A 251,723-nucleotide genomic window follows, 5' to 3' on the forward strand; every position below is an offset into this window, starting at 1 on the left:
CGCAGGCCTTCTCTCCGCCTCAGCGACCGCCTGCGTCGCGTCGCGTCGCGTCGCGTCGGGCAGCGGCCCCTGCGCGGGGTCTGGTTGGCTCCACCCAGGCCTTGGAGGGTCCTGGGTCCCTCTAGCCAGAGTACCTGTAACCCTGAAAAAAAACGCAGTTTTAAGAACATATTTGTTATGGAGAAATACTACTTTTGATTTCTTTTGGGGGGTTAATTGGAAATCCTCAATATCTTTTATTTCTCCACGTGCCCCGGAGGTTTTGTTCTGTAGGGCAACAGTACGGCAAGGAAACGGGGAAGGAAAAGAGGCAAGTCCGTGTGGGGCCCCCCGGAGCGGCGGGGCAGGCTGGGGGCACCGCTGTGTCGAACACCGCTGCCCTCCCGGCGCAGCTCCGGCGGGGAAAGGGGATGGGGCTGAAGACGTGGCGGGGGAAGAAGGTGAATACGGGGGAGGCGCCTGTCTTCTCGGGTCTCTCACAGAAAGTGCGTGGGAAGACTGCAAACAAACGGAAAGGAACAGAGCCGCGTCTTTTGTTCTATGGTAAATCTGCTCTGACTTCCTTAACTGTGAGTACGGGCATATGTAAATCAAGGGATTTTTCTTCAAACCTGTCTGGTAAATATTTAATCGGAGAAATCCTTTATTTAAGGACGCAGGGCTTTCCTTCCTTGGGCCTTCACCTTGAGAAGCCCTTCCTCAGGCTGAAGTCCTGAACCTGTTTCTCTGGACCTTAGCAAATTCTTTTACTTACATGCCACTGAAGTCGAACCCTTTTTATGCCTCCCTCGGATGCATATGACAGGGCTTTCCTTTGCGAGCGTGCGTGCCTAAGGCGCTTTCAGGAATCCTTCTGTTAGCTCACTCCCTGCTTTTGCCTGCTTATTCCCTGAGTGCCCAGAAGATACATTGCCATGAGACTGCCTAGAGCCTAAAAGCAGTTAGGCTCTTTAAAACTAATTCAATAAATACATAAAAACTTTATTCTGGAGGATTCCTTTGGTAAGTGCTTGATTTACAAGACCTCATTGCATAACACAACTTACAGTGTATGTCAAAGGGATATAGTAATAATTTACCAAGATTTTGGTCAGTTCTTCTAGACATCTGTTCCTTCAGTATTACTTCATTGGTGGTATTTTTCACGAGGAATCATGGTGTCCAAACATGCCGTGCAGTTGTATTTAGCTTTCTATGAAGCATATTTTTTAATATTAACCAATTTGTTTGTACAAGTCAACTTTCATCTATATTTTTATTAGTGCTAGCATTTCTTTATAGCATGATCCTGCTCTTACATTGGTAGGCACAGATTTTTTTGGCCATCTGAATGTGGGCTTATTATGATTTTCATCATCTGCATAAAAGTGCGAGAATCTCATGACAAACCTTCAGAATAGATAGACTTATAGTATTACTATTTGTACAGATAGGAAAAGTAAGTATCATGCTTTAATACTGACAGCTTAGTAAAGCAGTAACTACTATAACTAGATACAGGTTAGTCTGGATCTGTTTTTTATGATTGGTCTATCAAATAGGACATTACTATCATAAAACAGTTGAAACAGTTAAAACAGTTGAAACAGTTACTTTTCTGATTTAAAACCAATTAATTTGAAGAGAACCCTCTAAAAAGGAAAACAGTTTATATCAGTTAGTAGAATCAAACATATGCTAGGTAGGTTTGCAAAGATGCTATTTAGAATTCTCAAGCAAAGTTACGGCATGGATATATTTTAAAATAAAATATAATATGTCACATATGATTGTGACAGAAGGAGAACTGAAATGTAATAATGTTATGAATGCCACAGAAGATGCTGTGTAAAAATCTAAAAATATTGATATGTCACTTAGTTATTGAGGGAGACTCTGTGACAGATTTGCACGGCATGTGCTTTGCAGGACAATTTCCTTGGCACATCAACAGTTAAGAGGCAACTCGATTATTTTTTCACCTGAAGACAGCCAGGCAATACCACAGCAAAATGCCTGCCTGACTGCCCCGGACATATGTTCATGCTGGTTGGCCAGCTGGCCAAAGAATTAAGAGGTACATCCACTCTAACAGAGCCTTGGCAGTTGCCTGTTGGAAGTGATGGGCTCTGAACGAGGCAAACAGCATGTACTGCCTCTTCAGGTGAACTAGATTTGTCAAAATATGATGAATCAACATTAGATCCTTTTTCACATTTTTGGGGTCACTATGCAGAAGGCAATTGGAAAGAGGAGGCAGGTGATACAGGGTTGACAGTGAGGAGCTGCAAAAGAGAGGATAGGATTGGTCTTTGCTAGTATAAAAGGGAGAGAGTGGGACTATTTCAGGACTGGTTGGGAGTGTCTGGGGCCATGAGAAGTAGGGGCTGGGGGAGAGAAGAGTAGGCAAGGGAGCATGGGAGGAAGTTGGAAGATGGTAGAGGTGGGAAGTTTTCTACTGATACAGGGAAAGTAGGGAGCATGGGATTGTTGACAAGTACATTAGGAGTACGGAGGCAGAGACTATGATAGACATGCATGTAGCTTGCCTTTTGTATACATATTTAGGTCTGAATGACCTGAATATGAATGGAACATCACTCCTTTAAAATTATCATTTCTTCTAGTCTTCAGGAGAACAAATTCTAAGGACTGTAATATATTAGAGTGGGTATATTTTTAAATTGATCTGTCTCTAAGGTACTCTTAAAATATGTGGTTACTGCACCACTCGTACACACAAAACTCATACACACGTACAGACACGATTTTCACTAGCTGCAGCTGGGTACTATAATGAGATTTAATTCTTCTGTAAAGCACTTCAGGGTCTACAACTGAAAACGCTGTATAAGAGCTAGGTATTATTATTTTTATTAATACCTTCCAAATATTGCTAAGGGCACTAGGGTGTAGGATGGTGTGTCTTTTATTAGAGACTACTAAAAATGCAAATAAATAGCTAACACACTTTATATGGGTTTACTTTTAGACATTTAAACAATTTCTAATGGAAATGTTGATAAATCTCTATTTTGTCATCATTTGTTATTCCATTAAATTAAATTTAATGTCTTAAATTGTTTATTTTTAATTTGGAATTGAATTTTGAAAATTCATCTTGAGGTACATGCATATTCAGTAAATCTGAGACTTGGAAGAGTATGGCTAACTAAACAGAGAGTGCTCATCACTTCTCCGGCTTCCTGTGTGAACCTTGGATAGAGAATTCACTTACTGGTCAGTAGGCACAAAAAGAGAGTGGTGTTGTAGTGCCATGAACTTGAAGAAAATAATGTGAGAAATCTTGCCACTGTTAAAGAAAATTGAATTTTTCCCACTCATTTCAGTGGGGCTAGAATTCTTCATTTGGTTATTATTTCATCATACTTTGTATAAGATAAGTATAAATACTCAGTCCTTCCTTTTATTTAGCCTGAGAATTAAAAAAGAAATTTTCAACTCCAGAATTTAAAAAAGGCCAAAATGAGTTGACAGATCAAGTGTTCATTCTACCATCAACTTTGTCATTTAAGATCTTCTGAGCATATAAGCACTTACTGGAGTTTTCCTATGCATCTGTCTTTGCAAAATGCATGCTTGATTGCATACATCATAGTCGTTATGTCACCACAGCTGCATATACAGCATGCAGTTCCACAAATGCTTACTTGTTGTAACTGGTATTCAAAAGCCTGGATTTAATGTACAATGCAAATGGACACATCAGTGTTTCAGTGACAGAGGTTTGATTCTCTCCAAGAGCCAGGAAGTTTTGTATTTTCCTCTGTACAGACTTTACAAAGAGCATAGAATGAACTCCAGCTGATATTCATCAATCATCCAGATACAAATTAGCAAGAATTTGAATTTAAATTAGACATTTTAAAAAGTCAAGCCTATTGAATGCCACTGAGCAGTACCTCAATTATAATAAAATATCTTTTATGAAATATTTAACCTGTGACTTGGGTAACACGGGAGGGCAAATAGTAATTTTTGATGCCTGTCTAGAAATGTAAGATCTGAAAGTAATCAAACAAGTTAGGCTTCCGGGGGTGTTTACTTTAGTATAGAGTCTAGAAATACTTTAGTATTAAGCTCTAAAAAAAATGTTCACAGAATTGAGAAGTATTGACCTGAAATATGGAACTTTTTTAATAAGGTATTACATGAAAGGAAACTTTAATTAGGGGTGTGCTGAGGTTCTCTGGAGTGGAAGAATATTTCCATGAGCATGAAGGATTAAAAGTGCATTAAAACTACTACTGTTACCAGGCAGCACATTAAATCTTACTATACATTTCTGTAATTGTAGAGTTACGTGTCTTCTTGGCAAAGTACCATCTGAATCTGATAGAGAGATAGTGAGGAGGAAGTAACTCAGTAGTAACAGGAATTTAAGTACAACTTTGGTTGTTAAGACTGGGTGTTTACCCAGCTTGCCGGCATAGATCAAGAAATCTTAAAAAACATCTAACTTTTCTTTCTTTCTTCCTGCTAAGGAAATTGCCTATTTAGATCAGATGTCCTCTGGGACAGCAGAAACTTAAGGAAAATCAAAAGGGAATGGTGATTCTAGATCATTTCTGGAGTACAATCACGTGGCTGCCTGGGGAAAAGGAGATATTTCCTCCTCAGATATTGCACTATATTTGACTATATGTTAGTACAACTTTGTTCATAGGTTCCTTAAAACTTTTGCAAATCTTCTGTTTATTTTTTAAAAAACTACAAATGTTCTTGAATGACTGAGGTTACATTTTTTAAAACTTGGCAAATGCATGCAGATAAATACATTTCTGAGTTGTATATATATTTGTCATGATAGTGTGTACAGCTAAATATGAGACTGCAAATGTACTTGATCAGCTGATTGCAGTTGAATGTACAAGGTCCCTGTACACTGTTACTGCAGCTATACTTGAACAACAGTCATGTAATATTATGTACAGTATATGTACAAATATGGTTACTAACATCAAAACTTTCCTCAGCTTGTCAGCTCATACGGGTCAGGAATACAAAAGAGAACAAGTTCGGAGTCGTAGCCTTCTAAACTGTATTTCTTAAATGTGCAATTTGTCACTTAGAAAAGCCTTCCATCAGAAGTCTGTTTTGCCACAGAGGTAATGATCTTGTGCATTCTGAAAGGATATAAATGAATTCTTTGGTAGTTGTTGTGGAAACAACTCTTTACTTAGTTTGAAAGCAGGGACAATGCAGGCTGGAGTGGTGTAAAAATGCAGTGAATCCCATCTAATATCAATCTATCTTCATGACAACAGATGCAAACTTTGCTATACTTCAGTTGGCATCTAATGAATATGTTATATAGCTATGCTAACAACCTTCCTCGATGTTTTTGTGGATTTTGAAATACTGTTGAGGGCATGGAAGCTTTTTTTCCTTTCTGTCCTTCTAGGAATGAGTATAAAATTGTATACCACTGAAATCCTGTGCAATAGTAAGGGCAATTTAGATTTGTATAAAGTTTTTGAAAACTACTTTCCGTTTTGAAATGGATGATAATTAATGACATAACTGAAAACATTAGCTAAATCAAGAATTTAATTTAAAATGAATGGCATAATACTAACAATTTTAGAACTTAATGGACCATTTGTTCCTCACCCCAAATTGTGATAGCTGTTTTAAAAAACACAATCCATTTACTGTTAATGCAGCAGGGCCAATTTTATCCCTCATGCAATACCCATCAGCAGCCTGTTGGATTTATGTCAGACATTAATTTTAAATTTTTGGCTTTTTTCTTTGAAAAACAGTTTCATTTTGCATTCTTCTTCCTGGAGATGACTGTATAGTTTTGGAGTGTTTCACAACTTCACTGAAACCTTGACTGCCAATGTCTGATCTCATTCCAGAGATTCATGCTTGCCAGCCTTATAAGAACATGGTCAAGTATTATTTTTTTAATCCCACCAGACTTCCCCAAGAAGCAAGGAGAAGAGTTACTTCATCAGCTGGCATGTCAGGATTTTGTAACCCCCCTGCTGCTATTTCAGGCCTATGTTCAAATGGAGTGAGAGAGCAAGTCTTGAAAGCCTTGTTGCCATATTGTAGCATAGACTGTATACGTCAGTTCTTGAAAAACAGAATCTAACATTCCACTGAGTCTAGTAAATTAGTTTTATTATAGTACAAAGCAAAATATAGCCAAAAGGAGACTTTTTCATTAAATTTCATTGATTTATTACATGTTTTTTCTGGACTCTAATCCCTTGGTTTGAAATATATCATCACAAGGGCAAGTCTGTGTATGGTACATGTAACATATACCATATATATATAAATGATCTTAGCCATATTCAAAAAAATATATAACTCTGCAGTGTGTTCATTATCTAGTGTTGGCTACGATTCAGTTGCATAAGAGAAGTTTTAAAAGCTTTCTGTAAAAAATAAATTCTGCATCAGTGAAAGGTTGCTTTTTAAAAAGTCTTTCTATTTTGAGCTTTTGAGCAGAACCATCATCACCGTTCTTATGCACTATTTTTTTCATTAAATCTGATTTCCAAAGTACAACTTGGAAGATCATCCCTGGTGAAGGCTGATGAAACTTTCTTAGATACGTAAATAAATAGGATTTGAGAATTTGTTTTAGGTGTGAGCAGAGTGTAACCTAACCCAACATTGCAAACTCTCAAATAGAGACTGTGCTCCATCTGGCTCCATCTGGCTCCTAAAGTTCTGCTGTTACAAAGGTGAAGTCAAGTCCTGTGGGCATGGGAGTCTGAGTTTGGCAGTTTGTGTAAATGCATCAGTAATCGTCCCATTGCTTGAACAAACGTGGCATGTGGGGAAATTTTCACAGAATTACAGAAACATAGAATGGTTGAGGTTGAAAGGGACCTCTGGAGATCATCTAGTCCAACCTCCCTGTTCAGGCAGGGTTGCCTAGAGCATGTTGCACAGAATCACATCCACGTAGGTTTTGAATATTTCCAAAAAAGGAGACTCCACAAACTGTCTGGGGAAGCTGTTCCAGTGCTCTGTCACTCTCACAGTAAAGAAGTTTTTCTTCATATTCAGATGGAACTTCCTGCGTTTCGGTTTCTGCCTGTTGCCTCTTGTCCTATTGCTATTACCACTGAAAAGTCTGGCCACATCCTCTTGACACCTTCCTGTAAGGTATGTGTAGACATTGGCAAGATCCCCTCTCAGTCTTCTCTTCCCGAGGCTAAGCAGGCTCAGCTCTCATAGCCTTTTCCTGTAAGAGAGATTCTCCAGTCCCCTAATCATCTTTGTAACCCTACGCTGGACTCTCTCCAGTAGTTCATGTCTCTCTTGTACTGGGGAGCCCAGAACTGGACACAGTACACCAGAGGTGGCCTCACCAGAGCTGAATAGAGGGGGAAGATCATCTCCCTCAACCTGCTGGTGCCCCTATTCCTAACGCGCCTCAGGATACCTTTGGCCTTCTGGGCCACAAAGGCACATTGCTGGCTCGTGGTTAACCTGCAGTCCACTAGGACCCCGAGCTCCTTCTCTGCAGAGCTGCTTTCCAGCAGGTCAGTTCCTAGCCTATACCTGTGCATGGGGTTATTCTTCCCTAGGTGCAGGACCCCACACTTGTTTCTGTTGAACTTCATGAGGTTTCTCTCTGCCCAACCCTCTAGCCTATTCAGGTCTCTCTGAATGGCAGCACAGCTTTCTGGTGTATCAGCCACTCCTCCCAGCTTGGTATCATCAGCAAATTTGCTGAGGAGGCACTCTGTCCCTTCATCCATGTCATTGATGAATAAGTTGAACAGGATGGGACCCAGTACTGAGCCCTGGCTACAGGCCTTCAACTAGACTCTGTGCCACTGATCACAACCCTCTGAGCGCTCTGCCTTTCAGCCAGTTCTCAATTCACCTCACTGTCCACTCATCTAGCCTGCACTTCCTGAGCTTACCTATGAAGATGTTATGGGAGACAGTGTCGAAAGCCGTGCTGAAGTCAAGGTAGACAACATCCACTGCTCTCCCCTCATCTACCTGGGCAGTCTTTCCATCACAGAAGGCTCTCAGACTGGTTAAGCATGATTTCCCCTTGGTCAATCCAAGCTGACTACTCCTGATCACCTTCATTTCCTCCATATGCTTAGAGAAGACATCCAGGATGAGCTGCTCTACCATCTTTCCAGGGATGGAGGTGAGGCTGACTGTAGTTTCCTGGGTCTTTTGTTGCCCTGCCTCACTACTGAAACATCATTACACATGAAAAACATTTTTGTAGTGGGCAACCAGTGTTGTTTAATTACATGAAGCCCTGTCTTTTAACACTCTTTAAATTTCTGAATGTCAAATAAACACCAGAACCAAAAATAGGCTTTTCCCTATTAATGATATGGCATCTGGTGGCCTGCCTTGTTTGAGCTGATGCATTTCTGATTTGCAGTGATGTAATTCCACTGGTCAATGGCTTTAATATGTCCCCTGTGGTTAATGAACATTGTGTGGAAATAGCATCTGGTCCACTTTTGTCCCAGACTTTGTTGCTGCAGTACATGTGAGACCTAAGTGATGTGTAGGTAGCCAGGCCACCTGAAGAATCATTAGGAAGCTTCCTTTCTCTGCAGCAGCAGAAACTGCACTAAACTTGTTGTGGATATGGATGTTGTGTATGTTGTGGCCACCCTTGTTTTAACAAAATGACAGAGATGGTGTTGCCTTCTTGGAAAAAGACTGATTATTGAGATGGCCGATAATCCACTTCTTGGCAAAGCTGCCATGTATTATTCTTATTTATAGCTGAAAAGCATTGCAGTAAGTGTTAAATAATTGAGATTTGTTTATATGGCTGTTCTGTCCTTTTCACGTCTTCTTTATAGCCCAAAGTCATGTCAGATTTACAGACTGGTTCAGATCTTCATTTCTGTAAAAGGCTAAGATACATTACACAGCACCTACCCTGAAGTTATGATTATGTATTACCCCAGTGTTATATCTTGTCTAAGACTGGTACCATTTAAATAGGGAAGGAGGAGATGAATATAGTAGAATGGTTGTACTTTTAATTAAATATTTAGGGCCATGGTTTGTATACTAGTGGCATAAATAAAAGAGTAGATCAAGATCTGTAGCAGAACTGATCACTCTGTGCCTTCCACAGTTCTGATAGCTTCCTTGGATATATACATTTTAGGCAATTTACCAGACACAATTTATGATTTAACACTATTTGCACTTAAAAGATACAAAATTTCCTCTATAGTGAATCTTCTTTGTTTCATAAGATTCAGATATAGCAATAATAGCAAGACTCAGCATTCATATTGGACAGAGCTTTATCTCTTCAAAAGTACCTTACAAATACAGGCTAATTAAACCTCCTAACACCCTTTAAGGTAGCTAATTATTACTATAAATTGGGTTAGATAATGGCCTTCTGGCACACAGTAAATAAAAATGTCACTAACATTAAAAATATGGATATAACAATTGCATATTGTATTCTGCAGTTACTGGAAATCATTTGACTCCACTCCAAATTAAAGTTATTCAGTCTATTAATACAAAGGTGGCTGGTGCTGTCTGTCAGTGTAATTGCAATCTCTCAAGAACATTTCTAGCTTCTCTTTCTATGTAAACGGTAAGATTGGCCCTAGATGAATGATGAATAGCTGTGCCTGCATAATTGTACTGTCTCGTCATCTAGTAGGGCCGTATAACCTACTTAACCAATTTAATTGTTTCATAAAAGTGAAATCTTTTTGGCTTGTTGAGTGTTGTTCTCATTCCTTTTATTCCACAATAATTCTCTCTAGCAAAATCTAATTTTTCCAGATTTCTTCCTTACTCTGATTGTATGACATTAGAAGGATTCATTTACTGATAATCTGGGGGTCATAGATAATACTTGCTAGAGTTGAGGTAATATTACAAGAAAATTTTGTAGATATTTTTACAAACCTCCCTTTTGTTGTAGTTAAGCCTTGCTGCATTTTCAGTACATGAATGCTCTCATAAGAAGCGAACTTTTGACTCTGTTCAAATGTTCTTTCTAAAGTTTCCTTAAAATTTTAGTTTAGTGACCATTTTACAAAGTCAGGGAATCGTTTAGGTTAGAACAGACATCTGGAGATCATCTGGTCCAACTCCCCTGCTTAAAGCATGGTCAACTAAAGCATGTTGCTCAAGAACACATCAAGCTGGGTTTTGAATACTACGGAGGGTGGAGACTCTTCAACCTTTCTGGGCAACCTTATCCAGTGCCTGACCACCGTCACAGTAAAAAAGATTTTCCTTAAATTTAAATGGAATTTACTGTATTTCAGTTTGTGCCCATTGCCATGTTCTGTCACTGGATAGCACTGAGAGGCTGAGAGGAGTCTGGCTCCATCTACTTTACTCTTTGCCATCAGCTATTCGTATACATTGATGGTATCCCCTGAGCCTTTTCTTCTCCGGGCTGAACAGTCCCAACTCTTACCAAGTCCAACCAAGTCCTCTCTTGGTATGACAGATTCTCCAGTCCATGATCATCTCTGTGGCCCTTCACTGCACTTGCTCCAGTCATCTTGTACTGGAGAGCTCGAAACTGCAGACAGCACTCCAGATACGGCCTCAAGAATGCTAAGTAGAAGAGAGGGATCACCTCCCTTGACCTGCTTGATACCTTCTTCTAATGCAGCCTTCTTTGTCAGAAGGACACGTTGCTAGTTTTTCTTCTGCCAAACTGCTTTCCAGTTTGTTGGCCCCCGGCATGTGCTGGTGCATGGGGTTGTCCCTCCCCAGGTGCAGGGCTTTGTATTTCCCTTTGTTGAACTTCACAAAGTTTCTATCAGCTCATTTCTCTAGCCGGTCAAGATCCCTCTGAATGGCAGCACAAGCATCTGGTCTGTCAACCACTCCTCCCAATTTTGTATCATCTTCAATTTTCACAAAAAATATTATTTTAAATATTGCATACAGCCAGGTAGATGATAGAAATAGCATGTTTCTGACACAATTAAATAATCACAAGTATATGGCAATGCTTAAAATTTGGATTTTTACACTGGGAAGCAAGCTGCAAATTTAGAGGTTAGGAAAGGAAGTTAGGAAAACTGCAGCTAAATCCGTAAAATAACTTCTAATTAAATGCACACTAAAAATGTATACCAATATGCATTTTATGAGCTGAAAAATGTAGAAAATGATGTCATAATTTCTACTGACAGTTATTTATTTGGCTACATGACAAATTTACAGCAAAACGGGAAGATGTTTTGTGATGAGCATGCAATTACTTAATTTCAGGTTGACTGCCATTCATCCCTGGAAATCTGCATTATCTTAGCTGATTCTCTCTCAAAGTAACATCAGTAAGCTATCAGCAAAGATACATTTTTATTTCTCCACCCTGGTGCTTGTTCTCTCTCATAAAAATAGGATTACTATGTAAATACTTGAAAATCAATACCCCCCCCGCAATTTCCTTTAGAATTGTGCAATAAACATACAATTTTTGTCATTTCACAAATCAGCAACTGGAATCTGATGAAGCTGCCTTAAACTTTGTCTCCTGGCCAGCTCTGAATTCCACTGGCATGCAGAAATACTGAATGAGATAAGAAGAAATGGTATGGAGTCAACAACACTGATTTTATCTGTCAAGGAAGTAAAAAGAGGGAAGAGATGCAAATAGTACACACCACACTTGTACTCAGGGATCGTGATGATTTCTTAAGCTTTCTTGTAGGCTGTTGTAAATATTGTACCCAGGTGCTATGCTGTCTTACACAAGGTAGGAGGGAATTATTATCAGTTCCCAGCAGCAAAGGACAAAATCCAAATGGTTGTTCATATGTGTTGACGCTTTTTTAATATTAGTGTGTTTATTCTTGGTTGTGAAATATATAAGCCTAAGGCAGTCATTAATTTGCCTTCAATTTCCCCCCCCCCCCCCACACACACACACACTTTTCCTGCTTTGTTTCATTTAATTATTTACCACATCATTGCAAAGTTGACTTTTTGGAGGAATACTGCTGTGTGACACTTGCAGTACTCTTCCTATAGACCTGTCTTTAAATGAGCGTTAACATTCAAAATGAAGTCTCCAATTTTTGTGCTCAGATACAGCTCACTGAGATGTGACCAAAGATAGTTTGCTCGGTGTCTTGTTCCTTTGATTTAATATACATGATCCTCATTTATGCTAAATCCCTTTTGCAGGACTCTGGCAATATAAAGGAGATTTATATTAACATTCAATCTTTTGTCATCATAGACTGCTGACCCTGGAAGTCTTGGATTGTGTCCAGACAGTAAAAATCTTCCAGTTTGTAGCAGGAAGTAGTAGTAGTTTGTTTTTAAACCTTATGAGATTTTTAGTTTATTATCTTAACATGGAGATTCTTCTTTTTCTGCACTGTATATGAAATAAACATTGTGGTTCATCTGGACTCTTTGCATCCCTGAGATTTTTGGCTATTAATGCTAGCTGTGTTGTTCTTTGATGATATTTAATGTAAGCAGTACCCTGAAACTTTTGTACTGTTTTTGTTCTTTGATTATAGTTTATTATTACCTCCTCTCAGTTTAGCCATTGTTTCCTCTAAACTTTAGAGGATTTAAATTTCCTCTTTATGATCTCAATGTTCATTTTTTAACTCCAGAGCTATTAGCCCATCTGTTCCAAAAGTAGTCTTTGGCTACATCTCATCAGCACATTTACTTCCAGATATCAGCTCTTATCTAGTTTTTGCATAGACTTTCATAGCTAAACTTAAGAACTAACTCATTTGGCCAATGAGTATTTCCCTCTATTTCTTATCTTTAATACTATTTTTGCTAATATTTAGTCTTTAAGTGTATCCCATAATCATGATTCCATCATATATAAAGATGTCATGAGCACAAAGCCATTGACAATTATAATCTTGTTAAATCCAGAACCTTCAGCTTTGAGATTACTACATAAACAAGACTTCTTTTGAGAGGAATTTCCATCTACCCATTTATCTTTAATTTTGGGGCTAGATTTATTAAAGAGAGGAACCAAAGACTGGATAAAGCCTTGAATGACCTAGTCTGACCTCATAGCTAAGCTTATTTTGAGCAAAAGGTTGAACTAGATGAACTAGCTGAACTCCTGAAATCTCTTCCAACCTAAGGTATGGAACCTAACCTATGATCCCATGACCATTCACTGGGTTTAGTAGAAGAGGTTAGTGTCTTAACTTTTCTGTGATGATAGACAGTATTCAAAAATAGCAAAAGCAATAGACAGGTTGTTAGCAGAAGAACATACTTTACCATTCATGAGGTGCCCAGCATTTTTTTTTTTTTTGAGCATTATATAGGCAGATGTACAAAATTAGTGTGTTCTAGTTTTAAATTCACAAAAAAAATTGGTAGAGTGGAGGAAACTTTTCAGCTATGTGATCTTCTTGCCTTTCTGCATGCCTTGATACATCCAACCATGGAGTATTTACAGTGCAGTACAGGAATAGCAACTTGGGAAGGCTAAAGTAGCTTTATGCTTCTTTTGTTTCATGATAGTTCTGGACTGCTGCATAGTCCTTTAACTCTGTGGACATATGAAAATACAGTGATTCACCAGTGCTCTTTCGTAAGTTATATCTATGTTGATATATACATCTTTCAGTGATATGTACTCTTCCCTCAAGATGTCTGAACTTCAGCATATGTTGGTCTTACAGAAGAATACTCCAGAGAGAGAAATATGTGACATCTTACGTTTTTCCACCAGGAAGATCCCTCCTTGGTTATATCAAGATCAGGCTTATAGAGATTTTCTTCTAGCTCTATGGAAAAGTGCACCTCAGTGCTCCCTCTGTCAAACGTTTGGCTGCCACTTTTGAAGCTAGATATGAAAATATGATTGCATTAGTCTTTTGTGTGTACTCAAAAATCTGCATCTAAATTGCTGTTGTAGTTATTTGGAGCTGAGTCATTTTCTCTCCAAAGAGGCTGAATTTTAAAAGAAAACACATCTTTACAGTAAGTTTTTTTAGGGAATGTGTTAAGTCTGGTAGTCTGTCACTGCGTAACACACTAGATATCTGCTCTTGGTCTCCACACTGAGCAGCATTCACCTCTCACTCTATCTGCAGTAGCATAATTCTGCCCTGAGCTCACTTCCTCTCAAATCAAGATGAAACTTGTCTTCCATATAATGGCCATATTTTGTATGTATCTGTTTATAATGACTAAATTAAAAAATATAGGCATGACAATAACTATGGAACTGTAAAAGATCATTCTTTTATGTATATATTTTGAAAGTTTCAAATATGTTATCTTGAGATTTTTTTCCGCAGTAATGTTTACACTGAAATGAAATCTCTTTTACATTTAAAATGCATCCAGAAGAGCAATCAATAAAACTACAGTTCCAGCTGTGCAGCAACCTACATTATTTCCCCAGTGAAGCTAATGCTTTATAGTGGCAGTAACATACAGCTATATTTTGTGGTGGCCAGAGATAGCAGTTTCCACTTTTTTTCCTTTTAGGCTCCAGTGAAAATCTTTTGTTAGTACTGAAAATCACTGCTTAGATGCAGGAAATCTATTTGGAACATTCATGTACCAGCTACTTTTCAGGATCAGCCAAATTCAAACCCAGGGGGCAGGTTTAGCTCAGTTGGTTAGAGTATGGTGCTGCTAATGCCAAGGTTGTGGGTTCAATCCCTGTATGGGCTACGCTGAGGGTGGGACTAGATGATCTCCAGAGGTCCCTTCCAACCTTACTGTTCTATGATTCTAATGCCAAGGAGTATCATGTATTAGTGAATGAAAACAACAACTTACTAGATGGCTAACATACTGGGCATTCATGTGGGACCATAAAAAAGCCTTTCTCCTTTTTTGTATTAGGAATCCATCAGGATATTAAGCAAAATAACCTCTTCTGGAAGAGCAGAATTGAATAGTATGTAGTCCATGGTGTCAGTTAATTGCTTTCATTTGAACATTGTGAGTTAATTTGTGTCGGTTTATTTAGGATTTTTTTTTTCATTTCTTTTCTACCAGTTGCGTGGAAGTTGGAAAACCAGTCCCAGGAAGCTTAGCAAATGTTATATTGTATCTCTTCCATTTCACAAGAAGACTTGTGATCATATCCTGAGGGAAAGGCTGTTTGATAAAAATCTTTCCTCTACTCAGAAAGTCCAGAAAATTTACTCTGCCTTTGGGGTCTAAAATAGACTGAAACTAGTCCTTTTAAAATAAGATATAAAGACTGAAAGATAGCTTCTCAATCAGGAGAAGATGGGAAGAGTTTATTCTTTTGGCAGAATTGCATACTGTAAAAAACCTATACATTTTGTCTATGTGTTGAGTAACAGTTCAACAGTTAATTGTGTAAAACATAATGAAAAATGGACCTTAGAAAGCATGGATTGATATGCCCTTGTTTCATATTAACTGCCTTTCAAATTACAAATCATAAAACTAATTTGCAGATATAATTGTTGTTCCTTAAGAAATCCCCATGTTTTTCCTATTTTTGAGCAAAACCTGCAAATTCCAAGGTTAGTTCAGACCTAATTTAATTCAGCAAAATTCCTTTAAACTCAGTGACAATTTCCCTCTTCATAACTGATTGAAATTTGTCCCACTGTTATAAACCGGACTCATTTCCACATATTTGCCTGGTTTTGTAACTCGAAGTTTGGCAGGGTGAGTAAATGAAATCCAGTACTATCTCATTTGTACATCAAGTGCTAGAATCACTGCGTTTCTCTTTTCAGTGATGCTCTTATCTGAAAGTTGTGCACATTCCCTTCTATATGATTAGAACTGCAGTTAACTATTTTTACCCTTGGCTGTTTCACTAGCCCTATGAAGAAGCCATACATAGCGCGTGGCCATTTGTAAAGTTCTTTAACGTGTTGCCGGTGGACAGAAGGTGGCATTTTAAAGACCAAAACTAGAAAACAAATGTGAGATAAAATGTTGGTTTCTGTTGCAATTTTGTGACATCAGGAAGTCTGACTTTGGCTCCTTCTTCTCAAACTTCAGCATTTTCTGTTTGCAGCAAGATAAGCTAGAGTTATTATCTCGCCTTGCTGCAAGCACATAGGGTTTATTTAGCTGTGATACTAACATTGTCCTCGATGGACAGCAACACAAGACTGTGAGGGACCTACCGAGTTCAATACCCTGGTGTTGTGTGGAGTCCTGTCATATAATTGTACTCATTTAGCAAGTTAGTTCAACGCTCACTTAACTTTAAATCTCTAATAAAACTGCATTTAAGTGTATGTGTAAGAATAGAGCTTTTAGAAACAGCCGAAACTAACCTAATTTTGAAACCTTTGGAACTTGCACCACCAATTCTGATGCAAACTGTAAGGATCTTCAGTAGTAATCAGCACTAACTTGTACAGTTTCTCATTAAAAATGAATTCGAGCATATAGTTACACTGTTTGCTGAAGTGGGGATTTATTTTGTTATGGTTATTGCTACTATTTATAATGTTGTAGCAGCTCAGCTGAGAGCAGGCCCCAAAGTAAATGATTCATCCTGTCTGTATGTTTGTGACCGGTTGTATGAATGTTCTGAATCTTTTTCAGAATCATTCTGCTGAAATTTCATAATTGTAAATAATAGTAGTAAAGAAAATAACTCTAGTTTTTGTGTCAATATCAGTAAAAGCTAGTGTATTTGGGTGATGAGGGAAAAATTTGCTAATTCTATTTTTAACCATGCACATTAGAGCATCCCCTAATGACAACTAAGCACTCTTTTACCGAGTTAAGCAGCTTTTCCAAATTTTTGTTTACTCAAAGTGATGAGTATCAAGTACTGGAATTCTGGAGAATGTATCTCTGTATGAATCCATATTCTTTACATCCATATATAGCAACAAAATGATAAAAAATTCTTTAAGCAATAGTGTAAGAAATAATGGGCATAAACTGCATGCTAGTTTAAACAAAGTAGAAAATTCCTTAGCTAAATGATCTATGCAATGAAATAACAAGTAAGATGCTAAGGGCATCTTGTGATCTTTGGGATGTTTTTGCAATATAAATAGCAAGTGCATTACAAGTGAGAAAATGGGAAAAAATAATTTTTATAATCTAGGAATCTGTTAGAAAAGTCGATATATGTGAATAAAAAATTGTTGGGTTTTGCATACCTCTGGCTGTACCCAGAATAGCCTGAGAAAATTGGTAATGTCTTTGCCAGACTAGGAAAATGATAGATCATTAAAATTTAGGGACAGCTTATTCAAGGTAAATCACCTTGTGGAGTTGATCGACCTTGGAAGATTAACAGGAGTGTATTAATTCCTCTTATAAGAAGGAGAAAGAAGAACATATAGAATATTTATAGCAGGAAAAAAAATGGCAAGGGAAGTTTCTTTGAAATGGAAACATCAAACACGGTGTTCCTACATCAAATGATTCTAAGCCAGAAGCTTGTTGAAATTGCCGTGATCGCCTGGGCCGGGGCTTTGACCAGTGCTGCAGTGGCACTGACCTCCCTCGCAGAGCAATTTGAGATCTGCTGATGAAAAGCACTGTACAACTTGTAGGTATTACTAAGAGGTCTGAGAAAGAAAGAAACCTAAGACTGAGATTAGACAAAGGATTTCTTTACATGAAGGAAAGGTGTAGCCCCTGGGTTTTTTTTAGTTTGCTAAATATGCAGTAATTGTCTGTGTTTCATTTTAAGTCTCTTCTCTCATTTGAGCCCTGGCAAGAAAATGAGGAAACAGTAGTTTAAAGCGTAATTGTGCAGCCCATTAATGACTTACTAGGAAAGTCTGTTGAGGGCGGATATAGTTCTTCACAGGATGCTGTCTGAGCTAGTCTGACAGCTAATTTCATCAATACATGAAATTAAAGGAAGAGAAGGTCAGCAACTTTAAAGTAAACTCCTCAGGTACTACCTGCAAAACTGTCCTACGTGCACACAGCATATCCGGGGAAGGCAGAAAAACAGAAAGGTCCTACAGTCTTCTGTCACTACGTAGTACTAAGTAGTGATCTTGTGTTCATTTACGTAGGTAAGATTTGGGAAAGGTCCATAGTTTGTATAAATCAGTCTGACTCCATTGACTTCAGCATTTTACCCTGACGCTAAGTCCTGGCGTATTCTGGTTTGTTGTTGCATCACTCTGCTGCCGATTTCACCGGAGTTTCGCCTGTTTTGCTCTGGTGTTCACAGGGCCTGACGGGGCCCTCGACTTTGTGAAGTAGACTTGAGTCCTGCCAGTTTTATTTTGAACGTTAATTCAGTCAGTACTTTTTTTTGTCATCTTAGTAAGAATTCAACCCAAGCTAGTACTGTGTGGGTTCCCAGTCGCACTGCAATTCACTACAGTCGTTCATCACCGTGCTGTTGTTTAACTCCAGATGACAGGAATAGGTACAGATGTTATACTGTTTTTGGAACTTAAATTTTTTTTTTCAAAGCCAGTTTATATTCATTGTTGTGAAAGATTGTGGTGATAGAAATATCATGCTTTCCTTTCTAAACATAAGTACTTTTTTAACTCTTTTATCCCTTTTATTTTTCATGTGAAGAAAATTTTTAATTTGCAGCATGTCAACAGTTAATATGATCATCTCCAAAACAGCTTTGTCTGCCACAGATCAAATTCCTTTTCCCTTTCTCAAGTGCCAAACTATTCAAGCTATTTAACTGATGTTCCTTATCTTTTCATTCCGTTCTAATGTGATTGTTGGGAGGAACTGGAATCTCACTGCTCCATTAGTCTCATTTTATTTGCATTTCTACCTGTTAGCGGATCTGGCCCAACTGCACAATGATCTCCAGCTGTTTCTGCACCTCTCTATACATCAAAATCGAGTGTTTATGTTCTTCCTCTGTAATAACTCTACTCTACCTGACAGTCCAATTTAGGCTTTGTTTATACTATAATTCATCAAAGCTGGGAGATTCTTAAAGCTGTTGAAGAACTGGTTAGGATTTATGTATTTTCACGGTATACACTATGAGACACAGCTTCCATTTTGTAGTGATTAGACAGGTTGCTAATGTGCAGGGAAAACTGAGAGGAAATTATGTCCATGAGCTGACTCATTCACATTATGTCAGACATTAAATTATATACACCTTCTAAAAGAAATTTGAGTTATTTTAGTTGGTTTGTCTGACCCATAATCTAGGTTAGCCATTATGAGAGGAAAAGAAATGTGCAAAATTTATTGGAAATGCTGCTGCTTTCTAGGAGCTGAACTGAGACCACCAACTCATTTAGAATAGGCCTCCGAAGAGCTATCAAATGATAATGAGTTTTGGTCATTGTTGACCTGAGGCTGAATTCTACTAGTGCTCGATAGCTGCAGAGAAAGATTTCCTATCCCATTCCCAACCATCTGAGCCAATCATCCTATATAAATAATTGCAGATATGGGTTAATATTCTCCTCTGAAGAAAAATGAAAAAAAGGCAACATGGTAATATATTTGGGCATTATCTCAGGAATGATATAGCTTACTTTTATATATTTCTTTTTTAGGTCCAATACTCCAAAAGTAATCAGATAAATGAGACTCTTTAGTGCCTGATGACTGGAGGAAAACTTCACTGATTAAAGACCAAAACTGATGGAGCATCAATCACTGCTCTTTTTGATTAAGTGCCCCGCTAATCTTTGTCACTGTATAATGACAATCCTGGCAAACAGAGTCTGATTGCTGCAGGCAAATCATTTACACTAATCAAATAAAGTAAGAAAGATAGTGATGTACTTCACTGTTCAAGAAAAGATGCTGGATGTTGCCTGTTGAAAAGGCTGGATGGACAACACGCCTTTAGAAGGAAAATCCTGACTGGACTAGACGTAATGCTCTGTATTCTAAATGCTGCTGTTAAGAGCTCCAACTTATGCTCTTCTTGACCCAGAGCCAGATTTATAAGCTTTTTATAAACAGTTCATCAACAAATCAAACTTAGTAGGTAAGGAATAACAAAAATGAGTAGAAATTAACCTGAAATCACTGCATAATTAATATTTGTTTTCATGGTGTTAAACTTACTAAAAGGAAGGGGCCTTTGCTCTTCTAACCAGACTAACAGCAACAGCAATGTTGTCTCCTGGATAGATATTTTTGTTATATAATAAATCCTGGAGATTCCTGGTTATATGAGGATGAGAAAGCATCTAGCTATCACTTTGGGATCTGGGTGCAACATTGAAGCACTGCTGGGTTCCCTAAACACATGCTTATCTGCAGCAAAAATCTCTTGGAGCTTAGATGCATGTAAGAAAAAATGTCTTGTGAGTGCTGGAACTGCCAACCTTCCTAAAGAAACAATTTGCAAGTCACCATGTGATTCTCAAACCAGACTTTCTATCCCAATCTACTAGCTGTTTTCAGGGCTGTGTCTTGGAACTTTGCAGAGAAAGCAGCTGAGGATAATATCTGCTGAGGCTGACTGGTGTACCTTTGTCCCTCATCAGAACCAAGAGCCCACTGTGAAGAGCACTCACTCTTCTAAGATGCAAGAGACCCAGCCTGAGTTGTAGCAGGGATTTTAATCCAGATCTTCCATATGGCAGGAGAATATCCTCCTAGCAGCCTTTTGGGTACTCTGGGAGTAGAGGCATCATCCTTCTGAGGCTGTCCCACCTGATATAACTAAAGTATATGCAGTGAATGCAGAGTAGAAGAGGTGCTTTATAGCCTGGTAGCATTGCTCCAAGAGGCTTGACTCAGGTAATTCCGCACAAAGGAGGGAAATAAACTGAAGTCTTCCATTCCTTAAATGAGGCACCCTAAAAATTAGATAGTCCTTCTTCAGGGCACAGAAGAGAGAAGCTGTGGTGGCTAACACATCCCATAAATAAATGGGATGCGAGCACATAATTCATTGCTGCTGTGTTGCCATTGGAATCAATGAGGTCACCTAGGAATGAATTTAGTCCAATGCAAATAGAGCTATCAGCAGAGTTGGGACAATAACATTTTTCTTCTTTGCTATGATTGACTGAAATCTTTCTCCTGTCATATAATCAGTAATTGTAAGATGCTATGTATACCAGTGGTGCAATAGGAATAATAAATAACCTCTATACAAAGGATATATAGTCGAAGACTCAGAGGACACAGCAGCTTATTTGAAATAGCAATACATTACTAGTCTTTAAATTAACAACATAAGAAAAATGAACTCCATTTATCACGTAACTTACCTAATTTAAGTATAATATGTATCAGGCCTTTGTATTAGTCAGTGAAAATTATAAACAAAGCAAAGATGGTTTGTCAATGGAAATAAACCAAGGCAAAAAAGATTATGGAGAAACTTAAATTTAACATATAAGGTCTTGGTTTCCATCACATCAGAAGTCTAGCTGAATAGAATTGAGTGTCCAATATGCAAGCATAATTGTTGTAATTTTAGGTGCCTGATAGGCATATATTCATGTAAATGGATAGGCAGTGTCCAATTAGTCTCTGCAAATCAATACTCTATTTCTGTATGCAATTGCCGTAAATGAATGTAGCCCGATGTTTTCAGAAATTTCAAAATGACTTCAAGATGAAGAGATTTGGAAGAAGGGGAAGCAAGAAATGAAGCTGTCTAGTAGGCATTCATATTTGTAAGAAACTTAGCTTGACATTTGAGGTTTGGCCCTGGGTAATCATAATGGCTTTTGCCCAGATCTCCTTGACAGCTTCAACAAACCAAAGGGATAGAGTATGCAACATCATATATGTAAGCAAAATAAACATTAAAGTCACCTATCAGATTCTCTCTGCTGTGTACAAATGCTACAAAGACATCAGGTGGGAAGGCAAGATTACATTTCTTTGTGTGAAGAGTTTTGTGTTTTAGTGTTATGATAAGATTAAAATGAAACTATTTGAAAGGCAAAATTGGAGCTAAAGGGTGAATCAAAAGACTTAATTTGATGTAAATCTTTCACATACATATGAGAGAGAGAAATAGAATGTTGTTGATGCTCTTTTTGTGCACTTGTCATAACAATATGTTATGGGAACAAAGAAATATCAGTGATTATATAGTCATGAGATAACACATTGTTATACAACTAATTCTAACAGGAATAGAAAATGCAGCAGACAAATCCATTGTTCTGAGGGTATCTATTTTGGTGAAAAAGATTGAACAAAAATAGGGAAGTGGATTAAAAGAATGTGGATGTTGTGAGAATTGAGATTTTAATGTCATTTCTATCATGAGACGTTGTTGAAAGACTGAAAGAAAAGTAGTTGGATATATTGGTAGCCAAAGAAAACTGGAGAAAACAATCCTGCCAAAATGGGCCAGTACTAGTCATTTAAGATTGTACCTTATTTTTCTTTTATTTATTTTTTAATGAGAGACAGAGAGGGCTCCTGAAGATAAAGAGGATAAAAATCTTTTCTTCTCAAAGGTTTTTATGCCTCACAGTCCTTACAAAGAATCAATGACTACTACATTTTTGAAAGCTCCAATTAGAAGAAACCCCAGGGATAGGGATTTCTTCACTTACAAATACACTTTGCTCCTGAAAACACAACAACAATAAAATTCCCATTCATTACAAGATTAAGAGAGCACAGATCTCCCTGGTGCTCAGTCCTTCTGTGTTGTCCAGAACAGCAAAGCTCATATAGATCTCATCATATGCATCAACTTGCTGGTGGAGGAAGTTGGAGAAGTCACCTGCCAGCCACTGAAGTCCTTATGGGAAAAAAATTAATTAGAAGAATTAAGTTAGCTGCAGGCTATATCAGTTACATAATCAAAATGTAATTTCTGAGCTATGCAAGAATGAAGGTCATAACTGCAGTAAAATTTCATTTATTTTTTGGAATACTGATGCTAAGGGTGGTTGTAAATAATACTTTTTTTTTTTTTTTTTTTATAAAGCACTGCAAAGAAATAGAACTTGAAAAATTCTTTGCAGGAGATGCCTCAACAAGATCACACCATCAGTATAGATGTTACTTAAGCTTCTGAAGCTCCCAAAGGATTGTGGAGAAAGTTATTCCAGAAAACAGTAATGCTGGTATGTATGCTAATATACATAAAAGTGTTCACCCATCTTTTATATAAAGTAAATCAGTCCCTTTCTCACTTTTATCTCTGGATTAGCAGTACATAAGCAAAAGGGAAGACAAATAAGATAAACTTGCAGGGCGTTAGCCAGCTTCCAGATGTTATCCGTATATAGGTACTTATCTATCACCATTCCATAGTATATTCAGCGTAGTTTATTTTTCAGAGTATTTTGCAACTAACATAGAGTGAAAACTTCCATACGGACAATTCCTAAAGAATAATTCAAGTGGTGACAGTTCCTGCCTTTGGTAATCTTGTGATAACGTCACTGTTCATTTATATGTTATGTGTCTCCTCTCTGTCTCCCTGCTCAGGATTGCCTTTTCTTACATGCTTAGTTCATCTTGTTCATTTTGAATCAGATGAAACTAATCTGAATTTCATATCTAGAAGAGAGTAACTTCAAGACTTTTTTTTTTAGATGCATCTAAGACTCATCCTGTACACAATGCTTGTGGAACAATTCTGTTCCTCATGCACCTGGAGAAGGAAAGCAGTATTTTTTCTGCCATTCTACTCAAGGTCACTCCTGTTTTTACAGACATTGAGATTAGTAGTGGACATTTTCACAATTACACGAGTAGAGTAAGGAATATTTAAGGAATATTTAATATTTTAGTGTATTAATACTCAATGAAATGACATGTTTTGGGGATTGCTGAATGGAGACAAAATTCTGTTCAGATGCAAAAGCATACAAACTGTGCGCTCTTGTTCTAGAAATGCATGTGTTTCTGTTTGTGACTGTGCAAGTGTCTACCTTAAGCTCTGAAGTCTGGACACAGTGGCTTTCTTAGTGAAGATGGAAAAAGAGAAGCTAGATATTAGAGCTCTCAGAGTTCAGTGGTTTTAGTTTGACTACTTGAACTGTTAGGACCTGGTAATGAAGTTCACAGGCAGATCCAGTTACAAGAATCTGAAATCTCTTTAGAAGTGTAGGGCTTATTCTGTTTGGCATAGGTCTGTTTTTAGTTCCCATGTCTGGACTGATGAAAGTTACTATAATATATGCTCACCATGGTGCTAAGTTCTTAAGGAGTCACCCAAGTCTGAAAAATTGTTCAGCAATACAACTCTTAATTTATTTGTATAGGATAAACCACGGTGTGCTGCAAGTGCCAGTGGTGATTATCTCACCTGTGATATTTTTGTAAATTTCAAAGATTCAAACTTCAATGACTTGGTTAAATCTCTACTAATTAGATGAAGTTCAGTTAATGTATGTATTCCTCTAGCAATTAGCAGATGTACATCGGTGTCAGTGTCAAAAACTGGTTGAGAGCCAGTCCAGGGCTCATTATCCCACCAGAAATCCAGTTGCTAATCGGTACTCAATAAAGATTAGACAGTTCCCTGCCGACACTTGGCTATTAAATTCCATTTATACTGTTGCCCTATAAATACTATAAATTCTCTTTCATTAGCACACTTCACAAAACCCTTTGAAAATAATAGTTTCATTTGAGAATGACTGAACAAAGTGGAATCTAATTAGGCCAGAAGACCCTGAACCACCATCATTTCTCAGAGTGTAATAATGGCACAGTAATGCTCTTGAAGCTGTTCTGCTACAATATTAAAAAAAAAATAGTGTGGCCTTAAATTAGGAGAGCTTATCAAGATAGGATGCACAGTGGTTCTGGTCTGCAGGGCAAAGATTTCTAGATGTCCATGAAGACAGCTGGGATTTCATTAGTTACATTGCACCCATAGTGCAATTTGAAACAACCATTTTCTGTGGTTATGTCAAATGTGTCAATTTGTCCTTCTAAAATTTAGCTGTAGCCACAGCTTTCTTAGTATTTGAAGTAATTTTTGAAGATCACATATATCTAAGCATATTTCCTTGGTATTCGCAACAGCAGTAATACTGAATCTCATTGGCGCTTATTTGGTGATTGATAATCAGACAAACTGAAAAACTTCTGCAGAGCAAATACATTTCTGCTAATGCCAGTAATCTTTCATTTATTTTCTTCCTTTGCTTTTTTATTCTCTTCCCTGCTTACTCGCCAAGACATCCTTAGGTCCTCTTTCTACAGTCCAACATTCAGGAGATTTTGAATTGTTTTTAAAATGTCTGATCCTTGATCTCAATACAAACCAATTTGAGTGCAGATGAACATTTGGCAGCCATGCCACTGACATTTAATTTTAATTTCACTGAGGGAAATATTTGTTTGTTCTTCATGAAATCATTTTTTAATATGCTGATAAATCTTTCTGTTTGTTCTCACTAGTGATGTGTATAATGCAGGCCTGTCTTGAGAAATTACAGCTATACATTGCAGGCTGTAGAGAATGGATAGACCAGTAAACACAAATATTACTAACAACACCCTGCATCCAGGTGCTGCGTTTCTGTGCTAGTTGCTATGTTGACCTACACCATTGATCTTGTTCCTTCTTAATAGCAACCTTGAAACAAGCAAGTGCTGTGCTGGCATCCATCTTCAGGAAGGCTGTGCTGTACTGCTGAAAGAAAAAGTTACTTGCGTACAAAGCCCCAAGGATATTTACGGATAGATTTTTTTTTTTACTTAGATGTAGAATACTCGTTTAAATGATTTGTATTTGGACAAGAAAAATACAAGACAATTTCTGATATAATCTAGCCCCTCCCATAAGCATGCTTTATTTTTTTCTAGCATTTGGATACACAGAAAGATATAAGAACTGTTAATTTAAAAGGTAAGTGTGCAGTTGCAACATGCAAGAAGTGATAATTATACATTTAACCATGTTTACATAATTGAATAACATAAATAAAGATTTGATACACAATTCAGTTACTATGGCTTAAGGAGTTACCATGTTAACTGAAAAATAGTAAAACTACATGTATTTTTTTACCTTATCCCAAATAAGGACTCAGAAGAATTAAGTCTCTTTCACTAAGGTTTACTCTAACTAGTTTACCTCATATTTGCTATTGACTAAGAATATGCACATGGTAATTTAGTGCAGAACTAATTGATACATAGTGAATACTTAAATAACAGATAATTCATCCTGTATCTGAGTCCTGAGTGTTTTTTTCTTATCTATAATATTCTTAGAGCGATTGGATTCATCAGAATGGTTTCATTTTTATAATAAGGTTTGTAAAATCTGTCAGGATGTATCTTCTGCCTTTCATTTATCAATTTGTGCAGTTTCACAAAAATAATAAATCATTCTGTCCTATACAAAATCTGTAATAATGGTATCAGAAATGAGAGTGGCAGTTTGAAAACAGTAGGACACACCAAAGGAATCTCTCTATCCATTGTTTACAGTGAAATATGTCAAGGGAGGTAAAAGTGGATCATCATGTTCTTGTGCAGAGTAAATGAAAATTGACATACATAGCAATCAGCTGGAAGGCCTAGGAATAAGCTTATAATCAGACAAAGCCTGTGTTATCTCACTTTTCAAATCCTGTTGTGAGTCTCTTTCTTGTTTTGTCAGAGGCCTCTCAATTTCAGTGGAATCCTTAAAAATCCAAGGTGACATCCGTCGTTAGGAATACCAGAATTTTGTTGAATAGTTGAATTCTCTGCCTGTCAATGCAGCAATAATATATTGAGTAATGACCAGATCCTGTATTCTGTGTAAATCCAGTAACTGTATCCCTGATGAGATGTCCTCTATACATATGTTCAGTTGACAAATTAACACAGGATATAGTGTTAATAATTTTCCTTTCCAGTGGAATGTGAATCATCTGTGTTCATATATATGTGTGTGTGTGTATATATATATACATACACACACACACACGCATATATATATATATATGTAGCTTGTTTTGACATTAATGTAGTGTATCACATGGACTTACCCAGATTCAATATAGAACGGTAGCTATAGAAGTATTTGGCCAAGCAAAAAATTTGCAACGTCTGGAAGAGGTCCATATAGTCACTAACTATAAAAGATGTTAAATGGGCATAAATGCATAGATATTGTCTTTGAGACTGATTATATAAATCTATAAGCTATTCAGTACATGCAGCTGGTACAAGTGCTCAGGTGCCTTGAGGTGTTGTGCTTATGGTCAGGATTGAGCATCTCAAGACACCAGAATGGCAAATGAAGGCCTTATTGGTCATTTACAAGAGAGGAACTTGTTTCTTTCCAGAAAAGATCTGCACTCAACTATTTTAAGTATGATCATAGGATATATCAGAGCTATGATTGCTGCTGCGAATCTTTTGCAGACTCATGTGACTGATTTGATGAGGAAGATATGATGTAGCTATGTACTACCTCTGAGCTTTTCTTCTAACCGTGTGCTAATCTCTTTCTGTTCCTAGTTCTGCTCAGATACTCATATGCTAACTTGACTTTCCCTGAAGTAAAGTGGGAATGCTAGCAGCAGTGCTGTTAAAAACATATGTTAAGTCTTGAGAGGATATTAGTCCATGTATGCACAGGATGAAGTGAACACAAGTCCAAGTTTTCAGTGTGTTAGTTTTGCTTGAAGTTTGTGAAAGCTGACAAAGTTGGACTGTTTCCACTTGTCAGGCTTACAAACAATTGAAATAGTGGCAGACATCACTTTGCTACATGGGTAATGAGACCAAATCAGGTCATTAACTCATTTGAAACTACACTGATATATATGATTAGTCACATGTGAAATACTGCTTCACAAATTTATGAAGCATTTTTGCAATACATACAGTGCAGCCACATCCAGCCCATTGATGCTTGTAGAGGATATCTGATCAGTTAAAGGCCTTGGCATCTCTTTCACCCAGGAATTAAAACTGAAATCTTCAGAATTATATTGGTATAAGGATTTATAATCTGTACTGTACTTACAAATATAACTGGTATCCCTAACTGGTTTGTTGATCCATGTAATGATGATAGACTTTTTCTTGTTTAGTGATTATATATTCTATTTTTTGGAGTGAGCCAGAAATAGACTGTTGTTTCCTGAGATATTTTTTTCTTATCTAATTTTGAATCTGGGAAGAGTTTAGAAATTCTGTATAAGTAATGTGATCCCTTCCTCCATTCTCACATTTTCCTAAAAATAGCATTAACGAAAAAACATCTATTGTTTTTCAAGAAAATGTCCTTGCCTTGTTTAAATCATAATCAGTTCAGACACCGCCTTTCTCACTGCCTGTGAGACGATGATCACTTTTGCATTGCACCATTACGATGTCATCCAATGAGACAGCCAATATTGCAGATTAATGCTGCCAAAATTGGAGTAATTACTCTCTAAAAAGTGACAGGCTTATTATTAAGGCCATATGGCATTATACATAGTTGGTGTAATAACTAATCGGAAACAGCAGTATTTCTAGGACACGAATGTTTGGCAACATATACTTGACTAAGAGTCTTAGTTTTATAAATATAATATATAAATATGCATTTCTTGCCAGGAAGCCAAGGAAACCACCTAGTTATAGGAGATAAATCACATCTCCTATCTAGCAATAGAAATAGTTTGTGGGCTTGCAGTAAAAGTGCCATTTGCCATCTATTTGCTGGTCAGTTAAGAGCAAGAATGGTCATTATAACCCATAAAGGAAGGCTGGTTTCTACTATTTTTAATTTTTTTGTGGTCACTGAATGAGAGTGCAACTTGTGTCCAAGTGATGCAAAATTACCTGTTATTATGCTTAATCTTCTTGGAAACTGCTGGGACCTTCACCATCCTGAGCAAGCTGATGAACTAGGACAGGACAAGTTTCTGGTGGAAACAGGATTCCTTTGAATGCAGTACAGTTGTCTTTCTGCTCTGGCTCTTAACATGTTTGGAATAGATACACATAGCAGTAGTGAGCTTTAGTTTCAAATGAGTCTTGTACCATTCTCAGTAGAAGGCTGCTTCTGAGAGAAGTCTGTTAACACTGTGATGATACAAATGCAGTAGGACCTTTGCTTGGTCTCTGCAGCAAGTCTAACCACATAATAACAGACAAACTGAATATAGCTAAATGCTTGGCTTTTTCTCTTCAAAGAGGGACTTCTCAAAAGAGTCCTACTATCCTTTAAGAGTAAGGAAAGCTGAGTTAGCTGCCAGCAGACAGACCACTCTTACATGCAGGGGCACAGCCTTTTGTGAGATGATATTCCACTGTGTAAAAAAATTCCCCCAATCCTATTACTATGTGCACTATATGCACAAAAGGCTACTGGGACCAACAGGAGGAACAGAGAGATATGAATGAGCTGTTTTTCAGAATTAAATTTCTCATCTCTACCTATTCTGTTGTGAATAGGAGTTGACAACAGAAAGATGGAAATGTCAGGCCTGTATTTTTTTTTCCATTCCTTGTATCTGTCTTTTATCAAGGTGAGGTACCTGCTACTTCAGTTCAGGTGGCTGAGTTAAAAAGAATGCCTGTGCTCATGTCAGGTTGGTTACTAGAGTTAGTACTTTTCCACTTGTTATACCGGGCTAGTAATTTAGCCTGGGAGCTGTGAGGGTCATTTAACCACTGTTTGTGCAGTACAGATGAGCTAATTGGAATGAGATAGGCATTTTATTTTTGTGGTACCCATGACCTTCCCTACTTATGCTCCTCTTCAGCCCTAGAAATTATTTAGACATGTGAAAAGAAGAGAAAAAATTGTAGACATTTAAAATGCCAATTGTTACTTTTTCTTTTATTCTTGGAGTAAAATGGAGATAAAACTTGACATATGAAAGAAACTACAGAAGGACAAATTAATACATGGTGTTACTCTGTAATTTGAATGCAGTTAGGTCAGAAATTTAAACTTCACCTGTGGTAACTTGCAAACTAATACTAATGAAAATAAACATACACAGATAAGTTGATTTGTTTTTAATGAACTTGCGTGCAACTTATTATAAATTTACTCTTCTGAGCATATTCTGAGAAACAAAATCATCTTCTATGTGGGCTGGCATATCATCACTACAGTCACTTTGATTCCATGATGATGTATTGCTCAGAACTGAGGCAGAGAGAACAGCAGCTCCTCTGTTTTTGGTAGGTCAGAGTGGGGAATGAAAGCTCCTATTGGAAGTCTCTGCTCTGGTAGCACTTTCAGTCCAATATATAATGAATACTTGCTGTTCCACTTGAGCAGGCTGTCAGGTTAAATATGTTTCTTCAGAGATGCTTCTGGCATACCTTGTTTAATGCATATGCAATACATGTATTCAAGTAAAATAAAAATGAAATAAAATGTGCAATGAGTGTGTGAGCTCAAAACCCTTCTGCCATTTTTATTACTAAGGTTGATCAACTTGAGTGTAAAGCTTCATTTCCCTAGAGCAGAAGCAGAGGCCTCAGGTATTTAGAATTGTAGCACTAGTACGTCTCAGGTTCCTGGAGATATGAAACAGAAAATATAAGACTGCATGTCTGTCCCCTATGGGAATAAAAGGCAGAGTGACAGATGGACTGTAATAGTTCCAGCCTAAGAACAGAGCAAGGGCATATTATGGTCTTCTTGCAAATGCAGACGTACTTGTGGGAAAGAAGGGCAAACCATACGTGGTAAGCCATGTGAAAAAGAGATCCAGAAGCTGCTGAAGTGAACAGCCATCTGTGAGTTTTGGAGCCTTCTTTCCATAGGTACATTAAGGTGTATGCTAGCTTTTTGTAGCTGATGACCAGAAAGTGATACAGATGCTCTTATACAACTGGTATAGGAACCAGATGCAGTCAGGAAAAGTCGCAGTTGACTCTCTAGGAATTTAAATGGGCTACAAACATAGGAAAGCTCTCCTTAGGCAACACTGTGTTTCTTGTCTCTGTTAGAGGCTTGTACTGAGCACCTTCTATTGCTGAAAGTGGGGCTAATCCCTTAGCTGATACGAGATCCTAGATTTCTACTCCATGTAGGTAGTCACTGCACAACAACTCTCTATTCTATTTAGAGAGGTACGAAAAATGCTTAAATAAGGCAGACTAGCTTCTGTTACTGTTTAGCAGGTGAACACTTTATGTGCTGCAGGGCATGATGAGTCAGAGAGGGAAACAGCAAACAAGATTGCAGGAGCAAGGACATCTGCTGCTTAAAGACAAATCTGGTATAATTGGAGTAACTGAAATGTGGCCAGTTCAGGAAATAAGCTGTAATATTATTACATTACCCAGACACAGAGTTTAAGGACAGGCAATGTTCAATGAGAAAGGTGAAGAAAATATGACAGTAGCAATGAGAAAGGACATCATGCTGAAAACAGAACAGTCACATGGATGACAACTCAGAGACACCTTGAACTCGAGGCTAAAGACTGAAGTGGTAAAACAATTAGAATAGAAAACAATTACTGGTCTCCCAGGGCTAGATGGGAAGACAGATCAGGAAATACTTATGCAAATGGAGAACTGTACTAGGGCCAGGACAGTGATCATAGGAAACTGCAATTACTCTGACATTGACTGGAATGAGAATTACGGAAGGACTTAGAAAGTAGAAGCTACATTTATTGACCATTTTTTTTAGCCTGTATCTTGACCAACAAGAAGATTAGAGGCCATTTGGAAAAAGTTACAGTAGTTAACAGGGGGAACATCTCTTGACTGTAGTGCTCAGGTTGGATTGACATTAGCTGAACGTTAGGACAGAAGAAAATTGCTGTTGATTGTGGTCATGATTCTTATTTCAAGACACGGGGAATTCTGTGCACTCTTGTACTCTTGGATCTGTAACTTTAGGGTGAATTGAAGCAAGCATGATTTTATGGGATGACATATCCAGTAGTTTTATCCTGACCTAGGTTTGAAAAAGAATCATCAGCCACAATATCTTTTTTTTTGTTTTAAACTTTTAAGAATATATCATTGCTGTAAATATGATTTCTGATTACGATCAAGGAAATGGACAGCAAAAATTTGGTCAAAAAGACAAAGGTTTAGCTTTTGTAAGAGGCAAATGGGAAAGAAGAATTATACTTGTTAACTGGGAAATAGGTTAGAAAATTATGGAAACTGACAGGCCTGAAGCAAATTTCAAATCAGAGTTTTGAATTTGAAACAAGAAAAGAATTTGGTATTTTTAGAGAAAAAAAATGTGAAGAGGTGGCTTAGATAAGACATTATAAAGAAATAGCTCCTTCTAAAATTCAAATATTGGAGTGAAAGAAACAAAAGAAACAAAGAAACAGGATTTATTTTCAGTGTGACATGTATATTGCAAGTTTTCCCAAGTTTTTATCATGAGCAATGTGTATCATATAAAGTTGATGAATATGCAAAATAGTTTGAGATAAAACAGTGATGGACAACGGCTTTTTGGAGCTGTTCTCCAGGATGACATTTCATTTTGCTTGGTCTTCTTCTTGGTACTGACATGCTGGAGTGATGATGCTGTGGCACCCGTCTTTGTTGGACAGGTTCAGGTTGTAAGGGAACCTCCAGATTTCATTTTGTCCAACCTCTTGCTCAAAGCAGGGCTAACTTCAGTGTCAGATCTGGTTGCTCAGAGTACTGCCCAGTCAAATTTTGAAAAGCAAGCGTTGAAAATGGAGATTCCATGGCCTCTCTAGATAATCTGTCTCACAGCTTTACCACTCTACTATTTTTTTTTTCTCCGTATCCCATTGGAATTTCCTTGCTGCAATTTGTGACCTCTTGTTATTATGCACTTCTGAGAAGAAGCAGGTTCTGTCTTATTTATGACTATCCACTAGGTGGTAAAAGAGTGTAATTAGGCCCCTTTAAGCTTCAGGCTAAATCCAGCTGGTTCCTTCAGCCTCCCTGTGTAGGCCATGTTCTCCAGCCCTTTACTATGATAGCGGCTCTCAGCTGGACTATCCAGTTTGTCAGTCTCTCTCTTGTATTGAAGGGCCCCAGAATCTACCGCAGATGTGACTTTCTGAGTGCTGAAGGGGAATAAATATTTCCCTTGACTTGCTGGTTAAGCTCTTGCTAGTGCAGCCAGGTATGAGGTTGGCCTTCTGCGAAGCACACTGCTGACCCATACTACTTGCCCACCAGGACCCCTAGATCCCTCCTGCTGTGTAGTCATTCAAGGCTGTCTAAGCTAATCATTGCTAGTCTATGTTATTGCATAGGGTTATTCTGTCACAGGTGCAGATCTGCATCTGCACTTGTTAAACATTGTGTGGCCCATTCCTCCAGCCTGTCTCAGACTCTTTCTATTCCATCCTATGTTCCTTCACTGCAACCTCTCAAACTTAAAGAAAGTGTTGAGTGATCTGTAGAAAACTGCTTGGAATCAGTGAAGATGCAGAAACCTTCAAAATAAAATCTAGGGAGAAAAAAGCATATATTCATGCCTATAAATTAAACTGTCAAGAATGACAAAAAAAATCCCAGTAGGATTCAGTAAATACGCAAGCAGCAATGTTAAATATATAAATATAAAGAATAAAGAAGCTTCCTGAAAATAATCTGTGTGAGTAAATGCTGGCTAATGGGAGAAAAGCCATCACTCTTTATATTCATCATATAGTGCAGTAATGTTTAACAGTAACATTTTTTATTGTGCATACAGTAGTACAATATAAAGCAAATAAGTATTAATATCAAACCTGTCATTTCTATCTTTGAGTTGTAGTGAGAAAGGAAGGTAAAAATCTAACAGAGAGATAATGCAGACTCCATTCACGTTGTTTTCAGTAATACCATGGCAGCACGCTTCCACTCAGCTGAAAAACACTGAGAGGCCCAACATAGACATGCATTTTCAATTCATAAAGAGACTAAAGGCTACATTTAATTTACAAATTATGGTTGAAAATGCAGCTGTCACTCTCATCAGTGACAGACTGCAACAGCTACCCAAGCACAAATGCAGTCTTGCTGAAACCAATGGAGTCATTCAAAAGCTGACTCCTCAGAAGCTTACGATCCACTCACCGCCTAACTCAGCTGAAGACTAAAGTCTCTCCAAACAGGGCTGGAGTTGTACCACTGCAAAGAACTTCACTGACCCTTCAAACAAAGCGAGATCTGAAGTGGAGGCTGGTTACTTCTGCAGCTGGCTAGAGCTGGCCTGTCTGTTATAGAAGCACATGAATTATTGCTAGAAAGGCAATACCAGTCCTCCACATGCCTGGGAGATGTGAATTTATTCCAACAGCTCCAGGTTGTGTTTATGTGAATTTTCAGCTTCTTAGCTTGACATGAAGGTTAGCAAGCTTGCTTGGAGCACGCACACAATACACTCACATTCACTTGCGAAATACCTTTTTGACATAGCATAATCCAGTATAAAGCTAATGAATTTAGGGAGTACTATCTGTAGTGCCTCAGTATAAACCCAGAGGAAGCTATAACCTTGAAGGGACTGGAATTTAGATGTTTGGGGGATAGGGCATTGGGTAGTATGGAAGTGGCTAATAGCATAGCGTGAGCAGTGGGCTGTCCGGGATGGGCTTAGCAGAAAGAGTTGAAGACTGATACGACAGGGTCAAATACACCCTCTAGGAGATGCAGGTGATAGAAGTTCATCTTCAGGGATCAGGCAGACCTCTGAAACCATCACATTCCTATACTAGTAATTCAAGTGAAAAAGCTGCAAAGGAAGTTCCTATTCCTCAGTCCTTTCTCACATGATTTGTCCTGCAGAAGTCTTAAATTCCTGAGAACATAATTGACAGGAATACCTTTGTCTCTTTGTATGTTCACAAACCATTGTAAACTAACTTGGAGTGTATAGTTGCAATTATGTAATGAATATTTGATTCAAAAAAATACCTCTTCTAGAAGCTTCTGGAAGCTGTTTGCTAGCAATGATCATCGTTACTTTGGAAATGTTAACTCTTTTGACTGGACAAAGGGGGAATGTTATATTCCACTATTGATTTTGCTGGATTCTCAGCTGGTATAAATCTGCATATATCTTTTGGATTTAGATTAAGGGAGCAGGATTAATTATGCCACACAGGGATCTGTCATGGTAATTTAATAAATTTATAACTCTCACATTTCCAGAACATATAAGATTTTTAAAAGTGGTTATCATTAATTCCCTTTAATAGCCACACTAAATATCTTTGAACAGGCCTGCCTGGATACTCCCTCAATAGAGTATTTACAGATTCTGAGCAAAGTGAGGGAAATGAACATAATTTCAATAGAATTCTTGTTCATCTGTATTTTGCAAACCAGAGAGAAGGAGTTTCAGGGATAGGCAAAGAAATCCTACTGCTTCTTTCAGAAGGTAAGTTCAGGAAGGTCGTGAGTAGGATGAAGGGCTGGCTGAGCCTGAGACGGAAAAAGACTTGGAGAACGTGCACAGGATACGTTCAAAGGCTAACACAGTAGTTACCTGTATTTATCTGTAAAATTGCAGTGGGGGAGGAGGTTGCAACACGAAGGGACAACAGCAGGGAGGAGAACTGCTAAGCCATGTGTGCAGGACCAGGACACTGGCACAAGAATATTGTGCATTGCACTGTGGAGCTGCCTAGGGGAAACGGCGTCATTTCTGTCTATTTAAGTTCTTTGTGTTGTACAAGTTTTCAAGCATATTTTCACAAGTAAAATATTAACACATAGCTTCTGAACACCAGCTAAAAATGTCTGTTGTTCTTTCTGCAATATGCAGATGTGATTAGGGCTAAAAATAATCTCTAGCGGAAAGCTCTGGGAGCTGTGTATCTTTCCAATAATTTGTCTTTTTTTCTAGACACCAAAGAAATAGTGAATATAGCCACATAAAAAGAGCTTAACTAGATTCCTTCAGTTATCTGCAGTGTGATTTTATTCACATAGCTCTCTAGCAGGCTATTTTCTGCATTTTTCTCCCCCCTCTTTCCCTCCGCCCCCCTCCCACACAAATACCTTGTCTGCATTTCTGAGTATCTTTCTTTGAGAAGCGTTCGTATGCAAAGGAAGTTACTGCCATCTTCTGGTGAAGCAAAAGAAAAGTAATAAAACATCACACGTCCACCCCCTCGTGCGCTGTGCAGTCACCCGCGGCCCCAGCCAGGACTTTCCCGGGGGATCCCTGGGTGCGCGGTTCAGGCCGTGCCGGCGCCAGGAGGTTGCTGGCTGTTCATCGGGCTGCCCAGAGAACAAGAGGAGCCGGAACTTATTGTACATTGGCAGCGTGGTCTGATGGGCCGCAGACTAACCGGAGGTTTGTACATGGCTCCATCATTGGTTTTTTCTGTAAGTGGAGTCAAGCTATTTATCTGTGCTGTAAAAGGAGGACCATTTAAGCATTTTTTAATTAGAAATTGCTTTAGACTTCACCAACAAACCCCTTTACAGGTCAACATAAATTGTATCTTCCCCTTTTGTAAAAATCTGTATTTCTGTTTTTGCTTCCTGCAGTCACCATTTCTGTGCAGACTATTCAGGAGCTTAAAAATCAGCTAGGGTTAATAGCTAAAGGCACAGCTGAGAGTCATCAGCTCTTCTCAGCTAGTCATTTATTGCCAGTAAATGCCTTAAGCTATCTTTATTGCTTAAATAATATTCCTGCTACTGCATGTGTAAAGGAATGAAGTGATTGTCTTTGATTTACTGCGAATTATCATTTCTGCAAGACATCTGTATTTCCTTTTGAAAATCTAATCTTTAGTGTGATTAAATCTTCTGTAATCTTTCCTCATCAGAAAATTCTGGCTTGTATGAAATTGTTATTTTTCCCAATACAAATTTGGAATTATCATCTCCTATTATCTTCTCAATGTCTTGCCTTCACTGTGGCCTCAGAACTCCTAGGCAGCAGTAGTTTGGGAAAAAAAAAAAAAAAAAAAAAAAAAAAAAGGTAAGTGTTGCTACCTTTGGCATGAATCTGCCAGCTAATAAAATGTAAAGGTTGATCTTTTAAATGCTAGTGTGCAATGTGTATCATAGTATCTGGAAAAGACTAACAACTAAGGCAAATGTAGAAAGTACAATTTCAGCATTTTGTTAATTTGGCTCATATCTTATAAAAAAAGTATCTCCAAAGAATAAAACCAGGGGCCTGCAGCCACACATGGCATTAGGCATAACATTTAAATCCATGTCTTCTTCACATCCTTTCTATGCTGCATTTCCACATCTCTCTCAATGGTCAAAAATTGTGGCCAGAAATATACACTTCTTCCCAACTGCAAGACTAGGAGGAACATTTAATCATCTTGTTTATGTTTAGTCATAGTTTCCATTCATACTTAAAATAAAGTGCAACAGTCACTTCTTCCCCACTGTGTAGTCTGTGGGACTTTCAGGATAATGGACTTTGTGTTTAATGGTTTTCATGTTCCTGCTTCTTAAAAAGCATGGAGTAATTTATGGGCTTCCTTTCACATGCCCAGTAGGCTTCTGCTCATCCCATTAACAATTTCTAGTAAATTATCTCAAAACATTTGTTATGCCCTGAAGATGCACATGCTCCTATCGTTTGTATTGGCCAAATATTCCACAGTGCAGGAAAATGAAAGAATATGTGAAAACAAATGCAGCAAAATAGATGACTGTAAAGAGCCTATCACCAGGAAATAACTTAGAAAAAATCAGACCTGATCATGTCTATAGATGAATGCAGATTAAGGTTTTGACCTGTCTTGGATATAAAGCCTGAAGACAGCAGAGAGCAAAGCAAGAGTGGCAGCAGATTTAATCATGGATTTCACCCACATTCAGCAGACCAGCAGGGCATTCATTTCCGAGACTCATAAGATTATTCTTTCCCCTCTGTGAAATCCTCTTGATACTTTCTGATTTGCTGACAGCATCTAAGAATGTGCACTGATGTGATGCCACTAACAAATGAATTCCCTCTGAAACTCAGGCAATGATGAAGTCTGCAAAAGGTTTCACTTCTAGCCTGCTAATTAATCTTTAAACTCTCTTTAAAAAGTACTTACAAACCTTTCTGAGCTAGGTGCAAGTAAAAGAAGATTGCACTTGTTTTCCTATTCTATTCTACATTACACTGAAAGGATGAAAACAGGGAAGACAGCATGGGTTTTCGTCCTTTCAGTTTGCTGTCAAGACTATGCTTTTCTAAATTTGTAAACACTGTGGAAGCCATCATATGTGGTAGGCTCTGTAATGTTCCTTTCTATTGAAAAAGAGAACGTTATTATCTTTCCACGGGGTCCTTCTTCCCTCCACTGCTCTTCCTTCCCCTCCTCTCTCCAGTGATGTAAAATTGAAGCGTGTGATCACTATATAAAAGATGAGGGATGTTACCAGGTAGTTTCCACAATGCCTTTGGTGGAGTTTGCTCTCTGCACAAACCGAGCTGATAAGGCAGATTAGCTATGTGCTCATTGGGCATTTTGTCACCACGTCAGCCCAAGTTTCCTAAAAGCATTCAACAGTGGGATGAGTTGAGCCCTCCAAGTTTGCACTGATGCAGCTGAGAAACACTTGAGTGAAATGTTTGTTCAGCTATGGAGCCTTCAGCTGCAGCAGAGAGGCAGTGGTAAACCCTGGCAAGAGTAACAACCCCAGCTGCCAGGAGCCTTCTTCACGGAAATTTGAGTGGCCTATGACTGCACCTGTCTGCAAACAAGCAGGAAACTCTGCTCTAGCACATCTGAGTCTGAATCCAGAGCCTCAGAAGGGTGAGTCACAGATTTAACTGAAGTACTTCATGAAGTGAAGTCATATGGAGACAAGGATAAGGCAGCACAGCAGCTCAGAGCTAAGGAAAGGAGGACATTCCTCCCTCTGGGCTTCCCTCACTCACCTCGTGCTGATTCATTGAACCTTACTGAGAGCTGCTTCAGCTTGCTAAGTGAGCAGGAAAGTCTTGGGCCGGAGAATGACCGCTTTCTGCTGAGCTAGCAAATTGATTCAGCTCACAGAAAAGTCTGATGAGTGCCAAAACTGGCACAGGACGGGGCTGGAATGGTGCAGCTAGACTTCTCCCTGGCTGCAGCAGTGCCTCTCTGTACACGCTGGCTGCGCTTGCTCTTCATCAGTTGGGCAATCAACCCTGCTGACCTTACATTTAAGCACAGATTAACTGCTCTGCTAAGCAGCACACAGAATCAAAGTAAGGGATTTTTTTCATGGAACTAAATTAATCAACAGAAATTTGGTTGATTTATGTAGGAATTTTATCTAAGGAAACACCAAACAAAAACTAAAGATTTCAGGATTACAGCCTGTTCCGGGACACGTCAATGACATGGATGGATGCCAACCTATCATTTCTCATTGTGTTAAACAATATGTATAAAGTGATGATGTTTTGTGGTTCTGCAAAGGCAGAATTGATTAAAAATCTGTTATATGTAAGGTAGAAGATTGTGGAAAGAACAATATATAGAAAAAAGAATATATTTAAATCTGGTATATTTTCACCTGTGTTCTTCAGCATCCCATATTACATCACTGTTGCACTCGCTACAAGATTGAAACATCTGTGTACAAGGTGATCTGAATACAGGGAACTAAATTCTCCTTTCCATTACACTGACTGTATTTTCACTGTTTTCAGTGGAGATATATTTATAAAAAGAACTAGCCAAAAGCTTTTTAGGTCACTGCTGATGAAATTCATCTGTAAGACTTAAGTATCCATTCTTTCGCAATGACTTTACTTTTTATGTCAAATGATCATTCTTCCTGTGAGAAAGCTGAGTTAAATGAGGAAAAGGGGCATCCTGAAAAGTTTTTTTAAAGCAATTATCTCTTCCGGTATTTTCAAACAGGAAATGAAAGAACTTCGTAGTCTTTACTATCTGTTACTACTTTACTGTCAATCTCATGCTCTTCACTGTTTTGTGAAAGGGAGGAAAAATCAGGTGATTAAAGCATAACATACCCTTTTAACCCTGCTCTTTCTGAGACTTTTAACATTCTCATTTTTTATTAGAAGAGTTGATGAACTGCAAGTGATCAGTAAGAAAGAGAATGGATTGTGCACTTAGCTCTACCATTGGACTTTGTTAATCTTCCAAAATGCAATTTAATCTGCGTGCTAACTGTAGAGAATTTAATGGAACATGGGGGTTAAAGTGAGAAACCAGAACAAATACTGTCTCTCTGAAGGCCAGTCAATAACTAAGTAGTTTGACAATCCCAAACCTCTGCCACTTTAATGTAATTGGAGTGTATGGAAAAGACATTACATTTCAGCACCTACCATCATCAGCTTCCATTATTGGTGATACCACTGTGAATGCATTTAAATTCACAATAATGTGAAGGGAGTGGGAGTAAGAGGTTGGCGCTGTCTTTTAAATCTATTCTGAGGGATTTAGTAGATTTACACAGATTGCAGTTTGCTGTGTATATTGGTTTTGGGACACATATGGAACCTCTCAGTATGTTTGAAAATTTTTATGGGCTCGTCTGTCTAAAACTAACGAGGCATCTTTGAAGCTAGTTATGTGGAGTGCCTATAGTAGTCCGTCATCTGTGGTTTCTCCAAGTAAGCAAGCAGGAGAAAAATAAAGTAATAGTACTGGAGGGATATTATGCAACAAATCATGTGAACGACATCATGTGCAAAAGGTTATGAATGGAAAAAATCATTTTTAATAATATCACCCTTAATAGTGATCATTCAGTTGTATCGATCCAAAATTGCTTTCTAAGAACTATTTCCTGTGACTGCTGATATGTTTGCATCTTACTCATATTACTAAGTGGGGTAATTCATTTAGAGCAGGAGACTAGGAGAGACTCCCTTCATTTCCCTTGCCTTCCAGAAGTAAGAAATAATTTCAAAATTGTTTGAGTGTCATTCAACTGCATTGAAGAACATGTCTGGGAGGACCTGCTTAAGGCAGTTACAACTAACTATGCACTTTGGCATTACAGTATCTGTTGGATCTTGTTAGATAGATGGTTTAGTTCTATCTGCATCTTTGTTTTGGAAAGTTCAAAGCTGTTTTATGTGTATGTATAGATATATGGATTATTCTGCTGTCAATGTCCCACTGACAACAAGGCTCAAGGTTTGTTACTTCCTGCAGCAAGACCCATTAAGTGTTGTGCTGGCTATAAAATTGCTTATTATTTTACAAAACTGTAATAAAAAACCGTGAAAAATAAAATAAAGCTGAGTTCATGAGGGATCAAAGATAAATAATGCATCCTTTCCAAATCACTTTTCCAAGCACTGCATTCATGTAATAGCTTCATTAACTTTCACGCAATAATCCACAGATAGATTCCATGCAAAAAAAAAGGCAAGTATTCAAGCATCACTATAATATAAATTTGAATTTTACACATTAAAATGGTGATAAAGCTATACTAATTATTTTTAATTATCTCAAGATGAAAATACGTCACTCATGTAAGTAATTATGTAGGTAATTTACAGCTCATTAAATAATAATGATTCCTTGCTCATTGTCTTCAAAATGCTTATAACCAAATTTCATTTTAAGCAGGATCAAGAAAATAATCACTCGCTTCAAACATTAATTACTAATTTTAATCCTAATTCATTAAAAATAGACCTATTTTTTGCAGACTCTGCAGGGCATTAATTGATATTTTACAAAATGAGTCATTATTTTGGCATGGAGAAGTATTTTTCAAATTGTGACTCAGTCCCTACCAGAAGGGACTGTGGAAGAGCTCCAAGGGAGCTTTGACTTCTTGGAAGCAGCAGCCCTATTTAACAGCAGTTCAGTTCCTCTAGGGCAGGATTGGAAAAGTAGTTGTAGCTGCAAGCAATTCACACTAGTTAGGGAGCTGCTAACTACGTTTAATTACAGGACACGTGAAAGTGGGAGTCAAAAGAGAATCAGGTTTTCCCTAACATTTGAGAAAAACTATCCTAAAGCAAACAGCTCTGTCAAGAGAAAATGGAACAAGGTAGGAAATGGTTTAGATCAGTGTAGAAGAGAGCCAGGAGTTTTTACTGCTTTCTTTCCTGTTGCTTTGGATAGATATGTAATCTGAGCAGTTGGTTCAGAATTTGATCCTGGAGCGTAGAGCCTTATCACTACAGGACTCCTTTTGTTGTTAAGGTTTTTGTTTGTTTGTTTTGCCTAATGAAGAGCATAAAGCTACAACAAGCGTAAATGTTGTTTCCTCTGAATATTTTCCAGCTTTGAAGAACTTGCAACTCTGGGAATTCCTTAATGAGACATGCTTTCCAGATATTTTATTACCTTGATTTTTTTTTTAATGCGAGTTTGTCAAGTTTTCCCTCCAACTGATATAACTTCATCGTCTGCAAATTTAGGTGTAAGAAGTTCTGCATCTTGGCTTTAGTTTATGAACACTCCCCTGCCCTCAGCATTTGTTTTTAACATGACTGCTGACTAGATTACCATAATTTCTTTTCTGCAGCCCTAATAGCGCAATTACACTTTGCTGTCATTTCAGAGCCAACTATTATATCCACCCAAATAATAGCTCCAAGCTTTAACTATTTAACTTTAGATTTTTAATCTATCATCTTTGCCAAAGACAGACCTTTATACCTTCTCCTCTATTATCTTCAGGGGCTGAGCACCACTCCCTGAACACGTTTAAAAAGTTAACTCATGTCACTTTTCAAATCCTTTCTCAAAACTCCCCTTAGTCAGGATGCCTTCAGTAAATTAACATTGGAAGTCAACTTTTTGATTGTAAATTCCTTTAGGATAAGACTACCCTTTTGGTATATGACTATAAAGAGTTTAGCCCAATGACTAAGGGCTCCTAGGTGATGTGTTAATAAGAAATACATTATTTTAAGCCCCGGTGGGATTATAATAACCCTAATGTAATATATTGAATTATATTGGCTACCACCAATAAACTTCGTTCCTCGGTTCCTGCAGCTGATTTAATAGCTTGTTTTTGCTCACACAATTTGTGTGCTTGTTAAAGTCCCAAGTGAGCAGGACTCCAGCTGGGGAACTGCACCAGCATCCATCAGTCTTACTTTCAGGAGAGTTTCCTGATGATCAGTCTGCATTTTTACACCTATCAGTTTCATCTTAATCAGAAGCAGAACTGGACAAAGCTTCTGAGACTGAAAATCGACAGAACTATGATTTCAAAAAGAATCATTTAAATTGTGGAAGAACACCGGCAAAAAGTGCTGTCTGCCATTCACAAGAGCTCAGGATAAAGAGAACGCATCAGAAAATAGAAACTGATATTTTCAATGCAGCAAATCTGTTATTCAGACATCATCATTCTCAGCATAAATGTAATGACATGAAGTGGAAAGAAATTAAATGATTTTGTTGGAGCTGTGTAGGCACCAATGATCAGCTAGATCTCTAGAGTAACTGTTAGCTGTTGTTTAAGGGGAAAAAAATCACGATGGTTGACGTAAAACAGAGTAACACATAGAAGGCAGACAGTCATTTAATTTATTAAAAAGCTTTTTGCAAGAAGCAAAAGATTAAATCACTGAGGAGTATTCAGCCTTTTAATGAACACAAGGATAGCAATAAAAAAAATTGGAAATAACACTGAAAATTAAGGCCTTATGTCAGCTGGAGACTGGGCAGAGCAAAGAAGCACCGCGTGCTCCTCCCAAGCGGCCCTGCGTGCTTGTGCCTGTGGGAGGTGGGCAGCCCCTAGCCTGGCAGCTTTCACGCCTAGTTTTTGCAACTGGGGAGGTTGGAAGCAGATGGTCTCTGGGGTGCCCTGGTTCTGGTCCTGGTCTGATCGGGCTCCAGCTGCCTCCCCGCAGGTGAGCTTGGCAGCTGGTGGGCTGAGAGCAGACAGTGAGCGCAGCATCCGGAGTCTGTCAGCAGCCTCGGCCTTCTCCCCAGGGACCCTCAGCACCGGCGGCAGCGTGCCTCTGGGCGAGCCGCTGTTACTGGTAGCTGTACAGAAAAAAAGGGCTGCCGGAGACCCTCCAAAAATACGCTGCTCTGAACTGTTTTTTCTTCTCTCGTGCAATCTCTTGCCCTGTTGTTCTGAAAAGGCCCAACTTCTTCTTCACATCGCCTCTCCATAGGCCGTGGGTGGGGGGTCGTGCTCGTGGTATCAGAGCAAGTTCTCATTTTGAAGTTTCTCTGGTGGTATTTGCTCTTTATTCAAGAGAACATACGAGGCCAGGCGATCAAACACTGCTGTCAAGAGATAGTCCCTGCCCCTCACTTCTAAGTAATAACATGAAAAAAAAAATGCAGACATCTCAATTGATTTCCAGTAAGCAAGCAGTTAATTCCTTTCCCAATTGCTTGCTGATTAGGATCAAGTGGGGCAGCAGGCTGGAAAGAAAAGGTCAATTAAGTTCACCAGAGAAAGAGGACAGGAATTCTATAAAACCTAATGCTGATAAAGTAGGTGGGAATTGTTATTCAATAGAGAGGGTGTTTCTGGTGGGCTGGAGGAGTATGGGGGCTAGGGAGCTTAGTGCAAGGCTGGTTCAAAGTACCCTTTATGATCGCTTACCCTCAGAAGGAAAACTTATTGATTGGGGTCTCTGTTTCTTAATCTAAGTTCCTAACTTCTATTATATCTTATATTTCTGTTTTTCTCTTTCCTTCTATGTAGGCTCTTTGTGTGAGAAGTTCTAGCCTCCTCAACTGAGTAACAGCCCTGGAGAAGTGACTGGACAGCTCTCTCATGTTGTTAGCGAGAGAGGTGAGACTTTCTCTCCTGTTGATTTCTCTCATTGTTTGCCAGCATAAAATGCTGCTTGGAGAAGAGCCTGTTGCTTAGTGCTACTGTTAGGGTGTGTTGGCTTAGTTTCTTTCTCTTTGGTCTCTGCCTCAGTATCCTATATTCAACTGTTCTTAGGCGAAACCAAATATCTTGTTTAGGATTTGACCATCAAATACAGTTTTCCCTTCTCTTCCATATGTCTAAAAGGTTCTGCTTGAACAGCAGTAGCTCAATAACTGTAATAACCCAACATAAATATCCCCTATTAAATATCTTTCAACCTTCTAAACCCAAGAGGAATGCTGTGAGCCCTGTCCAGTGGGAGAAGACCCATTGCTTTGACCTTTTGGGCAATGTTTTTGAATAGCTTGATTTCAGCTCCGATACAGACACAGAGCATACACCATACTGAGCACACGCATGCACAGCAGTAACTCCAAAATGATAACGTGGATTAGACAACACAACACAAGTTGAACAAATTATATTGAGACTTTTATCTTAATGCAGGATACACATGCTTAGTTAAAAATACATAACATGAAGAAAAATATAACACTATTAGTACTCTAAAATCCCTCAAACTTTAACTGGAAAAACCCTCTGAATTATTCTGTACATTTTTTTCTTTTTATATAACATTTAAAAATGCCAGTCATATAAACTGATATAAAAATACTATTTCTGTAATCTTTTCCTAAAACCATGAAAAGTTCTGTTTCATGCAAAAACATACTATACAACTTGTGTCGTTCCAGCATTGCCCCCTTGCCCAGATGAGGTAATTGATTGTAGGTGCAAAATGAGTTGTAAATGCAGTAATGGTACAGCAAACTTGCTTCAGTTTGTATAGCTGATCATCAACCAGCTTTCAAAAGCCTAGGGTCAGAATACAGTAGCCATTCTTTCCCCTTGTAAAAAGGAGGGGGGGAGCCTCCAGAAAGGCCTCTGGCCTCTTCAATTAATTATTTGTTTTGTGAGTTGTACAAGTGCAGTGAGTTTCATCTTCTGATCTTAGCTCAACTAAAAAGGTCTGTGAAAGATAACTAGCAAAAGCAAACCTGGTGTTCTAAGATACTCAGCTCCCTCGTCTTTAATTCAGCATTGAAGCCAGTGTATGCTTCAGAATACAAGAGTAACCCATTCCACTGATCAGGGTACAGGCACCACCACCATTTTCTCGTGGTACCCTTGATTTCAGCAGTGATATCCAAACTGGAACATGTAATGCCTGGTTCTCATCATGTTTCCAATGAGACTTAGAAGGAACAGAAATAAACACTATGATCCTCATGTCAAACTGTGTAATAAAGGAAGCAGGATTTCTGGGGCTATGCTGAAATTCAGAATTAATATCCCTTTGCCAAGACCCTATTTTTAAAAGGTTATTCGTCTAACTTTACCAAATTCTGATAGTGCTTAAATCAAGGCATAGTGACTGCTGAAAATGAGGGAGACTGCAAAAACTTCACACACATAAATATGACTTTATTGTTTTGCCAGTGAAAACAGATGTGTTAGATTAGGTTCCCTGATTGTTTGTATTCATGTGTGGCACTGCTGACTCCTGAAATGGGGCAGAACTACTAACTAACTACTGCATGAAAATATGCTCGGTTGTCTTTCCTCAAATCCAGTGCTGCCGGTTAATAGAGTTATGGAAATGAAATGCAGAGGCTTTTATATCTGTCTTTGTGATGTTTACTTTTTTTTTTTTTTTTTTTTTTTTAAATCTAGCTTCTTGTTTTTTCAAGTCATTAGATCTATATAGCTTATGTAAAGCACTGTTAATTTTCAAAGCCGTTTACGAATTGTATCCATTGAATGGTCACAATACTTGTGGTAAGAGAGTAGTTTCTTTCTACCTGTTTAATACATAGGGAAGTGACGCAGGGAGGCTAATAAAAGTAACTGGCTCAGGACAGCAAAGGAAGCTGGGCATGGTGAGCCTGAGAACGCCGAAATTCCCGCCTTAAGGACGCTACAAGTTTTTTTGTATTAAACAGGTAGGCTCCTTTAGTGATGTAGCGTGGTGCTGCTGTGACTGTCATCCAAGTGTGCCGCTGGTGCACAATGTTATTTAACGGGACATAACAAAGTTTTCTGCATACAAAGGAAAAAAAAGGGTCAGACTCCAGGGGAAACATAAGGGTCTCTTGGTGTTAAATCAAAACCAGGACTCCTTTTCTACAAAGCGAGATACCTTTTGCTGTTTGAAGGCCTTCCTTCCTGTTAAATTGTGCAACTGCTGTAGATTTCACATAGTGGCAAATGTGAATTTTGGATTCATTGTACACAAATTGCTACACAAATACTAGCTTTATATACATATTATACTGGGTATTTTTATTAGTGTTACCTTCATCAGTAAGCCTCCATGCTATGCTTTTATGCATTTTGAAGCTGGTTTGCATGAGGTTGGGTGGGGTTTTTTTGTTTGTGCATTAGTTTGTTTTTCCTTTTACTCATGAACAAGGACCAGGTGCTTTGAAGCTGTTTGGCTGTCAGACATTTATGATGCCAGCTATTATGACTGACACTATTTGGAGTTATGGAAGTAGGAGTGTTTCAGTTTATTTTTACATTGAAATTCTGATTGTTAGCACTTAATGTTTTATATCTTCAAAACACCTTAGATCTGTGAAATAATAGTACTTGAAATATTCTCAAATAGTGGACAAGGGAGCGCTTCATGCTTATTGCTATTTATTGATAAGAACATGTAACAGAAGCAAAGGATTTGCCACAGCTCAGGGGGATTTTTATTTTTAAAGTTTTTTTTTACATGGAAATGAGATGCCTATTTATCTAAATTTATGCTTTCTCGTTTAAAAATCCCAGTATTTCAATCTTCAAATGAGTACTGTAATTATGAAAATGTCTAATGTTACCAGCTTGCTAGGCCCAACGTTGCAACAGCAGCTTCTGCCTGTGCAAATGCCACAGACAAAGCAGGGGCTGGTTCCACCTGCCCGTGTCTTAGGCAAACACAGCTGGTGCCGTCTGTAGACCAGCCCTGGACTGGGAGGGACCTTCTGGACTCAGAAGAGCTGTGCTGTTGCTCTAGCCACCATCGCTGGCAATCATCTTCCTTAAGCTTTATAAGCACCTTCTTAAAAGTTACCTTTTTTTCAGAGCCAAATGGAAAGAGAGTTTTGTAGGATTGAGAGAGGGTTTATACAGTTTTAAGAACACTTTTCAGCCAATATTTATCCCCAGCTAGTTGTGCGCTGTTTTCTCCTTGGGGTTGTATTTATGATTAGCTTGAACTGTCTTTAACTATGTAAACAGTAAAAAGACATCAATTATATTTGTGTTTCAGGGTAAATAAATGAGGCTTTCCCAGTCTATTCTTGCAGGCTGGTCTCTCCTTTATTGATACCATCTTGGTATCTTTTCTCAATTACCTGATGCAATCTCAGTCTGATGCAATTTCAGTTGATTAACATTTGGCATCCATAACTGTGTACAGTTGTCTAGGTAAGAGCCTACTAGACCATTGTGCAATGGCTTGACCACTTTTTGCTGTATCTCAGCTGAACTGCTAACCAAGGTCCTTTCATTTTCAATTAACAATAAATATAGCAGACTACATTTTTTTTAGTCTTCAAGTACATGCTTTAGTATTTGTATTATAAAATTTCATCCTATTCAAATTGCTTGTCTTCAGAGTCTTCCAGGATTTTATGTGTATCCTGCTTCTTTTCTAGATTGATGAATAGTGCCTCCCAAATCTGCATCAGCCCCGATTGCTTAATATCTGTGCCACAGTGGAAAATGTTAAACGGATTCGGTTACTAGAATTATGCATAAGAAATTTCACCTGCAACCGCTACCCAGCCCTCACTCTCTTTTCTCTGTTGCCTTCTTTCCTTTAGCCAGCTGCTAGGCACCTCATAAGTATGCTGCTAGTTTCCATCTTCTCCGTCTTTTCCTCATGGCAATGTATTAGATGCTCCAGAACTATGAGTCCTCCACTTGCGAGGTTCTGGTGAGCCTAATTCTGACTTACTTTGCTTTCAGTGATGGAAATTTTGCAGAGCTGGTCTGCTCTCTTTGCTTGCAGGTTGGCTTGTGCATTGCCCCCTTTTTTTTCACTTGAATCTGTTTTTCCAGTTCTGGATTTAAACTTTGCAGTTTTACTGCAGCAAAACAGTTTTCCTCTTCTACTTTAACAGGAAATCTGCAGCGAAACCACATCTATAGCCAACATTGCACAAACAGGAAGTGTTTAGCACTACACTGCCAGTTTGAGCAGCTATCAAAACTTTTCTCTTACAGTTTAAACTTCTGACCCCTCAGCTGCATAGAAATATCAAACAGAACTTAAACTGTTAAATACAACTTAGAGTGCTAAAGAACCAAAAAGAAGTGTAACAGAAAAATAAGATCATACCTTCTTTCCTTTATAATATAAACCAGCTTTTAATAATAAAAACTTCTATCACGTTTTTAATGAGAATAACATATACAGTTCAACATAAAACAGTGCACAGTGTAAATGCCCTTAGATTCTCTTCCATGCATCCTTAACGCCTGCGGCCGCAGCAGCAGGGATCGGGAGCCTCCTGGGGCCGGTAAGCGGCCACCGCTCCGCTGACGTCAGCCAAAGGGCGCATCCTGGCCTACATGTGCTTTTTATTTTTGGGTGTTCCTACAGATTTTGTTTTGATAATATTACAGTTCATTTTAAATCGTGGATTCAGTAAAGAAACATCCATTTCTTCTTCAAACATCAAATGGCAAGAATAACTCTTCTAAAATTAACAAGCAGATCAGAAACGGCATTGAAATAATGCTCTGCCGATCTTACTGCAGGACAGAAGGGCTAACGGTAACAAACCCTTGCATCTGAGAGCTGTATAGCGACGCGTTTCCGTACCTCCCTGCAACGGGTTACTGTAGGTCAGCAGAAATAGTTAAAAGATGAAACAAATGCAGTTGCTTCCCCAAATTATTTCAGTCTGTGAGTGAATAGCTAAGAAGCACGGTTCAGAATACCCTGCGCCCCAAACCTGACAGCAACTTTTTTGTGCTGATTTGTAGATCAAAAAATTTAGAAGACCATCACAGCCAAATAGAAAGAATCTAGTTTTAATTCAATATTTGAAATAGGTGGGATGTTAATAAAATAAAATTAAGATGGTTAAAAAACAAGCAAGCCTCACAAATAAAAAAACCCCAAACTTTTATTTTCTGGAATATACATCACTGCAAAGCGCTTCTGGATCGCCTAACAGTAATCTGTTTTAAATGAGACTGTGTAGAAACAGCAGAATAGTTTCCCATACACCCTTCTACTTCTGTCACCCGCTACTACTGAAATAGGTTAGGGATGGGTGTTCATATTAAGGCACTCACTCCAAAAGAACATTATTTCTGTCCTGAGACTGCTGACATGTTGCAATTATTTTCAGCCAGTAATCTAGAAAAAAATTACTGTGCTTAGGATAATACTGACAGGATGGAGAACATTTTTCAAACAAGAAAAAATAAAGTACATTATATACATGGTTCCTTTTTTCTTTTAACTTAAAAGCATCCCTAATACATCTTAATAACTGTATTAAAGACTACTTAAATATTGAAAGATTTTTTAAATAATGTAGATTTCTTTCAGTAAACTGGGAGTAGCTGTGTAATTGCCTATTGGTCCCATTTTAAACAATATAATTTTTATTTAAATCTTGTATATATAATAACATGATCCAAAACACATATTCCACTCCACATAAATAAGTATAGTTTTTCTGACCTGTTTTAAAAACTACATCTGTTCAAATAATCAGATTATAAGACTGCATTTTTCCTTTAAAATCCTTCACTCCCAATCTCTCCTCTTAAATATTACTGTATTTCCAGAGTACATAATAGGGCATTAGTAAAAAGAGTTAATCCAAAACCTGAAAGCTAAGTAAGTAAAATGAAGTAACGGTAAGAAGTATTATGGAATGTATACTCTGCAGCATAGAGAGATTGGTTCTCACTGGGATGAAGTGGAAAATGACTCCAGAAGAAATTCTTTATGTTCACATCTGCATACACCATGGATTGTGCTATTCGTTGTTCGAAAGTGCAGGTCAGTACATTAAAAAGTGGTGTTTGGAAGCTACTGCTCAAGGCCACTGACCAAAACTATGCTGGCAATTAAATGGATGCCAGACGCAGTACAGGGGGAGAGATATGCTTCATTCTGGTTTTTCTTAACCGATCCATATCTTGAAGTCCGCAACTTCTACGTGGCAGCACAAACAAGTCATCAGTAAAACTTGACATACAATTGCCATCTTTCCAGGCATCTGGCAAACAGCAGTAACATCCATCTTAGCTCTGCAGTATTTGTTTCAAGAATTTCTTCAACAAGTCAAAGAAATACAAGAATTCCTGCATGTGCTGCAGGAGTTCAAAGGCAGATTTTTGGTGCCTGAGTCCAGCAGGTTCATCTCCTACTAGAACGGAGCACGAACTCTTCCTCTCTTGATTCAACGCCATCACCGTTGGTTGGCGTGGGTCCTCAGACAGGGCTGCTCTTGAATGCTTTAATGATGCCATGATGTGGGTGTGTCTCTCACTTTTATAAATCTCCATCTGTAGGTGGCTGGCACAACCTGTAGAGTCTTAAAGGCAGATTAAGAGTATGGTATTAAATGTCTTGATAATAAAAAGTAATAGCATAGTATGTGAGATTTGCACTAGCAAATACTAACAAATAGCATTATCTGGAGGGATAGCACAAACCTTACTGGTCTTTTCCGGTGCTTATTCTTACAAGCCAGAAATGTTTTGCCTTCTTCATGTGAACAATACCATTAACAGGAGTAGAAGCAGCAGTTTCTCTGATAATTTATATCGACTAAATCATGACAATTTGTTCCTACCATTGTGTAAAAATGATTTGTTACAGCTTATTAAAGAACGTCCTCTTCTCTGATATATGAAGTTGGAGGAAATAGGCTAAAAAGAGATGCTGCTCTTAGTAATAAAGGTATTTTTTTAAAAAAATATCCCATAGAGAAAGATGGTGAATATCTCCAGCTCCCATTAGACACAGTAGGATTCACAAATGTGCAGTATTTTTCAAAGTTGTAGCCTGGACCAAACCCTGTGCAACTGATCTTTTTTAAAGCTGTATCACTAGATGGTTACTCTGACCTGAAGTGCTTTCTCTTAAATCTGCTCTTCTGTAAGTAACTAAAACGTCAAGCTAGTCTAAATACCCAACAGGGCTATAGCCAAAGTAGTAGTTTATGTGAATTATCATTGCATATCTGCTGTCAGATTTGCCATTCAGGAATTCAGGACAGATGGCTGTCAATCATTAGCTTTACCAACACATAGCAACTGTCCAAAAAAGGTCCCTTCTCCCCATTCAGCAATGCCTTTATTTAGAAAATTTCAGAATCCTTTGAAGTTAACGACCTGCCAAGTATTAGAAGCAAAGCTTTGCAAGCTGCAGGGCACTTTGTTTAGCACAGTGATGAAGAACAGGATTTTTCTTTCTTTCTTTTTTTTTTTTTTCTTCTGTTGCTACTAAAGAGATCTTTGGTTATTACAGGAACTCCTAGAGTGGTACAGGAACCTAAAACCAGCACTCAGAAAAAATGCACATAATAACCTACCGGGGTGCACACTGTGGCATTTGGTCCATCACTTTGAGATTCTTGGCAGAGATTTCAACCCTTGGTCCCTACGGAAACAGAGAATTTATAGTACCGAGAATATCGATAAAGCGTCTGATCCTCAGGGAAAAATATTGTAACAGGAATATGGTTTTTATTTGAGAATCCATTAACTACTTTTAGAAGATTTGCAGTACATTGAGTGGATACATTAGTCATCTGTGTTTACTTAAAAGATGAAATTAGTCCCAAAGCACTTTACAAGCACTACTGTCTAGCACGAGGGAATTTCTGCAATTTAACACTGTGTGATCAAGACCTTGCTTTTTGTATAAACCAAAATTACCTTAAATATACCGCATAGCCTCTACTTTCTAAACATCAAGGCACATGCTTGCTAAACAGCAAGGTAGATGCTAATGTAAATGTAATGATGTTACATTACATTTAAATGTAAAATGTACATTTAAAATGTATATTTTTAAATAATATACATTGACTAATATATTTTAATTGCTGTATTGGCTGTATATGCATGAGTTTGTTTCTGCTGAATATATTTTTAGCTGTTCAGACATTACTAGATGTTTGGCTACATGGCAAGTAGCGCACAAAATGCAGTGCCACAGAGAAACAAATTGGTGTTTGTACAGTGATGCTATTGGAATGAAGATGGTGCCATGCAGCAGACACATAGATCCAAATACTTACCTGCTTTCGCATGATGTCCGTAGCTTGCATGATACACTTGGGCAAAAGTCCATGACTTCGAGCCAGTATGGCTGCCTGCTCCAGGGACACGCTCAATGTGCTTCTGGACACGGGAATAAAGAATATTAAATCACAAATCATATTTAAAAATGTATAAATATACATGTATATCTTGTAGGACACTAATCTGTTATATAGGACTTCTATTATCTACTGTTTTTATATTTACTTCTTAGCTTTTTTTACTTAAAAACCTATATAATGATCTCAGTCACTCATTTTCAGTCTCAGTACACCTAGATACTGCAGTTGTTGGAGTCTCTTACATTGCTACCACAGGGCTATGTTTTGCTGCTCTTCTGCATTGAATCATGCAAAGATCACGAATGATTCACAAATGAATCTATTCTATACTTGTTGGTGTTGAGTCACTGGAAAAACTGTGGTATGTGTGGAATCAAAGCTTGCATATGCCAAGATTATAATGCTATTTAGGAGAAACTTTCTGGATTTTCAGTGTGTGAGTAAAGACGAGGTTGACTAAAAGTTACGTGCAATGAGCTTGCTCAGTCAATTGTACTGGTGGATGTTATTAGAACATAAAAGTGCTAATTATTAAAAAAAAGTATTAAAAGTTATAACCTACTCTAAAATAAGAATGATAGTAGAGTTGGGTCCCTATGGGCCCTGAGGAAGGTTCCCTTCCTCAGTTTCTATTTTTCTATTGCTTTGAAGAAATGAAATATGTGCTCACATTTCTAGAGAGGAAAAAAGTTCTCATCACAGCAGTACCATGCACATTTGTTAAATCTCACCTCTGCATCCCAGTGCTGCACATCGTAATCTGACAGGCTCCGAGTCGATAACAGAGCTCTGAAGATATAGGCAGCAGCCCAGCTCCTGATGTACTATTGCTGGAATATCCTGACTGGGTGGGTTTTGTATTAATAAAAGACTTCATCAGCCTGCAAAGCTCATCCATTGCATTAATAGGGCGAATAAGCTAAACAAAGCAATAAAAAAATGCATCAATGGCATATTTACTCCTTCATTTCTAAAGATGATTACAATACTTTATCCTATGTCTAAGCACAATACCTTAAATCTGCACAAGAGCAGATGTCACAAAGTAACAGAATTTAGAATATTTTATGAACTTTGGAAGTGAAAAAAATACAAACGACAACTGAGTTTTGGGAAGATTTTTTGCAAATGATCATAAATCACATGGTAATATACATTGTAAACTACCTATTACAAAGACAGTCTCTGATTTGTCTTCACTGCAGTAGTATTTATGTCTATCTTTCATGTATATATTCACATATATGTCCCAGTTAGACAGACTGCCTTTAGATGAATATTGGGAAGTACTATTTTCATGTGGTTTTCTTCTGTAATTGTGAACAAAGCATAACTTGCAAATTGAATGTTTGTTCATGTATCTATGGGAGAGGAAAATTAATTTTGTCTAGCATCAGATACCTTATTTAGCAGAGGCAATCAGGGTGATAGGGAATCTTACCAGTGCCTAGGTTAAAAGATTTTTTTGTCTGGCCCAGTTTGCCACATTTACTTCTAGACAAAAGAACTGTAGCCAAGCCTCAGGGAAATTCAGATTACTTTTTTAGAGCAGAAAACATTTTTTAAATGACTTTTGGATCTGCACAGGTCTGGCACATGGGAATCCTGGCCCACAACTGGGATTTTAAAGACTAAGCCATGCAGAAGTAAAAAAGAATAATACCTGGTCAATCTTCACTGCTGTAGTAGTGGAATCAGTGGGCAAGTTTGACCTCTCCAAGTAAAATGTCCTGCAAAAAGGCCAGTAAGAACTACATTAGCTGATGATTCTCATTTCAAGCACACAGGTACAACTGCTTTTTATAAAACGTCTGAGAATGCTATGATAAAAGTCTAGTCATTCAAGATCTGCTTTCTTACTGAAGTCCTTAAATTGCAGTAATTTACAGAATCTTACTGCAATATTCTGAAAATTCCCTTCTTATGTAATTTTAGCTCTGCTCAAAACTTTCAAGTCAAATTAGATGGGGATTTATTTCCATACAGTGCACTATTCCAGAACAAGCTTGACTGTGGGAAAAAAATTAAGAGGTTTCCCATGTAGTGAGGATCTCAGAGAAACATATTTGTACAAGACATGAAATTATCAGGAAGGGATATCTCTTCCATTTGTTTTAAGGTCTTTAGCAAAGAATGCTCTGTTCAATGTCTTTTAAGGTGAAGGGAAAACATGAAATACCTGAGTTTACGGTAATATTGCTGCACTTTTTCAAGCGAGATACCATTAATTTGCTGTGGAAGTTCTTCTAGAGATGAGCCAGCTGGTTGTGATTGCCCCTCCATACTCTCCAGAGCTGGTGGAGAAAACATTTTACTAAATCTATTTTTTTTAAATTTAATTGTTAATATACTGTTAGTATCATAAAGGCGACCTTCACAGAAAGTAGCACAAACTCACAGTAATTACTCCCTACTAATATCCTCTCGAAGGAAATCTCCAGTGTTACATCACAGTGTGAATATTTGCTTATTATTTACATGTGCTAGTCAATGTTCTCTGATTTCCCACCCAGATGATTCTGTCATGATGTATGCTTTTAAAAACATTTGTCTATACCCTGGGAACACAGGAGAGATCATACTAGATCAGACTGTCGATCTAGTCCAATATAATGTCTCTAACTGTAACCTGGAACTTTATGGGAAGGCACAAAAAAGCTCAGAAGAGGCAAATCTTGTTCTCATGACTGTGCCTTACTGTAACTTCTAGCACTCTCCAGGTCTTCCCAGAATAAAAGCATCTGGTTCTTAAATATGTTTGCAGTTGTTAGCTGTGTTATGATAAGAACATGGTCATTCTTTACTTCATATCTTTTGATATCATCAGTTAGTTTATTCTTCTCAAGAAAGCTTTTTATAGATACCTTTTGTAAAGAGCACCGTGTGTAATTTCAAGCTTCCCCCATTCTGAAACCGAGAAGGCAGTTTGGAGAAGTAGTAGCTGTCAAGATAAAAGATAACCTTCAAGGCCTGACGACTTCCTTCGATATGGTAGAAGACATGAGTATCTGGAGAAATAAAGATAAAACACTTGCTGCTTTACCAGGGCAGGAAAAATACGAAAAGACTGTTGTCCAAATTTGTCAGATTATCTAATGGCATTTCACATCTCCTCCATTAGATGAGTATGAGAGAGTCTGTAATTGGAGAAAGCAGACTGAACAATTGCACTTACAAGACATAGCTAGCATGACCTAACATGATGTTTGATGCTACTGCAGTAAGCATGCTTAATAAGTAAAATCCCTTCATGTTCCATAGCAGCTTATAGTCAGTAAGTGTGGAGAGAGAGATCTGGCAGGGTAGGATATAGGACACAGGAAGGGTAGGGAACGACAGTCCTTCTACCTTAGACAGTCTGCTGAATTATGAATATCTGTCACATTATGAATAACTGCCCATCATTTGTCACATCTCTCCACATGCAAAAATCACATAGGTGAGGAACACTGGCACATAGCTCTGAATCACCAACTGTGCCACTCGCGTCCTGTACTGTCGGTCCCGCTTTGCTGTGTGTACACAGTGGAAGCTCGGGGATGCAACAGTGCTTCAGAGAAGCTGCTTAGTAGTGACATGACACAGACTGACACTCAGGACTGACATCGTCTCACAGATCTATAATCATGGAGGATGTAAACCCGTAATACAAATAAGAGAAAAGAACTTCAAAGAAATGGAGACCACTCACTTGCTACAAGACTTTCATCCAGCTGCTTGAAATAAAAGGCAACTTTGTCCAGTTCAGTCAGAGTGACCTGGCTATCTTCTAGCATGGTACGCTCCTCCTTCTGTAGGGCAGAGAAGCAGACACAAATAGGTTGTCATCTAGCAGAAGGGGACGGAAGGCAGGAAAGCATAGTCACTACTTCAGTGCTTTGAATCAAGAGACTTAGTAGAGTATAATATGCAGCTCTCCATTAACTCCGTCCCAGACAGGTAATTACCGATGGCTCTTTCACTGTGTGGTATGAGCTTTGCTACCCTCTGCTTAGATGGGTCATTTGATGGGTTTTGCAGACAGCAGAGAGGTTTAAGGACTGAGGAATTTTTGAGAGATTTTTTTCTCTAAACTTTACCCTGTATCTACAAACATAAAAAAGCCCACAGAACAGTCTATAAGTTACTGTGCAAGAAACATCCATATGTTCCATTTAATGTGAAGGAATAATGCAGTTGCTTATGCATGTGGTTTGGACTGTATTTGAAAACTCACTCTTTAACAAAGCGCAAAAAAGTATGGCTTCTCTATAGAGTCAGAGCTATTTCCCTTTTTAATGCTTCTTTTTTCTTTATCATTGTTACAGTTACTGTAGCTTATATACTGCAGCTATAGATTTGCTGTCCATTAGGTATAGATGAATTGTACAAGATCTGTTCCTCTCCTCCTTAGATACGGTGCATCTGGCTTAGGCTCAAATCACAGCACTACAGAACTATCTGTGAGAGACTGTAGCCTATCTATTGTAAAACAAAACCAAACAAAACAACAACAACAAAAAACAGTCAGTGTATTAACAAAAACACAGATTTCCACATTGTTTGGAGTTCTAGAAACATTCTGAACTTTTTTACCTACAAGTTGAAATGTATTTTTTTTTCACCAGAAGAGGGCAGGACACATACACTTCACCAGCAACTGAGCACTAAATCCTCCATACATACAACAAATGACTCCAAAATACTATGGCAGACTGATGCCTGTAGCGCTCTAATGTGGCAGTGGTCCACTATTTGGAAAGAGATGAAAATACTGGGACGTGGCTGACAGCAGCGAGACTCTCCTGAGGCTGCTGCAATGAGTCTCGTGTGCTGCTAGACGGAAGGGCTTGAGCTGCACTGTGAGTTGGGGGAGAAGCACAGAGGCAAACACAAACAGGCCCAAGGGGGCCACAACTCCTCATCTTACCACAGCAGGGGAGAGCAGGGACTGGTAGTTCAGTAAAACGCCAGTGGCTGCTATCTGTTCTAGCCATTTTCTGCTGGCATCTCGGCTGCTCTCTTCGTATTCCCCGTTGTTGTTGTATCGGTAGTTGAGAGCAGCCAGTAACTGTTCCGAAAAGGTGCAAATAGCAGCAACAAGAGACTGACAGAAGATGGCATCACGTCTCAGCTGTAGCTCAGTATCTGCCAGAGAAAGGGAGAGAAGCACAAAAGTCGTGAGGAATATATTTGTCTTTAATCTCACTGCCAAAGAGGCAGTTTGTATGTATTTGTGTGCATGGCACTTGGCTTCTGCAGCAGCTTTGCACAGATGACTTTACAGATAACCTCTTCTCCCTGCGTGACCTGGGTGCAGAGATAACGACAGCATAGCTGGGGTACATGCATCTTTGAAAATTTTCCAGTCAACTCATCTGTTTATTTTCCCTTTCCCATCTGCATGTTCATTCTTCTGATTGGGAGGAGCTGTGCAAGTGCCCCTGTAACTCTTTAGTGCCATATCTGGACTGATTCCCTCCTTCTTCTGTTTATAGAAACAACAGAATTCATGAAAGGGGGTCTCTGTCATTTACTTCGCTCCTGGGCTATTAGAGATTCATCTTCCCCTCCATCCATCTGTATTTTGTGGGCTTCCCATATGCTTAATGCATTAACTGGACTTGCCATACATTACCAATTGTGTTATGTTTCCTGGGAGACTTTCCCCTGTGTTAACTTTGCTTCCAGTCAGCCTGCCAGGCAGCCACATGCTGGTCAAATCAACCTCGTCACACTTAAGGGGATTGCAGGCCAAAGAGGCACATGAATAAGTGAAGAGCTACTTCCCAAGCACCCTGGGCTCCTCCAGAAGGCACTGGGGCACTGCAGTCTCTCATTGCCAAGGCAGCGTTCCCCCCGAGGCTTTGAAGATTTGGATTATTTTTATAAAGCACTGACCACAATAGGCTGACTTACGGGCTCCAGGCCCTGGGCCATATCCCCAGCCTAAGGGCAAGTCCCGTCTGTACTGCTGGAAGTAAGACAAAGAGCGCTGAGACCTGTCCTCAAGATGAAGGGATCCCTGGTGCCATAAAGCTGGTGCAACCAGTTTGGTGCCATCTGCTTCTCCATTCTTTTCAGCAGATGTTCCTGAAAATGTTGCACGAGACGGGGCACAGGTAGAGGCTTCCGGGATCACTGTATCTGCTATCACTAAAAACAGCCTTTATGGGCACGAGACTGACACCAGAGGCTGGTTTGGACAGACTCGTGGGCCAGCACTGGCGGCAGCAAAGAGCTTGTTCACAGCCATACTAATTTCATTATTATTCTATGAAGACTTGAGAATCAAGCCTGGCACAGTGAAATACCGGCAGCCTTTTGTAGTTATTTATTACCTCATTTTCAAACAAAAATACACCAAGTAGATGTTTCAACTGCAAAAATGACTGCACATTCACTCCTGGAAAAGGCTAGTCCGTTGATCTGCCAACACAATGTTTTGTGTGTGATAACACATTAATGGTGCTCACAATGTATTTATGTGCTGCCTGCATATTTCCATTCTTAATCTGCTCCTGGCTATAATTTCAGTATACACAATCCTAACACCTAATGTGCCTGCCTTGTTTGGAAAGATGACAGGGTCCACGATCTTACAGAAAGTTGTGCAATAGGTCTCACTTTTGCTGCATGCCCTCACACAGCAGGAAATAGCACAGGCCATCTGGGAACGAGGATTGTACAAAAAGAAGAAGATAAAGACAGGAAGAAGAAAATGGTGTTTGTGTGTGTAACATAAGCACCTGCCAGGTGACACAGCAGCCTGAAGTGAGCTGAAACAATGAAAACTGAAGACCAGGTGACAGATGCATGAAAAGGCAGCCCTAGATGAGCAATACAAGAAATGTTAGCCTAAAATGCCAGGACAAAAACTAAATACCAAGAAAAAAATACCTCAGATATGTATGCACAAGCATGAAAAGCTATAAATACTAGGGACCTCTGTATATATGCTTTGTACTAATATAGAAAATCAAACCCCCTTACCTGTACATTTTAACAAGGCCAAAAGCAGCTGATTCTTCCCATCTAAAACAATTAAGAAAAACTCTAGTCAACATGATACTGCAGTAGAATTGATTACATTTAACTGTCTCTTCATTCCCCACACTGCCTGCCCCTCTCAACCCATTGCATGGTCATTTCTATTTATTCTAGTAGCCCCTATGGACAACTTCATGATAGAAGAAGAAAAAAAGGTGTAAATCAAAGGCTTTTATAGGCTAAATGCTCCATTAACTACCATGAATTATTGGAAGCAAATTGCACATGTAGCTGAATCTCTAAGGAAGCGACTGCTGTCCAGTGCTTTGCACTCAAGTATATACATCATCTGATTCAGCCTGCCTATTCCAATTCAACCTGACTGCAATGGTTTAGGATGCTGTAGTAGCTGATTAAGATTTTAGAATATACCAGCCATCTCTCACTATTCTGTCCGAATGGACTGATAAAATAAGGGAGAGAAAATTCTTTGCAGTCATTTAGTGCATAGGTGAGATGCTATCATACAGCACTGGAACTTTGTGTACAGTCACTTGTTTTATCTGTTCTTTAGAATCCAGTGGTCTGTATCCTTATTGCATATTGAGATAAATTGAACTACTTGACCTAATCACATAAGGGCTATCTTTTCTCCCAGAAGCTGATAACAAACCTTTCCCTATTCACAGACCTTCCACATGTTTTTGTATGATTTCAACAAGGTTCTTGATGCGCAGTGGAAGGTTCCATGGATCTTCTTGAATGCTGGCTTGAATATTATTCCGACACCTAACTGTTGTTTCTTCCTTCTGTTTAAATTCTAGAAGAAATGGAGTTTGTTAGCCATTAAGGAAATGCTACATAACTGAGAATGGCTTATTAGTTTTAATGTGCACACAGGTATAAGCGAAGATACAGCAGCTCTCACATTTGATAATACTGATGAGAAGGTACGAAATATTCGGCTTTTCTATCATCTGATGGAAGCTAACTATTTAATTATGCAGGACAATTAGCTAATTAGCTAAGCCAAATGTCCTGTCATTGGTGGTAAAACAGACAGAGAAATGAAGAAAAACTGAGCCAAAAAGCTGCTGATGAACAGCAATAGGATAGCATTCAAATTTCCATTCATCACTGAAAGGTGTCTGTTGTAGCTAGGGATTGTATTAAACAGTTACTTTGGTCCAGGATTCCAGCTGAATGTTAGCAGGGATTGTCTGTTCCTTAGTGAGATGAATGTGGGATCATCAGTTTACTTCAGTTAGCTAAAACACTCACTGGAATTTATCTAGTTGTAATAAATGAGACTTAAGAAAAAAAAAATAAACGAAGTGAACATAGGGTGGCCATTAATTCCTCACCTTGTTCAAACAGTGCATGGAAAGACTAATATATTCTACATAAATGTGAATGTTTTGTAAAGATGAGTTTATGTGAACAAATAGGAGCTGTTTTTGGCAGCAGAAAAAAATGTTTTCTAGATTTTGCCTCTGTACCTGAAAATAGAGCTTATAAAGGTAGGGGGCACCCATGACAACAATACCTGAAGTATAGAATAGAGGGAAAAGGTTCAGATTTCAATTGAGAAAGGAAATGCAGCAAATGTTCAGAAAATAAAGTCCTGTGTATTTAAGAGAGAGAAGAAACCACATCCTGGGCCTCAAACCCATTAAGGCCAAAGTCTCATCATGCTCCCTGAGGAAAAACAAAACACAATATCATTTATTTGCTCTCTATGGGACTCAGTTTTCAAAATGAACGTCATGTGAGGATGAGTTTACTCTGGCAATTACCCATCTCTGAAGAAAAGAAGAATAATTCATTAAGCAAACTCAGGCAGAACTTCATGGTAGCTCAGATCTACAGTGATCAGTCCCTCATCAGCTTATCAAGAGTGTTCATTTTCCTTGAATCTGACCTCTCTCTCCTTTGTACCTTTTGAGATGTATGTCTGTGTTTACATCAAAGGATAGGCTTGAAGACTTATGAAGGAGCTATGAGGATTCAGAAATCTATTACAGAAAAGTGCTCTGTGCATTTTAGAAGGAATTCATGTAAAAATAACCTGTTAAGGATGCAAAATTGCAGTGGTCAGACATGGCAGCAGTTATTAATGTGCCCTGTCAGTATGACTGCATAGTTGAAGTAACCCCATACGGCCATACAGCCTGTGTACATTCATGTTAAGCTGTTCAGTCTTAGGAAACCATATTATGAAATACAACCAACCTTTTTCTTTACCTTGCAAACTATGGTCCATTGGAAAGTGCTTGGTTTCTTCAAAGGCCTTACTTATTATTGGTCCTTTTAGAAGTGCATTGATTGCATCAACCTACAATAGGAATATTTTCAATCAGTGCTAGTAAGACTCGCAGAAGAAAATTTGGACAGAACTGTTATGGGAAAATGCAAAAGCCATTACACTGCTTGATTCTGGAATGCTTTCTATAAACGTTCCTCCATTAGCAAATGCTATTCCAACCAGGAACTCGCATAATACATAGACAAGTAATGACCTACATGTTGAAGAGATCAAAGGCAATACAAAATGATTCAACTGATGCTATACATCTAAAAAGACGTATGCTGGGTAAACTTGTAGGCTCTCCTAGTATCCATATATTAGGTCCATCTTGATCACACAAGGTATTAGAGTTCTGCTGTCTCTTCCATTTCATCAAAGCTTTTTTTCCCCCTTAATCTAATGCCTTATATAAGGTAGGCCAACCTTACCTTAATCACACAAGGTAACTTGAATGTTGATGAAATTGCTTTCTCAAGCTGTCCTATAATCTGTTTACTTACGCTATACTCCAAAATCTTATTAGATTACCTTCCCTCAAAACATGATTTAATTAAACAGTCTGATACTTCTAATCTCCTCTCTTGACGTTGATAAAGAGCACACAATACTTATTAATAATAAGTGTATTAATAATGGTTTACAGACCTGGTTAAAAAGATGTTCCAGACAGCCATGAAGTTTGTCTTGTTTGTCTAAAGGAATCCTCATATCATTGGGAAGCTCATCCCCTAATAAAGGGAAGATGAAACACTTTTAAGTTTCTTACTAAAATAAGCTGTGATGAGGTCATGACACAAGCATATGTTCACACTGGAATGGGTAAAGAATGATTGTTGAAGACAAAATGGTAGCTCAGGAGGTTTTTCTATAACTAATACATCAAAATATTCATGATTTTTCATATTATACAAATGTCCAAAACCTAAAGAAGCTTATCTCTGCCTGATATCTCTTCCATATTCCAAATTTACCATGGTTCATGAGAAAATGAACATATATCTATCTCTTCATATTGTGATTAGTTTTGAAGAAACTACCTTTGCAACTTAAACATGCAATTGCTTAAGATTAGCAAAGACCCTAGTAAAGGGTCTGGTATGAGAAGTATGTCTGTTACCTATGTATATACTCACCTGATCCCATCTCGTCGCTACCTAAGTAAGAGCTATTACTCCGTACACTGGTGTAGGACAACACTGAATCCCGGTTACTGTTACATTCACTAGAAAGAAAAGCAAAGAAGGTGTTTAAAAAAGTTGTCCTCACACCCAGTCTCTAATACATCATCATTCTATTTTTACTAACACTGCAATTGTCAAAAATATTTCTCTTAGGCGTATACAAGAGAAAGCCCCATTACATGCAGAACAACCAGCACACAAGGCCTCATGGGCTGGCATTGTAAGAGGATGTCTTTTTCCATTTGTTATAACCACCCAATGCTTAATATATTGGCTAGATTATATAGATCCTATATATTTATAGATCCTATAAAGAATGAAAATGAACTTCCCACCACAGGCCTCATTTGGTTTGCATCATTAAAGATGCCCTAGGAAAACAGACTAGGGGAAGAATAATTATATTCTATGAATTTGAACCTCAACAGAACCCAGTGTTAGTTACCAGATCTCAGGATATCACATCATCCAATTTCAGCACAGATATTGGAGATGGGAGAGGACATCTAAGGAATCTATACCATTGGAGAACCAGGCATGACAGAACCTAACGCTGTCTCAGGGAGCAGAAGACTCACTTCTGTTGGCTTCACATCAGTGCTGGCTCCATGCAGTAAAAATTCTAGCATGAATCTCCTCCATTTAAAGTTCAGTTTACACTAACTAATCATAATTTAATAAAACTGATTAAAAAGCTACAGATTTTGGACTGCCCTCTTCTAGGTAAATGACACGTGCTTTGAATAGTACAAGCCCAACGTAACACCTACAAAATTCTCCATAAAGATTGGCTCTTACTCTGTTTTTTTGGACTCAGAAGAGGAAAATAAGTAAAAGCAGTTAAAAGATGCCTGGTCTCTGATATAAGTTCTTGCCTGTCCTTTGTTAAAACTGTAATCAAAGAAATCTATTTTTTCTGAAGAAAATTTAAGGTAACTATATTGCAGTACAAATTCTTATGAAATCTGAATGACACTCTTAATGATTCCTGAGAAAGAAGGCCAATGCAAATGATGTTTAACTGTAATTTGCCGTTTTTTGTAGCTCCTCAGTAGTAGTTTTTCAGATCAAAAACTATTAAAATACATTTTATTCCCATTTGAGTAACTATTATCTATAATTTATGCTTAATTCTCTGTCTCTGTCTAATAAAGGTAAGACAGAAAAATCTGTCTCATCTTGCCTTTATGCGTGAAATTTTGGAGCAAGTGGGAGCCTCACAGAGACTCTGGTTTTGATCTCATTTTGTTACCCAGAATAGATTCAGGCTTATAATATGGAAGTTGTAAGGATGTATCATTCATTTAAAGTATTCTAATCCTCATAACTCTTTGGAGATTGTCCTTACTCCTATGTATAGGAAAAGTCCTACAGTCTTACTATGAATGTTAAAATGACCTATTAAGGATGCAGAATTGCAATGGTCAGACATGATCACAACTTGTTTAATTTCTTCAACTGTTTCCTCACAAGAAAGATAGACTTGGAGTGTGTGAGATTTCCTTTGGTAGCAAATATTCTAAGAAAAGCACAGTTAATTAAGTCTCAAAAACAAGATTTTGAGACAGCTGAAGAAATATTTGTATTTGTGGTTTCAAAGGCCCATTAAAAATAAAAAGCTGGACATCCATTTCTCTTTCTTAGTATCTTAGACTTCTGGGAAAATTGCTTGCAGACTTGAACTGAAAAATCCCCTTGCAATAGCAGCTATTATAAGGTCAAGCAGTCTGCAAACTCTGCTGAGCTTCTGTGGTTCCCAATTATATGGAACAGAAGGGGAAAGTCACACTAGACTGTTTTATGAAAGATTGTTGTGAAGGTCCTCAGATCAGCAAGAATCATCCCTTTAAAGTCAGTTTATATTGAAGCTCTGTAAACTCTGCTGGAGTTCTGGTGCTTTCTACTACTGTACCATTTGTTGTGATATAAAGCCTTATGTGAGCAGCACGGTTCAGAAGGAGGAAGAGAGCCCAAACAGAGAATTCTAGATGGTGTGGTTAAATACGGCAAGCGCAGCAATCTCTTATTTAACTCTATTCCCATAACTTTCTCAAGAATAGGAAAACTCTTAGTAACAGAAAAGCCCTAACAAAACACTAATAACAGGAATGTAGATGCACTTTTGAAAAGTCTGGACCTCCCTTCTGCTAGGAGAAGTCACATGGCAATTCATCACTTCTCAGTGCAGAGCTACTCAGAGTGGTAATCCTCGTGGTACAGCATCAGATGCATGCTTGCCTCAAGGCTGACATTTGCTTCTTATGCAATGTAACCTTCAAAAACCTGTTCAGATTGACATTGCATGGAGCCCAACTGGTGAACTTTTGAGAAATACACAACATTCATGTACATGCAGTACACTTTGGAACCTTCCGACTGGATACCGGACATTCTGGTCATGCAAGATATACTTACTGGTGTAAATAGTGGGCAATCTGCTCTGAGAAAAGAATCCCAGTCTATTAATTTGTTGTCTACTACTATAACATTGAGACAAAATGAGAGAGATAAAGAAGAGGAAAAGAGTTGCAGGTACTGCTACATAACTTTAGCAGAGTTCATGTGACAATTGTGTGATTTTGGGCAAGGGGAACCAGCTATTGCCTGGTTGGCCCTCCTGCTTGGTGAATCCATGGCAGGATTAGAACTTCAAAATTCTATTCAGTAAGGTGAAAAAGACACATCTATCTCTGGACTAACCTGTAGGAATCTCTAAAACTCATTGTGTCATGTCCAGAGTCTTCTTGGTCCTCCTCAGAAACTTTGAAGCAAACCTTCTTGATGCCACCATGCTCAGCTTTGTCAGTATCACTCTCTTCTGCTCCCAGGGAAGGTGGAGATGTCTCATCTGTGGATGGAGGCTCACATGCACCACCTTCTGTAGGCTCTGTTATGGTGGACAAAAGTCTGCAAGAGTGAAACATGCTGCTGTCAATGACTGGTGGGTAACCTCAGAAACTAAGTATCATGACTATGATTGGAATTCAGATATGTGAAATCAAAAGCGAACTTGCCAGTATTTGAACTGTACATAAACTACAGCTTTGTAAAGTTGTGAGCTCTGATAGCAGTTCACGGAAATTCATTAAAGGTCATAAATTCATAAAAGGTCAATTTTTCAGTTGTTTGTATCTCTAAGTGTAATATTAAACTTGGCTAAGAGGATAAGATTGTGACTGGTTTATCCACACAAAATTGATCTAACCCCTCTCTTGCTCTAAAACAAGCCCCAAATCTCCCAATTCAGGCAGGTTAAAGCAAAGCTACTGTCTTTAACAAGTCCAGATGAATTTTATATATGATTTTTCAGACTCCCTTTTTAATGCTTAATTTGGGATGAAAAAAATGCAATGTAAACCTCTAGCAGGAGGAGCAGAACACCACCCAAATTCTTCTGCAACATGTGTCTTGGAAGATAAGTGTAATTATTTGCTGAAATAAAATATTGTGTACAAATATTCTTGCTTCCCCTTGCCACCTCCTCCTAGTAACCTCCCAAGTCTTTTTAGACACTAACTAGCACGCCTAAACCCACAAAGTATACATCATAAATCTGCTCATCACTGACCAGTGGTGGGATGCTTTTAGTCAACATTTTGTAGTTCTTTGAACTAGTCTCATTCTACTGAGTCAGGCTGAAATCCTTACAGATTTCTGTGCATATCCTGTATTTGCTAAACTATAACCTTGTTTACTAAGAGACTTTTTCACTTGATCTGTGAAGGACTGTGCCAGTGGTTTAAGCTCAGACAAACTAGAACAGAAGGCAAGGCCGAACCCTTCCTTTTGCTCATGGTAGAATGAAAACATCTTCTGCTTTCACAGGAGGGCATGTTTTATTGGTCCCTCAATAAAAGATAGGACGTTAGCTCAATTCCCACATAAGCCTTCCTAGGTCATTGATTTCTTTGTCGATCATCTTTACTCCCATCACACTTTTGCCTCCTTCCTCTCCTCTCATTGCTCTGTCTTCTTCTATGTTGCACTGCTGTATTTGCCCACCAGACCCATTACTTAAATCCTTCATTACTTTTCCTAGGAGACACATGATGGCAAAAAGACTCAAAGGGAAAAGGAAAAAGTAGGTCCCAAACACAAAGCTGCCTCAGCTCATGAGTTTTGCTTAGTTGGCCTTATGGTAGAAAATATCTCAAGGCTACGGACTCTGTCTATTTGGATTTCCAAAACCACTATCGGCAGCAAATAGATTATTATATTAGAATATAGTACACATGAAGGAGCAGAATAGTGGCTGTTGAATTCAGGTAGACTTTGAGGAGTAAATGACAGTTATATATATACAGTAGTGGATCAGCAGAGGAGGAGGTTTGAACTTCACAGCTAGCAAGGAGCAGTAAGGTAAATGTATGTGTAAATGGGAAAGTACAACAGAACAGAGTATAACAATTGCTGTTGATAGGCACAATGTATTTTCCGGGGGGTAATGCCTCCATTTTGTAAGAATTGCTCTCTGCAGTACATACTGGATTCTCTACTCACTTATTTATCTGAAAGACATATTGCTTCATCTCCTTCACTGCAATGTCAAGTTTGTTAAAGAGGTGCAAGTAGGAGTCCTGTATCTCCCGGTCTTCCTGTTTCAGCAGAAAACTGAGTCCCCTTTCCTCCTGACTTGTTCCTCCATTCTGCTGGCCAAAGCTACCATCAAGATCTCCATCTTCGGGGGCCAGGCATCTCCAGGATGGTGCAGCCATAGTGGTGATGCAATGTTGAGTGTATGAGACTGGATTTAAGGTACCTACTAAACAATGAAGAGTCTAGTTAGTATGGCTCTCATGCCTTTTTGCACTCCATCCCAATAGTGATATTTTGGGATGGGAAAATTTTTAATACGAATGGAATTAATATAAAAAAACATTTTCCAGAATTATTTTGCAAGTTCACACTCTGACAGAAGTGTTTCTTTTTTTAAAAAAAGAATATTTTTTCCCTGCAAGCTAACTAAATATTTTAAGTTACTGCAGTCCAGAAAGAGTCTAGTTATGGAAGTAATGATAGCATCCACCTCTATACTATGCATTTTGACTACTCTCTCACACACAAGCACACACAATTATATATTTTTCTATATAAAAAGGAATCTATATACATAAATATATAAATAAAAAACAACGCTATTACATATATATTTATATATATAAAAGAAATGGGATTATGTGTTAAAATATAGATAGATAAAAACCTCTTTCATTTAGAAATGCTGACAAGAAGTATATGGTACTTTATTAGCCACCTCAGATCACATTTAAAATACTATAGAATTTTAATATTTTTAAGTTAGCAGTTATTGACTTTGTTTTGAAAACTGTCAACACTATTCCTGAATACACTGGTTTGTCTACTTTTCCATGTGTCCATTCCAAACATTCCTGCACTCTGAGCTTGCCAGACAATGAAACAGAAGCATATTATGTGAGATTATAATGATGAAATGTTGGAACTCAAATATTCAGCTTGTAGGACAAATGCTGTGTAGTGCCCATTCATCACAAAATAGATCCCCTTGACAGAGTAGAGACTCCTAGCCCAAATAGCTGGAATTTATTTAGTGATGACTACAGGTAACAGCACTACAATCTGATTGACTAAGATTTTCCACCTGAATACAACCTCTCTTCACAGTACAAAGCTACTTTTTTTTAAGCTCTCATTACTTTTCTTTTAGTCGATAAGTCAGTTCTACAAGGTCCAAACAGGACACTTAGTTATATGAGATAACCACACTGCCCAGCTGGTAAAAATGTTTAACCTGATGCCTCTCTATCCATAAAGGCCTTAATATTTTACAGTATAACCCGGCTATCATTTTACTAGAAAAAAAAGCTACTGGCAAGGCTGTATTTCTTTGCAACATTTTGAGAAGTAAAAAGACACAACTTTCTATGAAGATAATACCAATAGGTTTTGAAAATTAATTAGCACCTTGTTCTGGATCAAGACCAATAATAGAAGGTTTCCGTCCAATGCGAATGCTGAACGACCTCCCTGCTGAGGTAGTGTTTTTGGGGTATGACACCTCCATGAGGTTAACATGGCAGTTGGTGGGGCAGAAATCCATGCTGTTAAGGGAATGTGGTTCCATAATGGCTTGTTTGAAGGCTGGGCTCACCTTTGTCTTCAATTCATCTGCAAACTGGGAGAAATAAAGCAAACGTGCTACTTCCCTTGCAAAAATCTGATACAACGTAGACAATCCTTTTTTATTCCTGCCATTCTTCTATTCTAGAATCATACGATTTTTACTGCAGCTGAAATAACACTTCTTCCACTCAAAAAATTCATAAAACAAATGAAAACAATTAACTACTTTCTATCTTTTCAAACAACTCACATAATTGCACAAAAGAGCACATTTAGTTTACTTGCACTGTTATACACTGTACATATGCTCGTATTAAGTCTACAAATCAGACACTGATCATTCGTTTGTGGCTACATTTATTCACTCATAAGGTGGAGATGGATCCGCAATAATATGTTCCAACTCAGCCCTGACAAGCTGAAAGGAGTGCTTTACAAATATGTTCCTTTCCTCTCACAACTTGCAATCTAATTAACTTGCAGAGCTGTTTTCATGCCACTATGACACCTACTTCTAACGCAGTTCAGATTCATAAACAAAGAATACCAAGACCCAGTCATTGCAATGAAGTACTGTCTTGAGACTTCACCAATAACTAGTAACATTGTACCTCTTGGTAGTTTGCGAGCCTTCTGCTAATGCTTTCCAGCTTAGTGTCACAGATTTGCCGGAATTCATACTGGGGCATGGTGGCCACCGCACTGCTCAGGGATATAAGCCTTTTGCAATTCCTTATGAAGTGATTGTCCTCTGCAGCAAAAGCCTCCAAAATCTAAATGAGAAGAAAGAGTCTATGATATAAGACTGGCAGTGAGGGCAAATGCAGTTTTCTTCCACTGAATAAACAATAAAGCCCATATATTGACATGGTTCAAAAAAGCTGCCTTCAAAACAAGTTGCCTTTATTATCAGCTGGGAACCATTATCATTTCTAACCCCAGGTTCAAAATACATTTGTCAGAAATTCTCAGAATAACTGACATAGCTCAAAATAGCCACTGTCAAAGTTACCTGCTCTGGCATGCTTTCCTTTTCATTGGACATAATAATGTTATTGGGATGTGATGGAAATATTTACTATTATCTCATTATTGTGCGCATCTGGACCAAAATACTAAGCATTGGTGGTTTCTGATAGCAGCAGTTCTATCTGTTTCCTTTAGCCATCTACCCACCCCATCAGATGGCAAAAAGCTGCCAGATTTTTTTTCCAAGGTAAAGCAATTGTTGCCTGAGAAGATTAACCTTGAGTATCAGCAAAGAATGCTTTACCAGACAGAAAAAAGGGAGAATTCCACAGCAGAGGGCCACCTTCAGGCCCCTAACAGCTGAAATCCTCCATGCATTCGCTGACTTGCCCATACCAAGAAAAAGCTGTTGTAACTGGGTGCATTCTAGTTAAGAGAACTCCAGGCAGCATTGAGAAGAGCAGGTTCTTCCTCATCAGAAGCGCTAAGCCAAGCACCAGGGGAATTCTGAGATTAGTGGCCTCCTTGTCCTGTTTAAGAATGAAGCTGGCAATGTACAATGTCTGGTACCTTTGCAGTGAGATTGAAGCAACCTTTTGGTTCTACAATTTTCTCTAAAACAAAGGATTTGATTCCTGCGCTGCTGACGTATTCATACACCACGCCATGCTCCAGGTGGGTGTTATCCACAGTCAGGCTAATGAGAGCTGTTTCTTCACTAATGATCAGTGGAGAGCTGATGGCCTGTGCTGTTTGGGCTGAAACCAAAACAAGTCATTAGAGGCAGCACACCTGCACAGAAATCTGTTGAGAGGTATGAAATGCAAAGACACAACTTTTGGCTCAAGAAGTCTCTGAACTACAAACTGCTAGAGGCTGGGAGAGTCTTCTAAGGAAGACATGTGCTCCTCCCAAGACCTTTGCTGCTGGGCACTGCTGGAGGCCATGATAGGAGTCAATCCACATGCTCCAATCCATATTCTGATGTTCTTGTATGCATGTATGCACACATCTGTGCACAGGACACGACACCATTTTTAGTTCTGTTTAGCATTCAGATACACAGATCCTAGCAGAAACTCTCAAAGTATGTTAATTTTAGAGTCTTGTGGGTTTGTAAACAACCCCCTGGAAGACCTGCCCCTTTTCTGTCCAAGTTGTAGGATGTCCTCCAGATGCATTTTGCATGTAGATACAAAAGTGAGATGGGAGGAGGAGATAACATTTTCATGCACAGACAATGCTACTGGCACCAGAGAATGGCTTTAAGGTCCAGTCAGAATGAGATCTGCCAGAGGACTGCTTACCTGCCTCTACCAGGGCTCTACGCCAGCTATTCTGCTGTGGAACTGCAGTTTGGCTATTAGACTACCAGCTCACCAAGGCTTACATGAGATTCATGCAAGTCCTAAAGAGGCTGCCAATAGTGTTCAGAGAGCCCAGGCTCAGTCCTTTGGAATGAATCTGGTTTCAGTATTCTCTTTTAAAATCTACTCTTCCTAGTAAGCTCTAAACGTGAAAGTAAATCAGGAGTTAGGCTTTTCTAAGTTGGAGGAAGTATATCCACACATTTTGCTGACATGGCAATAAAATGCTCCAAAAACCTGCTCTAGATCAACAAAGTCATTTTAAATGGTGGAGTATTTAAGCACAGAAAACATAACCTTGTTCTAGGTAGAGTTACTCACAGATCCTCCCTCTCCAGCTGCTGTTGCCTGTAATCTCTTGGTCTGCAAGGGCTACCAGGAGGTATTCCTGAGCTATTCAGATCAGAAAGGATGGGATTTCTTTGCTCCTTTGAGCCAAAAGTGCCAACAGTGTTTGCAGAAGGTAGTATATCAAGCCTGTTTCTTGCTAGGACCCTAGTTCTGCCAGTGTGGGTATATATACTCTCTCACTCAGGCAAATACAGTTCCACTGCAGCAAAAGTAGATTAGAATATTAGTATATGTGAGCTGAGTTGTCTACATCTGCCTTTCAGAAGCTAGCATGTGCCAATCCAGACTTGTGATCACAGTTTTCTTGGCTTTGTTTAGAATTTCTGGTAAAACTAAGCACTGCACTTGCTTGGAATAGCCTGTAGTAGTAACCACAGAGATGACATGCCCATAGGGCCCACATGAGAACCCCCCTTCATCACCATTTTCACCTATTTTTGTCACTTAGCTAAATTTATGAAGGCTTGCTAATGAGGCTTGCTCCCTAGTTGTACATGACGGTCTCCCTTATTTAGTAGCCTCATGCGTAAGCGCATACCAATTACTACACATGGCATAGGAGAGAGCTTTGTTCCGTGAAAATTAATTTCCAGTGTGGTATATGCTAACCTATCTCTCAGACACTTTGTTATTATACTTGTCTGTGGCTTGACGTCAAAGCTATCAACTAAATAACTCCAATTAGTACTTGCCTTCTCAGCATGCAAGACCCTAGTCATTTACTACATGTGGCTATTACAGCTAATAAAAGTAGCTGTACCAAGAGGTTTTTTCCCTTCTACCTACATAATAAATGACATTGATACTTATAAAGATTCTCTAAGACACTAGCAGGAAACAGATATCTAAGAATACATGGTGAATTTCTGTTATCTCTTCAGAGCAGAGCATATGCTTCTTCAGAGTCACAGGGGTATGATTTCTACAGGTATCTCAGTTTTAGTTTCTCCTATATAAACTGCAGTGTGAGACTACTTCCTCTGACAGGCTTCATTTTATTCCAGAGCTCTGCTGAAACAAGAGATTTTCCACAATAATAATTACATTTCATATTTCTACTGCAGTTTTCCTTCCTTCTGATTTGAAAGCACCTGAATCTTCCCTAGATTTCTTTTGCCCATGAGAATCTTTACCTGATTCCTGTTGGCTGTTCTGTAGGGGATCCGATTCTGCATCTCCTTCCAGTGAAGGCTCTTCTTTGCTGGACCCAGGATGACTGCCATTCAGATAGGCATTGGACGTGGATTGCTGGGCTCTGTCCTCCTCAGCATCCTCATGTGTTCTGTATACCCACTGGTACAATCCCTTTCAAAAGATACAGGCTTAAACTATGACCTCAGTAAAAACGCCTGATTGCTCTAGGTTTGGACTACAAATGTGAACCTGGATGTCAATTTTCTATCTTCTAAGCTGACCCCAGCCTTCCTTTGAATTTTGGAGTGTATAAAATCTATACCCATAGCTGGATGCACTTTTAGTTTTAGCAATAGTTAATAATACGTAGTAGTCTATGTAGTGTGGTGAATTGGTGTGTTATATGTAGATATCTGGCAACTACAGCCAATTGTAGGCTATCCACTCTCTTAATCACATCATCATTACATGTACATTGGTACAGGAGTAATTAAGTCAAAACAAATTTGTTTAAGCTGTTTTTCTGAATATTTAGGGATCATAAAAAATGGAAGAAGGGGAGAAATTAATATATTTCCTTTAAGGCCTTGTATTCATACCAGTGCTTCATGTTGTCTGGTCCTATACGCTGTAAAGTGCTCCAGAACTTCAATATAATTTGCATGTGTTGCATTATTCCCATTAACCTTCAAAATGCACTGCCCTGGATGAAGGCCTACAGCTGCAGCCTCAGATCCTGAAAAAGAGAAAAGAGAGGATTCAGACAGTGAAGCCATCTATCTGACAGTGGAAGAGAGCGCTGGAAAGGTTACAAAGGGTTCTGGTTAAGGAGAGTAGGAAGCAAAGCTATTTCAGAGGCTGTCATGGTTTTGCTAATTACTTATCCTAGGAATGCTTTGTTGATGAGGAAAACATTGTGTATCGATCTTTCATATTTTCGGTAGTGCTGGGAAAAATAGAGTCCCCCCCCAAGAGCTGAATACATTTATGCTATGAATTGAAATTCCTACGGGAAATCATTTGGGAATCTTAGATGGTCCTTATAGCCTTATATTTATGTTAGCTAAGGCCTACAAATGTAAACAGTTATATATGTTTCAACTTGTTGCATCTGAATGATGCAGAACACTTATCTGCTATGCCATTTACCAGGGGTCTAACAGCAAGATTATGATGTACATAAAATTTGAGTAAGTATAGAGCAAAGTAATCAACTTCAGTGGATTTACTCCAGATTCACATGAACAAGATTCAGATCCAAATCCAGCTCCTAGAAATCTACAGTTAAGGTGATTAACTTTTTAAGGCACCCTAATTTAAAATTCACCCACTTTTACTCCAAACACAATCTGAGCTTTGCTAGTGAAGCCCTAAAAAAGGAAATCATCTTAGCTGACACTTCCAGTTTGCACTCTTTAGTCTGTTAAAAAGTGATTATAGGTGCTGATATGAAAGGGTGTATTAATATGCCTCCCTGAGGATGTTGCTAGGCACATTTAGGTGTTGACTGTTTTCTATATTCTAGCTATGCATATTTATTATCGCATGTATTATACTGAAGTTTGCATTTCAGTTACAGAACTGGTGACGTGTCTGGAAAACTGTTTTCTCCTTTAAAAGGACCAAACAGTTTGCCTCTATCTTATATTGGTAATTTACAGCAATATAAACCAATATAAAAGGAAAAGTAGCCTTCCAGCCTGACATTATAACCTGTAATATTAAGAAACACGGTCTGTCCTCTGAAGAGCCTGTCAGCGCATTCGTAACGGCAGTGGTCCCCACTATAGCTGACCACCGACAACAAATCGAGGAAGTAGCAGACAGAATCATGCCTTGAATTTTTCTCAGACACTTTAGTTTTAACTCTTTACTCCCTGTGGCTGTAAACTATCGCTTACTGGTCTTACAGGCAACCAGGTTAGGATCGTTATGCAGGTGTTTTTCGAGGTTGGAAGAGTTCAAGTGACCATGCTTCCTCCAGAGCCTTTCTGCAATCCTGAGGAGTGTAATACTAGCAAACTGCTTCTACAGTGGAACTAAGTTACTCCTGGTTTGTGTCAATGAGATAGTGACCAACGCTCAGCTTATTATCATGAAACAATATTCTTAGATTGTATTTAGATTTTAAATACTCTGAAGCAGGAATCACCCCTTTGTTCTATGTTTTATATTTGAGTGGGATTTTTGTCTATGATAGGGGTTCCTAGGCATTACGGTTATTAAAATATGTTGTTAGAACTTATTTAGAACTAGTTTGACAATGAATCCTGAATCTTGCTCTCTCTCTCTCACACACACACTTAGGTGTACTCCAACTTTAACTATACCACAGTCTCTACTTACCTCTTCCTACCGCATGAACATATGGTGGTGCTGCTCCCCGTATCTGAAAGCAAAGTGCTTCAGGACAATCTGGGATTTTAATAATCCTGCAGGAAAATCAAGGAGAAAACAAAACAGCATTTTGTTAGCGTGCCAGAGCTCTGAGCAGTTCTAACAGTGTCTTTTACTGGCATTCACAACTGTGTTCTGTATTAAAGAAAACACTCGCACAGTTTGCAAATAAATAACGGAGCCTGAAAAAATCGTCCAGTCCCGCTCCATTCTCCAAGGCAGGAATAGCTGTATCTAGATGTCTCTTTAACCTATTTTTAAAGACATATAAAGATTCCACAAACTTCCTGGCAATCTATTTCCACTACTTCTGTTATAACGTTTCTCCAAATGTCTAATCTGAATCTTCCTTGCACCAACTAAAGCCCTATTTGTCCTGTTCGTGGAAGAGAACTTTTGCAGCAGCCTTTGATGTACTTATATGTTACTGTCGTCTCTTCTGTAGGCTTAGTGACCTCAGCTCTTCAATCTTTGTTTACAAGATGTTTCCTAGACCACATGATGATGATGATGATTACTGTCCCCGGACTCCAATCAGTCTTTCCTGAAGTGCAGCACAGAAGACCAGACAGTGCTGCAGTCCCATGCTCCCCAGTGCACAGTGAAGTAAAAAGATTCCTTTAAAAATGTATGTGAAGAAGCCAGTAAAGGGAGGTGCTAATCCCAAATAGCAATGTGGTCATCACGATCTAACTTACCACTTCAGCTACTGCTTCTGCAGATTATGATTTTTAATACTTTATTGCTGTAATGACAACTTCAAAAAATTATTTCAAATATCTAAAAGACTGAAAGAACTTGGGCAGCAGCAATGTAGACTTTCTTCATATTTTCTGTCCTTTCTAATTTCCCTAAGGTTAGGCCCAAAGGCAAATCAATCCACTTAGTAGTCTTAGGAGATGGATGACAGATTTCCCAACACTTAACGTTAGTTGGGACTGCCAATTTTAAGAGAGACATCCATACTCAAGCAATTGGGCTAATGCTTCTGTAAAAAGCCTTCTAGCAAATTTTAACATGGAATTAGATTTTAATAATCACTGAGATAAAATGTATCATCTGCAACAAGTAGAGTTCTGAATCAACATATTCACATGTGCAAGATAGAGTTACTTTACACTGCGTAGTAAAACTGCAAGTTTGTGCTTTATAGGATTTGGAAGGAATTCAGTGTAATTTACTCTACTCTGTGAATTAAAGTGATATTAAAACAATGTTAAAGTGACATAAAGAGTAAAGAGTAAACAAGCAAACAATAAGCAAGACAGCGATCCTGAGCTAAGACTTTACTTTTCCATGACCAGTTGTGGCAGACTGGGTATCTATATGGAATACTATCTCAGCTTGTGGAAATTTAAAATTAAAGACAGCTGCAATACATGGTCTTGATGCAGAGTGTCAGGAAGATGAATATGATGAGTGAGTTTTTGTCTGAAGACAGACTCAAAGCTCAGGTTCTGTGAATGCTCCATGTAAAACATGGAGTAAATTCCACGTGTTTGCAGAGTGAAAACATACTAAGCAACACCCTTATAATTGTTAACTAAAAGAAATGAATTGTGTTATGTGTTTGCAAGCCTCTACGGACCTGAAAGTCTTGTGGTCTGTAGGCCTTTTCATTTTGAGCAGGAGGTTTTAAACCAGAGGAAACTTCAGTGAGCAGAGACATTGAGCATTAGCAAGTGTGTGCACGCCCTGCAAGTACCTGGACCAATATCCTGCTTTTGGACTGTGCCATTCTGGTGCGACAGATGGCAAATTGTCTGTTAATTAAAATGTGGCACTTTTGAATTTATTAAATCTGTAAGTGAATAACACAGGACAGAAACCTTCTATGATATTTATGATATTCGTTTCCATCTCATGGCAAAGTTCAGTGCAGCTGTGTTGACTTACACTAGCTGATGACTCATTCCATTAAAAACAACTCCAAGAACAAAAATCAATAGATCCTGGACTAAAATTCTGCAATTCTGTATCAAATGATAAGTGACAGATTTAATTCTATGGCAAATTCTGGGATTACAGATTCTAATAATTCATGAGACCTTAACAGGACCAAGCATAATTGTGAGACGGACTGAAAAACTGTATGGACTGATATGGTCAGTGCCGTATAAAACTGCCAAAAATAAGCCAGGCTCTACTGGGGTGAGAATTGCCTTCCCTTGAACTAGTACTAGAGTCCAAATGACTATGATAGCATAACAATTCTTGTGATTCAGTCCTATTTGTGCACAAATTGGTCAAAAGTTAATTGCGGTATAAAGAAAATACATCCCATCTTGTTTTAGAGGCACAAAGATTATCACTGAGAATGATCTGTGCCTCTTGCATCTATTTAATTTATGTCATTTGTTTTTCCTATTGAACTGCAGCTTCTGCATGGTAAAATGTTTGCACAGTTCTCACTAAAAAAAAGTAGAAAAAATTTGAAAGTTCTAGATATACTTCTTTGTCCATCATCTTGACACTTACTCTTTGGATTTGGTGGCTACCAGAAGTCTAAGCGGCCTTCGTGAGCAGAAAGACTGGTTTAAGATGGTTTCCACTTCTGAAAATGGGCGTAGGAATATTAGGTCCTCATTGATGGAATAGATCTTCCTTCCTGTCTGCAGACCAGCCATCTGCAAATGAAACAACCACAGGAAACATCAGATCAGCAAAGTTCTGGTCTCTGCTACAAAGGTGTGCTTTGAGAGGTCCAGCTGCTCCCTGCGAGGGAAGCTCCTAGGATCACTGCATATACCGTATTCCATGTCACAGAGAGGAGTTATAAAATCATTTGTCATTCACCCTTAGAAGCCATCCGTATTTATCCAAACCAAAAGATTTTGCCAATATTTGTATAGATACCCCATCTCACAGATGCATCATACTTTTCTGTTACACTTTTTTTTAACATCAGGCTTCAAACTAGCTGTGCTACCCAGTGAAATACAGAAGTGGGACTTCCCACATCCTACAGGTGGGGCACAAGGAGCCAAGAACATAGTTTTCAGTCACTAGCCATGCAAAACTAATACAGAACTAGTCCATACTACCTGTGGTGGTAAAAACCTGCCTCTGTTCTAAAAGAAGTATGGGCTGTTCATCGTCTCAAAAAGCCAGAACACTTTCATTTCAATGCCTAATTTTAGTTAACTCACATAACTTTAGTTATTTGGCCACAGTCACAGAGCAAGTCAGAGGCTGCTCTAACAACAGAACCCAGGTCTCCTATTCTGCCCATTGAACAATAACCTTAATACTTAACAATCAATACTAGTGAAAATGTGCATAACAACAACTTGACTAAGTCTAAGGATATCAGAAAATATCAAATTCCTTTTAATGAAGTAAACAAAAAAAAATCTCTGGGCCCAATTATTAATCCTCCCCAGATTATGATTTTTTCCTATTACTTTAAAGTCTAATTTGGTTCAAATGTTTCATCTTGAATATGTAACTGAAAAAGAAATGATTCGTTCAGCCTATTGCCCACTCCTAGTAAACTCAAACAGATTTTCTGTCATCCTTCCCTGGGAGTCAGTATTTATTGGTTACTTTTTTCTTCTTTAGAGAAAAGTGTCTTCTCCAACAGTTGGACTTTTTTCTAAATGTGACTACAGTCTTGAGCACAAGCACTTTTCCACCTGGAATCCATGGACAAATTTCTTGACATAGAAAAAGGAGGTCTAGACATTATTGTCTATATCTCATGCCAGATATAAAACTTTGACCTATGGCAAAAGCAAATCTGGAAGTATAGGACTGGAAAGCCTGGGTGACTTTGCTAATACTTGCCCTCACTTTTCTTATATATATTCTGTGGTCTGAATGTCACAGGTGGGTTTACCTACAAAAATCTATGCTTTTTTGCTCAAGTCAAAGCTATAACAGCAGAAACTATAAAGTGCTCTCCTTAGTTTAGTTCTCTACGGTTCATAACATCCTCTTGTATGTCTGGAAATAATGTTTTTTCCCCCTCTCTCTTTCCTTCCCCCTCCCTTTTTTTTTGGTTAAAAACAATCCATAACATGGATAATACGTACAAATAACAACAGAGCTGCATTTTAACTTAGGATAGAATTTTATAAACTTTGGTTTATAATTCAATGGAAATTTTCCTGCTATTTGCATTCAATTATATTTCAGCATAATAATAATGTATATCTTCAAATTCATTACATTTAAGGGCTGCTTTTCTCGGTATAGCTCATGCAATTGATTTATGTAAACTAGCTAAAATCTCTGCACACTTGCAATCATTCTACCTGTCGATGTCCTCTTTATAACTGACCGTTTGTCCATATGAGACACCAGCCTGCACACAAATGTATGAATTGCACTGTCCCATATTAAGCCCGACAAACTAACACGTTCAGATAAAAACCTGTTACTTTAGTGGGATAGAAGTAACCAGGCTAAGGGGAACGTAACAGCATGTCTCTCACAGAGTAAAGACCTACACTGCCCACGGAGCTTGCATTTTGTGAATAATGGATGCTTCCTATGACAACTCGATGCAGCGGTCTGGACCCAGGCCACGGCCTTTTCCCAGATGCCAGCAGCTTGTTATCTGCTATTCATCCACGTGGCCAAGGGCCAACTAGCTGCTTGTCGAACACGCTCCGTTCAGACACCAGACATCTGCTTGTCAGTTGGCTGCTCAGAGTAAGACAGCAACCACACCTCCTTAAAGGATAATTTTTTCACTGTTGCTTCTTTCTGGTAGGATAAGTGTATCATTCATAAATCAGCTCCAGGATCAAAACTTGTGTGAATAAGCCCAGCTATAATTAACCTGTAAGTGAACTGGCTTAGAAAGAAAGACAAGGTACAAACTGAGGAGACATTGACTGGTTATATGATGTTTTTCCAAAGACAAAGGAGCTTGGGCTAGGCGTGGGTCTCTGCAGCAATCCACGTCCATCAAACACTGATAGGGGATTTTTTTTTTTTTTTTTGACTCTACTTCTAGGTGAGCTGAGCAAGCGCTACAATCACAGGCAGGTGCTGACAGGCGCATGGGTAAGGCAGAACTCCTACAGGTGAGAGTCCCAGGTGAGAGCTGCTCATCACTGTAGGTCAGAAGTAGAAGTGGGTGGATAATACTCTAAATCTTACAGATAAATCTGAGAAGCTGAACGTGCACTTTGGAAAAATAATTCCCAAATTGCGATTTGAGTATCCTGTTAGCACAGCAATTTGATGCTTCTCAATGACTTCTGAATATAGTTTAGGAACACTGGCAAAGCTAAAAGCTCACAAAATAGTGTCTTACTAAGCATCAAAAGAAAAAAGACATTAATAATAAAAAATAATGCTTGGGAAGTCTGATTTTTCAATAAAACACAAACAACTCCCCGTTGCATGTGCATAAATTTCAGTGCTGTTTGCCACCACAACTTGTGCATGATGATTTTGTTGCTGGTACACTAGGGACAATAGATCACAGTCCCAAACTCAAAAACAATGTGTTAATCTTGAATAAAACTATGCAACTAATAGATTTGTCCCTACTTCAGTTGGTGGACCTGGAATCTTATTCTGGTCTAAAGTCTGACAGTCCTAATGAAAGCAATGCACTGTGATGGACATTGTGAAGCAAAGCTGCATGTCTTAATTTTTGTCCCTGGAGAGTGTGGCAGCAGGCACAGGATTTCTAAATGGCCTGCAGCTGCTAAGCCATGCCGAACCACATGCTGGATATCATTGCAGTATCACAAAGCAATTAAAGCTCAAGAATATAATGAAATGCATCACTGCTGGACATCAGGTCTTCCCAAAATGAGCTGACAGCCCTCCAGCTCACTGGGATGCATATCTAGTTCTTTTCTGCAGCAATAATTTTAAGATCAAGTTGAAAAGATGGGAACGTGGTCACAGATGGTTTGTCTTGGAAGGTCTAGAAAAAGATTCCTTAGAAAATTGTGTGCTTCTGTTGTCTTAAAACACAAACAGATTTGCAGGACATTCTACAGGCAGCTAGCCAAAGAAAGGACAGCAGGATTATCTGTCAGGCAATGGTTTACAGTGGGGGTTTAGATTAATAAATTTTTTGGCCAACCTCTGTTGATTTTGAGCATGAGGTAGAGCACAGGATCAGTTTCTCTGGTTACCATAAAACAAACGAGAATCAAGAACACTAAGATCATTTAATTCTAATATTAAACTTCACCTCAAAATTCCCTCCTGTTTGACACACTCAACTTGTTAAAATCAGTCTGTCCACTTCAGCTATTTGCAATGAGCTAATCACCCAGAAATTACACGTACTATAAAGCAGTGATCCACAAACAAATGTGGACCTTCAAAGTTCAATAATGGTTGTCCTGGACTTCTAATTAGAAATACTGTCCATGCTCTACCTAAGTTTTCGGTGACAACTTGGGCAAGTCATTTAGTCCTTGATTTTATATTCATAGTTGTTAAAAGGCACCTAGATACCTTTTAAAAAATAGACCATCAGTCTGTCTGTGCCTTAAATCTGTAAAAATAGGATAATGTTGTGTTATCTGCTCAAGGGTTTTGTATGGATAAATAACTGATTATGAAATACTCAGATCATATGACATTTGGGCTATCTGTGTGCCTCAAAGAAGTAATGTAAATACAGTCTGCAGAGCTGATTAGTACTTTTCAAAAATATCAGGGCTCATAAGCAAGATCAGTATATGCAAGGAGAAAATGCAAATCTAAAACCCTCTGTCCTCAAATTTATGTTGCTAACGCACCTGAGATACACTATTATCACAGATGCTGCTGTTATCTTATCACTTAACAAAAATATTGACCAAGGAAGTCATTCAAAGGTGTCAAAACATTTAGCAATTTACAGAGTTTATTACCAGAGAAATTGTAGAAGACTCCCAATTTCCTATTAGTTGCCTTTAAAATTAAGCTAATGAATTTTAAAGGATATTTTTGTATGTTTTCAAAGCATTTTACTGCTTCCTTAGTTACCAAATTCTAAGCTACTAAAACCAAAATACTTACAAATAATAGAAAGTCTTACCTCTGCAGAAGACCCTCGTCGAACTGACTTTACCACAATTGCTTTGTTCTTTTCTTCTATGTCAAATCCATAGTCATCCTCTTCTGGTAAAATCTTAAAAACAAAAAGAGCATGGTGTAATGCATCACAAATATGGAATTAGCTGAAAGACAGAGTTAAGAAATTGGACTTTTCACTTCAAGCCATGATTGACACAGAATTTTAAGGCCGAAAGGGGCTATTATGCCATTTGATTTGAATCTCCTACATAACATGAGTCATAAAACTTAATCTAGTTATTTCTGCACTAAGACCTTAGTATATTAGAGCACATTTTCCACAGAGCTCCCCAACTGTGATCTGCAATCTTTAAGAAGGGAAAAATCTATTCCCTCTCTTAAGAGTTTGTTCCAATGGTTAATCACTTCCTCTATATAAAAATGGGTGCTTTATTTCTCATTTGATTTTGGTTTTAAATTGTAGCCCCTCATTCTTGATTAGATTCTTCAGTTTTAGATTACAGAATACATTAACGTTCAATATTTTCCTTTGGTGTAAGTACTTACAGATCAAAATCTAGACATTTATTTTTGATACCCTCCATGCAAATTTCTATGTCGTATGTACCCAGTAACGAAGAAACCACGACTCCTTTCTAGCTATCAATTTCAGATAGATTGGAGATCTCAGTCCTTTTTCTAGTAGATAACACTATACACTACATAAATTACATTGTAATAGCTAGTTAGTCTGCGGGTTAAAATCCTAGTTAGTCTGCTGGTAAGCGAGAATCATTTCAGACATGTCGAGGTCCTTCCCCTAGAGACCAAGCATGTCAGCTTTGTGTTAGGAAAAACATACTGGATTTGGGTGTCGTGCTCAGTTTGCACCTTTTCTGCTTGGCAGAAGATTGCTGCTCTTGCTGCTGGAAATCTGCTCCTTTTATTTTCTCTGAGGTCACACAGCTCAGCTTTATCAATATTTTTTTAAAATCATATGTCAATCAAGGAAAAAAAATGTATTTCACTCATCCTCTTCTAGCGGCTTGCTATAATGAAAAAAGCTAACAATAATTCACATTCCATCTTAAAAAATAATACAAGACTGGCTTCTGATAAGTGGTCAAGTGGAAATTCTACCAGATAAACATCTTGTATTTGAGCTAACACTAACATTTAAGAAACAATTAATAAATCAGAATCGAGTTGAAAGGAAAAGATAACTATAATCTAGCATGCCACTGGGAGATAAAAATTACAGAGGATTAATCTCTTGATTCTGGTGATTCCTACACTATTTAAGAATATTGGCCTTTTTCTACTGAAGTCAATGACACTAGCTTACAAGCTTTCTCCTTTTACAAGAAAGCACTTATAAAGAGATCACCCTTTCCTGCAGAAGCCGTGCAGTCATATTAAAATAATGCAAGACCTTAATATACCTGCACAGAAAAAATTCTCATCGGATGATGTTCAGATTTAATGATGGACAGGAAGGTAAAAAGACTGAAATAACAAAATACTTGCAAAAACAGTGCTATTTAAGCATATTCAACACAAAGATTGCTTAGAAAAATGGTACATCACTGGTTATATTTTTACTACTGCAAGTGCAATGAATTTCAGACCAATATAATGTGTACTTTTATCTTCTCACAGTTGAGATTAAATACAAAATTGCTAGGATAGCTCTTACATCCAACTCTCATCTTACGTTTGAAGGGATTGTTCAGTTTCTTTTGTTGGATTGTGAAAACGTATGTAAAAAAGATCCTTAGAAGTTTGGAGGCTTTGATTTGCCAAACCAGCAAGCCAGCAGCTACACAAACTTACATGATCTCTTGGGTGCAGCTACCATGACTACTCATGAGGATGTTTTATAATGCCATCATTTTTAATGACCTACCTAACCTCCTCTGTTCCTCAGTACAGCAAAAGGCATTGTTTGAAAGCAAAGAACCAAAATAAATTAAAAAGACCCAAGTGCATCAACACTAAGAACTTTATCACTGTTTTGTAAAGAAATAAGTCTCACATTCTGTATGCACATTTTCCTGTACTGGGAACACTCTCTTATAAAATGGGAGACTATGGATCATATTCTGCCGCAATGCAATACTTGAGAGAAGCCTATGATTCATTCCCTGTTATAAAATAGTAATACCTTGCAATTCCATGGCTGAATACCATTCATCCCTAAGGAGTCCAAAGCAATTAACTTACTTGCCATGTATAAGAATTATTTCTGTGCCCCTGAAATGCAATGGCCTTTTGAATGTAAGGCAGCAGCTGTTTAATCCTGATCAACTACCACATTAAAAAATGAAACCATACGAGAAAAAAAGCATGTTTAATCAAAACCAGAGGGTAAACATTGTCAGAACCCATTCAAAGAGAATTCTGGCAAAGAGATGGGGAGCGTGGAGGGAGAGGCAAACAAAAACTAGCAAGTGCAGTCTATTACACCTGTATACATTATACCCACGAAGCATTTTGGTGTGTGGGTCATGATGCCAGCTTGGTAGCTCTTCCCTTCTCCCTTTTCCAATGTGAAGGGGATTATGGAGTCAGAAAATGTATGTGGTGTGGGAATGCTCAATATCTGTGGCAGATTTCCAGAAGAATGAAGATGACAGAGACATGAAGTAACTTGGCCTGATGCCAGGTGGTCCTCAACTGCAGCTGCAGCTTCCAGCATCGCATACATCTTGCTTGCAGTCATGCTGATGCCATGAGAGCAAGACTTTAACAGATAGGTGTCTGGTTTACCTACCACGCTTGCTGAACCCTCCCAGTGCATGTAAACGAAGAGCCTTGGGTTGGGCACCAAGATTGCCCCAGCGAAGGAGGTGAAGGAACCAGATCCACCTCACCCCTGGCTGCCTCCCCCACCTGCTGCTAACACTCAGGCTAAACAGACAGAGGCAGCTTCTCTCAGCCTAAACTCTTGGGGACATCAGCAGCAGAAGGGGCAGCACAGACAAAGAGAGCCTCATTTCCCACACTGGAATTCAGGACCTAAATCCCTCTCTATAGTTCTCCAGTGTAAACTCCTCTCTGTCAGTCACATGTGAACAGTTTGAGTTGGGAGAGAATCTCTTAAGGAGCTGTGTTTTATTAGATAATGACAGCCCTGAATGTTACACACACACACACACATGCACAAAATTCACATATTTCCTGTGGTCCTCAAATTCATTTGAAGAGATCTATTTTCCTGCCACCTCACCTACAAGTTTGCTGTCCCCAGACTTTCAAAAGTTCACAGCTCTGGGCAGTAAAACAAAATTTGAAATGATAAAACCTCTTGTCAATAAGAAGAAGCTCTAGGATCTAAGCTGGCCTTAGGGCTACTATCTTTAAAGGTATATTTTGTCACATTAGTAAAATAGGTTTCATACATACAAAAGAATTACAAGTTCCTTCTGGTTTGTGATCCTCCAAATTGAATGGGCCATTCTCAACAGTTTAAGATTTACTGCCTAAAGGATGGTTTTTGCTTCACAGTTCACTGAAATTTTTACTATCCATATCACCCCAAAGCCCTTATCTGGCAATATACACCTGCATGATAGATGCCTCTTGTTATTGACTCCTTGGAAGATCAGAAATCCCTAGAGGTTGGGCTCTCACTAGTGGCTCTGTTCCCAGGGGTGTTTTAAATCAGTGATTGGAATTCTCAAGCTACTGTAGACCTTGGTACACTAGTGTAATGAAGAGCAAGCAGGAAGCTCGCTCTGTGCACAAATTTTGCAGAATTAGGTCATTATATATTAGCACAAGACACAAGAATGATTCTCCTGAAATAATTAAAGATGGAAAAGATTTTTACAGGAAGCAAGTTTGGCTTTATTTTAGTAATACAAATTAATATTATTTATTTATGATCTGAATAGGATAAATGTGTTCTATAATTTTATAAGAATTTTAAGGAGAATGGTATGTATGCTGAATTAGCTGTTTTAAAATTGAAACGGCATCAGCTCAAATAATAATACTACTTAGTATCTAAAAACTTGATGTCTGAGGTGCTGAATTATAATGATTATTTAACACTTTTAATTTTCAAAGCTAGTTCTAGATGTAACAGCAGTAGCAAACACCTGTGGAGAGATAAGATTTAGTAGCCTCCTTTTCAGATGGTAAACTGAGGTATGGAGTGACTTAATGCCTTGCTCAGGCTGCACTGTGATTTCATGTGACAAGTTAGATTAAAAAAAAAAAAAAAACAGTTATTGCTGACATCTGTGCTCAAACCACTGGCTTTCAATGAATTTCAGGACATGCCACAGCCCTTGCTGTGATTACAGTGGGTCACTTCTACTCCTCTCCTGCAACTACTGCAATTCATTACTGAGAAGTAATGAGGAATAGGGGATGCCCTGGAAGAAGGAAGGAGATGGACAGCTTTCTTTGTCTGATATTCAGTTCTAAGATACCAGCTTTAATTTGTGTTATGGTAGGCCCAGGCTAACAAGTAGAGGTGCTGATCACAAGTTAATACCACACGACAGTAACCAAGTCACAATGCTTGGAATCGATCCAAAATTCAAATTCTCTTCAAATACGCAAAAAATGTATATTTTTTCAGTGTGTCAAGATTTCTGTCCTTCAATAAGAAACAACTGCACAAATAAATGAGTATTAAACTTCGTTTGAAGTGTATTTTTGCAAACTGAAAGCACTCTTTTGCTTGGCATTTCTTGTTTATATTTGCCAAAGCTTTTTGTTTTCTGCTTTCAAGGGCAAGATCTCCTGTGACAGAGCTAAGTTAGATGAGTGGGTGGGATTTGTTCAATTAAACAACAAGCATTTCATAACAGAAGAAAAGCACGTTTCAAAAGCCAGTGCTGACAAATTCCATTAAACTTCCTATGCTGGGACCTGGGGATGAGAACGATCGATGCCCTGTTATAACCATGAAGAGGCAAGACAGCAAAGCCCCAGGAGTCCAGCTGCTTGTAACTGCTAAACACAGAATAAAAAATAAATCAGGCACAAATGTGTTTATAGATAAGTGCAATGCATTTATTGTACTGCTATTTGTAAGGTCATCATCAGGGGACTCCTAATTTATTTGTGAAAATCAGTGCAGCTCAGAACTGTAGCATGACTGCTGTTCATTGGAAAAAAATTTGTGCCCTCTAAGTGGAACATTTTTTTTTATTCATCATGTGCTGTTCATTTCATACTGTTTACTCCTTGAGAAGTGACTGCATTTGCACTACAATAATAGTAACTTTACAATTATTGTTGTTCCAAATATTTCAGTTACCGAATTATGGAGTGAATGAAAGGACTCATTAGGCACTACGATTAATCACTAGTAAATGGTCCATGTGGAAGGTTTGCTATTTGCTCAAGAGGCTACGGTTTGTTCAGTCTCTTTAGTGAATAGTAATAAATGACCACTGTATTTACAGAAAGTAGAATCAAACAACTTTAAATAAATCCCCACTTCAATGGTAACATAATATTGGGTTTTGGCATTTTCTTTTTAACAGCAGTGCCTTGAACTAATAGAAGAAATTGGAAGAAACATACTAGTTAATTTTTTTCCTCTAACTATCTTTTTTTTGGTAAGGAGGAAAATTAAATATACCTGAATAATGACAGTTCTCACCAATTTATATTAAACTGATCTCTAAGTGCTTTGCAAATTGCAGGAAATCCTCCCTCCCCCAACATTAAGTGCTTCAAAGTAAATTACACCTTTTAACTGCCTCCCTTTATCCAACAACTTTTCAAGAGAATAAATATATTAACCTGATACTCCAATCTCTGTTCCTGGATGCACACAGGAAAAATTTTGAGAGCCCATGGTGCTTTAAATATTACTTCTGATCATTGAGACAAACACAAATTGGTCTCCCTGGAGACAAGACAACAGTGAGAGGGTGAAGTTTCTATAAACCACAGGGAAAATTTTCCCATATAATGGACCTCTGGATCTTTTCCAGCAATTCTGCTCTTGTTTTTTCTGACCCAAGCTTTCACCCTGCTCCTGCATTTTGCCAATGTTCAAAGGAAGAAAAAGATCGGCCTAGAGCCATTGGCATTAAACAAGGATCTCAGAACAAAGAGCAAGCACCGATGCAATGACCAAGTCCAAACAGCATTAGAATAATCTCAGTGCAGTAAGGCAGTGATGGTATTTAGTGGAGTGGGAATCTGCAGATAACAGTAATGTTGTAAGAGCATGTACGTAAAGAACAATTTTGTCTGGAAATTGCTTCTACACATGTGATAAGGACTGATACTTAATCCAGTCATGCAGGATGTATTTCTGTTGCTCAGATAATGATGTCCTGAAAGATCTGTGTCTTGGTCAGTCACTTGACTCTCATCTGAATCTATCTCCCATACTAAAAATGTTTTAAACTGTATTTAAAGTTGTTATCAGACCTTTGCCAAGACGGTAGTGCACAATACTTCCTCCTCCATCACGCTAACAGTGTGATGCCTGCTCAATGAACTTGGAGACATACGGTGCCTGCTGAGACATCTCTGGCTCTTTCCTCTCTACCAGGCTCTCTCTCTCTCTTTCCCTCTCCCTCTCCCTCCCTCTCTCTCTCTCACACACACACACACACACGCACACACACACAGAGGCTTCATGGGAATAGAAAGGGACTGGGCTGTGGCCCAGACAAAATGGCCTTAGCTCTGAGTCTCCTCTTAAGACCTGCCAGAAATAGGCAGATGCTTGAATGATGCACTTGAACGTGTGTGTTAGTGACCTGTAGAAGCAATGCTTCCAGGTAGTGTCTGTGCAATAGGTCCCATCACATGGTGGAGAAGGGAGCAACTTACAGATTGGAGCCACATGAGCTGAAGGTCTACAGCAAAGTAGCTCTAGAACTAGCACTGCTGCAGTGAAGGAAAGTCTAGCTATAGCTGTAATTTCCCCATTTTAATTCTGCTCTATCATAATTTTCCTTTTCATTCTACTTTACTATTTTAAACTACCAATTTCACAGAAAGGTGAAGGGTTAAATTAACGTATTTCTTACCAGAAGGCTCTTTCCTAGGATGTTTTCCACAAGCTTGAAGTCATTACGTAATTGTTTGCTCTTGGAACTGGTACCTTCCATCTCCTCATCAGCATAAAAGCGGAAATACGAGGATTCATCCTTAAATTCACTCTTCTCCAGGACTGGAAACAATGTATATGAAATGCACACATGCATTTACACAGAGAAAGAAAGAGAAACAAAAAAGAAAGTTCAAGGAAATGCTAAGTATTTCCCCTGTTATTGCAGAACAAAGACCAGATACATCCCACTCAACCAGCTACTCAGCTCTGTATTTTTAAGGTACTACAGTATTTTAGGTGCGCACTTTTCTTCACATTGCACAGTAGCTCATGATATGATGTTTTACCTCCCTGGCAGGTAGAATACATATAAAATGTGAAAGATCCTCTTGCAAGAAAGATGCTACACATTAACTTGTACCTCTCCCTCATGTCAAAAAGCATATGGTAAAACTAGAAAAGGAGCAAAGAGGAGTAAAAAGGTTGAATAAAGGAAAGAGAAATGGATAGATAGAATAAGATCTTTCAAACTGAAAAGCAATCACCTGAGAGGGAAATAAGATCTATAAAATTCTGGAAGCACAGCAAAATTGTTTAACATGTTTTCAAATACTAGACCTGGGGGCATCAAGTGAAACCAGCAAGTGACTATTTTGAAACTTGAGGAAATGCTTCTTAATTCATTTATCCTTGTCATAGGATGCTGTGAATGCCAAACATGTCTTCAAAAAGACAATAGATTCTTTAAAGAAAATTGATTATTCTTACATTCTTATCATCAAGCACTATGAAAACTCCCTATTATGATAGTCTGCTCTTAAAAACCACTATTCAAAACATGGATAGTAAATGTTATTTATGACTACAATTGGCCAATTCATTGAACAAACGCTGTTTTACCTTTAGGAGTCTGTATGTCCGATTTGAAACTCATATGGATGTGGTTTGTTTACTTCCCTAGGTTAGCAGCAGCGTTAATGGGGATGATGCTTAGCTCAGCAGTGTGGCACTTAAGATTTGGAAGCTTCAGGGGTTCAGCACTGAGGCTCATGCTTGTGTCCAAGTAGCAGGAACTAGACTAGAGGTCTCTTTCCTCTCTTCCAATGCTCTAGAGAGAGATTAGAGGTCTCTTTCTTCTCTTCCAATGCTCAGTCTAGCATTAGAGGATTTCGCCTCATGTACCTGAGACTATTTGGGTGACGCTTCAGGACAGCACTTGGCTTGTGCATTAGTCTGGTGGCCCAGATACAGAAGCAGTGAAAAATATTCCCCTTTAGTTTGTCTAATCACTGCTGGGCTGATCACAGCTGTGAGTATGGGGGTCCACTTGGCAGGTATTAGCTCAGGCATTTTGTGTAAGTTCAAAGACTGCTTTTTGGATGGGCCTGTCTGCAGTTGTTTGCATGTCAGCATATGTGGCACAGCCTACAGAAAAGGCTTTTTTAGACACTGTCAGTTAAGCTGACTGAAGTACGAGCTCCTTTAATTGGGTGTGGGAAGGGGTATTGGTGCATTACCATGATGCATGAAGCCATTATTGCAGAGTCCAACACCCAGTGCAACAGCTTCCTCCCGCGTCTGACAGTCTCCCTAGAAACAGGAAGATAAATATTATACCTCAGACTACTTCCTAAACTAAATTATTTCCCCTCTCCACAACATGGCTAGTGGCTCTGAAATTAGCAGGATGCTCTTTGTAAGGAACAATAGCAAGCAATTAAAAAAGTCCCCCCCTCCAACTGAATCCCATTCATTCACTCATTCAAAAAAAAAAAAAAAATATATATATATATATATATAAATATATAAACATCTTTTCCCTCCTATAGAACTGGGAGGACAAAGACTAGGATTCTGGAAAGCAGCTGCTTACCCACAGAGACATAATGTTACCTCAGTGTAAAGACTTTTTATTTGCAATCTTAGTGTTTGACTTTAGGACCCATTAGCCACAGATAATAAAACAATTCTTAGAGAGCGTGGTTGAGAGATCTTATCTACATTCAACCCAGGGGAGAAAAACCTCTATGTAAAACCTCTGTGTAAAACCAGTGCATATGAACTCTGAAGGTCAGGCTGATTAAAACCGCAGTGGTGCTCTGTTTTCTCATACAGCAGACCTACTAACAAATGATTCAGTTGCTCACCACCAGAAGCTTTGAGAGCAATGTATCAGAACAGGTATCAAAAGTGAATTGCAAATTTACAAATGTATCTGAAACAACAGCATTAAGTTTTACATGAACAAATTGGTTAAACACAAGGAATGTCCAGTTTTCAGTATGCATCTATTTCTTTGTAGCCACAGGTGAAGACTTTTACAAATGTGCTGGCCATACTTTTTAGCAAACAGATGAATTCTGAATATTATTGGCAAAAATCAGCAGGAACCACTGGTCTTTCCCAGATGAAAGATATTGCTGACCAGTGGTCACTTGTTATACTGCAAGATTATCTGCTCAGTTAACTTGGCCTCCAAATATTTCCCTGGCAAAAAAGCATTTTCTAAATGTAAAAGATAACTAAAAATAGATTGTATCAGGTACACTGTATGTACTTCTAAATGTTATGTAGCAGTTCTTCCCAATACAAAAAAAAAAAAAAAAATCAAGCTCAGCATTAAATCTCCCAGTCATTAGGAAGGCCCTTTACCATCCTCTCTCACATGCGAAAACTCCCTAGTAGCGAATACGCTGTGCTAGTATGTCGCAGGACACGTTGATAAGCCTGACAGGCAGCGATGCTCAGCTCCTGCGGTGCCCTGACGTCTGCCGAGCCACAGGCCCACTGCACATCTGGTAGCAGCGCTCTGAACGCCTGCCCCGTCCCAGACTCTGAGCACGTGCAACCCACAGGAGGTAAGAACATGTATCACATTTGAATTTAACCAAATGTACACAATATTAAGCCTCAGTTAGCACCTAACTTATCTCTTGAGAGAGGCATAATATGTAGCAATTCTCAGGTTGGAAAATCAGGGTATGAAACACAGTTAACATCATTTCTTTGAATAACAAAAGTCCCTAATTTTCTCCACTATTCAGTCTTATGAATATTTTTAAAGGTCAAGGAAATGAAAAACAGCTTTCTTATTAGGGAAGGCTCCCTGTGGCATTTATATTCTAAATTGCAAACAGAAATCAGAGACACCCTCCTTCAAAATAGTCATCCTTGTGTCATTAAATCTAACAGAAACAATAGTCCTCACTTTTTAGGCACCATTTCCAAATGAAAATCATGATGCGTATCAGTTGTCAGAAGCAGAAAAGAATATATCCCGGCATTTTTCAGTAGCTTGTGTAGTTATCAAATCAGACACCAACCATCACCAAAATATTCAAAAATAGATGCCTAAATTTGAACTGACAAGTTGATATTTGAGCAGTTTAAAAAAAATGCACTGCTTTGCAAAAAGCTGAGCATTCAACAGCTCCCACTAAAATCTGCTGATAGTATAGCCAGAACAAGCACTCTCCATGCAAATTACTACTTGCAAGGATTTACGAGCAAGAATTGATTCAGCCACGTACACAGGCATTCGTCTGAGTCCTAGACAGTAATCTGAATATTTAACAATGTTCCCCTTTAACTAAGCACAGAAGCATCTTCCCTTGTCTTTGCATCTGTACGTACGTATATCCATATATGCATACAAGAAATAAAGGGCATATTCTCCTATATCTCCATTTCTGGCTTTAGGACAATCTGGTTCAATCCTAATGTAAAGTTCAGTGAACAGCAAAACCAAAGGCTGGATTAATGTACCAGAATGAATAGGGAAGGAAATGACCCAGCTTTTTCCAGATCTGGAACTGATCTTTTACTTTGCCATCTGAGTCTTGCTACTGCCTACAGCACTGTGTTTAACTATTATAATGGCCAGATTAGCCTGATTACATCTCTCCTTTTTGGCCAAGGAGACTTTTCTTTTTTTTTTTTTTTTTTTTTTATCTCAGGTTTCCACAAATAGGACCCTATTAAATCACATGTAACAGATATGAAAATCTCAGCGCCAATATGTTTGCCCTTCTCTATACTCTTAATAAGAAAGCAATTGACTACTCCATTCTCATTCAGCTGTTTAGCACAGAGTGCCTTAAATATTATCTAATTTATTAATGTAGAAAGACGTCAAATGCAATTGCAGGAAACATTTCTGAAAGACAACATTTCTGGCTGCCAGGGCCTGATTCGCGTTCAGACTAGCCTCCCTTCACATCATTCAGGCAGTACGCATGGGCTTAATGTGATTGCAAGCCAGACCATCATTTAAGATGAAAACAAAATGTTAGATTGCTTAAGACTATCAAAGCTAGATTTTAAATTCCCCAAGCTACATTCACTTCTCCATAATTACCAGGTAAATACAGGGCAGCTCCAATTTCAGGATAACAGTGCAGTGGTATAAAACTCTAAGTTAATTCTTTAGTGAAATTGTACTGTATATCCTAGATTAAGTGAGACATTGCTTTGAGTGTCTTCACAAAAATCACAGGAAATAGGAATGGAAAAGATCTCTGAGGACATTCAGTTCATCATTCCTTTGGCTAATGCAGTTTTATTTTTTACGCTGCCAAATTCTGAGTTTTCACCAAATGAAGAATAACAGAAAACATGAGTGTAAGTTTGAAGAATCTGAATATATTTAATTATGTCGTACTAACTAAATATGTATTTACTTTTAAATGGAACTGAAAAATTAAGCTATCTGTCAAGAGCAGCATCATTTTAATATTTGCTTACCTGTACAATGAGCCAATCCACCAGCTTACTGGCAGGGATTACTGATTTGTAGGTCTTTAGATGGTAGTCACGGTCTCTAAATAAGAAAGAGAATTCAGGAAACATCAGCACAGAAAGGTAAATATTTCTTTCAGACGCTAAACCTAAATATACTCTGGTGACCTGCTAGTGGGAAGTTGAGGATAAAAGAAGAATTATAGATGGAAAAAACCTGAGACTTCTAGCTACAAATAAATAAAGAACAGGAAACAGATATTCTGTATCTCTAGAAGAAATTACTGTTTTTAAACTTTTCTAACAACTTGAATTAGAAATAAATTCCAGATCAATACAGATAAGTATTATTTCAAATTTCTCTGGACATGCTTTCAGGCCATCTTCAATGAGCAAAAGATCACTAAGAAAATGGTACATTCTTTTCACAATTGCATTGAGCTTCTTGAACTTGGGTTAGTTTGCTGCCACCATGACTCCTTTGGAAACCTCATTCTTCTGGCTGAAAGTCATCTTTAGGTTGCATTCACGCTTTCATGTCTGATTTACATATTCTGGCTCACAGCCAGCCACAATCATTAACTTAAATAGTTCTCTAACGTTTACCTTTCAATGTACTCACAGACATACTGCCTCTTTGCCCTCTTTTTGTCAGCCTCGCTAAATCAAGCACCTTTTGGCCTATGCTGGCTCTCCCAGTTCTTTGCACCTGTTCATATTTTACTTCCTTCAGCAGGATATCACAGATATACAAATAGAGCATAGTGTTCTTTTACGTTGGCATTTAGATCTGGTACCATAACTTGCACCAGCTCTCACTCAGCCCTTGCTGAGAGCAGCACTGTTACTGAAATCAGGAAAAGAAACCTTGTTGTAACTTGCTGCATTTTGCAGGTTTCTTCCATTCCTCTTCTCAGCATATGAAGGTAGTTGATGCTTTTAGTCTCTTATCAAATATGCTTGTATCAAAATTCTTTAACGTAAGAGGATTACGTGGCTCAGGACACTGGCTTGAACATCCTTCACCTCCAGGTCACTGGATTTAATACAGCTCATGAGTGTATGAAAGATCTTTCAATTTTAAGGCTGTTCATTGGCCCGTGTGAAGGAAGTTGGGTGGTTTTGATCCAATTCCTAGTTCCACATCACAAAAGGTATTACCACAATTAATTTGCATTAATTGGCTCCCTCTTGTTGAGAGTTTTAGTTGAGAGGTCAAATACTGAATGGGCAACAGAGAATTAATTCCTCTCTCACCCCTGGACACGGTCCACCATTTCAAGCTTAAGGTCCACTGGCACGACTGTGGAGGGACACTTTCACAGCCCCCGTAACTATTTTACAGTCTGGATGTATCTGTTTTGTGGCTCAAGAGATGATTTTAGTATTTGGTTCTGCCGTATCAGCCTCTTTCATTAGCACCACAGCATTTGATATTCCCCCTTTTTCTAAAAATCTAAAATCAAACAACCATCTAAAATTCATCCAACCCATGTTTTCCTTCACTGATCATCTACAAATACAAATATGTTGTGACTGGCTTTTATAAATAAGTGCAGGAGAAATGTCTGTGTGTTTGCCTAACTCATAGTGTGAGAAATTAGAAAGGGAAGCAGGATTTCCAGAACTTGAAAAAAATCATGACAGCATTTCCAGAAATATGTATCCTCAGAACAAAAGCTTTCTTCACAGTGCTTACACACATTTTTTGGCTTGTCTTTCAGTAATGTGCTAAGCCCAGCACAAAACTGTGGGCATTCACTGTGCAGTTTTCCCTCACACACTCTTATCTTGAGAAAATGTGTTTTTGAAATGTCAGAACAATGAAGGAAGGTATTAAAATATTGAGTACTAATGAGTAGGGGTTTCCAGATTCTGAGAAGCTGCTCCCAGCATTTATTAGGGATGCTGACATAGAGTTAGAGCTTTGAATAAGCTAATATTTCACTGGCATTAGGATCTTGGTCCAAGGCCCAGTCTTTCATTGCTTATACTTAAATGCTTGTCAGGATGAATATTTCAAAATTAACTCACTGACTTTTCCCCCATTTCAATCTATTCCTAACAAGAGTGGAGCAGCATAAACTGTTATCCAGGTCCATGAGCTACTGGTGAATAGTCAAATATGGATGTGAGAATCCTTGAACTTCGCGCAGAACCTCACTGCCTCACACAGATTAAAGGAAAATGATGTTCTTCATATGCTCCAGATCATCTACATACTGAAGTATTGTCCATTACACATGTGTGTGGAGAGCAAGTTCTTCCACCCTCACAACTTCCACCTGAAGTAGATGAGAGACATATTCAGAACCAACACTATTCTATACATTTTACTTTTTATGTATCATTCTCCAAAGTAACACTTTGTTGCTGGGTGCCAGGGAGTACATCATACTGTCCTCAACCTACATAAATACCATGGTCTATTTAAAGAAAATTTTAAAAGCAGCTGCCACACAGAAACTCCAAAGTTTCCAGGGAAGAGAACCAAGCAAGGTTTTGTTCCAAGGATGTAAACAACATAAGCAACTCGTGTACTTTAGGATTCTTCTAGATCCTATTGGTACATACACTAGGTACTTGAAGTAGTTTTCCTGCTTTTTGGAAGAGAAGTTGCACCATGAAAAGTAGGTTTTATTGACCTTGCTAGTATGTTTTGCTGAGATCAACAAGATGCCAAACAAAGTTATGGTCCACAGAGCAGAACACAGACAGTCATCTAAAATCTGGCTCCTGAAACACGTTAGGCTTGTCAAAGGCAAGAAGACATGTTGAGAAGACATGAAAGGATGAAAGCCTGGGAGATTCAGCTCTCTCACAGAGAAATAGAAGGAAGGGCAAGTAGGAAAGCCAATGGCCAGAAAAGCCTGAACATACTTAAAATATAAGTCTATCCAGAAAGATACTAAAACTTTGAGAGTTTGCAATTTTTCATTGATCATACACAGCTTAGATTCATGCTTTCATGCTGTCATTAGCAAAGATAAATCCTGACATAGAATCTCAGCTGGAGAATCTTCCTATTACAAAAACAGCACTTTGATAAAATACCACAAGACAGGCTTGTTGTAGTCATTTTCTCCTTGCCAATCCCTAAAGCACAAGTCTACATTCCTCACAGTCTGCAGGTACCCTGAGGTCTGAGACATTTTTTCAGCTTCATTTACAATTATTCCTACTTTGCATGTCAACTGCTCTCTTAAAAGATGAAATGCACATGTGAAAATACACATGCATATACATCACTATTTTGCCTACCTTGGGCTGCATCGCCCTCTTCTGCTCTCTTCTTACCCTTTGGTCTGAGATCTACACTACTGTAGAATGGCCAAAAAAACCAAACCAAACCAAAATCATAAATAAAAACAAAAAAACAAACAACTCAGAGATTGCACAAGAGGTCAACTTTGTTGAATTTGGGACTCTAACCATGCTCACCTGAGGTTTTCTCTTCATTACCGGTTTTTCTGTATGTTAAAATTAAGCTCTGCTGAATGAAAATGCTCAGTTCTCAATCAAGGGTAGCTAAACAGAACGTCCATGTAGTACAGGCTGGTTTCTGTCACAGGCCAGAAATATTCCTCTGATATCACAGCAAGGCAATCTGAAAATCATCTCCTGGGGTCTGGGAAAATAGTTACCTTGTGCCTGCAGATTATCTCTATTCTTTAACATCTATTTATGCAGAGCCAAGTTCTGAAGAGTCCATCCAAAATATTCAAGGTTTTGAATATTCAAATTATAGCTTTAGGTTGTGTTCCACTTCAGGTTGGGTTTTGTTCATTTAAGAGTTCTTTGAATGAAAGAATCCTAGCATCACATTGGCATCTGTTTACATCACTTTAACAACTGTCTACATCCCTTTAGTATTTGCCTGCATCTTCCATAGCCCAAATAATACAGCTGCTACAATTGCTCTATACAATCTGTCCTGAGTCTGTAGTTATTAACTGCATTCACTTTACTCATAGAAGATGTCAGAATAAACAAACAAGCTTGTGCCACGCTAACAGCTCTTGTGGACTGACAGAGGAAGCAAACTCCAGAAAGACCATGCAACTAGCCTTTCACACTCCCAGGATACAGTTCCAGCATCCTCCAGCAGTAGTACAACTACAGATTCAAACAGTGGAGATAGAGTAATAAAAGAACCAAAAAAATGTTTATGACAGGTTTTAGGGAGAAAGAAGAAAGATTTCAATAGTAACAGGCTAACATGTCTTTAACAGATAGTGTACACAAGAGGATCATGAAGATGAACTTACTTTACCACTGGAGTATATAGACAGTGTAGTCGACAGTAAAGCCTCACACCCTGAAGAAGGAAAGATACATGGTATTATCAGCTTTCTCTTCAAAAAAAAAGAAGGTGTTGACTAGCTGAAGTTAGCAAAACCTGGACACTGATGTGTCCAGAATTATCTACCAATTAGCTGTTTTACTAAACTCTTACCCCTCTTTGTCAAACATTCTTTCCTCTTTCCCTATCTCTAGAAATTGAAAAATCTCTTTTTTTAATCTTTAATCTCTTCCCATCCAACATTTTCTCTATTAATCCTTCCTCTGAACAATCAGCTATGAACTGATGTGCATAAGGAGAAGTCCAATTTATTAAACAGTATATGCACAGATATGGGATCAACAGAACTCATTTGACAAATGTATTTATGATGAACTGTAGTTAAATATTGATCTTTACTATCTCCTTAAACTATCATGACCAGATCTTCAACAGACACACTGTGTTATGGCCAATTATCTTTTTTTAAACCTTTCGGTACTATATTAGGATTGTAATCAGAAACCCTGGGTGCACTCACAAGTGCATTAATATTTATTGCTAAGCTCAACTTCTCCCTACAGCGAGCATCTCCAATGGCATTAGGATGAATAGCTTAATATAACAAAACTAAAAAGCAGTAGGTATCTCCTATACAACAGGTCACTGACATTCAGAGGTAGAGCAAACTCTTTTCATGGTTATTATGCAAATTGTTAGGCTCCAGCTAAGACTCATAACACAGACCTTGGACATGATGTCTTCCAATTCACTTCTTGGCTTGTAGGTTCCATCATCATAGCGAAATCTGTACATCACCTGCTCGTTCTTAAACTGGTGCTTATCTGAAACTAAAACATTGGTACAGTAACTAAAATTAGTCTTTTTTTCCCTGGCATATTCTTCAGAGGCCATGCACTTGGCCATATACATTTCTATACCTAAAGATTAGCTGATTTCTGAAGAAAGGATTCAGCTTTTCAAACTTCCCCTTGTTGTGCACGTATATGCATAGCTGCATATATATATATATGTGTGTGTATATGTATATGTACATATATATATATGAATAGCTCCACCAACAAAAACAGTTTTCTGAATAGTACATCTCCAATGAACACTGACATTTCTTCCTTTTACACTAGATTCAGTTTATTTACATCTTTGGAAGCAGCGCTAGTGAAGGTAATCAGGATCTTCTGACTTTTTCCAATGTGTTTTGAATCAAATGCCTCCAAAACCCACATCAATTTTTTTGGCACTAGTGCCATTTTGCAGCTGCCTACAGATCTGCAATTCCATAAGCACAGAGCATTGCAGTGGGATGAACTGCAGCTCTTAGTGGTATACTTCTACCAGAACTTTTTGTATTTAATGTTGAATTCCTTCTGAAAATTAAACAGTATTTTCAAGAGACTGCTTTTTTGTCAGAGTAGCTGCTTTACAGCAGTACATTCAAAATCTTACTGAATAATGCTATATACTAATAGGCTTTAAAGGCAGGCACACAAAAGATGCTTCAGTGTGATAACCAACAGCTTTAAAAGGGACATTGGCCCAAATCAGAAAAGAGTTGCATATGGACTTCAACCCTCTTCTGATGTTTTGGCCCATTGGATAAATCTATATGAAACTGGATATGAATTCAAGTCCATATGCAATTACATACAAGTTTATCCTGTCTCTGTTCAAGTTTTAAGAGAATATGTAGGAGGGAAACCCTCATACTGAAGGTAATAAACTACTAATTGGTAGATATCATTTGTTTCACAGATTATTAAACAAGTGGTGATTTAACTGATAGGTGCCAATGAGTGTTCAAATTTGAAGTAAGCATTGTCTTACTTTAAGCAATGTGTCTTTCAGATATTATAATAGCTAGCATAGAAATGACATTGTCCACTGATTAATTTAATGGAGACCAGTTTACGACTATGTAGAGAGACAAAGGAGAAAGGCATCTGGAGAACAGCAGCCAAAGCAGACAGTGGATGAAGCAGGGTAGCTTCATCATTGTAATCCTCTCTGCCTTGCCAACAGAACAAAATAACCAGGCCTCTGTGGTGGAGCACCCTCAAACATTTTGGATGCAGTCTTTCATGGTATAGGCAGAGCATTTGATGAAGTAACACAAAATATGGATTCCCCTATTTAAGATGCATCTTAGCTTGAATTTGACTAACTTGAGACAACTGGTTGCACTGGCTGAACATTTAGTATTCCCCTCACAGAGAAGCCAGGACAATTGCTTAGAAGGCAGAGACTAGAAATTGTGAACACTTGTCTTCATTTCATAGGACACTCTGATCTGTAAATATTATCACCAAAAGCAGGAGGAATCTTCATTATATTTTCCTAAATTTCAGATAATAAAAGAAAGTGTGCAGGATTAGGTGTATATCCTCTTATATATGGTGGAATTTGTAATCTGTGTTGGCTACTGACATCTTTGAGAGTCTGCCTGCACAGGATTTTGTATTTCTAAATCCAGTTGAGAACCCGGTCTGCAGAAAGTACCTTTTGGTCTTCTGTGTCTGGCACATAGCAGATCAGGTTCTGATCACTTCTGCTCTGACAGGTACCAGGACTTACATATCAGTAGTTCCAGATAAAAGAAACAAATTAAAGGAGGAATTAAAGGAGGCACAGAGGAAATGGAGTGATAAAATGGACAGAGCTCAGCACTCTGTCACTGAGCAATCTTCTTTGGCCCTGCTCCTCAAGCAGGCTGACAGATCAGCAGTTTTCACCTGACAGAAATGTTATGCCAAGTGAAAACAAAAGATAAAATATATTGCCTAATGCAGAGTAGGGGTAAGGGCTTCATTATGGTGCACTGGTTTTACTGGTCTTGCTACATTAGGACACACAGAATGAGACATTCCTGTCTTATGACTTACCAAAGTTTCAAGGGATATTTCCTTAACTAAATGCAGAGTTGCAAATACATCCTGATATCTAGCAATAACTATCATTGGAGACAGTGACATCAGGAGCTCTAAGTAAATATAACATTAAAACCAAATGACATGTATCTTGCTCAGGGTGTTTGGATGGGCATGACTATTTGAACTGTAAATTTGTATTTGGAGAAAAGGGGTACTGATGACATGGTCAGAGTATGGTGTTATGGCAGGGTAAAGAGTCATGATGGAATAACAACTCTCAGAAGAGCTTTATGCATTGACAGTGCAAGTGCACACATTCAAAATACAGGCCTAAGTAAGGGTGTGAACGCAAAAAGAGCATTCTTTGTGCAAAGGTGGCCATAATGTTTAGGTTCTCCAAAGCCACAGTAAAGGCCAACTACTCACACAGTTCAATGTATTTGACATGACACATACAGTCTGACATTAATGTGACATAACATGCTTTTCCCTATACACTTTTGCAAAACTGGACTCTTATTTTGTTACTTAAGTAAGCACCAAGTTCTTTCCAGTTTCTGGCACTTCGAAGTCTGAATGTGCCTGAGAGTATGTCTTGGTACTTGGGGGTGGAAATATATGTACATGAAGGATTATGGAGCTGCTAATATTAGCAGCACGAGTGATTTCTCTGTGTTTTAGTTAAGCACAGATAACAGACAGTACTCCTTAACAGAGCTATTATCACATGAAAGACAAGTCTGTGGAGCTGTGATGCCAAAAGATTAAAGCAATACTAGCCTAATTAAATGGTTCCTCTATTTAAATCAGTTTCCAAGAGACTGTAAGGAAATGTAGATCACTGGTGATTTAAGACTCATAAGGCTTATTCCTTTGATGTGCATTTTGCAGCTAAACTCACCTGAAAGTTGAAATTAAGGCATTTGCTGTTTAAATGGAATATGATTGTACTGCTCTTTCTGCATTGTGAAATGTGAAAATAACAGGAAACCTCAGGAGAAGCCTAGATTTAAAGTACAGAAAATCCTGTTTTTTAGCAGAAATGCAGGTAGCATGGAAGATTTTCAAACAGGCATCCTGTGCTGCTTTGCTCACGCAACACTTGCGTGCACTATCCTATGCTTCTAAAATATCCATCAGAAGACTTCAAGGTCATCTGTTCAGTTTGATGAATAAATACATTACTGTTTTCAAGAGACACTCTTGCAAAATGATCTGGAAAGAACAAATCTTGTAACAAATTCTCCATCATCTCTTTTCTTTATAATGAATAATCTCACTAGAAAGAATGATCCAGCACCTGGAGCTCCTCACTCTGTTCATACCTATGCCCCATTCTAAAACAGCACTGCTCAACTATCCTCTTCATTGCTATGTTTCATATGGAAAGCTATATTTACTGATCACAAGATTTTCTAACATACAAAGTGCAAATGAATGTACACCTGCCTGTGTGCAGCTGTTGCACAGAAATCCAGCTCCTGCAGGCATAAATGCCTCCAGAATACCCAGTAAATCCCCTTCTCATGACATAAATATGCCCATTCCCATTAATACCAAAGTCATCAAATACTTTGAAGATCTGATGGGTATGGTAGAGAAAAGCATTTGAACATCATGTGAACAGCTGCAGTCACCTTTCCACCCTTATTTCCAGAGCATTACTGAAATCTGGCATCTCTTCATGACATGAAGCACTCACCATGATGAATAATTCCATTTTCCAGTAGCGCCTGTCCTAGGTTGACCCCTTCCTCTGGTTTGCTTATCTCTCCAATCTCTGTGAGCCATGATACAAACTCACTGCAAAAGGAAGCAGAACAGAAGCAATTAGCTTTCTCTCCCTGAAGGTAAGCAGATACATGCCTCTGCAAGTTGTCAGTCACCAACAGGTGATTCTCTGCTTGAATAAAGTGCAAAAACTGATGTAAATTATGACACCTCTTCTAGGTGGATACATTCTGGAGGAATATAACGTACACTTCTGGAGGAAACACTCCACAGAAGAATCAAGTCTCGTATCTGGAACTTTTCCCACTATTTCTTTTAGTTCATCATAATTAACTGACATGTGAAGGGAAAGAAGGCTTAGCTGGATCTACAAAGGTGCTGCAGACACCTATTTTAATAAGCCATCCAGATATCTAAAGGGGAGCAGGAAAGTAAGATGAACTGATGTCCTTGCAAACAACAAGTTGCACATGAAAGGAAATAGCTACTTCTAGCCAAACTATCCCTCCAAGCAATGTCCATGGTCTGAATTAATTACATATGTTTGTCTTCCTTCACTCAGTCTGATTTTTTTTCCTTCGTGGTATAATTGCATTGGCTTTAATAGAATCACACTAGAACTTATGATAGAAGATTCAGACTCACTGAATTCAAGTACAGAACAGTGCAAGCCCCACCGACAGGTTAATTTAAGGTAATTTACTGGAGCTGGTGCTTGGCAGATACACAAATGATACTTACAGTTTAGAGCCAAAGGTGCTAAGTCTGTCTGCGCATGCAGCACAAAACAAAACCTCTCTCTAGTGAGAGAGGGTGCTGCACATACGGCAGAAAAAAAAAGCCAAAAATGGTTAGACATGTAGGATGTTACTCATCAAGACAGTAGGTAGAGAAGAATGGACATTACAAGCCAGAAGAATGCAGCACTGTCAAAGCTCTAGGGGAACCTGATTTGTTTGCCAGGTTAATTAAGGATTATCCTAGAAATGTGTTAAATTCATAGAAAAAAACAAAAGGAATATTTGAAAGCAGAACAACATACGGGAAATCTGAGTTCAATAAACCACTTGGGTACTTGCCAATGTGCAGAGGGTTGCTGCTTATCAAAACCAGCATCCATTCCTCCAGTTGTGGGCTCTGAATGCAGTATTTTTAGTCTATGTTTATCAGAGATGACTCATCTAAGCATTTGTATTTTGCTTTTAGAACAACAACAACAACCACCACCACTTTCAGTGTACTGAGAAGCTACTCTGTAACTGTCATAGTAAAGAAAAAGCAGCAGAATCTATTCAACTATGCCAAGGGAATCCCACGGAAAACAGTATTTTTGTAAAACTCCTAAAACCAGAGTACTGTAGTGATGAGTCAGGTTTGGTATCTTCTAAGGAAAACTCATTCTCAATTTCCCAGCAATTTCAAATTTTTAGAATCATTTTAAGGCTGAAACATAGGCTCTAAGTAAGACTGATCTTCCATTCCCATGTCTCTCGTCATAGGGCAGACACTAACTAAAACTGGGCCAAAACTTGACGCAGTATTCTACAGAGTTTCACGAGGGCTGACCAGAGGGAAATAATCACTTTCCTCAACCTCCTGGCTACACTCTTGCGAAGGAAGCCTACTACACACCTAGCCCTCATCACTGCAAGGGCCCTCTGATGATTCATGTTCAACTTGTTGTCCACTGGGACACTCAGCTGCTTTTCTGCAGAATTACCACCCAACTAGTCAGTCTTCAATGCATCAACCGCTCTCCCCCAGTTAGGTACCATCCTCATGTTTTCTGAAGTGCTTTTTGTCCCACTGTCCACATTGTTGATGTTAAGCACTGCTGGCTCAAGAGGAAGGCCACCTGTAACTGGATGCCCAGCAGACTTTGAACTGTCAACTGCTAGCCTTTGAGCCTGACAGTCCAGCCAGTTTTCACCCACCCTGTAGTCAACCTATCCAGTCCATACCTCCCCAGTTTGGCTATGAGAAACTGTGTCAAAAGCCTTGCTAAAGTGAAGATAAATGGTATCCACAGTTCTCCTCTCATCCATACAGCCAATCATTTCTTCATACAAGTCACTCAAAGCAGGAAGAGAGGTGTTTAGAAAGTTCTGGCTAGGCATAAATTGAAACTAAACCAAATACTCAGTTCTGCTCAGCCCAAATTGAATCAAAAAGTGGGTGGCAGAGCTTGTTTCATTAGTATTTGTTCCATGTAGTTCTCCAGGATAACTGAGAGTACCCTCAGTTCTCAGTGCTGCCATGCTCCCAGCTATTAGCTCTGAAATTAAGAATTAGAACAGCCGGGTTTCTACTCAAGAAATATGGAGGGAAAATCAACCTATCCAGGTTTGTGCAATATAACAAGATATGTTTGAAATGTCTCCTAAGATTGGTAGATACTCACTATTACAAGCTAAAACAGTTCAAGAGTTTTCAGTCAATTTATTATAATGGTGAAAAGAAGCATGGCAAACACATCATATACATATAGCAATACCCATCTTTCACACTGTATCACTATCACACTGTATCACATGCCTGAAGAGTACACCTGAAGAGTCTAACTAGTCATTTTTGAAGTCAAATTCAATAGACAGCCTTATGTGGTATTTCCAAGTGTTTCAAAGTAGTTCATGATTTTTTTTCTACAGCTACATTTTCTTTCTTGAATCATTGAATCAGATATCCAAAGGCCAAGAGAAAAAACATTTTATGGCCCTCGTTTTACTCCCAGATGGATACACCAGTAACCCACTAAATGTACCACAGCACACTTATCAGTGACTTATTAGTGTCTCCCTTAGGCAGGAATATCTGAAAAATTAATAGGTCACAGCTGAAATGCACTGTTAAGGGAACTGCAGGTCAGATTTGAAAAGTTTGCAAATCTTGATTGAAATGCAATGATTAACTTGCACTGGGAGACCAGGACTGCTGGAAAGATATTGGCAGTTATTTTTTATGGAGAAGGCTAGCACAATAGCATAAATAATGCTTTTTATTTTCAGAGATACGGATATTGGTTAAGTATCTCAGTCCAGGTTCAGTTATCCATAAGCAAAGTCATGTCAGGTCCTCACTATTGCAGTGTCAAGTGGTTGCCAAGGAAATGGAGGGCAATGAGCATGAAAGATTGTAGAACATGTAATGAAAAAGATATTTTAAAAGAAAAAATAGTAGCAGGAAATGTCATGTATGACTTGGAAGTAAGCAAAATATCAGGGAATCTACAATGGACTTGTATATATCAGCAGTGGAAAAACATAAGCTTTTGATCTGGTACTTCTTTTTGCATGGAAAACAGGAAACACTAGGTCATGCCTCCAAACCAGATCTTAAAAGATTTCCATTTGAATACAGCAAAATAATTGGGAAGGGGAAGCAACCAAATCTCCAAAAGCCAAGAGGTCTTATTATAGCAGAAATACCACCAGTTTATGCTTCCAGAATGCCTTCTGTCAGGCAGAGAGGCAATGCATCGTTTCCACTCCCAGTACACACAAGGAATGCTGCATGCAACAGAGACAAGCAGGGAGGGAAGAGAAATGAATGAACAATCTGCCTTTCAGGGCTTTTTTTCCTCCCACAGCCAATCATTTCAATCACAAACAGCTGAAGCAGAAAAGTCTTCTCAGGTCAACTTATGTGTCTCCCTGTGTGCCATACAGGACATTTCTCTACAATAGCCCTACTACTAATCTCTTCTTGAAGGTCTCCTGTGATGATGATCTGGCCCCTCCATGGGGTCTTTTGTCATACATGTCATTCTGAAGAATTATTTTGTAATGCCTAGCCTGAGTGAAAGAGTTTTTTCCACCCAGTAAAGAAATTCCTGTACTTCTAACAAATATACAGAGTCTCCTGATCACTTTCAATTGTATCTGTTGCACTGGCAAAAAACAGGAAATCAATCCTGAGACTGAGAACTCTGCTGGACTTAAACATCATCTGGAAAGCATCTGCTAGCATGCAAAAGAGGGGGCATGTTATGCCACCAACATAGCTTTTGGGAGTATTTTTTCCTTATTCCTTTTGCTGATTTGAAACAGCTACTATGAGTTACCCTAGAAAGGAATGAACTGTTACTGTACAGCTTGTGCGTGGTGTGAAATAGAAATTAATGATTAATTTGGTGTGCTCCACCAAAGCACATTTGATTGGCCCTCACAGTGCTGTCCCCAGAAAATCCAGAGTCCATTCTTCTAGTTGGTATGAAAGGGCCTTTTCAATTCAAATGCCACTTACTTGCCAAGAAAGCACTTGGGAACAGTACTTAATTTTCTCCTCCTGTCTCTGATAAGGTTCACCTTCTTGCTCATCATCATTTGGTACAGCTTCTCTCCTTTCTCTGCAATCATGACGTATGCATCCCTCTCCATTCCCAGTTTCAAACCTGGAATACAATGCAGGAATTCGTTCAGATCTGTAACATTGAATAGTGTTTGCTCAAAATCAAAAGCTGAAGCCAAATACAGTGCTAGACACACAAAAATTAAATGACTTATTTTTCAAATAAAAGGGAAACCAGATTGCTTATTGATCTAAGCACAAAACTATCACTGGTGAATTTAGCACCTCGAAGATGTTTGCCACTTTTCTCCTCCATTGTCCGTGAAAATTACAAGCTCAAGAAAAAATAACTCCAAACTTATGGTCCCATCACATCAAACAAAGTAGAATGGTCTACAAAACATGGACAAATAAGTTCCAAATAAAGAAAGATAAAATATATACCTTTTGAAACTGAACTCCTGTTGCAATTTCACTTCTGACCCTGAAATAACTGCCTTCATAAGACTTGTGCAAGGCAGCTAAATGCTTGACAGAGCAGATAACTTTGAGTATTCTATTACTAGAAGCCAAAAATACAGAACTGCTGAAATCAAATTCACATCCTCAAATAAATCAAAGGTTGACAGGAATGTTATTTTCTCTTCCTTTCTTAATTAGCCTATTTACCAATACCTCTAGGCTAAAAAGATTTGATAACCATATTATCCACTTAATGTAAGAGATACTCAATGACTTGAGAAATGACAGATAATTGGATATACAAAAATGTTCACCTCCACCTTGTATGAGCTTCCACACAGGCCATGTTAGCTGAGAGTTGCTACAGTCAGGATGATTATCTGAAAAGAATAGGTGTTTATGCTACAATAAGGATCATCAAAACCATCATTTTCTGGCACTCTTCACTTCAGATTTGTGAAAAGATCCTGGAAAATGTGCTTTTCTAGAAATAAAGAGTAAATTGTTTAAGAGGACAGCACATGAGAAAAAACTATCTGCTGCTGTGCATACATTACCTCTTCTAGCCAGAACAAATCATTTTGCTTTCTGGCTATGTTACTCTAAAACCTTTCTAGGCAATAAGTGCATGTATACAAGTTAGGGATTGGATTCAGACAGCCTACTTTAGGTCTCAAATTGAAGTGGACTCAGATGAGCAGCCTAAACTCTGTGTTTGAGCCTTTTAGGCTAAGGATGGCCTAGATCCAAGTGTCTCACTTCCCAAACAAGTGCTCTAAATATTACTGTGCTCATGCTGCCTTTTTTTCTCTCCTCTTTGCTGCATCTCACTGAAAAATGACCCTGACTGACAGGCTTGGTGTAGAACATACCAATGTCTAAACAGGTTACGGTGAGCTCTGATTACTCTTAACTGACAGAGCAGGAAGTGAGACTCAGCAGTGATTACCTGTTTTTAAGTACATCTCTGAATCATGACCGGGTCACTTCTGAATCTGGACAGGAAACATTCACTTACAAATCTAGGGGACTCTCGAGTCCAGAACAGAGGCCCAGATTTTAGACATCTCTAAGACTAGCTAATGCTTGAGAATTGGCAGACTGAATTGGTCTTGAATTTATGTACCTAAATTTTGCAGAAATTGGCATTAGGCAGAAATTAAATGATCATTATCTTACCATAAAGCAACACAATTTATGTTCAACTAGGGTGAGCAGCGATTCCCAAAGAATGTACATTTCTCATTTTCTAGCCTTACACTAAACTTGAAGAATTAATACAATTAATAGTCTTCTATGTCATCAGAAGTGCTTTCTAGCTTTTTGAAAATGCTTAATGTGTTTGTTTTAGAGATTTGCTCTGTGTTTTCCAGAAAGCAGTCTTGTGCAACATTTTGTCTTGCAAACATAGTGTTTATTTCATGTGTCCAATATCTGCCTAAAGGTTTTGGCTGTGCAAATCCCCTGGCTTAGTGCCATTGTTCTTCCATCCTCCTCTTCCTCCTTCTTCCCCCTCCTGCAATACTCTGATTCAATTCAATATTCAGGCTGACATGTGTAGCCAAAGCTAATTTGCAATGTGAACTTGTGATAGAAAACAGCCTGTGTAATAGCACACATGTTTCAGGCTGGACTTACATCACCGAATTCCCCAGGCTCTGATGTAAATGGCAGCCTGGAATGCGCATTCTACCCAACTCACCCTACAGCCCTGGGAATCTCACCAGGCTTTCTAACGCAAACACTGATAGCTCTATGACTCTGCAAGTACTCTGATCCAAAAAAAGATTTTCCAATAAGGCCTGGAATGTCTGCCAGAATATCCACGTTTATCCTGAGTTCCTGTCATCAACTGTCACATCATAAAACTACATGACAAAAAGCATCAGAAAAAAAAAGTGTCAGAGAAGCCAATGATACAAGAAAAACTTTGAAAAAGTTCCTATTAAAGAAAAATTCTTCTTCCCTCCCTAAGATTTTTTCTAGTTTCCTCCCCATATTATCAGGATTCCTGTTTAAACATGATTCATTTTTCTAGTTGTGTCTTCTTACTTCTTATCAAATCTTCTCTCTCCTCACACATTTTCCTTGATATATAGAAACTACCATCAAGCACTAGCAACCTCATAAAATTCACTCTGAAATGAAAATATGTTGCATCTTTAGCACTCTGGTATGATTTAGCACTCTAAGGGTAGAACTAAGAGTCAGGAAATGTATTTTATTAAAGAAATGCACGATGTGGACAAACAGGGTCTTCACAGTATGGCGGGACACAGACTTGATCAATGAGAACAGATCACCAGCAGAGAATAGCAACACACTTCCTTTCAAAAAAAAAATAATAATAAAACTGGTTCTCTCTGTTGCCTTCAGGTGATTTCTAGCTTTTAATGCAAGCCTCAGTGAAGATTTCTTATTAATTTGAACCATGCCTGATCTACATTTTAAAGCTAGATTCCTTGCTATTATTGAAAGATACCTTGGGGTTCATACATGACAAGGTGTGTTAGCTATGTTTAATATTCTTTGACAACAGATAACCTGCAATGCGTGTTGCCTTTAGCAGACTAGACGTCTTCCTGCTACAAAGCACTGTAACATAAAAACTAAAGTTTGCATTTTCAAAGGAGCTTAGATTCTCTGCTTTCACCAAATTTCAGTGACAGGTCTATAACTTTCTTAAAGTACTTAAAAAAAAAAAAATCTAAAGCAGTGTTGCTTAGCCAGTGCAAGTCCTGAAAATGCACTAATAAAAGGGGTTTCTGACTGATCTCTTTCAATATTAGTTTACACAAGAAATTATATTTTTTTAATTGAGATGTGTCTGCAGAGAGGGGAAACACTTCTAAAAGCCAAGCGCATTTTAAAATAAGCATCATTTCCTCTGGCAATGAACTATTATTGTACTCATTCAGCAGACAGGGAAGCAGGTTGACTAGTAAAAGACTGACTTATATATAATCTGACTACATATAATACTGATTTATAATCTGATTTATAAAGGAATTTAGAACTTTTATCACTTACCGATTCATGGCTCAGTGAGCTTGCTGCTATTGCATAACACTGTTTCAAGACAAGCTTAGTTCTTGTCTCATTCCACAAGAAAAGATAAAAGTGACAAACCTCTGCACACATCCGTCACTCTTCTTGGTCTAAGAAGTTCAAATTTCCCAGAGGTTTTCCCCATGACTTGTTTTGTTTATTTCAAGGTTATGGAAGTTGAGTTTGTGAGAATGTAAAAAGTTTGTACCACTATCTCTGGAAAAATGCTGCAGACTGCATTTCCTTCTTTGCTTTTACAGATAGATACAAATATATTTTTTTCTTACAAAAGACCAAAAAATAAAGTTCTTAAATGTTTTTTTCCACAGTAATTCAATGCATTAAAGAAACCAACTCTGATAAGTAAAAATGTTTGATAAATAGGCTGACACAAGTGCACAAGAAACCCAGGAAAAATGTTTAGAAATATTTGTCTTCAATCAATTCATTTTCTTTATCATAAAGATTAGATTTTAAGTCTGCCACGAAAGTGTAACCTTCTCTTTTCTTTTTCTATCAGTCGTATACTTAAACACACACAGACAACATTTGCTTTTGTACACAAGTTCATTCAGTACATTAGAAGATACATTATCCACTTACTCTCTCTCTGCTCCCTTTCCTTGATTATAGCATCCAGCCATTTCTGTTTGTCCTCTGCAGTCTTGGCCATACAGACGAACCATTTGTTTTTGGCTGTGTTGTGTATCTTCCAGCCGTTTGTCACTGTGTAACCGTTGCTGTGGTAATCTGCTGTAAAAACCCAAAGCACAATGCGCACAGTGAATGGAAGGCCTGTCCCTTAAATGAAAACATATCCGAGTGGGACATCCTTCCTAAAATACCAGTATTTGAAGAACTTGATTTTTGGAGATGTTCCTCATGCATCTCACTGCATATTACTGGCTGTTATTTACTACTGTGGAAGTACAAATATTAATAGGCTCTTCAACTTAAAAACTCCCTCATTTGTACAAACTATGCGGAAAAGGTCTGTGAGCAGGAGTCTCGGTGACTCCAAGGGAGCGGAGTCTCACACTCAGAAAAGCCCAGGCAATTCTTCCCATGTCATGAGCCAGGCCAAAAGGGAAAATCCAAGCCGCGTGCATGGTGACTGAAGTTCCATTCAAGATAGATCAGTATTTTTACCCCTGCCACAATGCTTTGCCCAGAAAAAGTGAAAAATGATCAAAACACAACTCTTAAAATTAGCATCTTCTACTTGGGCCCAGGAGAGCAAACATTTGGCAGGAAGTGTGACTGCTACTGAATTGCCAAACCCAGACCCACTGATAAGTTGAATCCCTCTAAATCTCTGTATCCATTTTCTCTGAGGTTTCAGTTCTAAGAGTGATATTTTGTAATTTCATCTTGCAAGAAGAACTAAAATATTTCAAATACAATGGCATCAGCGAAAAAGTCCATGAGGTTTGCTAAGATCATTTATTCTGAACTTTCTAGGGATAAACTAGCTTCTTGCACTGTAGGAATTTTTGTCCACAGGATACTGGAACTAGGGAGGTATCACTTGTTGCCCAGAAGGACATACTAATTCCTGACTTATTACAATAGGAGAAAGGGCGCTGTGGCCTTTGTGGATGTAATCAGAAATCCATTACTTCTACCTTTCTACAGAACAAGTAATGCGGTCCAGCCTTTTACAAGAACAGCAATGCAGTAGCCATTCCTGTATTTTGTTTAGGGCCACATATCCATGCTCCTGATTTGATGCTGAGGCTAATACTTGGTAGTTCTTTAAATGAGAAGAAGACTCGCCAGTTATGTTTTTACAGCTGTAATGGCTTAAGACATTAGAAAGGAAAGGCTGAAAGGAAGATATAGTAACTTTTTAAAAATCATTTTGGATTAGGAGGAAAAATAGACAAGCTTTTGCACACACAAGCTCTTCCATGAGGCCAGCTCAGAGTGAAGGACTAATGCCTGAAAGTATATCCATTCTTTTAACTCTGTAAGCTAGTCTAATACAGGAGGCATGAAAAGTTATACTGCTTACCTAAGATTTCATGAAAAAACATGAAGGTCGTGGATAAGTACTTTTGTACCAACTTCCAACACAAAATATGGACTTGCTGTGTTGTTAAAAGACAGAATTTGATCCATACCTGTTCCATCTTCTACATTCTCCACCTCCATGACTTCTGTATTTATTCGGCCCCTGAAGATATAAAGGGACCCATTGATTGACTTTGTCCGTTTAGATGTTTTTTTCCCAGCAACTCTGCAATTAGGATTTAGACAATCAACAACACTTCATATAAGTAAACAGTGAAATATATGCATTATATGTATAATACATATTATAATAAACAGCTTTTTTACATGCAATAGTCACAAGAAACAATAGCATCAACCTATCTGAGATGTGACTATAAAAAAAAAAAAAAGATTCCAAAATGGTGCTTCCTAGTATTTGATCATTTCTGCGACTGTAAATAATATGAATACTCAGTCGGCCCACAAAGATAATTGGGCAGTAATACCAGTACGGTGATAGTGAGCTGCTTCTGTAAGATTACACAAAAAATGGGACACCTTTAAGATTTACATTCTTGAAGACCAAACTAACTGAAACGTCAATAAAACTGAATTCAATGTGGCTTTGGGAGGAAAACTCTTAATAACATCTGACAAAATGTCATGTTAGTCGCCTTTGTTCACCTACACTTTTGGGAAATTTGCAGTATGTGTACCAAGTTCCAAACTCAAAATAAAACATATAAAGACACTAGTGTCACATGGCCACTTTTAAGTATGTTAGATGTCTCTGTGTGTGGCATTTACACAAGTGCTGCCATGGCCATTTTGCACCAGAGTTAACATCCTTATCCATAAGTTTAAATAAGTGTCTCTGCTCTAGTACCTTATAAAAAATTTCAGAAAGCATTTTTCTTCGCCATTTATGTTCTGGGTTTTTATGTCGAGAATAGGTTTAAAACTATCCAACTGACACCTGCTGAGCTTTAATATTTAAGAACAACACTGCTATGTGAACCAAAACACAACTGGTCAAATGATCGTCATTTGAAATGGCAGGTGTCCAAACTCTGTACAGTGAAGGGATTGCTGTGGCAACTTGCCAGAAGCTCGTAAGATTCAAAGAATATTGCAATAAAAAACAGCTGCAGAGAAAACTATTATCAAAGTGAAATGTCTATGGTAATCAGAGGTGAGAAGAGAATTATCATGTTTTTCTGAACAATTTTTACTTTTACAACTAGCTTTAGTGACAAGCATACCTTTAGCCATAACCAGATACTTGCATCCAGTAAGATTGACAGGGACTGAGATCTTGGAGCTATTAGATCATTTCCTAAAGAAGACTGTTGAGTCAAATGAAAAGCTGTCCTGGCAGCCTTAATAAAACCCTTCAGATACTCAGCCCATTCCCCCACATGAAACATATTGTTCCTGACATCAGGATTCAATTTAAAAGCAGTCTGTGATACCGCTAAAAACACAAAACAATACTCAGCCCTGAAAATCTATGTCATCAGTGTGTCAAATTTCTCTAAGCTTCTTCAAAATATGAGATTGTAATCTTAGATCTAAAAATATAGATCTTAAGTCTGATTCTAAATATGTCTGAAATGGGTCTCAACAAAGTTACTTCTAATTTATGCTATTTTAAAAAGATGTGATACTCAAATTCAAATGGCTACATAGTTGACACTGTAATGAAGACTGAGGTCTGAATTCTGATTCCACTTTTCAGTCAAGAATTGCTTCAATGATTTGAATCTGATAAGCAGAGTATGAGTAAGATAAAAATCAAGTCATTCAACTTTAAATTGTGAACAGACTCAGTTTTTTCAAAGTATGTGTCCCACAAACATGTTGTCTACCAAGCAGCTGGCCAGATGATCATGCTATCACAACTGGACAGATATTCATTTCCATCCTGGACTAATTATAAATAGCAGCTGTACAGAGAAAAGATCCAAATTTAAAGTTGCTCAGCAATCTCTAAATATATCTTTTAAATTAGACAATACTCAACAGACAACAAAATACTTCTAATGGAAATCAGATTCTGGACAATTTAGTTTGTTCAAAGTCCATTAATAAAGAAAGATAAACAATATTGATCCTTTGGGAAATCAAAGTATTACAGCAGCCTCCTTTTACACCAAGCCAAACTACAGAGTAGCTCAGTAACGTCTCCTGCACAAAAACAGAGAGAGTTGCTTAAAAAGCAGTGGAACATTTTGTTTCCCAAATCTCAGTATTCTGGGAAAAGTGCCTGGATGGCAGGAGGGGCCAGGCTAGCCTGAACTACACACAGAACTGGAAAGACAGTTTCTAAGAGCTCTGAAGAAGTAAAAGATTAGATAATAACTTCAGCTGATTTTTTAAAGGAATAGTTTTCTGGTAGGAGACACAGTTTTCTGAACTCTGCTTCACACGGAAGTTTGGATTTTGACCAATTTGGAAAAGTGTCAAAATGAAATGTTTTATCTTTCTTGTTTCATTTCAACAATGTCAGAATGCTTCATTTAGATAAGATTAAAAGCCATATAAACTGCATGTAAGATTGAGCTATGTACATGTTTCTTTTAATTTAAATGTTTACAGTATATTCTAGTAATTTGTAATGTAGATTTCACCTAACAATTTTTCTATTTTCTCTCTTCATATATTTTCTATTGTATAGCTTCAACATTATCCACACAAAATGCCTGAAAATTGTTGACATGATTTGATCTTTTCCTAGCTGAGTGGTTCCAAAATTTCCATTCAAGAAAAAACTGCTAATTAAACCCAAATTTTGAGAATTTCCTACGGGGAAGACGCTGTGATTTTGAGAAATTCTAATTGGGTTGGGGTTCAACTGGGCAATCACCAATAACGAGGTACAATGTGAAGAGCCGGGAGAACATAACAAGACAAGGAGGAGGAGAAGCTGAAGAGCAGAGAATGCAAGGCAAATTAGGAAAAGACCAAGATGTGAGAATGAGACTGGAGCTGTGAAAGTGGAATGCTTAAGAACTGAAATCCAGTTCTGGTGCAGAAACAAACTGGCTTCCACATTGCCAGTGCTATTTTAATAATAGTGAGTAGGCGTTAATAATGCTGAAGTAAAGGCGGAATGATGCAAAGATTAATGTTGTGAGGATAAGGAAGGAAGACAATGCACAGAACATATGGGCTGCAAATGCTGAACGGCAACTTGCTGATCTTCATCTCTTCTTCACTCCTCTGTGCCCTGCATCCACCTAATATTCACTTAGTCTTCCACTTTGCCCTTTCTTGGCTTTGTATCTTTTTTCATGTCACCTTCTGCTTAGAATAACCTCACAATGAAAGTTGTCAGGGCTTCTTTCTTCACATCATTGCAGACCCATCTAGCAGCTTTCCAGATATAAGAATTTTCTATGTAGTTTTTTTGCACTGTATCAACTTCTGCCTTTGGACTGTGCACTTCTCAAGAAGGGGACCCCATTACTGTCTGCCATATTTACCCTACCATATAGCGAGTCTGTCAGGTGTAAGTGGATAGTAACAGTCAAAAACAGAGAAAAGGAATAGATGATATACCCATCATTCAGCCTTACAGAGTAACAGGGACAACGGCTGAGCAGTGATCTTTCTTCCTATATATAAAATGTAGGTTTCCGATAAAACTGTAAAGGCGGAGGGGCTCACCTGGATTTCCTCTTGCAATAGACCAGTAGATTATCAAATAAAAAGAACATTCTCTCCTGGATATTTCCTGCTGAAATTTTTAACAAAGTCCCTTGGAGCAAGAGCTGTGTGCAGATGTCTGTCAAATTCGATCCCTAAAACACAGAAAATAAATCTTGTTTATTGTTAATGTTTTTGTGTTCACAGTGAAGCATTTCTACTAAACTTCATTTTATTTGCATGTCATCAATGTGCCCATAAGCAGGAAGTCCTCAATTTCTTAATGTGGCTAAATACATCATGCTCTCTCTAGATTACAAATATTTTTATGGAACCAAATATATTGTGATAAATCTTCCCTATCCAACTCGAGACTTTTTTCCAGAAGAAATCTTCCACTCCCAAAGCAGTTGTATTATGACTCTCTTCAGAACATTAATCTTCTCTTTGTACCCTGAGCTACCATCGCAAATATCACACGTGATGGCTTTAGGAATGCTTTAGAGAAGGATGATGGTATTTCCCTAACGTAGCTCTGATGGTGACATAAACTGGTATTAACTGTGTCTCTAGAAATCACCGCAGTGGTGATATGTCTCTTCCCTTTCTGGAGTTCTCAGTAAAAACATGGAACTTAGGAACATATCCATGAAAGACACGGGTTAGGTCTTGCACATTGTGTTGGTTGCTACATGCAAGCCATCACATGCAAGAAACAGCAACAGAGACAGCTGAGCTTGGTGCTCAAGGACTCTTTATCCTAGGAAGATCTTAGGAAGCTGAGGACCACAGGAAATGGCTCTAAGCCATTAATTCCCCAAAATGTTATGTATATTATTCCTAGGAAAAGTGATCCCATGATAGGACTGTCTCAGCTTGCTCCCAGAATGAGGAACCTCCACCTGTCCCCACAAATGGAGTGCACAGGGTGGGGATTCTGCTCCTCTTTAACTGCTCCACTGACCGAACAAGATTGGTTTGGCTAGACATTAGTTAACAGCCCTAAATTCCTTGGTCTTTCACTACTTCATACGTTCAAGAACACCTTAGTAACAAAGATCACTTCTCAGAAAAATACCTTGAGGCATAGGAAACATTTATCATGCAGTTCTAGAACATGTGTTACTTTTTGCATTTCTATTTGAGTTGGAAGGAAGAACAACTTATTAGGGTAACTGTAACTTCCTTTCTTGGTCAGCATGCAGATAAGGAAGTACATTAGACAATCTGACCCACTGCCTTGAGTCTTACTGGAAAGGAGAAATGACTTTGGACTGCAAGACATCCATTATCAACAAAACTGCTTGATTTGCAAAGGTCCATTAACCCTATACTCACAAATACTGCAAAAAATCTGTAAAATATAATTAGTTCCACTCAAAAAGACTGAATATACCTCTATGCACAAGTACGAAATTCAGCTCCAGCTAGACAGTCACCTCAAAAGGATTTGTTTGAATGGTTTTAAACGTTACATGAGTAAATTTTGTTCAGGAAGGCAGAGTCTGCTGCCATCAAGCTATTCAGGAATAATCACTGAATTTAAATTAGCCTTTTTAAATGCAGTGCAGTCACTCTAGAGGTGTGAATGAAGCTTTGATTACATTGTTTTCAAAAATCAAACCTTGCCAGCTGTGCTGTCCTCACCTCACTTTTCATTAACAAGGAAGCAACTATCAAGTTCGTAACACTGGTTTTGTGTGTGCCACATATGTGTTTCTGTACATTCTGCATCTAATGATGGGAGAAGTAGTTAGGTGCAGTATTTCCCTCTGCTGTCCTGATATGTTTTTATTTTCTTTCATTCTACAGAAATAGTTACTAAGTTTCCAGAACAAAGCACTAGCTATTTTGAAAATGACCTATATGGCCATATGACCAAATGACCTTGGCCATATCCAAGAGAAATTACTGCATCTCAGAATTATGAACCGTAATCCCTGTTTACAAATACACAGAATAGGAGCAGAAACTATCTGCATATATAACATAAAAAGCCTGCTGCTCACATACTTTACCAATGTGGAAATCAAGGTTTCAAAGCTCCTAAATATCAAGTATTTAATTTTCCAAAAGATACCCAAGAAGAAAAAAGACAGTAAAAGCAATGAGCACAGTGACATTAATAATACTTTCTGATACAGGAATCACGGGGTAAAATAAGCCAGCCTATTTTGTGCAGGAAGTCAAAGCAAATGATCACAACAGTTGCTTCTTGCCTTAAAATCTAAGAATCTTAATTTTTTATCTTTATTATCATGATGATATCTGAAAACTAGATGCATTTCCTGTTTGCTGTTGACAGAGTTACTTCACATTAATACCAATCTGAGACATTTTTCAATAGCAAGAAACACAGTAAGAAGATTTATTTGATGTTTTCAGAGACAAGACAGGATTCTCACCTTTCAGAGTGGGACTAGGCTGCAGGAGAGAAAAAAAAAAAAAAATAAAAGCAACAAACCCACAGCCCACAGCTGGTGGAACTGCAAATTACAGCTAATTATAAAATGACTGATCTGCCAAGTGCTAACACATCTCTTACAACTCATGCTGTTCTTCTATGATGAGAGTTTTGCTTCCCTGCACATTTCAGACTGGGCAAACATAGGGATTCTGCATGTCACAGTTGTTCATAAGGATTGATGCAGAGGAGTGCTCCCTACAGAATAATCGATATATAATTACAGAAACAGCATACTAAGTGGTTCTTCACTGAAGAAATAAAAAGATTCCATACAAAAGATGCCCTTCTTATACAACTTCTATTTTTCTCCCCTTTTTTTAAACTAATCTTTGTTTCCCAGAAGGATTAAACAGAATCAAATTGGCCAGCTTGCGACTAATCCACAGCATACATCTACAAAGATTCTGTGCATTCCAGAAGAATGAATGTGGGTAGAGTTCATTCTGATGAACAAACCCCTGGTCTAATACAACATGTCTTGTCATTATAATATAACTTAGAAAGAGATGGATAGCATGATGCCAGTATCTGCTCTGTGTATGATAGTAGGAATGGTTGCATTAGAGAGAAAGATGCAGTCTGGTAGGCAGGGTGTTTAAGAACAAAGGTGGAACTGAGGAGATACTCTAAAAAATATTTACTGCCTCTAGTGAAATTACAGATGACTGAAGAGATCAAGAAGATGAAATACTGCAAAAGCAAAATGATGTTTTATCATTCTTCACATTGGAAATCTTGACAGAAGCACTGATAGGCATAGGATGAAGTTGAGAGCAGGATGGTCCCATTGGGACAGCTGGAAGAAAGTGCATAGTCATAAAAACCAGTGAAACCGTGCTAGTTTGCTTAAACAGAAAAACTAGACAAGATGAAACTTTTTCCAAATTAGGTGAAAATTTACAATAGAACATAGGGTTGGGCTGCTTGCACACTCCCCAGGGTCAGGCTGCTATCATTATGAGCTTAAAAGCTTTGGTCATGAGTACGCTGATGTTTACTTATTTTTCACAGTTTATATGTCTTTGTTTAAAATGGTTAGAAGCACTAGGCCTTGCCAAATCATTACGTATGGTATATAATCTTACATATAGGTCACTAATGTTTCAGAATTCATATCAATGCTAATGAAAATACTCTCCTATTTCATAGGAGTGACTGCCATCAGATAAACTGAAAATAGGCGTAAATCTGCCTTATACACTTTTTCCAGCTACAGGCAGCTCTGTGGCTTGTATCACTGCATTGCTAAAGCTAAGTATTTATTTAATTCAGCAATTGCAACTTTCTACAGGATAGGAGTTGGGAGCCCTTCATATTAGGAACGAATTGAGAGACATATCTGAAAGGACTAAAACTAGTATTTACAAACACAGCGCTTTGCTCCAGAGTCAAAATTTGCAAGACCTTGGCAGTATGGTAACCCAAGATAGGAAGCTGTCAATCAATTTCAACCTTCTTTATTTGTACAGAAAAGAAAAATCATGTTTGGCATGGGTCTGTATTTATGATGTATAAAGCTGTTTTTCATTCTTTTAATATACCAGTAGCAGATTTAGAAACATTCCACAGCTTACCGGGAGTGAAAAAAACATTCCTTTTTAAACTTTTGGGCTGAGTAACCTAGGTGACTTTGTTACAAAACAGTGAATATAAACAAATCTGAAAGAGGTTTCAGCATCAGAATGTTGTTGTAGATTAGTTAAACTTTAAAAAATATATATGCAGTAAGTCTGGATACTACTTCATGTATGACATCATGGACACTTGCAGAGTCATGCTTGAGGCTCCAGAGTTCAGACTATGCCTCTCGCGTAAATGACCTCTGAGTTGCATTGAACCTGAAATGGTTTTAACTGCTTCTAGAAGTCTTGCTATACAGAACTTTATCTGACTTTGTCTGATGAACTTGCTATCCAAAAAATACAAAGCTGGATATCTGAGTTGCTCTCATAACTTTAGCTGGATGCCAAGAACATCCTTCAGGGAAAAAATGAGCAAGGTTTAAAACATACACAGAAGATTAAAAAACAACCTCCAAAAGAGTCATGGAGAGCACCCAAGAGTCTAAACTTGAGGAAGTTTACATGACCTCTAAAAAGATGTCCTCAGCTGGCAACAATCAGCCTGGACATTTTAAATGTCAGTCTCACTAAACGCCGACACCAGTCTCTCCATGAGACCAATTAACACCACTGACTCCCTATGGTGCATCTCCCAGAGGCTTCCAAACTCCACTGATTCAAGGGCCTCAACCAAAGACATCACAATACAAGCTGCCAAAATGCTGTGCAACATCCCAACTTCCCAGTATTTTCTCAGGATGACTCTTTTTCCAGATTTCCTCTTCCCGCATGCTTCATATCCTATTTCTCTCCCTCTCTTATTTTTCTCTCTTCCACAGTAAATGGCTCCACCTACATAGTTCCACCTATTAACAAACATATCACTAGAACCACATCCATAAATAACTTAATAGAGCAAATACAAATATAATAGTTGCTGTCTAATCTGATCTTTATTTTTTTATACAGGAAATTTGTATGAAGCTAAGTGAGGTAATCTTCAGAGCTCCTTGAAAAACTAAAGGCTTGTAGGAATGAAGAGAAATCACTCCTGAATTTCACCTTCTAGGTTTGTCTCTCAAATGAGACCCACCCATTTGAAAATTCAGTCCTTTCCAGCTCCAATGCCTTTCTTTTTTTCACGATCTGCTAAAATTTAGCTGCAACCTGCACACCTAAAATAAACACTGGCTTCTAAACCCATCAGAGCAATGCCACCCACATCTCCAAGTGTGTTTACACATCCTGTAAGACACAGAATTCTCTGCACATAGTATGAATCCCTAAGCTTCGGTTCATGAGGATGTGCAACGCACTTAACTGCCTCCAGGGCACTTGCCAGTCCCACATCATACCTCCCATCCTTCAATGTGGGACTGCAACTGTTCAAGGGCTTCCAGTTTCTCCATCTGTCTCTTGGTCTCGTTGATATTTGTGCAGACTGTCTTCATTGCCTGCAATGCATTCTGGACAGCTGGATGATCAGGATGCTTAGAGGGAGTCCTCTTAGCTAATTCCTTTAAAAAAAAGAAAACATGCAACGTAAACTTGGCACATGGAAAGCACAAACACAAGCACAGCATTGAAATGTAGTCCCATAGGAAAATGCCAGAACTGCTGCTAAATTAAAGAGGTGTGAGCATGTTACTGCATAGGCTGTTCTCTAAAATGCTGTTCATCTAAGTAGAGTTGCTGCTTTATATAGACGCTGCTAAATAAATGAAGGTATCACAGGCTAGTCAACTTGTCAGATAAGAAGAGTTCAAGCCAAATATGTTTTGTTGTGCCACATGTTTGCTTCTAGCATTAACCAAGGCCAAATTAAAATATTGTATAAAAACTACCCTGTCTCCTTCACAGGCATGCAATGGACTGCTGTCCCAGCCTAGATCCTGTACCAGTCTCAGTGATGCACATTAGTAATTCAGTGAAGCCACTCCTTCTATCAGATTTTCATTAAAATTCTGCCTCTAGTAGGTCTCATCAGGAACCATAAGAGCTATGGAAGCTGGCTTTTGTGAGAATTGTGACCTTATGTAAATAAAGCTAGGCTGTATACTCCATATGTAATATTACATAGAAATGTTCAGATGTGGATTAATCCTAACACACATGAGGTGTTAGGAGCTAGGATGTTTAGATCTATAACTAGCAGATAAAGATGCTAACAAAGAGCAAATCAGATTCATCTAAGACTTTAATTACCTTCATGAGGAGCCCATCTCTTCACTGACTGAAGAGGGATTCCAGTGAGACACCACTTCTAATATAGGTACCTCATTTAAGTTCTTGGGTGTCAGGGAAATATAAAGCTCATTTTATGAAGGAGGAATTTTATTTACAGAAGAGCAAGTAATTTGCCCAATAGCAAGTCACGTGCAAAACCAAGACCTTCCAGCTCTGCTTTAACCTCCAAAACAGGCACAATAGCAAGTGGAGAGGGCTCCCCAAAAGACAAACATGCTAGACTGGGAAGAGAGAGGCCAAGCAAGAGTTTAGCAGGGTCTCCTCCTCAGATCAAGAGGCTGCGGCACAAATTTTAACTGGACAGATTAACACAGAGCTGAATTTGTCTGCTCTGAAGGAGCTCCTAAGAGACACTGCATCGCTTGATTCAATGTGCAATTGCCCAGCTAAACAGTGCCCATGAAGTACAGCAATGGGAAACTTGGAGCTTAACAATATTCACCAGAGTCTGGCAAAAGGGGTAACCACTGTCAACTCACAATTAATTGTTTTTAGACCAATAGTATTTTATAGCTAGCCACAATTGGATAAAAATACATTAAAGAAACCTTAACCAAGGGTGGTAATTTCCTCTTGATGCTTAATATGGTGTTTAAGATCCACATTTTTAGGTTGGCTGGGATATCTCACTTTTTCCCCTATGTTCTGTTTTGCCTCAACATGTTATTTGGTTGTTTTAAAGTCCAGTGACTAAACAGCAAAGTGCTGCTCAATTGTATCATTTTGCATGAGAGACGAGAACAAGTTTGAATGCAGCCAGAGAGCCTGCACAGCAGCATGGTCTGTGAACAGAACTAAACTGCTTCAATCCATAGCTCCCACAGCTAAGGGCAAAGATGATCTAACTGTTCCAGCTGCTGTTCATCCAAGATAAGAGATTACAGCCCCCAAAAGCCTGCCATGGGCTCCAGCAAGGTTTGATTTGTAGTCTGATTTGCCTTTTGCCTGGCCACATCAAGATGTTAACCTAAGCAAGTATTTCACCACCACACTGAATTTTGCCATATTGGCACTGGTTTAATGTCCTTATGCCATAGCGCCTTGCTTGGCACTGACACGGTCTGATTTTCTGTGTGATACTCAGGGACTCGCCTACCTGAGTTGGCAGCACAACCTGTAATCCAAGCGCTGCCCCCAGATTGACTTACATCCGCACACAACCCTAGATCACATTAACTGGGAGTTCTGGGCTCAAGTTGCATGGCTGTCAGAGAGTAGAGGAATGCAGAGTAGAGCCTGCATTAGCTTGTAGTAACTACAACTGCTGCTAATCCATCCATTCTGCTAATCCAGTCACTCTGAGCTGGTGATCAAGAAACTTTGTGCGTCCCAGAGTCCACAGATTTCCTCTACAAAGTTCAATAGACACGAGTCGCCTTTAGTGTGTTACAGGTGCGTATGCACCTAGCAGTACTTTCCTACCAGAAAGAATATCTTGAGAACAAGCAATTAGACTATGAAATGCTCAGATCCAGTACAAATAGAAGGCATATTTTGAAGGAGGAAGCTAGGACTAAAAGGAGTAGATCTGTTTCTGCCTTTGTGCTTTCTGCATGCTTCCTCGCAGCAGCTAGAGTAAGGCTTAATTCATTTGTACTAATAAACTATCTTGAGACCCAGTATTACAGAATGTAATGTACTGCCATTATTTATGCATTAACTTCTTGGATTTGCAGAACCTTTCAAAGTGAAATCTGCATCTTGAGATTAAACCACTTGGCCATTGAAACTCCTTTAAATACAACAGACACATCTCATGAGAATCAAAGCATGTCAGTGGGATGTGCTCTCATTCCCAGAAGATAGATGATAGAGACAGAAAGCTCTAAAGGAATGGATAGGAATGTTTGTCCAGAAAAATGTGGCTATGCAGTACTATGCATAGATTTGGTATTTTCAGAATTTACTCACAGCTACAATTTATCCTTCCTGAAAATTATAAATGGTGATTGACAATTGCTGTTATCAGATGATGGAGGAGATGGATAATGTGCTGACAACTGGGAAATCCATTAAGAGAAAGGAGTTAATGACATTATGCTCCAGCATGCATATGTAGCAACACATGCAACAGAAAAAAAAGAAGCTGACTGCTACAACTGCCAATCACTAGCACAGAAGAAATTCCCTAGAGAGGTTTCTTACCCCACTTTTGCTCAAGATAAGGCCAAGGAAAGTGAGTGTTCAAAAAGAAAGGCAGAAGAGAGGTGTTGCACCTTGGTGAGACTAGTCTCCACTCTGCTCTATGCTTCCAAAACAAAGAGCAGAACTTTTGCTATGTGACTCATTAAAATCAATGACATTCTCCAGCTCTAGTATCATCCACCCTGCTTTGGAAACAGGTATGTGTACATTAGCATTGCCCAAATATCCCTTCAGAAAATATCCCCATGACACAGAAAAAAGGCTCTTCATTCACAACAAGCCTGTGCTGCACTGAATAGAAACAAGAATCCATCCTCTGCTGTAGAAACTGTACCTACATACATAAAAACATGAATGACCTCTCCCAAGACCTGCCTGTAGGCAGAGAGAGATGGTCTGCAGCACACAGGCAGGACTTTGCCCTCATTTCTGGCACTGGCATGAACACCACAGTAGCCAGCAACTTTGATGCCTCAGGCACCGCTGCTTACTGTACCCTCACATTGTGGAGGCACAGCATCCCTCAACTCTCCTGTGCCTCCCAGGACCTGAAAGCAGGGACAGAAGATACAGCAGCTGGTACCTGTTTCTGCCTCCAGGCATTTTCTGCAACAGCTGATGTCATGAGGAAAAGGCTCCCTGAGACTCACCTTTTTCCACTCTCCCCTTCTCCTACATCTCCCTCCCTCATTTCTTCTGACTTAAGCTGCTCCAGGTGGCCAGAGGAGATTTGGAGGAGAGGAGGACTGAAAGGGGCACGTTCCCCACTCCTGCCGGCTGCTGCTGCCCAAGGGGCAGGAGAGGAGACTGTAAAAGAGATGAGAGGTGCTGGCTGGGGCAGTCAGTTGGCTCAGCAGCAGCGCAGACAGTCAGAGGTCAGGCAGCCCATCAGAGCAGCAGACCTTCTTGCCCTACTTACACTTATGAAAGAGCCACGTTGCTCTGACACTGCCATCCCCTGAAAGCGTAGTGGTCAGCACCTCTGAATACAGCCATGGTGCTTTTTTATTCTAGTGACAGATTTATGATGTGCAGAGTCAACTCAGAGTATTTGCCAACACTTTGAAAGGCAGTCGAGAGAGAGAGAGAGAGAGAGCACAAAGCAGAACTGAGGTATGGTTGGCCTGTCCTCCATAAAGCTCATATACGTTGTGTTCTGGACAGATTATCTTATGTATTACAACTTCTACAGTACTATGGCTAGGAAATGAGGTTGCTGCCTCTTGCAGCAAACTATTCCTTGCACCAAGTTTCTTAATCTAATTCATAAAACATGTTGACTTTCTAGCTACAGATTTGTTAGGAATAGGGAATAGAAAACTTGATTATTTTCCACAGCCTCTCTCATCTTCAGCATTATCCTCTGAGCTCTCTCTTTCCTTAAAGAATAAAAGAGTTCAAAGACATTCTGTATCGTTAACCTGGAAAAAAAAATAAAATAAAATCTCTCTCCATTCTTTAAAGAACTAAGATGGCAGTGGGAAGCGTTTCTTCTGGGCACAGTATTTTCCCTCTATCACCACTCTTTCATAGCCTGAGGATTTGCCACTCATAGCAGCCACAGTCACAGCACCAAACACTAATTTTACAAAGACGATAACGGAGCTCTCCAAGACACCTGTATCTAGGCTATGGTGTCCTCTCAACGAACAGGCAGAAAGGAGGGATAGGCCAGGGAGCAGCTAATTAGCTTGGGATGACAAATCAGTTCCCTCTTCCACCAGAGCCCACTAAAGCTCGGTGGGCTTCAGTTCCCAACCTGTTAAACACAGATTAATGCACAGACCCATGTTAAAGTGGGGTATGAGAATGATTACATTGAAGACTGTAAACAGTTCTCACACTATGTTATCTGGAGCTGTATAATTTCCACAGTAGCAAGATATCCACTCACGTCACTTTGATACAAAAGATATGTACCAGAAGCAAGAGCTTTCACAGATGTGATAACCTGTAATATATGTACAGGAAATATTTAGAATACTTACGTTGCACTTTGTGATTCATACTGCTTTTTGTATTATTTGGATTTCTTAAAACCTTTCTTATACATTATGATTTGCACTTCATATTTACTATTTTATTACCTGGTTTTGTCTGTGTAATGAGGTAAGGCCAGTTTCCCAGACAGTTCAGTACACTCATGACCCACATCACCTCCCCCAGCACCAGGCAGCCTTTCCATCTTGGTTCTTAGTGTTGCAACAGTGGAAAAGGAGATCAGGTTTTCAGCGTGCCTCTTGCAGTGCTCTCACCAAGTTCTCCCGGAGAATTTTAACACTTATGGGTGCTATAAGTCACATCTCTAGCAAAGAAGGATGTTACCAGTACAGTGAACCACACAGAACCAAGCAAGGGACAGGAAGACTGGAAGCTTCGGTGTTTCTGCAGAGGTTCTTAAAGTTCTTTTCTACAGTGAGCTACAGTGGTTGTTCTGACTTCACGGCATATGGAAGCAGAACAGACTGTTTAAAAATCAGGAAATAAACTGTGACTGCTCATTTAGTATACAGATTGAACCTAAAATGCAACAAATGTCACATTTCTAAATGAGAAATGCACATTTTTTTCAGTTGTAGTGGGCAGCTTTCAGAACTACTCTGAACATGTCCTCTTTAACATTTGTTTCAGATTTCTGAATGTCTGGCAGACCAACTGAAACTTCAGAACAGATGCAGCAACATCTGACATGTGCTAGACCTACTTTACACATGTAATGAACCTGGTATTTTCAGGATGTATCAGACATGTTTTATGTCTGAAGTATCTTAAATATTTGAGACACACTGGCCATACAAGACTGGGAATTATGACAATCAGAATTACAACAAATTTGTCTGTTTCTTCCATGCCCAATGCTTGGAAGTTACTTCCCAAAGTTCATAAATTACCTGAGCTCCATCTAAATATCAAGTATGGCTTCTGACCTCCCTATTCCTGTCACAAGAATGAGATGCTAAAATAGCTTTCTATCAGATCTCTTTTCAGCTTTCATTCTACCAAGCTAAAATACTTTCAGATAAACCTATACAACAATTTTATGGACTTCTGTGTGAGCAGGTTTGGATTCCTAGATAACAAATTGCAACTTGCCAGAGAGTCACATCGCTCTATTTGAAAGAAACAGTGCAAGAACAGCAGGTCCACAGGTGAAGCTCTTGTATTTGAATTCTAAAAGCTTATTTGGCTGTCTATTTCCATTACTTTATGGATTATTAATACTCAGGAAATGAGCATTCAGGAAAAGGCCAAGTTAGTTATTTGAATGCTACCTTATTTCATATTAACTACCCAGAAAAAGAAAAGAGAATTCTACTCAGAAATGCCAATCTTTGATTATGCAATGTAGTAAAAGGATTCCCATCTTAAGAATTCGAGTCTCAGATGCAGCTTTAAATAGCTTAAGGCTAAAAGGGTTCCAAACATCTGGTAGAGTCCAAATATAAAAACTAAATCACATAAGAAGAAAGACACATCAACTGTTCATGCATTTGTCTGTTCTCTACTTGTGCTTAACCCAGAAAGCCTACACTGGAGAGAGAACTCAGCAGAAAGAACACTGCACAGGAAGGTGCAAAGAGGTGGCAGATGAGATGAGTGAACAATGCAGGCGAGCAGAGGAAATCAGAGGTTTTTCAAATGTAAACACAATTTTAATATTTCCTAGCAGAAAGGATGTTATTCTGCTGAACTGATAATTTTTAAAAAAGAAGTCTATGTCATCCTTCCCCATGTCTTCTCTTGCCACACAAAAATGATTGTTTGTATACCTAAACTGACAACTGAACACATGTTTTGCAGCTGAAATGTGCAAGCGTCTATATTTTTAAAATTCCTTCCTATCTCCATACCCCTGAGGACTCTCAGACATGGCTTAACATGGATTTTGTACAATGAATGTTAATGCTGTGCATTGATTGGTGCAAATCATTGCTTGTCACACTGCCTCATTTTGCAATACAAACTAGGGCATGCATAAAATATGGTTTCAGATACATCCATAGGGTTGCATACTGAACATCTTAGGATTATAGAGATAAAGACACCATATTTCTTTGCTTATCAGTTCAAAAAGTTCTGCTAATAAACAGCTCAGCTCCAAAATGCACTTAAAAAAAAATAAGACTTCTATGAATATAAATGTTTCCATGTGTTTTATGTTTCCTTTTTATAGTTTTTACATTTTCTTCTATGAAAATGTATTTTCCTCTTAAGCTAACCAGAAAATAAACGTTACACCAGGCCCTATCTGGGCACTTGCCAGTTATAGCATTTGTAAAATCCTGTATATTATTTTTTAATTTGTAATTTATGTTGCTGTTTCTATGGGGTAAAGAGTAGACAGACTATGATAAGCCAGTAAAACTGACTGTATTCTATGTGCTATCAGATCTACAACATATGTTAATTTAAAGCTTAACAGAAACACATTTCCAGTTCTATAAATATCACTCGTTATTTGTGATTATATCTATAAAGTTTCAAAGACAGAAGTATGTTTTGTAAATTGGCAGGCTTCCTTATAACTCTATAGGGTATATATAATTTTTAACGTTGTGATACATGAAATTCATTGGATTTCAACCAATGTTAGGAATCCAAGTGCAACACCACTTTTCTGTTTCTTGAAAAAAACAGCCCCCCAAAGATTAAACACGTTCACTTATGGCTATTTAGAAGGTTCCTTAAAGGGCTCTGAGAGGGAGGAGAGGGCAGAGGGTGGGTTAACGTTTCTTCATCCACACCAGCGGCTTCCCATCGTTCCTTTTCTAAGTCGAGGAGGCGGGCGGATGCAGGCCTGCGGGTGCCCCGCTGCGGGGCCTTCTCTTTCAAGAGGCTTCCGAGTCCGGGCATGCCGCATTGGCCTTCAGGTTTTCCCTTCCCTCCCTCCAAGGACCTGCGAGTCTTCCATCACATGAAGCGATACGTAATTACTATTCTAAATCTTCCACAGAGCTGTGCGCATTTTGAGATATTTTTAAAGGATCAGAGGCAGAATGTGCATTTCTGGCTGGAGACTTAGTAATGCGTTAAGAGAATAGACATCAAACGCGACCCAACCTCCGCGGCAGGCGCTGGGGAGCCTGCAGGGGTGCAGCTATCATGTGCTGCACATTCCTGGTACGCTGGGAGGAAGGAGACAGAAACCACTGCTCCTAATCCCCACCCCCAATGGTGTGATTAACTCATGATCACCGCTCCCCCAGGGCTTTCCTTCTTGCTGACAAAAATGCTCTTTATTAAGGGAAAACGGCTATTTTTGTTCAGAGATTGGTTTACACAACAGCTGCTTCTGCTCCTGAGAAGTGTAGTTCCCACTAATTAATAGAGTCATACAAGTATTATCAGTGAGACAGAGATGCCTTAGTCCAAAGCGTCCTGCTAGAAATATTTACTCGGCAAGCTTTCCAGCGCGCACATCCACCCTGGACTTCAAGCCACTCGCACAGTATACGCTCTCAAGGCCTGTGCACCGGTTTGCCTTCGCTTCTTTTTCTTTTACCCAATCATACGACCATCACAGCAAGCACAGCTCTGCTCTGCTCAAGCCTTCCCCAAGCCCCTTTCCCATGTTTAAGGGAAAATTTATAGTGAAGGTCATCACTAACAGACAGACATTCAGAATATCCCCCAAACTGACTTCAGTTGCTTTCTTGCATTGCAACACCGAGGGAAAAAAGAAAGGAACAGAGATGTATTCGTGAGGTTTTGCACTGTGAATAAAATTAATTCACTGACCAACAAATTCTTTGGAAATTCTCTTGCACACTGTTTGAAGCAGACAAAAGTTATTTTAGGACAAAAGTATTAGTATCATTGCTACTCTATCTGAGTATCACAGAAATAATGAAAGAGAAGTTAGGCTAAAATCTCCCACTTTAAAACCATACACAAGGCTTGCAAATTAGACAGACCTCCAAAGAAAGCAACCAAAAATTGTTTACACTCAGCTACTCCAAAGCGGCACTGTTTGTTGGTTCAAAAACATCAAATAGCTTCATCAGACAGATGGTGAGAAAACATAAGATTACCAATTACAGGATATCATAGATTACACTGGAAATTATTGGTAATATTTGCTTAAGGTACACTTAGATATATTCCAGTATATTATTCCTAAGTAACCCAAACTAACTCCGTGCAGGATGCTCTTCTTCTGGAATAACAATATTCACAGGCAGTATCAATCAAAAATAGTTTCAGCATTTAAAATACATGTTGATTTTCAAGTGTAGACAAGTCTGAATTACTACATTCATACAGTCTTTATCAAATCTAACTACTTAGCTATACTAAACAACTATACTATAACAAGGTCATATCAAAGTTATTTGAAAATCTGGATGTGCACAACCTCTTATAAAAAAAAGTAAAAGAGGAAAGTAGGATAGCTCTCAGTCTACAGCTTTTCTAATCAGTTGGAGTACAATAGTATCAGTTTGCGCTGGGAATTAGGTAAAATAAGATCCAGTCCCTAGGAATACAAAACAGCTATTTCAGGAGCAATAACTGCAGTTCAGTAGCAAAGGGAGAGCAAACACTTAATTTGAGGGTTGCGTTGTTTTAAAATCTAGTTTTTAACTGGGGAGTTGCATTTTCCTGGTCAGCACTAATAGAATCAGCCTGTATTTTCTCTTAGTTATTCTCATGCCTGCAACATTCACATCCACTCTGGCAATTTTGTACTAACAAGCATCAAACAAGTCTTGAACGGGACACAGTTTATTCACATAAACTCACCACCTTTGAGAATCAGCATCAGTTATACCTTACAGTGATCACAGACATTTTCTGAGCTGAACAGCCCCTAGTAATGACATAAGCTCATCGACTGAGGAAGATCTATTCCTTAACAAAAACTAAACTCCCTTCAGCTTTTTCTTAGAACTTTGATTTCTTGTCCAGGAAATTTCAAGCAGTGAACAATGCGTGGATTAGATCAATCAGGACACAAAAAGAAATCCACAGAAAAATGGAATGTAACAAGACTTCATCAGAGCGCCTCCAGTTCGCTCCCTTCACGTCTATTCGATCCACACGCACATATGCCCCCGGGTGAACAGCACCAGATCCAAACACCAGAGTCCCCACTCCAGAAGGAAGGCACAGGGTTGGTATCAGGAGGGCAAATTTATCCTCATTCTGTCTTATGATGGCTTGAAAGTAAGAGGGGCTGTTTCAGTCTTAGTCTTGCTGGTCTTATTTTTGGCTTTCAAAGAATAAAAGTTTGTGCCAGCAGGGTTTTTCAGCTGTGCATATGCGAGAAAGTGGAAATCACCACTTTATTTCCAAAGGTCAATATTTTATCCCCAGAGCATAATGACTTTGGTTGCCACTGAACTTAGACATATTTGAACTATAATTTAGAGATAGGTATTTCATTCTGGTCTTTTGCTTGCTTCCCTTTCGCAAAATAAATGTTTAAAGAAAAGCAAGAAAAAGTGGTCCACTCATAGCTCTTCCAGTTCCTGATATCAAATCCCATATGTTCTGGAAGGCTTGTCCTAGTTACAGAGTTACAGAGGAGTGGAAATATATAAGCTGAAGAACACCAAAATGTCATTGCATCTATGATGCTACTATCTTGTAATCAAAAGTGCCCATCTCTTTTAGGTGTGATCCTGTAGCAAACATCTTCATGGCATTTGAGTAATAGATCATATCTCATTCATTTCTGAGTAAAAATTCTCCAATTTCAGGAAATTTTGCTGTATTTGCAGCTTATGCCTTTCTAGTGTTTTGATGAACTTCTAAAACAGTGTGGAGATTTTGATTCACAAAACAAAATTCTGTCAGGAGATAAAATGTCTACAGATTATCCAGCCTGGTAGAAATCTACTACTAATAATCATGTTTTCCAGAAAGCTTAGAAATTAAGCAGCCCTGATTAGCAATGGATGATTCAGCAACCAAGTCTTACTACACAGATAGAGAAAAAGAAAAAGCACTGAGCTGCAGAAGAGATGTCAGGGAGTCCCTTAAGCCAGCTAGGTGCATGGCTTAGAGCTGGGATCTCCAACCTGTGTGTCAGAGATCACTGGTCATGTTTTGACTGGTCATAGCTGATACATGAAACCACACCAACTTTAGAGCTACTAAAAGTTTAGCAAGAAGGGCACAGAATAGAGTATGAGAAACACTGAGTGTTAACAGTGATCTTTGGTCCAAAATGTTTGGAAAATACTGTGACAAAATTGGTTATTGATCACTTTTAGATGGGCATAACAAGGCTATACCAGATATTGACTACTTTGGTTACACACAGACATCTTTAGCATGGAATAAGGAAGATGAAATATATATCTGCTAATAAATTCCCTCATACATAGGATAACCATGCCAGAAAATCAGCAGGAGGTTAACACTTTCAGCAACAACACAAATGTGTAAGAATTCAGCCACTACTTTCCTCTGGTTGAAGTTCCTTGGAAAACAGAAAAGGGACCTCTCTAAGGAATCTAAATAATCTCTGATTTTCAATCTTGAACACACAACTAGATAGCAATCACAGAACACACCACAGAAGGAAAACAAGAAAACAAACACTAGCAATATATTTGGTCAGGAACGTGCATTTCAAGATCCCCACATCCTCTGGTCTGTTTACTGTATCAGATGCCAGAGGAGCTCTCCTTCTGTGCACATGGATGTTGCTCACAGTCATTGTGCAGATCCATAGACAGAACAAGTACCAAATCCTCTCCATGCAAACCGCAAATAAACAAACCCAGTAGACTTAAGCTGAGGTATCATTAGGTTTACAATTACCTCTATACAACCACTCTCCTTTCTGAAGACACATCAGAGCTGGAGACATTTATGTACTTTCTGATCTTGACAAACATCGTTGCCCTGTCCTGACTGTTATTAATGCTGTTGAAGAAATAGTCATAGCAGTATCACGTTAGCTTCTCTTGCTATATGCCTAAATGGCACATTTTTGTTTGGTGCATTTTCATTTGTTCAAAACTACATGTGCAGTCTACACTAGCATGGACCGACTGGGCTGACAAACTGCCTGTGCGCATGTAAATCCTAGCAGGAAAGGAATAGTGCATGAATGTCTGCTGTAAGAGGGGTTTGTGCAGAGCTGCAGACAACAAACGATCCTACCTGCAGAAGGGTGTATTTTGAAAGTTTGACTCTGAAAGCTCCACTCAGATGGAGAGAAATAATTTAAATCATCAGATTAAACAAACAGTATTTTAATAAAGTGCACAACATGCTGGCTTTGAACTGACCAGTTTGCATCTATGAAAGCCCTTATTCATGCTGAATTTATGAATACAGCACTGAGATAGCTTTACACGACATTCAGTTGATTCATGAGGTCAACCTGTGAGCAAGGGATCACACCAGCTCATCACAGGATTGTTATTTTCTTCCACAAATCAGGACGGACCCTTTCTTCTGAGACAAGTGGCAATACACTTTTTATTAATTTTATTTTAGCAAATAGAATATTACTCTGATAAAGAACGTGAGATAGGTTTCAGCCACAGAGTAGCTACAAGGCCATTGGTGATGCAAGCACTCCCAGAAACTGCTTTCTCCTTTTCCCTCTCCTTGTTCACTCCAGGAGTGTGACCCAGCCCTGACCTGAAGGGATAAGAAGCAAGTTAGCTCCTTTTAGGTCTGCCAAGAAGGGGGCCAATTAGTAGCAACTGCAGTAGTCATTTCTGCAATGATACCTGTCCATTGGGAACACAGGGAGACAACCAAACAGTTTTCAAACAAGCTGCCAAACAGCTATCAGATGATACAGGATTTTGATCATTACTGACCTGAACACACTCAAACTAGAGGTCTAGTGATGAAAGCTATATCCCATTTCCAGTCCCCTGAGCCATCCAGTGCCCCAGAATACTGACACAATTCTGTTTGAACACAGCTTTTCAGGAAGTCGCTAAAATAGCGTTCACAAGTCTTAGTAAACATCAGAAGATGTCTGAAGTCAAAAGGCATTACTTAGTAAGTCACCTTGCCTGGTCCGCCCACATCATTATAGGACTTAACAGCCTGTCAGCCTCCAGCCATTTTTTTGACAATATCCTTAAAAAGCCATTTTCTGCAGACAGGATACAACTTGTAGATGGGCAAACCAGGAAGGTTGCTGTGACAGCAAATCCAGGGTTAAAAAGGTGCAGAATCAATCTAAGAATAAAGCATCTAACTGGAGAAATTCTTTCCTTGATTTACCTTGAGTAGAAGTGGATATTTGCAAATTCTCTGAATTGGAGTCAGCAGATAACCCTCTAGTGGAATATCTGTTGTCTTTCTGCCTCCCAAAAGCATACAACTCTACAATCAAAAAAGAAAACAAATGTTACCTTAGACATAAAGCTTTCACATGCTTTTTAACAGTGTTTTTTTATTTCTGTAATATTCACTATGGTTCAAAGCTCTTTGCTGTGTTTAAGTGGTGAATGGAGTCCTATTTCCTGTATCTTAGGAATGGCAATCAAGTTAAGCCTGCAAAACTCTCCATGCATCAGCAAAAGAAAAATCACTGTGGATAACTGTGGCTGTGCAGAAAGGTATCTTCCCAGAAAAAATACTGTGTAACTGGTGACTCAGAAAATGTTATAACAATAGGATGCCAATCTGCAAAGCTAGATATGCCATTAGCTAAAGGAACCCAACTTACTACGACAGTTAATATGACTATTTGTTAAAGTCTTCGTTCACTCTGCAAAGTTTGCATTATGGGTCCAGAAAATACTAAAGGGTTAAAATAAAGCCTACTAACTAGGAATGACACGAATAATCCAAGTTCAACCCTCATGTCTGAAGGAAATCAAGATGGAGTTGGAATAAGCAACTCATCTGCATCACATCCACCAATTCTCAGGCAAAAATGTCTAAGCCCAGCTGGCCAAACAGCCTGTTTGCGCTGGCTGGCTAAACAGCAAACATAGACCTGAATTAGTCACTGTGCATGTTGCTACTTGCCAAGTAAAAATAGTTATGGGACATGCAGGCAAGACTACTTCATGGCTAGGAAGACACTGAGGCAAGGGGCAGTAGGACAAACTTAAGGAAACTAGATTTCATTAATTCTGATGCTCATGGGAAAAATCCACTGGATTTCAGTGTTAACTTTCTGTGAGGACCCATAGTTTGCAGACAAGAAGTTGGTCAAGGGCATTTCTCCACCCAGGATGATGACCACCCTCCCATTGATGCTTAAACATAAGAAGGTAGGGGACAAGATATGCTTTCCAAATACACCAAAAAAATTCAAGTCCAAACAGATTTCAGGATGAGAAAAAGCAGTAGCTACTGATCAACCCCTGTGAGTACTCACACGAGTCCTCAAGCATTTGGGGAGGGCACTACATTCCAGAATAATTTCACAGATAAATTTGTGCATAGTACCAGGGGAACAAGCGATGCTCAATTTTTCAGTGGATTACACAAATTTCTCTCAGGATTGACGTGGAAGGGGAGTGTACGAATTGTGTGGCATATGGAAACAAAACAAACAAAAACACAAACAGAGCCCTTTACCCGTCCTCGTATCTCCACAATAAACTGTAAGCCCTATGTGATAATCAAACATTAGCCTACTGCAAGCCTTTTTAACATTTCCCTGAAGATGCTGGTGCTGGTTGCTGTTAGATATAGGTGGATGCAGATGGACTTCATATCAGTTTCAGATTAGCTAGTTCTGCATGCCTATGTTCAACCATGAATCTCATCAGTTTTGATCCAAAAACCATCCCAGTGTCAAGCCCACCCACCACTAACAGAAGCTGAAATTTAAGCTCAGTTCAACAAAGATGTGCTTGCTTTGGGGTATTACTGATAATATTTTCCCCTGTGAATTGTGTGCTGTGGCTCAGACACACTCTGAAATATAGTGGGTTTTTGGCTGTGGTTCAATAGTCTTCCTCTTCAAGAAATGTTCACAGACATCATACATAAATCTCATTAGTCCTAAGTGGTATTTTTACAGACAATCGTCTGTAAAATAACCCTTCCCCAGACTATTCTAGATCTGTGGCATTGGCCACCAGCTCACAATGCTCCCTGTCCAATTTTCCAAGTCTCGGGTGATTCAGTCCTTCCCGTCTCTCCTTTAGGCCCTCCCTTTAGCTCTGGGCTCAGAACTGCTCTTTAACGCTTACTGATTTTTCAGACACATTCCCACATTCTATATTTTAGCAGCTGTGAGGGAGCAACCACGCCAAATCCATCTTCACAAGCAAAGCTTTGTATTTTAATGCAGCTTTCACTGCATAGTGACATGATAGCATTCGCTTTGGAAAGAGGTGGAGGCCTGGAAGAAATTTCAGCAGCCACAGCAAAGATGATGCTTCAGCATTGCCTGCCCTCCCATACTTACTGCAATTTAAAAAATCTCTTGGATTCAGGTGCTACAGCAAGCCACAGCTGACAGTGCGGTATCTTTTATGAACCTCAAATCAGCTTGCCAGCTGCTGCCAGCAACACAGGCAGGGGGTTTTTGCTAGGCCAGTGGCAGTACAGAGAGCACTCCAGATGTCGGGAAGGGTGGTGTTTACATGCACTTTTGCCTCCTTTCCTTCCCATTAGCTGCTCTCAGCAGAAGCACGCAAAGGAGCCAAAAAACAAGCAAAGGGTCCTTTGGTGACTCAAATTAATGTTTTAACAGAGCTTATCAAAGCTCACAGGTGACAGAGATTCTAAGTACCCAATGGCACCATTGCCTGGCCTTGCTGCTCCCTCTGAGGCCTATGTTTTGTAGATAAAAAGTGCTCTGACCCTGTTTGTGACAGACATATATGCAGTTTTATTCTGCTGTAGGAGAAAAACAGCAGAAAAAGAAAGGAAAGAAGGTCCTTGGCAAAATGACAGTCTTTCTTTTACCTCATGGCTTTTACCAGGAAAGAAAACTAAAGTGCTGAATTCGTTCCTCATCTACATGCTAACCCTCTTCTGAATTCCTGCATCCATGACCAGGAGTAACAGACACTTAAAATCAAAAAAGTAGTGAGGAGGAGGCTGGAAGGAGAAATATTGGGCAGGAGGCACCATCTATTGCATCTATTGGTTAAAGCAGTAGTGTCTAGCCTCTGTAGACATACCTGCAGGCTACAGGCAACAGTCTTGCCCAATATGAATACTAAGACATTCTGGGCTGTAGGAGGAACCGAGCAATTTTTGATTCAAGTAGCAAAAAAACAGTCAAAACAATACATCCAGCCTGCAAGGGTTCTTGTCTGCAACTGAACTCATGGGGAAAAAGAGCATCAGAAGCAGACCAGACTTTTCTGGTGGGTCCACAGATGATGAATTGGTCAGAGAACTGAGCAGAGAATCAGGTCTACTGGGAGCTAGTCACAGTTCTGCTGCTGACTTATTGCATTACTCCTTTCATAATCCTTGGTCAACTTTTCTGCAGCTTCTTAACAAAAAAGAAAATCCCTGTTTTCAGTGAAATTACTCGTAACAGAGCATGGCTTAGTTCTGTGTCTGAAATCACCAGTCATTTCAATACCTATCCTTCCCAAATGCTGGGTAGCAGGAATAGATTCTATCTGCAAAATGTTTGGAGTTCCTGGGATACCAAAAGGGTATTATGAGTATGGTGTAAAGTCAGATCACTAAGTCAAGAGTGCTAGAGAAGGTGCTTACCAGGAGGAACGCTCTCACTTGTGGGATCTTGTTCAATTCTATCAGCAGCCTGAGTGCTTTCTCGTGGTTGCTACAGTACTCCTCGTACACAAAGAACTTGTCTTTCTGCAAGGAAAAAATAACAACTTGTTGACTCAGACAAAACTAGTGCGACTATTTTGTTACAGCCTGATACCAAATTCTTTACAAAGGTGTGTGCACTCAGACCGGCCTTAGGGTTGCATTTTACACGAACTGCATGATACTTCTCGTAAGTCAATAGTGTACAGAGGTGTTCCACTAATCCCTAACTTACTCCCCTGTGAGTTAACATCAGCTTTCTGAGCACAGAGGCCTCCATTTTTTTTTTTCCATCACTTTTAACGCATCATTAAAATAACATATTCCTTTGCTGAAAGAATTGCTTTTGCTATCACTCGTAAGCATGTCAAGATATTGCAGAAGAGCAGCAAGGAGCAGAGTAAAATGACGAGTAAGGGTGACTAAAGTGGGGCTCAATACATCTAAGCTGAGGTGATTGCTGCTACAGAAGAAAGAAGCGAACAGGCTAGGAAGAACCAGAGACTGGAAGAGAGCTCAGAAGGTTGAAGGGGAACTATGGCACACAAATCAACCAGCTGGAAATCCCCCAACTTGCAGGGATGTGGGGAATCCCCCGTGAGTTAGCTGGTTCACTCTATGCTCTGAAATGAGCAGTACAACTTTCATAACTTCATCATTTCAACACAACACTAAACAGAGGGTCAGCTGCCCCAACAGCTTTCCTGAAAAAAATCATCAAATACGCACACAATAATCAAAATATTGCAGAAAAGAAAGGAAGGGAAAAGGAGCTTCACAAATAATATTGCTTTCTAGATTCAGGTATTTAGACTGGACGTTACACCCACCAGCACGTGCACTGGAATGAAATCCCTGTTAGCAAACAAGGGACTGCTGGCAACACCAAGTTCCGCTTCGCTGATCACCGGAGTCAGTTACATAGGGATTTTTTTCTAATGAAAATGATGAAACACGCTGAACTCAATGCAAGCATCAAATAATCAGGACAACACTGAAATGATTCACAAAAGAAGCTGTAACAACTATTTCCATGCCTGAGTGGATCATTCAAGGCTGTTGGGAAGGGCTGAACTTCTGGCAGCCATGTCACAAGATTTCAGTATAGAATTTACTGAAATAAAGGGGGGGGGGGGGGCCAGGAGGCTTTATTAGGCTTTAGTCAGATTAAATGATTCAGAAGCCAAACAGGTCCCTCGTTTTTTTGGCACTTCTCACAACAGTAGTCTCTTTCCTGGTTCAGGCCTGTCTGTACACCATGCAGAGGTACCCAGAGAAGCTCCTTTACATATCAACAGTTATTTAGCTGCATTAGTGTGGCACTCTGCCAGCAATAATACGCCAGGCTTTGCAGAGCTAGCATCTCAGGGCACCATGCCATGCAGATGATGCCCTCCGGAGCTTGTTGACGCACTCGCACTATCACTTTCCTATTTTGAATCTTGACATGAAAATATTCTATTTGAATTTCTCTTGTGTCCAGAAATAGAAAGCTAATTTTGTGAGTTGTAATTGTCTTCCCAGCACTAATCAGAGATGTAGAGCTTTTTCTGTTAGCTATAGATGAGATACTTGCAGACTCTCAATTGCTTTTATTTAAAACAGCTTACAGTGATTCAAACAAAAACTACAGCCAGCTGAAGGAGTTAAGTAACATGAATCCATGGGAATATAGCTGCACTCACTGGGAATTCCCTTCACTATGGTTACATAGAAAAGAAACTGTTTACATTAGTTTAGGAGGAGAACTTGACATTCTGGTCACATGCTCAATGTGCTAGATGCTCAGAGACTGAAAAGTGTGTTTTTTTTGTTTTTTGTTTTTGTTTTTTTTTTTTTAATCACAGAAGCACTTATCTGATCAGGCTTCTTTTCTCTTTGCATTTCTAAAAAAAGAATTGAGAATAAACAGGTATCTGTCCGAGCACAATAACAATGGTACAAAGCAAATAAAGCAGCAGCCACAAAGAGTATGGTGCAAAGAGCTGGAATGCAGATGTTCAAGACTTTTATCCTTCATCTACGGCTATTAGTACTGGAGTTTAATACCGGGAAGTTAGCAAGAAATTAATGCTTCTGACCACCAGCTGCGGAAAAAGCAGCGATGGGTTCATAGCATGATAGGAAAGAAGCAATTGAGAGGCATAGGATTGTTTCTGTCCTTAAAATGCAAAGTTACAGAATGAGAAGCCAGGTACATGAGTTTCTCCTACGTTCTCTCCTCTCACCTTTCTTCAGCTCCCTGGATGCACACAAGCAGCATGCTTGAAACTAAAAACAGCAACCATTAGCACAACCCCATGCGTTACATCAATGCACACAAAATGTCACTGCCTAGGTTTCTGACTGCAGCTCTGAGTACTTCGAGTTTGGGGAGGTTATATTTAGATCACAACAAAATCCCTTTGCTAAACTCAAGTCAGTATAGTAATTATACACACACCAGAATGCTTTCATCACGTCTTTTCCAGCTGTCCTTCATGCATGAGACCCACAAATACGAGAACTATGCTTTAAATTATTTGGTGTCTGAAGTGTTTAATTTCCTCTCTGAGTGACATTCAGTCCTAGACTCTCCCCTCCCCTGGTGAGGAAATTATTGGTTACATAATTACAGATGTTAAGCCCAGGAATTCTGAACCTACAGTTACTGGACATTAAAGTGAAATTATCGTCAGAGATGTGGCCACATAAAAATGGCACCGTCTTACTCAGCAAATCTGCTGGATACACAGCAAGACCTTCTGACATGGGTGACATAAATAAGTTTTTACTGTTCTTAGTTTGGGAGAATAAGTTATTGTTTAAAGTTTTTTTATTCTTTTGGGGTTTTTTTTTAACCAATTATGGTATTTTGGGTCCATGAGAACTGCCTACAGGTTAGTACAGGTTTGAAAATAGTTTTAACTAAAAAAAAAGCATACAAGACATTCAGAAAATTTTAACTATTTTGTTTGGATGTATTTTTAATAGGGTATGACATTTTCTTGTTTCAAAACAGGATGAAACCAATTTTACCTCTGTTAAAACCAAACAAAACAGATTTCACTCCGAGCAAAGCAAGGTTTCTGATGATTTTAAATAAACAGTAAAATTGATCATTTATGCAACATTGCTCCTAAAAATGAGAACACACACACACACACACACACACACACACACACACACACAACCCCCCCCCCCAACCCCACTACATTTCCCTCAAAAGAACTTCTAGCTACTAGGTCACCAAAAGACTTATACCTGCTCTCTGTATTAAATGTAAGCATAAGTCAGTCCCAACTTAGGAGCCTACCAATATTTGCGATGCGTTTCAAAGCTTCAGTGGGATCCCAGCACCTGTATCTCCACCACATTATCATTATTTATTTATTTATTTATAGTCATGCTTCTGGTACTTGACCTTAGAACGTCCGTCTTGGGCACAGTGAGAGGAAGGACTTTGATAAGAAATTAAATTGTTTGATTCCTGGTTAATTGAGATGCTTATTTAACTGATATGGACTTGGCTCAAACCTGAAATGGAATTACCTGATTACATTCAAACCCAGTGGGACACGTGAATGAATGTTAATGCACGTAATTCAAACTGAAGAGAGTTCAAAAAGATGATGAGACCTGGTTCACTGCCCTGTCTGGATGGAAAATGACACGTGTATGATATACAGTTCATTTCCAACAACAGCCTGTCTGTCTGTCGCTGTTAAGGATCCTGCCTAGAGCCCCAGCACAGTTAGCTTTATTTATGCTGATCCCAGGCAGAATGGAAGCTAAAGCAAATAAGCTGCAAAGGCAATATCATAAAAATAGTTTTGTAGATGTTGCCTGGTTACGTGGTGCCAAACTGTTGTAACACTAACTGAAAGTCCTATTCCCTCAACTGAGAGAAGTCCAGAAAAATAACGGAAAACTTCAACTCCCATGTAAACTCTTGCATTCTGTTCTATTTTTCAGATTACCAGTTATGTGGAGGCAGACACACCTCTTGCTGACTCAGACTTTTTTTGCTTAGTCTTTTGAACTTTCATCACCATCAGCAGGTAGCTCACTGTGATCCCAGAATATGCATGCAGATTTCCTGTGCTGCTTCCACCCAACATGAGTCAGTTCTGGCAATATGGCAATAAAAAATAAAAAGTTTAGCATCAGTCAATTCTCTGCCTTTCTGTTCTGCAGACAGTCTTAGATTTTCATGGCCTGCTCATAATTTTCTGTTGATGAGGTGTTATGGTTCTAAGTTTAGCACATATGTTCTCTTTGATGATCAATGTTTGTTCTTCATGCCATTTGTCTCAGACAGCAGATTTGATTTTGAATGAAGGTTTATATGTGTTTTTTACAGTCTTTCATGGTCGTACTGAACAACTTCAGAAGAAATTCCGAGCCTGTAGTATCAGGCAAATGAACTTGTGATGATCATCTGATCAAATAGAGTGCAGTAGGGTAAACAAGGTCCATCTTCTAAAGCAAAAGAACTTTTCACATCTTATTATCACAGCAAGGTAATTAAACAATTCATCACCTGTTAAAATCTTTCAAAAAAGTCAATGTACACTAGTTGAAGTGAAAAACGTTTGCTCTTTTGGAACCCTTACAAAATCTGCTTTTTTGCTTCAGCCATTACCCAAAATTTGAATCCTTGTGAATAGGAGATCTAGGAGAGGATATCTTAGCATTATTATGAATGGATCATCTGTGGTCCTGAAGGTTTGTAACAACTAAAAGTGGTGTCCTGTTTCTGAGGATGGGTGGATTGTTGATGTTGAATGAGGCTATTCTAGGCCACGGTTAAACGTGAGGAGTCAGACTTAGGCCTGTGTGGATTAAAGGAAATCTAAGACGCCAAGGTCTCATGAATAGGATGCTGCAGTCTGGTGGAACTCCAGATGGAGGATCTCTATTGGAGATATGTGACACACAGAAAATTAGAGAAAACATGCATCACTAAGAAACTCAGTATCTGGAAAAAACTGCCTCAAGGATTCTCAAGTTATTCTTCAAATTTACGAGCATTTTTAACATCTAGGTTCTGGAAAAGAACACCTGTGCTAACATCTGTCTGCTGACAGGGAAGTAGGGCTCATAATCAGGACTAAGAATGACCTTGCCAGGTGATCATAGTAGAAGGCACATGGATGCATTCAAAATTCACAGGCCTCATCCGACTTCCTCACTGCAAGCTCCCCTGAGGACACACTGTGATTTGATGATAATGGAAAACAATGCAGGGTATTATTACTTCACATTCACAAAATCTTGAATGAATCAATGAAAAAACAAACAAAATATGTTTTTCCCTGGTAAACTGGATAACAACACACACTCTAGAAAAAGCTCATCAGTCAAGCTGCATGACGGCATCACTGGAAGACAACGGCTAGCTTTTTCTCGAAGAAGCCTCAAGTGTGCTCCAAGGGCTTCTTGCAGCAAAATACTGCTCACCGTTTCAAAAAAATGGTTTCAGAAAGCACCATGGAAACACCTCTAGGAATAATGACCATTTCTGAGGCACAGTTTTCTTATGAATACCTCAGCTTAATCAGAGCAGACCCAATTAGGGAAATACAGCTTTGGAAGCTGGAGCAGAGAGGAACTATGACTCACTCTGCACTGCAGTTGCCACCGGCATCTCCCTGTCACTTGCTAGAGATTCACTAGGGAAGTCTACAATGTGAGAAGGCACAAATCCCACCTCCCTCACTCCCAGGTTTCTGTAGTGCAGCTTGTCTTCCCAAATCCAGACAATCTGCATACAAAGACAGACAATTTCTCTCTCTTTTGCTATCCTTTTGTTGACTCTTCCCAACTCAGACCTGAGGGGTCACAATGCTCTCAATGTTGTTTCTACACATCCTTAAGGTAATTATGGATGAGACTATCCTTTTCTATGCATTCTGAACTGAAAAGTGTCTGACTTCCTTCTGTGTAAGATGTAGGTCTTTTCCCTAGGGTATCATGAAATGGTTCATGTATACATTATTTGCAATGCACACCAAGACCGTACCATGAGCTAATCTCTGTCTAGCCTCTATCAGAAGAAAAGTTCTCATCAGCACTCATTGCTTACACATTAGTTTCATAACGCCTGTATTTTTGCCTGTTTAATAAATAGGGAATATTCAATTAAATAACTATTAAATTTTTCAGTAACAAAGGTACAAAATGCTATATGTATATACAAAAAAATACTACCAGTGACAGAGGAATTATATACCAGGTATGAATTCAGTCAAATGGTAGGATGATAACATTTCTGATCAGTCAGTGCTACTCTGAAACACAGGAGACAGTTTCACAGTATCACTCAAGATGAATCCCATTCTGACATCCTCAGTTAACAAGCACTAATATGTTAGCAGAGTGTATCCTGTTGGTAGGCAGACAATGATTTTAGTGGGGTTTCAAGGCTTTAATCAAGTTAATCAGTATGTTTTTCAGCAGCTAACAGTCCTCATACCTGATACAATTTCTGGGCATTGTCTCAATGCAACACATTCTTCTACTATTTTAATAATTACCACAGTATAAATAAAAACTGTACAAAGTGAGGTAGTTGTTAAAGCTTTATGAGTAATCAATGGCTGTATAATTGCTGCCCACTCAAACTCAATGAACTGTGAAAGTATGGATTATTATTTAATATTGTGATAGAAGATATTTTTGATGGGAATTTGGGCTGGGGCTGAATGTAGTTAATAAGAATTTGAAGACATGCTATTATGTAGATGCTTCCTAATTTTCAAACATCTCAGGAGGGCAGCTGTGTGTTAAAAAATGTGCAAGGTCACATTTCTTATATATGTAAATCAGGTAACTTTGCATTTAAATGAACCCCGCTTGTAACTAGGTGTATGCAATAAATGATTTTGCATACACAATCAGTATGCCTTATGTATAAATTAGTCATAGGATGGTGCACACATGATTGAAAATCAGGCCAAGTTAAAATAAACTACTAGAGGGAGAATTTCGTAGTAGAAGAAACAAATTCCTGTGAGAGAAGAAATAGTAGAAACATAAGCCATAATTCCATGACACAGGTCTGTACTTTACTGTATCATCAAGCAGTACAAATCTGACTGGATCAGGTTGATCATATTATGGATGAATTATGGATGATCGTATTATGGATAAATTAACAGAACACTTTATTTATGAAACTGTATTCCTTCACATAAGCTGTAGGAGAATAGATAATACAGCTATCTGGCATAAAGTCAGACGACACGGATGTAACCTGTCAAAATGTTTAGAACAACTTGGAACTCGTAGAGTGAATTTGTACTACAATACTACCTTGCATTTTGTAACTCTGACATTCTTGAGTCAGTATTATGAGTCCAAAAGCTAATTTTCTGTATTGTTGAACCACAGAAGTCAAATACTTTATTTATTCCATGGTAACTGGCTATGCGTTAACTTCTGCTGTATTTCAGCATATGCAAGATAAGCCATCTTGCATTACTTTTCATTTACCAAAGGATAAAGATGTGCACAGATTCTAACTACTGTAGGTGATATGTTGTCCTTAGCTTTGAGTTCTGACCTTCACGAGTTTCAACTTTTCAGACACTAAAACACACCAAAAAATACTCACTTACTCAAAATTGTGCTGCTTTTTGAAGCAGCTGGACAAAGCAGACAATACTCAGCAATAAAATGTGATCAGCTGGGTGAGAAAGAAAGGGAAAAAATATTCAATGGGAAAAGGAAGAGTTTCTAAAAATAACTCGTTGTTTAGCTGGGTTTGATGTGGTTTCCATTGTTCTAACCTCATTCACAAGGTTTTTCCCACCCTACTTAGAACTTTCATACAAGCACACATTGTCATGGTACCACTACAAAACTTAGAGATTAGGACTAGCTAAGGGGCATGGGAGTTTATGACAGGAAACTGCATTTTCAGATAGCGTTAAGTCATTGTACTTACAAATTTCAAGAAAACATTTCCCAGTTCATGCTGAGACTGAGGTTCTGGTTGTAAACAAAATTCCAGGGCAGCCAGGAACTCCTTGTGAACGCCAAGAATATCTTCAATGTTAGAAAATAAGATCTGAAATATAAAGAAAAATCTAGTGTTAGATGTTACCAAAACACCCTCAGATATATTAAAGTAGAAGTACCAAAATATTGTGGCCCTAGACTTGCCAGAAGGGGATCTAAAGCACAGATAGCAACCGTGTAAGAATTGATCAGTGTCTGATAGGGAACGAATGATACAATACATGCCGCATTCCCTTCCTCCTACACTGAAGTTCCTGCTGTAAATGAAGGTGTACTTTCCAGGTTCCTAAGCAGGATGAATGTGAGCAGCAGCCTCTGTCAATTCTAGAAAAGGTTTCCTACGAGACAAACCAGGTAAATGGAATCACAAGGACCAAACTCACTTTGCGGCCAAAAGAAGCAAGAAGTCAGTCGCCTTTCCTTCCCACAAAAGGCAAATCACTTTGTGGAAGAAAGGGATTTGAAGATATTACACGCAAAGGTACCTGCAAATGAGAAACCAAATCTCTGCTATGCATGATCTAGCATTACATTGACATGAGTTCAGAATCATGTAAAATGCTTTCAAACCATAAGAGAAGCATTTTACTTAGAGCTCCATATTACTGATGTCAATGGCTGTAAAAGGCATACATACAGGAGCCAGGTCCCTAGAAGGAAATGGTGTAATCTCACTGCTAAATGATCCCTAGAGATGTGGAGATACATGGCTAAGGGGAGTAAACTGCAAGGGTGAGAGCTGCTATCAACACACAAGCTTTAATAGCTTTAATCATCATCACATGAAATATGAAGAGAAAGCATGAATTATACGCATAGGAGATGGGATGCTATCTGCACAGGGCAGACGAGTCCTAATACATGGAGACTAAATCCTGGCCAAACCACTTTTGGCATTGGAAGCTGCCTCCCAGCTCTTGCCCGCTGAGTGGGTGACGTTCCTCTGAACCCCAAGGCCTGTAGCCTCACGGAATCAGCTGTCAGCTTCTCAGCACTGGGAAGTGATGGGGGAAGTGAACAAGTCTAAGATCTTCTAACACTTCCCATGGCACCTTATAGTGACAGTAAGCTTTACAACTTTATGTGGGAAATTTATTCACAAGATGTGACACTGATTCAGTCTGGTAGATGGTGATATGGCAATTCAGGAAAACAATAATCTGTAAATTAAGTCTGATCATTAAAGACAGAAATGATTCCTGGTTTAAAACCACTTTCTCTCTAATTTTGCAGGGGTAGGCAAGATTAGGGACTCAAGCGGTCTTCCTCTGCATACAGGCAGATTCATCTCTATTCCTTGTGCTATGAAGGATGGAGAAGGTATTTCCCTTGGACTCCTCCTGCAAGCTTGCTGTACATACAGAGCACAGCAAGTTGTATCCTTGTATTTGCTCCCCTCTCACTTCAGGAACACTGGGATACGGCAGTCTGCACCACTGTTAATGCATACTTGTGTCTCATAGCTCTTTTCTGGCTCTGAATAAATTAATGATTCCAACACACTGAGTTTGCACTGATGGTCTCTGAATAGCTTCTTCAGTCCTCCAAAGAAAGGAAAATTTCCAGTGCGAATTCTAGCAGAACGTTCCATGGTTCCATTGCATGGCTGCAGCTGAGGTGGTGATACATTAGTCTCTATCTGCATGGCTTTGCCAGAAGCTGTGCCAGAAGGAGATTAACAAGGAAAAAGAAAGCATCTGTTAGGGCTGACTTTGTCCATCAGAAGCAGTCTTGGGGCAGTCTTGGGGGGGGGGGGCATTTTTTGGATCCAATGAATATCTGTGTAATCCAGTATATTCTGTGACGGTCAGCACAGCTCTGTTTGCAGCAGAATTCATAAATAACAAGAGTTATTTGAAAATCAAGAAGGCAGAGACACCTTGATTGCATTTGCTTCTGTATCTGATAAACAGTTACCATTTTGAAGCGTCATACTTGGAGAATTTACACCTGGCAGCTTGTCTCCTCGCTCAAGTTGTACTGCCTTCACTCTGCTGGATCAGTAAACTGACAGTAGTGCCCTGCTGTGAATGTAGTGTAATACTAACATATCAACAGAGCTATTGCCATATGGAAAATAAATAACCTGTAAAGAAGTCTTTGATGATACTGCTGCATCAGCTGGGATAACTGTTAGTCACTGGAGTACTTAAAGAAACTGGGCCTGGCATAAGACTCAATGTGGCCATTCTGGAACAGGACATAGTGGCCAAGATTTATAGAAATCTCCAGTGCTTAGTGCCAGCTTCAGGAGAAACCTGCAGGACTAACACCGAAAGTATTATCCCAGATTATCCTAAAAAGCAGTTTTTATTTTTGCTTAGAGGGAGTGACTGCCAGAATACCCTGGATTTTCCTCTAGACATTTCCACTGCATGAAGGAGGGAGGAAAAGACAGGCTTTTCTTTACATAAGCTGCCAAACCTTTTATACATCCTCCTCAACCATCTTTGCCGCTGTCAACCAACCTCACAGCTCACTAGTGACTCAAGATAAATAACATTAGCAGCCAGAGTTACCAGAAGTCCCAGCACAAGACCACTTGCTCTGTCTCTATCAGCAAGATTTGGCAACGGGAAACAAAGAAAAAACTCCTCTTGGCTACAGGAAAGACAATGAGATTGGGGTGGAGGGGGAAGATAACATTGCCTCTGGTCAAGAAAACTGCGCCTTTGTGATTCTATATCAACCAGCAATAAGGCAGGTCCTTTACCAAGAAAGAGAAGCTCTGCTATTGAAAGCTGGGTATTGTAATAGTAAGAATTAATGAGGCCTCATAATAGACTCTCAAAGGCCCCCCCTCCAGGCACTTCAAGAATGACAGAAAAAGAAAGGGGTTCTTCCCCAGGGAAATGTGATGGACCTTCAAATATAAATACATTTAATCAGCAGAGAAAATAAGGACTCCTCTGCATGGGCTTTGTGGGTAATGAATCTGATTACATGGCAGTCATAATAAATACTCATTTTGATGATACATGAATAATAATAGAATTAATAACTTTCATCAACATTCTTAGCTATTCATCAAGTCAGCAAAGGGTTGCGTAGGTTCATTTCTCACCTGGAACATATTTTTTGCACACTTTTCTGCATACAGGATCCACTATCACTAATGCTACGCATTCAACATTGTAACACATCTCAAGTAACAGCGGCACTTCTGGGCAGGACAAGCAAGTTGTATGGGCATTTCGGCCATGGATCTAAATTCCTACTTTACTCTGCCACCAGCGGTAGTCTCAGTCGTGCTCTTGTCTACTTCTCTCTCATACATCTCTGAACTCAGACCGTAGATGGAAGGTTCCTGTGAAAAGGGACTTCCAAGTTTGAAGACAGAGAGGCTTAGCTCCACAAAGCTACCAAACCGTTTGCACACCTGCTTGCTGCCACCCCCTTCAGATGTCAGTCATGCAATACTACAGCATCACTAGCCCGCAGAATGAGTAGCAGTATAGTAGAATCTCTATACATTCACGTAATTGAGTACATAGAACAGAGGAACCTATCTTTGGGAAACACGCCAACCGTAGTACTGCTGGTGTGACATACCTCTTACTGCTGGGCCCTGTTCCCATTAATGTAAAGGGCAAAGTCTCCGCTGATTTAGGATGTGTAGGATTAAATATAAGCCCAGTAAGCAAGCCCCTAACAACAAACAAACTACATCCTATCCCACTGGCCATGAAGTTTCACATGCATATGTGTAGAAAGACAGTTTACATGAAATTACTAAAAGCAGAGTCATTTGTAAAATGTTTATGAAAATAAAACAATAACAAGTAATCCTGTGACCATAGGCAGTAAAGGAGCAGATGCAAATTGGCTTACTGGATGCTGCCAAGCAAAACTTGCATTCCTTGCCTTTCCTTCAGTAAAGGCACTGAAAAGTCTCTGTCCTCTATCCATCATCGTTCTTCACAAATCTTGCCAAAATTTAGTATCTCTGACAACACTACACTGTTATCAAATTTTACTGAAATTAGTGGGATGAAAAATTGCAGGAAGATGACAGGTATACAAATGGGCAAACAGGCTGATAAACTGATGACATGATCTTTTCTTTAGGGAACCAGTTTAATAAGTGTCAATATGACCTGAGGACATTTGATTTCTATATCCCTCAACCTAGCCTTTCATTCCATATCCTTTTGCCTGCCAAAAAAATCAGGATAATGGAAGAAATACCTTAACATTCTCCTCTGTTATGTGCTTCTCAGCTTTGTCCACAGCATTCTGGCGGATTCGGTGAAGAAATGCCTGCAGGGAAAAAAAAAGATTATGTTCAAATTGCTTGATACAGTTTGATTTCCCTCCTTTATACCCTCTGGCTTCCCATCAACACCCAGTCACAGTGTGGCTGATTACCTTTAAGACCAAAAGAATGTAAACATGCACCAAATCACCACGGTGGCTCCGAGTCTCCCGAGTCTCCCGGCTGCACTCACTTTGTAACACAAAGGACATTGTTAGGTTTTGCCTGGCGATAAATGTCTTCCCTTAGAAGCTCTGCTGAACTTTCTTAGACTTAATTATCTGTTACTACCAGTAGACCACAGAGAGGATCTGTTTGTTTATTCCCTTGAAGGTTTCCCCTCTCTCTAAGAGGCAGCTGTTAGGACTTGGGGAAGCAGAGTGCCTGACGCACATCAAGATGTATGTCAGCAAAAAAAAGACTGCAAAGAGCAACAAAAGGACATTCATGCTGCTGGAGCCGAGGCACGTCAGAGCTATGGGCTAGGGTTATGGACAAGTTCAACAGACTCAGTGCTTGGGGGAGAGAAATGGAAATCTCTAGGCAGCGCCTGGGACACACCATCCTGTTCGCTGTGTTTCATTTGTCTACAAACTCAGGCAAAACAACGCTGGGACCTTTCACCTAGGCTGGGTTTCGCCTTCCCTTAGAACTGGAGAAGTTTGGCTTTAAATGACAAATCAGTGAAAAGCTCCAGGCCACACACAAATAGACAGTGACTCGAATACCAGCCTTTAAAGCCTGATTCCGGCTCCTGGAAGTGGGGAACTGCCTGCATTTGCACCAAGCAGAGCCACAACGCAGAGATCGGCGCGAAGGATTTAGCAAAGCCCACTATGGGATTGCTACCTCCACTCTCCCTGCAGTAGCCCCACTGGCTAAAAGGCTCTTCTGAAGCGAGGCCCTCCCCAGGCATCAGCAAAGAGAGACACAGGTACCCGCAGGGGAGGCTGAAGGGAGGCCGGTGAGGACAGAGCTGGCCGCGATACGCTGCATGACCCATGCAGGCAGGGGAGAGGGTTTTCCTCTCTGTCCGTGTTAGCGGTTTCTAACTTGCCTCCCACACAAAGGGTCGAGCCCCAGAGAGTACTGTGAACAAGGAAGAAAGGAACTTTTCTTATCCACCTGAGACAGAGAGGGGAAGCGGGTTATTTCTTTGTATTTATGGTACAAAGCAGCTTTGTTACAGCCTGATAATGAAAGGCTTTTAGAAGCTGAAGCATTCTGCAGCCATGTCCAGCTGACACGATGCACACAGCTTCCCCCCTCGCCCCCCGCTCTGTTGGGACCGGCGGCAGCTTGCAGTACGGGGGGAAGCAAGGCCACTGAGCCAAACCGGGGGCTTCCGGCAGGCCTCTGCCTCCAGCGCGTCGTCGGAGGTCACTGAACGGGTCCCTCTCGCCGACCTGCAGCACGGAGAGGGGCATCGCCCCCCGCGGGCCCAGCCATGGCTCGCCGGCACTCGGCAGCCACGCGGACGTTAAAGGCCAGGCACCACTAACGAGCTGACTTACTGAGACCACAGACCCTGCATCCGTTCTGGGTCCTGGATGCTCAACCTGCGTTTTGTGAACAAATTTCAAGGACTATAACCACGTCGCTGCGCTTGTACTGCTGAACAGGAAGGGGATCCTGGCTAGACTCCAGCTAGATACGGAGAACTTGGAGCAGGTTGTGCGCACTGAGAAGTCTGAAAAATCCTGAAGAGAAGTCTGACAAATCTGAAAAGCCCTCCTTTACAGGACTACTCCTTTAAAAGAGCAGGACGGGTTTGCCAGTGGCAGAAGAGCCATTTTTTAAAGCAGCAGCCAGTCTACCTTGCCAGTAATCTGGCCAAGAACTGCTGCAATGTTAATGTACTGCCCAGCACCTTGGCAACAGTCAGGGAACAGTCTGAGATGAAGCGTTCAGCATGATTTGATTAATGGCAGCAGGACTGACAGGAATAGTTGTTGCCCTCCCACTTGAGCACTGGGTGTGATATCTGAGCATTAATAATCAGGCACCTGATTTATACGAAGTAGCACACCAAAAGTCACTTGTTCTAAGCAGATAAGCCAAGCAGAGACTTTTCCTTGCTTTAATCACATCTCTGTTTGGAGACAACAAATCCAATCGGAATGATTAATTAATCCACACAATTAGCAGCTCCACTGGTGACTAATATTTACCTGCATATTAGTCCCAGTATGTTGGGTCTAATAATAGAAAACTGGTAAACAGAAATGCAAATCACATTAGCTGTTACAGGCTAGTCAATAAAAAAGCAGAGTCTGTGCTAATTTAAAAACCAGCTTTTCTGTGATGCTTGTCTGAGAAGATCATTTAATGTGTGCCTGAAAAAGGGAGAGAAGGAGAGAGAAAAATCAAATAGAGAAACAGAGAGAGGCAGAGAAACAAGGAGAGAATAAAAGGGATGAAAGACCTAAGTGGAAACAAGAGAGTCAACTTTGTAAATAGTTTGCAAGTCTCTCACATCCTCTGATTTGTCCTGAGGTACACGAACAACAATCTCTCCAGTAATAGTAAAACAAGACAGTGACGAGAGATTTTCGTCCTAGAAATTTAGCAGTCAACTTTCCAAAAAATCTAAACTTACTGGATGCAGAACTGTTTGTTATGAGTTTTCAATACCTTCTCCTCTGCAAACAGAATCTTTGGCAACACAGTCATTCAAATCAGAAAGCATGATACAAGTTATTAAACAGCAGCTCAGAGAGCTAATGTTGCATGCCTTGTTCACATGACAACACCACTTTCCTTCCAACCTTCTCCTAGCTTGGAAAGAGCAGCCCTTTTCCCAGAGATATGGTTCACAGATTTAGGTCAGCATTTCCCAAACTTCTCAAGCACAAATTTTTGTGTTACCAGTTTTATCAGGCTCCAGGCTTATCTGTACCAATATCATCTCTCTACTCACCTGATGACACAGATTTAAATACCCATAACACGAGCAGCATGTCGCCCTCCTTGGGAAGCATAGCTGCAGAAGCAGATCAACTGATTTATCTGGAAAAATCAGATGAGTATTTGGGCCTTGGAATGAGAAAGACTATGAAAGTAGAGAGAAAGAAGCATTTTAGAAAATGTCATGTCCATATTTCATTTATATTCTAGAGTGCCTTCTTATTAAAGAAGATGCATTTGAAGGGGTGGGGGCTCTTCTGGCTATCTAAAAGTTTCAGTGATGAACGCTGTTGTCTGCTCTCTCCGCCTGCTCCATCCTCGTAACTCTATGTATGAATTCAAGTGGGTCCGATCCCTGCCACTTTCCATGAGTAACTTCCAGGACCATCTTTATCAATATAACTCTCTTCATCTACAACACCTCTGATCTCTGCAAAACCCAACTCGCGATCCTCAAGGGCAAGATGGGGAAGCGCAGAGGTCAGCTTTCTTGGCAGCTGCTGCAGGCCTGTGAAAATCATTTCTAGGATACAGCAGGATGATCGTGAGCATTTATCCTCTGCAATCAAAAGTACAACTCTCTTGTGTGACATGCTGCAAGTTTCCCACACTTTCAAACTATCAGAGATTCAAGGAAGGGCAGCAGCTTATGATATAGAATATACTATAGCAGCAATCACACATTAGATGGGAAAGTCATTCTGTTAAAGAGCTAGGAGAGAGATGAACAGGCAGCAAAAGAAGATTCTGCTCCCTCATATCTTCTTGTTGGACATTTGTCAGGACTGCTGCAAGGTCAAAAAATTCACAAAAACCTGACAGATGAAAAAGATAGCAGATAAAAATCTGCCACCTTCTCTTCTTATCCCATCTTGCCATTGCTCTCTTGCCATTCTTCGTGTTTTCCTGTGCTCACGCTGGGCCACACCAGGTCTCTGAGCAACCCAAGCTGAAGAGGGGACTACTGTCAGAAAAGGGAGAATGACTGGCAGACCTCACGGGTCCCGAGCAAAGACGGGTCACGGCACTGAGACAACACAACGTACGGAAAGAAATGGAAAACCAGATTGATAATTTTCCTTCTCCCAGCAAAGGCCTGTAAAGGTCTCATCTTCCACACGTGCATGCTAATCATTAGGAAAACAGCCTGCAGAGGATTTTTGTTTAAAATTCTGCTGCTGCATCAACATAATATTTATTTGTGCACTGTGACTTCTTACCCTAGAGGTCTGCCACTTCCAAACTCAGCAGGCTATGTCTGATGCTCCTCATGTCATGCATAAACACAGTTTATGGTTTATCTTATGGTACAAATGCCTTGCAGGATTCAAGCAAATCTATAACAAATGCAAGTGAATGGATTGAAATGCTTCCTTTCTGCACCATGTCATACTGGGTAAGTGTATATATACATATATAATGCCTGGAAAAACAGCCATTTCCCTCCAGCAAAGACCAAGACAAACACAGACAAATCTAGAATGAAGTTCAGGTACAAAAGTTCATATTACCACTAAGTATTTTTAATGGCTTTTTTTTATGCATTTTTTTTAATGTTCTTCAGTCTACCATGTTTACAATCCAGTGTCACAACGAAACCTTGTTGCTTTGAATTATGGACCTCTGAAGCACAACTGCCTGAAACATTTGGTTTAAGGAGAGAATCTACTAGTCAGAGTTGTTCTCACATGCAACAGACTGAATCAACTGGGATTTCTCTCAATTGCATTTCAAATGGCCCTTGCTGAACTTTGACTTGTAGCTTTAAATTTGTTAGGAAAATTAGTGTTTTTACCACCTTCTCTCTAGCATAAGTTAAGTAACATATGGCAAATACTGAGATGGGGCAGTGATAGCTTTAACAACTGTGGAGGAAAATGTACCTTAGCATTTAGTTATGAGTTTTCTAACACCTGGGAAATATTTGTTTTTCTCCATGGTGAGAATGTAACTTAAGATCTAGAAACCCTTCCCATTCCTTATGGGTCCCCCTGTGAAGAATGTCTACTTTTTTCTTAGTGGCATCTGTAAAAGGCACCCTAGGGAGTAAACGTGGATCTTTCAAAAGAGATGAGAAAGACAGTCACAGCCTTCCCCTTTCACCGTCATGGAAGCTGCTAGTACAAAGTGGTAATTACAAGAGCTGCGTTATTTCTTAGTGTGTTAAATGTCTGGGGGAAGAGAAACTGTGTACCAAATGGCCTCTGATTTCCAATATCACTGTTTTACAGGCATATGGAAAAAAATAAAGCAAGAAGCATCTTCTTACAGCTTTAAATACTAGATCCAGAAAACTCAAATCAGATCCTAACATTTCCAGATCATCCTTCTGATCCTACTTCAAAGAATATCTCAACTTTCTCATGTCTATGTCCCCAGTATAATAACTAGAGTCCAGTGGTTAATGGTACCTTCTTTATATGATATGCTCAAGTCATTAAGATTCAGCTAAATGATGAAGATGGAGGAAGGGTCTAGTAATAAGACAACATAATAATGAATTATGTGCACTGTTAGATAACCAGTGGAGGAATTTCTGCAGAAATAAGACCAGATCTCTTTCAACAACAGACACATATCAAATAGGTCAGCGCCTACTACAAATCAATGTATCTACAAAGGCAGGCAACTTCATATGCCATTTCATCAGAGGAAGGAAAGCTCTCTCTCTCTCACCACAAACCACGAAGAAAGCTTGTTAAAACTGCATCTGCAGTTAGAACTACTTTTGAAGCATAATACCACCAGCAATACTTCCAGACAAGTAATTCTTATAACCATGTTCAGGGCTAAGTTAACATCTAGCAAACTAGCTCTCTTTGCATTGAAAAGAATCATAAAATATATAAGCAGACAGCACAAAACTTCATGAGTAAACTATCTTATCATACTGAAACACATATAATTTACCAAACCTAAGATTAGCGCGAATGAGAAGAAGAATGAATGAACACTTGCAAATACAGGGCAGAGTAACTGTAAATAAAATGACGGAGCAGAGGCTCAGACAAAGAGACATGCTAACATCCCTTCTCAAAATACAAATCTGCCTAAGGCAGATACTTCCTCAAATGTTCAGAAATAGCAAGAGATTTCTGATTAAACAGCAAGGCAGGCAAACTGAGCACAACCCAAAGGGAAACGAAAGGGAGAACAGAAACGGACACCATTACTGTATCCAAAGAAGTGATATCTGCAAGCACAATCCTGCGAAAATTGTTTTCTGAACAGGTGACTGAAATTTCATATGGGCCTTGAGAGAGACATGAATTTTGTTAACCTTGTCAGTAATTAGCACTGAATCAAAATAAGTCAGAGACCTGGACGAGCCTAGTATTTTCACTACTGAAATGAGCAGATTGCTTTACGCTTGTGCAAGCAACTGTTCCGGGCTCTTTGCAAGTGCAGACACATGGCAGTTCTGATTCCAGAAGCAAAAGAGAATGTGCTCGGGGTAAAAAAATGAAGAGGTTTGGTGACCAATGCATTTCCTCCTTTGACTTCATCACTAGCATCTTCACCATGCAGCTACAGCAAAATAGTTATGTCTTAGTCCAGCTCTGACAGTCCAGGGCCTGTCATAAGGATATGAACAAGAATCTCAAAGGATAATTTCACTTTCTTTTTCTCATCGCTCAAATGAATGCTGCCATTAAATGTGGATATCAGATATACTTTTGGCTCTGTTGCAGGGTCAGTTTTATACCAAAAAACTCAATTGTCTTCAACAAAGCTGCTGTAAAGTCCTGTGGGAACATGGCTCTACTGAAATATTTGGATGGTTTGAAACGAACATTTGCTGAAGTTTGAGTTTTAGGAGCAGGTGTATCCTTGTTCGCGCTACTCAATTGTTAGCTGTGGACTTCACCAGCAGGATCATGTTCTTTTGCTTTCTATCAGATAAGCAATTTATAACCTAAAGCTCTAGACAAATGACAGGAAACATGAATATCCTGCATCCTACATACTGCAGTTCTCACCTGCACTGAGGTCTGGAAGACAATACAGTAATCTCAAAATAACGCCACAATGACTCCCCCAGCCTATTCACACCAGAAAGTCCCGTTGCAAATTTTTTCTTTATTCATAACAACTAAGTGTGAATTTCTGTGGAAAAAAAAAAACAAAAAACAAAACAAAAAAAAAAAAAAACAGGTCTTTTGGTATTTCCTTTTAATCATACTGTAACTACCTGAATGCATTTCCTTGAATGCTTCGGGTTACTAATCAATTGGGAACCAAGTCCTTTCAGTCTCAATAGGACCTACTTCAACCCTGTTGTTCCAAGAGTGTCCTGCAGTACTGCACACTAGGAACCTAAAGCTACTGAGGTCCGTTTGTCCTAGAGGAAGCTGAATGCGAGGGGTGCATGGAGTCATTCTTGTGTAAATTCAGACAATTAGTTCAAAAACTAGCATACATGTGAAGAATACTGTGTGGTTCAGATTTTCACTGGTATAATTTGAATTAGATTTGTGTAAATCAGAAGTAACTTCTTTCATGTTACTAATATTACATATGCAAAATGATGCAAGATTGAAGTGACTCCGCTACCTACAAAAATATATTACTGTGTGTCATACTATAACCTGGCAATCCAGTATTTACTCATTGCTCAATTACTGGCTACTATATTAAGATTTCTATAAAAACATGTTCTAAATCATCATTTTCTGGTGAAGAAAGAAAATACCTTAGGTATCAGATGAGTGCATTATAGTGAAATTCCTGCACAGAGTATTTCACATATGAAGAACATTTTTGTTTAGATCCTTCTGAAACAATAAAAAACCACAGCTGGGAGGAAGAGCAACTCTGCAAAAAGGAGCTCAGATCTACAGCCAAATTAATTCATCAGCAAACAGCTGAACAGGGACTTGCCTGGTAGGCAGAGGTGTTTATTAAGAGGAAATAGCATTAGAAATATCTTTTATTGCCCTAATTTCAGGCTTCCTGTCTATCAGATTGGCTTTAAAGCCTCAAAGCTTATTGGCACATATTTATTTTTTGATCTGTCCCCTGAAGAGGAACTAAACTATTAACTAACCAAAATAAGAAAACAGAATGGAAGTCATGTATATGATGGAATATCAAACATATTCTCTGCAATGGTTCAGGCAGGCAGAGCTGTGGGCTTGCACCCCTGCCTATTGCAGAGCAGAATGTCAAGTTAACTCCACCGTGCAGTTTTCAAAATGACACTTCTTTTCCAAAGGTTACAACCCTTGCATAATCTTCGGCTGTATTAGACATGAAATGAGGTGAAATAATCATAATGATCACCTGTCCTCTGTGATAGGCATTTCACTACTTCACATAAGAGAGCACGGATGTTATAGCAGGAATCATCTTCTCTTACAAAAGACTGCACAAATATTTTCAAAAAGGTAGATTACAGGTGCAACTGCAAAGATCACCAGAAAACAAATGCAGCTTCAGTTACAAAAATCCATATGTAACACAGGGGAGAGATCTTCTTATCTGAAGCATACTGTTGAGATATCTTTTAAAACTATAGATACATAAGCAATAAATTTACCTATACATACCACAAAACCTCCACTAATATTGACAACTTAATAAACATGAATTAAGCACAGATTCTGGCAATTTGAAACCTCTTCCCCCTCACTTCTTAGTCTGACATATGATAAATCCTGATAAATACCAAATGAAATATGAAGAAGCATTCAGAAACTCAGCTGTTTAAAATCATGGAAGCGTAGGAATAAAGTGCTCGAATAAACAAACTGGACTATTTCTTTATATATGAGATCAGAGAAATGGCCACTATTTATGTAAACTATATGCCTGAGATATTCCCCAAAATCAAACTGATTTATCCTTAACAAGTTTTGTACTTTAAGGCCCACACAGTTACTACCATGAGTGGCTGAGGTATCTTAAACCTGTCTTGCCATTGAGCGTTACATTGTGTATAACAAAGTTAGTGAACAACAGTTGCAGAACACTAGTATTGCACAGCACTGGGATTTTCAGGGCTGCTACGGAGTCACACCTTCCGGTTGCTTTTTACTTATCTTTGACTCTCCCGACCAGGGTCCACCACAGGATGGTTTGTGTCAACAAGCCCCTGTGTCATCTAATTGCACCCATCTAAAAGTTAAAGCCCAGCCTGAGTCAGTGATGCAGGCTCCCTCTGCAACTGGCAGCAATGGACAGGCAACTTCACAGGATGAATCATTGCACTCTAGAAAGATGTCTAAGGAAGGGAGGCTGAATTACCCTCTGGAAATGCCCGTCTCTTTCCGTCAAGAGATATCCTGGATGACAAGTTTAGATTAGACACCTGACTTTCAGATGGACCAAGTTACAGGAAACGACTTCCACCACTGCACTCTATTGCTGACTACCTTCCCTGCCAGCACCAATCTCCCAGCGTCCGCAAATACAAAATTGCAAGGCAAAGTGTGCAACTGAATCATTTCTAGAAGTGAACCAGTGTCTCTCAGCATGAATACGTAGGCACATGGAGGCACTGCAAGTTGATACCTGCAAAATTAATGTGCCCAGAAATTCTCAGCATGATAGTATTCTGGGATTCATCACAAATGAACAGATCTACTAGCACTTCCCCGAGAAAATAATTTACAAAAGGAAGCTCCAAAAGGATCCCAGACTGCATCTCTATTTCCAGCATACTGACGTTTACACTAGAATTCTGCAACAACAAAAGAGGTCAGATCAAATTCATTCATGCATTGAAGATGAAGGAAGGTGAAACCAAAGGGAAGTGAGAGTGAAATATGTTGCCCTGTTTCTCACTCCAAAGAGAGATCCCTTTCTTAAGGAGGGTTTGTTTTCATTTGAATTACAAAAACCTTTTTGTGAAGTGAAAGAGAGGCTGGTGCTGCAAAGGGGCCCAGTGTCTCTTTTGTACCATTGGACTGACCTCTGCTACCCCCTCCTCCCTTCTGGTCACTAATATTTGCATCCTCAGGCAAATGGGAGCCTGAAGCTCTCAATTCTTTTCAGGGTCCAACAAAAGCTACCTTTTTCGTTTTTCAAATCCCTCAGAACTCATTTCCTCGCATCTCCTGTATCTTGTCTCTCTTTACCCTTCATACTCTCCCTCTCCTCCAATGCTACCTCTAAACTGCTTCAAATAATCTCACTACTATAGGTATATTGTTTAAAAAACAACAACAACAACAACAAAACTTCTTTGCAGCAGTCCCACAACCTGAGCAAGCTCTTCTGTGAATATCTATTCCTGTACTACTCTGGCCTGTTCTTAAAATCATCAAAAAACAAACTTGTTTGGATTTTCAAAGGAATCTTAAGAAAAACATGTGCCTAACTCACTTAAGCCCTTGGAAAATTCTCCCTTTACTTGGTCTCTTCATGCCTGCCTTCCTGTTCTACAATCACAAGATGACTTTCTTCTTACCGCATCATGGAACTCTGCAAAATGATCTTCTGTTTGAATACTGTGTTTTATTTTGTTCCTCTTATGCAGAGGACCAAGTCCTGACAGGCGTAGTGTGTGCTCAGCCTTTTGTGCTCATTTTAACAGACATTTGCTGTAGGAGTAAGGGCCCAGTAAACACTAGATAAAGCCTAAGGATTTGACCGATATTATTTACTATTCACCATAACTGAAATAAGCCTGCAGACTGCAGCCAGTTCTAGACCACTGATGTCTCCAGCTACAAAAATCCTACCAGCATCAAGAAATATTTAATCATGTTTCAGGCTCTACACAGCTACTGTATTTTCAAAAGGAAGATAAAAGCATCAGAGTGACCAGGAACATCAAATGGTCCCAAAGACACTAAAGTCCAGATGTTAAATGGAATTTCTATCAAAACTTCAAATTTCTTCTGTTAATGTTTCAAGCTTCTGCCACAAGATAAAGAGCTGAGAGATCAGAAGGATTATTCTCTCTTTCATGCTTTTTTTAGTGAGTGGTTCTTACCTCAGTAGGTAAAGGTCACGGAGAATAGATAAAAAGCTAATAAAAACGTTGAGTTTTTTTCTACTTTATACTCAATTTCTTTATGTGTGTCAGAAGTTGATCATTTCAGAATCAAATCAAAGTTAGTAATTTTCCTTCAAGTGGAAGGACAAGCAAACAGAATTGCCAGAATCTGCAGAGGTGCGAACCCGTGAAACCTCACTGACCCGCATGTGAGCAGACTAATCTGACAGCCTGGCCCTCAGTCTGCCAACTCAGTCTACGTGACAATATTGAATAATATAAATTTTCAAGCTTAGATTGAATCTCTGAGCTAAGTGAAACAGAGCAGTTCAGCTTACTGCCATCAGGTTCACTGACAATTGCTCTAAATTACGTTGCAATCTACTCTGGGCCCAAGTATCACGATCTCAGGTGACCCACAAACTTGATCTACATTTCAAACATGTAACAAAATCCCAGGTTTCTATTTCACTAGGAACATTTTGTCGTGTCCAGCTGATATGTACTTAAAAGAGTCTCAGAAGTCAGTTTAGCATCAGACATTGGATCTAAATATTGAAATTGCTTCTATGAGCCCCTGTTATTTTCTTAAGGAGATGTCTGTCCTGCATATGTAAGTGGCTAATAAGCTGAAATGACAGTTTCCCCCGCACTGTGATTTACTGACCCAAAAGGCTGGGTTTGTATCAGCTTTTGTGGTCAAACTCCTCAATGCATATACAATGCATAGATAATGGTGCTTCTCCTTCAGGTGTGCACACATTGCAGTTTTCTCAGCGGTACCGTTCCATCATAGTACCGGAAAATTAGTTTCAGTTTTCTAACATGATTCTTAAGTTTAAAACGACCCAAGTTGACTATAAGTTGACTGAACAGAATTGTACCTTCTTGGTTGCTAAAATTCAGAGCTACAAAAGAATCAGACAAGATCTCAAAATAAGACATTTCACCATAGAGAAGTTCTTAGAAGTATTTCACTAGGACCTATTTATACACTCGAAGTTTCCTTTTAATTAGTCTTTAGCTGATTAAAACTAAAGACTAATTTATTCAGCTGATTAATTTATTTAACTGATGTAAAATGTGAAGCACTGGTATCTATAGGTGCCTTATTCACACAATGAGAACCGGAATTGAAATTGCTGCAAATCCTGCTGAAACTGTCCTGATATCCAGTGCGTGCTCTGGCCCCCAGATTTCAGGCAGCAAGTAACAACCACCGCATCTAACAGCCTCCACGCAGATATGCTAGACCAGTGCAGGAATGGGTCAAGGGACTTTAAATTTAAGATTTCTAGTTTAGAAGTATCTGCCTGCACAGCAACTGCAGGCCCTGCTCTGGGCTCCCCTCAGCTCCTTACAAGCCGCAGCGGGTCTGTGCTGGTCCCCGGGCAAAGGCTGCAAACTCCCACAGCACTTTTGCTCCTTCAGAACTAGCAACCGGCGCTCAGGTGCTGAAGACAACCGTCAGCATACCTGGCCTTTGGCGCCTGAAAGTCCCGGCTGGCAAAATCTGCTGAGGGGCCTGCGGAGCGGCGGGGGGAGCACGGCCTCCGCGCGGGTGGCACCAGCTCCACGGAGGCCCCGCGGCGCGGGGATTCTCACCGCCGGAGCCCCCGGACGGCGGCCGTTTCCCTACGGCCTGTGAAAGGTTTCTAAGAACTCCAGAGCATGGGAAAAATATGTGACTGGGTAAAAAGGCTGAAGGAGGAGCAGAATCGCAGACGGCATTTAGGCATTCGAGGGGAAGGGAAGGGAGATAGAGGGAACTGGGCCTGTCCCAAGCCTCTTCTGGTACAAGCCGGATGGGCTGTTGTTCAGGGAATCCAGGAGAAAACCATGCGGACAACACGCAGCTCTGCCTCTCTCACCGGCGTGCCGCGGATCACGTGCTTCACGCAGCCTGGGCCACTGGCAAGGCGTGAACTGCACACGAAGCGCTCCCTGCTATGAATTCTCCCACCTCATAAAACGAGGAGTTCGGGCATGTCTAGTTGTGGGCTACAGGATTAACCTTCTGTAGGTAGATGGAAACAAAAATGAACATCGAGAAAGACACTGATCTGAATTTTCACCTCCTGCAAGCAAAGGCCACGAGACAGGGTGATGCAGCACCCCCGAAATCAGTGAAAGCAAAGGGAGGCTGCCAATTTACTGCCTTTAAACACACTGCTGGTTATGCCACACTATACGTCATTTGGAAAGATAAAACATCTATTTACAGGGCTACCTTCTTCTGTATTTTTACTACACAGTAAACATTTCTCTGCATTCTAATTTCATAATTCACTAAAGAATAAAACTGTAAATAAGAGTGAAAGAGTTAACTATATTTTTGAGGAGCGATTCTGGCCAAGTCAGAGGGTAGACAGAGAATTTATGTTCAGTGAGATGTTTATAGGATTTTGGGCTTTTATTTATTTATTTATTTATTTAGTATTTACTTTGCAAACTGCTAGTCACTGTGGCATGCTTCCCATCCCAGTACACAGTTGCTCTTACCACCATAAGAAGAGGAGCAGAGAACATCACAGCTTATTCAAGGCAACACATAGTGTCAGTGTGCAGAGCAGACTTGTGATTCCCTGTCTGGTCTGATCACCAACCTCTCCCCAAGCAAGTACAGCAAAAGAACTTGCAATAATGAGCTAGCACTTGATGAGCCTGTTCTCTCCAAGCAGTCAGGCTTTTTCACCCAACTTTGGATTCCATAAAGCCAGGGAGTTTTGGTATTTGCTTCTGCTGTGCCACGACTTCAGCTCAGGAGAGGTATTTCCATTTCAGGGCAACACAGACAGGAAATACTTCAAAATTTGACTAAATCTAACTGGGCAAAAAAAGCTGTTCATTTAAAGCTTCTTTTGCAAGAAACCTGACACATTTATACTTCCTACCACAGAAAAGAAAGGAACGCAACCTCCGAGCTGCTGCTTTGCATGCAGCAGCATCCAGCCCTCGCACACAACCTTCGCTTATGCTTGCACATAGAGAAAGTCCGGCTGCACACGCAGCTGCACCTTGCAAAATCTGCCCTGTTACATCCGCAGTTATTTACACACACACACACACCAAAAAAAGAAAGGGGGGGGAGAGAAAAAAAAGAAAGTGTGTTCTTTCACATTTTGGTTTAAAAGAGGAATTAGAAAAACTAACCTCACCAGCACATTTTTCATCACTAGCCCTGAGCAGGAACAAACAGTTCAGCTCATGAAAAGTTGCTTGCTGAAAGTACAGTAGCTGATCTGAGCTGGCTTTCCAAACTGAGCCCAATCCAGCAATGTCTGCACCACTTTAAAGTGTGCACCATCTGAGCGCAGCTGTTCACGGTGATGGATACTGTTTTCCATCCATCTTTCCTACACTGGAATAAAGTAGTCAGCAAAGACTGAACTGGACAAACAAGCAGGAGAAAATCCTCAGTTAGTTATGAAATATGATGCCAAATTTTTAACCAAACCAAAAATCTCCCTGGAGGCAGACAGTGTAGTTTATGGACTTGGAGGTTTTCTTTCTCTCTCTCAAACACGGCTGCACCCCTACACGCTCTACAGAAGCAGCAGCCCACCAGCACAAGGCAGTCTAGAAGTAATCTCTGTCCACAAAACACTTCAGACACATCCTAAGAAGGCTTAATCACATCAGAATTCCTGCCCACTTTCACCAACTCTGGGCTATTCAAAAAGCACCAACTTTTAAGTGTCTAAATTCTGCACTGTATCCACTCAACAGGAACCTGCCCCATTCCTTCCCAGACAAGTGGAAAATTATGACATTTTGCCAGGTCAAAGAGCTAGACAAGAGCACAGTCTAAAAATATCCTGTCCTACTGCCCCAAGCCAGCCAAAGAGCTGGTTTTCATAGTTCCCCTAAATGTACATTTTTTTTTTCTGTGACAGATTAAAGACAAGCTCCCTCTCATTGTGGCATTTCTTCTCTGCACACATGTTCTTGCAGAACACAATCATATCACACAGTCTCAAACCCCAGCTTCCTCTGAATCAGAGCAAAGAATTAGACCATTATATTTTAAACATAAAGGGGAAGTTGAGAGAGAGAGCAACTTGCTAGCATACCCTGAGCTAAATGGTTCCAGCAAGCAGAGTGCCCTCCCTGGCATTCCCATGGCCTCTGACTTATTTTGAATGTTCACAAGGACGTACCAGTAGCCCTCTGGTATTCAGGAGGGTGTACAGTGCTCCAGACTATGTATAGGCCATATTAGAAGGTCACCTTCACCAGAAGCTATCTTGGACTGACAGGTCAAATGTTTTGTGCTGTTAGGCATGGTTTATTGCAAATGCACCAGCTGTGGCGATTCTAATTTATGTATGTTCCAGAGCAGAGCTGAAATTGCAGTTTTGGTATCCTTTTGCTTTCTGGTGCAAGTAGATGAAAAAATTTAAAGGAGTTAGTAACATTTTAATTTTTCTAAAAGTAGCTTTGTGATCAGAACAGTTTGTTTAAAGTATTTTGATGTTTTTAAATAAAAACAGCTAAAGTTTGAGCTCCCTTCGTCTCAAGACAACTGCTCTACACTGTTGTGAGACGCAAAGCAGGCCCTGCTTATTCTACAGAAGATCTCCCCTCCCACACCCTTCTGAATGCAATCCAGCTCATGTTTCTGCAGCCTGCACTTTTTTGAGTAATGCTGCAGGTTGCTTCCTTGTGTGAAACTGCATTGCAGGAAGTATGATGAGCAGCTGCTTAGGGCCCTATTACCAGGGCAGTCCTCTGAACACTGGAATAGCTGTTTTCAAGGTAAGCTACTTAGCATCTGCACATTTGGAGTTAGGGTTATTTGTGCCTTTGGTCCCCCATTCAGGCTTAAGAATGGCGTTGGCACCAAGGACGTTGACCACACTGCCTTCGTGCCAGCGCACCAGTGGTGCATTTGCAGTCCGTTCATTCAGGCCTCCATCTTCTCCCATTTTTTCCCCTCAGCTTCCTTTTCATTAGGGGCTGTATTGTAGCACCTCCTGCCTCGCTAAGAAATTCATACAAGGAGATCCCTTTGGAGCTCACACTCCTGACATTCAGCCCATCTGTCAGGGCAGGGAATCTCCATCCAAGTCTATCAGCATCTTCAGACACCTCAGACACTGTGGCACTACATTCCCCACTAAACCATTTCTACCAGTTCAAAGAACAAACCCCTAAACATGCTGTCAAAGCCCAGGTCCCCCCACTGCCCTGTGTTGGGCCAAAGCAAATAACTTATTTAACACTTCATCTATGGAGTTTACACACTGGATTGAATTTAGCCTTTGCAAGAGCCCTAACTGCATCTGTGAACCCAGCTGATTGCCAGTTACTGAGCACTCACACATAGCAGGGTTTTTATTTGTAATAAAATATTTAGAATGGAAAAATACGCCAGAATTTAATAAAAGCAACAGTCTCAGGTTGCCAATGACTCGTGGTGCATCCATTCAGATGCTCGGAATTCCCTACATAAATAAAGCTAGACTTTTAAGTTCCGCCAATTAAATAAATGCCTGTTTTAACTCAGTTTTGTATTAAAACGGTAACCAATTTTACTTATACAAAATAAAGTGTGAGTGAGGTCCTGGATTGCAAGAAATAGGCTCCATTTGTGGATGTTTTTTCCACACAGTTACTCTGTCTAAATAGCTGACTGTTCACAGAAAAAAACATCCAATTTTCATACCTAAGCACAACAACAGCCTAAGCCAACTTAAAGCTAAACACAATTTCGTATGCACATTTTGCCTATCTGGCTTTTTAAAGGACTGGTATTCCCTACAGAAAATACAATGGGGATGATACCAAAATAGGGCTTTTAGGGGATAAGCATTTTATAAAAATTACTCTGAGAGTTCAGAGTTGAATGAAAGACAGTATCTTTTCTAGATGGTTTGCTTCAGCCTCCCTGTATAAGAAAAGAACTCTAGATGCTCCATCAACTATCACCTCAACACAGTATCTTTTATTAAAAATTTTTTCCTTTGAGCCATGTACCAAGGTAAGAAAGTACGTTTAAATTCACCACAGATGGTGGATAAGCAGAGGGGAAGTAAAAGTGGGACTGCAACTCTTTCTTCTCTGCTAACAGCCCAAGCTGAGTTCCCTGCTCTCTTTGCTCAGGGGAATCGTTCTTCCCAGACCTGGAAAGAGCCCATCTTCCTGTTTCAATCTGTTTTGATCACTGCTGCCATTAAACACTGTCCTCCAGCTTACTATTAAATACAGCTTACTATGACTGGCCTAGCTATTAAAGAAGAAATACCAGATAGAAACGGGAGCGTGGTTCCACAAGCAGTTATAACTGAACTCTCCCTCTGCACATTCCTGCCCTCTGCCACGCGCCAACACTGCTGCTCATGCAAATGGGCAATTGCAGCCTCACTGCAGACAGCCAAGTGAGGACAGGGCTACAATACTTACTCTTGACTGGATTTTATACATACACCCTTAAAAGCTCAGGATAGCCCAGTGCAGCTGGACGGTTGACCATGCCAGTACCAAACATACAGGAGAATTTGCTACACTAATCTACTATTGTGTACACTTGCTTTTAGTCTGCCAAGTAAACAACAGAGGCTTACGGATTTCACTGTAACATCCTGTGGCTATCACCCCTGTGGGTGTGTGCATGAGAAGTGTTAACGAAGTGGCAAGTAAGTGTAAGAAAGAAGTATCGCTTGATATTCAGTAAGGGGGAGGAGACAGTGCTTTTCTTGAAAATATTCAAAAGCAAAAAACACGTCTGTTCAGAGTTCAGTGTGAAGCCTTCTCCAACCACTGAAGCATAGAGAGTTTTGTTCAGTCCAACTCTATGGTTTAGTCCTGTTAAAACAGCAGCCAGTTTGCTCTTAAAATAAAATGAGTAAAGGGTAGTTTGGCAGTGAAGAAGCTACAAACTCTGGTATCTTCCCCTCAGCAGTCTAAGGACCTTCCCTTTACCTAATAAGACTTCCCCAAGTTATTTCATGCAGTGCCCTTTGTTCATTTTCACTGATTTTTATCCTAGAGTACAAAGGGCTTCTGGAACATGGAAGGTATCTCACTCCATTCCTGTGTAAGCTGGAGCACAAAGCAGTGGGCAAAGAGTCAATAACTCTCGATGGATGTTTTCCTCCTTTCCACATTTAAGCACAGGAAAGGCTTAGATATAAGTTAGGTCTCACCTATGCTGAGGAATTGATTTTGGTTATGACCATCAGCAGCCAGACCCAAGTCCCTAACATACACATGACAAACAGCTGCAATTTCAGTTGGCACCGGAGCAGTTTGCTCTGGTTTTGTTAAGGAAGCCGGTGCAGCTGGAAACGCTTGGTGCTCTATGAAATGGCTGCACAGGTGCAGCTTTATCTGAACCTCAGCATCGCTCAGCAATGGCTTTGAGCAGGGCAAAATCATGGCTTCAGTATGGCCAAAAGCCTGACTTCTGCAATGTCCAGGGAGGGGAGCTCAGCCAAAGGAAAAGTATTCCCTGCCAGTGTCCCAGACAGGAAGCTGAAGAATGGAAGCAAACTTTAAAACACGTGAAGAACCTTCAAGACACTTAACTGAACCTTGAAAAAAAAAAAAAGAAAAAAAAAAAAGACACAATAGAAGGCTTTGTAGAAAGAACAGACTAAAACCCAGATCAGCCTAGCACTCTGACATGAGCATCCCTGTCAACAGGAAAGTCATGCCAAAGAACATGGGCTTGCTCTTGCTGTTGGCCACCCACTGAAGACAGAAGTAGGTGACCAAACAGCTATGCAAAATGCCAAGAATAAGCATGTGATGTCAATAGAAGTAACTTTGTATTGATTTCTATCTATTCTTTAATTGCCCTCCAGAGAACCCCAAACCTCCTTCAAGATGACCCACCAAGACAAACACCTGCCTGCATGCCCCGTGTGAAAGGCCTCGCACCTGGAAATACATCACCTCTACGGCTAGGTGCCACTGTATGATTCTGACACTTGCCGTCTTAAGTTTTGATGAAACACACGTTCTGTCGCACAAAGAGTGCCTCTTGATTTGAGCAGGACCTGTAAGATGTTAGCATCGCAATCCCTCCAAACACACCTGGCAAGGTGCCTGTTTTTTCCTTCTGTTATTTTCCCTAAATGCACAGTCCTCTGAGGCCATGCAAGTCACCTACATGGGAAACGGCTGCTGCCTACTCCGATACTTTTCTAGTGACGCTTGGATCTCTCCAGGTAGGAATCCAAATACTTGGTGGCTTGACTTACTGCTTTGGAAAGCAACATACGGCAATTTGTGTTTACGCACAAAAGTCTGTATGTTGCTTCCTGTGTTATGAGTGCTGTGTTATGAGTCTTGTGTTATGACTTCTACCAACCGGAGCAGAAAACAGAAAAAGCAGCTTTTGGTTTAGCTGTTTGCTGAACAAACTGTATAAAGCCTCTTTATTTATTAAAGACAGCTGTAAAGCTATGCATGACCATGTATTTTTAAAGGTCAGTTCAGGTGGCCATGAGGAATCTGCAGTGAGTATCCATTCCAGAAGTTTCTGAAAGAAAGGAAACTGAGTAACAAGAATATATTCTATTTAATATCATTAGAATGGGAGAACTTTCTGGAAGAACAGGAGACAGCACCCGCCATATCAGAAGCAGGCACCTTCCTTCAGGGAAAGGATCTATGAACTGCGCAACATGCCAGCATTTTGTCTCAGCTTGAGCCCTTCAGCGCTACAAACAGATAAACAGGGCAGCATACAACTTCCTGCTTGGGGATTTCTCTCCAGTAACATAAAACAAGGCTCAGTCTGTGATGCACAGATTAGAGAGATTCATGATATCCTTTAGCTTCCTCCTCCTCTCCCCCTGCACCCCAGATTTCCTTTCTCTCCCTGTTCTGATACAGGGCTGGGTGCACTCCTATGGTGTACCTGAATGCTTATAGCATGAAAATACAAGTCTGAAAGGCCTCTTCAGTTTGCAAAGGTGTCACCAAAATTTATACTATTTGTTAGTTTGGAAAGCTGCACTGGTCAGAAGCAGTGACACACTAAGGGTAATTATCAGTACAGTCGCACAACCTGCGTTAGCCACCACAGCCAACATAAATTTCACTACACTCGCTGTCTCCGTAGTGCCACGTAATAAAGGATCGATCTGTTTGAAATGCACGTGCTGACTGAATTGGAATAATTCTAAAGAATTCAGCAGCGTTGACCTCAGCCTTAAAGGTGACAGCTCCTTTCCTCCTGATGGGATCGCGGCTTCATCAGCACAGTGCTCATTTACATAGCTTTCATCAGGTCGCTCCTGATGCCTTGTCAGTTCCTGAATGCGGAGCCGGCCTGGTACATCAGCTTTATCTTATCCCTTGCCCCAAGCTGCTGGCAAGGCCTCTCATTACAAAGGAACTGTCACAAACCGAACGTCATCCTTAGGGCAGGACTCTTAAAGGACTGAAGCGTGTATGTAGGAAAGCCAGAAATCTTATGAGATCTCACCCATGGTCCTGGGTTCAAGGTCCTCATGTACATTATAATGCTTCTGGCACCTTATGCGGGAGGCAGGGAGCTGATGGCAGTGATTATTCAGAGTCTGGATGATTAATTACAGTTCCATACTTACTAAACCTTCCCTTTATCCTGACATTCTTTTCAAAATCAGATGTTTTTAATTAAGTCATATTAAGTATTTTCATTAATATAACATAAGCCTTATATTAATATAACAAGCCTTCTATTCCCCAAACTAAGTACTGCAATTTCTAAGATACATCTTTCTCCCATCATGGGAGATGGTGAAATTTTTTTGTTTTCCAAGTACTTTATTTAATAATCATATCCATTTACTTCAAAAAATTCATTTTCGAAACCTGAATGCTGAAGCCAAAAAATAGCTGAAGGATTATTACAGGGAAAACTGCCTTAAGTGCTTCTCAGTTTTGTTATCTTTCCTGCAAGATGTTAAATAAATCACTCTTAATTTGCAAGGAAGGGAAAAACATCTTAAAGGCTGCTGAATGCAGAAGGGGTGGAGTGGTTCAAACAAACTCTCTCTAGAACATCAGAATATTTCAAACCCTTTTGTAAAACAAATAAAACTTGGATCATATTTAAATAGGCAGAAACAAAAAGTCTTTTAATACTGAGAGGGACTTTGATCAAGAACAAAGTAAAATACCATTGCACAGCTACGTATAGACAAAGGCATGTCAAAGATACTGAAGCTCTGTCCTCATCAAAATGATTTCATGATACTTAAATGTTTCACCTTGAGATGCCTATCTATGGACAGCTATCCAAAATGGCCAGTAAAAGAAGATATAGCACAAGTGACAATTTCCTTCCTAGCATTCAAACTCCTTTTTCCTTTAGCCTATTCCAGAAACAACAAAAAGAACAGTAGAGAAGATTGGTGAAGGAAAAAATGCAGACCTGGAAAGAAATGAAGGAGGCAAATAAGGCCAGCTTTTGCTTATGAACCACTTCATACACTGCTCTGACACAAGCAAGCACTGGAGCAATTTAGTCTACATCTCAGTGATTTCAGTGAGATAAACTTGCTTAAAATTTAACCCATGCCTAAAAATGTGATTTTGAATAGAAATAGTTAATTTTGTCCTAAACCAGAACTTTGACATGTCTTTGACATGGTTTGAAAGCTATGATGGCACTGCCTAGAAACGTATGCAAATACTTTTGCCAAGATTTCTGTGCTCCCATTTTTTCTTTTTCTCACTTTTTGATAAATCCAACAATAAAGTGCTTGTTTTTGCTTTAAAACACATGAAATGATGCTTCCTCCCAGTTTAATGGTCAAAGAAAGCATATGTATGGCTCCTGTATCTGGTAACACTGCACTGAAAAGTCAGAAGGAAGTTGCTCTTCTGGTGGGACAGTCTCTTCTCAGGCCCCGTGGGGACAGGGAGCACAACACACACTGGCTTCATGAGGTCCGTTCAAGGAGGTCTCTTTAAAGTCAGAGGCTCTACCCCTTTTTGTTCACATTACTCCAAGGTATGCTCTTGGGGTTTAGGCCTAGCAGAATCCTTCTGCTCTTTTCTACCCCTGCCGCCTTGGCAGTCTCTGCTTTTAGAGCTCAGAGTTTCATGCTGAGCCCTTACCTCAGCCCATTAATGCAATGGTTTGGGGTTGGCCCATGTAACCCACGGACACGTGCCTTCCTGGGTAAGCACCGCAGCCAGCTTGGTTTGGGTCAGCCGAGAATTAGGGTTGTGGGTTTTCTGCTTCACTAGTAGCTGGAATTGATGCACTTGGAAAGAGCATAAACAGTTACACATGTGCTAAAGATCAGCAACTCAACTGGCTAAAAAGGATTCTGATTTTAGAGAAACCAAGAGATCTATGGCTTATACCAAAGCTTGTTTTTTCTGTATTAAACACATACACAAACACATATACATCTTTCACTATATCCTCTAATCCTCTCTACACTTTCCCTCTCTTCAGTTGTCCAAGACTTTTGTTTGGGTAAAGAATTTCAAAGGAAGTGTCGAGACTTTTTTCCTCAGTTGTTTCTCTCCTGAGAATCCTGTTTATTTTTACTCTTTGTCTTTCTTGTGTATTGTTTCTAGAGACTTAAGCTTCTTAAATCAACATGACTAGCCCAACATAAGGGAATTACTCACCCGCCCCTGCTAGAATACACAGGATTGTTTAGAGAAAAATATTTTTGCCTTGATTAGAAAGTCATTGTTTTTTTGTGTCAAGGGTTAATTTTTATTGTTCTCTAGTCACAATCTATTTAGTGTTGCGAGGTTTAAACACAGGACTATAAACTAGCAATGCCTGAATTTAAATCCCTCACTTGAGTAAGCGAATCTGGAGTAAGGCACTTAACTTCTCCACTTGTATTTCCTCATTTGTAAAACGGAAAAAGTGTAATTTGCCTATGTGCCTCCTGCCTTATGCTATACAAATTTGGACAAAACCTATCCATCCTATCTCTTATAAAGGCTAGGAGCAGCTGCTTAAGGAAGAAGCATAGAAAAGAGAGCAGGTACAAACTACTCATTCTGCCAGCATAATCCCCTAGTTTCTGATGATTTCCAGAGATGGCATTCATATCATACCATTTAATAGTCACTAGGGAATCTATCCTCCATGTACTTGGCAACAACTTTAGGGGGAAGGATTAGTTGCTTGCATGTGCAGCATAGTCCATATCTTGCAAGCAAAATCCTATCAAGTCAATGGGGCACAAGGTATTTCAATGAGGTGACTCGTCCACCCCAAGAAAGCCTAAACTGTGACAATTTCTATTCTGCTTCCTTTATCCACTGCATCTACTACTTCTTCCTCCTGGGAGGTTTATTGTTGTCATCTAGTGAATAATATTAGTTTTCTATGAACAGTTTCCATGTACTACTCAGCCATCTTGTTTTTCCACATTTGAGAAAATGCTTTTAAATAACCCCAAAGTTATATGAGATATACTAGCTGATAAGTAGCAACTCATTAGAGAAACAGCATACCAATAAGGTAGACCCTTCAGAGAAACCACAGTCTGCCAAGAAATATCCTTGTACAGAGCTCTTTTTGAATTATGACCAACAGAAGAAGATGAACAGAGCAGAGGAGACATCAGTCTTAGGCAAAATCTGGCAAAATCCATAGCAACTTGAACACAGGCAGTGACAGTGACCACCTGTGGAAGTTGGGCAGTGGCTATCTAAAGCTAGACAATTAAAAATGGCAGCATCATTTCATTACAAAAACTTGTTATGAAATAATAAGTGAAATAATTTTACAAAATTCAAACTACAAACTAGCAGCAGAGCTAGAATTCGAGTCCTGCCACTCTAATCACAAATCTGTTCCAGTCTAGTTAGTACTTGCTGTCTTCAATTATCTGTATTCTTAACATAAAGATTTTTGGAGTATGTATAAATGTCCCTTCCGTTTTTGTTTTTTTCTGGTATCCTGGCAAAAACGAAACCCAGTAAGAGAATATGAAAAAAGGATCCAAACAGAAAAGAAAACTCACATCCTAGCAATGGCTAAAACATCAGTTTTTAGTTGTGAAAAATAAGTAACTGTGCTTCCAGGATAACCTAAAGGAAGCAAATCAAGGAAAATGCAAAGCTACTTTTAACTTCAGGAATGAACACAAGAATATACGTCTCCTGTAGTGGAGCTGTCTTGAGCATGAAGTACCTTCTGTTCATGAGATTCACTGCATACTTTTCATGGAGTAGCTTGAGTAGTCCTTATGAAAGCAGATACCTCTTTCAAAGAGCTTCTTGGACACAATATGGAAGTTGAGCTATGCAGAACTATTCCAGGTTAAATTAATTCAGCATACATCTAATGATAGAACACTGAGGTATAAACCACAGAAACATAATCTAAAGATACCGGCAAAGATGGTAAATATGAGCAAGTGTCATTCCTAATCTTTCCTCCTCACCATTCCATACACCCAGAGTAGTATGTCTGAAGTCTTACTTGCATTATCATTTTTCCATTTAAACGGTCTCAGACTGGAAAGCAAAACTCTTAGAGATTAAAAAAAAGGAAAAAAAATAAAAAGCTGAACTACAAGGTCACAGAAGCTATCTGCTCAAGATGTGCAGGGGAAATGCTCCTTTCCTTCAGGGGAACTTTTTTTGCTGACTCCCACCTGGCATTCAAGAACTAAGAGTGCAGTTTATAAAAAAGCTTCTCCTATCTGCCACTTCCTTTTGAATCATCATACCACTCACTGACACCCTTCAAATTCAACAAAAAGGGAGTAGTGGGGGAATCACATTTTTCAATTGTCTTCCTTTATAAACAGTTCATGTTAACAGATTTAAAAGATTCATTCACATTTAGTAATGCAGGCTGGCCTTCTCTATCACATAAGCAATAGAATAAACAGTTAAAGACGTACTCTGTTGACCCAAGGCTCATCACAGTGACCACTAACTATGGGAATGTTTATGCCCCAATGAGTCAGGCAGGGTGTTTTAAATGCCCAGACTCACTACATAAAATTTAACTCATTGTCCTATCTTCAATCATTGTCTATCTAAACATGTCCCAGATACAATTCTGTGACCAGCTGAATGTCACAAGTTATTCTTTCCATGTCCTGCATTCTTAGGTTTTTGATTGTTTTTGTAAGATGTACACTTTCAATTGGTTTTTGTGAATCATTTTCCAGGATTAACAGATTACTTCTGAACTCGCTACATAGCGGAGAAATGGCATTTTTTTCTGTTTAAAAAAGTAAATAAATAAAAACCCAAACCCTCTACATAATGTACACCAGAAATGAGGAGCTTCTCTGAGGGATTTATAGCTTCTCTCTCCATGTAAAGCAGATGCTCTTAAAAATCCCTGTTTCCACTTTTCCATTGGCCTCTGGTTGACACCATCAACACGCTGACAGCTAAAAGCATGAGCCAGCCATGCCCTTTTCTGTGTGAAGTTTACCCGTGGCAGGATAATGTAGTATTGAACTTTATTCACATCTTGTTCCACTGTAATGAAGAAGGAAGAACCTTATTTATGATCTAGGTGGAGAACAGGTGGAGACGAGATAAAACTAGGTATTATTACTTAGAGGTAAACCAGCTACTGGCATGGCTACGAACTTTGTCCTGGCACTTTGGGAACTGTTTAAATTCCATGAGAATACAAGAAGTGGAGGGAAGTCACACCTGTTTTGAGTCTTTCAACAAAGGTACTCAAGGCATTTTACAAAACCCATGATGGTATTTTTACAGCAACTAGTCCTCTGCAAAGGAATTTCAAAGTACAAACACAATAAGAAAAACAAAATAACAACATTGATAACAATAGGTACATGCTGCTCTTGAAATAAGACGTAGAAAATTAAACCAGTTTGTGAAAATAGACATAGTTAAGCTGTTTGCAGTGATTGACATGAACCCTATGAGCAATCACAACTCATGTGAAAGAGGAATAAAAGTGAACTCCTTCCAACATATTCTTTCCGTATTTTTTTCAGTGCAGAAAACCAGTAGTAATGTCAATTATTTTCTTTTTTTTAAGAACTCAAACCTAGTTTTCGAAACATTTTAATCACTAGCTTAGCACAGAGTTATCAGCTCTTCTGGACTGGTAATTCTGTTACTCCACCTTCATGGCTCTATACAAGAGGGTCAATGGTGAAATCTATCCCCAGCACAACCTTCTGTAAGGCAAAGACTCTGGGGTACCTGGAATCATACGGTCATTTGAGAAGGAAGTCATTTTTCTAAGAGAGAGATCTTTTCCTCCTCAGCAAGTTAGCAGAATCCTGATTTCATAGTTACTATGAAGTCAGCTGGAGATATCCATACAAGTTCTGGTCATCCACCCATCAGCCTCACAACCTAACCTTAACCTTTCCCTTTAAACTAATCATAGTGAAACGCTTAACTATTTGAAAACAAAACAAAACTCAAAATCTGAAGAGCAGTGTCAAACATCAGAGTGATTTCCCCAGAGAGAGAGAGAGAGAGAGAGAGAGAGAGAAGGGAACATGACCTTCAGCATTTTCCTTAATATCATTTGTAGGATCAAACAGAAGTAGTTGAAGTTATCTGGTGAAACTTCTGCTCGGATAAATGCCTCTCCTGCTGGAAGATCTGATGGACAGATAAACCTTCTGAACAGATATCACCATTTAAAAAACAAACAGAATCAAAGACAAAATAGAAACTTGCAGACTATACAACCTATTTTTCTCCAACAGTGAATTTTTGTAGTACCTTTGAGAATAACATTTTGCTGTAATATAAACCCAGAAGAATTTATACTAACATTGCCAGAGAAGAACGAGCATGCGAGTGAAGCCAGTTTTCCTAACAACTACATCTTCAACAAGCAGGTACAGGACAGCTTTCTCAGAAAGCAAAAACAGTGAAAGACTGGAGCTATGGTCTGATGGTGAAAAAACCACCAGCCCTAACCTTTGAGCCAGAACCTGTGGTCAACATTATTTTTGATTGCATAATGTTCAGTTATTTTTTCCTCTTTACTCCTTAGTTCACGTATCTCTGAGCTTCCGTGTTGCAAACATAAGTAAAAAAAATAGAGCAATATCACAACAAAGCCAGATAAGAATTCATGCAATTGCTAGTCACATTTTGCAGCTGCAGAAGGTTCAGAGGCTTTAGCCCGAAGCCACTGAACACTTCAGTGCTTGTCAAAATCCTAAACCTCTTAAGCTCATCCAGTGAATTTTAAGAATTATTTTATGGTCTATCTGTATAGTCTGCATAGGTTTAATTAAGTTAGTAAAACTCTTTCATCAAGCCTTAAACTAGAGTTTCACTGCTCTGGATGCTGAGAAAGTTCTCACAGCTGTGTCTAATGCCTCGCAAAAGTCTAGGTTTGACGTACCAATTTGTCCTTGGAAAATTTTGGACAACTGACAGGAAAGACAACAGTTATTACTGAGGCCAGAAATGAAGCTGTTACAATAACTGATCCTAAGTGATGGATAATATCTAGATCTTAAGGGACTATGAAAAGTATATGATTTTTCAAATGTGGGGAAAGTAAAATATTTTGGTCTCGCTGATTTAAAATGATTAAGATAAACAAGTGAAAACTTTTGTGTGGATCCTTTGATTTCTACCAAAGTATCTTATTTCAGGTTAGTTTTAACCTGTTTCCACTTGATCTGAGTTAAACTGCAAATAGCCGGTGCCACAAAGAGGTTTGCCTAAGAGTAGTGATTTGTTTCAAAAAAAAAAAAATCACATCTCATGTTACACAAGCACATCTGTTTGTGCAAACAGGGCTAAAGTGACAGTTTCTGAATGCAAGGAGAAGGAACAGCAGTCACAGGTTGTGTGGTTGGGAAGAAAAAACAGAGAAGTGGGAGGTATTCTTCATGTAGGGCTATATGAAATTAAAAAAAAGAAGCAACAACCCAGCTCTACACATCCTGTCAAAGTCTGCTCCAAGTCACAGTGCAGCAAGTCTTTGTCAGGCTGACATTAGCATAACATTGCCAACGGTTGATTTGATTCAGATTCTGCTCGAGGCCCGGTTTCGAAGCCCAAATCAACCTATTCCCGTGTGCTGATTGCGGGGATGGTTGCTCCTGAGGAGCTCCGATTCTGAAAAGCACTTTCTTGTCCCATTTGTGGGTGAAATCTGGAACGGCTTTTTAAATAGCATGTGTGATTTTATTGCTCAGGTATCAAATGCGACATTGATGTCACATAGCAACACTGGGAGGGATCCCAGTCCTCAGTCTCGCATAGCAACAGTTATAATTGTCACTACCTAAAAGCAGTCTCATAAAAAGTACAGCTGTTTCCTCACTCTTCCAAAGCTCTTTTGCTCTTCATTAAGGGCCACATATTCAGAGGGTGGAAAAGGATGTTCAAACATCTGAGGATTCATGAAGTACGTGTAGCTCTGCTCTGGGTCCTGAATCTCCAGCATTCCCAGGACTTTGGGCATTTAACTTATGAAATGAAAGCATGAAAAGTGCTCGACCTCGCTTTGGGCATTTTCTGGAAGCAGAATCTCCATCTGCAGCAAATTTAAGGTCTCGTCAGCGTCTTGTAATTCAGTAACTCTCCCTTCCTGCGACTACAGGATTGATGACACGATCAGCCTGCAACGCCAGGTTTCCTGAGAGCCTGCGAAGTTGCTGCCACATTAAGCAGCGCCGTCAGCGCTTGCTTCCCCGGCGTCTCTTCAGGAGTCGCCCGCGAAGGGGGAAGCGCGAGCGGCCGCAAGGCTCCCTCACAAAGGGAGATCAGCTCTGTTACCAGAGTGTCACATAGCAACATAAGCTGTCAGTGACCCAGAAGCATCAATTTTACATTGCAGTAACTACAGGAGACTGAGGTTAAGTCTCCTATTGCAAGTTGTATTCCCAGCACTATCTCTGCACCCAGCAAACTTTTTCACTGCTGGTTTGCATTTGTACCTTTATTTCTGAACGCTTACCAATAAAAAAAAGCACTTGCAACTTCAGTAGCCACATAAAAGCCACAGGAAACCTGACTATTAAATGCAAGCAAAACTAGCAGTGCTCAGAGTACTTAAATACAGGAGCATACATGCTATTTAAATTTTGTTATAAATAAGACAAGCAACTGATCAGCACAGATGTCCCCAGGAAAATCAATCCTACTTTATAAATTGTTCTAATAATCAAACTGGGACATACAAACAATCCAGGGATTTTAAACGGACTGTACATCAGATGACAGAATGCCAGTCAAATGCCCGCAAGTCTCTTAATTACTTCAGCACAGTGAAGACAAAAGAATCTTGAAATCAATATAAAATGTTACAGACAACCAATATAAAGACTGAAAAACTGCAATGATCAAGGTTTTTGTGGTTCCTAAGGAAACCGGCTGCCTCTCACCCCCTTCTTTTCATTAACATCTCACAGAGAAATGGCAGCTCTGAGTTCTTCCCAAGCATTCAGTAACACTTGAATCTTGGAAACCTGCCTAGAAAGTTGTATCCAGTCCTGATGCAAAGGGTCCTTCCCTCAGAGAATTTACATTTACTTATATATACGGAATTCCACTCCACTGTTAGAATGAGATACCAAAAGGACAGGATCGAAGAAATTTTATCACCTCTCTCCACTATGGGCGAGAAGCAGAGTTCTTTTGACCCAGAACGATGATGTAGTAATAAGTCACTTCAGACTTTTCCCTTAACCCAACAGTCCACTATCCTGGACTTAGACCAAGGCTTACATTGCATTGCTTGCTTCTCACTTCCTGTTGTCCTAGTTACTGCATAAGCATAAGTAACTCTGATTTTACAAAGCATAATGACTGTGATTAAAGAAAAAGAGAGAAAAATTATGGCCCAAACAGATATGAAATCATGTTGCAAAACTCAATCTGACCTTATGAGCTGTTGCTCCCTGACAGCTCCGACTCACATAACTCATCTCTAGAATGATTAGAAGAAATGGTGATTCATCCTTCAGGGTAGAACTCACATTTCTCATAATTAGAGCTAGCCAGCTAGTCCTAATTTAGGATGAAAGGGCCTTCTGAAATACTGGAATTTAACATATAGAGGAAAATATGAACTTCAATCAGCTCTGCATGCAAGATACTCAGTCTGCTTTATAACAACCCACTACGGCATGTCTGCTGAGAAATGCACAAATTCCCACAGAAGTGGTATTCTTATATCCACCCATTCAGCTTAAAAATTAAGAAAATCTTACTCAGGGTTTGTGAAGGCATGGAACTCAGCATTCTTCAGCCTTCCACCTAGTAGAGAAGATAATCTGTTGGGAAAAACAACTCAAAACATATGCAAGTAGCAGCCCTTAGGGGAAATGCATCCCAAGTCCTATACTGCTATGCACTTAAAAAGAAATTTGTATTGATCTATAATTGTAATCTGGGGTTCTATTAAGAGCTTTGCTTTGTTTTGATGCTACTAATGACTGAGGTTCTTGTAATAAGCAAATGCAGCTGCCCTTGACAATGGCCAACAAGTCTCTGGGGAGGAGGGGAGGTTTGCATAATGAGCGTAATGAGGCTCGGGTAGGACGCAGCTTGCATTCTGCAGAACAAGCAGCAGAGGACACAGTGTTTTGTAGAGGATCTGCATGAAAGCACATTCAGTCTCTCTTCTCATCTTAGTAAATGCTACAAAATGATTTCAAATTAAAGAGACATTGTCAGGCCCCAAAGCATGCATCTTTCACAAATTTTTTCTTACACTAATAATGAAACCAGCTCAAACTTCTCCATTACATTTTTTTTGCACTGAAAAGCAATGAAACTGCATTGTTTGGTTTATTTATGTATTTAGTCAAGCACCTAAGAAGTGAAAGTGCCAGGTCTATTTTCAAAATGCAAACCATGTTTTCACATTAAAAAAAAATATTGAAAGCCAATATTAATGATGACCTGTAAATTTGATTTTTAATACTTTTAAAGTTATACTAATAGAGAAACAAATAATAACATACAAAAGCAGGTTTAGGCCATCAGTTTACAAAAGAGGAGTTTGACTTGGCTCAACTAGCTTTAGACCTCTATCTGATATTCCAATGCCATGACCATACACTAAGCTCAGTGACACCAGTGATACCTGCTGAATGCCAAACTGCTCTGAAAATCACGTTTAAGTAGATCTTGCGTTGTTTTTCCTTTCTAATATGGAACACATTATAGGAGTTTACTTTCACTGAGCTGGGTTACATGAACTATCCCCATTACCCACTGCCTCCAGACAGCTAGGCTAAGGAGCCTATCTAGGTGACTGAGAAAACTGTGCAGGACATCCACCATCTTCACCCCCTCCTATTGCATTGGCAGCAAAAGCAGAAGCATGCTTCTCTGTCCTGAAGGAGCATATTAGAATATGCTATCCAAATAACTGGACCATATATAGTTTAGAAAGAAGAGGTGTGATCTCCACATACAATCCATGCATGGTACCAAGTGAGATGGTGGTCCCATTAAAATGCAGATCAATTCCCCCTTCCTTTTCCTTGCACATCTCAGGAAAAGCACTAACACAGTTGCCATTGGAATTATCAACAGTGTTATCAGAATTAATGCAGGATTTAGATGTATGATACGGTTCACATCCTCGGGTTTACTGATTGAGGCTGTCTGCAGACCCAGAGGCATGTCTCTGCTGCACCTGGCAAGATACAACCGATGCGTAGCCATACACAAACCAATCAGATAGCTTAAGCATCAGCAGCAGTCTAGACACAACAGCCTACAAGTTTTTGGTTTTTTTTGGGGTGGGGGGTGTTTGGGTTTTTTTTTGCTTTTTAGTAAAGTTGATCACATTGTCGAGAGACTGTCATAGAGATATTTCAACTGTTTCCTGTGAGACTCGCTCTCTTTTTAACTTCCACTTTTGCAGAGGAAAACTGTGGCTGCCTTTTTTTTTTTTTTAATAAAATAGAAACAGATATTATGCAGGGCAAGACAGAATGGTAAAGATGGTAGTGAGATCCAAGTTCTGACATCTGGTGCAGATGCATATAGCTTTATCCAGTGCTACTTTAGTTCAAAGAACAACTCTGGGGTCTGACAGAGCAAAACATTTTACTTTCTTTGCTTCTCTTTTCTGTTAATATGCCCTCTCTGGCTTACAGTGCAAAAATCTGTGGATTGTTGTTGATTTACTCTAGACTCCTTAATTCATTGATGTAAGTATATTTATATCGAACATCTTTTTATATTTTTCTGCTGCTTGTAGCTGTTAAATTTTGTTTTGCAGGAAAAGCTTTTGAATAACAAACCCATTTTTTTTCTGGCAAAGAATTCCCCTCAGAATCTGTTGGTAAATATGACACCCAATCATCCTTAGAGGAAGGCAGACACGCTACATCAATTTATCATTTTGCTTTGTTCATGTTGTGCCTGTACAAAAGCTCCCATTCAAGCGGCTCCCTGTTGTGAGAATTCTCTATGCCTTAGTAAAAATCCATCTCAGCTCATGGGAAATCCCTTCCAGAGGATATCAGTGAGGCCAAATACCCACAAAATGGATTCACCCTCATTCTATTATGTGCATAATCACATATTTGCAAGGGCTATGCATACAGAATTGCTTGGCTTGACTTCATGCTCCTGAGAACATGAAACCTCCCTGTTCTTTAGCCAGGAGAAGAAGAAGAAAAGAAAAATCAAGATCATTTTGAAAAAAAGAAGCAAGATGGCAACAAGGTTGCCTCGTGGAGGATTAGAATTTCATGAACAACATCGCCAAAATAATTTTGTGATTTTCCCATGATACTGTTGGTGTTCATATCCAAGAGCACCATCTTTTCTCAGCCACATTCCAGTAGCCAAGGCCAGAGGTTTTGTACAAGAACATTCAGCCAGCCACCTTGGCATCACTCAAGTACAGTGAATGTTCAGTGATGTTTTGCAGCATTGTGCATCAATAGATTTTACTTTGACATCTCCATTGCTTTTGGAATAGGGACTCTTTTGTAGTTTGGTTACTCACTGTCTCACCCACAAGGCAATTGTAATTCTCACCTGAGGCAAAGCACATGTAAATAGAAGACACAAGCTGATACATCCTGCTGCTCTAGCTGTTAATCAATTAGAATAAAGGGAAGAGAGGACTGGGTACTTAGGGGCCTGGTGCTGATAAAGAATATACGTAAGATATTCATAAAAATATTTTTATATGATTATACAAAAAAATTGGTCATCCAGTTGAATTAAGCTCACTCTAGCAATACTCCTTTTTTTCCTCATTTGACAACTGTTTAAGAACCTGTGTGAAAAAAGTTGTGGGGGTCACAAATGAATTCTTCCAAAACCATCACAGTTGTAGCCACTAATCAGCAATCTTGGTGGTGGTCTAAGTAGAGAGAAATTTAGCTCTCCTTACAAATACAGACTAGATGTGCTGCACTGGAAGTTAAAGCATGCTGCTATGCCTGTTTGTCCTGCAGTGAAAATACATCTCAGTCTCAAAAAGTGAGAATCTACCTCACCAAAACTATAAGAAAGTGAAATAGAGAAGGTAGATACAACATAAGTGATGATATTTTTTTCAGCCATACGTAAGACATTTCTAAGGAGGAAAGTGAGGGAGAATCATTAACTACCCATCCCGTACAGTTCTGAATAGCATCTCAATTAATCCTGCATTTGCCTTCTAGTCTTACAGAAGCAGCCATATGAAGCTCAAGCTTTACAAAGCTGTAGAGGTCAACTTCTAGGTTTGGCTAGAATTACAATATTTTGTGGAATTTAACACTTCAGGAGAAGATGACACTCTAGTGATCTCTGTAAAAAACAAGCCAGATGTTCAGTCTGTGATGCATCGCAACCCTAAATGCATTAGCAAGGCACTGCGAGTCGAAAGGCCTCCCTGAATGAGTAACACCCATGCACTCACTGCGACACAGCTCAACGTTCTTCGTGGCAGCCACAAGCATTCCTCTGAACAAAGTCAAGGGGTATTTCCACTCTCACATAACATTCAGAACATCATCAGGCCTGATTCTTCTCTGTGTCACTCCAATCTGCCCATAGGACCTTCAAGGATCCCAGGGGAGTCACACCAGGAAAAGGCAGTGGTCTGCCCTGCTCGGAGTGTGTGTGTCAGCCAGCATAGACAGCACAAACAGCAGCCACATTAGCTTCTGCTTCTGCCCAAGCACAAAGAGAAATAATAATCTGGACTGGCCCAACTGAAAGACGACCAAAACTCTCTAGGCAAAACACTCTAAACTAAATTTTGCTTTTGGTCAGTTCAGCTACTCTGGGTTCTTCCATAACACACTAAAGCACTTGGTCTAGGCTCTTTAAAGTTTAGCTTCTTTCGCAAAAGGATACAGTCTGCTCTCAAAGATGTCCAATCGGCACAGTCAGCTAATGGCCCCAGAATTTAGCATTGGGCTACTCCTTCCACTCTCATTATCGCTCTTCTGAGAACACAGTTTAGTTATCTGTAATCCCCAGTCCACTGATCACAGTCCCTCCTGTCTTCCTCCTCCCTGAGCATAAGACTGGTAAATATACTGTACTCTGCACTTCACTTCTTCCACACACCAACCAGAACTGCTTGGGTTAAACAGTCAAGTGCATGTGTTGGAGGTCTCTCCTTTCGCTGTTCTTTCCACACATGGGAACAGCTCTGGAGTGCTTTGGAACCACACTCTAATTTAGGGTTAGCTTCCTAGGACACTCCAGCATCACCACTCTTCTATTTATACCAGAGTCTGTGATGTGGCACTAAATAGACACATATAGGTCTAAGACAGTGGCACTCTGAGGTCTGCTCCACCCAGTCATCTGCTTCAGCAATGAGGCACTGCAATGTCCCCTCCAGGGCAAAGGTAGGGAGCTGTCTGGTGGCAGGCCTTGTGCGCTTCCCCTACTTCCTCCAACTGCTACTAAACTGATGTAGGAGCCTCAGGGGCAAATCTGCAATGCCAATGAAGCGATGTGTATCTACAAAGACGTTAGGACTTATCAACAGAGGTGACAGGGAGAGAGCTAGCCTGCCAGACACTGCCTGGACGCCAATACGGAGATAGTGCTGTTCCCTCTATGGCTGAGTCTGGCCAAGTTGTGAACATCTTCAAACAGCTCCACAGTGGGGGAGGACAGCACCCAGCTGACTGGTGGGGGGCCCTGGCTTTCAGGCCTCTATTTTCTTTCACACAAATCACAAAGTCTCTCTCAAGCTAGCACGTTGCACTAGCATGTAGTGCACGTAGCACTCAAGAGTAGCTCTTGAGAACCAGTTTTTAACCTTGGGCTGGCCAGAGGCTGGGGCAGCAGCTCCTCAGGGGATTGCCTGGAAGAGTCTTGCACTGTTTGATGCTCTAAGCCAGAGGTACCCAACCTGATGGCCAGGTAACCTATCTTCTTTTTGGGTTTGTAAGCTTAGGAGCTTTAGGCAGAATTGGAATATAGCATAAGAATCCAGCACTTCCTGGGAAATGCAAGGAGAAGAAAAGGACAAAATCATTGGACCATGAGAAACAGCCGTGGGGGTGTGCAAGCATGCACATATTCCTCTCAACTCCATTTCTTTTCTCTCACTGCATCCATTCCCAGTGCTGTGTATGAAAGCAGGAAAGTGCTCTCAGTCCATTTCCTGCTGGTTCATCATCTCTTCTATTCCTCCATTCCTTACTTGTTCCTTCCTCTAATACCTCAGTGCAGTTTCACCCCATCTAGTCCAAAAAAAAGAAGAATATAGAAAAAAAAAAAAAAAAACAGGTGAAAGCAAGCTTTTGGCCAGAAAGGATGAGACCCCAAGAGGTGTAAAATAATCTTTATACATATTTCACGTTACATCTTAGAAACTAAACATTCTAGTGCATAAGGCTCTGAGGTAGATATTATTACTCTTATTATTCAAAAGGGGAAACTGAGGCACAACGCAGGGAATAAATGTGATCCAAACTACAGCATGAACTACACACAGTTGCTTTTGTTGTCGCAGTAACTACAAGACCACATCACCTTTCCAGTAATAATAGTTCTGTGCTAAAAAGGCACAGATGAGAAGGACCCATCTCGGTCCACCTCCCTCTCTCCCAGCTTCAAGGCTGCAAAGAACATTATTTATTTATTTCCAGCAGGGACATACAGCAGTCAAAGCAAACACCAAACATCAACACACATGAAATCAAAGCTATCTACAAAAGCAGTCTGCAGGCCACAAAATCATTTGGAATTCAAAACATCTTTTTAAATTCTGCCCCTGGAAACACACAGCTGATCCAGAAATTACTCTCGTAAGATACAAGAATGCAGGAAAAGGCATGAGGGAAGAAGTAGGCTCCCAGATTTGTAGGGGCAGCATCCTATTTGTTTGATTTCATTTGACCTAGTGAAATGATGTTCATTGAGTTGAGTTTGTTGAGTTAATGAGATTGCAAGGAATAAAAATATAAAATATAGGGACTACATAAGAAAATAGAACAGTTCTGTTTGCATCTGCAAATATAATCATCACAGTAAATATTTAGCATCTTTGCTATGTTGGATGAAGAATGAGGCTGCAGATACAAAAACATCCTCTGGCCCAAGTGGCTGCTTAAATAAAATGTATACAGAAGTATACCTGGGAATGTCAGGGAGGTCAGAGCCAGTTTGTTATTACACAAAACATCCCCTTCAGTATTCATGGGTGCTGGATCAGATCTTTAGGTCACGGACTGAGCTCATATACTATGTTCCATTCAAAGTAAGGGCTATTTATGAAACGATATTTAATTTGATAGTGTACAAAGCTTCTTCAGGAGGACTTTGAGGCCAAAATGATTCCCTCCCCCCCCCCCAAAAAAAGGGAGGAAGGCTGTGGTACCTCACCAAAAAAAAGTATTGAAGATGAAGACTACATAAATAAAAACTAAAACAGCAATGCATAAGACGACACAATCCACCTGCCATGCTTTTAGACCAAGACTGTAATTGTACATATCACCTTCAAATCTGCTATCGTTGCCACTTAAAATCAGTGGCAGAACTCCCTGGTGATCTCCAGCTGTAATCTAGGTTAACCCTTTAGATTTCCCTTTCTTCTCTGTAATTAGCAGACAGATAAATCCTGTGAGCAGCAGCAATTCAGTTCTACACTGCAGGGTCTTGCTGTGTATTTTCATTACTTATTATTTTTGCAGACAAGGCTTCAAATCTTGTAAATACCACATTAACCAGCCATGAAGAGTTTTTAAGACGTAAAGGAATATCTGAGAATTTTGAAACCGTTCCATTTTATCACTGAACTCATTTTGATTTGGCATCCATAACAAGAAACTTCTCAGAAGGAAATGCAATCACTTTGAGCAGCTCCTTTCTGCAGTGGTCTCTTCTGGGAGAACTTACTACCAGCCAGAACTATCTCCTGGAGATGTGCCCTCATTTTCTTCCTGTGAACTTCTATATAAACTGTCTCCACTCGACTGCCTGTGAATAATGTACAACAACAGATGAGCGACAGTGGGTGCCAGGGGAGCTCCATCTGACAGGAGCTAAGTAAACCCATTGCTGTGCTTTAGCTTTCAAAAGCAGTTTGGGGGTATCGTAACAAAACAGATTTAGACAACAAAGACTTAGATCATTAAAAATGCATGTGCCACAAGAATGAAGAACATCATAGATCACTCAGGACTGCAACAAACTCACCCACTCTCATTCTGCTCACAGCTTTCTCAGCTAAAAATATAGGTAACTCCAGCACCTGTATCTGATGCTACAGAGTGAAGAACTTGCTTTCTTGATCCCCTATAGCCCACTCTACCTCTCAGGCACTCTGTACTTATGAAATCTGTTCCAGACAATTTCCTGTGAGATTTATAATTCTTTTTGAGAGGATTCAAATGTTGATAGAAGAAGCTGGATTCACACTTAACTAAGTCCATGAAATAGGCAGCAGAAGATTCATTCTACCTGCACTTAGAAATCAAGGCTGTTGCACCAATAAGCAGCAAGCTTGCCTTCTTCAGGCAGATGGAAAGATGAATTTAACGTCTCGCAGTAGCCTGGCCTTTTTGTACAAATGCCAGCAGGATTGTCAGTCAGGACCATTTTGAGGTATCATTGAAGGGGGACATCATTTTAGAGATAATTGGACTAAGGTGTTTTGACTGAAAAATTTTATTAGCATTAAGTGTATGTGAGGTTAGTCTGGTCTACATATGCAAAAGAAGGTAAACTCCCAGGAGAAAACACGGAGTCGCAATAGTCATGGAAAACAAAGCACACAGAAGACTCTGCACCAAGATGCAATTTTACTAAGCTCCACTGACTCTGCATTTCAGCTTTGCTTACAAAGCCCAGGACATAACTTATTCCACCTCGGAAACGCTTGGTTGGGATGCAAATGTGTCCTTCATTCAGAGTTCCATGAACTGAAAGCCTTTCCTCTTTAACATTGCTGGCCCTCCCTACAAGATACCCAGTCCCTCAAAACTGCAATGCTGGATCTCTCTCCTGGCATACTATATGATTGCGCTTTGGCCTCCGATAGAAGTTGTTCCTTCACAAAAAGGTTAGGCCAGAGAGAGTCATCTGTCTCCACTGAATCCAACAGAGAACTCTGCCAGTTTACAGTAATGGGCAATCTGTCTCCACTGCATCACTTCACCCAACCCAGCTCTGAAAGCTTGCCTCAATCTTCTCCAAGATGTTGGCTGATACCAATCAGCTTTCCTTCCCATCTTTTCTTCCTTCCTCGTATAAACTGTAGTTACGAAATTTGATTAGTAGTTGGTAAACATAAAGCCAGAAGTGAAGGCAAATTCATAGAAGCAGAGGTACTCGAGTCTCACAGCACCTGTTATTGCCAAATCAGAAGGATTGAACTCATCTCTAGCATAACTATGTTCTTTTCAAAAGGAAGGCATACTATTGCTGAACATAGCCTGGCATATGAAGATATCTTTTTCCCCAAGGTGAAAGGTTAACATTCTGCAAAATGATACTCTGGAGAGCATCCACTGAAATATCTCCACATAATGTAGAAGATGGATACCACGGGGCTTTTTCAGTATGGTCTGAAGTGAATCCTCAGGAGTCTGAGATCACTGCTATACCAATTTTTGAACTACAATACTGAAAGCATAGCCCAGGAACTAAGAAAGCACATGGATAGTTGGCTCTGAGATGATTTGAACAAGGAAGGACCAAACTCTGACTCTTAGTCTTCTTCAGTTCCTGAAGAAATTATGGATTGCCAGAGCAGATCATTAAAAAGAGAGACACAGAGAGAGAGTGTGTGTGCACAGAAAGCTGCACAGAGAAAAAAGATTAGTATAAAGGGACAAAAGACAACCTGAAGAGGAGCAACAACTTCCAAATAAAACAATTCACACTCATGAATATGTTGTAAAGAGACAGTGACTATTACTGAGCTGAAGGTGCCACACACCCAACAACGTGGTACTTCACAGGCTGAGGAGGGGGCAGCTGAGCCCTACCATCACAGCAGAAGCACTAGGAGATGTGAGACTTTAGAAGACATCTGGCATCCACTGGGGTCTTGCAGAGGAACCTTCTTGTACATACAGCCTTAGGGGAAGAAGAGCTCTTTCCCACTAGTTAGCCAGCTGCTTTGTTCATGCCACCCTCATCATGCGCCTTCAACTAGCACTGTCAGTCGCCATTGCTCATGGAACAGACTGCACCCAGTTCCTGCACAGAGATTAGAAAGAAGGGAACTTTTTATGCCCTTGTTCACTGCCTCCTGGATTGAGTTGCGTGAAGCAGCTACAGTCTGGCTTTAATGAGAGCCGTACTGTTCATCATGGCAACTGTGCTTGAAATCTCTTCTTTGGCAGGTAACAGCCATCCTCTCCCGTGCACCCTGGAAAGAGACAGTGGCAGAACTAGAACCAGCCACTGGAACTGGGTATTTCAAGAAACAGTCAAATGGCTGTTGGGTGATAATCTTTTCCTGAAATTTGTTTTAGGCAACAAAGACAACTCATGTGGCAGCCTGAAAGGCCTCATGAGATAAAGTGTTCATGCAGGCAAAGCACAATGCAGCCCCCATAGTTTGTGATTAAATCATGAAGATGACAGGGCACAGCAAAGTTATTCAACATTGTTTATTCCACATTTTTTCCATATGCCTGAAAACAGAGAGGAAAGAAATAAAGATTATAAACAGACACTTCTTTCCTTAGACAGGAATCTCTGCACAAGGGCCAAATCACCAAATCAGCCAAGAGTACTGAGAGCTGAAGAAGATGGAGAGATGAACTACTCTGATTAAAATTCCCAGCAACGCTTTCCCTAACCACAAACAAAAGGTTGGGTGACTCAAGCAGTTTCAGTCTGGGGAGTTGCTTTATTTTCTGTTCCCTCTGAGTTTGACAGTGTTGATTACAAGCAGCAGGCATATATTGATAGAGCTTTTATTAGCATATTTGAGACACATCCTGTTCTCTGATTACCAACCCTGTTCTTTTGCAGACCTGATAATTTCCAAAAAGCATTTATGGGGCCTCTCCAAATCAAAGAAAATGTCATTGCTTGCCCTGTAGGAAACCTTAACTGTTCATGGTTGAATCCTGCCCTCAGTTGCTGAAGCTATACCAGGATGAGGTGGGAGCTATTCTACTAGTGCAGGACTCGATGCCTTAGAGTGACTGCGAATACATGGCAGGATGCACAAAGCTGTTTTTGAGGAGAGCAGCCTGACTACTCCGCTGCACACTTGACTGGCACAAATCGCACCTCTACCCAACAGGCCATATGTCCCTGAAGAGATGTGATCCGAGTCGGCTCGCAGCTTCGCCTTCCCTCTCCCTTCTCCTCTGCCTATTATTCCCGTTCACTGCTGTTCTAGCAACACTTGTCCTTCTGTTGTGTGTGTTCAGATTACTCCCTCTCCCTTTTGAGTACCCACACAGGGAGCTTAATGGTGAAAGAGATAAGATGGTCCAAAGTCCCTAACAGTCTTGAACGTCAAACCTTTTAAGCAGCCTTTCAGATCAGCAAAACTGTTTCAGCCTGGGCTATCCACGTCTCTCAGATCTATACATTGCTCCCATCTTTGATGAAACTTCAATGCACATCTTTAAGACAGACATAAAAATGAGACGACGAAGCAGAAAGCAATGCCTTACAAAGATCAGAGCAGCCGAGTTTAACTGATCTACATCAAAATATGGTTTTCGGATACACCCTAACTACTCAAGATTCATGATCTGATTAGAAAAAAATAAAAAACTACATTGCCATGTTACCACAGATTGTCTTCCACTTCAAAAAACAGAATGAAAAATCTTTAGGATTTAAGTTTTCAAGCTTTTACTCATGACCAAGAGAACTGTAAAAAAGTAAATAAATCATAAATGAAAGTTAAGGTTCTCTCCTAATCACACAAGTACAGCAGCCAATGCCATAAGGACAAACAGGTATTGCAAAATTTAATAAATCCTGATGGTGGCAAGTCATCAAATTAAGAAAGCTGGCAGACTGTAGTGCTCTCTCATCAGTAAACACTTAACAGGTTGGGGTCTGCATACATAAGACTGCATGTTATTCCCAGACTTCCAGTCACACCATGGTTTGTGATCAAAGCAGCTGCTTATATCGACACAAGAGGTCGAATTTTCAACAGGCCCTTCCCAGTCATCCCTGCCAAAATCTCTGGGTGCTGCTTGCAAGTATGAGAGTGCACATTATGTGGATAGCCAGGTATGTTGGGGCACAGAGTCAGACTCTCACAAAAAGCCAGTTCCACCAGATATTTGTAATTACTAGAGATCTGATGCATTTAATGCTGGTTAGTGCAGTACGTTATCCAGAGTTATCCATAGCAGTACGTTATACTTGACTGTGAGAATTTACAAATGCAACAGAGGGCTATTTAACAGCTACATCTACATTGTAGAGATAATTTGCAGATAACTGGTATCAGGCAGCCAAATGTCTCCTTTACAATCCCTAATCCACGCAGAGCTGTAACAACAAAAAGAACTACTAGCTTTGCATCAGCTCTCTGGATCTCTTCCCTGCCAAATGATAGCGGGAAAAACTGCTTGTTGTCCCTTCCACAGCAGCACCAACACAGGTCAGCCTCTCAGATCCAACCATACACATGTGGAAGAAATAAAATAACCCTCTAAATAATTCTAAATACTTTTTCAAATTAAAAAAAATATATAGAACACAATCACGGGAAGAGAACCAAGTTAAAAGAAACTGGCAGCATCTTAGGACAGTACCAGTCAAAGAGGCTATCAAAATAGCCATCCTGTTCAAGGGTTTCCTTCAGAATGATTTTATATGCTGAAGCAAATTGGAGTTGTGTTGTAACACTGAAGTGGAGCCAGAATGACCTACTTTCACTCCCCAGAAGCTGGAGCACATCCTAGTCCCTATTAATAATAGACACACTTCAGTGTAAATCATCTGAATCTAAATTATCTGAATACCGCTTCAGTCCTTAGAGTAATAAAAAACCCCAAAACCTAGTTTACAGAAACATCTTTAATACATGAGCATTTCAGATGCTTGCCACAGATCCATGAGATAAGTTTTGATTCTGAAGAATGCATTCGGTTTCTGTTCTGTCCTTACTCCAGTTAAATCTCCTTTATTTCAGTGAGTTTGGCATGCTATGGAGTGGGAACTGCCACTCTGCTCTCTCAAATTATGGATTTTGTAGATCAGATGCTGTTAAAGTGAGCAAAGCAATCTCTGTGTTCCTCTAAGGTCTTCATAAACATTAAGAAAACCTTTTCCCAATCCACTACTCAAGAGGTGCATGACAGGGAAATAAATATGGTACTTTTATTACATCTATTTCCCTATCACAGTAAGGAAGATCCACCAATTGAAAATCCATCAATTTCCTGCACTTATGAGGCAGACATCCTGTTCGGCCCAACATGCTGTATTTTCTTTCAAACCTCAGTGACAATCTTCCTCAGTGAGACCATTTCCTTACTTATGTAGGTCTCCATAGCATGCACTAAACTGAGATAAAGTCTTGAAAATTTCAAGTCACTTCCTCCTTTAGCTTAAGGGCAGACTCACCCTGGCGCTGCTTTTCTGTGGGTAACTCTGCAGGTATCATCTGCCTAGAACATGGCCTCTTACCTCCTGAAGGCTGAGGTCACTGCTTATCACCTCAGTCTTCCAAAAATCAGGTCCTCCTATTAAGTAATTATTAGTGAATGCACTCTAAAATATTGCTGCAATGAGTGCTCTTACTTCACAGATAACTCAGACAGGATTGTATCTGCTGCCCTTCAAGTAGGAATTTCCCCTCTGTTAAACTTATCCACCAGAGCTATTCCCGGTCACACAGTATAAAGTAACCTTGCCAGCAATTGCCAGGTACCCTCTGCTGCCCTGAACCTCCTCCATCCTGGGAACGAACAGTCTGAAACGTTATCCACAGAAGCAGTGGATTTGGGACTACATCAGAGAGAACTTCGAGTGTTTGACCTACAAATCCAGCAGGATTAATAACACACGGCAAATACATCCAACGCACAGGGAGCCTGCGGGCAACAGAGAGCGTGGAGATGCCTGCGACACATTGTGTTGCTAAGTTTAAGTCCGAGTGGCACAATGCAAATGCTTCCCATCAGCATCATTTTTTAAATTCAGCTTATATGTGTGGACAAGTTCTGGATAAAAACATACCGTGATTAAGTTCCCAGCAGTACAGTTACAGTCACATTGCAAACTACAGTTTCAGATAAATGAAAAGATGAAAACTGCACTTCTAGAAGTTACAAATAAGCCCTCATTGCCTCTACTCCAATTAACATGCCACACTTCCTCCTTCAATGTAGGTTTCTGTCAAAACCAAATATACAGTTACCTGGACAAATTTTGTGAATAACTGCACTTCTAATCCAGGAGTGCCCTTGATAAAATGCTACACATAAACCAAGTAACTGAGAAAGTCAATGGTCTTACTTAAAACTAAGTTTTTAGCATGATCTTTTCCATTAGATTTCAGTAATGTGGGTGAATATAGCAGAAAGCAGTACTAACCAAGTTATTACCAAGCTTTCTTTGTTCATAATTACAGTTGCTAGATATAAGCTAACTTTTAATGCATTTTAGACATTTTGTGTATTTGCTTTATGGTAACTGTGGCTGATGCTACCCTTTATCCTTACCTGTTATCCTTACTGGATAACATCACTGACTGGACTACACCTTCAGTGACCCAATGGGACATCCCTTTGCAGTAGAAACCTAGGAGATTCCTCCACTGACCTCTCTGTCTGCCATGACAAAACCACTGCCTTAGTTATAATTATCAAAGGCATGTGCCAAGCATGCTGTCAAATCATTCTGTGCCTTTGGCTCCCAGGACCTCATACATATACAGCATCTTCCATTGTAAAGGATTCCAAAGTGCTTTGCAAAATTTAGCTGATGTTTCAACTGCAACAGTTTATCTTCTGGCCAGAAACAAGAGATAGGATGGATTTATAGCAGTAAATGGGGATTACCTCTCCGCCGCTAGCAGAGCTTACCAGAAAGTCACACAATTATGTCAAATCGTTACTAGGAGAGTAGGTGAGCTTTCACCCTGTAACCTAAAAGGCAAAAAACACTTTGGAACCTTGTGGCCAACCCCCAGAGTAACAGTCCTGATTCCTTCTGTGTCTCCGTACTGCAAAACAATCCAGGGGCCTGTCATTTTCCAAAGCAAAATAGGAACCAGTTGAGGTTATCTAGGCAAAAGATCAAGAAAAATTCAAGCAGCAAACAATGTACTTCCAAGCCAAACAACAAGCGAAGTTCACAGACACTCTCTGCAAGGCTCTCGGAGAGCTTGGCCTGGGGAGGAAACCCTTCTCTCTGCAGACAGGGGCCTGTCGACTCAGCACCAGGAGACCGAATACAACCTCCCTTTGCGGCAGCGGCCAGGGGAGCAGCACAAAGGGCTGCTGCCACCGCGGCGCTTCTGAATGACAGCGGCCTCCAGCACCCCTCCTGCTGCCCGCGAGGGCCCAGGAAACCGAGTGCTTATTCATGACTTGGGCTCTGGCCATTTTCTGAGTTTCTCTCTGCATCCTCCAGTGCTCAGTATTTAACAATATCTTCTTTTAGCTTGTCTCTTGTCTGCCACTTCCACATTTAATTGCAAGTTCATGGGTATTAAGTGGCCTGCACAGCTGAACTAAGTCATCTTGATTTGAAGGCTCCCTTTCCTCATAAAAGGGGAAATACTTCTTTCTGTGTCTGTCTGTCTCTCTTTTTCATTTCCCTTTCCGTGGCCACCTTTTCCCTTCCCCCTCCCTGCTCTACAATTTTTCTCTTTCCTTTTCCCATCCCACATTTCTTTCTGTCTCTCTGTATAAATCAAATCCTTGCCACTCAGAGAAGTTGATGCGTGCAGGGAAGGGAAGACAAAGCTCTCAAACAAGCACCTGTCAGCGAAACAGTCCCCCCGGCTTCTGCAGGAATTTCTGGCCTGTGCCAAAGCCCACAGAAGACGACGACCAAACAACCCACTGCAATGCCTCACGCTACAGCCGTGTGCCAGCTGCTTCCTTTTAACTCACCTGAGCAGCCAGCAGCAGCAGAGCCCAGGTCAGTAAGAACTTAACTTTTGCAAAGGCAAGGGGACCTTTGTGTTGCAGAGCAAATTTCAAAGGAAAATATGGAAACCTAAGCTGTAACTTCTGTAATAGTTAACTATAGAGAAGCAACAGTAAGGAAGGTTACACACACATATCCCCAACATGCAAATGGTTTCCGAAAAGGGCTAAAGAAGTACTCCTATTTCCCCCACGCAATCTGAATTTTGCCTGCGGTGATGTAACTTTCTGCTCTCACTTACTGGCTTGGAATGATTTAATACTACTCTGTCTGTAGTAAAAAGAAGGAAATAGACACGGCAATAGGCGTCTGCTTGAAAGGAACTGGGGTTCATGGTGGGTTGAAACATTTCAGCAACTACATCAAAAAGGAAAAATCTGGTGCCAGAACCAAAAGCCAAAGTGAAACAACAACCATTGCTCAGTGAAACCTGAGACACAAAGCCTCAGAGTTAATTAACTAATTATGCCATATGTTAACCAAAACTTTACCTTTCTTCCATCTCCCCTCTTCTCATGTCCTCCAGACATCTACAACGCCATGACTTTATGCTCAGGGCAAAAATGGCAAGCCATAAAAATAAAGTCCATACGAATAAAATCATAAAAGGCAGATTTATGGAGTACATGTGCAAACTGCCAATGGAAAAGCACAGTAAAGCAGCAAATACACGATGATCCCAGCCCCCAGCCTCTGAAACTCTGCACTCGTTTCAGTCAACAGCGAGAGGACATTCGACTGCAGAATCAGAGCTGGCAAGAGCTCCTAAATCACCCCCTGCCGGGGCTCGAGACCGTCACCTGACACAGGAGTTATCAGACATTTGGGATGAAATGTCTTGCCCACTGAAAATGCTGGTTTTACTGAAGTTCAAAAAGTCCTTAGGAAAATGTTGTCTTAGAGTCACAGCATTCTTCTCGCACAAGAAAGAAAAAACAAACACAGCTTTGAACCAGAAGTTTGAAATTAAACTAATCTTGTTATAGGAAATTCCTGTGTTTTGGTCAAAAGCTTTCATACAGAAAAGAGAGAGTTATGATCTGAAGAAAAAAAAATCAGGAAAAAATTTAGCTTTTAACTAAGCTATACATCTGATGATACCAAGTTTCATTTCAAACAGTCTGCTTGGAAGAACCAGTTGAAGAATCTATTCAGTGTTAAAGAATCTATTCAACGGACTGGTGAAGATGAAATCTGTACTTTCAAAGGGGGGTGGGGAAAATCCATCCCACTTTCGGTATTATCCAGAACCTTCACTTTTTCAAAAATGTTAATGGAATTAAGACAACTTAATGTTTCAAGTCAGCCAAAACACTGGCAAATCTAATACCAGGCATCTCTTTCTGACTCCCTTTCTTCTTCCACATCCCCAAGCCCCTAAAAATTTGGCCCTTTCCCAAGGCACCACATTTGGAAATCCATGACAACTTCCCTGGTAGTAAAAGCAAAAATGACAGAAGCTGTAAGTAAATCTGGATAACGATCTGATTTCACGACATAACCCCAAAAATGGTTTGTTATATTTTACTCTGATTATTTAAAAAGCAACAAAGAAGGGAGGAGGCCTTCTCAGCAAGGGTCAGTACAGTACTGAGTGTTCTGCTGTGAGAAAACATAGTTGGCCGTATTTTTTAATATGCCTATTTTGGGTTTTGAGCCAATACTGACACAGAATTAGAAAACTCCCCCTAACTTTGGGGATCTTCATCATTTAAAATAGACATTTACAAAGTTTTCTCAGCATTACACTATACAAGATGGAAAAAAAGTCTATACTCTAAATCACCTGGCAGGGAAAACAGAAAGGCCAAACTCCTCCAATAAGCAAATGTGAATGTCAAGACTGCCCTCAGTTAGCATTACTTTGTTGTTTGGAAGAGGGAACTTTTAACAGCTTGTCACCATCAGGCTAGGATGGTGAGTCTTGGTAGGAAGAATGAGGCAGAAGTGACGACACTTCCACTGCCACGTAACAATTTTGACAAATAATCAGGTAGCGTTTCACAAACATCAGGAGTTTCTGGTGTCACAACTTCTTCCGGAGGCCAGCCTTGCTCATACGTTGTCTGAAGAGCTACGCAAGGCTTATTTGCTGGAAGGTTACGGAAACAGAGCAATCAAAAAGCTGCAACAGTAATGCAAAGCAACAAATCTTCGGCTCTTTTGCTCCAGGATAGAGTCTGGCCCTTCTTTTACAGAGTACTTGACACACTGTTAAGGTTTTGTATCTATTGAAACAGAGAAGCCAAATTGCCTTGCAATTCTACACATCAAAGCAGGTGCCTGAGGAGTGTATGTCAATAGCTGCTGGAAGTGGCCTGAAAAAAGGGATTTGGGGTTAGTGTCCTACATGTTTTGTGCAGTGCAGCACTGACAGCCAAAAGCAGTTTGCTAAGGTCCTCAATTCCCCTGAATTTATGAAAGGTGGTGGTGGGGGGGGATTGTGTTGCAGCTCTTTTCTTTGGCAATGTAACCACTGTGATTTGAAAGCTCGGCACAAAGGTCTCTCACACTAATTTGCCTTCACAATCACCATTATTCAGTTTTCTCAAGGCCAGCTATTGGTGGATTTAAATTTATGGACCAACCAGAGCTGTGTCCCATGAAGAGACATAGCTCAGGTTTACGATGGAAGAAGTCAACACCTCCCATGATCCCGCTGCTGGACTTCCAGTATCTCTGCCTACAAGAACAGGCAGCCAAACATACAAATTAACTGTTAAGGATCAACAATGAACTACATGACAGATGATAGAAAGCAGAGCCTGGCCAATCGTAAGGGTTTAGCCCTCTTTAAAATCACAACTTGGTTTTTTATTTGGTATTTTAATTCTTTGCCTTGTGGTTTCTGAGCTTTTTGAGTGCACATCCTCCAGCGTTTCCCATCAACTACGGGAGCTAGAAAGTGAATTTAAGAAATGAAAGCAGAGATTCCTCTGTGATCAGATGCTTTTAGCAGTTGGAACTCAGAAAAGAACCTGTGTGTCTTGAGATGTGCTAAGTCTTAAGAACTGCCAACTCTAACTCTCACACATATGCTCGCTCTACTAGCTGGTCGGAATTTGACTGAGGCACCGACTCCAGCAGACTTCGTTACACACCTCTGCTGTACAACTGGGATTTCTTTATTCTGTTCTCTGAAGACAAAACCTTGCAAAACTAAAGCTATCAGAGATCCCCTCAAGGCCCTCTATGACAGTGTGCAGGCTCAAGAAAAAAAAATGCTATGGCATACTCCAAATATGCTATTCTTTCAGTCTGGAGAACAGAGGGAAGCACATAAAGAGAGAAAGAGGGGGAAAAAAGGAAATGAGACAGCAAGAATGATATGAGATTAACTCCACAAGAAACTGAGACAGGATAGTGGGTGAACTGAGAGTGAACATATCCAGTCAGCACACGTATCGGTAAATGTGCCATCAGAGAAACCACAATCAAATGTCTCTCGGTACAAAGCTAGGAATTAATGTTAATGGTATAATTGTCATTTTACTACATATCACAAAATTATATTTTATTCTCATTAAGCTAAAAGAGCATTAAGCCTCTCACAAATTATGATGTCAAAATAACAATTAAGTCTAAGTAGCTTTTCGACACTCACAGCCTGCGCTACTCTGGCAAACAAAAAGGATCCAATCCCACTGACTCGAGGCATTTAAGGAAAGGCAATTTTGGTAGAGCAAAAATAACCTGCAGTCTTGAAAGGAGATCTCCTGAAAACAGCCTATTGGGCATATGCTCAGGCAGATCGTATCTTGCGAACAGATTTCAGAAGCAGACCTTAGAAAACAGCACCATCTGGATCAAATTTGCAACTCTATCCATAAATAAGAAGGGACATCTTATGGCACCACTGCAAGTGTATTTATAAAGTGTGCGAATATCAGGCTGAGAGGCAGGAACGCTAAAGGGAAAATGCTGTCTACAAGAGTGAAAAAGGCAGCTGTACTGCTAAGGAAGTGGTGTGAGGAAGTCACTTCATGGCATAATGAAGCCAGCCAGGATAAAGATGACTGGAAACGAGACAGACAGATGCCAACAGTGTTTTAAGAAGGTGAAACCAGCCAGGTTCTGGAGCCCAACTGTGACTTAGGAACAACAGGCGAAATTCTCTCCTCTGCACTGCCAGCCTCCACGCCAGCGCGGTGCTCCTCTGTGCAGAGCCAGGCACGCAGGGAAGGCTGACAGGCAGCGTCTAGTTCCCCCAGGAGGATCTGCAAAGAGACTTTCAATGTACAATTGAAAACGGTCCAGTGATGTACATCTTCGAGAATCCAGGCAGACAAAACATGCTGTTAGCTTTTTCACCCAAGCAACTAGCCAGAAGTTTGGGGGAGTTGCGCATTCTTTGAGTCAGAAGGAGAAACCGCCTCACAAAGTTAGGTGATTCTGCTTATCTACAACAATACACAAAGTCTTGTTTCTATGAATATGTCGAGAATCAAACAACCAGAGACAGAGACTATTCTATCAGCACTTAGCTCAAAACCTCTCAGCTTCTTCTCAGGCTCTTCCCATGTTTTTAATGAGACTAATTGCAAGGAGCTTGCATGTTCTGCCTGACAAAGTATGGTCCCAAATTAACTTAATTCTGGTAAAAGCTGCTGGATCCAACAGTAATTTTCATTTTTTAGGTGAGCAGACAGCTATACACGAACAGTGGTAAACTAAACCTTCTTGAAGCTCTAGGAGCCAGGAAATGCATAACATGATCTTAAGTGATCTAGTTACTGGACAAAAGAATGGCACGTAATTGGAAACTATTTGCAAATCACTGGTACAACAGGCCACTTCTACTTTAAAAGAGCTGAGCAAGGAGCAACCAGGGGAACTGAGAGTCTGGAACATAAAAGAGTGAGAAACAAAACTGGAATACACGAGAAGGAACAAAAGTGCACTGGAATAGAATAGCTAGACGAGATTCCTAGGCAGAGAGTAGGAAGATCAAGATTGAATTTGCAGAAAAAGTTTTCCCAGAGCCTCTGTAAGAAAACACTAATACATCCACCCACAATACTATAAACAAGAAAAACACACAGGGAGTTGTAAACCACATAATTGTGCCCCTCGTATGATGGAAGATATTAGCATTCTGACAGTTGCGGTACTAAAAATTCTACTGTTGATCTGTTTGATGCAAAGATAGTTTAAACCTAACTGATTTTTTTCAGGTAAGAATGCAACAGAACAGGGAGAAAGTCTTCTGAAATATTCTGATTTTAAAACATATTTTAAAAGCTCACTTCAGTAGACTTTGGCTATTGTTACGTTAGGTCAGAGCTTCCAAGCACAACATACAGATTGCTACAAAATCTTTAGACCACTATATTTGGGGAGGACACCTGAAACCAGAAATAAAAGAACTTGTCCAGCAAAAGGGAATGATCTAGGCACTGATTTTACATGATTAATCTCCTCCGCATGCAAAACATGTACCTAGTATCACAAGATGTCACCCATCATACTCTTCCCACTTGTGTTTGGTAACAACGCCTTAAAAACTGCATTCTATATTCTGACTTCGGGGAAATTCTAGTTCCAAGATTACTTTTGATTCACTTGTTTTTTTATTACTTTTCCAAAAAGAAAGAAAAACTTGTGTGTCTCTAAGGTTTCGCTTTGCTTTTTAAAATCGCTAGCCTTTTGAAGAAGTCAGGGTGAAATGTTTAGGGTGACTTTCAAAACTAAGCCACATTCACTTTGCTAAGGACTGGAGTGGTTTAAGACTTCACCACCCCTACTACTTGGTTCCCACTTCTCTGCTGGAAGTCATCGTGCCTGCTCTCAGTCAGTCTGTGCGAGCGACTCCTTTGCTTCAACATAGCGTCAGCCAGCTTAGTTCCAGTCCCACCAAAGGGACACTCTGAGCCAAACTCACCCACTTTTGACGTAGGTGGATTAAAGAGCCTTCACGTATTTTAACAAAACCAAAAGGATGAGGGTTGAAAATACAAAGTAAGGTAAGAGGAAATAATCAGAAAGGGAAATCGCCTAAAAGGAATTAAAAAAAGAAAAAAAAAAAAAGCTTTGACTAATTTCTCTTCACTTTTTTAAAAATCAAAGAACGAAGGAAAATAAAACCAGGAAAGATCAGAATTCCTCCCTTACTCCAAGGCAGGAGCACAATATCTATCTCACTTCTGGCAGAAGTTTGTCTAATTCATTCTTAATGAAAACTGGTTTTGGACACCTCACAACCTTCACTTTCTATCTATTCCAGTACTTCACTATCCTGCCCTTTTGAAAGCATCTCCTTATTTCTTTAATCTGTATTCCACTTGCTGCAATTTAAGCCCATTATTTCTTGTTCTATCAACTGTGGATACACAGAAGTTTTCTCCCTTCATCACTGCAAGTCTATTTTGAAGCCTATTATCAAGTCCTCTCAGACTTCTGTTTTCCAGTCCAAACAACCCAAAGTCATTCAAGTTTATGCTTCAGAAAATTCACAACTTGTGAAGCTCAGTGCACAAAACTAGACATCATCCTTTTAAACAAAGAACTTCAGTAATAAAATGTAGTTCAGAAGTTAAGAATACCTGTACTGCTAAAAACTGAAAAAATAAGAATTTACTACTTATTCCTGATTTTTAACAGTATCACATTAACTCATGAGCTTTCCAAAATTTGGTAATTCTTCCTTTTTAGTCCATTAATTTCTCCCCTTATTTACATTATCTCTGTCTTCCCTGTGATGATGTCTGTCACAGACACAAACAAAGAACGGGCAATGGTATTCAGCTATTTATTTAGTAAACTACTACTATTTCCATGCTTTTCTTCTGAAGAGCCAAAAGGAGGCTGCATACACTGACTGGCATGGTGTCCCAACAGTACATTCTGTGACCCCAGACAGGGAAATACGGATCGGCGCCACGTTCTCATATACAAGATTAGAGTTTGCACAAAGGAAAGGGCACGAAGAAGTATGCCAGCCAAACAGCATTTCAGTTTCTTCTGATGCTAAAAGCTCTTCAGTTACATGCTTTAAGAAAAAGTAAATCTCACTTTCTCAGTCCTCTGATTGGATCACTTAGTCTTTTTCTTCCCTTTTCAAAAACCCTTTCTTCCCATTTTCTTGGAGGGGCAGGCCTATGCCTTACTGTGCCTACTCTTTGCTTTACTGTGAGCTAATCTGTTCTCCAACAGAGAGCTATTGAGCTATCGCCCAGAAAAGAAAGAAGCTTCCCTGTCAATTCCCTCCTGCCCAGCCCTTGGACTGATCTTGCTACTGTGTTTGAGTTATTTCTGCTTCTGAGGAACCGCTGCCTCAGTTTCCTCCACTGATTTGTAGAATTCCTTTTTCCTTCTTAAATTTTGTTAATCAGTACAAATTGATATTTCTACATCATTCCCAGCACTCAACAGAATCTGTACCTCCCTGACATTTTAGTAAATGAAATATTTTCATATTAGTGTATGAAAAAATAGCAAATCCTTTATTGCTGAAGAAGCAGCCTCTGCAACTGGAGAACTGGAGATCTAGAAAGCACAGATAAGCCACAGAGGAAAAGCATCATCATCTAATATTTAGCATCACACACTTAATGCATGAATACTTTCCATAACTCACTCCAGACTCTGCCAAGGTTTCCAGCTCATGCATGCTTTAAGAGTTGGTACCACACATCAGTAGATTAAGAATTTGGAGTTATGACTGCTATGTAAACCCATCAAGACTCCACTTGAATCAATAAGAGCCAAGAATTAACTGCCAAGAAACATGAATACCATAACTCTACCATAGTCTAGAAGGTACATCACATTAATATGCAGGGGAAGAATATGTGCTGTGAGAGGGACTATTCTGGCATCTGTTTAAGAAACTAAAAGCATAAACACTAAGATCATTTTGGATAGATAGTAATGGACACTGCTTCAATTTAGCAGCAATTTACTGCTAACCAAGATGTTTAGGTAGGAAGACAGAGCCAATAGTCTAGCCAAACCTGCTCTTTTACTGTTCCTGAGCAGTAAGGGAGGGCACAGCACTCTCCTACCACAGAGCATGTGGGCTTGATGCCCTAGCAAGGCAGAGACCTGCACACAACACTTTTTACACTGGTACAAACCTAACTGAATCCTTTCCCCTCTTCTCTTCTGCATTTACTACTTATTACGCAGAAGACCAATTTCAGAAACATTTCACAAACTCCTGCTTTTGTAACCCTCTGCCTGCAGGATTCAGTTTGTAGACCTATGCATAGTCTTTAAACTCAGCCGAATCTGAAACATATAAAGACATTGTTTTGCTAAGCCATCTTATTGCCATCTTTACATCTTTGGGTATATATTTCCTTTACAAACAAAATGACTGAGGTCTTTTACATGAAGGAAAAAAGATACTTTATTTCTCAAATCACACCCTTCTCTTGTTTACTGCCTTGGAGGCTAAAAACAGTACTAGAGGCACTTTGAGAAGGGCTATTTTATGCTACAACTGCTGTATAGGCAGCTCCAGTCAGAGCTGGCAAACAAACAGTAGGGACAGACGAATCCAGGAAAAAGCATGGTTTTATGCAAGTCACTCTAAAAATAACAAAAATACCAAGGGGAGGTGGAAAAAAAAATCTGACCTATGCCTCTGAAGAACTGGCTATAAATGAACAGTTTATCAGAGTTCTCCCATAATCCTGAGTCAGGAGTCCTTTATAGGATTACTTGCCTCCAGTTCTGGACCAACAGAAACGTCTGACTGATAAAAATTGAGCTTAAATATTTCTATGCCTTTTTGTCTCATAATAAGACCCCCTCCACATTCACACATTTATCTATAACAAGAAATAGAAGAATGTCAAAATGGCATTTCATGGTTACTCTCCATCTTCCTCCTGAAAAATATTATGCTCAAAACAAATGAGAATATCTTCACTTGGTTATGAAATGCTGGTAGGCAGAATACTACATACCTCATGCAGATCTCACTTCAGTGCTGATTAAAGAAAGATGTGGAGAGAGAACTTGCAGCACATTTGAAATTAATCTGAAAACAATATGCAGCTTTTCTCTTCCTTTGCCCCCATTCCAGCAAAGAGAATAACCCTCCCAACAAGGGCAAAGTGTCATAAAAGGATTGCCTCACGAAGCCCAAGAACACACAATCCCTATTTTCTGGAAAGTGCTATTAAGGAGATCTACATACCATGAAGCATCAAATCTTCTTCCAATTGTCCCAAGGTAAAAGTCACCCTTTTGGAGAGGCATCCCAGAATCATGACTGCGTTCACAGAGCCTCAGAAGAAAGGTATGCTGCAGATGATGCTGGGAATCCCTATGCTGTGGGTGGTCCTGGTGGATGGCATCCTACAACCTAACCAAAAGTTTCTAAAGGCAGCATTAGGGTTGCTTTATAAGGGCAAGGAAGTCTGAGAGCTGAACACCTTGTTACCAAAACATGTAACAACACCCTGGCAAACTTGTAATAGGTTCCAGTTACTGCCTACTGTTCACAATGCTAGGAAGGAGAGACTTTAAGGTAGTTTAAAAGCATTTAAAAGGTTTATAAAAAGGTGGGTGAAGACACAGATGATTGAGCCAGATTCTACTTTAATTCAGACTAAAATGGATAGGTAATAAGTCTCTAAAGAAGCTTTGCAATGAAAAGATCGAGAGATTTCTGACTAATGATACACCAGCTGCAGCACTAGCGACAGAGTAAACCCAAGCCCAAATTACTCCTCCCCCATATAAAAAAACCTAGGGAATTTGTTTCCATTTTTTCTTAAAGTAGCAACTGTTCTGACCAATTCCAGCAGTTCAGCTGCAACTTGTTCACACAGCAAATATAAAAAATAATAATCTAAGAAAACATAAGCAGACTAAGAGAGCAGAGACTTCTATTACCTTTCCTCCTTTAAAGTTTCCACTCAATATCATCTGTATTTTAAATTTCGCAATTCCAGAAACCAAGCTCTCTCTTACGGCACAAGTTCACTGCAGATGACTCAGGCAACCAGCACTGGCTTGGAGGAGCCATCTGAGCTCAGCCTAGAGGCAAGCAACCATACAGCAAGGCAGTTCACAACAGAGGAGTTCTGGCAAATACGGGGCCCCAGGTGTCTTCCCTGCCACTTTCCTAGTGTTTACTGTCTAGAGTATGTGTGGCAGAAGAGCCAAATGCCTAATCCTCAGCCGCCGCCAACCCCCCTCCCCCCTGTCACCATCCTACAGATAACTGTAAACTGCCAGTTAACATGCGTTTGGGCTAAAGACTGACTCACATCTGCAAACTGATTTAAGTGAGATGGCTGAAGCCGACTACTATCCTCTACTTTCTCTTCCTTCCTCTCCTGAAGGTTACACCTTCTCAGACAATGCTGCGCAGAATGTATATCTGTTCCCTAAGCTCTGCCCTCTACAACTCAATATTTAAGCATTTAAACAAACCACTGCAGATTTAAATTTGTATTTATACATTGAGCTGTAGCTCAATGTGTAGCAGCTAAGGATACAAACTCCTGGCATCCATTCAAACCATGGGATATCAACTTCTAGGAGAGGAGCAGGGTGGCAACTGTTATGGTCACCCTGTTTATACATGCCCACAAACACAAGTCAAAGCCCTGAGCTGTGCACCAAAGCAGAACACACGGGAACACCTCCTGTTTGGTCTACTCTGCTCAAAGGTAATGACGTTACTCTACTCAAAGGTAACAATGTAACAGAGAATCCAGGAAAACCGGGTATCACAGTAGCCTGGTAAATTCAAATGCTTGCAATGGTCACCAAATACCAAAATTATAATGCCAGAGTATTCACAAGATTAATTTGGTATTCCAGTCTGCACCAATAAGTGTGTGCATGTGTGTGTGTGTGTGTGTGTGTGTGTGTCTGTCTGTCCATCAAGCCATGCAAATAGTATCACCTCCCTGCTCCAGCAGTAAGGACAGGGAGATGGAAAGCAGAATGTTTTCTCCTTTTGTTCCCCTTGGACAGAGTTACTTCTCCTCCTCATAACCTGCTGGAGTGCAGCAGAATTGAAACATGTGGGGTCAAAAAAGAGCACGTGATATGGGAAACACAGAAGATAGGACAGCGTGTTAAGGTGTCAGGATGCTAAATTAAGGAAAGCAGATGAAAAACATTAACACCATCTTGGGCTGCAGTCCTCATCATATGAGGTCCCTCAGGAATGACTTTTGGCTTTCTAAAGAGATTAGATCAGCTGGGCTAAGAGGAAAGGAAAGTAATGTTCCAATGGTGAGACCTCCCCCTGTCCCTAAACCACTCTTCCCTTGGTTTCTTATTCAAAAGAGTTAATAGTGTCATGTTACTCAGAGATATGTTATGGTACTGTTTTAGTTTTGGTAGTGCACTAGTTTGCAATGGTATCACCCACCTTCACTATGGAGTGGTGGCCTCTAACAGAGTCAGAGCTCATAAACCAAAGTCTTCTTACATGAACATAAAGAGGATTGCCACTCAACAAAAGGCTTGGCTGAAGATGCATCTTTAAAATGAAAGGAAGGAAGGTAGGTGAAGCCTTGCAAGATCAGAGTTGGATAGAGAGGTCAAAAACATACTAGAAATACAACCCCTTGTCCTAAGGGATGTGTTTGTGCAGTGGATTTAAAGATTCAACTAATTCAATTCCTTGTCAAAATATAAATCTGAATCTTGAAGCTGAAAATTTCATGAGAATAAACTTCCTTTTCGTGGTACCTCTGAATTTCCACCCCCCACCCCCACCCACCCACCAAAATCAAGAAGTGAAGGAAGCCACACAAGTGAAACATTCTGCACACTGACATTTGTAACTAAACTTTTTTCCAAATCTTCCTTTGGATTCAGTTTGGCCTCAGCCAGCTTTTACGCTGTTGGAGCAGGCTGGCCTTTCCAAGTGAAGACAAGGGCATTACCAATAGTATGTTCAAACCACTGACATTTTCACTTCATTTCTGTCTTTTACTCCCTTTGTGCTCAATATGGGCTTGACTGTGGAACTCAGGGTTGCACTTACTGCTTAAAAAAGTGCTTCTGCATGATGTTGAGAAGAGTTAGTTTCAGCTGCTAACAGACACACAAGCAGAGTAGGCAAGCACGAAATAACCAGATGTCTGAGTGTTTGCACTTGCACTTGTTGAGATTCTAGCATAAGCACAACTGCTCAGACAACTGCCACTGAGTAATTCTGAGACATAATTTAGCTTCTTTATTTACATTTTTATTATTCACTGAAAGTAGTGGGAAGCGGCTGACTGGCAATTCCTGAAGAGCCAAGGCCCGTGTCCTACACCCTGTGTTCACATCAAAGGGCAAGAGCAGGAAGGCTCTCCTAGCACAGACACCTCTATCCCACAGAGGCACTCCCAGGACTGGAGAAGTGTTAATGCCTCCCATCTCCACTGACCCTTGGTCTGTGTACAGAGATCATCAATACTGTTCTGGTTATGCCTACGAGCCCCCTTCGAGCTAAGCTAAGACCACCAATTCATTGGGTGCTAACTGCCAAGGATGTGTCAGCTGGTTGCCAGAAGACTGAATCCAAGAATTAAAATAGTCATACTTTTTCCATGAAAGAGATGTGTTGCTTGTGTGACGTGTCTCATTCTGATTTTTCCTCTAAAAGAGGTAAGGAAATGGAGACAGGATATTTAGTCTCAGTTCCTAGCTCTATCGGTTATTTCCGCTGCAACTTTTGGATAAGTCATTTTGCTGTTCTGTGCCTCGCTTTCTCCTTCTGCTAAATGCTGATTTTCTACTTTTGAGAGACTACAAATGAAAAACTGCTGCATAAACATAGATGGGTATCTTTATTCTTAATGCACTTCAAAGCAAAATCTTCTTCTCTAAGTAAAATAGCCTTTCTGAGACTTTCCTTTCCCCTCAGTTAAGCTGTTTTGTGATACCATGCTGCCCCAGCAGCTCACTCAGAACCACATTAAAAGAGAACTGATGTCATACACCCTCCAAACACACACCACCTGGACACAGCAACTGCTGCCGCTGCAATTTAATTCTTGCCGGCTGAGTGCAATTTTCAGTTCCTCTGGTTATGTGCTGTAAAATTTTGATTCATACTTTCAAATATTGTGGCTTTTCTTTTGCAATCACTTAAGAAAGATGCATCGGTCTCTGTTGTGCAAAAGGATCTCCTATGACACACACACACAGCATACACAGTATAATGGACAAAACCAGTCAAAAGGCTGCTTATTTTAGACTTATTTTATAGCAAGATGCATGTTAAGCTGTTTTTAAATGGGGAAGGAAACAGAGGTCAGAGTGAAATTCCCAAATGTGCCGTGCTGTTCATGATGTTTACATCCTATATACATAAAATGCTGATTCTGCAAGGTGATAGGCACCTGCTAAATTAGCTCAAGCTTCTCCAGCTCCTCCTAAGTTCAGCACCTTGCAGGATCAAGTCCATGGAGATAGCAGAATCCTCAAAATGCTCCACTGGACATAATACAAAACATGATATGATCCTAAATATTTTTTCCTCTTTTTCGCTACTCAGTGCAACTGTGAAAAATTTCTAAGGCCCTCACCAACAAGTCTATCCATAAGTTTCATCAGCTTGATCTGTTCACCAGGTCAGAATCAAGATGCACCTTAGCATGTAAAATATTTAGAGGAAGAGATACTTAATACTTGAAAAAGAGAAGAAAATAGGCATTTCTTCAGGGAATGTTCTGCTCATCAAGTAGAGTAAGAAAGCTCTATCTCACTTGGCAAACATACAAAAAACCCAAACCTAACAACAACAAAACAATAAAAACTATGCCCAACTTTTTTATAATAATAGGAATTGCCCACAGTTGTTTTTTTCAGTCAGATCGTGTTTGGTGAATAGTAAAAGACTTTACCAAATGCTTTGACACATCTTCCTTGACCTATTTAACTTCCAGAAATACCTCTCTGTCCTCCTCATTTTGATTTTTTCCATTCACCCAGAATCAACCTTTTTTCTTTCCAGTTACATTTAGTTCAAAAGCCATGGCCGCATCTTCTCTGTACTGTTTCATTTTTGTTTTTAAATACCTTTCCTTCCTGCTCCCTAATTCATAAGTACAGTAACTCCGGTAAATACTACTTCAGAGTGCTGAACAGTGAAGGAAGAATGCGCAGAAGTGAAAAAAATTGTGTGGTAAGACTATCTGTCCTTGTGCAGAGGCTTTGCAATCCGCTGCAAGGCAATACTTAGCCCAGAATTTGGGTGCAATGTGAAGGCCAGCGGCCTGGATGGAAAACTAGAAATTCAGTAGTGGAAAAGCTGTTTCAGAAAAGAGCCCAGGAAAACAGATACTGCAATATTAAACACACTAGAGTTCACGTGTCCTGTATCTCTTAATGATCAAGTTAAAAGCTCCAGTGGTATCTTGATTTTCTGTTTAAATACTTAGTAAACCTCACCTTTCACCTTTACCTACCTTTGGGAGGCATAGTTACATCTCTCTCCAAAAATTCATCTTCTTGCTAAAAAAAGGCCTGAATGACATTATTTGTTTACTGACAAGTTTCCAGAACTTGATCTCCCCATACATGAACAAAACACTTCCATTAGTGCAAACAAAGAGCCATCTATTCACAACAGGGATATTTGCATATGTGATGTTTGAGGAGCTGACGAAGAAGATAGGATCTGGGAAAAGTGTCTCTCCAATCCCCATCTGTGTTTCCTATTGAGGGATCATGCCTCTGAAAATAAAATGCCTCTGAATGCTCATAGCAAGCACACTTCTGCAACTCTCTTTGGAAATCTTCCCCTGTTGTCCTTCTCTTTTTCCGTATCTTGTCAACACCCTCTTCTCGCAAACAGCTGCTTCCCATCTGAGCCAATTTCTGAACAGTGTCAGTAACAGGACAGAGACAGAACACCAGCACACAGAGGGACATGAGGTAAATAATAATAATAATAATAATATGCAAATGCCCAGTGACTACCATTTGAAGCCTACGATTCTCCACAATAAAAAGGGAAATAAATAAAATAGAAGTGAGCAGGCAGCACTCTATGTGAAGGACTCAAGCACTTTAAATCTACTATATCTCAGCTCACAATCTCAAGTAACGACACTCAGAATTAGTCTAATTCCCTTTCACTCTGCCCTAAATTTGTCTTCACCCATGCTATCTATATTTCCTCTTTGTCTCCTCCTCCACAGATCAAGAAGGGAGAAGATCTCAAGCAACAGCAATGACAGAACCAGCAGTGACACAAATTAGCTAAGGAAGGCTGGCAAAGCTTACTTCCAACATTTCTGGCCTAGCACCTAAAACTTTCACATAACCACAAAGCTTTGGAAATAAACTCAATCCCACCAGCCTGCCAACACAGATGCCTCACTCCGGGCTTGGATGTGAGCTCTGCAATGGACATCGCTGTTCTGGCCTAGTCCTACCTCAGCAAGATGCACCGCTGTTAGGAGTGGGTCCTCAGGCTGCATCTATGCTAGTAAACTAGCAGTGCCAGGGCATGGGCCCGAGCAGTAGACTACAATCATCTGTACTGTTAAACTGTTAAAAAAGTTCCTGGCACACTTTTGGTCCAGGCCAAGTAGCACTCTCCCAAACAATTCCCAGGCGCAGTGTCAGAGTTAGGGTGGGCCAAGGACTATTTCCAGTTTGAATGTGGCCACCCTGCTTTGAGACTAAGAGTTCAATACTACAAGACAGGGCTAGATCATGACAGTTGTCCTCCAGGCCAGGGAATTGAGCCCTGCACTGTTTTGTTTACTGGATCTGTAGCCTACATCTCTTGCTTAACAATATAGTCCATTAACTGCTGATCAGATCTAACATGATCAGATCAACCTTAGCCTCCATGCCTTCTTCTCTGTGACCTACATATGAAATTATCCACAGCCCACTGACATATATCTACATCAGGCTTGTCTACTGTTCCCATAACAACATGGATTTGGTTTAAGAATCAGATTTCAAAATCTAAAACATTTTACTAGGTCAAAAGTTTTATAACCTCCTGTTATTGCCCCTTCAAACAAAATGAAAGGGGCTTCTTTAGCCACTCGGTGATGAGGTTAAGAGCAAATGGTTCCCTGCGAGGTGATGAATTCAAAGCAGTTGTCAGATTAGACAGAATCCCATGAGACCAGAGACTTTGCTGTGTAGCCAAAACCCACCCACCTAGCTGTGATAAGAACTCACTAAAGTGCAGAATTCTTATCAGCAATCTGTCCTCAAACCAGGGCCCTCTACCAATTACAGAGGCCACTCTCAGTATCACATACCTCTTTTCACTGCCAGCTTCCTCCTCCAAAATGACCCCTGAAATGCAACCATTCATGTTTTTCTGTCTTTCCTAGCATGTATTTCCCTCATGTACGCTGCAATGGGTCATTCAAGTTACCCAAACTATACTAAGATGCCCTCAGCAGCATTACACAAAACTTTCAAAACAAAAGTGCTAACACCGAAGTGATTTACAGTAGAAAGCAAAATGCATAAGCAGATGTAGATGATGTCTTTAGGCTTTTTTAAGCCTAGGCTCTTTCTATCACATACAAAAGCAGCCAGTGTCTGACAGCCATCCAGCATCTCCTATGTAAAACAGGTCTCACAGGTTCAAAGCTGTTTCTTAATAAATTGCAATCCACATGACAAAGAAGCATCACTCCCTTGACGGCAAGCTCAGCAGTAGGGGTCACCAACATAAAGGAGTGCTAGCCTCTATCTTTAAAAGTAGTCCTCTTGGGAGAGGACTAAGTTGTATTGGCAGGGCAACCTTTCATCAACTAATAGTTACACCAGGGTAAGATGCAAGATGGGGAGAAAGAAGATGGCTTTGGTATTACTGGTAGTGACACTGGCTCACAGCAAACTCAGAAAGCCGATTTGTGCAAGTCGAGCTTGTAACCCTATCACATCCAACTGCACACCCCAGAACAGAGTGCCAAGCACCTCCTAACATACAGTCTAAGGAATCATGAAAATTTTGGCTGTAATTGACAACTAAATAACTGATAAATCCACAGGGAAAATGATCAGCGGTCTACATGCTTGCTCTTTTCTTCAGTGAAAGTGTATTTCTGGACCAACTGAATGATGACTAGCTTCTGAGGTTTTTATTGAATAAAAGCCAGTATTTATCAAAATAAATGTGTCCTCATTTTACATAAGCTAAGTGGTTTGGGAATCAAGAAATTAACCTGTTGGCACATAACAAGAACAGACCACAAACAAAACTAGAATATAAAAACAAAGGTCAGGTTGAGACTGATCTAAAAATTTACTCCATGAATCGCATGATGTCAGAGGAGTTGCAGCAAGGTGTTGTTCACATGGCTGATACGCTTCTATAAAGGTAATTTCTGCATGATAGTAATGAGATTCATCCAGTAGTCCTTTCATGGACATATTTCTTTAATTCAGTCCCATAGCCCCATCAGCTGAGTAACCAGCCTAAATTTTACATGGTCAAGGAAATCTATTGCATTCTCTGCAGCTCAGAACGATACATGACATTAAACTGCAGATATTCCCTGAATTGTAGGAAGTCACACTACCAGCAGTTCACCGCAAGATCCTGCGCTAGCTGCTTTAGGCAAGAAAGGAGGTAGGCTTTTAGACACATGCATCATGAAGCCCAGAATGGTCAATACCTGTCTTTCTGTCACCAGGTTTTCAGGGACCTATCAGAGCTCCCATTCAGCTCGGGGCAATCACTATCTCATGGTTTGACATACAGCTATCTGCTGCGTAAGCAATGGGTTATACTTCTAAGGAGGAACACTCATTAGGAAGAGGGAAGGAACTGTTTTCTCCTCACAGGGCTGTTTTCCCTTAGTCTCATCTTGAGCTCTGCAGTACAAAGGGAGCTGAGGCCTGATTAAATGAGTGGCTTCTACAGAGGGTTGAAGGAGGGTATAGTTAGCAGAGAGGCATTTTCATTAAGGTACACCTGTACCTCCCAGTACAGGTATAGACTGGCCAGTTCTGAAAGTCCATTGCAGTTTTACTCAATCACATATGCAGGAGGCAAGGCTAGAGCTTTAATCAGGCTTCGCAAGGCTAGGCAATCAAACAAAATTTTCATCTGCAACATTTTGCTCAGGTCTTAGCCACACTGCTGGTGCAACCCCAAGTCTAAGCCTCAGTTTGTGATCCAGCAGGGAAAAGAAGTTACATGTAGCATTCATTCTGTGCAGGAGAGATGGCTTTGCCTGAATTGCGTTGCTCCACAATGAATTCTCTGCAGCTGATTGAGAAATGACATTGTTGCAGACTTCAAATCTTTTTTTTACCCCTAGCTGTTAAAGGCAGAGAATGCTGCAGTCATCCCCACTATTAAATGGGAACTCTCCCAAGTAGATAAGCAGCATGATAAGATAGTGATGCTTCCATTCCATCCTTTTAAAAGATGAGACTGGTTGTTTCAGCACAAGTTGAAAACAGAATGTAAAACGGAGAGAAATGAAAAGGGACAAAAGGGGGAGATGGGTGGAAGCCACCTCAAGGTCAGAGGAAGAAACAACATTCATCCTACACAACAAGTCCAATCCCTACTTTTTAGCTCCCTAATCCAAACAGCCTTCATAGGTTCTGAAACAGCACCACCTTACTGATTGCACTAATTAAAGGATCATCTGCCAATTCAGGGAATTTAACAGAAATACTGTTATGTAAATATGGATTAAGAGTCCCATCACAATACAAAGAGGATGGGAATAAGCAGTAGCACTAACGAGCCACACATTCTTTCATGTCATCCAAAGCACAAAACAAAAGGTCCTGGCTGAAAGGCAGCTGCAAAGGAACCTTGCTATGTAGTCAGAGAAACTGGGAGACACATCCATTCAGGACAACGTCAAAGATTTGATCCACTGGCTGCATTCCTGTAATCCTGAAAACTGCTACTCACAAATGAAAAATATTTACAAACTAGTTGAGCCCACAAAGCATCTTTCAATTTGTTCACTTCAAGTGTATCTTAAACAAGTTCATGAAGTTCAGAAGATTTAAAAGTCTTTACCACATGAAAGGCCCAGTCCAACAAGAACTGAGAGGTCAAAGAGGGTGTCTGCAAAGCTTCTGCCCTTCTCCTCTGTTGCTAAATCCTAATTTAGTACAAGAAAACTGATGTTTACTGTAGTGTCGGCAGATAATAAAGGCCTAGCGAATAAGCAGATGCATGTGGGTCAGCAGCACTTTCTCTGTCAGTAACCAGTATAGACTGTCATTGCACAGTGCACCTAAAATTCATACAACTCTGTAAGGCCTTTAACGAGAAAGAAAAAAAAAAAATCAGGCTGAGCACCCAGTTGAAACTAGAAACAAAAAGCACAGAAAAGGCATTGTACAGCTGAAAAGAAAGGGGAAATTCACACATAACCCGCCTATATTTCCTTGCAAGCACCAGAAGAAAACAATAGGCAGGAAACATAAATTATTTCTTGAAAGCTTCATCTGTCACAAACTCATCTGCCTACAGGCAAACACTACACTTAGGAGATCCTGCTTTTTAAAGCTTGAGATACCCCCTGAGAGTGGGATGCCTCTAAGAAGTGCCAGCACCTGAACAGTGGAAGCTGGCCTGAAGACACATTGCTCTCTTCCTCGTGAAGGAAGGTTCAGCATTGCCCTTCCAGGATGCACCTCAGAAATCTAAAGACTAGACTGCTCCCCTACATCCCCTATTCAGACACCTAGACACTACCACCAGTATCAGTAATGAATTGTCCTCAAATACAGCTACAGACTAAGGCAACCCTTTCCTAAGGCTGCTGCAATATTGTAATTGGGTTGTATAAATTGGAGTATCACATACAAAGTATATGAAGTTATCCATTCTTTTACTCAGCAGTGCCTTGTGCTTATGTTTTGGGCACTACAGTTCAAGAAAAATACAGATTGATTAGATAATACAGATAATAGCACAAGAACTATCAGAAATAAAATTAAATAGTTTGTGAGAAAAAAGTTAAATAATTTGGTAATTTAGTCTAAACCAAAGCGAAATGTAATAACTGTCATCAAATACTTAAAGGATTGATGACAAGAGAAAGAGATATCTCCGTGTCCACCACAAAAAGGCAGATGAGACATTAATTTAGGTATTAACGAAAACATTTCTAATGATAAGGACAGCTAAGAACCACAATAAACCACCTATCCATCAGGAATAACTCTTCTTTCAGATCAGAAGGTGATGCAACAATCTCTCGAGATCCTCTCCAGGACTATTTTTCATGATATAAGGTAAACTGTAGAACCTCATTTCCCACCATGAAAGGCAGTACTGCTGCCCATGGCACAAATGCTATGTGATTCGGGGAGTGAAAAAGTAATAAAACCATCTGAAACTTTCTCTCTCGCTACATTTAGAGGAAAACAATCTCTCTCAGTGTGCATCACTCTGCCTCTCACTAAAATCAGCCAGAAATTGTTTCCCTGCATTCAGCTATGCATGTAGCAAAAATGATTTCAGTGAATTGCTGTCTGTGATGCTTGCTTCTCGTTTTGATCCACATATCCTCTCCTACCAAAGCTTAGTCTCTCTTTTACATTCACCCAGCTGCCAGACTGCTATTGCAAGCGAGATTTGTTGCAGAGGCACCAGCGTGGTGCTGGCAAAGCACAGGGTAGCCACTCTCGCCCTCCCCCCAGAGATCATGACACATGTTCAGACAACAACTGGCATCCCTGAAGTGAGAGGGAGGGACAAATGGCAAAAGGGCTGATTGATGATCTCCCTACAATTGAGGGGAGGGAGAAATGCAGAGCCAGAGTCAGGTCAAATACCCTACGCTGAAGGAGGCAAAAAGACCAAAGTTGGTCTGAGATAAAGGATAACAAGGGTCAGATGCACACTCAGCTTGAACGAGCCAAAGGAAGAAGAGAAAGGTTTTATTCTCACCTGTGTGGCTGTAAACTTCTGAAACTGGATAGGGGATTGTTGTGCATATTCTGTTAGAGAGCAAAAATAACTAAAGATCTGCCTTTGTATAAAAAGATCTGCTGTGCTCCTTTATACCTTTGATAGTAAAGCCTTGCTGCAAAAGGCATGGGCTAGTCACTCAATTTTCTAAATAAGAGATTAAGGTCACCAGACAAATCTGTCTAAGTGCAGAGGAGACCCCTGGAATTCAGTATCCTCAAAGCTGGCTTCTGAAACTGGGCTCTGCAGACCACAGGTCATCCAAATGGAAACAGCCAGTGGTCCAGCAAATCACGTAACACCTAGAGAGTGAAAAGTCTGACAGGAAGTATGCATGTTGGTTGTTAAGAAAACCTGAAAATGGTATTATTTCTCTGCTCCTAAGACTTCAGGAAGTTTTGCTTAAGACTATACTCCCTTTTGCATTCCAGTCTCTGCTCTGGAGGGAGGAAGAGATGCTGTTACTTACTGGCATTTCAGAAACAAGTAAAAACTGTAAGGATTCCTCTGTCTTCAATACATGTGGACGTACAAATTAATATTAATGGCATTCAGCATGCTCTGGAAGATGACTACCATAGGAGTCAACGGAAACTTCCAAAAGGCATGAAATAAGTTTTTTCAGAGGAGAGAGAAAAGAGACACACTTCATTATATCCTTTCCCCCCCCACAATAATATTTTAATTTATAACAGAATATTATGAGCAAGCTCCTCCACTACAAGAAATCGTCAACTCCAATGATATCCCTGAAGCTTCACTTATACCTGCCGAAGGTTTCCTCTTTCTGAGCCTAAGGATGAGTAAATATTTTCAAAGCCTTTGCTTTAGTGTGTTTTGCTTTTCTGTTTTCCACTTCTGTTCTACTTCCTATATCCAGACTGTTTTCTTCACATTCTCCCTTTGTATTCAGAGCAGAAGAATCTTTTCATCTATTTGCATTTTAGCCTTTAGCATCTGATTTTGCCCAACCCTTATTCAGTCTGAAAAAAAAGAAAAACTTCTATTAGCAACAATACCAACCCCAAACTTTCAAGAGTCACAACACAAGCCCCTAAAATCTCATGAGCGTTTATTAGCTATGCTAGTGTTATATTTTCAAGTTTTGCTTTACAACCACAAGGACTACAAGCTTGCTCTTTAAAATAAAAGCTCCTAAACTTACAAATGTCAGAAACCAGGCTTTTAAGAAAAAAAATGTCCCACAGTATAAGACTCCACTATAGAGAATCTTGACTACAGGCAATAGTCCCAAGTGACTATAGGTGAGCACATGTGAGTGAATGACTGACCAGAACAGTAAAGCTAATTTAGATCTCTTGAAAGCAAATTTCCTTTTTAGAGGATACCACTATTCAACAATCTGAATCTCCTTCCTCCCTCCAAATGCTCTTTTCACTGCCTCATAATAAAGAAACATTACCCAAACCATATGGTCCGCCTTCTAAAATCATAGTTTAACTTGTCTACTGAGCACGAACCAGCCAAAAAAGAGGGTGCCTCACAGCTGAGACAAATGGTCTGTTTGCTAGTCTATCTGAGCACCAGAGACCTAACCTTGGATGCAAACAAGATCGTGAAATATGAAAGAAAAAGGGCCCTGATGCTTATCGTATTTCAAGATGGGTGGAGTGCAAAATCCTGAGATACTAGGTCAATTACAACTACAAAGCAAGTAAGAAAAGGTAGCAGAATATAAATATTTTGAGTCTGTAGGATGTGGGCTAAAGTATCTGATGGCACATGTCCTATCATATCATATTTATACAAATGATAAGATAGAAGATCTCTAGTCTTCATACAAAAATAAAGGATGGCATAACATTCAAAACTAAAAATAATCATGGTACAATTACTTATCCAACATGATACCTAGCTGATAAGAACAGTTTAAGTCTCATACTGTTTTCATACCTGCACAGAACACACAGCAGTTGCTAATGCTAACAGAACATCCTCTCGTACTGATATTAAAATTTTACAAGTTGGTGGTTTGTCTTTGGAAACTATATAGATCATATTATCCTAGGGCATAAAAACGTGAGGAGCTCATTATATCGCCTGTCCAGGGGTGTGAGGCCGGGCAGAATTCTATCCTTTGTACAACTTTGTTAGAAGGTAATGAGCCATGGCCTTCCACCAGGTTTATGCAGGAAGTATTTCTCACCTGAAATTTAACTTTTTAAAATTTCATCCCACTACTGCTCTGTTTATCCTCACATAATGCCATAGACCCTTATTCTCCTTGATGCTAACACCATTCAACAATCTGAATCCAGTTGTACAGAGATACTATCCATAAAAACTAGGTCAACAGTTTAAGAAACTGATTATTTAAGACAGCACATGAAGATGCAACACATGCTTAACGTCAAGCCTATGTTTGAATGCTCTTATAAAACTAGGCCTAGATATGGGAAACCTCTATCATATAGCCCATCCTTCAATACTTTATTCAAACGTAACTGCCAAAACTCACCCAGACTGAATAGGAGGAAAAAATTGCATCCTAAGAGCAAATCACCCAAGATAATACTGTAGCCATTCTACAGCTAGTAGTTAGTAATGAAGCAGCTGTGCAAGCCTCCATGCAGTGCTGTCTCAAGAAGGCAGCCACACGCACTCCATCGGTGCCTTCTCCTGCAGTCACCTAAGGCATATTACTCACTACTGCTCTCAGGAAAACTGCCAAGTTAATGAGTACAAATAATTAAAAGATTTGTTTTCTAATACATGAAAACTCCCATTAGTAATACCGTAAATGCATTTAGCTTAGGAACTGAAACTAAAAATAAATGCAGTTTGAATTTCCATTCCAGCCTGCAGTTGACAAAAATCTCAAATTCAGTACTTAGGACAGAGGAGTTTTGAGAAGGATTTTTTGTTGTTGTTTTGGCTATTGGGTGGGGCAGTTTTACAGCCTGCAGCTTTTTTAAGCATCTCCTTACACTAAAACAGAATCTTAGTTTCAAATGATGCTAACCAACACTTTAATTGGAAGCTTTCAGAAATTACAGACTTTCTATGTTCAACTATTTGAGAGAGAAAAGGAGGATTTAAGCAGAGACTAGTTCACAAAGCAGCCTCATCCTTTTCATTTATCTGTTACACTAGACAGCTTGCCACTCGGGTGATTCTGAAAAACACTGAAGGCAACCCGAATTTAAAAAACAAACAAACAACCGTGCCAGAAAGACAAGTCAAAAAAGGGTCCAGGGTCTAAGCCACTTAGATGAAATGAGGGTTTAGCACTTATCTAGCAAAACACCAGAAAGAATTTCTGCCCTGTCCAATCTTTTGGAAATCTCTGCAGAGACTTCCCTTGCTTTGATTCTTGATCTCCGTGTGATCAAATAGTTTATTCTTCTTCCTTCTTTATGGCATATCTGTTATCTAGTAACTTTTACTGCAGGCTCCTCCAGCCACCCGCAGGAGTGCGGTGGTATGCTGACGAATTCCACATCTAGCGTCCGCACAGGGGGGAAAGGAAACATCCAGATGGAGTTTTACTTCTGAGCTAGCCCGTGGATAATTTCAGCGGGCGGGTGTAATTGCCTCCACATGCACCGACACACCCTGCCCCATCGCATATTTATGTTTACCACCGAAGCAAAACACGGGGTATTTCGCGTGTAAATACCAGGCAGGAGCCTGCCAGCGGGCGCGCTGCGAGCGCCGGAGAGCGCGGCGCGGCGCGGAGCCTCCCCGGCGGCCGCGGCGCGGAGCCCCCGCAGCGCGGAGCCCCCCCGGCGGCCGCGGCGCGGAGCCCCCGCAGCCCCGCGCGCCGCCCAGAAGCCGCTGCTGGCGGCCGCGCTCCCGCCGCGGCGGAGCCCCCTCGCCGGGCGCGCCGCCGCCGCCACCCCGCGGAGCCCCCTGGGCGGCCCCGGCCCCGGCCCCGGGCACTTCCACAAGTTGCGCCGAGCGCCGCCGCCCTCGCAGCCCGCGGCGCCGCTCACCGACTGCAGGAAGCGGAGGGTCCCCACGTAGTCGCGCTCGGTGCTGAGGATCTCGTTGAGGACGCAGAGGCGGAGGCGCAGCTGGCGGTCCGTGTCCTTGGGGCAGCCGGAGGGCTCCGCGCCCGCGGGGGCGCCCGGCGGCGGCGGCGGCGGCGGCGCCTCCATGGTGGCGGCCGCGGGGCGAGCCGGCGGCGAGCGCTGCCGTTCCGCTTCCCCTCGCCGCCTCAGGAGCCCCCCATGGCCGCGCGGCGCCCGGCGGCGGCGGCCCTCCCCGCTCCCGCCCCTCGGCCTGGCTCGCCCGCAGCGGGAGCCGCTACAGGGGCCGGTCGCCGAGGGCGGCCCGGCGGCGGGACATGCCGGCGTAGCGGCGCGGCGGCGCTGAGTGAGGAGGGAAGGGAAGGGAAGCCCCGGCGGCGGGGAGGCGGGAGGGCAGGGGAGGGGCGGTGGCGCCCGAGCCCAGCCCAGCCCCGCCCCTGGCGGCCCGGCCGGGCGGGGCGGCGGCGGGGGCGGGGGGCAGGGGCGGCCCTCGGGCAGCGCCTCGCACACGGCGCTCAGCCTCGCTCACACCCTCACGCACACCCTCACGCACACCCCCACACACCCCCACACACCCTCAAACACCCTGACACACCCCCTCACACTCCCTCACACACGCTCACACCCCCCCACACACACCCCCTCACACACCCCCTCACACACACCCCCCACACCCTCACGCACACCCTCACACACACCCCCCTCACACCCCCTCACACACACCCCCTCACACCCCCACACACACCCTCACACACACCCCCTCACACACCCTCACACACATACCCTCACACACCTTCACACACACCCTCACACACACACACCTCCACACACCCCCACACACCCCCACACAGCCCCTCACACACCCCCTCACACCCCCACACACACCCTCACACACATACCCTCACACACCTTCACACACACCCTCACACACACACACCTCCACACACCCCCACACACCCCCTCACACCCCCTCACACACACCCCCTCACACCCCCACACACACCCTCACACACACCCCCTCACACACCCTCACACACACCCTCACACACACACACCCCCACAAACCCCCCCACACCCCCACACACCCCCTCACACACACACCCCCACACACCCCCACACTGCACTTGCCCGCAGACACGCACGTGCGCACACACACCCTCACCCTCACACACTACACTTGCCCTCACGTGCACACCAGGCATACACCATGCTCACCCTCGCCCTCCCCCACCACACTTGCCCTCACACACACCAGACACACACCGCGTTTGCCCTCACACACTGCAGTCGCCCTCACACACACCACTCAAACACCACACTCACCTCGCACACCACACTTGCTCTCACACACACCAGACTCGCGCACCGCATTTGCCCTCACACACCACACTTGCCCTCACACTCACCCTCACACACCAGACTCACCCTCACACACCCCAGACTTGCACACCACACTCACCCTCACACACCACACACACACACCGCCACACACCCTGCGCTTGCCCTCACACACACCACACTCACTCGCACAGACTGCACTTGCCCTCGCACAGACACGCCCCACAGTCGCCCTCACACACACACACTGACACACTGCACTCGCCCTCACGTGCACACACACCAGACACACACTGCACTCAGCCTCACACACACACACACACCACACTCACCCTCACACACACTGGACTCACAGGCCACACTCTCACACACACACACGTACGCTGCATACTCACAGCACACACACGTGCTTGCACACACCACAAACACCCCCTCACACACACACCCCCAGCACACGTGTACCTCCTGCACACGCTCGCGCACACCCACCGCCTTCGCACACGCTGCACTCGCACCACGCACACGCAGCCGTGCAGGGCGAGTGGGCTCGCGCGCAGCACGCTCACACGCGCGCGCAGCGCCGCAGGACGCACACGCGCGCGGCGCCAGCGGTGCGCACAGCGGCTCGCACGCCGGCCGTGGGCCCACGCACGCGAACGCACCGCGCAGCGCCGGAATAGACGCGAATACGCAGAAATAGGGAACTGCGCGCTTGCGAGATACTCTTTTACCAGGACTACATGGGATGTACGCGAGAAATACAAATGTTGCGTTGCTGTGAAGCAAAAATACCTTTTTTTTTTGAGTTGGTTGTACATGCTCGCAGAAAATAAGTTAAAAGTGTAAGGGCAGAGGTGAACTAGGGAAACTGCACACAGCAATTGAGTCCTGTAGATCGGTGTTGCTCCTCTTGACTTCCAAAAAGCTAACACGAGTCACAGCAGTGGAGAATCTCCCAAAGGTCTTCATTACACCATAAGAATGCAGCCAGGCTTCCTTCAAATGGGTAAAACAGTTTTATTTCTTTTAAACCAAGAAAAATATTTTAAGTTTTAAGAGAGAAATGTTGTTTAAAATGTTAATAATGAGAACTTTTAAATGACAAAAGGGTAGAGAGAAAACATTTATCTATTACTTTAAACATTAAAATAATGTAATAAATTGTTATTTTTCTCAAGCTAAAACAAAAAACTTGCATGGGTATTTTAACAGAGAGCTTTTAATATCTTGTCTAATCTCCTTTGTTCTAAGCATTAAGATAGTTTTCTATTTTAAATTTTCTATTTAACATATACAAATGTCATCTTGAAGTCTGATTTAGGCTTCATATGTATTGTATTACATGAAATTAAAACTTAGCTCTTTAGTCAAGATACAGTTGCAGCAGCCTGTAGGTCTACTATATAAAGGGAAAACCTACAATTTTTTCAGTCTTAGGTGTGCAAATAGTCTTCATCGAGGAATAATAACATACTACTTTGAAAAGTCTTCTTATGAACACTGGAACACGTGGTTGCTTTAGTTTAACGTCACTCATGCATGCACACGTACAGTGCAATGACGCCAGGTGTGCAAGAGCTCCAGAAAGGCATAAACTCAGTTGGAACTGCCCAAACTTCTCCAACTCACCCCAGAAGTGGTGCTGCCCCTTGTCTGCGTGCAGGAGCAGGAGGGGGAGCTTTGGGTCAGCCTGCTTCCACGCGCGCCTTCCCAACCACAACTATCTCATGGTGCGCTGTGATGTTTCTGCAGCCGCGTCAGTGAGAAATGTTGTCTTCGCTCTAAGTCAGTCTGAAACGTGACTGCTCAAAATGGAAAGAAAAACACAGGAAAGCTCCTGTCTCTGAACATAGGAGGTCTGAGGGAAGAGCACGGAGGGAAAGAGAGAATTCTGGGTTTTCTACAGGTCTCAGAGGTACTGAAAAGCGCTATGGGAGATGGAAGAACATCACACAGCCAGCCTGTGAAAAGGGCAGGGAAGAAAGGACTTCAAAACAGGTTAGATCATACTCTTGTTTTTCCTTCAATCTGATTATATTTAAAATTCTGTTTTCCTCTAGAAGTCACTACCACATTTTCTTTTCTATAGTGATCTCTGTTTAAAAAACAAATGATTTTTCTGTTTGGGGTGAGAGAGAGGACTCTTTTCCTGAAAGAGCCTAAGAGTTAATAACAATACTCCTCTGCTGGGAAACATCAGCATCACCCTGTGGCTGAATAGAAAGCTGGTAGCTTGGAAGTTGTTAATCTGCTAACTCTGCCTCCTATATTTGCCTCAAAAGTCTCCTCGCAGTTTCATTTCCCTTTAGTGAATGCTGAGACAGGAGACCATCATAGAATCAGTAGGTGCAATCTGAGCAATATTTGAACTATGGTGATGCCTTTTTGTTGAAACTGTGTAGGAAATGCATTGCTTCAAAATACTTTTCTAGCTTCACTGTCAACATTAGAAGCTTTACCATATAAGTGTAGTTAAAGGGATGTTCCTTGTGACTGGAAAGCTCAACATGTTAATACTGACTTACAGTAACACTAAAGGGGGATTTTTCTTTTCCTTTTCCTTTTTTTTTTTTTTTTTGAAGAGTTTTCTTTTAGCTGTAGGAAAATTATTTTTGATAAAGGATTTTTTTGATTACGGTTTACTTTATTTCTTTCCAAGTTATCTCAGATATATACATCCTTGCTTAATCCTTGCTTGAGACTGGGTATTTTACTACTTGGTAGCATAGCTTTTCATTTTAAAGACAAAAATCTATAATTAGCCAGCAAGCTCTTTTACCTTTAAAGGGCTATTGTTAACTGAATGAAGCTTCAACTAAATATATGTACCTTCTATCTTGTTTTCTTTTTGTTTCTTTTTCATTTTTTATATTTTAGAAAAGGAACTAGTTTATAAATACTGTTCAGTTTTGAAGAGAAATTTTACTACCAGTATTTTTTTCAAGTCAATACTTCAAAAGCAAATAAAGAATGCTGCTGCTTTATAAAACAATCAGGGAGTCAATTATCAGGAGTGTGATATATCAATTACCATGAAATTCACCATCTTTCCTGAAGCTGTAATTAATTCGCATGTGCTTGTAAGTTGTTTGGAACTGTTTTATTTGTACACTGTCTACCACAGTAGCACAGAGGTGGTAATTTAGTCTCTACATGCTATCACAATACCAAAGAATTGGTATGTGTGTGCCTGCATACTGGCTGTATTCTTTTGCATAGGACAAAATATTATTCACTATTGGCCTAGTGAAGCTCCTGCTGAAAGCTCTAGGAAAGCTCCCAGAAAGTTGAGCAGGATGTGGTTGGGACCATCATTGCTGTAGAATGATAGTTCGCAATCCAGAACAACTGTAAAATCTGTTAGTTTATAATGAGATTACATCCTAAAGGAGTATCATCTCACCCTAGAGGGGTATAATCTCAGTATAAAGGCCTTAGGAAGAGCCAATACACTGCCCACCTGTCTCTTCCTCACTGTTTTTTTAAAACTCCCTTAACCATTGCTATTCAGAAAGGAGTATCTGTTCATCAGTCTGCCCAAAAGTGTGTTCTTCTGTAGTATTGCATGTTGTTCCAGGAACTGACCAAGGGTTTACTGAAGTCAACAAGTACTCCTTCTGCTAAATTCAACAGATTTTGAATTAAATCCTTGTTTTTAGGCTTAGCAAAAAAAGCCACTCATGCTTAGTTTCAAAGTGGCTTGATGACAAAGGCAGATGTTCAGTGCATTAAACATTCTGCATGACCCTTAGTCCGTGCACACATTGTATATATGATTTATAAGAACAAATCCCATACATTTATTTATTTTTTGTGGTGATAAATAAACTCCAGCCTCACGTGCTTTGATTTATGAAAATGTTTGTACAGCTTTTCAGTGGAATTTATTACACTACAGTTTCACAGTTTATTGAACCTCTCTGTGATGAACAGTATCTGGATAAGAATAGAGAGTGTTGGCAGCAGTGTGCTTCTAAGAGACTATGTATATGGGTAGTATTTTCCTTTAAGGATCTCCACTGGGTCTTTCAGTTTGTATGTGTCTTTTGCTTATTGCTATATTAAAAGAGTTGCTGAATTACAGGTTCCTATATGTTACAGTAAAAGGCTTGGATTGCTGAGTGAATATGGGTCTCAAACAGTATATGTAAGGCAAGCTAAATTTAAGAGAAGCTTAAAGTTGAGTAGTGAGCTTGTTTAATTTGGAGATGCACATAATCTGATGCTACCATTTGGCACACTGGTCTCTATTAGAAAAGATAGACAGATTACATAAATAGACATATCTGCTCTAAAGTTAATTCTAGTCCTACTTGTATTTTGTTTGTATTGCTCTACCCCAGCACTGGGCAGGTAGGTCTATAGCTGGCATTGCATGAGGAGGCTACTGCCTGGGAGCAGACAGTAGCTTGGTGTAGAGCTACATCTGAGCTAGCAAATGCTGCAGAAAGGCAAGCACAGCAGAGCTATTAACTTTGACATGGACCCACATGATCAAAATTACACTGCTTCCACATCTGATACACCATGTCCATGAGGTGCCCTAACCCTAAATTTACCAGCTCAGTTCAGCATTAATTCAGCAGTGTCCACAACCCGTTTCACTAAGCAGTGTAGAAATGCCCAAAGACTCTTGGAAAATCTACAGATCAGGTGAAATTTTGCTCCTCACAGCAATTTTGGCAGTCAATGGTGGTACGTGTATGACGTACCTGGCTTAAGGCAGTTTAAGGACTTCCTGAGCTAGAGATCATATCTGGACCATTGTTTTTAATAGTCACCAATGAACCTATTTTCCAATGAATTTTCCTAATCCGTTTAGAACACATTCAAACTTTTGCCTTTCCCGGGATCCTTTGGCAATAGATTCTACAGTTGAATGATGTGTTGTATTAAAAAAATTTCCTTTGTTTCAGACCTGGTATTTACTTGACTGCACCTTAGCTTTCGTGAGAAATAGTGCCTAATCACTGTCTATGCTCGTTTCACTCACCATTAAGATTTTACAGATTTTTACTGTATTCTTCCTCAGTTGTCTTAGATCAAAGAGAAGTGCTCTGATCTGTTATTCTCTCTTCATATTGAAGCCATTCCATACAGCTGGCCATCTTTATTGCCCTTCTCTATACATATAGTAGTTTAATATATCCTTTTTGAGATGCTAGTAATAGATTTGTGTAATACATTAGATATATGTGCGCCAAGGTTTTTGTTCAGTGATACCATGATGTTTTGTTTCCATACAGGTTATAACATGTTACTTGCTTTTATGGCTGCTTCTGAGTAGAGAGTAAGCCCTGACTCCAAGAACTGTTTATTAAATGGCAATAGCTAATTAAAAACCCATCACTGTATCTGTAGATGTAGAGGGTAATTCCAGAAACTTCAGTCAAAATAATGTAGTTAATAGAGATTTCAATGTAGTTGAAAACAGATTCTGGCCTGTGTACAGTAGATGCAAATAACCTTTCACTTACCCCGATATAATTCATTGCAGCTTCCTGATTTCACTAAAGCCACTGCTGATTTATTTTAGCTAAGGAGTAATCCCTTTGATTTCTACAAATGATTTATTTTTAAGCAAGATATATAGAGGTAGTTTGAAGTGAGCTTTGCAGAAATAATTTCTCAGGTTCTCACTTGCCAGTAACTGAGGCTGCTAGTGGAAAATCTGCATTTCCTTTCTTAACATCAGCATAAAAATAATTTAAAAAGAAAAATGCTCAGGTAACTTGACTGCAAAATGACATAGAACAAATAAAGAGAGGCTAAGAATGAGCGCAGAGAACAAAGAAACAGAATTGCTAGTCAGGGTTGGGTGGAATTCTTTCTGTTCGATAAGACGATAATATTCCACACACATTTAGTTAAATTCTAAAAGCACTTAATTAGACTCACAGTGTCTGGAAGAAGGAGATAAGTGTTACTACATCCATTTGAAAATTGGGAAACTGAGGAACAGGCAACTGAAATGACCTGCCCAAGAACATAGTGTCAGTATATGCAAAACTAGATTTCAGGAGTCTTCAGCTCCGGTCTTTTACCAACAGACCTCTCCCCCCCCACCACCAAAGGAGCCCCAGTAATGTCACCCAGATTTCCAGTCAGCTACTAACATTTTAATCGTGATGTGAGTGTGATGAGGCAGCAGTGCCTAAAGCCTGTGCTGCCTCTTGGGGTCTTTTTGTACCTATTGGCTTGATAACTCTCATATCCCAGAGAAAACTGAAGGTTGACACAATTCCACAACTAAGAGGATTCATGGTTTGTAATGAGACAGGGAGATATTTTAAAGTGTATCATAGCAGCTGTGCAAAACATTTTGTAAAATGCTGTGTTACACTTTCATGTTGCAGAGGCATAGTACTATTAAGACTGGACAGTTGTTTCCATCATAAGGTCAGGTGAGATAGGCATACTTTTATGAACATATTCTTGTTATTGAACTCCCTAATTAGAAATATAGCCTATTGCCTTTCCATTGGCTTCAGTGAGCTTTGTGTCAAGTCCTAAATGCATTTAATTGAGGAAGAAGCATGCTTTATTTCATACATTCTATAATCAAGTCATGACAACCAATTTTTGAAAACACTCGGGGGCGTTTGCATTTGTCATTGTTCACTTCTCTGATACCTCTTTTCATTCCACTGCTTGATTCATCTCTTTTGTCATATTTCTCTTCTTTTACTCTTCTCCAATCATACCATCTATTTAAAACTAATCATGTACTAAAAAGTGTATAATTAGATTCTCATGATGCTCTTTCCTGACATAATTTTTGATTATGTAATTAAGGGTTCTTACTAGGTTCTTGAACTGAGAAAAGATTTTTGGTTTAATTAATCAAAAAGTCTTGCTCAATTCAGAGTATTTTTAAGCAATTTTGTTTTTCAGTAAAGTGTAAAAAGCACTTTTATTATTCCTGACTTACACGATGTTATGTGATATCAGGCTCTTTACTGTCTAAAGTCGATAATAAAGAAGCAACACTGTCTTCAGTGACATCAGGCTTAGGTACTTTTATCTAAAGCACTTAAAGTAGGGATGCAGAAGATGATTGCAAAAACTTCAATATGCTTGCAATAGGATGATTTTTGCATCTTGTAGCTGGCATCTTGCAAACTGGAAATTTGCCAAATTTTGCTGAAATGGTCAATAAACTGGTGGTATTCCAAGCAATTTTTTCCCCCATATGAAACCATTTACAGGTTTGCAATTCCTTACATTTTTGCTGACAAATTAGCATTTTCTTATGAAATTTATTGTTTTGGAGGTATGCTAATGGAGGCTGCTGGAAGTTTTGCAGATTGTGTTGCACATAAGGATTTGCCCTGAGCTAAAACAACCAAGCAAAAGGCACACTTGCATTTTTTTTCTCTTTAAGTAGATGAAGCAAAAATTAACATCAATGATAGTGCTTATTTTTAGTTTATAAATTGCTTCTCTCTAACTGCATTTTTCTCTTGTTATTTTCAACCATCAATTTATTTTACAGGAAGAAAACACCTATCTTTCTGTCAGCACAACCAGTGCATATAAAAAAAGTAATGAAGAGATGGAGACTAGAGTTATGCGGCCACTTCTAAATTTTTGTGTTTTTCTTTTTTTTAAGTAGAGTCAGAAAAACAGTCTTCTTCATTGGACAGAAATTTGAAGATCAGAGAAATATTATTTCATTAGATAAATTAAATGCATGCTATCCATCAGGCATCTATCCATCTGTCCTTTTTACTCCAGTTTTATTTTCTGCCTTTTCCCATGTGCCTCAGTGGATTTGATGATGCAGATTCTGATTTTGGGGGCTAGGAACTGGCAATAGCTTGGCAATCTGTCGTCTGCTGGCTTTCAGCTGCAGCATGTGTTTAAGAGGTTTGCTGAGAACGAATAGATCATTCACATGCGTAAGTTCAGATCATGCTTAAGTGACAGTCTAAACTGGCCCCTAATCCCTGTCGTGGTGTAAGGGAAAGGAACAAGACCTCACACAACATGTGGTGCTGCATCAGCTGCTACTCTGACATTCAATGCCTCATGCTCATTTGAGCAAAGCTATAATTTCTGTTCTTTATTGTCTCCACCTGCACTTTTGTTTTTCCCTAACCCTAAAATCAATATTTTTTAACAAGAGAGGCCCTTGATAACTGACTGAATACACTTTTGTGAGATGATGTGTGAACCCTTCTCCACTAAATACTATCAGTAGGGAAGTTCTGTTTAATAACTAAAGATCTTTTTCTAAGAATGGACTGAGACAGTTAGATATCACATTAGCACAAAATAGAGTAATATGTAACTTTGTCATTTACAGACACCCTGGTCACCTTGTATCAGGGTAAAACTCGCTTAATGATATTGTAGTACACATTTTTATAGTCATAGGGCTGAAGTCATGTAATTGGGAAAAAATTTAGTCCTGTATGTAGCTTAGGCTGTGGTTTCATGACTGGACTCAAGCCAGTCTAAGTGTGGGCTACATTTTTCCCCTTTTCTCCATGGCTACGTGTTCTCACCATCACCTTTGTGACAGTGTGGTGAGTGGGATCAGGAACTGATCAGCTGATCCAGCTGAAAATTACCCGAAAGGCAAACAAACAAAAGTTTCTTTTTCAGTCAGATTTATTCCCTGAGTGGCTCAGTGTGCAATGCCTGGGAGCCAGTGCTGGCATGGGAGGAGGCATAAGGTCTTGTGGTAAGGGCAGGGCTGGGAGAAGGATGGGACTGCCTCTTTTGGCAGTAACTCACATGCAGATCAGTTTAAACCCATTTGCAAAACTGTAGCCTTACACTGCTGCATGCATCAATGCTGGATGCATTCCATGGAATTATAACCACTTACACAAGGTCAGTGCATAGGCTGTGAGCTCACAACGTAGGAGTAGAAAGACACTCTGGGAAAACATCACCCAGCTCTAACAGAATGTTAATTGACTCTAGCAGCCCCATCAGAGAAAGGGAATCAGACTTTCTTTGCCTTATTGATACTATCATAGAGGGCTTTTCTTTCTCTTGCAGGTTTTGTGCAGGAACACTAAAAGTTGATGTAGTAATAAAAGTACTGCTAAACTGACAGAATCACTTATGAAATCACAAAACATTTTCATTTGAAGCATGGTGTAAATGCTGTCCAAGTCATAACAGGAAACTAATGATGGCAGATTAAAGTTATGAGGAGGCCTGTTTGTTTCACCACAGAAGATGGAACTTCATGCAAACACTAATGGCCCAGGATACAGCACCCAGAAGGTGTTAGACTAAAGACGGAAGGAAACAGAGCAGGTCTGTTTTTCTTGCAGCTTTTCTTAACAATCAAGTTGCATTAACAATAGCAAACATGTCAGTCACAACTCCTTTGTTTTCAGAAACTTTGAGAAATTCTTTGCTTTGAGAGCCCTCAAAACTTTGAGAGTTCCTCATTTTTGCCAAAACCTTTTAGTCTCAATCCAAAGGTAAAAATTGTGAAGTTTTGTTCAGAATGCCTGCCCGGGGCAGCAGTGAAAAAATACACCCTCCTTTCAGAATTAGAGAGAAACATCACCAGGTAGACTTAACACTATGCTAGATGTGCTTTTTAGAAAAAGTTGACCAGGATGTAGCTAATGTGATACAGAATGCTTTATTTAGACAAAAAATACTTACAGGAGTCTAAGGTATTTGTCTTCAGCATGTATGAAGTTTGTATTTTATGGCTCTTAAATGCACTCTGGTGTTAGGTGACTGTAAACTGTAAAAGCTAAGCAGGACTTTTTTCCCCCTTTCTTGGGATGTTAACTTGGACTAGATTTTTCAGCCCTTTTCACTCTTTTACACTCACTGTTGATCTCTGTGGTGACTTGTTATACTAATAGTCCTAAGACATAAATGGAGCTGCAGAATTCAGACTTTTCTGAAACTTCTTGCAGACTTTGGGGAGCAACCCTGAGCCCCGCCAGTCCCTGCAGAAGGAGCAAAACACCTTTTATGTTTTTTTTCTCCCAGGCATAAGGAGAGAGTATATCTGTAGAAGAGTGCAGAGAGAGCTGTCTCTTTTGAAAGGCTGGCCTTTGGGGGAGCTTGCAGTAGAGCCAGATTTTTGTTCTGTATTCATCAAGTCACAGCAGAAAGGAAGCCTGTACAAGGTAATCATACAAATAGTCCACGTGAAGTCATTGGCATTACCCATCTGCATAAAGGTGGATGGAGCAGGGCACTCAGTATATTTGAATCTCCACATTTCGTTTGAATGACCTATGATACACAAATTTTGTTTCAGCTCTACTGGCTGAACAAATTACAGAGCAATTTCAGTTTCAAATTGAGCACGCTTACTAGTTATGCCAGATCAGGACAGTTTACATGTCAGTACAACATATTGCAACTAAATTTTTGTTCAGGAAGTTTCATTAAAATGGTAGCTGGGATTTAAGCAACAAAGTACAGAATCACAGAGAGAATCAGAGCACTAAAATACAGTTTTTACAAATCCGGTGTGATGAGCCAGAGACATTCGAGAAGGTTGTGCAAGCCTGCATCACTGCAGTGGAAACATTCCCAGTGACAACAGTGTAGAAAAATGATTTGAGAATGTATAAACTGAACTATTCCTATATCCCCATCTCCCTCCACCCCCCTTCATGAGACTAAATATGACCAGAACAAAAGAAACAGATACTGACAAGACCAAAGTATTTGGGAAACACTGAAAGGAGAAACAAAAGCTTAAATAAAGTAAGGGCAACCTTACTTAAGAGAACTCCCTGGACCTTCTTTTGGGTTACACATGTCAATTTTGGTGCAAGAGGCAGAAGATAAAAGAGGAGAAACCAAAACAAGGCTCCTTTTGTCTAAATGAAGATTCCTCTAAAGAATACCTAACAGCAAATCGAGAATAAATGAATACAGTAATGAGTAGAGAGAGGAAGCCTTTCCTGCTGAGAGAAAAGGAAACAAGTCTTCTTATATCTGAATCATGGAGCCAAGAAACTGTCTTGAATGGGTTTTGTCAAAAACACACAGAGCTCTGCACATGAATGAGTAAAATCTATACTGCATGGTAAAAGCCCGGGACATTTCTTGATGTCTCTAACAAGAAGTGAAGTGATATGAAGATCAGCTGAAAGGTCAGAGAGAATGTCATTTACCAGCTTGATTCCTCATGCTGTTAATAGCTCTCTGTAGCTGAAGTCATCCCACTAGTAAGCAAAATCAGAACTGATATATATAGGTTGTATATCAGAGATGGAAAGCAATTGCTAAAAATCTGCAGGTCTGCAAGCATTGTTCAACTCCTTTCAGTTTAAGAAATTCTGATGTGATGTTATCCTGCACCCAAGATATTTGGCAGAACTATATTCTATTTCATTCATTTTCACCGAATGCCAAGGTTCAGTCAACAAAATCTTAATAATTAAAATATTTCCTACACAAAAAGCAAAATATAATGCAAAACAGGCTTCTCAGTGCACAAGATAGAATGTGTAACAAGTCAGTCCTGTGGCGTTCAAATACATGCAGATCTAACTAGCACATGCTTGTGTGGCAAATAAAGTCTCATTATCACCTCTCAGACAGGAAAGATTGCGAGTGAGTGATTATCCAGCCCTGGGTCTTCCACCTCTCAGACACGTCAGTGTGGGAGCAACTCAATTTCGCTTGTATCTTTCCACTCAATTAGACTTCTCACTCTGCAGTCAATAGCAGTGATTGGCAAAAGTATTTCCCCCATCTGCTCTCTCACTCTGCCTGCTATATTTTTAAGTAAATATATGTATTTTTAAAAAGACAAGTTGTTTCTCCTGTCACTATGTATTTAGGTATTTGCAGGCTTTTCCGGCCTAGACATGATTTTAAAGATTATAAAAGAAAAATAGTCTCAAATTTTCAAGCCTGAGTATGTTAAACTACTTTTATGTCCTTCTTTGTAGGCTGCTATGCAGCAGAGCACACACTGATGTCAGCAGGAGCAGTGAGTGTTCTGCACAGGTAGAACAGGCCACATTCATGAAGATAATCACATTTGGAAATATAAACACTTAGATTTAAAATCTGGTCCTCAGATACTATTATATCTCAAGTGTCTAAGCCCTGTTGATGTTCTTAATAGATGTCATCATTACTATGTATTATTTTTCATTATGAACTGCAGAACATAGACTGCAGTTCATGATCAACCTGTGTTTAGCTGCATCTATATGGCACACCTGAAGATATGGTTTACAGTATCAGTGCATGCAAGTTCCATATGCCACTCATTAGGCACCAGACCACTACTGATTACCGAAAGGAGCCCCTTCTGCCAGGGCTACTAAAAAAAACAAAACAAAACAAAACAAAACAAAAAAAAACCTTCTCTAATGTGTTTTTGATGGAAATGTGGGATTTTAACAAAATTATTTTGTGTGAGAAGTGTCTGCTTTCTTTGGGCATGTTGCTGTTTCTTTGAAAAGCTGCAAACACGTAAGCTAAAATTTTGGGATTTAGCCAAAATGTTAATTTTTCAGATTTTTTACATGAAAGTCCAAATTTTCTTGAGAGAGAGAGAGAAATGCCTGATCTGTGCTGATCTATCTGAAAAGCGTAAATTAATTTTGATTGATTTAGAATTGTATAAATCTCACATCGTCCATATATTGCTGCTATCCTTTGTAAATTACTTTAAGGTGTGCAGAAATCACTGTGCAGAAATACTGGTGTTTACTTCAAAGGCCTGGCTTTAGGGCTAGAAGAGAATCATTGCATTAGTGAAATGCCATATGTGGGCTAATTACAGAAATAGTTGGACTAATTCATCTAGGACAGTGCTCTATAAATACAGCTATATTCTCTCTCACACCAAATGATTAATTTTTCATATCATGACATTGCCCAGTGCTATTTAGATAGATGATCAGTGTCCTTTTCTCAAATTACGTATCTTTCCCAGATAGGAATGGAAGTAGCATGTGAGGCAGCTGCCTGTAAGTTGGTCAGAAAGATGCAGAAGGTCCAAGAGCTGGAATTAAATGAAACTCAGGGAACGAGAAAAAGAGAATTGTATATAAACCCCAGGATGAAATTTCTTGCTACTACCACCTGAATTCTCCTTTAAATACCTGCTTGATCATTTGTTTTACTAATCCTTCAGTTACCTTAATTATACTGTTAGCAACAGAAGAACTCTTTACCAAACCCCAAATTTATTGACTTTAGGACATGCAATATTGAACTGGAAAAAGTCTAGAGGGCTGAGACAATGAATCACTTGTAGAGTCCCCTGGGAAATCTGCTCGTATATTACTGGGCAGCAGAGAAAAGAGCTAGAAGCCAAACAGAATAAATAGAATCACTCTGCGTGGAAATGATTAAAAATGGGCAGCAGAAGAGAAAAGAAGATCTATAAGGAATTTCTGCTAATGCTGGGCTAGGAACTGGAGCTACTATACAGACCAGTGCTGTTTTCCCAAGAATTTTTCTGTCCATTCTGCATCTTTCTTAGGGTGAGGTTTCCTTCCTAAGTAAAATATGTAGCAATATGCCAGTGGGGGAAGTGGTATGAGGTTAGTCCTGTCAATCAGCAAGGAGCACCTGGCCTCTGGGCAGACATCCAGAGAAGCTTCTTGCCAAGGAAGTAGCTTATACAAACTGTGAACTGTGTCCACCTGTTAGGCATTGTATGCACTTGATTTATGTTTTGTGCTACAGACGTATCTGCTACCACTAGCTTTTTACATCAGTTTAATAGTAGTTCTTGTGACTGGCACTATACTCACTAACACACACATGCAGATACATGTATGCTTTCCTTGTTTATCTGTTTTGGTTCTCTCTGAAAGGCTTTCTTTTCTTGTATGCCTCTAACCATGACCATACATCATGCAGTTAAATTCTATAGGTAGCATGGTGCTGGATTCAGTAGTAATGTTGAACTAGTCTGTATTGATTTTCAATTGGCCACAGAACTTGCATTCTTCCCTTAGAAAAAACATCAAAACTTTTGAACACAGTTCTGAGTGATATCAAACATCAATTGCAAAATCTCATTTCAGTGTGATGAGAGGCTAGTTTGTTGAGTGGGCTTAATTTGACATTAAAACTAGGTGTACTGTGAGATCAAGACACTGTATTGAAACCATATGCCATGTGTTAGAAAGCCCAGGAGCATTTGCTGCTCTGGTGAAAGAGGCACACTTCAAACTTAAGGCAGACTAAACCATTCTTATTATGGTTTATTGTACAGGTAGAGATTTATCAGGAGGGAAAAGGAGCTCCACCAATATCAGCTCACTTGTCAACCCATCAACCAAAAACGTCCCTAAGCGTGTAAAGGGTAGAGCTCTTAGGCTCTCCCAACTTAATCATGTTGATGGCTATTCTTTCTTTGACAGGCCAACTTCATGGTCACATTTTCAAATTTTTAGTTTTGCTTTGGAAGAGTGTAAAACAGAGACATTATATTCATTTGCAAATATGCATATACACGGCATATTCACAATGCTGTGCCAAGCAGTTCAATTACCTGCTTGCACACTATGTAAGTTTGAAGGCTGCATGTCATTCTTTCCTTTTCCAGGGTGAAAAATGGTCCTTGCCTAAGCAAATTGATTTGCAGATCCCTTGCATTGCTTGTTCTGGAAGTTGCAGAGAGGTTAACCGTGGGAATCATAACATTGTCCTATCTGTCCCAGTCATTTAAAAAATAAATGTTTCCTGTTTTCCCATTAAAATACAGAGATGTTAAAAGAATGGTGGAAAAAGAGTATGCAATCACTTTTTTATGTGATCTCTGGATGAAATCATTCTAATTCGGTCTCACTGGTCAGAGCTATTTTGAGTCGTATTCTGGTTGGAACAAGCAATTTCTAGGCTTGGCTTCACGTATCCTGTCATTGAGGATATGCTGCTACTGCTTTAGAAAAATAAATTTGATTTGTGAGAGCATTTCTTAATTTTTAAGTGGATGCATAGCTTGCAGAGAAAATCTTCAAAACAGAAATTCTTACAATCAGAAGGCTAATAGAGAACATACCAGTTTTAACTTCTGTAAAATTTCATAGCAATCAAATGGTTTGGGAACCTGCTATATTCCTGCTTTACAAATGCTTGAATTTAGCAACAAAGAAAAAGCTAATTAGTTAACAAGGGTGTGAGGTTTGATCTCACCCTAGAAAAGTACCTTCTTCAGCTATCATAATAATTTTATGGGGACATGTTCACTCCTTGCATTGTCAGAGAAAGCAAAGGACTGGCATATATTTAATATCTGCATATTTTGCAAACTCTGATACGTACTCTAATGTTAGAATATGGAAGAGATTCTGATTTTATTTTCTGTGTTCTAAATCTTTAAATGAACTGATTTGCAGGTTACTGAACAAGCTGTAGGTTCTTCTGTGCATAATTCAAGGTATGTGATAGAGCAGGGGTCACACAAGAGACCTGTATTTATTCTTTATTTCCTTCCTTAATATGGAGTAAAAAACTATAGACTGATGCATCAGTGTGAGGTTGTAGTGTGTGGATAACACACCCAAGTCAACAGGGGCTGAAACAAATGAGCTTATAGGTTGGGCAATTACATACAGAGATGAGCCATAATCAATATCATCCAAGCTATGTTATCAATGGATTTGAAGGCTTCAGATAAAATGTGAGCCAGATCTAAACCAGCCCTGGCCAACAAATTCTTTGGTGTAAACCAGCCCCACTGCACATTCTGCCTCACTCTTGAGTTCTCGCCATGGTTGTGTATGCTCTGTTCCAGCACAGCTTCGAGCTGACTGCATCATGCTGAGGCAAAGTCACATTACATAGCAGTGGTCCTCATTGCCTCAAGAATAGCTATAGCGCTAATTCTGGTTCCCTTTTGTCAGGTGAACTTCTAGCAAAACACAACTGGCATAGGAGACAAAACAGATTTGCGGAAGTGCTGGTGAGATCCCCAGAAGACTTCTACTTTCTCAGCTTCTGAATATATGCAACAAAATTGCAGGGGATGTCACTGCTTACGAAACCAGTGTACACATTGTTTTCTTGTAGCCATGGATATCTTTCTGCTTAGACCTCACAGCTCCATGAGGTAACACAGTGATCTGGTCTGTAGCCTCTTCACAGAGCAATGCACCTGTGCTTTCCAAGCAGGTGAAAATCAGATTACTTAAGCTCTTTCCCATCAGATTGACCATAGTGAAGGGCATAGTGATACAAAATTGTTTGTCTCCGAATGTCTTGGTTGTATTTCAGTTTTGTCAGTTGGTTCAGTTTTGAATTAGCTGGTGCAGAAAGGAAGTAATGTTTCCATTTTTTTCTCTCATCCCTTCCACTTTTTATTACTTACTATTAAAAATTACTTAACCATGTACTTTTGCTAAATCTATTTTTAAATTCCCAGTTCTGCATTTTAAAATAGCAAGCATGTGAAGCCATTGCAAGCATTTGAAATTTCCCTAAATGTAAAATGTACAAATTCATAAATACATACTGATCTGAAAGAGGCAGGGACAGGACACCACCAGAAGTCAATTGTCTGTGTATTATCAGGAGAACAAGGATTGCTTTATCTGGGAGTTGTTAAAGCTTTTAGAAACAAAAGGACACATCATACTGTATATCTTGTATGAACAAGGTAGTTTTTTATGATGTAGGAGTCCATTCAACACACTGTAAGAAACCAGCCATATTACACTGGAAAGGAACTGTATTTTTCATTATGTATCTGTAATTGGAGGCAGAATCTGGTTTTTGTCATGCATTTCTCTAGTGCCTAGCATAGAATAGTCTGTAACTGGGGTACATAGTTAAAACATTTTTATTTTTTCCCCGACACTTTTTCTTCTGTTCCCGAGACAAGACATCTGATAAGCATTAGGTCATCAGTTCAGCACTCACATGCCATTTGGTTAGCAATTGTGTCTCAAATACCTAGTGATGGTAAATTTTGATGATTTGCATGTGCCATCTCTATAATTGCAAGTTAGGTGTACACCCCTCTGAAAATCGTTTTTCATATGTACTGACATGAGTGTTACTGGAAACAACTCATTTGGATTTAAATTATTGGGTGGATACAAGTCTCTGATCAATACTGGAGTTAAAAGGAATATTGATTACATTAACACCCTATAGACATGGTCCAATACATGCAGGTTTGATTGCACTGTGGTTTCCTTGCCATGTAATGGGAACAAGGCTGTGCTGCTGCGTATGTTCCCCCACTGTAATCAGCATCATAGATACAGCCCCTGTTGACAGTGCTGTCCTAATTTCCCTATGTGCAACATGGGAGGACATGTTCTTGAAGTATCTCACTTTTCTCCTCCTGGGAGACCCTAGATAGTTCAAGATCTTCAGAGGAATCATTCCCTTTCTTCCCGCATCACCCTACATTTTTTCTCCATCATCTCTAATCACAGACATGCTGGAGATGCCTTGCTTAGTCAGGAATGCGGACAACTCTCTCACCTGTCAAAGGGCCATGTGTTTATAAGCACATTTAGAAGAGGCCTTTATGCTTTACAGTTTTGACAGTTTTTGTGCTCAGTCAGTCCTCTGCCAGCTTTCTGTGCCCAGTTCAATGAGATCTGGGAATTCAGGTGTCCGTGCAGAGCTCAGTATCTCATACCTAGTGAATGGGAAACCAGCCTCTCTCAGCTGGATTGCGTTTTGATAGCCAGTCAGCAGGACAGGCAATGGAGTAAGCTGCACAACCAAGGACAGAGAGTTCCTGCTCCAGGTAGTGACCTCAGTGTTTGTGCTTGACTGCATGGACACTTGACCCATCTAGTTTTTAACATCATAAATAAATGAAGGGGGGTATATGTGACATATGCCTGCCTTCAGGCCACGAAGGAGGTGTGGGGAACACCCCAAGCTATGCACGGTAGCAGGAAAATGTTAACAATAAAACCAACCTCTAGAGGACCCACAGTTTACAGGAACCCTTGACACAGCTGCTGATTTTGCATGCATGATAATTAACACATTCCTCTCTTGTTGCTTTCTCATTTATATAACACTGAAGCAAAATCAAGCTACAGTTGAAAATTCCTGGAGGACAGAGAGGCTTAAAATATTTGAACGCATGGTGGGAAGTAGTCTTCTAGTCCAGACTGTAAGTGTTTAAAATGAACTGCCAGATTATTATTAAGCAGTAGTCATAGAAATAGTTACTGAATGTCATTAGAAGTATTTAAAATACAACCCACCACATCAGCATGACCAATGTATTAGTCATATGTGATTTATCTATTAAAAGTGGCTTTGCTTATGACATCAATGGAATATTGCTTTTGTCACCTCCTTGTTTAGCAAGTACATTGCAACTTAAATGACAATGCAAATTGAGGAACAGAAAGTTGATGTTTTGCCTATAGATCTTCAAAAGGTACGATAAAATAAAATGACTGCTGTGTAAATTAATGCCAAAAACGGTCATTGAAAAGGAGGAGCTAGAGGGAGGGGAAGGAGGGAAACTGAATGAAGTGAACTCTCTGAGTCTGTGAGAGAACTGGATCTGCTGCTGAAGTAAGTTTTAACTCCTGAAAATGAAAGAAACTGAACAGTAGCTATGAACTAGGACATACATGGGTTGGAAGGGACTGGCAACACATCTGGATGGTGGCAAATAAAAGCACAATCTTCAGGATTTTGTTTAATGTAATGGGCTAACTGTGGCATGTATCCGTCTACTCACCTGTAAGAAAGAGGTGTTGTTCCTAGAGAAGCAGACAGGACCTTGTTCTCCTGGGTGAGCTTCTGGGCATCTCCCCATCTCAAGGCCCACAGCAGCACACAGCCATGCGTGAAATAGTCTCTTCCCACCTCTAGCACATAACATTTTGTCATGGTAATGCATGTGACTAAAAATCGTTATTTACACTTCAGTGATCAGACGTGATTTTTTTTTTGTCGCGTGATACTTCTGGGGAACACTGCCTGCAAAGTGAGGAAGCGCATTCACTTCTTGAAGTTAGACCTTTGGCGCCCTCAAGTGAAGAAAACTAGTTTAAACAAGAGCTAAAAAAAATGGGGGAGGAGAGGAAAGTACAATCTAACAAGAACCCAGTTTCAAAGTACGTTTTTTAGAGGAAACAGTGCGTCTGTCTCAGCATGGGCATCCACCTGTCTTAGTATTTTCAAATTAGGAAGTCTAATATAAATATGCTCCCAGCTACTAACAATACTTCAAATGCTATGACATCTAACCTTCAGGATAAATTCAAATAGCTTTTATGACTACCTAAATAACAGGCTTAATTTTCAAAATGCTGGTTAATTGTCACTTTACATTGACACCAGTGGGAGCTGTAAGCAAAGCTTAGCAAGTAAATCGGGGGATGGTTTACTCATGGGCGCTGCCCATTCAAACACTCCCAGGCAGACCTGGATTTTAGACAGTCTTTCATATTCATCTGTTTGTTTTCTGCCTGTTTGGGGGACTTGGTTTTCACTCCTTGTATTGATTCTGTGATTTTTTTTTCCTGTGGTGTTTGAAGCACTGAGATTTACAAATGCAGCATGGTTTGCATTATGATACACTTGTGAGAGGAAGTAATATATATATTCTGTCTATAGATCATTTTCTATCTATCACTTGCTGTCATTGCCTCCATCTGATAATTAGTGTTTGGAATTCAAGCTGTTCCTGCTAGTTGGTTATGTAAACTGCACAGAAATATTTCTGTTTCCCAGCTGGATGAATAGATTATAGCAGAGGTGGTCTCAAAACCTGTAAGGGCAGTTCAGGTACAAGTGGCAAAAAAAAAAAAAAAAAAAAAAAAAAAAAAAAAAAAAAGGAAAAAAAAGAAAGAAAAGAAAGGAGAAAAGTATTCTAGAAAATGTGGAGCATTTCCCTTCTGCACTGTGCAACAGATTGCACCCCACTATGCTGTGGATTGTTGGCTTGTCATAGTGTTGAGTGAAATTAATCCTTATTTCATACTCCCCACTTTATTGCATGCTTGTAGTGTTACTTGCAAAGGTGCAGCAAGAGCCCTGTCTGTTCTATTGAATTGCCTCTGTTAAAGCACTCTGGTCAAGAAGCTGTAAGGAACCTCTCTGTTAGCTGTATCAAGCAATGTTTTCTCCAATAAAAGGCATACTGCTCCCAGTGTGAATATTGAAAAGAACATTAAGTGTTTTGTGCAAATAAAACTAAACAATTCAATCTTTGCAGCCTTTGAATAGTGACCACAAGACTGGCTGTGCACATGGCATGCTCTAAAGCCTGCACGCCTTCCATATGCATGGCTGCCTTACAGAGCCTGCTTAGAGATTGCTTGCAGATGTATTAAACCACTTATTCTGCCTGTGTATGTAGATAACTGTGTACTTTGCAGCATACCTTCCAGTTAGCCTTGGGATCAGTCCTGCCATCTTGCTGCAGCATGAACTGCTTTGAAGGAAGACTTGGAGGGGCCCATAAAATACAAAAAAAGGACACCCATGGTTCCCAGTTTATCAAATCAAAACCATCTAAGTATGTGAGCAAGGAGAGTTGCATTAGCAATAAGTGATGCTTCAAACAGGCATCAATGAGAAAAGAGATCTGAGGCTTTTGAGAGGCCAATGTTGCATGCAGACAACGTTTTTTATTCAGTAGCAGTCTGACAGTTAGTTCACAGTTCTTAAATTTCTTAAACTCCATCCAACAAGGTCCCACCCAGAACTGACCAATCTTTCTGCAGCTGCTGTCCTCATATTAAGTGAACATAGAAAATGCTTTGTAGGAATCACTTGTCTCCGGTTGCAAGTGCTCAAAGTATTACCCAGGAGGGCAGAGGAACACAAAATATCCAGTCTAACCTCTTGGCATGGCAGTAATGGAAGAATGTAATAATCTCTCTTAAAAGCTGAATCTATGGGGCTGCATTTTCTCCCGAATTACAGGGTTTTTTTTAGAAGAACTATTCTCCACCTCTTCCCCATATTCCTTCTTGTATCCTCAAGCAATCTTTGATCTAGTTAACTCATTAGTTTGGTACAAAGATTCATGCACCCTTTGACTTCTATATCCAGTTGCTGGTACCTCTTCTTCTATAGCTAATTTACCAAGGAATGTGCTTCTATATAAAAAACATCCCAATTTTTATAAAAAGGAGAGAAGAAGAAAAGAGGGAGTGGGTTCCACTTCAAGCAGACAGAAATGCAAGTTCTTCTGGGCTCTGAGTTGGAGATCCTGGCCTGACCTTGTCGTGTGTGTGCACAGGTGGCAGGCCTGGAAGAGCCTAAATAGAGGACAGGTAGGTAACAAAATGGGAAAGCATAAATAATAGCTTTGATATTCCTTGTCAGGGACTCCAGCCTGGGCAGAATATGACCATAGAAGTGAGTGCTGTTATGGCATAAATGCTAGTATTTCTGAGTTATTTTCATTATGGCTGAGGAAAGCTCTCTACTGGAGAATTATCTTGTCCCCTAGATTTTATAAGCTATGATATTGCCAAAAGGATTTAATCTGCCTTATGAATACTACTGCAGATCACATTTCTGTTCCTCAAATTTCTTATTTTATTATATTGGTAGAGAAAAAGCTATAGATTTTTACCAGATGTGCTATTTCATTGAATAAATATCGCAAAAAGTTCTCTTAGGACGTTAAAAGCAACAGAAAGACAAACTGGTGAGAAAATGGAAAAGGCTGAGGGAAAGTCAAGCAGAAAGAGTGGGGCCCTTAGACAAACTATATGGGACATGCATGATCCATTTGTACTGCACTGGGGCAAGTCCAAAGAATTTGCTAGGGACAAAAGGACACCTAATTATTTTGATGCCTGTATCTAGAAATGAAATTCACAAACCTGTTTTATTTGCCTAGGTTTTCTATATAATGAATGTGGAAGATAGGCTACTGGGATGGTGGTATTTACACCACACTTCTCCTCCAGTGAGGAGTGGCATATATTTTTTTTTTTCGGAGTATGCTGCACGTGCAAAACTGTTTCCCTGGAAAATGTTCCTTTTGGCATGGATGACTGACTGACTCTTTTGTATTAAAATAATGATGATGTTGGTGCTGTGCATAATAGAAATTGCTAAACGGATGTGAGTCACAAAACTAAACATTTGCTGGCTTGTAACAGTAACAACCTGAATTTAGGACTAAACTTAAACTCAACTGTCCCTTGTAAGCTCAGACCTAACTTTAGCCTTAACCCTAACTATACGGTAAACTTTAAGCAAAAAGACTCTTTTCATCGTGTAGATTCTAGACTAAATGCATTTTCCTAGACAATGAAAGGATCACCCTGTTGATACTTAAACTAAGATCCATCTCCCCTGTTGATAACTTCAAGCAGTCCGTTCTCCTCTTCCATAAAACTAATCTGTTTCTCCAGACAGCTCTTATTTTATCCACCAAACTGAAGGCCTAATCTTAGCTCAGCCTCTTTAGCATATTTAATATCTCACCCTAATCCTAGTCATAAATCTGACCTCACTATTAGCACTCAGATGGTGAGGTATAGCAGTCCAAAAAAAATTATTCATCAATGCCTGAAGAAATTAACAGTAAATTTGTCTTGCCTGCTTTTAGAATAGTTTTATGTACCAGCTTATATACCCAGCAGAATCTGAACCCCATCCTGAACACTAACTCCACTCCTCTGATCATTATGCTAACCCTAAGCAGCAAACTCACCTCCAGCCCCCTCCAAAACTGAATGCAGCCTGCACCATTCCAGTAGATCCTGCCGTAAGTTTATTGTAGCCGCTCCTTTCAGACTCAGGCCTATCCTTAATTGACCTCTCTTGGCGAGTCCAAACTCTAACGCAGTTCTCCCTTGACTGTAATCTTAATGCTAAGAAAAGACCTTTACCATCTCCAGAGGTAAACATAGTTGGCAAGCCTTGATGAGCCCTACTGAGAGCCTGGAAACTTACTGTAAATTCTGGCCTAACCTCACTGCATCTCCCTTAATGAGTCAAGACCCAAAACTTCACCTGCATCCTAATCCTAACCCTAACTTTGATCTTTTTGTTAATTTAAAGTAAGCTGCCTCCTTCAGCCTGGCACTGATACCTGCCCTCAATTAATGCAAATTTCTTCTTGCAAAATGGGCAGAGCAACAGCCCCAGTGAGTTGAAATCCAAACAAGAATCCTGACCACAACTCAACCCTGGACAAAAGTTATAAAACTAAATATACTTCAGTATTTATTGGCACTTCCTAGCTTAAATTTAGCCAGATAGACTCTTGGAGACCCAGTCTAATACTAGCTCTTTTCTCTTAATGAGGCCCAACCCTTTCCCTATCACTGAACCTGAACTTACTATTAATTCAAAGCATTATATTCAAGAGTGTCTTTTCCTCATCTCTCCAGGCCTCACATTAGTTCCACAGCCCTAATGAGTCCAAACTCTAGTCCTAATCACAGCAGTAATTCTGACACTAGTCATAAGAGAGAGGTGGAAGTTGTCTGAGAATTAGATAAACTCCACCTTTCTCTCAGCATAAGCACTCGTTACTCAGTGCAAGGCCATAGCTGACTTTGTTCTTTAATCTCTGTCAGTCTCAAACTTGAGCCTGTCTATAACTCACCCTTAAATAAGACAGCCTGCCATTCACTGACTGAATATTCTTCACTTGCCATGAGGTCACTGTAACTGAGGCCTAATATTCACTCTTCTCCCTTTTCAGTCCAAAGGGTAACCTCAGTTGTAACCTTACATCTAGAAATACAGATAAAACTGTATGATTTGCTTGATAATTTGCTTGTAAAACTGCCTGTCAAATCCAGTCCCTAAAAAACTAGCCTATATCCATTTTGCTTCTTCTGTCAAAACTAATCCTATCCCACAATAAAGATCCTAAAATCAGAACTGATTATTTGGCTGACAATACATGAAGAGCTTCTGCTGCCTAATTAGTTCTGCAATGCTGCTGATAGTAATTACAGCTTGTTTGTGTCAATAATTAAGTCAGCATCATTCAGAAAAGAATCAGGGCCTCATTTGCCTTTTAATTACGTCACTTCTGCATCACTGTAATTCCACTGATCACAGTAGAATTACCCCTGACTTACACTAATGTAAGTAAAAGAAAAATCAGATGCATGGGCAGCAAAAGCAGATGTGGACAATTTCTGGGGATCATTTTTCCAGTCATTTCTCTGTCTGCGAGCTACTTCAAAAATATACATTTATATATAAATATTACATATAAAATATAAGAAATATATGAATGTGTGTTTAGTTATTAATTTATTAATAATATATCAATATATGTGACTATATAATAATTATTTTATATATTTACATATGAATGTGTTTTAATATATATAGAAATATATATAAATATTAGCATGAGAAAGTGTAATGTATCAGTACAATAAAACTAGCATTGGATCTTTATATAGCACCAAGTAGAATCCTGTATAAAATACACTGCTGGCTTCAGAACTTCTCTGACTTTCTAACACTGACCAACTAAATTCCAGAAGGATATACTTGCTCTTTACTGCAGATTTTGATGGTGAACAAACAAATTTGTACAGGAGATAGCAAACTAGACAAATGAGCACATCCAAAGTGAAATCAATATGATTTTGTCTACACGGGTTGATTATCTGCCCCAGCTTATTTAAAATAAAACAAGATGTGTGCAAAGATGCATGAATTCCTGAAAACATAATTATAGAACTGGAGAAAAATCAACTTTTTGAATCTTTTAGTAGACGTATCAGTTGTAAGAAAGGTTAAATTGCGTCTCTCTGGGCTAAAATTTGACTTGGATTCACACTGCTGTAAATCCGAAGTAAATCCATTTAATTCAATGTAATGTATAAGGGATAGATCAGTGAAGATGTTATGCAGCAGTCTTATTGTTAAATAGTCTAAGTCTGTGCTTAACACAAATTTTGATGAAGTGTGATCTGTGATTAATATAGCTATGCTGGCAAAAAATCTTGATGTAGTTAACATTATAAAGGCAAAACTATACTTTGCCACAAAATTGTACTATGCTGGTAGCTAAAATGAATCATCAGCAAAGAAGTTCCAGTGGTTCAGACTAGGAATACTTTATGAACTTGTGTGAATTTATCAGGGAGAGGAATTTAACAGGGAGGAGGAGAATAGATATCTCATGTCATACAGCAGAACCATTTCTCTGAGCTGTTCTGGCAAATTTAGCAGATTCATTGCTTGAAACCTTCACCATTAATACTGCTACTAGAGTCACCCCCTTAGTATACTGATATGCTTACACTGGCAAAGCACGCCTTGTACAGACTTGGCCCTATGCTTAGCCAAGGGCCAGCTGAGTTCCAAGAACCTGAGGCAGGTTTATGAAATTCCACTCACTTAAAAAGTCTAGAAAAACTACTTGGGAGAGTGTTTGTTAATTTGTCTTATGATTTGGTATTTGAGATAAGTAATTTTGTCAGATACTAGAAGTCTGGGGATATAACTAACCTAATATTTTACAGAATTATAACAAATATTTTCATCTGTGGTTACTTATAATGCCCTAAGTGATTTTTACAGCCTATTATTTTTTTCATCAGGGATGTTGCTTATTACTATTTATGGTCTCTTTCATTCCTTTCCAATGTAATGCTGTGCTGTTTGATGTGCTAGGACTGAAGGAGATCATTTAGGCTCTTTCCTATTAGACTTTTAAAATTGTTTTAAATTTGATTTTATTACATCATTAAATTCAAGTAAGTTTAAAAATGTCATAGAGCCATTTCCATCCCCATTAGAGATGACAAAAATTTTGAAAACAAACTAAGAACCCAAACCTATATTTCAGCCAGATGTACCTCACTTCACTCCGCCTATCATTAAGCACTTAACTGGTACGCCTAAATGAGGAACCTACACTGTTTTGGTCCTGAATTTTAGTTTGGAGATTTCAGTTAAGCCACTGCATTTAGGTGAGATAAAACTGAACTCTAATAGCAAAGGTTCCAAGTATGAGTTCTTTAAAGGAGATGGAATGCTAAAGTGGTATCTCATCCATATTCTGCCACTGTCTGCATATAGGAGAAGGCTTTCTTAGCAGAACTGGGTTGGTTTTGTTGAGGGAGAAGAAACAAAATTTTGTTTGGGTAAAACTGTGTATGGGTGGGAAAACCTAATCAGGTTACATCCCTGTGCACTAACACTAGGGGTAAATGAAAGGAAAAATATAAAAGTTTCCTTTAGGAAGTGTCATGAGGAATAATCTGGTTACTGGCACTGCTACCATTTCAGAAAGGGCTCTCAGCTGTGAATTCTCATAAAATCCGGTCTTAGGTTATTGAGCATCCAATCAACTGTCAGGCAGTTAACTATTTTACTGGAAAAGAAGTTGGAAATACTGCTATCAAATATACAACACCAGAGAACTGGCAGTTCCAATATGATTAGAATTTGCCTTTAAATTTTGATAATTACAGTTGATCACTTCAGCCAAGAGAAACTGATCAGTGTGATATGTTAAGCCGCACTGCAGAAATTTGAACCCCAGAATATCAATTTAATGCTGCTGGCCTGGAAATAAACAGTCTTGATGTTCACTGCTTCTCATAGTAACCTTTCCCTCCTTGCATGAAGTCATGCCTGTCAGCACCATTTACTGCCAATTGATAATCAAGAAATGGTATCCTTGCACTTGGAGTTGAACATGCTGCAGCACCTCTAGTTATTGTAATCCAAGTATACTTTGAATATCTGATAAAAGCCTCTGACTAGAGACATTAAACCCAGATGCTCTGAGCAATTCCTCAAGCCACTGAACCAACCTGCAAACTAAAAACTAAATAAATTGGCACAAGCCTTTCTTTAAGTTTTTATGGACTACTGTGGACACATTTTCCTTTGTCATTCCCAAGACTTGTGTGCATCTTCGGCTGATTCACAGAAAACTCTGTAATAGATTTTATTTTTTCTAGTTTTCTGTGCTCTGAGAAGATAATTTGTTTTATTTTGTTTTGTTTTCCCATGGATATTATGTCCTGTGTCATCCTCAAAAATTTCCTTGGTTTGGGGATATTAGCGTATTGCTGAGTGGGCTGCACCTGTGAGGAAGAAGAAAGATCACAACTCTTTTTCCAAATCCTGTCTCATGTAACAAGACAGATGCCACTAGCAAGGTATTCCACCCTCTTTCTTCTCAGACTTGTATACTGACAAATGTCATTGCTGCCTGTTAACCTTAACTGCGCTGTGTCCTGCCTCTCATCTTGTCTAAAAGCTGCAGTGCACATTGAAATACATTTAGAGAATGGACAAAGGTCTCTCATCAGCATTTTGAGAGGGAAAATAAAGATTTGCTCTGTACTTCAGATCTCCTAGGTAGTGTGAGGTCCATCAGTGTTGGCAAGGAGACAGTTTAGCTTAATGAAGAAGCTAAATATCTGTTTACAGCATGATCATACCAAAATCAAAGACAAGTGTTAAGCCTAATCAAAAAGGGAAATATACATTTCTGCAATAAAAGGGTTAGCAGTTAGAACTGTCTGCCTCTGTGCCTGGGACTCAGCGTTGCTGAAGGAAGGGAGGAGGCTCTTCCATGGACAACTTCTTCAGAAACTAGTGTTTGGGCATCAGGGAGTAGTCCATGTTGCTCTGACACTGTATCTTGCATATTTGCATTTCTTACAGTGTGCTGAATAAATTTGTGTGTTTGAAACAACACTGTGGTCAACTGTGGCAACTGTGCACATCTACCTAATCAGTCTGTGTCAGGAGTCTGGTTTCTTTTGCCTCAAATCCCACAATAACACAGGAAGGTGAGGTGAGGCCATCCTAGGTGCTAGCAAAGGTCTGCAATGACTTATCTACACATTTTCTGTAGCAATAAGGGATGAAGTTCTCTGGGAACTTCTAAGTATAAAAAAAGCCCCTTCCATAAGAATGTAAATAAGCCTAACATTCCTTAGCTGTAAATAAGAATGAATGGCCCTCCTTTTCTAAATAAACATCCCTTAATTCCTGAGCTCTCTGCTCCTTTTTTGACACTAATAGCCACATTTTTTTTTATTGTTATGGCTGAACTGATAGCTTTTCAAGAGACAGGGCTTATTTGCCTTACCACTACTACTTAGAAGCAAAAATAAGTGGCAACTAACATTCTCCATCACTTTTCCAACAAGACTTTTTTTACCTGACTATGACTAGGGGTTAACTTACATCAGCTGAATCTTCCTGTCTGATCTGGCCCAAATGCAGGGCCATCGTGTTCTCCATGGCATATTCTTACATGTACTGAGACTACAGATTTCAGCATTGAAAGGAAGTGACTCTTTAAGTCCAAGCACAATCAGTTTTTCTTTTAACTACTGAGCTCTCAGTGTCAGTACTCGACTCTATGACAGGTGATTCTGTTCTCTCCTTTTTGTGTACTATTTCTCCATCTGTCCCTCTCTCATAGACAAGAATTGTTAAGGAGACATAAAACCTTTTCTTATTTTGGATGTGCTAAATTAAACTCATCAGGAAAAATACAAAATTGTCTCTTTTTTGACATTTTTTTTTTCTTTTTGTCAGTAATGAGGCTCTTAGGTTTATCCTGAATTGCTTGTTCCTCAGAACACAGCAAATTAAATTAGATGCTGTCTGGTCAGTGAGATAGTCAGTGAGGTACCCTGTGGAGACAATTTGAAAGCCTGAAGTGTAATAGAGCTCTGGTTGGAATTTTAGGAGGCAGCTGAATCATGAGAGGCACAGCAAGCCACCTTCCTAATTCCTTTCCAGAGACACACTGAATCAGCATTAACCTGAAAAGCCTGTTTCTCAGGCTGTGCCTTTTGGGAACAAGGTTTTGAAAAATGCAGTTAAACCTCATCCTACCATCTTTATTTTTAGTCTTTAATGCAAATGAATTCAACCACCTGGCATGTAAACTGTCTTGATACCCAAAATGGTCTACTCAGAAAAGACACACTTCAATGACCCCAGAACATACAAAGACATACAAACAGGGTCTAAAATTGTGGGATTTTACCAACCCAAAGCATATTATCAAATATCTCGTGGAACTGGATACCCCCTACAATATAACAGGCCATGTAACAAATTAAAACATCTTTATATCTGCAGACATATTCTGTAAAATAAATAGCAAATATAGAAAATGATTACACAGCTGTTTTTATGTAAAAATAGTAGCATAATGAGTTCTGCTAGGAAAACACCAGGAAAAAATAGAGGCTATTTCAGCATTCTGAAATCAGATGCATTTTTCTAAGTCGATAAGCAATAGAAGCATGTTACGTGGTTTCATATCCTGTGCAATGAGTTAGAACTAATACACAAAGTATCAGCA

General features: G+C 39.7%; 1 protein-coding gene across 6 annotated transcripts; it reads right to left on the reverse strand.

Annotated features, from left to right (window-relative positions):
* Positions 1-49,590: 49,590 nt before the first annotated feature.
* PREX1 (phosphatidylinositol-3,4,5-trisphosphate dependent Rac exchange factor 1) lies at positions 49,591-221,386 on the reverse strand. 6 transcript variants are annotated; one of them, XM_062589097.1, is made up of 40 exons: positions 221,150-221,386; positions 150,999-151,070; positions 146,737-146,859; positions 138,747-138,851; positions 135,327-135,428; positions 122,090-122,251; positions 116,727-116,860; positions 113,186-113,301; positions 111,666-111,812; positions 107,508-107,655; positions 103,237-103,337; positions 99,394-99,497; positions 98,633-98,682; positions 94,371-94,446; positions 91,145-91,217; positions 89,605-89,747; positions 82,614-82,706; positions 78,092-78,240; positions 75,563-75,648; positions 73,816-73,952; positions 73,216-73,387; positions 70,935-71,122; positions 70,007-70,168; positions 69,237-69,447; positions 67,794-68,055; positions 65,994-66,200; positions 63,246-63,334; positions 62,758-62,840; positions 62,037-62,139; positions 60,496-60,624; positions 59,808-59,849; positions 57,745-57,962; positions 56,527-56,626; positions 55,700-55,843; positions 55,015-55,129; positions 54,499-54,565; positions 53,567-53,754; positions 52,752-52,854; positions 52,041-52,108; positions 49,591-51,038 (listed from the first exon to the last, which is right to left on the reverse strand). In XM_062589097.1, exons 1-40 carry the CDS (start codon positions 221,312-221,314, stop codon positions 50,996-50,998), a joined length of 4,980 nt encoding a protein of 1,659 aa, XP_062445081.1. In that variant the 5' UTR covers positions 221,315-221,386; the 3' UTR covers positions 49,591-50,995. The 6 variants fall into 6 exon arrangements, with proteins under 6 accessions (XP_062445081.1, XP_062445083.1, XP_062445080.1 ...); XM_062589099.1 differs by having other exon boundaries at positions 62,049-62,139; positions 67,794-68,052; positions 111,666-111,815; XM_062589096.1 differs by having other exon boundaries at positions 67,794-68,052; positions 111,666-111,815.
* Between the last annotated feature and the right edge of the window lie 30,337 nt (positions 221,387-251,723).

The sequence above is a fragment of the Rhea pennata genome, chromosome 16 (assembly GCF_028389875.1).
Source record: "Rhea pennata isolate bPtePen1 chromosome 16, bPtePen1.pri, whole genome shotgun sequence".
Taxonomy (NCBI): domain Eukaryota; kingdom Metazoa; phylum Chordata; class Aves; order Rheiformes; family Rheidae; genus Rhea; species Rhea pennata.

Excerpts from the sequence above, each read along its gene's own strand:
- PREX1 (XM_062589095.1), bottom strand. The coding sequence starts at position 221,314 with ATGGAGGCGCCGCCGCCGCCGCCGCCGCCGGGCGCCCCCGCGGGCGCG. Across the intron at positions 60,625-62,036 it reads TTTGCAAGGTAAAGAAAAAG|AATTTAAACAGAAGGAAGAA; the intron begins GTTGGTTGTATT and ends CATTTCTTCTAG. Across the intron at positions 55,844-56,526 it reads GGATGAAAGTCTTGTAGCAA|ATACTCATGTCTTCTACCAT; the intron begins GTGAGTGGTCTC and ends TTATTTCTCCAG.